We start from the raw sequence: 283,833 nt of genomic DNA on the forward strand, positions 1-283,833 counted from the left end.
ATTTTATGTGAATGGGGATTTTTGTCTGCATGTATGTCAAATGCACCTTGTGCATGCAGCAGAGGAGGCCCCAAGGGAGGCATATCCTCTAGACTGATGTCACAGGTGACTGCATAGCCATGCGGGTGCTGGGAATTGAAGCCAGGCCCCGCCCCCCTCTTTTTTTTTTACCAGGCTAGCCTTGAACTCACAGAGATCTGCCTGCCTTTACCTCTCGAGTGCTGGCATTAAAGGCCTGTGCCGCCACTCCCGGCTCCTCCAGGTCTTCGTGCTCCTTACTCTTGGCTCTTTCCTTCTCGCTACGTAGCCCCCACTCACACCCAGCTCCGGCTGTGAAGCCTTTCCTGTCTTGGCCACTTCCTCTCAGGACAAGCTGCAGCGAGTGCCTCATCTCACACCACTTTTCATTTCATCATGTTTCCTACCAACAGGCCGAGAAACAAACGGGGACAAGGCTCTCCTACCTGTGCCGCAATCACACACGCCTGACATGTCAGCCACAGGTTGTAACAGCAGCTGGCTGTAAGTGAGGTAGATAGGACAAGAAGACTTAACAGGATGACTTGTAGCCAGACGTGGTGGCACATTCCTGTAACCCTAACACTTGAAGGGCAGAAGCAGGAGCATGAGGAGTTCAAGGACAGCCTGGGCTACATAAAACCCTACCTCAAACCAAAACCAAAACCACAACAACAACAACAGCTGGGCAGTGGTGGCTCACAGCTTTAACTCCAGTACCGAGGAGGCAGAAAGCAGATCTCTGTGAGTTCGAGGCCAGCCTCGACTTAGTTCCAGGACAGCCAGGGCTACAAACAGAGAAACTCTGTTTTGAAAAGCCAAAACAAAAACAACCAAACACCAACAACAGAGAACAACATAGTGTTTCAGGTTACATAATCCACTTCCTAAGGGGGCTAGGGGATCCACAGAGCCATGTGCACAGCCCTGAGACTCAAGAGCTCTAGAACAGCACCAGACACGTGCCAGGAACATGTCCCTTTCCATCACTCAACAGTGTAGTATATAAGAAATTAATGTAAATCCATGAAAGCAACCCTGCTTATTATAGGATATGAACAAGCAAATAATTTGATTCTTTTGGGCCCCGGTACGTCTTCCACAGTGCAGTGGATGCTCACATTCAGGAGTAGGTGGTCAACACAGGCTGGGCTCTATGGATGTTTTAAATGGGGATACAGAGTTGGTGGTCCCCACAATGTTCCCTCCTTGGTGTCCCTGAGACAACTCCCTGCGATCACATACCTCATACTCAATGGCAAGGTCTGTGTGGTCGTCAATGTCCACTTTGGCCATCACCACCTTCCCATGCTGTTTGGCCACCATCTTCTCTAACCGCGAACCTAGGATCTTGCAGGGGCCACACCACCTCGGAAGGTGAGAAGGGACACAGTCAATCCTGAGGCTGCTTGCTCTTCCATCTGTCTCCCCAGAGCCTCCCTGGACCCCACACGGACTCTGAAGGTTGAAGTAAAGGGAGGGAAACCCAGGAACACCTGCAAAGGCCAATCTTTGTGCTGGAACCTTCCTAGAGTCTGGCAGACCTTTCAGAGAAGGCATCCCCTAAAGGAACCAAGGCCCGCGGAGTTCTTGCAGATGACAGGATGGTAAGGTACACAGGCTGGCAATGTGGTATGGAATTCCTGAGCTTGGGAGAGGGGTCTCTGGGCATGGCCGTGGGGGATTATTTTGATGAGCTACGATTCTGAATTGGATGAAAAGGAGAAAGTGAGTATGGAAGGCAAGGCAGCTCGCTGCTGGACCTGACAACCCAGTTTGTCCTGGGATCTTCCTCCATGGTAGGAAAGAATCTGGTCCAGAAGGCTGACCTCTGAGCAAGCATGTATGCCATGGTACGAGCAAGCATGTATGCATACACATAATAAATAAATGTTAAAAGAAAAAAAGAGTTGGGAGTTGAGCTCAAATAGTCACCCCTCTTTGCTCCTTCATTATGGATACCATGTGACCAGCTGCCCCATGCCCCGCCACCATGACTTCCCTACAATGATGGAGTGCGCCTGGGACTGTGAGAAGTGACTGTGACAGGAGGGAAAAGGAATGGGAATTTGAGCCGAGCCTGAGCCTGGTCTTGATAGAACAAGCAGAGCCAGGATCCCCTCAAGGTTGCTAAAAGCATCTTTCTTTCTTTCCTTTTCTGGCGGGAGGGGTAGTGGTGGTCATTTGAGACAGGGACTCACTATGTAACCCTTGCTGGATTGGAGCCTCAAAATCAGAGATCCATTTGTCTCTGCCTCTGAGTGCTGGGATTAAAGGTGTGTGCCACTACTATCCCTGTAAACAAAGGTAAACTTTTTGTTTGTTTAATTTTATTTCATGTGCATTGGTGTGAGGGTCAGATTGTCTGGAATCGGAATTCCAGACAGTTGTGAGCTGCCATATGGGTGCTGGGAGTTAAACCCAGGTCCTCTGGAAAAGCAACTAGTGCTCTTAACCGCTGAGCCGTCTCTCCAGCCACTGGGATTTTGTTTTGTTTTGCTCTGCTTTTTTTCCAGATAGGATTTCTCTGTGTAGCCTTGGCTGTCCTGGACTCTCTTTGTAGCCCAGGCTGGCCTCAAATTCACAGAGATCTGCCTTCCTCTGCCTCGCGGAGTGTTGGAATTACAGCTGTGCACCTTCACAGCTTGGGATTGGGACTTTTTTTTTTTTTTAAAAAAATATTTATTTATTATTATATATACAGTGCTCTGTCTGCAAATACGCCTGAAGTCCAGAAGATGGTTGTGAGCCACCATATGGTTGCTGGGAATTGAATTCAGGACCTTTGGAAGAGCAGACAGTGTACGTTTAACTGCTGAGCCATCTCTCCAGCCTGCGATTGACTTTTTTTAGACAAAGTTTCTCTGTGTGACCCTTTTGCTCCAGGACCGTATGGTTTCCTTCTTTCTTTCTTTTCTTTTTTTTAAAAAAAGATTTATTTATTTATTAATTATTATGTATACAGTGCTCTGTCTGCATATACCCCTGCAGGCCAGAAGAGGGTGTCAGGACACATTATAGATGGTTGTGAGCCACCATGTGGTTGCTGGGAATTGAACTCAGGACCTCTGGAAGAGCAGTCAGTGTTCTTAACCGCTGAGCCATCTCTCCAGCCCCTGTATGATTTCTCATTCTGTGTCAACTGCTGAGGATCACATTGCATCGGACAGGAGTGATTCCTCCTTGGCTGGGGAGAGGGGCCTCTCCTAGGGCGGATATTGTGCTACCATCTCTGTATACGGTACCACAGATGTGCCTGGCACCAAATGAGTAAACCTGAACCATTCAATCAACTAACCAACTTGCAGGGGGAAAAAACAGGATGAACTCAGTGACCATCCCTTTCAGAAGTCTTCCACCATGCCAGGAATGCAGAGCAATTGCCTCCCACAGAGCCCCGGCCAGTGCCTCCTGTTCCATCCTCTTCTATGAGCTGGCACATGCCAGAAGCCTCTTCTCTCCAGGAGGTGGAGGCAGGAGAAGGCAAGCACAAGTCTGACCGAGACTCCACAGTGAGACCTCATCTCAATCCCTCACCCCCAGCCCCAAAACCTTCATTCGGGAATTCTGATCAATGAATAATCCTACAAACCTAAAATGCCAGCGTGCTAGGCCTTATCTCGGGTGACAAGGCCACACACTGGCCTGTTCAAGGCAAGTCGGTGAGTCAGAGAAAGGACCAAGAAGAAAAACAAACAAACAAAACCCCTATGAGTCTTGTCTACAAAAATCTTCTACGGTTAGAGAGGCTCTTGGCTTTTTGGCTGAATCAGAAGTAAAGGTCTGGAAATGAAGGCTAGATTAAAACACAGGCGTTTCTCTACCTTTAAAACACACTACTCTGGGCTGGAGAGATGGCTCAGAGGTTAAGAGCACTGACTGTTCTGCTGTTCTTCCAAAGGTCCTGAGTTCAGTTCCCAGCAACCACATGGTGGCTCACAACCATCTATAATGTGATCTAATGTCCTCTTCTGGCCTGCAGGCATGCAGGCAGAGCACTGTATACACAATAAATAAATAAATAAAATCTTTTTAAACAAACAAACAAAAAACCACACCACTCCTACAGTACTGAGAGAACGCGCCTCCCACCCGCCCCATAAACACTGGGTACTCTGATGGGCACTGATAATGCTTCGCCAGCCCTCCCCACAGTCAGTGGGTGAGATGTTAAAATAAAGTGATTGTTACTCTACACTGGAGAAGGCTGGGCTTCTCAGACAGTGAGATATAGGACACAGGCACGATGCGGCACTCACCCTGGCCTGCCGTGAAGACCTTTGCCAGCCATGCTTCTCAGGGGCAGCTTACTGGGTCTCAAAAGTCTTCGCAATGAGTTTATGTATGAGAAGCACCGACCACGGTTGTGAGCCATGGTGGGCATCCGATAAATGCTTATTCAAGTAAGACACGCCCCCCCCCCCAGCACTCACTGCGCATGGAAGTCCACAACAACTGGCGTCTCACTGTTGACAACTCTGTCTTGAAAGTCAGGTCCATCCTGGACGTTAAAGGTTGTTGAACAGACTCTGGTGGTGTGTACCGCCCGGGCTGGGCTGGGCGTTCCTGTCAGACCACCGGCACTATACTGAGGGGTCTGCAGAGTCCTAGAGGCGAGGGAAGCCCACCCTCCCTGAGGGGGCTTCCTGGAGATGACTGAGGTCAGGAACCTCCTCAGGAGAAGGCGCTGAGCCATCTGTGAGAGAAAGAGGCAGGAAGAGCTGGGGCACACTACAGGAAGTCAACACACTAGGAAAACAAAGTATTTTGGAATACTGAGGTGTTGGGAACACGCAGAGCTGGAAGCAAAAATGCATGGAAATGCTGTCATGTATGATTTTTGAGGGCCCGGTGTGGTGGAGGGCACTTGTCACTCCTTCACTTGGGAGGCTGAGGCAGGTGGATATAAGTCAAAGTCAGTCTGGGCTGTACAAAACCCTGGCTCTAAAACCTCCACACAACAAAAAAGATTATCTAGAGTGAGAAATGAGAATCACAGAAAAGATGTAAGTTAGAAGGACAGAAAAACTGGGTTGACAACCAAAACAAAATCAAGACTTAGGTGGAATTACGTAAGGTTGATGGAAGGAAGTTCAACGCTCAAGTGAATTACACCATTGGTTCTCCCTGATCAACTACGGAGAAACTGTTATACTACCGTGTACATCAGGGCCAACAGGTCGCTTAAGTGACATGTCCAATGTAACCCAGTTTTTAAAGGACAGTTAATTGGAACCCAAGGCCTTCTGTAAAAATCTTTACTCTTATCAATCGCTTTTAAAAAGTGTTTTTAGCCAGGCGTGGTGGTGCACGCCTTTAATCCCAGCACTTGGTCGGCAGAGACAGGCGGATCACCGTGAGTTCGGGGCCAGCCTGGTCTGCAAAGCGAGTTCAGGACAACCAAGGATACACAGAGAAACCCTGTCTCGAAAAACAAAACAAAACAAAACAAAAGTGTTTATGGGAAATGAAGGAGGGAAAGGGGAGTAATCTGGTACCCTCTTCTGCAAAATAAATACTTTTTTTAAAAGTATGAGCAAAAAATACTCCCTACTACGGTAGGAGGAACTAAAAGGCATAGGAACCAGATATGGGGTACTAAAGAGAAGCGGAGGCATGTGTATGAAGGGAAGCCCAAAAGTAGGACACGTGGGGGCGGGGAGGACCCGGAGCACAGGGCGTGAGGCTCCGAGGCCAGGTCTCCCCTCTCGCGGCATCCGCCTGCTGGTGGCCAGCCTGCACAGGAGCCGCTGTCACTGCGGCTTGTCCCACCCTGCGGGGTTCCTACCTCCCGGCAGCACAAGTGGAGGGGTGCAGAACCCAGCCGGCCTGCCCGTCAAGGGCACTCCTGTTGTCACTTCCTCAGTAGCGGGTCTAGCGTCATTTCCGGGAAAGACTACTTGGACTGCGTTTCTCCGCAATTTAGGGGTAGTGGGGGGTGGAAACCTTCGGTATATTCCACCAATGAGGATTACAGAAAAAGGTATGGCCGTGGGGGAGGGGGAGGAGCGACCGGAAAGGATGAGATTCTGGAGGAGGGACCGGAAGAGGCGTGGGACCAGTGAAAGAGGGCACTTTGAGGGAGGAGGGCGTAGAGGGAGGAGTGGCTTTAGAACTAACTGCTTTGTTGCGCTTGGCAGGTCTCACCCTCGCATCTGGGCTCAGAAAGAGCTGGAGGGCTGTGCTCACCTTAACACCGAGGAAGCTCTGTTCCACAGAAGCTTAGTGCTTAAAGGAAAAGATTCCTGGGCTGGGGTTAATAGAGTGCTTGCTAGCACACACGAACCTGGTTCTCAGTACCAGGCAAATCCAGTGTGATGGCATACACGTAATCCCAGAACCCTAGAAGCAGAGGCTGAGGGCGCAGAGTTCAACATCATCCTTGACCACATAGGGAATACTTGTCAGGGAGATTAAGGGGTAATTTTGTTGTACTTGGCTCTTGTCTGCCCAACCTAACCTAACTTCTTATGGTTGCAAAAGTCGCTGTCCCTAAGGGCTAGTGGTACTTCTAAGCCCTTCAACCTTTTCTTTCTTTCTTTTTTTTTAAACAATTTGTTTATTTATTATATATACAATGCACATCAGATCACATGATAGATGGTTTTGAGCCACCATGTGCTTGCAGGGAATTGAACTCAGGACCTCTGGAAGAGCAGTCGGTACTCTTAACCGCTGAGCCACCTCTCCAGCCCCTCTTCAAGCTTTTCTTATTGAAATTGTTTGGCAAGCAGGTCTTAGGGCAACATGTCATCTGTGAAGTGTGGGCCTGGGGCTTTCCCGCCATTCCCGCTGGCACCAGTAGCCGAGGTGTAAGTACTTTATTTATGCACATTGTAACTTGTATCCCAGCCCCTTGCAGCCTGGGAACACCTTGCTTGCCCACTTTTCCTTCCACACCTTAGCTTACTTTGACCTTTGTTTCTCAGTAGGTAGAACACCCGCCCATCTTATGTTCTCTGAATAGTATTGCTTCCTTCTCACTGGTGCTTGCTTTGTAACCCTTTGTTACAGAGTCTCTTCCACCAGGACTGTGCTTTTTGGGTGTAGGGACATGTTGTCACTCATCTGCATGTGCTCAGGACCAACCTGGGCCAGCGCCCTGCCTGGAGAGACGCTTACTAAATTGAGGGTCTTGGCACATCTCAGCAAGTGGTTTCTGTCAGAGGGGTTATGTGATGTGTCCAAGCAGAAGCAGGCAAATTGGCAGGCCTCCACCTGCCACCCTGTTTCAATCCACTGTCCTAATAGTTAGTGGTCTGCTGAGTGTCTTTGTGTTCTGCATCTGCACTTGTTGCCGGGAGGCTTTCCCAGAACTCATTTGACAAAACCACTATCAGGGACATGATGCTGCATTGTCTCTGGACCCCTTTTCTGTCTCCTCCAGTGGAGGGAGGTCCTCCTCTTCACAACTGTCAGTCACCATTCTCCACGCTTTGTTTTGTTGTCTGTTCCTTTCCTTTCCCTTTTTTCTCCCCCTCTCTCTCCCTCCTCTGTCTTCTTACCCCCTTCTTCCTCCCTCTCTTTTGACCTCTATTCTCTCTTCATCTCCCCTTCCTCTTCCCTCTTTTTTTTTTTTTTCTTTGTTAGGTAGAGTCTCCTTTATCCCAGACTAGGTTTTATATGCTGCTGGGATCGAACTGAGCAAGCACTTTGCCAATTGAGCTATATCCTTAGCCCTAATGTCTCTTTATTGCTCACTCTATCATGAGCCCTGCAGTGGGGGGTGGGGGGGAAGGAAAGGGTTGTCTCTGCAAACACCACACGGGCTAGAACAGTGATGATTCGTGATCTGCTCGAGGCAAGAAGGCAGCGCAGTTCAACATGGCTCAGTAGTTGGTGTTGGTTCAAACTTTGAGAGTCTGACACTGGTTAGTTTATTTTAGGCATATTTAAGCACAAAACAATTTGGAAAAAGGTTCCTGGTGATAAATTGTGCACTCACTCCCATGTGCACAATAAAGCTTAAGACATGACTGTGTCATTCTGGAGAGATAGCTCAGTGGTTAAGACCACTGGCTGCTGTTCTAGAGGTCCTGAGTTCAAGTCCCAGCAACCACATGGTGGCTCAGAACCATCTGTAATGTGATCTGATGCCCTCTTCTGCCTGCAGATGTACACATAGGCAGAACACTGTATACATAATAAATAAATAAATCTTTTTTTTTAAAAGGTGGGGGCGCTGAAAAGATGGCTCACAGGTTAAGAGCACTGTCTGTTCTTCCAAAGGTCCTGAGTTCAATTCCCAGCAACCACTTGGTGGCTCACAACCATCTATAATATGATCTGGGCCCTCTTCTGGTATGTGGCCAGAGTATTGTATAAATAATAAATCTTTAAAAAAAGAGACATGACTATGTCGAAATTCTTTGTAAAATACATGCCATATCTCCCATTAAGATGACTTCTATAGAGCTGTGCATGGTGGTGCATGCCTTTAATCCCAACACTCAGGAGGCAGAGGCAGGTGCATCTCTGTGAGTTCGAGGCCAGTCTGGTCTACAAAGAGAGTCCAGGACAGCCAGGACTACAAGAGAAACCCTGTCTCAAAAAAACAAAACAAAACAAAACAAGATGGATTCTATAGATTGGCTACATATGATGTCTTAAGGGTGTGGGGGGGGCATCTGGTGTAGTCTCAGTCATAACAGACAGCACAGAGGTCACCAGGCTATTAGCCACCTTCACTCCCAACCACCTCCACTCCCAGCCTTCTAGGTGGAAAACAGGTTCTACATATGTCCCCTTGAAGAGACAACCCTGCATGTTTAACATTCCCAGGTTCCCTTAGTGTTTCTCAGTGAGTGCAAGATCCCTGTGGCTCCCACCCTGCAGGTGTGTTTCTGTTACTTGCCCCAGGACCTGACATGACAGGGGGTGCCCAGGACCTGACATGACAGGGGGTGCCCAGGACCTGACATGACAGGGGGTGCCCAGGACCTGACATGACAGGGGGTGCCCAGGACCTGACGTGACAGGGGGTGCCCAGGACCTGACATGACAGGGGGTGCCCAGGACCTGATATAACAGGGGGTGCCCAGGACCTGACATGACAGGGGGTGCCCAGGACCTGACATGACAGGGGGTGCCCAGGACCTGACATGACAGGGGGTGCCCAGGGACTGGGAGGTGCAGCAATGGCCCGAATTGAGTTCTAACTTCAAATCCATTCTCCTCACCACATTCCGTGGCCCTGTTGTACCCTTCCAAAACCACTGTCATGCTCTCATCTGGGTCATCTCAGCCACATCCTGTTCCTTTTTGTCCTCTGTCCAATTGGCAGGCCCCAGTGCTGCGCAGGGCTTTTCCTCTAGGGCAGAGTGAGGGAAAAAAATGTACTTGCCCTAGCCAGCCGCTGCCATGTCAGCCTTCCACTTAGTAAAGTCTCTTGTCCACTGAAGGCAGATCAGGTCAGATCTGGGCAGAGTGGCCTCTCTACCTTGGCTGACCTCTTGTCTTAGCCCCTGCCCTTATCCAGGATGACAACCCACAGTGAGATACCCAGATCCCTGGGCTCCTGAGGTCAGCCTGCCTTGCTGCAGCTGTTGCTGATAATGCCAGGCACCATCTGTCGGGGATGCTCTTGCCCCACCTACTTCCATATCTGCTTTTCTCTGTCTCCAGCACTTTCTCTTCCCCAGCCCCCTACCCATCCTAGTCAGCATTTTCAGAGCCGTTTCATTTCCTCGCTTGATCTGCGTTCTGAATTCTATAGCAGGACCAGTTCTGTTTATGTCTGTTCTATAGTCATCCCACCTATGCTGGTCCAGGCCTCTCATCTGAGAAACAGGAACAATGTGATTTCCACAAAGAGAGGCTGTGAGCTGGCAGGACAGTGAATGCCTTTAATCCCAGCACTCAGGAGGCAGAGGCAGGTGGATCTCTGAGTTCGAGGCCAGCCTGGTCTACAGAGTCAGTTCCAGGACAGCCAGGGCAACACAGAGAAACCTGTCATAAATCTGCCTCCTCCCTCCTGAGTGACAGGATTAAAGCCACTCTATGAAACAGGAACAGTTGAAGCCACAGCCTTTATCTCAGAGGAAGACACTGAGGCACGTGGGAGTCAAGAAGCTTGTTGGAGAACAGGAGGTGGCATCTTAATGGGGCTGTATCGCCCCCAGAAGAATCTGCCTAGGCTCTAGTGTGCTGCCTCCTCTCCCAGGCCCCAGAGTCCTGCCAGCCAGCACAGGCCATCTGAGGCCAAGCCAGGGAGGGTGCTGTTGCTTAGCCTGATGCACAGTGCTCTTGGCAGCATGCCCTGAGCAAGCCTTCCACACGATGGCGCTGTGGTACTCACAGTTTCCTCTTGGAGAAGCCAGCAGTGCAGGGCACAGGCTCCCAAAACCCTGCAGGGCTGGACTGCGGAGAACAGGGTTGCAGTACAGTTGCAGTTTAGCAACTGGGACACTGGAGGATATTGCCGTATGAAGGAAGCACCTTGAGAAAGAAAAACAAGCAAACAAAACTGTAGGGTGGCCAGACACATCTACAGGGGTGCCCTCCTAGAAGACATTTGGTTTTTTTTTTTTGTGTTTGTTGTTGTTGTTTGTTTGTTTGCTTTTTGTTTTTGTTTTTCAAGACAGGGTTTCTCTGTGTAGACTTGGCTATCCTGGACTGACTTTGTTTTTTGAGACAGGGGTCTCACTATGTAATTTTTGCTGGCCTGGAACTCTCTATGTAGACAAGGCTGACCTTGAACTCACAGAGACACATTTGCCTCTGCCTGAGTGAAGGAATCAAAGTGCCTCTCCTGGCTTAGTTCCCGGCTTGATGGGATCTCTGATATTTCTAGCTCTATTGCAGAACAATCTAAGTCAGTTCCATGCCAGTTGTGACTCACTTACTGTCTGTCCTGTTTCCAGCTATTGCACAATGTCCCATTCTAGTGCCATGTGTGATGGAGGTGGCCTGGACACCAGGCTCCATCTGGGTCCAGGCTGCTTGTGTGTAACTGCAGGTCAGGGCTGGTGACTGGGAGTCTGCAGAGCAAGGCGAACCTGCAGCTGTGAGGAGAGGAGGGGCAGGCTTCTTCCTCTTTGCCAGATCTTGCCTAGCATGGTCCTCCTTAACTGGTCCTTCAGCAGGAGGTGGCTGTAGGCAGAGAAGGGCTATCCTGGAGAGTGGGAGCCGCTTCCAGCCAGCCAGGGTTCATCTCAGCATGCTTCGTGACACCGGCCCTTCTCTGTAGCAGTGCTGCTGTTCTATATTACAGAAGGGCCAGGTCTTCAGAGCGAAGTACAGTGAGCAGCAGCCTGTGGTCCTCACCCCAGGCTTCCTGTCCAGGCACATTACCTAATTTAAATTTTTTTTTCTCAAGACGGGGGGGGGGGGGGGCAGGGGGGGGGTTGCTTTATTGTCCTGGCTGACCTTGAACCTCCAGTAATCCTTCTGCCTCTCTCTCCCAAGTATTGAGATTACAGATTGTGAACCATACTGTTATGAGTCAAAATGTACATGTTTTTGGAGCTGGAGGCTTGCCAAAGGGGGCCAACCCATAGGGTGAGAACCGCAAGCACTTGGGAGAGTCAAGTGAGCCAGGAGCCTGTTTCCAGTGTAGCTCATTTATAGGGCTTCTGTGGAGCTGACTGGCAGCTCAGCAGATGCATCACTCTTGTTCCTGTGGGCCTCTCTCTCCATGAAGCTTCCTCACAGGGTGCCACTGGGTGCCTAGGCAGCAGGAGCTGCCAACCTCCAAAAGCTGTGCCAGGTAACTGAGGCATCAGTGTTCCTACCTCTCTCTTTTGGTCTACCACGATACAGTGAGAGGTTGTTGACACATCCCCAGGTTGGCTAGATTTTGGACCATCTTTAATCTGCTGTGGTGCCTTAGACCAAGGGCTTCTGGGTACTTCTTCCAGGACGCTTGTTTAGAACTTAGCGCAGCTGGTGGTAACAGGTCATAGCATGTATTTTGGTTGTTGCTTTGTTTCAGAACTGCAAGGCCAGATGGTAATACTGCACACCGGATGCTCTGGCATATTCACCATCATCTTTTCCGGAGGTTTTTTTTTTTTTTTTCTTTTTCATTCAGTTATTTCCTGTTGATTTGAACTGATTCGATAGACTAGGTTATCAATGATAGCATCTTAGAGAGAAACGAAGAAGCAGGTGACAGACTTTTGGAAGATTTTTCAATGAGATCAAGTTGGGCTTCTGCAGAAGAGCCAACAAACAGCCTTATTTATGCAGCCCAGAGGAAGGAGCGAGACAGTCGCCTGTTGTTCCTTTCTTCCTCGCTGAAGTACATCTGTTGCATGCGATTTTTTTATTTCGGGTTGATGGATTGGCGAAGCATCACTTGCGCTGCAGCATTGCCTACTTGCCCATCAGCTTCGCTCTGTAGCAGATTTACATTCCGTCTGGGATGCCAGATTGAAGCAAGTGCTTTTTTAAAGCCTGCAGTCTGACAGAGATCTTTATCCAGTCAGCATTTCCCCCATATTTTAAAAATAAGCATCTGCAATGCAAAGATGTGGTCGATGGCTTATTTGTGAGAGAAGAGTCCAGTTTGGCTTGGTGGCTGATGTTCTAATTGGCTGCAGAGCTGTGGGCGCTGAGACAGAAGCCTGCCAAGGGCGGATGTCCCAGTCCAGGGGGCTCCCTTTCCCGTTCAGATTCACCTATCATGCCTTTGTGGATGAGGGGTTCATTTGGCACCTACTGTGTAATCAGTAGCACTCAACTGTCCCTTCAACTCCCACCTCCTTGGGAACCTTATGTCTTCTTGAAATTGAGATTTTGTTTTGTTTTGTTTTGTTTTTTTGTTTTTGTTTTTTGAGACAGAGTTTCTCTGTGTAGCCTTGCCTGTCCTGGACTCACTTTGTAGACCAGGCTGGCCTTGAACTCACAGTGATCCTCCTGCCTCTGCCTCCCGAGTGCTGGGATTAGAGGCATGTGCCACCATGCCCGGCCGAGATTGAGAATTCTTGAGCTGGCAAGATGCGTCTGTGGATAAGCTGCTAAGTCTGATGATCTGAGTTCAGTATCTGGGGCTCAGCTGGTAGGAAAGGAGAACTGACTCCCTCAGGTTGTCCTGATCTCCATGCATCCACTGTGGTATGTGTGCACATCACACAAAATAGATAGATACAATGTAAACAATCAAACAAACAAATAACTCCATGGAAGTTGGTGAGAAAAAGAATGAAATTAAATAAAAGAAAACAGACAAGCATAAAAACACAGCACCACAACAAAAGAAAAAAGAATTGTCACCCAGTGTTCGCTTTAAAGAAGCCAGGTGGAGGACAGCAATGAGCAGGCAACCATGAGAGCGAAGCATCACTGTCAGTGTAATTGCATTTAGACTCGTCATTGAAACATACCTGTTGATGAAGGAGTTTCCAGAAAGGAAGAGGGGAAACCTGCCCAGAATGTGGGTGGCAGCATCCATGGCTGGGTTCCCAAAAGGAATAAAAATGTAGAAAGTGAGCTGAGACCCAACATTTAGTTCTCTCTGATTCCTAACTGGGGGTGCAGTGTGACCAGCAGCCTCACTCTTGGAGCCATGCCTCCACATCTCCACCTTGACGGACTGAACCCTCAAACTGTGAGCTTTCTAGCCCTTTACAGCTAGAAAGATGGCAGTTAACAGCACTGGCTGCTCTTCCAGAGGGCTCAAGTTTAAGTCTCAGCACTCAGGTGGCAGCTTATATGTCTGCTCTAGCTGCAGCAGATGTGATGGCCTCTTCTGGCTGTTACAGCACCGGGCGCAGCAGTGGTGTACAGACACATGCAGGCAAAGCATCCCCACTCCTCAAACCAAACCGAACCAACACAAACAAAACCAAGTTTCCTCTTACATTGCTTTTGTCACAGGCACATGCAGAGTAACTGACATAGCTGCCGTTCTTGAGTGGATTGCCATTGTCTAGAGGTTATCGTCTGTGGGGTGCATTTCCCCAGGGCCCCACCATTGTCCTCCTGTGTGGCTGTACTCAGCCTCGGACCCTCTCTGTAGAGTGAGGACAGTTGTCTCTACTGCATGCTGTCGTGGTGAGAATGGAATCTGTATGGAGCGTGAATTAGTCATCAGATGCTGTGTAACAGCTTGCCACCTGTTCCAGCCTGTATGTGAGCAGGAATCTGTGGTGGCTTAGCTGGGTGGTTTTAGCTCAGGCCTCTCATCAGGCTGTGTTGGGGTGGAGCAGTGGGTGTGGCAATGATTTATGCTAAATGCCTCCTAATGGTCTAAGGGACTGGAACGTCACTCTCACCTTGAGGTCACTTGGGGTTGAGGAGTGCAGTCCCACTACATTCTCAGCCCATTTGTTTAACCTGTTTTTATAAGAACAATGTAATAACATAACTTGCCTTGGGTTTCCCATGTAATCAATCTTTACAACCTAACCTAATGCACAGCAGTAACCTAAAGTACTCTTCCATGCCCCTGATCCAGCAAATATAGGGAGAAAGCAGTCTTCTATAAATACTCTGCAGGACGTGGTCCTACACGCCTGTAATCCCAGCACTCTAGGAGGTAGAGGCAGGTGGATTTCTGTGAGTTGGAGGCCAGCCTGGTCTACAGAGTTGAGTTCCAGGACATCCAAGGCTACACAGAGAAACCCTGTTTCAAAAAACCCAAAAACAAAACAAACAAAAAGTTTTCTGTAAAGTGTCCCCTTCCTTCCCCATTGAAAAGCTTTCATTGGTGTTCAATAAGAGAGCATAAAGCCCTTCCTTAAAGACATACTCAGGGCTGGAGAGATGGCTCAGAGGTTAAGAGCACTGGCTGCTCTTCTGAAGGTCCTGAGTTCAGTTCCCGGCAACCACGGGGTAGCTCACAACCATCTATAATGACATCTGGTGCCCTCTTCTGGCATGCAGGCAGAATAAAAAAAAAATCCTTAAAAAAACAAAAACAAACAAAAAACCCACAGACACTTAGATACACTTGGAGACAGAGACAGACACAGGGCCAGATTCACATGACAGCCTTCAGACAGGCACAGACTCAGACTCCTACGGCAGACAGGACGGAAGACACAGGGAACATGGAGCAGAGAAGTTCAAATTGATCTCATTCTTGAGTAAATGACACTGAAGGGTGTCTTTTCAAGACAGGGTCTCTCTGTGTAGCCTTGGCTGCCCTGGGCTCACTCTGTAGACCAGGCTGGCCTCCAACGCACAGAGATCTGCCTGCCTCTGCCTCCTGAGTGCTGGGATTACAGGCGTGCGCCCCCACTGCCGAGGGATTTCCTTTCTTAATGTGACATCAGTGCATTTTTGGTGACTTAAGTTAATTACTGATGCAGGTGTTACAGTTACCCGGTTTGCCTAGGGTAGGATCCATGTTTAAGGTCACCTGTGGTTCCAGGAAGGTCTCAGGTCTGTGCCACACAGTTTCTTGTGTCTGTAGTTTTGCTCTGGAGTATTCACCAGAGAAGACTGCTCAGACATGGGTTTAAGCATTAGAAAGTCTATAAGCTGGCCACTGACTACACTGGGTGTTCAAGATCTCAGTGTACCCTGGCGAGCCTTTCTCAAGGTGAGCTTTTAAGCACAGAAACCATGTTCTGGGTTGACACACTTGAGTTAACAAGAACAGTTAGTCAGAGGTGGAACTACAGAAGCTAAGAAGCAAGGTTAGTATATTTTGAGACTTTCCCCGAACTACGGACTTTGAAGGATTAGGCCTTTGTTTTCATTTTGGCCAATGGTACTTACTGTCTACAGGCTGAGTTTTACAGGCTAAATGGTACTTCCATCATAGAGTTAGTTGTGCTAAGGCCTGGGGCCCTGTTAAAAGTCTGAGGTAGGTCCAGTGTTGTTCAGGATGGCCTCAAACTCACAAGTAACTGAGGTTGGCCTTGAACTGCTGACCTTCCTGTCAACTCCAAAGTGCTGGGATCATAGGACTGTGACACTATACCTGATTTATGTGGGCTTTTCCTTCCTTCCTTCTTTCTTTCTTTCTTTTTTTTAATCATCTAATGTGTTCTGAGTTGGCTTCAAGCTTGCTATATGGCTTGCCTTTCTGATCTTCCCGCTTCTGCCTCCCGAGAGTGCTGTGATTGTAGGTGGTAATTGCAGGATTCTCACGAACCCAGGCCTTTGTGCGTTTTAGGCAAGCATCCTATTAATTGATCCACAGCTCCAGGCCACAATTTCACTTTTTGGCCAGCTGGTTTCTAGGTAGACTAAAGGGTCACCCTCACTTTTATCAGACAGAAGGAATTTGGTGCTGTCCAAGGCATTGGAGAGCAGCTGGGGATGTGTGTGACTCTCCCACATTAGGAGTTTTATCTTCCACCAAATGGCCATGTTGTGCTGTCTCAGTCAGTTTAGAGACTCCACGTGAGGAGCACATTAACCACTCACTTCCTTGAGCCGGGGCATCTGTGTTTGTTTTGTTTTGAGACAGTATCTCACTATGTAGCCTGTTGGTCTGGACCTCCTTTTATAGACCCACCTGCTTCTCCTTGTACCTCCCAAGGGCTGAGATTGAAGATGTGTTTTGTAAGCCTGTAATGCCAGCACTTGGGAAGCAGAGGCAGGTGGATGTCTGTCAGTTCAAAGCCAGCCTCGTTTACAAAGCGAGTCCAGGACAACCAAGATAACACATAAAGAAACCCTGTCTCGAAAAACTAAAAAAAGAAAGAAAAAAAAAGATGTCTTTTGTAGGGGATGGAGAATGGCTCAATGGTTAAGGCACTCAGGGTTCTTCTGAAAGTCCCAAGTTCAGTTCCTACATTCAGACAAAGAAGTCATATACATAAAATACATAAATAAATAAGTTAAAAAAAAAAGATATTCTGGCCAGGTGTGGTGGCGCATGACTTTAATCCCAGAACTTGGGAGGCAGAGGCAGGCAGATGTCTGTGAGTTCACGGCCAGCCTGGTCTACAAAGTGAGACTAGGACAGCCAAGGCTACACAGAGAAATCCTGTCTCAAAAGACCAAAAAAAAAAAAAAAAAAAAAAAAAAAAAAAAAAAAAAAAAGATTCTGGGGCTGGAGAGATGAATCAGTGGTTAAGAGCACTGGCTGCTCATCCAAAGGTCCTGAGTTCAATTCCCAGCAACCATATGGTGGTGTACAACCATCTGTAATAGGATCTGATAACTTCCAAAGTACTCTAATACATAAGTAAATCTTAAAAAAAAAAAAAAAAAAAGATAGTCTTTGTATCCCAGGGTGACCCTGAACTTCTGATTCTCCTGCCTCTACCTCCCACTTCCCAGGTGCTAGGGTTACAGGTGGGCGTACTGTACTCAGCCTGATGCACTGTGCTCCTTTCCTCGTGATTCCTTCTAGGGCACCCAACTCTGGCCACCACGGCCAGTACAGCAGAGCATGGCCTCTTGCCAGCATCCCCATGTCCACTCTTTGCCAGCAACTCCAAGGTTCAAGAGCAGAGATTGTTTAAAAATAAATGTATTTTAATTTCAGTAGCATATAATCAATCACGTTTGAAAAATAAACACAAATTTGATTAGAAGAGGGAAGAAGAACCTTGTCCCACTGCCCTAGCCAAGCCACGGTGGCTTCTTGTCTTCAAGCTATAAGCAGCTTTAGCCGCTGCCCCAGCTCACCTGGCGCCATGCCACATGCAGGGTCACGTGTGTGGGTCATTTGTAGGTACACTCATCAGCCCTTCCCTACACCACTGAAGAGATGATCATGAGAAGTTACTTAACTCGTCTTCATGTTTCTCACTTTTTCAGTAAGTTCCTTTACCGTAATTATTTTTGCCTATTTAATTATTTGATGGTCTTATTATATAGTTTTTTGTTTGTTTGTTTTTCAAGACAGGGTTTCTTTGTGTAGCCTTGGCTGTCCTGGATTTGCTTTGTAGACCAGGCTGGGCCTTGAACTTGCCCGTCTCTACCTCCCAAGCGCTGGGATTATAGGAGTGTGCCATCGAGCCCGTTTATTATGTAGTTCTAGCTGGCTTGGAACTTGCTGTGTCAGCCAGGCTGGCCTTGATCTCACAAGAGGTTCTCCAGCTTACTTTTTGGGAGTGTATGATTAAGATTAAAGGCATGTACCACCATGCCCAGCCTATTTTTGCCTTTGAAAAATTATTTATTTATCATTATGTATACAGTGTTCTGCCTGCATGGATGCCTACATGCCAGAAGAGGACACCAGATTTCAGTATAGATAGTCATGAGCCACCATGTGGTGCTGGGAATTGAACTCAGGACCTTTAGGAGAGCAGCCTGTGCTCTTAACTTCTAAGCCATCTCTCCAGGCCCTATTTTTAAATGTTCTTTTTTGAGATAGGATCTTGTTAAGTTGCCTATACTGTCCGGGAGCTCTCCATGTAGCCCAGGCTGGCCTGGAACCTCGATTCTCCTGTTTTGGCCACCCTAATGCTGGGATATTGCTATGTACCACATCCAGCGTGTCTAATTTTTAATCTTTTCTTTAAAATGGCTATGGGGTAGGGGTCTTGGAGCAATTGGCTCAGCACTGACTGCTGAGTCCACTTACTTCCAGTGGACTTGAGCTCAGTTCCCAGCCCCCACATGTGGTGGCTCACAACCTCCTGGAACTCCAGCTTTCAGGGGCTCTTGACACGCTTTTCTCTTCTCTGGGCTCTTGTGCTCTTGTGCACATACCCATATGTAGACACATACAAGTACACATAATTAAAAATTAACCTTAAAAAAGGTTATGTGGCTCAAGCTTGTAATCCCAATACTTGGGAGGCAGAGGCAGGAGAATCACCGTGAGTCCAAGTGCAGCCAGGCTATGTAGTAAGTACCAGGCCAGGCCGGAGCGAAACCCTAGCGGGGGGGGGGGGGGGGGCGAAAAGTAGACGGCTTTTCTAACTCTCTAGCCAGCTGAGCAAGAGCAGAATCCTCTGTATTAAAAACAAGTGAGTCTGCCTCATATTTTGAGAATCAACGATCTGGCAGCAGATGACGGGAAGCAGCAGATGTCCTACACAAGGGTGTCAGCCAGCTAATTGCTAAGGCACCAAACAAGTGGCTCAGCCAGCCTCGATGACTGGAGGGTGAGATGGAAGGAACAGGATGCGATTTCATAGTGCTAAAGCAAAGACTCATTTGAAAATGCTTTGGAAGAGAGGGTGGGGTGGCAGAGTTCCAGTTTGGCTTCCCAATCACCCTGTGTGAAATATGGTCACAGTGACATCCTGGGTTAGAAGGTCTGGCCCTGTGCCAACTGCCCCAAGTAGGTACAGGGGCCCACGGTTCCTCCTGGTGACGTGACGTTGTTGAATTGCCCTGTTGGAACTTGGTGAGGAAGGTGGCTGCAGCAGGTCAGGTGGCTAAGAGGGCCTGGACTGAACCAAGACTCTTCGGTGTGGAAGAGGAAGCTCCCCGGAAGGGCCTTTGGGTTGCTGTGTCCCTGCATGCCTGAGTGGTCTCCATGAAGAATGAAAGCGGGCTGGTGAGGAACAGTACCTGCACTCTGGGATTGTGGGAAATCACGTGATAACCATGCTGCCCTTGTGGGCCGTGCTTTCCTCATGGCTTGGTCACCAGGGAGACGTGAGGAAAGGCAATGGAGAGGAGCATCAAGGCAGCCAGGAGCAGGGCAAGCACCAACAGTTCCACGCTCAAGGCAGCAGGCACAACACCACCTTACACCTGCCCAGGCAGGTCTCAAGGAAGACATGGCTCAGGATGCCTGACAGCAAGGCGGGAGAGGGACACAGAGACTGCCAATCCTTGGGACTGTGATCTTGGGGATAGGGCAGTGCTGAGGTGTCCTGCTTCTGAGAAGCCAGATGGATGACCTTGCAGGAGGTTCCTGTGTCTGTCCTATACCAGCCCTCTGGACCTGGGATGCCCAGCCTGAAGCTCTTTCTGTTGAGAGCTGAGAGCCAGTCCTAGGGAGGGCACGGTGGTGGGGAAAAGAAAGGGCGGCATAGGGCAGGCCCTCCTAGATGAGGACCCTAATATACGTTTGATGCTTCCGAGTCGGGGGCCATAGCTGTGCTGGGGAGCAGAGATCCCAACTGTCTCCCCCATTGCTGAAGAGCTCAAACTTTCACTCTAACAGGCCCACTATGGAAACGAGGGGCTTTCAAGCTGCATGCTTTTTCCCAGGTTGGATCCAAACCCATCTGCAGAGTGAACCAGAAGGAAAAGGAGACTGGTCAATTCTAGAAACAGACACACCAGAGCAGCATGGTCTGTGATAGCCCAAGTGGGCCAGCCGGCTATGGAAGGCACCTCACACCTGACAGAAGGTACCCTCCTCTTGACCTTACATCTAGCACCCAGGGGCCAGCACAGGAAGGGACACCACTGTGTGACCTTGTCCTAGCCTTCTGCACTCTACAGGCTGTCCTGTTGTTTGCTCTATCTGTGACGGTCCTAAGCAGCCTGGGAAAAGGTCTCCTGGAGAGGTGCCAGCCACTGCAGCCTGGGATGCTCAGAGCTCCTCCTTGTTGCTGTCAAGGGACTGAGTCAGAAACCCTGGAGCTGAGGGGTGGTCACCAAGCCACCTGCTGCTGTCCTCCATGGTTGTGTAGTCCTGCAGGAGCTTGCTTTCCACGCCATGTTGCCGAAGGCTCTTGGTGCTTGAAAGCCCCTGCATCCTTAGGTATCCTTGCTGGCAAAAGGGGGGCAGCCTCTGGCGTGTGAGGGTGAACAGGAAACAGGACTCTATACAAAGGCAAAAGGAGGCGTTAGATCCGGGCGTGGTGGCGCACGCCTATAATCCCAGCACTCGGGAGGCAGAGGCAGGTGGATCGCTGTGAGTTCGAGGCCAGCCTGGTCTACAAAGCGGGTCCAGGACAGCCAAGGCTATACAGAGAAGCCCTGTCTCGAAAAACAAAAACAAAAACAAAAACGAACAAACAAAAAAAGGAGGCACTGGGTCAGGTGGGTGCAAGAGGCCTACAGAGCAGTGGGTAATGCCAGGGACCTGAGGGAGTGCTCATGGGGGGCCCTGTGCAGACCTTTCCAGCCTTCAACCTAAGCTGCCTTTCCTGATGTCTCACATATGACTTGAAAAGGTCATGGGTCAGGATACCAAAACGAAGCAAACCACAGACATGACAGGTCCTAAAGCTCAGCATGGAACAAGATGGCAGAAGCCGTCTGTCTCTCGTGAGCTGGCCCTCAGCTGTTCTTCTCGAAGCTGGCCTTTGTGTGCAGGGAACTCAGGGGTTGAGTGCAGCACTGCCTGTACCAATAGCTGAGCTGCATATATGATATACAAAGTTCTTCTCAGGGCTCAGTGCATAAAGGTGTTTGCTGCCAAGTCAGACAACCTGAGTTTAAACACTGGAACCCACGTGATAGAAGGAGAGAATCAACACACACACACACACACACACACACACACACACTAATAAGGTTCCCCAACTATGGGAAGAAAAACAGAAAAAAACAGGTGAATCCTTATCTGGAGCACAGCAGAAAACTGATGCACATGTTAAATTTGATCAGTGACAAAATATTTATGGATGTGGATTATTTTTGGAATCTGAGGAAACAACGAAAAGAATCCGCGAGCAAGTGAAGGCACCAGGAAGAATCACCGTAGAAGCTAGCGGCCATTCTTATTGGGAATGAGCCAGGAGCGGGAGGAAAGCCCTCAGCCAACGGCCGGTGGTCAGGCCTTGCAGTTTCCTCCCCCCATAGTCTTAGTCATTTGCTGCAGGCAACCCTCTAACAACACTGAACGAAATTTGAGAAATAAGCCAGGGTGTGGTGGGATGGGGTAAAGGGGTGGGGTATGAGGGGCGGCAGTGGCACATGCCTTTAATCCCAGCACTCAGGAAGCAGAGGCAGGCAGATCTCTGTGAGTTTGAGGCCAGCCTGGTCTGCAGAGTGAGTCCGGGACAGCCAAGGCTACATCGAGAAACCCTGTATTGAAAAACAAAAACCAAAGCCCAAACCAAAACAAACAAACAAACAAAAAATGAAATTTGAGAAATAAACTATTCATGTCTTTTGTTTGTTTTGTTTTGTTTTTTCGAGACAAGGTTTCTCTGTGTATCCTTGGCTGTCCTGGACTCACTTTGTAGACCAGGCTGGCCTAACTCATGGTGATCCGCCTGCCTTTGCCTCCTGAGTGCTGGGATTAAAGGCATGCACCACCACCGCCTGGCTAAATAGTTATGTCTTATACTGTGTGTCAAGTATTGTTTTTTGTTTGTTTTTGTTTTTTTCCAGACAGGGTTTCTCTGTGTAGCCTTGGTTTTCCTGGACTCACTTTGTAGACCAGGCTGGCCTCGAACTCACAGCGATCCGCCTGCCTCTGCCTCCCGAGTGCTGGGATTAAAGGCGTGTGTCAAGTATTGTGATGAAATATAGAACCTTTCTGCTCCAGCCCACCCAGGATGGACTATACATACTAGCCACCCATAGTTACTTAGTAACCAGTTTGATTTATAAGATGGGAATAATTTCTTCATCCAAGTGGCCACATCCTATACACTACACAGCCATGAGTTACTTAGTAGCTATCTGGTTAACAGGGATGGGAGTCACCCCAGCATCCGCGCACACCACGCTGTATATACTTTTCACCTACTGGTTACTTAGTAGCCACCCTGGTTATATATGCTGCTATATACCACCCACACTTAGTAGCCATCGCCATAACAGGACCATCGCAGTGTCATAATGTACCTGAGTCAGGTAACCCTTATGGCCACTTCGGTTGTTTTTGTCAGGTTGACACAGGGTAGGGTCATCTGGGAAGAGGGAAAACCCTTTTTTCCTTTTTTTTTTTTTAAAAGACAGGGTCTCCTACATAGCTCTGGCTATCCTGAAACTCACAATATAGACCAGGCTGGCCTCAAACTCAAGATCTGCCTGCCTCTGCCTCCTTAGTGCTGAGATTAATGGCATGTTGAAGAGGGAATCTTAACTGAAGGGTGGCCTCCAGTAGGCAAGTCTCTGGGGCCGTTGTCTTGGAAAGCAAACTAGGATATCTTATTTTGCCTTGTTTAATAATGGCTTCAAAACATAAGAACAGAGATGATGTAATTTGGCAGTTTATGTGAAAAGATGATAGTTCTATTTAGAATAAGGGGAAAAAAGCCTTGTGTGCAGGTGCTAGATGCTATGGTAAAACGCATCTTCCATCTGGGAACTCATGAAAGGGGAAAAAGAGTCCACGTGGCAATGATAAATATGTAAAATAATCAGGCATTAGGTTTGTGGAGGAAAAACAAAACACACACACACACACACACACACACACACACACACACACACATACACACACACACTGACATCAAAGTGTTGGGCCAGCAATCACCGAGTCTATATTGAGGTCTCATTATGAGATCCCCCAAAGTGAGTACCTCAAGCCACTGGCTATAAGTATGAGATTTGGTTCTATCCATTCAGGCATTCACCGAGGGTCTTGGACCATACTCTCCATGGTGTGGAGGGAAAACACAGCAACACTTGCATGGCTTTGATTGAAAAACAAGTGAAGAAACAGATACCGGCTCAGTCATATAAGGAGTTAGAGGCAGGTGGGAAGGCAGAGTGCCGTCTTTGGGGGAAGACTTCACTTCCCCCTTCTCTTTAACTTTTGTAACAAGGGGGAAATATACAAAGAACCATGCTTCCAGGGCCACATGCTGAGTGGGTTAAGAAGGGCTCCGCAATGTCCTTTCTTGCTTCACCTCTGACCCCAGCGCAGAGGTCTTGGCAGGGAAGAGAACAGATGCAGGGGCAGCAACAAGGCCATTTCGTCAGCATGACCTTCTGATGCCATTACCCCTTTGCAGCATCCAAGGTTACCGACTCTCGGCAGAGGCTGAGGCCGAGGCCAGAGCCAGCAGCTGTGCAATGGTTAAGTGGTGGCCGGCCTTCTGCTGTAAGGATTTCCCCCATTTCAGGGCAGTAACAAAGGCTGGGAGGGTATACCGTCGGGACCTATGACTTGGGGTGTGAATATGCCACTGTACTTTTGTGGAGCCTGAGGCCCTGGGCAGGCAGTTTGGAGCCGAGGGCTCTCTTTTCTAGGCACTTTCAGGGGTCAGTGTATGCTTAAGACTGGCTGCTCATAGGCTGCTAGAACTGCAAAGGTGCTTAGCTCTGGCTCTGGCTTAACCAAGCTAGGAAGATACTTAGATGACCAGGGTTGGGATATCACTCAGTAGCAAGTCAGCTCCCAAACCATCCTTTCAAAGCAGACTCAGAATAAAGCAGGATGCTCGCTCTTTGACCAGGCTAGAGTCAGTCTCTAACTTGACTTGGTATGAACAGCGTCAGACATTTGACAGGTGTCTGACATGTTCTCTCAACAGTAGAAAAAGCACTGGATCCAAAACATCCAGGGGTTTGTTGTTATTTGTTTTGTTTTTCGAGACAGCGTTTCTCTGTGTAGCCTTGGCTGTCCTAGACTCACTTTGTAGACCAGGCTGGCCTCAAATTCACAGCGATCCACCTGCCTCTGCCTCCTGAGTGCTGGGATTAAAGGCGTGCACCACCACCGCCGGCCCATCCAGAGGTTTGTAAGGACAAAAATATTGTCTTGTTTCTGTTACTTTCTCATATAGATCATTTGAGTTATTGCCCTAGGCTCCTCTTTGCATTTAGCTGCCAGACCTTCCAATTCACCACTTCCCTTTTCACCTCTGTCTAATGCATTACCAACGCCTTATACTGGAGCTTCTCATCTCATGCACCTTTTCCAAAATTGTGCAATCGACTTTGGTAGTCTCCAGCTCATCATCATGTTTCCTCTGGCCATTTCCCCCCTTCCTTTTCCTGTGCTACACTTCAAACCCATCCATGCTAGTACTCGAACACCCTCCTTGGGAACTTGGGTACCTGCATAGAAGCTTCGCAGATCTGTGTCCAGACAGTTTTCCAGGAAGCGCCTCAGTGGGAGGATGTGCCCCACTGGGGCTGTCCAGTCAGTCAGGAAGTCCTCCACGATGTGGTGGATGGCAGTGGGCCGAGGCAGGGGCCATTGTGCAGGCCGGAACCGCATATCTTGCTCTGTGGGAGGAGGGAGGCGTCAGCAGCAGGCCCTTCATCCTGGCACATCCCTCTTCTCTCATGATGGCCTTCCTGGGGTGCTTCTTCCAGGATGTGGTCAGCCTGGCTACCAGCCGCCTTCATGTAGCTGGAGGAAGAGGAACCAGACCTGCTGCCTGTGGTTTCTGAGTGCAGCATAGGAGGCAGTGACTCCATGGGGCTCAAGTAGACTCACTTCCCACAGGCCGCTGGACCAACATCTGACTATCCCTGGAAACCAGACTCTAGGAAGTACCCAATCCTCATTGGCCAGTGTTCGGGCTGCAGACTATAGATCTGCAACACTCCTGCCATCAACCTCCCCCGCCCCCCTTTCTGCCTGCTGAAGCTGTCTCTGCCACTGAAACAATCCCCAGATAGGCCACCTCTTTCTTTTTTTGAGACAGGGTCTCAAATAGCCCAGGCTGACCTCCTGCCTGTTTCCCGAATGCTGCAACTGCAGAGGGGATGTCTTGTCATGCTCAGTTCTGAGACAGGAGTTTATTATACCATCTAGGCTGGCCTGGAGCTTGTGAAAAGCTTGTCCCAGCCTCTGTGCTGAGGTGACAGGCACCTATCAGGGGGGTGCTCCTTCAACCTAAGGCCTTTCAAGCACTGAACTGAAAGGCATGGTACCCAGGCTGTGCCCTTGCACTGCTGGCATCCGCTGGCATTTTGTATATATCCTTCTGCAACCCTGTATGAAATGACTGTCATCATCCTATTTTGTATACCAGGAAGCAAGGTGCAGAGAGGTTAGGTAAAATAGATCATACCACTGTGAGCACAGAACTGGGACTTTGGCCTGGCATTTTTGTACTGTGTTGGCCTGCTTAGTTCTTGTCTGGTTTATTACTGTTGTTTGTGGGCACACATGCCAGAGCCTGTGTGGAGGTCAGGGGACAATTCGGTGCGGTTGGTTCTCTTCTTCTACTGTTATGTGGGTACCAGGGATTTAACTCAGGCCTCCAGATTTCCATAGTAACTGCCTCTACCCACCCAGTCATCTTACCCGCCCGCCTCCACTCTTCTTTGTCCATCCGTTCTTCTCAATACGCATCTGCGGCACCTCCCCCCACTCTGAGACACCACAACATGATGGTAGTGCCCAGAGATCATGTGTGGCTTAGGCAGGTCCCCTGGGTGCCTTCTGTCAGCTGCAGAAGTTCTGAATGGCCTTGTGGCGACTACCTTAGAGACAGAGGTGGTTTAAGAAGAGCCCTCTGGAGAGGCTGAGCCCAGGGAGGGTGGAGGCCAGCTCACCAGTGGGGAGGTTTCTGTAGTAATAGATGACAGGGTGAAGGAAGTTAGACATCCAGGCGTCTTCTGTGTGTGCCACAGACCGGTCGTAATAGAAGACGTCCTTCTCAGGCCCAGAGAAGTTTTTGCCATATTCCATGTTGATGACAAAGAGCCCGTGGCGCGCTGCCCTCCCTGTGAGCGTCTCCAGCTGGGCCAGCATCTGCATGGGGAACTCCTCCAGGTACTCAAAGGCTGTAGCATTCCTGTGGGTGGGAGCCAGGGAGGACTCAGGGCCAGGGATGGGTGCAGGCTCACCACAGGTGCAGTGGTGAAGACTGATCAGGAATCTCCCACTCTATAATACCACTGTGGCAGGTGTGCCATCTGGAATACCCGGGGGGCAGGTTCCAGGATGAGGGAAAGTGGGGAGCAGAGGCAAGAGTAATGGGGTCAGGGAGGTCATAGGGCTTGCATAAAGGAGTTGGGGGGGGGCGGTGAATGTGCGCTTAAGTGGATGGAGTAGAGGAGCTGTTGGTCCCTGGGGAGCAGGGGGCAGGGCAGGAACAGTATGACTCTCCTTTTAAAAAGATGGCTGGTGGTTACACTGAGGGCAGAGTGACATGCTGGGAGGCTACTGGGCCAGGTTGGGTGAAGGGACTGGGATGCTAACTGAGCCCTGGGTCCTGGCAAGAGCACCCTGATCTAGACATTGCTGGCACTCATGGAAGGGGCACTGAGCTCCTGGATTCCCTGTGTCCCTGAACTTGGTGTTGAGTGGCCAGGGCTTTGGATCAAGGACTGTCCTCTGACCTGTCTGTTGTAAGCCCTCCCTTTTCTCTCTCCTGACACGTCCTGCACTGTGTCCTCAGGCTCTACGTGTCCCGTGATTTGCTAGCAATCACTTGATCTAAAAGGGCCAACCTGCTCCTTGCCTGAGGGGACTCTTATCTTCACCCTTCAATGCTGCAATGGAATCAGGCTCCTCTCGCAGAGAGGCAAGGAAGTGCAGAGCTTAAATAGCTTCCCCAAAGCATCCTGTGAGAAGTCCATAATCCCTGTTTACACGTGGGCTGCCTCACAGGCTTTGTGGTGTTTACCTCTCTGACTTCCCTGCCAGGATAGATTAGCCTCTGTAGGCCTCCTTCACACAAGAAACAACTTGGCCACTAAGCACAAAGAACTGCAGCAGAAGCAAGGGTATATGGGTAAAGTGGGGTGGGGGAAGATGGGTGGGAAGGGCTACTCACTCCTTCAACAGGATGACATCAGCCAGCACACTGAACATCTGGTACAGCCCAGAAGCCTCATTCACACGCCGAATGATGGAGCTGGTCAGCTGTGTGATGGGGTGCTCCGTGGACGGCCAGGTGATGCCATGATGCCGATGCTCCAGCAGCCGGTGGACAGCACGTACTGAAATGGCCAGAGGGAGGAAGGGCCAAGATTTTATCTCGGCTCACTGGAGAGAGGCCCAGGCCTGGGGAACAGTGGCAGTGAGAGCTGTGTGTAAAAGGCCAGGTGGTACATAGTCTCTCTTCATAGTCACATACAGTCAGGGACCCAGCTCTATTCTGCCTTTTGGATTTCAGGCAAAGTATGGGTGGGGGTGGATTTGGATATGAGTAGTCCCTCCTTGCTTGAGGCAATCTGTCCATGCAAGTTTCCCTGACAACTGTCATCTTTTAACACTGCACGAATCCAACCTAGATACAGAGCTTTCCATCCCCCTCAGATGCCATTTCTATCTAAGGCCCACGGACACTCTGGCTGCTTCTCTCTTTTTCAGCCCAAATTTATCTGTCCCCGTCTTGTTCTGACATCTTTTGTAGAAAGCAACTGTTGCCCAAGCCAGCTGAAAGGTGTGGTTTTGTTTTTGTTTTTTTGTTTTTTTTTTGTACCTGGAGCTTTCTACCCTATGGTGGCATGGCCCAACACAGCTGCCTGATTTTCCAAAGTTAATAAAACACCCCAGCACAATGAGTTTGGCCACAAACCAAGTGTTCATAAGAAAGGAGCCCGTGGCCAAGCTGAGTTGCAAGGTGGGAGCAAGAGAAGCCTAGGAGGTGCCTGGGATGGAGACTGAGCCTGGCACCTCGAGGTGACAGCATGCTGAGGCATGGGACGCTCCAGGGGGTGAAGAGAAATCACACAGCAATGAGTCTCAGAGAATGGTGAGATTTCCCCATTGTTTTTGGTCATGTGGAAGGAACCTGCAACCTTGTACACATTAGACAAATGCTCGGCCACAAAGCTACTTTGAGATGGGGTCTAAGTTGCCCAGGCCGGCCTTGGACTCACTATGCCAGCTGGAGAGGGTAATGAAGTGTAAAACCTAGGCCTGAGGTGACACAAGCCATCAAACTAAATGGGAACAGGAGGCTGTGGACTCAGGGCCCTTAGGGTCTGGATGAAACAGGGCCAGGCGATATGACACCCACTCCACGAACTAAGAGGCTACTCTAGGTTGTTGTGGTTAAAATACCAGTATTGCCTAAAAATGTTTATTATTAGGCCTGTAATTATTATTACAGAAGTATTTCCTAACCTACTAGCAAGCAATCAAGACACAGAGACCTGTTATATTTTAAAATAGCCCTGGGGCAGGGCAAATAGTAATCTCCTAAACTACTTCCCATATGGGGCAGGTATGCCATACCTGGCCCATTCCCATGCCGTCTGCTTCTAATAACTTCTATCAAGCTACCTCCCATCCATAATCCCATATACTTGCTAATGTTCTTCATCTGGGCCAAATTTCCATCCATGCTGGCCATGTGCTTCTCCTCCACCTAACCCGTGATGGCGCAACCTTCTCCTTCTCCCTTCTCCTCCTGTCTCCCTTCTTCCCAAGATTCTCTCATCTCTCCAAGCCTGGGAACCTTAGCCACGCCCATCCCACTTGCCCTGCCCGGGTGTGATGGCCTTTTATTGGTCAAATAGGTTAGGCTCTAGGTAAGGTACAGATGGGTCACAGAGACAGCAAGCAGTAATTAGCATCAAAATACATCAGACCAACTTCCAACACTAGGTGCCACCACCTGAGAAGATGTGAGACTGGTAGGATCGCCCAGCAACACCTCACTGCTTCCAAAGAGGCAGGCGAGGGGCCTGACAGCTGGTCAGGATGCTCAAGTGAGCTTAAGTGTTTACCACTGCTACTAGGAGAGGCAGGCATTCTCCAGCAGCAGCAGTGGAGCCACTGGGTCATCCCCACAGTGCCCACTGTGACCTGGAGGAGAGTCACTGGGTCATCAACCCCCACAGTGCCCACTGTGACCTGGAGGCAGAGTCACTGGGTCATCAACCCCCACAGTGCCCACTGTGACCTGGAGGAGAGTCACTGAATCATCATCCCCACAGTGCCCACTGTGACCTGGAGGAGAGTCATTGGGTCATCAACCCCACAGTGCCCACTGTGACCTGGAGGAGAGTCACTGGGTCATTATCCCTACAGTGCCCACTGTGACCTGGAGGAGAGTCATTGGGTCATCAACCCCACAGTGCCCACTGTGACCTGGAGGAGAGTCACTGGGTCATCAACCCCCACAGTGCCCACTGTGACCTGGAGGAGAGTCACTGAATCATCATCCCCACAGTGCCCACTGTGACCTGGAGGCAGAGTCACTGGGTCATCAACCCCCACAGTGCCCACTGTGACCTGGAGGAGAGTCACTGGGTCATTATCCCTACAGTGCCCACTGTGACCTGGAGGAGAGTCATTGGGTCATCAACCCCACAGTGCCCACTGTGACCTGGAGGAGAGTCACTGGGTCATCAACCCCACAGTGCCCACTGTGACCTGGAGGAGAGTCACTGAATCATCATCGCAGAGTCTGACCTGGAGGCAGAGTCACTGGGTCATCAACCCCCACAGTGCCCACTGTGACCTGGAGGCTGCAACCTGAATCTCTGCACACACAATGGTTCCTCCTCTGACCTCCACATCATTTGCCTTATTGTCTTCACAAAGAAAACAAAAGCACAAACCAGGTGTGGCAGTGTACATCTTTAATCTCAGAACCAGGGAGGCTGAGGCAGGAGGATTGGGAGTTTGAGGCTAGGCTACTCTGTGCTACCTACCACACTCTGGTCCTAATACAAATGTTTTTCCTCCTCCTCCTCCTCCTCCTCTTCTTCCTCCTCCTCTGGTTTTTCAAGACAGGGTTTCTCTGTGTAGCCTTGGATGTCCTGGATTCGCTTTGTAGACCAGGCTGGCGTCGAACTCACAGAGATCCACCTGCCTCTGCCTCCCAAGTGCTGGGATTAAAGGCGTGCGCCACCACGCCCAGCTCCTACTGTTACTTCTTATAGGTCACCTTCTCTCCCTGGTCTCAGCACTGTTGCACCCTGGACTGGGGATGAGGATACACAGACCAGCAACATTCAGGCCCCTGAGTGAAAGCTTCTGATGGATTCCTGATAATAGGGTTTAAGATGTGCTCTTCCACCCACTGAATGCAAAGTAAGCACTGCAAGCAAGATGCCAAGCTGATGGCATCTGACCCCAAAAAACATGTGGGAAACAGCTGAACAGCCCACTCAGCCGCTTCTGTCCACTGCTTCCTAAAAACCAGAAACCAAATCAAGCACAAAGAGATCTCTCTGGCCCTCAGCTGTTTCCTCAGAAAAAGTGAAGGCTGTGCTGGCCAGCTGGCTCAGTGGGTCAAAGTGAAGAACTCCATTCAAGCCCCAGGACCCATGGTGGAAGGAGAAATCCAACTCCTGCAAGCTGTCTTCTGTCCTCTGCATACATCCCGTGATACATACTCGGCACATGTTTGAGTGTGCGCGTGCACTCGTGCACACAATAAATATTGTAAGTAAAAAAAAAAAAAAGAAAAAAAAAAAAAAAAAAAAAAAAAAGAAGGAAAGAAAAGCAAAGGCTTTCTAGTCCCCACGCAGGATGCTGGTGGTACTACAGGGACGTGGGTGCTCAGCCTCTAGAATATATTCAGCATGAGGTGATTCATTCCTCTCCTTCGCTTTTCATTTCTGTTTATCCTTAATGTTACAAAGTATCAGTTCTGGTTGTCGATTATTCTCAAGCAATAAATCAAATCATCATCATCATCATCATTGTTGCTGTCATATTGAGACTTGAACCCAGAGTTTTAGGCACACTCTTAAATGAGGACTCTGCCACTGAGCTATGTCCTCAGCCCTCAAATTACTTTAAAAAAATAATATATATATATATATATATATGTGTGTGTGTGTGTGTGTGTATTTCTATTTTGCAGGCAAACATTATCAAGATGGCAGAAGAGTGACTTTTTCATATTGAAAGTTTCGCAAAAAGAATTGACATAATTGGGGGCTGGAAAGATGGCTCAGTGGTTAAGAGCACTGTCTGCTCTTCCAGAGGTCCTGAGTTCAATTCCCAGCAACCACATGGTGGCTCACAACCATCTATACTGTAATCTAATGCCCTCTTCTGGCTTGCAGGAGTACATGCAGGCAGAACACTGTATATATAATAAATAAATCTTTAAAAAAAAAAAAAAAGAATTTGAAAGAATCGACATAATCAATTGGAACTTTCACTGGGTTCCTGAGCTGCTTCCTGGGTACACACGTGAAGGGGACTACCTTACTGAGCCCTGTGAGACTGGCACAGCTGAGACTACCCATGCCCATGGACACACTTCAATTCAAACTGCATGGGACCGAGCAAGTCACAGCCACCCATATAGGGATCTACTGTTAGGCTTTTTCTAGGCAGATCCTGACCATGAAAACATCCTTTTTGATGCTTTTGGATGTCAGGAACCCTGGGACAGTGGTCCTTCAGCCAGGCTTACCTGTGTATCGGAATCCATGGATGAAGCCGCCAGCAGATTTCCGGTAGTCCACTGAGTGGCTGGCGGTCCCTAGGATAAAGAGACCCCGGGTTCCTTTGGATTCATAGCTGGCTCTGATCAGTGGGTACTTCTTGCTGAACTCAGTCCCTGAGGAGAGTCTGAGGGACCTGTCAGTGAAGAGGGTTGTTAGGAACAAGATCTGCTGGGGACAAGGCCCTTTGGCATCCTCCTCCATTCCTGCAGTGCTCTCCCAAAGCCTACTGCATCCCCAGGGAGATGCTGGTGAGGAGTCCCCACATCTGCCCGACTTGGACTCACTGGTTGAAAACGGAGAAGTCAAACTTCCAGCCCAGACAACGGATGACACGGTCATAGGCCACCCGCATGGCAAAGTTGTCGCTGTCATCCTGGGGGAGGGGAATGGAGCCGGCACTCTGGTCGTCATCGTCATCGCTCTCCTCCAGCAAGAACTTTAGGGTGATGTGGAGCTTGCCCTCGCTGTCCTTCACGAGGGCCAGATACTCCAGGTCCGACTCCAGGAGTCCGTCTAGTGATTTCAGCTGGTAGGTGTCCAGCAGGCCATTGTTGACAGCTCTAGGGCCCACAAACAGGCAAGAGAAGACGGGGCACTCAGGAGGGCTGGTTCGTGCGGCTGAGGATGCTCCCACGGTTGAGGGTTCTAACCCAGGGGAAGCTTAGTCCCCATTCAGATAACCCTGGGAGATGGTGAACTTTTTTCTTTTTGGTCAAGATGAGGTCCTATGTAGCCCAAGCTGGCCCCAAATACACTAATTAGCTAAGGATGACCTTGGATGCTGATCCTCCAGCATCCACCTCCTTGCTATATAGAAGGGAGCCCAACCTCTCCCTTGTTCTGGCTTCTCACCTTGCTATGAACCCTTACTCTCTTGCATACGTGCCTGCTGCTGTGATACCATCTGCTATGAGGTGCTGGTCAGCCCTTGCTAGAGAGAGCAACATACTGCTGGACTTCGCCTCTGAAATCATGAACTTAGCCTCAGGCATTTTCAAGAAGCAGTATCAAGTATCAAGTATCAAGAAGCAGATTAGCACGGGGATTTATAGTACAGACCGTTCAAGCAGGGATGTAGCATACCTCACGTCTCCAACATAGTGGGTAGCCCAGGAGAGCCGAACCCGGGAACGGCTCAGCATGTGGACAAAGTTTGTGACACCCAGGATGTTTTCTGCTGTCTCAAAGGCTGAGTTCCCACGGCCCAGGATCAACACATTCTGACCCACAAAGTCTTCAGGGTTCACGGACACGGACTCGTAACCCTCCACATGTTCGGAGCCAGGGAAGTCAACTAATACAGGGACCGACAGTCCAGTAGCTACAAGCAGGATACTGCAGGTGGGGACAAAGAAAGACGACTCAGTTCCTCAGCTGTCCAGACACTCAGTGTGTATCTCCTTGCCTCGTCCCGATTCCAGGCTCCTCAAAGACATGTCCACTCATATGCTTACCCATTTCCGCCCTCTTCTGTGTACTGACCAATGCCACTGTGTCTCTCTCCAAGCTAGCCACAGTCCTTCATGCTTTATTGGCAGGACACCATAGCTGGGGTTACGTTGGCTCATTGAATTTATAATAAACCAAAAACATTTCCCCTGAGCAGTGATGAGGTTAGTTTCCCCCCAGGGGATGCATTCGAGCCTGGCATCAGGTTCCTCTCCTGACTTGCAGGCCAGGCACACACACATCTCCTACCCACAGTGTGCCAGCGTGTTTATCTATCATCTTACCGACTCCTCGATCTCTTCCACTCCTCAGCTGCTGTCCCCTGGCCTGTTTTACACGTGAGGAGACATGGAGCCCTGTGGGTCAGGGCATCAGACCTCTTCAAAGCAGGAGAGCCACGATCTGAGTACAGAAGGGCCCAATTCTAAAGTCCTGTTGAGATGTGGGCTTGATACATAGCCCGGGCTAGCTGTGGATCTGGCCATCCTCTTGTCTCAGTCTCCACAGTGGTGGGTTACAGGCATGTGTACCACCGTGCCCAGCTCTGTTCTTTATGTTGGTGGGGATTACCATGGGGGTAGTGGCAGCTGGGTACCTGGTAATAAGTTTGATCACAAGGTAGTATTCATGGAGAAAACTACCATCTTTTGAAGGGATACACAGAACAAACAGGCCCTTGTTTTCTGGCCTTTGCCATTTCTGTATCTCACTCCCTTTTACTCCAGCAAAGCTCACTAAAATCCAAGCGTCCCAGTCAGGACAGCCCCCGTTATCCAGGTTGCAGGAAACAGATGAACAATAGTTATACACTGGTCTGGAGCCAGGAGTGAAGCTGACCGCCAGGAAGGGAGCCTGGGGCAGCAGAAAGAACACAGGCTTAGGTGTCAGCAAAACGCTAGCCCAAATGTAGCCCCATTACGTTAGTGGTGCGGGATCAGGGTCTTCAAAGCAGAGCCTCACTTCTGTGATGGCCAGATGAGTGCTAGGGACCATCTTCTCTAAGTTTCTTGTGAGGATTGAACAAGTTTGAAATGCCCATGGAATGTCTCCCAAGCCAATACAAGGTAACATCGGTGTTTGAAGCCATGCTTGGGCCTTTCTGCTCTGATTCTGTTCTGAAATCCTACTGGTTAATGCTGCCTGGACACTTCACCCTGCTCTTCTCAGCATGGCTTTTGTGGGGACTCTTATTTTAGGAAACTATTAGATGTATCCATGCCCACATGGGGGTCCACGATAGCTACGACTGTGGCCCAACACAGCTCACAAATTTCCTTAAAACCTGAGAAGTGTGGATGTGAGTGTTTTGTAACGTGACTGCATGGCTTTACAGCTTGGATACTGTAGGTGACAACGTACTTAGTGTAGCAGTGTCAAAAGGCTGGACCTGCCTGCAAGGGCAGCGAGGGTATCCAACACCAGAGCATCATAGTGAAGGCAACAGAACCTGGCAGATCCCAGAGGATAAATTACTAGAATTTTCTAAACATATTCAGCCACAGCTTTGTAAGGACACACTATAAAAAGTGCTGGCTGTTCCAAACTTTCGGCCCTGAGCCCCAGTGGGAGTAGCCGCTTTCTCCCAATCTTCCTGATCTGGAGGCCAATCCAGCGGGTGTCCTGATTCCGGGTGAGGCTCCTTACCTGCACTGGTAAGTCTGACCCTTCTGGTCGGTCAGAAGGAAGTAATGGCCATTCCAGGCTTGTGGATTCTTATCCAGAGTCACGCGGGTGATGTTTGTGTTGTACAGCACGCGGAGCCCCAAGCGCTGCGCGAAGTCACCCAGGTAGCGCACCATGTCGCTGGCATCGGGGAAGTAAGCCTGCGAATAGTGTCTGAAGAGCAGCTGTGGGTCGTCGCTGAGCAGAGAGTTCCAGTCGTGGCGGAGGTTGAACTCGGCGTTGGCCTTGCCGGTGTACCGCTTGTTGATGCTGATGAGCTTGCGGTGGCGCGGGTAGCGAGTGAAGAAACTGCCGGGCGCGGACTCGCGTTCGAACACCTCGTAGTCCCTGCCGGCACGCTGAAGGAAGGCGGCCATCTGCAGGCCCGCGGGACCGGCGCCCAGCACGCAGTAGTCCCGGTGCGGACGGGAGCACACTGCCAGATGCAGGGATAGGGCCAGCAGCAGCTCCGAGGGACCCATCCTGCAGCACAGGAGAGGAGAGGCCTCGCACCTCGCGGCTGGCAGCAGGTGACAGTTGGCTTTCCTGAGGAACAGGAACCTGGCGTTTGAGCCTCCCAGGGATCTGGGGCAGGACCAGGACTGAGCCCCGGGACCCAGGGGCTCATCTATCCCGCTTCCATCCCCTCCAGGTAGGATCAAGGGCCCACAGGAATTCTAAACCCCAACAGCTCATCTCCTCAGTCATCTTTCCCAGGGCGCTAGACTCCCATGTTATCACGGTAACTTCCACCTCAAGGGAGAAGGCAGTTTCCCCAATTTTTCCTCACTCTGGATGTGCCTTTCATTTTGGAAGGAGGTGGTCTCCGGAGGTGACTCTTCAGAGGCACTTGTCTGTCTACCCATCCTCCGACCTCAAGGGGAGGGGGGGACCTGAAGGAGGTGTGGCCTCTAAGGCCCCGCCCCAGCCCCCTGGATCACGCGAGGATGCCCCTGCACACCTGCCGCAGCCTCTGCTACCCCACACTGCTTCGGGCGCGTGCGCGGTGCCCAGGCTGCGCTTCCGATCTGCACGCCGCCGCTGGTGGCCCAACGATGCTCCCACCGCTGGCTGCAGTGGAGGGAAGCTCCGGCGCCACGGCGGCCACGCCCCTCCCCTCTCCCGGCCAATGGGAGGGGGCGGGGTCACGTGCGCCACGCTTGGCACGCCGGGACTGGCGGGGTGGCCCGGGCGGGAGTGGCATGCACGTGTTGTGAGCGCTGCTTCTGAGGGTAGAGGGGGTCCGGGAAACAGCAAGGTCTGTGATGTGATGGACCGCTTTTGATCTGTACTAATGCACGTGTCAGAGATGAGATATTTTTTTTTTTTTGGAGAAAAATCTTGCCGTTTATATCCCTTTATTACTGTAGCAGAAGATTAAAACTAATTGGCCATTCAGCTTTGTGAGACTGATGACGAGAGTGCTGAGGCCAAGACAGATGAGCCAGTTATTTGCCAATAGAGACTTGATCCTCGTGTTGTCCGAGGGGTGGGCAAGTGCAGCGATTCCTTGCACCATGTTACTGACTTGTCAATAAAAAGTGACAAAATTTGCATGAGACAACTGCTAAGTGGCTTTTGAGACCGCATGGTGGCCTCCCTCCTTTTTTTTTTTTTTTCCGTGTGATTGACTCACTTTGTAGACCTCGCGGGCCTCTAACTCACAGCTGTCTTTGCCTCCCAAGTGCTGGGATTACAGGCGTGCACCACCATTCCCAGTGGTGGCTCACACTTAAAAACTCACCAATCCTAAACCTGAGGCAGGAGGACTGCGGGAGTGTGAGATCCCGTTTCAAATTACCCAAACCAAAGCCTCTCATAGAAACCCTAAGGCGGCCAGGAAGAAGAAAGGAGGATGATTTGCATATTCAGGCTGGCCTCCCTTGGGGCAAGTTACTCACCTGGTTAGAATACTGTGTTTCCTGTATGAGGGAAGGACAGCAACAATCTCAGGGCGATACAGACTCTAGTGACTAGAAGCCGAGGGTTCTTAGGGAAAACAGCCGGGAAGGACTTTTCTGCTTTCCAGCTTTGCGCGGCTACATCTGCTTCCCGTAAAATGGGAGTGGTACTTCTTGAGGCCTTCTCTGGAACCCATCCCACTTGCCCTTAGAAATCTACAGTTTTATGATTGTCCCGGTGAAAGCACACCCAGGAATGCTGCTGTTTTCCTTAGAGCCTTCACCAAAGCAAGAAAAGACCCTTGGGGGCAGACACTTTCTTTTGTGGTCACTGTGGAGACCTCAGCCCGCAGGTGGTTTATTCTGGAGCTCTCCTGGATAGGCAAGGTACCTCACCAAAAATATGGCAGAGCATCTGGTAGGTGCTGTGGAGGGGTGGGTGGGCGCGGGAGGGAACTAGAACCTGAAAGTTGGTCTGGCTTGGTGATGGAAATGGAGTGCTGATCAGGACCCCCACCCCAGCCTGGCTGAGGTGCTGCAGAGAGCTAGGCATGGGGTTCTACCACCCACAGGGGACCCTTGCTGGTGGATTAGGCCAAGGGTGTTGCAACAGATCTGGATGCTGGTCTATTCCTGAAAGCCTCTAAGACACTTGTCTCACCGCTTTGTGGCCTTTGCACCCTACGTTAAAAATCACACACGCCTGTAACCTGAGCACTCAGGGAGGCGGAGGCAGGCAGGTCTGTGAGTTAGAGGTCAGCCTGGTCTACAAATTGAGTCCAGGCTACACAGAGAAACCCTGTCTTGAAAAGCAAAAAACTCAAGAGCCAGAGCTGCTGTAACTTTGAGACTTTCAGGAACTCTCGAGTTTTCTGCTCAGCTTCCCAACACCCCTGAGAATAAAGCCCAACATCCTTTGCTGGCTTCTTTAAGTTCAGTTATGTTGCTGAAACCTGCATTGTTAGGAAGGCAATCCCAACCCTGAGCCTGCTCTATCTACACAGCTGATTCTACCCATATTCTAGTTCTTAGGCGGCAGGTGAAGCACTTACGGAAAGCTTGGGGCACTTACCCAGGTGGGACAATTAAGTATTCAGAAAAGCACACAGACAAGTCTACACCATTTTTAGATATGCAGTTCTTATGTGACACATTGCTTTGTGCAGACCAGCGTGAGATTCTCTGGCCCAAGCCAGACACAGATGCTTCTCAAGATAGCTTCCTGAAGGGCCACCTCCCCACCACACCCTGCTCTTGCAGACAGTAAGTTTTGAAGGCACCAGATGGGTCATGCTAGGATAAGCCAGTGGCTCTCAACCTTCCTAACACTACAACCCTTCAATACAGTTCCTTATGTTGTGATATCCTCCAACCATGAAATTATTTACCGATACTTTGTAACTGTAATTTTGCTGTTGTGAAGTGTAATGTAAACGTGTTTTCTGATGCTCTCAGGGCTCTCCTTCCATAAGGCACATCAAACTGTATGAAAGAGGCATGTAGTGGGGTTCTTAAACAACACCCAAGGCCTTCACCCTCCACAGGGCAGCTTTCACAGTGCTTCAGCAGTGACGGGACCACTGAATAGCAGACGAAGCCTCCAGAAACTGCTGGCTCTGGTCTCCCTCTCCCAGGGGCTGCAGATCACAACAGGAGCACAGGGCAAAGGAAGAAACCAAAAGACTTAAACTTTATTCCATCTGCCATAGACACACGCTGCCCAAGCATAGCTGGGTGGAACACATGTGGACACCAGGCCAACTCATTCAAGTTTCTTCCTCTGAAAGAAAACAATGAAGAGAAATGAGCCTCACTTGATCTGATGTGCCCTTTCCCTCTGGACTTGGAAGAAATCTAAGTGCTGAAGGCCTCCTCTTTGCTGAGCCCCACAGGGCTGAGCAGCTTTCTGTAGCCAGCAGAGAGGCTTGCACGTGCTGTAACTGACCCGCGTGGCCTTGCTTCCTCTCAGCAGCTGCCCAGGCCCTTTCTCAGTGTTCTCTCTAGCCCCCTTGGGTGATGTGGAGTGCCACCCTACATGAAGTGCCAGGAGCCCTCAATGTGCTGCCAAGGTGACCACAGCACTAGCCTGTCTCCCTTACCAGCCCTCAGACCACCCCAGGCTTCAGAGGCCGGCTCTGCCCACCTTCTTCCTCCTCTTCTTCCTCCTCCTCATCCTCTTCGTCTTCCTCAGAGCTGAAGGTGCCATCAGGCAAGCTGTAGACTCGGATGACCTGCTTGTTGGGGTCCTTGAGGATGAGGTACTTGCCCTCCTCCAGCTTCATGCAGATGTCAATGACACAGCGCAGGATGCCCCAGGCGTTCTCCACGCTCAGGTTGATCTGGCTGGCAAACTCATTGGGCTTAAACTGCTGGGTGCCCAGGATGACATGGCGTGAGGAGTCCTTTACGTGGTACCGAGACACATACCTATTGGGGAGGAGGTGGGTGGTCATACTGTGCCATAGAGAGATGGCAATACCTGGGGTCGGTCCATGTCAGTCCTGTTGGTAATGCCTGGTCTGGTGCTTTTCTCAAAGTAAAGAGGGGTGAGCAGCCTTTGGCCCAGGCCTGCCCTAACACCTGTGCCGGAGTCTCACCCGAGTTTCAGGTACTCTGATCCAGCCAGCAAAGCACAGCAGGTCCACCGCGCCAACTTGTAGCTGTTGTTCTTCAGCTCAGTGGCGATGACAGCCCCGCGCTGGGAGTCCAGTTTCTGACGCCAGTCAACGCCATTACAATGCTGCAGAAGAAAGCTGGTTACTGGGTGAAGATGACGTCGCCCACTCAAGGTCCCAGGGCTTCCTCTGGAAGACAGCGAGCCACTAGAAGTGGAGAGGATGCCTGAGTCAGAGCTAGACGGATGATTCTCCGAGAGACAGAGACACCGCCATCGTTGTACAGCAGCCCCTCAGCCAGGCGGTGACGCCCGGCATGGTGGGACTCAGTGGCAAGGGCACTGTGCAGTGAAAAGCGGCTTCACACTGCGCCACAGTGAACGTACAGAGAAGGGGGGCCAGGTTCTGAGAGGCAGTAGCCTAGCACCTGATGCTTCCCAGGACACAGACTTCAAGATGTCTCGAGTGGGGCAGTCCAAGGTCATAGGGCAGGGAGGTCCCCACCACTGCACGAATAGTATCTGATAGATTCTGTTTTCCTGAAAACTTGAAAATGAGCTGCCGCTCCTGAAGAGTGCTGTGATGCCGACACCATCCTGGGGACAGTCACAGGCGGAGACAAACTGAACAGAGTAGACAAGAGGTCAGGCAAAAGAGATGCCAAATGACAAGGACGAGCAGGAGAGTCCCTCAGCAGACGCTCACATGGAGCAAGATAACAAGAAGCTCCAGAGTGGGATGGGAGCTGCCTGGGTCCCTGGGCTGCAGTGAGCAGACTTGGAAAGCAACAGCGGAGACAGGGGTGTCTGAAAGCCGGCAAGGATCAGGACTGCAGCTGTACCACTGCAAGACCTGACCTCTGCAACACCCAGAAGGAGCTTCCAGCAGACGGTCTTCTGGGACAGTTCTAGGGATGTGGTCATTGCCACCCATGATACCCCAACATGCTGGGTGTCTGCCTGCCAAGCCCCAGTTGCAGGTGCTGTTTTAAGCCAATAAGTTCCTTTTCATGTGTTTGTGAGGTAAGGGAACACTGCAATGTAAGCATCCTAGGACATGAGCTACATGGGGGATTTATGCTATGGCTCCACCAGGGTCAACCCCACGCGTGAGTGGGGCAGGGATCTGTGAGTTCAGAACAGCACAAACAGAAGGAAAGACAGATGCTACAGAAGTCCAAAAGGCCACTGGCCCCAGCAGACAATGGCTCTCTAAGCCACGTCTTGATGGCAAGCCAATTATCCCAGGCTAACTGGGCCCCAGAGCTGTCCTTCCCAGGGTTCTTTATCCTGTACAGAGGCACCATCCCTGCCCTGCCCTTCAAGAGTGCCGCACATAAAACCAAGGACAAAGAATGGCCACTTACCTACCTGCCCTGGAGCCCCAGTGGACCATGGAAAGACTATTGCACACATGCATATATGTGTGTACATGCTTTGTCCAGATCTCACTCTTATATGAGGTCAGCAGTGACAGCGCTGGACAAGGGGATCATGAGGTGGCAGTGAGGCTGAGTACGGAAAGAGGTCAAGAGAGGGTGACTGGGCTTCCGAAGAGAAGGTGAGGTCAAGAGCAGCTATGTAGAAAGCAGGATGAGTAGACTAAATACTGGAAGACAGACGGTGCCCATAGTAGAAACCTTCTAGCTTAGGCCGTTCTTCTGTCAGCAGGACATAGTGGATACAGAAATGGAAGCTGTCCCTGCCCACCAGGGCTCTGTGAGCACTCAGAAGGAGCAGCCAGCTTGCTCCAGCCAACCCCGCTACACGGCATGTGAAATGCGATGGTGCCTCACCCTCGAGTCCCACTCATTGAGCGTCTTGATGTTGATGAAGGACACTTCCCCGCTGGCTCCAGTCATGACACCATCATGTTCACAGCGGACAATAAGGTCAATGTCATCTCCAAGCTTCCACCTTCGGTAACTATAAGGACAGCAAGACTCGCTCACTACATGATCCAATGGCCTGGATGGAGCATCCCAGACAGCACAGGACAGGTCCCACCCTACCACAGCTGACATACCGGTAAGCAACAGAGGCAATCTCATTCTTGTCCATGTCATCCTCCACAAATGGGTTTGGGTTGGGGAAATTGTATCTTTCTCTCCCCTGCAGAAGGGACAAGTGCTCAGGAGATGGGTCTGAGTTCGCGTCAGCAGACCTAGCACTGCTTTTGCCAGCCCTGACTAGGTCCCTATGTCCTTAAGGGTCTGCGCTCACTGTACATTAAGGACTACTGCCAACACATCCCACAGAGTAACAGCCACCATGCCACTCCCTGCTTCCTTCTTCACCACAGGCAGAGTGCTAACCTCACAGGACAGAATCCCCCTTCATACTTCCTCCTCCATCACAGTTAAAGGGAGACAATTTGTTCAATGTCATATTCTCAAGGCATTTCCACACAGCACGCCCATGTGAGACAAGTACTATTAATGTTGTTAATTTACAGGGAGGAAATGTGGGAAGCAGAGGCTCGGCAGCAGTGACCTAGCCTGCAAGCTGTGCCGTCTGCTGCCGTGTGCTCACCATTCTTAGGCACTGCTGGGAGAAGTTGTGGTTGATGTAGGTGGCCTCCATGGCCAGGTTGCGGGGTGAGTTGAAGGAATTGCCTTCATCCTGAGGAGGCTCATTGGCTGTCTCACTCACAGTCAGGAGGTCTGGAAAAGCCCAAGCATGGATGGTCACATGCTCATACAGGCAAGTGCTACTGGCAGCCTGCCCAGCAGCACAGGGAAAGGCAGAGACCTAGACCATGGGGCCCATCTTCAAAGAATTGCCTTCTGCTGACAGATCTCTCCCCAGGGGGGCAGCAAACACAAGGACCCAACACCAGCCACACAGGAAGAAAGCTGTTCCTCATTCTTTCTGGATTCCTCAAGAGAAAGTGCCCGTATTGGCATTTCAACAAATGAGGCTTGAGACTCACACATAATCAGACTGCTTTGTCTTCCTGCTGTCGTTTTGTGAGTGATTCACTGATGGTGTGTACAGACATGTGTGTGTCACAAAATACATGCATATGCTTTTTCCTTTATGGTATATAAACGAGAAGGGAAAAAAAAAAAAAAAAAAAAAGCCAGGAAAGCTCTCTTCAAGTACCAACACACAGCCACAGTGGTGGAGTGAGGACAAAGCTGAAGCCCACAGAAGCCCTGAAGAGGTCTCTTCCCTTGGACTCCAGGACAGAGAGGACCGACACTCCTCACTCTCAGGACTAACACCACCCAAGCCTGAGCTGCTCCAGGCAGGCTGCTTACCAAAGTCAGAGTTGTCCCTCTTGTCAAAGAAGAGTTTAGACCCCACTCTCTGGACCACAATGTCCCAGGAGTACACAGAGCGGGTGCAGCTCATCAGTGTGGCCAGGATGGCATCAGTGGCAAACACATTGCCCTGTGTTTTAGCCAGCTGCAAGGAGGGAGAGATAGAGAGTAAACTGAGGGCGCAGAGGCCACCTGCGAAGAAAAGACCCCCTTAGTCACCGACAGAAAGTCGGCCGTCAAGGCTGCTCGGCCACTGCGGCAGGCTGTGGCAGAAGCATGGGCCGTGTTCCTCTCACTAGTTTCCAGGCAAGCTGTCCCTCTCCCTTTGTAGGAGAGAAAGCTAAGGGCCCAGTGCAGCAAAGTCAGTCAGCCTGGCAGGGCCAGGATCTGGGCTCGCCTCTGCTCAACACATTTAAGTGCACCCAGCAACAAGCCTTCTCTTCAAGTTTAGTCTGACCCAGAAAAAACATTATCCAAGGGCTGGGCACATAGCTATTTCTGGGGATCCTCATCAGTCAACCTACCAAATGTTCAGGGGGAAAAGTGTGCCCAACCAACACATCACCTGCTCTTTGTCAGGTTTCCCAAACAGCAGTGCAACCCTGCTTATGTAGCAGTGTCCGGTGTCTTGGTGCTGCTCGAAGCACAGAAGGGGCTGAAACTTGGGAGGATGCCAGGGCCGACAGCTAAGTCACACCACGGTACTGGAGCAGCCTGGTTTGGGTATCCATGGGGTAGTCCCAAATCGCCCGTGGACACCGAGGGACACCTGCACATCTCATACCCTGTTCTTTCTGGAGCCTCAGGAACATTCCTGAAAGCGAGCAAAGGGCACATACCTTTCGGATGACCGGGTCATCTGTGGTGGTGACAGTGTGGAAGATGCGCTTGATGCTCCGCAGAGGCTTCTCACTCCTCGTGGTGATGCGGTCGAAGGCTTTGTCATAGTACTCCAGTGCGCCACAGCACTCACTGAGGGAAGAGGGAAGTCAGAGAGATCCTCCCCACTTCTCTCATGCCTTGGGATCAGAAGTCTTATCTACTGTAATCCCAACATTAGGGAGGCAGAGGCAGGGGGATAGCAAGTTTAAGTCTCAGTTACACAGGAGGGACCTGTCTCTAAAAGAAACTTCACCCAGTAGGCCAGTATACATCAAAGAGATGGAACTAGGCTCCCTGAAAAGCAGACAGCTCTGCAATGCAGCTCAGCCTCCTGTCTTCGCAGCTCCCAGTGTCCCTCTGCAGAGCACAGGGAAGCACACCTTATCCAGCTAACGTCCCCTGGGAAACAGCCCACTACAGACTCTCAGGTGGCGGGCCCCGGGGCCGAAGCTCTGGCTTCCCACTGACTTAGCTCCATGTCCTTGTCCTCTGATGTACAAGGCTGCACAAAATGGAATCTCTTGAACATCTGTCATGGGTCTTCTGCCTAGAGAGCTTAATGACTGACCTACTGTGCCTCTGCGCAGATACCCAGAGTGGGAAGGAAGAGTTGCTAGGACTTATGGAGACATGGACCCCTGGCTGGTGCGCATGTGTGAGCGTGTGGGCAGCACTGAAGAAGCTACTCACATATCTTGAGGCTCTGACACTTCCAAGTAGCGCATCTTCATCAGCTGAGGGAAGTCCATCTCCTCCTTCACTTCCCAGTCACTGCGAACCTCAACCGAAGAGTCTCGGGGTTTCTGCAGAGGAAACACAGGAAGAGGGTAACACACGAAGGGCTTTTATCCCATCATCACAGTCCTGGCTGTTTTTTAAGACAGTGTCTGTGACTCGTGGAAGCTCAGAACAGGGCTCAGGGACTCCGCATGGGACCTCTCAGGGTACCAAGTACATACTTCTGACACAGCAAGCACCAGACTCACCAAAGTGTAATTCCAGAATTTAAACATCACCCCGGCCCAGCAGCACTGGGGTTAGAACCCACACTTCTGTGCATGCAAGGCAGCCACATACTCCTGGCTCAAACTCTTGCTTTTGCTCATGTCTGCTATTTGCTGTTCTCATAGCTCCCACAAAGATGGCAGTACTCTTCTTCTTCTTCTTTTTTTTTGGTTTTTCGAGACAGAGTTTCTCTGTGTAGCCTTGGCTGTCCTGGACTCGGTTTATAGACCAGGCTGGCCTTGAACTCTCAATGATCCACTTGCCTCTGCCTCTCGAGTGCTGGGATTAAGGGCGTGCGCCACCATACCCGGCAGCAGCATTATATTCCTTACAATGCAAGAGTAGGAAGGTGAAGGGCTGAAGAAAATGTGGTAATCCATACAAAGAAGTACTACTTAGCAAAAAGGAGTAAGTACAGTCAGATCTCCATAGCTGCGGGATTTTTTTTTTAACCGGTGGGTTTGGCATCCAGTCATGTGTGAACTGAAAATGTTCTGTGTGCTCAGCGCACTGAACACCCTAATGACCGTATGATTGATGGAGGAGGATCACTTGAGATTAAAAACAATACTTTCGGCCTACATACATAATCCAGAAGTGAGTTAAAGTCCATGAGAGGACATACTGCACATCAAGACACATGCAAATGCTCCACCACTTTATGCAAGAGAAAGTCAGCATGCACAAATCTTAGTCTCTTTGAGGGTGCCTGGAACCAATCCTTAACTGATATAAAGGAAAAATAAAATACTGTACTAATACAGTCTGTGATAGACAGACCTTAAAAATAGCATGCTAAAGGGCGCAAATTGTGAGTCCATTTTACATGAAATGCTCGCATCAGGGGAATCCAGAATGAGCAGAGAGCAGTGCAGCTAGGACTGGGAGTGCAGGACATGCTTACGGGGATGAGTTTTCTTTATATGAGTGATGCAAGTGGTCTACAGCTGCCTATAGCAACTCAGACCACACAACTGCACAGCATGACTCCTATCTAAGGGTAAAAAAACCAAGCCCACCCAATTCCCAACAGAATCCTGGTATGGACACTACCTGTGACTTCTGGTCCCATTTTTGCCTCACTCCAAATTGCTTCTGGAATTTTTTCTGCAGGCGAATTCGTTCTCTGAAAAGACAGACAGAATGCTGCACTTTCAGTAGTGGCTTCTAGCTGAACTGCAGTGTCCTTCCTGGCTGCTATCAGGACAGAAAACGGGGGCTTAGATGAAGAGACCATATAGATGCACACTGGGGCACACCTCTCCCAGTCAGGCAGGGGTGCATTCAGCCCGCAGTTAACGTCATGGCAGCTGTGACCAGCATGTGGTGGCTGCTGTGCTCTGCTCCAAAGGGCCCAAGGGATAGATACAGTGTAAATGGTGCTGCCTGGAACCAGTCATCCAGCGTCTACAGAGGCCACAGAACCACTTCAATTGTACCTACAGCTTTACAGCACACATGTCTAACTCAGTCACACCCTGGACCCACGCCTGCTATGACCCAGTCTTGGACAGAAACAGGTTGGAGGTTTTGGTGTCTTGTACATATGTCCCTGCTCTGGCCCGGTGACTTCTGAATGCAGCCCATCTGGGAACACAGTGCTGATCCTGCAGGAAGGCTGCTCACCTCTCCTTCTGCTTGGCACTCTTGGGCAGTGTCTGTAGGTTGAACTGCACCATGTTCCGTCGATCTTTGTCTCTTCGGAGGTTCCGCTGGGAAGCAGGAAGAGACTCATGTTAACCCCTTGAGACATGACTTTATGGTATCTTGAAAGCAAGTTTAGGGTGTGAAGGCCCAAGATTCTTGTCTCTGTATTTTTACTCTATAGCATCTATAGTATTTGGGTTAAGGGGAGAAGCACTTGTGTTAGCTTGGACTCTCATTCCCACTAATGTGTTTTACTGGAGTTGCTAAATTTGCATCTTTATGTAGCAGGAGGCACCCAAGCAAACCATCTAATTAACAAAGGCTGCAAGTGGCAATTAAGCAAGGCAGTGGGTTCCCAGCACAGCTGTGTGACATCTGAACTACTGTGAGCAGATACATCTAAGCTTCTTCATCGCATCCCTGGACCCACTAAAAGTTATTCTGATACAACTGGTCCTTGAACTGCCACTTGGGATTGGCCAAAAGGCCTGTAAGCCTTTCCCATCTCATCAGTATTCCCAAGATGGTTGCAGAGCTCCAAGGCGCCGAGGCTGCCAGCCCACGGCTCACCTGTGCGAATCTCATCCGGTTCCGCTGGTAGGCAGTCTTCTGTGTACGTGCTGTGTCCACCAGCTGGAAGCTCGTCTCATCCTCCTCGTGGAAATATGCATACTGACTTCCCCCACCGAACTGAGAGGAGTACTTGTCTGCAGGCAAAGGTGACAGTGTGTGCTAAGTGCTGCCTGCACACTGCTCACGGTGCACAACAGGCTTGAGCCTTGCTCTCTACGGTGTTTCTGGGACTTGTAGCGCTGGCCAGGAGCTTGTGAGATGTGCAGACTCACCGCCCCTGCCCAGACCTGACAGATGGGAACCTGTATTTAAACACAATCCCAGGTGATTCAGACGCATGTTTAAGGTTTAAGAGCTTGGGTGTAACAAACTTACCCAGAGTCCAGGAATCTCAGGCAAACTTACTTCCCCTCTGCCTGGTCATGTAAGACTCTGTGCTGTCCCACCATTCCCACCACCTGGAGCCATGGACATGGCCCCTGACCACATCCACCTTAACTTACTGCTCCAGGCAGCCACTTCCAACCATCTAACTGACACCAAGAAAAGTGTTTCCCCTTACCAGAACTTTAACCAGGACCCCAAACCTAGAGTCCATTGATTGATGGCTTCAGGAAGTCCCAAGCAGTAGAATCAATGGCAGCACACTCAACATATGTTTAGAACTAGTCTCTGGCTGTCAGTCCCACAATATTTAACAAGTGAACTTCTGGGGACATGTCCAAAACCATGGACAGCACGCACACACTGCAGAATACACTCCCAATATCTATCACTGCCACCAGCACCTCTTCCTCTCTAAGAAGCTTCCCAAGGGCTAGAGTGGGCAGCCCACGCGGGACACTTACTTGTGTACCTCTTGTCCTGGTACGTGGCCCCTGTCCAGTCTGCAACCTGTTAGGCACAAAGACGACAAGGAAGAGAACAGGTCAGGGAACAGGCGTTGACTGACCCAGAAGCCCAGGCAGAGAGGGGGACTGGGCATTGCTTCTGATGTTTTCTCAGTATGTGGCTCTTCCACCTGACTTGCTCTGGAGGGCAGGCCTTCCACAGCTGGTTAGCCCCACAGGAAGCACAGCCAATGAAGAGCCAAGAGGAAACGGGGAGCAGGAGTACCTTCCCCAGCCGGTCTCCTTTGCTGAACGGCTGGTAGGGCATATCCCGAAACTGCTCAGGAACGGCACAGGGACCCCAGCCCGAGGGGTTGTCCTGGATCACAGGTGTCATGAACTTCGCCATCTTCTAAAACCTTAAAAAACAAGCAGTGTGAGCAGCCAAGGAAGGCCGCTAAGTCCCAAACACTGGAGCCACATTACAGAGGCTTGCAACACTGTGGAGAGGGGTTTCTTGTAAACTGCTCTAAGAACACTTAAAGCCTAGAGCATTGCCGAACCCATGACATTTTCCTATGCCTCATTAAGTCTAGAACATGTTCCTTTTTGATAAATATTTTTGGAATGAGGCCGTGCCTTACCTGATGGGGTGTCTGTCACATCTTTTCTTTCTCAGTATAACATAATAGTGTCTCCGATTTATGAAAAGACAGGAAAAGTGTGATGAGTTCCCTCAAACACCTTCACCAATGAACTCAACACCAGATTTCTTCTCTAAGCCCTAGTCTCTAAAATAAAGGTCAGGTTGTATCATATGGCCATTGTCAAAGCCTTGTTAGTTACCTACCATCCACACAATTACTACTCAGATACACAAAAAGACACCAGCATGGAGTGCTTTAAAGAGCTCTGGGCTGGTGAGATGGTGCAGCAGGTAAAGGTAGAACCTAAGTGGAAGGAGAGAACGGACTCCCAAAGATGCTCCTCTGACTTCCAGTTGAATGCCATGGTATGCACAAGCTGGCATTCACATCTCTCTCTCTCTCTCTCTCTCACACTCACACACCAACATAAAGGACTAAAATCACCCTCCCCTCCCTCCTTAGGTAGATCCTGGAATTTGACTTTCCCTTCTGTTTCTTCCAATTTTCCATCAGAATAAATCCTGTCTGATGCATGTGGCCAGGCAAAAACACCACTGGGGACCAAGGTCACCACAGGCTTCAGCAGAAGTGGCAGGATGGCTCAGTGGGTAAAGGCTGCAAAGGGGGCCAAGTGACAGATTTCATACACAGGAGTACCAGGACACTGTTCTCACTGATTACAGCACAGGAACTCATCAAACCCTTCTAGCAATCCTATGGGCCAGAGGCTAGTTATGTCCCCACTTTCCGGGTAAAAATACAAAGCTCCAAGTGAGATACAAGTTGCAATGCTGGATGACTACAAATTTGCACACAGGCCAGGTGGCTTTGGAATCAGAGTCTGCGTAACACCACAGTTCATTTTAGAACAGTAAAAACTAATAGCTCTATAGTTCAGGGGGTTGCTGGACACTTCCTGTCAAAACACAAAACAGCCACGCACGGACCACCCACAAGAAACCCTCTGACAACGCCCAGAGTTAAAGCAATCACACTAGTCCTTGGAGGCTGGAGAAGCAACTGCAGAACCCCGGTAGAGAGCTCAGCTACCCCGCCTTCCAGCTCTGCCACAGGGAGGCCGAAGGTGACAGTGACAGGGATAAACCTGGGAGCTTCATCCCCTAAATGTGAACTTCAGCTAAGCTGTAGGAAGAATGTGAGGAGGCTGGTGGGCTTCAGACAATTCACACAAAGTATGAGTGCCCAGCATGTGTGAGTACTGTGCCCAGCCAGTTTAACACCAAATGCTCCCTCGTACCTCATCTTTGAGATACAAACTTAGCTCTGAGCTGGGGGGTGGTTGTGCACGCCTTTGATCCCATACTTGGGAGGCAGAGGCAAGTGGATCGCTGTGAGTTCAAGGCCAGCCTGGTCTACAAAGCAAGTCCAGGACAGCCAAGACTACACAGAGAAACCCTGTCTCGAAAGACCAAAAACAATCAAGCAAACAAACAAACAAAAAAACCAAACAAAAAACAAAGACAGCTCTGCTAGCTTGAGCAGTCCACGCGCCCATCGCTTCAAAACAGTTTCTAAGGTTGTCTACTTAAGCCTGGATTTCTCTAGTTAGGTGGCAGCCGGACGACCTGGGGCTTTAAGCCATACCCAACCAGTTGCCTCAAAAGCTACTGTAAATTTGAGTTGTCAAGTGTTCAAGAACGGTGGTTCATGGCTTGACATCGCCATCTCCCTGGACAGGCAGGGTTTGGTCCTCGAGTTTCTGCCCACGTTAACTAGAAAGGAACTGGTAGGGGGGAAACGGAAACGGTGCAACAGCTGCAATGGCCACCAACACACTGTGGACACTACAGGTGGAGAGCCACGTACCCCTGGGCTCCGCATCAGACCAGAGGTGGACCGACCCTACTCCTCTCAGCCGCCCATTTCGGAGCGGATAAGGGATCCGTTCAAACCCCCAGAGGAGGAGAAGTCGCCCCCGACGGTGATGCGCGAAGCCTCGGGAGAGGGTCCACACTCCATGTCCGGTGCCCTGCACTCGGTGTCGACCCTTGGGACCACTGAAGCAGATTGCCGCCCCGCCCAGCGGAGGGGACAGCGACGGCAGGAGAAGGAAGGCTCTTCCGGGAGCGCCCGCCCCCCCCATGCCAAGCCTAGCTCGGGCTGGCTCGCGAGGTCCGTGGGGCCCTAGGAAACAAGCCACTCACCTGCGACAGCCTCCACGGGCCCGGATGGCGAGAGATGGCCCGAGGAAGAGAGAACGGTAGCCTCGATACCCGGAGGAACCGAGGCAGGAGGGAAGATGCGCGCGCAGGGGCCGGCGCCGTAAGCCGCGACCAGCGCTGTCGTAAAAACGATCCTACCACGTCCTTCTTAGTCAGCGGAAAAAACGTCGAGCCGTAAAGTGAAGACGCAGCCGGAAGTTTGTCACGGCTCTTGGCTAAATATCCTTGTTAGCTTCTGAGGTGCCAGACAAGAGTCGGGGTGATTACGTCAGCGGCATCTGGGGACGCCCAGAGCGGTTCAAAACTGGAACGTGGCCGCCTTCTGTGCAAGAGACTCCGGGGCGAGAGCAGGAGCCGGCGTCGCCGGCGTCCCTCAATGCTTCGCGGCCTCTGCCTCCCACAATGCCCCGCGGCTCTCGCTTGTCCAAGCCTTGGTGGTTGTCGGGTTGAACCTCACGTGGAGGGCGTCCCAGCGCCTTACCTGTGCTGGTTACCTGTGGCACCAATGCCGGGTGAGGAGTGGCAAGTGACCTGCGAGGTCCGGCCTGCTAGAGCTTCGAGGTGGCTGACAGAACTCAAACCTCTGTTCCACAGCGTCATTATTCAACAGAAATTTCTGGTTGCTAATTAAAAAAAAAAAAAAAAAAAACAGATTTAGAATGTCTCATTTACGTGGATTGATATTCAAGTCTGGACTACCCAAGCTGGAGTCCAGGAGTCTGCGTTTTAATTGGCAGTCACGATGCAGAGGGTGCGATTAAGTGTAACCTCTTGGCTTCTTCTGCCCTGTGTGGCAGAAAGGCAATTATGAAACTTGGAAAGAGAAACTCTCATGCCCAGATTTTGAGAGACTTCCCCCTACAGACCACCCAAGAGCCAGTCTAAATGCGATTGCAAGGAAGTCTTTATTGCAGATTCGAACCTGGGACACACCTCCAAAGCACTGACACAACAGATGCAAGGAAGTGGCCTCAAGTCTCATTTGGGAGGTTTTTTTTTTTTTTTTTAATTAGTTTTAGACAAAGAAATGAGTTTACAGTATGTGATTGGATGTCATTTGGGCAGAAAGGCTGCAAGCAGGGAGTTACAAGCCTTGGCATTTCGTGGTTGGGTAATAGGTGTAGGGTCAAGTTGGCCTATAGAAAATACTGGTTGAAGCTGTCATGGGGTGTTAGGAACTTTGGCCTGGCTTCTTCTAATTGTTTGTTGCTATGTGCCAGACCACCTGCTGGTTAGCTTGACCAGCAGAGAGATATATTTGGACTTTCCCAAGGTGAGCTGATTGTGTTGCTAGGGAATGTTTTTTTTTTTTTTTTTTTTTTTTCTGTTTAGAGTAGTTTGTGGTTTTTCTGCAATTTGTGTTCAGTCCTTGGCTAGGTTTAACACCAAATGGGGTTTCTTTTTCAAAATGGAGTTTGTCTGGTTCTTACAACTCCAGATGGACTTTTGTTTAAACCAGGTCCTTTCTGCCTGGTTGCCTAGGTTTCCTTTCTAGTTTCCCAGCAGATCTCCTTTGTTAGAAAATAAATCTGTTCTTGGATACATGTGTCCAGGTTCAGCCATGTCTAGCTCTATGGCTTTCATATTACTGGTCCAGTTTTGTTGTTGTTGTTTGTTTTTTGGTGTGTTCTGCCTTTTTTGCTTTGTTTTTAAATGTAAGCTGGAAGTGGTAGATTTTAAGAAGTAGGAGAAATAGTTGTCAATGTGCAAAACACCTATGCACGTTAAAAAAAAAAAATTAAAAGCCTGACATTTTACCAAGAGCTGAAAACAGTCAAGCAAGGCAGTTGCCTTCTCTTGATACTGTTGTCTCCACATGCCTCATCTTTCTGACATTACCTGAGTACTTATTTGATTCACATGTTTCTGGCAGCCCATGGGGCCTTAGGCATAGAATGTGTGCATACTGCAAAGGAATGAAAGGACTTGAGTCAGCAGGCAAGGAGGTATTCTCCCCGAATTGCTAAGAGCTCCTCCCTGTCAACAGGATCGTTTGTGTTCAATGATGAACAGAGCTGATTGTTGTTTCAGGGAACTCTCGTGTAGATGGAAGTGACCATAAGAGCCTGCCAGGCCCTCCTATGGATCCCCGCAAGCCACATCTGGAAGCAAGAGGCCCCATTCTGTACTATACTGTTCTGCTCTGATAAAGCATCTGTCCAGATAAGAGAGCTGCATGAGCCGGGTGTGGTGGCGCACGCCTGTGATCTCAGCACTCGGGAGGCAGAGGCAGGCAGATTGCTGTGAGTTCCAGGCCAGCCTGGTCTACAAGTGAGTCTAGGACAGCCAGGGATACACAGAGAAATCCTGTCTTGAAAAACCAGGGTGGTGGGGGGTGGGGGGTAGCGGGGGGGGGTAGCGGGGGGTGGGGAGCTGCTTCATGTTCTAGTGGAACCTACAGTACCTTAGGGAGAGATGTAACATGTACTGAGTGCTGACTGTATGCCAGTCATAGTGCTAGGTGCTTTCCATGCCTGTTTTTAATGACAGTTTTCTGAGATGGGCAAGTTTCCTATTAATGCTAGGGGGAAGGAGGGTCTGGGCGGTTCGGTAGACAGCTAGCTCCCAGAGCAGGCAGCAGAGGGAGGCACTTTTATGGACTCCCAGGTGGTTTGGTGGAGGAGGCCTTCCCTGAGTGGCATCTCTCTCTCTCTCTCTCTCTCTCTCTCTCTCTCTCTCTCTCTCTCTCTCTCCATCTCCCTCCCTCCCTCCCATCTTCCCTCCCTCCTTCTCATACACAGACTTTACTCTGTCAGCAGCAATTCCACTGTTTTCCTATGGGCTGGCCTCAGGGACTGCAATTCAATGGGAAGGGGACTCTGGGTTCTTGAGGGAGCATCCTACTGGGGTCACACATGTGTGGTGAGTGGAAGAAGACATTCTGGACACTTTTAGGGGCTGAGCCAAGTCCTGTAGTCCAGGCTGGCCCTGAATTGGTAATCTCCTTGCCTCAGACTCCAGAGTGCTGAAATGAGCGGTGTGAGCTATCATGCCCAGCTCTTTCTTTGAAACCTTTATTTAAAATTGTAATTAGTGGCCAGGTGTGGTGGTGCACGTCTTTAATCCCAGCACCTGGGAGGCAGAGGCAGGAGGATCTCTGTGAGTTCAAGGCCAGCCTGGTCTACAAAGTGAGTCTAGGACAGCCAAGGCTACACAGAGAAACCCTGTCTCGAAAAAAAAAAAAAAAAAAAAAAAAAAATTGTAATTAGTATATGTTACCTGTCTAACTGTGGTTTCTATTACGACAGTTCCACACAGACAATAGTGTGCATTAATCATATTCATTCCCAATGCCCTTTATCACCACCCTCCTCCCTTTTCCTCTCTCTCCCTCCTCCCCCCCACCTCACCTACAGAATTCAAGAAGTCAGAGCTCAGTTGTGGAACAGAAGCATGCTGGCAGACTTCCGAGGCCACATGGGGGTGAGTGGGTGATGCATTTTCCAGCTCTGAGGTTGCCAGGAGCTAAAGGAGTGATTTAACCATTCAAAGGCACTGGGTTGTGAGGAACCCCAGGCTCTCCATGGAACTCACCACATAGGCAGACCTTGGAGCATCAATATCTTTTTTCTTTTTGATTTTTTTTTTTTTTAAGACAGGATCTCTCTGTGTAACCTTGCCTGTCCTGGACTTGCCTTGTAGCCCAGGCTGGCCTCGAACTCACAGAAATCTGCCTGCCTCTGCTTCCCGGAGTGCTGGGATTACAAGCGTACACCACTGTGCCTGGTTGAGCATTGGTTTCTTGAACTCTCTGTGTTCAAGATATGTCATGGATTCTGTCATTCTGGGCTGTGAGGGGAATGGCCTGGCCTAATGAAAGGTGACCTTATAATTTGCCACCCAAATTCGAACATCTTAAGGAGAGAAAAAAGTCACTATGAATAACTGCATTAAAAAAAAAAAGATGTCAATGGTGGGGTGTGGTGTCGTAGAGTGCTGTTTGCTGAGCATCAGAGCAGCTGTGGCTACTTGTAAGAGACCCCGATATCCAGCCTGTTAACTGTGGAGGAGGAGATGGGGAGGGTCACCTTCACCCGAGCTTCTAGCTGCTTTCTCCTATACCTGGATAGACGGTGGGTGGATCTGCCCCTAAGTGCATGTGGCCTCATGGACTCAGGTGGTCCTAGATTATATAGACTGTGGAAGGTTGATAGACGGAGCCGGGGTGGGCTCCATCTATGCAGCTCTATGGAAGCTTTCATGTGTCTTGGACCATCTCAGTCAGGTATAGGTCCTTGGGAACGGGAGTTCATGAAGTGTCGGTGGGCAAAGATCGGTGAAGTGACAAACAGACAAACTCAGAGGTAGTTTGATTTGAGTGTATTTTGTAGGCAAGTAAGTTAGGTTTTTATACTCATTTTTTTGAAATGGTAGGTGTTTTTGTGGTTACATACATTTAAAAAAATATAATTTAAAATACAAGATATAAAATAATAATGCTGTCATCAATCTTGAATCATCATTCTTTAAAAAAAAAATTTTTTTTTTCCAAGACAGGGTTTCTCAGTGTAGCCTTGGCTGTCTTGGACTCACTTTGTAGACCAGGCTGGCCTCATATTCACAGTGATCCACTTGCCTCTGCCTCCCGAGTGCTGGGATTAAAGGCGTGCACCACCACCGCCCAGCTGAATCATCATTCCTAAGTCATTAGATTGTTATCAATACACATGTGTCCTCTTTATCACAAAGGTCAATGTTCTCTCATTACATCAAACATCTGTAAATCAAGACAGGTTTTTCTTAATTTTTTCGTCACTATCTAGAACTTTCTTAAACACTTTATTTGTAAGTCATAATATAAACTATTAACTGATAATTAATTTTGAGCCATATTTTTATTAACAAATAAAACAAAACTTGATGATAAAATCGTCTAAATAACCCTTAACTGTAGTCCCAAATTAAGACATCTCCTAATAATAACACAATTACATTTAAAAAGTTCTAATAAAAAAGTAAAAACAAAAACAAAATATTCTAAAAACAAAACAAAACTATAATCAATTCCTCCTAACAAAAGCATCAAACCCATTCCAAGAGGCTCTCCCTAGAAGGGGATCATCACCTTGGGTTATGTAACATCTTTTGTCACACAGGCTCCAGTAAAGGGGTCATGACATTCATCCATGTTGGGGTGAGACCCATGCTTTTGTAAGTAAGGCCCAATAAACTCAATGGCTCCTTAAGGTGGACGGTGGTGGAATTGTACGTTGCTTGTTATTGAGGCCTTATAAGGAGGGCGTAGATATTCATTTATGTCTCCCCATGGAAGGAATTCTCACAACATGTAGTCTGCTGTCCTTACTGTGTGAGCATGTCAACCTGACCATAGGCCTATGTCTTGGAGCTTGTCTTCCATCTGGTGGCACTATTTTGGGAGGCTGTGGGACCTTTAGGAGGTGGCATCTGATGAGGGTGGGATGGGATGTTGGTCATGGAGGGTGGACCTTTGAAGATTGTATCTTCCCCTATCTCTGGCTGGCTTGGTCTGCCTCCTGGTCTGCCATCACGGGAATAGTCCCTGGCCCACACTCCAGCCTCCACAGGTGGGGCTGGTTGTTCTGCCATACCTCCTGTGACAGACTCAAATCCTCCGGAACCGTGACCCCCAAATCCTCCTTTTCTGTTGGGATTTTGCTAACAGTATGGAGAAATGTACACTGTGCAACAACAGACCATTCCAAAATCTAGCCACTCAGGCAGCGGCGAGCTCATCCTGGTCTTGCAGCTTCTGTGGCTTGGGGCCTGGGGAAGGCTGGTTGGCAGGCTCTGACCTGGGGGCTCTGGTGCTGCTGGGTTAGATGTGGTGGAGTTGGAGTAGCTGGGAGATAATGGATGGTTCTCTCTCTCCATTTAGTCTCAAGTCTGCCTGTATTTTGAGTCCATGTGGGTTTGGGTTTCCTCAACACAGCATCCTGTGGTGGTTAGGCCGCTATGTGGGTGACTTCGAAGCCAGAAGCTGCATCACCCACTCTCCGTCATGTAACCTCTGCAGTTTCTCAGTTTCTCGAGGTCACAAGTGAATCAACAGCTTTTCTGGAGTCAGAGGAACGGAAGGAAGGCCGGTGCTGTAAAGGTCAGTGTTGACTGTCAACAGAGTCTAGCCACCTGGGAGATGGGCTTCTGACATGCCTGTGGCGGATTGTAATAATAGCTGTGGAAAGGCCCATCTTAATTGTGAGTGGGGCCGTCCCCAGGGCTGAGCATCTCAGACTGTATAAAATGGAGAAAGAGCACTGGATATTATTAACATGGGCATGCTCACTGGTCTTGTCTGACTGTAGGTATGCTGTGCCCACTTGTTTCCAGCTCCTGAGGCCTTGACTTCCCTGTTGGGATGCATTGTAACCTGAGACTGTGAGCTAAAGTAAGCCCTTTCTCCCTGAAGTCACTTTTGCCAGAGTATTTTATCACAGGAAAAGAGACTAAGGTGTCTTGCTGGGTAAGGTACAAGCCTCTGGAGGGTAGAGTGGGGGGTGGGGGTGAGGAGTGGGGGTGGGCTGTTGCTTAGGGCTTTCCTTAGGAATCACCAGTTTGGTTGCTTGCAAATGTGTGGCTGTGGGGATTGGGACAGCAAATACCAGGAGTTCCTCCCGGAGGGAAGCCTGGACTGGGGCCAGGGCTCATCTGGGAGCCCTGGCCACTTACATTCATACGTAGCTTGTATCCTCTTTAGAGACAGCATGGATCGTGGTTAATACTGACTGTCAGCCTGACATGATCTAAGCTTTCAGGGTGCTCTGGGCGTGTGTGTTCAGCAGTTATTGGGGTAACTGAGACAGAAAGAGGCTCTCTAAAGGTGCATGGCACTCCTCTTAGGTTGTAGGCCTGGTGTCAGTGAAAAGGAGAAAGGAGGCTGAATATCACCACCTCTCTGTCTGTCTGTCTGTCTGTCTGTCTGTCTGTCTGTCTGCTTTCTGGTTGTTAATGCAATGTGAAAACTGCCTCAGACTCCTGCCGCGATCGATGCCTCTCCTACCCGGTGGACCCTACCCAGCAACTGTGAACCTCCTTTGAGTTTCTCTTGTCAGGTGTTTTTATTGCAGCAACTGGAAGAGTAACACAACATGAATGGAGGTGTGTGTGTGTGTGTGTGTGTGTGTGTGTGTGTCCCCTTGTGTCAGAAATATAGGAGAGGACAGTCCTGGAGCCAGCTGCCATTGCCCAGGATGTGGGCTTCAGTGGCTCCCGCACCACTGGTTCCTGGGGAGGGCTGTGCCTCTGCAGGGGATGGAGGCGCATGCTGCTCTGTGGAGAAACACTGCCTAGGCTAAAGCTCATCTTTAATTTGATCTCTCCTCCCAATCAGCCCTGTGAGTCTGAGGAACCTCCTAGTACTTTATGTGCTGTGGTTCTTAAAACTAGTCAGGGTGACAAAGCATCTCAGCCGGGCCGTGGCTAGATTTCTTCTTCATTACTGACGGATCTCCTGTTTGTGTACAGCCTTATATGCTTGAGTGAAAGGCTCAGCCTCATATGCAGACAGACCCTGGGTTCTGCAGTGGACTCACCGACGTGTCCTGGGATTGACGATGTGGGCAACCCCACTTCCAGCAAGCCAACCTGCATCTCCTCTGCCCTTCTTAAAAACACGGGATCGTTTTTTAATGAGAAAACCGAGGCTCCAAGAGGATGCCTGTGCTCAAGGGCAGCTAGTCAAGGAACAGTAGAAACAGACTCCAGGCCGGCAGGACGGGAGTTGTTACTTATTTGTAGCATCAAAGTTCCCAGATTCTGAAGCGAGGAGGTTTCCACAAAGCTGGGAGAGCATTTGATCAAGGCCTTGAGGTGAAGTGGATGGTGGTTAGAGTCTGTGTCAAATCCCACATAGTGTGGACGCTTATATATTTTGCTGAAGAAGAGACCCGGCAAGGTTTATGGAGTTTTGTATGGGGCTTACTGAGCATTTACCTGCGGTGTGGTCAGCCCGCTGGAAAATGTTTTGCCATCCAAAGAACAGAGAACTCTAGGGCTGGTTATATGGCTCCGTAGGTTAAGGTGCTTGCTGCCAAGTCTGATGACCTGAGTTCAATTCCCAGCAACCACATGGTGGCTTGTAACCATCTACAATGAGATACGGTGTCCTCTTCTGGCCTGCAGGTGTTACGTGCAGGCAGAACACTGTGTACTAAATAAATACATCTAAAACAAACAAACAAACAGACAGACAAAACAAGTGTCCGTTAATGTATACTGTGGTGTGTGTAAGCACACCCACACACCCACACACCCACACCCATACCCACACACACCCTTAAAAATGAATATAAATCTTTAAAGCAAATTGGGCCACAAGGACTTCACTTGAGACACTCTGTCTCTCCCTCTCTGCCAGCACACCTTTTCTGTCCCTTTCAGGCACAGGTCAGAACTGTCCTACTCCATCCATCCTTACAGAAGAGTCAGGGTTGAGGACACAGTGCCTAGGCAGACACCCAGAAGACAGAAGACGACAGCATTTAGTCTTTCTGTGGGAGGCTGTTAGTTCACCCACTTATCTCAGCCTCGGGACTGGGGTGGGGGTGGGGTGGGGATGACTGACCCAGCAAAACTGTCAAAGTTACTAACCCAAAAGGACACAAGCCTTGGGACGCACTCCTTGTCCTCAGAAGAAAGGGAAACTGTCGCCCGGCCGTTCATACTGGTGCCGGCTATTGAGAGTTATTTTTTATTTCAGCTGGATGTACACTCACCCATCACAGGACCATGCTCAGAATAGAGAGGCCACCTGTTGAGGCATCCTCCCCACTTCCTGCCTTTTGGGCATCTCTCCAAGTGCTGAGCCATCCACTTCTCCGCTATGCCCAAGATATATCAGGATTCGCAGCCCTGACGACAGGGGACAAAATAGATCCCCATTTCCTTAGGAACCGTTTAGCCAGCTTACAGAGTCTGACCATTTCAGTGGAATGAGCAGCAACCAGGCCTCCCAGAGGCTCCTTCCTCCGCTTTACAGTTTTCTCTATTGGAATCAGGGTTTGGGGTCCTGAGGCCAGAGGCAAACTGTTGGTGGCTTTATCTGGCTGTGCTGTGTTGAGTTAGGAGGGGCCCCTCTCCGGGCCACAGTCCTGCTTCGAGCAGCACAGTGCTGGTCTCACCTCTGTTGTGACGTGTATCCTGGTCCTCAGTGTCCTGACAGGTGTGTGCACAGCTTCGTCGTGGAGGCCAAGTGATGACAAGGCCCAACTTAGGGGTATTCTCAGGCAATGCAGGTAGATGTGGGGTGGGGGGAGTCAGACTGACTGTGGACCCAGGTTTCCAGTAGCCACGTGACCTTGAGGATGGCGGTTGCGCTTAAGATGGTACCTGGCAAGCAAACTGTGAATCCAGGTCAAAGGGGTTGACCAGAGCGTGGGCAGAGCTTTGCCCGGGGGCATAATCTCAGCACATCCTAAAAGTGATCACTGGTCATCTGTAGCTGGTGGCTTAGTTCAAGCCCCGGAGCAGCCCAGAGCCTACAGAGGAGATGTAGCTCATGCTGGGTCTGTGATACTTAAGATGTGAGGCATGAAATATATTTTATAACTTTTTTGTTTATTTATTTTGTAGTCCAGGGGTTCGAACCCAGGCCCTAGTGCATTAGAAGCAAATGCTTTACTGCTGAGTCATGTTCCTAGCTATGAAATATACTTTGAATTCACATTTAAAATTCTGTATTTCACATGTAAATCCAGATTTAGGGATATTCTCTCTCTCTCTCTCTCTCTCTCTCTCTCTCTCTCTCTGTCTCTGTCTCTCTCTCTCTCCTTCTACCCACCCCCCCCCCCCCCTTTTTTTTTGTTTTGGAGATAGGGTTTTCCCACATTCCTGGAACTCACTCTGTAGACCAGGTTGGCCTGGTCTCATAGAGATCTGCCTACCTCTGTCTTCTGAGAGCTGGGACTAAAGGTGTGTGACACCAGCACCTGGTAGGGATTCCCTTAACATCTGGCCAGACTGTTCTTCCCTTCCTGACAGCTAAAGAGGACCTGTCCCCTCAGCCTAGGCCTTATAAATTTGCTGCAGTCCCTACCACCCCTATCACTCCATGCCCAGCCTTCCTCCTATTCTTGCAGGCTCTCTCCGGGGGCCCTCTGGGGGGTTAGCAGATAAGTTGCAGTGCTATGCTGTGGGTGCTGCGAGAGGGACAGTAACTCAGCCAGGGCAGCCAAGGAAAGCCCCTCAAGGGATAAAAGCCACAGCTGCTCCTCCCACGGAACCTGGAGAGCTGGCTGAAAAGCTACTTCTTTATGGCTCAAGGAGAGGGACCAAAGACACAAAGTCAGAGATGTCAAGGATGTCTGTGATGAGACTTGAGGCCGATGCTGGCTTGTGGTCGCACAGCCTTCCGAGCACCTCCCCTGGCTCTGGGTTCCTTAGAGACTAGAAGGTCTGGGAGCCTGGACTTGAGGCTTGTGCCTGCTGTTCTCTTGCAGTGTGACCTCCAGCTTTCAATTTCCTCTCCACGAACCGGTGTCTTCCTGTGCCAATAGGATTTGGGATTCTGATGGTCTGATAGGACAAGGGCCAAATACTGAAAAAGTGGCCTGTGGACACTAGGCATTTGAGGGTCACTATGACAGCCAGAAAAGAGCTGCCTTCCCCAGCAGAGTTGGTGCCATCTGTTTAACAGAGGCCTTGAAAGGGCTCTGTCTCCACATCTGCCTGACTGGTCCCTCAAAGGGTACACATGGCCTTTAAAAAAAAATTTTTTTTAAAGGCTTGGACCTTGGAAAGCACGTTTGATGCTCCGAGCTTGGCTGTGAGAAGGGTACAGAGGCCAAGGGATCCCTTTTCTAGGAGGTGCCAAGGTCAAAGGCTGTGCTGGGGGACAGGAAGAAGGAAGGTGTTACGCACAGGGGGAGCGAAGCCACGCTACACTCTCTGGCCTGTGTATTTAGAGAGGAGCTCACTGTGTAGCCCACACTAGCTCTGAACTTGTACCGAGCCTCTTGCCTCAGCTTCCTTGGTGTCAGGATGACAGGCACGATCCATTTCTGTGTGTTGGACTTCCATCACGGCCCTCTTCCGTGGACCTTTATGTGAGAGCTGGAAGCTGGGCAAGATGATGCCTGGTTGTAGTTCCAGCACTAGGTGTGTGTGTGTGTGTGTGTGTGTGTGTGTGTGTGTGTAGGCAGGAGGATCAGAAGCTCATGATAGTCACAGACTGAGTTAAAGACTAGCCTGGGCTATACAAGAGACCCTGTCTCAAAAACAAAACAAAACAGCGAAAACCAAGGGCTAAGTGTCAAGTGTCGTGGCACTCTAGGTCACACAGTGTGTAGTGTTAGAGGAAGTTCAAGTCCTCTTAGGTGGAGAATGAACAGCGCTTTCTGCAGATTCTGGCTAGACCCTACCTAGAGTGTGGTTGGGTTGCCCTTTGGGTGCTGTTTTGCCTCTGAACTAGGTAGAGAAATGTTCTCAATATTGCTTCAAACTCCTATGACATGTGCTTATATCTTGACAAAAACTACCTGCAGGGGGAAGAGATCTCTCCTCATTCTGTGGTGTCAGAATGACTTTTCTTTGTTATTTGTTAAGGGAACCTCAGCCTCCTCTCCGCTGGGTACCTCAGCGCTGCCCATCAGAAGGTCTTGTATTCTGCATTGTGGCCACAGGATGGCGCTGCTGCTCAATTCAGGAAAACAGCCAGTTCCGGGACTGCAGTTCAGTGCATCAGATACCCTTTAAAAGTGAGTCACTGGCTGTTTATGACTGCTGTGTTAACACATATAAATAACCTTAATATGAGCAACAGCATTAGCATTGGTACAGGGCTTCCTGCTTTATCAGCTCGCCTGCTCAGCTCCTTCCATCTGCCGTGCAGTCCAAGTCTGATCAGACGAGGCTCTTTTCAGTGACTGCTCTTTGAGGAGGAAACTGAGGCCTAGAGAGGTGACAGCTTAGCTCAGTGTGGAGGGCACACAGTGCTTAGCCGATGAAATAGGCTGCCAGAGTGCTTCAGGACGCAAGGACATGGACTGTCCCCACCCCTAGCCCAGTTCATGGTCAAAGGCTGTGGGGGACCTCTGTGGCAGGGGTGGGAAGATATGGGCTCCTTGCTGGGTGCTCAGCGTCCCTGAGCTGCAGTGTGGCATCTCAGTGCAGCCTCTGCCAGCCTGGAAGGCTCTTTGGGTGTGCTGGCTGGGACAAGCGGCCTCTGCGCTGCAGCTGGTGGCAAAGAGGAGGTCATTCTGTTCCCCACGTGGCATTTACAGGGCATTGGTGACTCACCAGAATATGGGCCCTGAAGGCTGCCAATGGTGGAGTGGCAATGAATGAAAGAGCAAGGGAGTGAATGAACCAGCATCCTCTCAGGGCCTGCGCCATGGGAGCAGTAGGGATAGAGTGGCCTAAAACCAGCCCAGTGCATTGTGGCTTCCTGGATGAAGGGCGAGTTAGCTGGCAGCACAATTTGGGACAAACTGTCTACAAGCTCTTTTAAGTGTCCTCCTCCCTCATACCAGGACCCTGTCGTGAGCTTTCCTCTAGCAGTTTTATTGGGAGAACAGCAGGAAGGTAGCAGGAGACCAGTGAGTGATGACTCCTGGGAGAGGCCTCGGGAAAGAGCCTGGAGGGCTTCCATCTTGGCTTTTTTTGGCGTGGTGTTTTTTTCTTTTAATTCAAAATTCTGGTTGGAGCAGATGGGGCTTAGGGGTGATGTGGGGTGGAGGGCAGGGGTGGGGACTGGAGGTTTGGGGATTCATATGCATGTATTTTGATAGTAGGTGGCTGCTAGGGTAGAGATGAGGAAGTGGGGACTGGTACGGCCTGGAGACACTGACTGCGGATGAGACAGAGACGAGGCTTCTATGGCATTCCCAGGACAGCTGAGTGTGCTGTGGGTCTCACATGGACACTTGGAGCAGTTCTAGCCCATTGGGCTACAACCTGGAGCTCTGTACTTAGGAGCCAGAGAGCTGCCCCAGAGCATGATGGGAAGTCTGAGCAGATCATTTCTTTCCCCAGGCTTCTGTGTAGGTCAGGGCCATGTAGGAGCCTATGGCCCTCTCCTGTACCATGCAGGGGTGGGGGTGTTGGGGAGGGGCATTGGGGGATGGGAAGAGGGGGCAGGACAGGGGAACTTGGGAGATAGAATTATGAGCTGAAAGGGGCTGCAGTCAGGGATTGCTTCTCACAGGCTTCCAGGGCTGCCCAGGCAGGATGGCTTACGTGTGCATGTGTGCGCGCGCGTGCGCGCGCACACACACACACACACACAAAACACCACATGTTATATATGGTGCCAGAAACACAGGGTAGCAGATGCGTTATTTCATTCGATTCTCACCTCTCCGTTTTGATTAAAAAAAAAAAAAAAGCTTTTTCTATGTCCTCCTATTTTTCCTGACATGCAGGAGGTGTGGCCCTGGCCCGGCTCAGTAGTTCTTCAGTTTCCAGTCAGTCCTGGGTTTTATCCATGGCACTCACCTGGTGACAGAGGAAGAGGATACCAGCTGCAGAGGAAGAGCCCTGATCAACGAGCCTCCTGAACTCCAGTGGCCTTGAGCCAGCCCTTTGCTTCCCTTGGGCCATAGAAGACCTGTTAAGTCCTTTCTGGAAATATCTGAGGCTTAGAAGTTGGTCTGGGAAGTCTGGGGCTGGGGCCCAGCTGCTAGTGCACTTGTCTAGTGTGGAAAAAGCCATCCCCAGCAACACAGAAAACCCAGTGTGAGGGCACACTCCTGGAATCCCAGGACTCAGGGGTGGGGGAGGTGAGGGGCGGTGCTGGAGGCAGAAGCACCATTGGCTTCATGCCACCTCTGACACTGGGTGACTCTGAGCATATTAGTCAACCGCTCTGAGCCCTAGGTGTTCCTGGGCATATAGCAGACACCAGCTCTGAGGGGGCGGCTTCCCTTTTTCAGTTCAGTTATCTGCCTCATGATGAAGAAGTGAGGCCTGGGCTACTGGCTGGTTGGGAGCAGAGGACCATGAGGAGATTGGGAAACAGAAGGCCAAGGACAAACCAAAGAGATGAAATTATGTCAAAATGCTGGTGTGTGTGTGTGTGTGTGTGTGTGTGTGTGTGTGTGTACAAGTTTCTCCTAGGGCTGGAGAGATGTGGACCTGAGGCCAAGGAGGCAGGTGCCATGTAGACAGCCTTGTGAGGTTTCCGCATTGACTGGGAGTTTGGCTTCTTTTTCCAGCAAAGTTTCAGAGAAGAAATCCTTGCTGGACCCTGTGATGGCACCACAATGCAAATGGGACAGCAGCTCTGGTCCGAAGGAACACCAGTTCCAGGCAGTGAGTTGGTCCCCAGGTCCCTCCCTTCTGTGGCCACTGGCTCCTGCTATTGATCCACTGGGGTTGGAGCTGGCGGGAGTGGCGGGAGTGGCGGGAGGAGGCTGCCGCAGTGCTATTAGAAAGAAGACACACTGTAATCTGTCAGTGTCTCCCTGAGCACAGCTGGCTGGGGAGCCATCCTGCTGTTAACTCCTCTCCTCCCTCAGCTTCCCACTTCCTACATAACTTGGATACAGCCTCCGGGCCTTTCTCCAGAGGGAATTTGAGTAGTCGCTCCTGCTTCTCCCAGCAATGCCTCAGCCAGCCTTGTCTCTGTACCCGCAGTCACCAGATTCTGTCCCAGGTATGGCCACCAAATCTGTTCCCGGACATCTGTGGACCATCCTCTGCTCTGACCATCCATCGTGCTCTCTCTCTCCACCCGTTCCTGAGTCCATCCATCCGTCAAGCCTGCAATTCAACACTGTTTGATTAGACCCAGCGCAGTACAGCTCGACTAATTCATTTTGTTTTTATTGAATTCCTAAGACTAGTGCCTTCGCCATATGCCGAGCAGGGGCCAGTGGGCAGAGACCCCACCATCGTTCACATCCATCTTTGACTGTCACTCCCACTAATGCACTTGCTCCAGGCAGGGAAGGGCTGAAAGCTGAGGTCAAGCAGAGATGAGTGGCCACGGCTTGAGAGATGGAGGCAAGCAAACAGCCAATGAGACCACGGCTGGAGACGTGTGTGGTCGCCTGTGGCCCTTGGAGCCTGGTGTCCTGCAAAGATGTAAGCTCCAGAGGCGTTGGCCGGCCTGGCTCATTATTACAGGGCCACCACTTTCTTTTTTGTGTGACCTGGACATACAGCCTAACCGCTCTGAACCCCATTTTAAAAAACGGGGCAATATTGAGAGCTGTTGTTGTAGAACATTGCTATTAGGGCAAACACTTAAAGTGCTTAACTCTGTACCTGTGCTGTAAGTATCCTCCCTCCTCTCCCTCCCTCCTTCCTTCCTCCCCCCCTGCCCCCCCCCCCCCCCCCGTCTCTTTCTTTCATAGGGTCTCATATAGCTCAGGCTGGCCTCCACCCTCTATATATCTGAAGATAAAGGTGAACTTCTGGGTGTGGGTATCGCAGACATGGACCACCATGTTCAGTTCACGTAGTGTTGGAGATCAAGGCCAGGAGGTCCCTATGCATTGACTGAGCCATGGGCCCAGTGCCAAGCACCTGACTGGGAACTTTCCTTCACTTTTTTTTTTTTTTTTTTTTTTTGCTTGCTCATCTTCACAAAGCATTCCGGCTTCTCATGCTATATGAGGATTGTTGAACCATAGGAAAGCAAGGCTCAGAAAGTCTCTGCTGTGCTGATACCACACAGTGCTCTCTCTTTCTCTCTCTCTCTCTCTCTCTCTCTGTCTCTCTCAACCTCTCTCTCTCTCTCTCTCTTTCCCTCCTGCCTCCCTGTCTGTCTGTCTGTCTGTTTCCCTTCCTCTCTCTGTCTCTGTCTCTCTCAACCTCTCTGTCTGTCTCTCTTTCTCCGTGTTGCATCCTAGACAGGCATTTCTTCTCCACTTCCCACTCTTTCCTGCAGTTTCAAAAGCCAAGAAATTGCTGCTTCTCAAGGCCTGGGTTCCCTGCGATGCAAGGACTCTGAGGCATCCATCCAGGTGCCTATCTGGGGTCCTCTTTGGGCTTTGTTACTGTAAATAGTTTCTTGATCACAAGTTAAACTTTTAAATAAATGGTTTGGTGTAAAAAAAAAAAAAAAAAAAAAAAAAAGATTATTTTCCGTGTTTCTGTCTTTCCCAGAAAACTCAACCAAATCTCAGAAATGCGACTTTGACAGTGAACTTGACATAAGCTGGGATGCTTCCCCTCATGCCTTGTTTGCTAGTAAGCGTGTGCCCTTTGTCGCGCTGCCTCTCCTTCTGGATGGTGTGTGTTTTCTGCCTTAAGATGTACGTGGCTTTCCCTGTGAGCTGTTCTAGTCACAGAGCAGTGGAGGAAGCAGAGGCTGAAATGAAGGTGGAGCATTACAGAGCACAAGGGGACACTTTAAAAGAAAACACGAGCTGCAGGGACAGGATGTGAGTGTGTCGTCTGCCCCTGTGCAGTCTGGCTCTGTCTCTGGCTTGGTGACGTTGCATGGAAGCTCCATGGTGGCTTTCTCTGTTGTGTTGTGGACAATGGCTCTATCAGATTTAATTATATTATTTACTTCCTGGGAATGAATATGTGTGTGGTGTGTGTGCGGGTAAGTGTGTGTGTGTGTGTGCGCGCGTGCGTGCGCGTGCATGTACGCATCCTCATGTGCACACACGGAGGCCAGAGGAGGGCTTTGGGTGTCCTGCTATATTGCTCTCTGTCTTAATTCCCCCGAGACAGGGTCTCTCACGAAGCCTGGAGCTGGGCTGGCAGCCTGCAAGCCTCAGTGATCCTCTTGTCTCAACACTTCTAGTGATAGGGTTTATAGGTGCATGTGAGGTGCTCAGCACATGTAGCTATTTAACATTTTATTTTAACTGTATGTATGTATGTATGTGTGTATGTATGTATGTATACATGTATGTTTATGTGTCTTTGGGTTTGTCCATGTGAGTGTGTTGCTTGCAGAGGTCAGAAAAGTGCCTGATGCCCTGGAGCTGGAGTTACAGGTGCTTGTGAGCTGCCTGGTGGATGCTCTGGGGATGGAACGCTGGTCCTCTGTAAGAGCAGTGCTCTTGACGGGTGAGCCATTCTTCCTGCCCCTACTCCCAGCCTTTTATGTGGGTGATGAGTGAGGATTCAAACTCATGTCCTAATGCTTGCACAGCCATCACTCTTACTGCCTTCCGCCTCCGTGCCACTCATACCCTACTTGGGCCTGGATTTCCTTCCTCAGCCTTCAACTCTAAGCAGATGGCCAACAGTTCAGAGCACTGTACAGGGCTCCTAGCCCTGCTGACCGGCTCTGCCTGCGGAGCTGTGGGGACGACCCTTCGAAGCCACCACTCGTTCTTTCTGCTGACCACATGGACCACATGAAAGCCTCCACTCCCATTCAAAGAGGACTTTTTTTTTTCCTTCTCATTTCCGTGGAACCAGGCCAGGCAGTGTCAAACTCTTGATCCTCTTGTGTCGGCTTCCTGAGTGCTGAAATTGCAGATGCATGTGCCACCGTGCTTGGATATGGAGCAGTTTGGTCTGAACTTTGACAAAGGGCTCCATCCTGTCCCTTGACCTCTTTTAGCCTCCGTTTCATCTCTGCAAAGGGGATATTAGTGCCTGCTTCCCAGAACTGTGACAATAGACAATTTGACAATGCCTGGCATGTGGTAGCTTCCGGATAAACCCTGATTTACTGTGACAAAATAGGTAACAGGGCTGGGCATGAGATCATACAACTGCAATCTCAACATGTGGGAGACCAAAGCAGGTTCAAGGCCTGCCCGAGCTACCTAGGAAGATTCTGTTGTTAAAAGCAAAACAGAACAAACCGAATGTGGGCTGGGGCGGGAGCCCTCGTCTAGCATGCATAAGGCCCTGGCTTTCATCTGCAATACCACCAACATAAAAACAGGAACCAAGTGGTGGAGCAACCAGGGAAGCTGTGAAGGCTGTGCTGCGAGGGCACTGGGGAGCCACTGAGGGCTTTTGAGTGAGACAGGAGCCATGGTTTAGTTCAAGTCCTACCCTGTTCACTCCCTCCTGATCACTGCCATCTGCCTGCTACTCTGGTCTGACCCTCACACCCTGTGTTTCCACTCTGGGTGCTATTCTGGAGAGCCTGATACGGGTGGAGGCAATGGCTGGGCCTGGAATCAACCAAGAGGTCTGTGAGGGGTTTTCTCCAAGAGGTTATCTGCAGTAGGGAGACCCACCCTAAGTACGGCTGCCCGGGTACAGGAGGGAAACAGCTTCAGTTTTTTGTCTCCTCGCCTTTGCATTTTGCTGTGAGTTTTGTGTTTCTCCTCTGTGTTGCGGCTGCCTCCACCCACTGCTCTATTCAAGGAGATCTGACCCAGCTTCTTCACCCATATGATGGGGGCTGGATGAGAGGTGGGTTTTCTTTTGTTTTCAGGCAGAGACTTACTGTATAGCTCATGCTGGACCGTAACTCTCTATGTAGACCTGGCTGGTCCTGAACCCACAGAGATCTACCTGCCTCTGTCTCTCAGATTAAAGGCGTGTGTCATAACAACCAGCCCAGTGTAGACTGAAGACCAGGAATCCTGCAAACCTTCATCACCAAGCTTGGGACTACTGAGGTTTATGAACTGGGCTTTTATTGGCTTCTCAGCCTCTCCAGTGTGAAGACAGTCTCCCCTCCCGCCCCCTCGTTTCTTGGAGACAGGGGTTCTGCATGTCACCTTGGCTTTCCTGTAGACCAGGCTGGCCTCGAACTCAGAGATCTGCCTGCCTCTGCCTCTCAAGTGCTGGGATTAAAGGTGTGCGCCACCACTGCCAGGCCGAAGACAGCCGTTGATGTAGTACTCATACTGTGCTAGGTAAGACACACTAGGAAATCCTCTTCCAATCCATGTTATCCTATCTGTTCTGTCCCTCTGGCTAATGCAGGAGGGGGAGGTTAAAAAAGAGGAGTCACGCACGCACGCACGCGCGCATGCGCGCACGCGCGCACGCACGCACACAGGCAGAGAGAACTAATGAACAGAACTGGCTTCCTGGGCTGGGCTGTATACTAGAAACAGGTTCCAGCCATCTGCCCTCACGCTGTGCATCTCTGTCCTGATGGATTCTAGGTGCGCATTGCATAGCCACATATCCATGATGCATGGTGCATGTGTCCTGTGATCCTGGACTCTGTGACATAGTGAAGTCTCTGTGTCTGCCCCCACACATCGGTGCATAGGTGACCTGGGCCACAGAGGTGAGGAATGCAGGGAATCATGAGCGGGGGGGTGGGTGGGGGGGGGGGGGTGGAGGGGGCAGGTAGGCACGCCTTCTGTCCCATGCCAGTCTTCCATCTTTTCCTTGCCACAGCAGGTCTCTGCTCTTATAGGAGCAAGATCAAGTCTTGCAGACCGAACAAACATGCTTCTCTGTGTGTATTAAATTCCAGAGTGTATGCATGCATGTGTGTGTATGTGTGTGTGTGTTGTACGTGCACAATTGTTTGCATGGATGCACCCATAATGCGCACGTGCTTCGAGTTGTGTGCTAAGGTACGCACAACCGAGCCCGTATGCACACATGTCCCTTATGGACTTGGGCAGTGATATTCATATAAATGTTTAACAACCGGTTCTTCATTAAAAAAAAAATCCCTACACTGTAGCCTTTGTTGGTGGTGTGAACGTTTCCATGGGGGCCCACATTAAGCTGCCAACGGGGTGTAGCACCTTCTAAGCCGAGAGGTGGGAAGAGATGCACATGGTTGGACTGCAGGAGCTGTGGAAGTCTGCTGGGTGTCTGGGAATTGGATTTGCATCTGTGCCTGCCAGTAGTAGTAGGCAGGGCCAAGCCCTGCCTGTGGCTGCCAGAGAGGATGCAGAACCTCTGGGCTGGTGGGGCAGGAGAGAGGTGGCTGGACACTAGCCAGCATTTTATGTGTCACTTGGAAGCTGGTCCAAACTGATGCTCCTTGTTAAGCTGGCCTTGACAACTCTTTGAGACAGCACAGTCTGCCTTACTGTGTGGCTGTTCTAAGAGATGGTAGCCGGAAGGATGCAGAAAAGGAAGCAGTGAGGTGTGGGTACGGAGGAGGAGGGAGGTGCACCTGAGGCCTCTGACCCATGGGATGGTGGGAAGGGTTGAGGAGACAAGAAGCTGGGGCCCTTGGCTGCTTAAAGCCATTTTGCTGGGCATGTGACTTTTTCTCTCTGGCCTCCATCTGGGGCCTCTTCAGCAAGGGACAGGACTTCCCGGAAATCTCTATAGCCCTTGACTGGACTCTCTGGAAGCAGAATCCTGACGTTGAGTTTGCAGTGTTGGGGTTTCCATTCAAAAACCATAGGGGTGCTAGGGCTATAGTTTGCATCAGTGGAGCTCCTGCCTGGCACGCATGAAGCCTCTGTTTCAGCCCTCCAACCATGTGAACACAGTGGTGGTACACTTGGGAGGAAGGCAGGAAGGTCAAATGTTCAAGGTCAGCCTGGGCTACAGGAACACCGGTTTTATAAGCAAGCAAACAAACAAATACATAGTGAGGCTTAGCTGCCACTACGTAGTCAGAAGCCCTGCTGAGGCCTTGCCTGGCTCTTAGGGACCCTGATCCTGCCCTGTCCGGAGCAGGAGAGGATAGATTTCTGGCCAAGGAGATGCGCTTGCCTGAGTCCCAGGCCTGTTCTGGGCTCCTGGCACTCTAGATTTCGGCCTGGAGAGTCCTGCAGAACTGACTTCTACCTCTGTTTCCAAAGTGAGTTGTTCTCTGTTCTCAGAAGTGGCTGTTCTGAGGAACCTGAGAGTGTGTCCCTTGGAGGAAGGTACCATGCTCCTGTTGAGTGGAGATGGGGACTGGGAGGGAGGGGCAGCCTGGGGGGTGGGGAAGCGGGGCTCAGGACTACCCCACCTGTTACTCCAAATGAACCTTGAGTTTCCCTCACATTGAAGATGTGTGGTTAGGACAGGAGAGAACACATTACTAGGGTCTCAGTTTGATTCCTAGCTGTTGGCATTTGGTTTATAATCCCCGAATCTCCTTTGGCGAGCTTGCCTTGGGCCCCATGCTCATTCAGGGTGAACCCTAAAGAGCCTGGGATTTGTCAAAGACCTTGACAATGTACTGCCTGGGAGCTGAATTGAGCCTGTCATTCTGAATGGTGGGCCTTCCTATAGACCTTTCTGGGTCTTACTCCTCTTGGGTTGGTGTGGCTCTTGTTTCATCCTCTTCCTCCCCAGTCCTGAGAGCTAGATACTGGGTTAGCCCCCCTTCCTCCCCCCTGCTTTAACATTAGACTGCTGCTTGCCTCACAAAGACCTCCTGGCAGTCCCCAGGCACAGTTAGCCACCCCTAATCATGTGACCATTGGGACCATGGCATCTGAAACCCTATAGTCCTCAGAGTTGGCTGATGGGCTGTGGCTGGTCTACAGAACCTTCTATCCCTTTCTCCTGGCCTGGCCTCGTCTTCTTAAATGATGGCATTAAAATAAGCAGCTAGGGCGTGAGAGATGCCCCCACGGGGGCAACACTAGCTGTAGAAGTACAAGGACCTGAGTTTGAACCCCCCAGATCCAAGCTGGGCTTATGGTGTGCGTGCCCCCTTCCAGTAACACTAATAAAACAGGTGGATGCCACCCATCTTAACAAGGGAACTCGTGTGTCAGGGGTGAGGGTGGCTGTCACTGTAGTAGCTGGAGCTCCGGCTGGCAGGCTGATGGCTCCACTATAAATCAACTTGGCCCTGTTTTCCTTCTCATAGCTGCATCCACAGTACATCCACCTGACCTCTATCTAGGTCGAGGGCAACAGACTCAGAGGTGACAGGCAGGTGGGTCAAACTGGTTATCAGGTTGGGAGATGGTTTAGTTGGTAGAGTCCTGGGTCTGGTCCCCAGCGCTGGGTAAAGGGGTATTGTCGAAGAACACCACCCTCTGCCCCACTCCAATATTATACTAGATGAGTGTTGTGTGGTTTACTTTTCCCCTCAAGATAAAGTTTCTCTGTGTAGCCTTGATTGTCCTGGAACTCACTCTTGTAGACCATGCTGGCCTCGAACTCAGAGATCTGCCTGCCTCTGCCTCCCAGTGCTGGGATTAAAGGTATACGCAAGTACTGCCTGGCTTTGTTTATACTTTCTAAGTCTAGGTTTGATATGAAACCGCTGCTTTCTTCGAATCCTGTTTGGCATCAGAGATTTTCAAATTACAAGTGAACCAAATTAAACAGACTCAGTTCATGTTTAGAGATGTTTAAAGACGCTCCTTCCACGTGCTAACCAGCCAATGTTGGGTGCTGGTTTTATACATCTCCAGCCATCAGACAGGGCCTTTCTCCAAGGTCAAGACCAACCCCGCCTGGGTAGTGTTCCCTCTTGTTTTTTCCACTTTGTCAAGTTGAGGGGTTCCTACATTTGTGCCAGCCCCTGGCTCTCTCTGTAAAAAGCCTTTAGAACATACCCCAGCACCATGCCCATCCCAGGCTACACACACGAAGTGGGGTGGGATGTGACTTGGGGCTGGCTTGCTGAAAGGGGAGAGCTCAAGGGTAGTGTAAGCTCTGCTTCCTTCCTTCCTTTGTACCCTCAGCTGTCCTGTACTGGCTTTGTAGATTAGGCTGGCCTCGAACTCACAGCGATTCACCTGCCTCTGCCTCCTGAGTGCTGGGACTAAAGGCGTGCACTACCATGCTCAGCTCCCTCCTTCTTTTTAAAAGATTATGTGTGTGTGTGTGTGTGTGTGTGTGTGTGTGTGTGTGTATACACACACACACATATATATATGCTCTGTTTTCATCATGCACACCAGAAGAGGGAATCAGACTCCATTGTAGATGGCTCTGAGCTACCATGTGGTTGCTGGGAACTGAACTCAGGACCTCTGGAAGAGCAGTCAATGCTCTTAACCACTGAGCCATCTCTCCAGCCTGTAAGCTCTGCTTTCAAATATGGGGGTGGGGCAGTCATGTTGGAAAGGACCAGTGTTGCTGGAGTGTGAAGGGACTGGATGGACAGTGACAGCAGAGACATGTTAGAAAGCTTCTTGGCACCAGCCTCTGCCACTTTTTGAGGAGGTGAGCCCCTTGTCATTAGAGGAATGCAGTTGTCACTAAGGAATGCCGAGGAGAGTGGATTCACGACTTTGGAAGTTGGGGTGCCTTACTGCACGTTGTCTATGTCTGCCATCCCTCAACTCAGAGAGTTCACAGTGACCCTGAGAACTGCCCAGGAGTTGAGACAAGCAATTAAAGGAATTCATGGAAGCGAGAGCCAAGCTCTATATATATATATAAAAAAAATCTTTATTTCATGTACCAGGATTTTGTTTTGTCGTTGTTTTGTTTTTAGGTTTTCTTCTTTTTAAAATTTTTTTTTTTCTGTTAACAGTCTGGAAAAAAAAAAAAGGACCCACCAAGAAAATAAAATGGAAATTGTTTTTTTTTTTTTTTTTTTTTTGAATTGATCAGAGCTGGGTATGAGCTGTCAGACACCACAGAAAGCATTGCTCCTTCCCCCCCAGGCCGCCTAACCCTTTCTTGGCCAGCCACGCTGATGTTATCTCTCACCCACAAGTCTTCTTTGAGTGGCCTGACCCCAGGTCTCACTGCCTGGAAAGAAGTCCAATTGCTGCTCAAATACCTGGCCAGAGCTCAGGGAGCTTGGGCCCTGGTTCCTCCACAGAGAGGCGATTGCTCAGACAACCCTTTCCTCTGTCTCTAGGCCTTCATCTGGTATGGTTTGGGATCTGCTAGGGCTTGGGCAGGGCTGAGTGGGGAGGGACAAGATGCTGTTTTTTTTTTTTTTTCCCTCAGTTTGGAAGGTGCTCTGCTCCCCCCTCCCCCCCTGCTTGTTAACTGGCCCACAGATCTGAGCCATGGGGTCCGAGGCCTCCCCTGAACTTCTGTGCTGGCCCAGCAGGTGGTCTGCCTTGTAGCTGACATGGGAGGACAGTGTTCTTCTTCCAGACACAAGACAGGAAGTAATGGGAGCCTTCCTTAGCATGCCTTCAGGTTCCCAGAGAGTTCCACCAGAAAACCCTCAAAGCAGGCGGGTGTCAGCATAGCAAAGACAGGCAGGAGGCTGGTTGATGCAGGGTGCTCACTTGGGGTTGGGGAGGCTGTTGAGGCTTCTAGGAAATTGTTAGCCTGGTTCTCATTGTCTGATCTGGCCCTTGCCACTTTAGGGGAAGGAAAAGGGTAAACCTGAGCGCTCCCTCAATTCACTCTGGGATGCAGGCCTAACGGGATTGATGCTTGCCCAGGAGAGCATTCTGCAGAGATTCTTTCCATATAGGGAGATCTTTTGCCCCAGAAGACATGCTTTTTCACTGACCTCAAAGACAGCAGGAGGCCTGTCTCTCAAAGGAGCCTCCCCACTCACTATGACTGGGGCTATAACATTCAAAAAGGGAAGGCAGGTGAGGAGTTTTGGGAACAGTGCATCTCCCTCTGTCTGCATGGCTGGACAGGTTGCTGCTTATATATGTGAAATTTTGCTTTGACACTGGATGTGGGGGTTGGGGGCTGGGGGCTGGGAAACACAGTGAGGAGGCACACGGTGTGTGTGTGTGTGTGTGTGTGTGTGTGAGAGAGAGAGAGAAAGAGAGAGAGAGAGAGAGAGGGAGGGAGAGGGAGAGGGAGGAGAGAGAGAGAGAGAGAGAGAGAGAGAGAGAGAGAGAGAGAGAGGGAGGGAGGGAGAGAGATTGCTCCTGACCATTTTCCACTGGGCTGGGCTGGTGGCAGATCTTAAAATTCACAGACACGAAAGACAACAATGGGCCTTGGGAGCTCAGTCTGTCCACAAGCTGACACGGTGGGAAGCCATGGTCCCGGGAGGCCACACGGCATGGACAAGTGGACCACAGGAGCCCTTCCGTGTACAAGAATGTGGTGTGTCCACATGTAGGCAAGGTAGGGTGGGGGCACACAGGAACACAAAGGTCAATGATGGAGTTGTTGGGCTGGTTTCTATGGCTTTGGAGGGCACAGGCCAGCTGCCTCTGAGCCACACTCCTGGCTGTGCATTGGGTGGGAAGGGTTTTCACTGAGTGTGAACATGAGCAGTTCCTGTGGCACAGAGCCTGGGGACAGTGGTTGTGGCTGTGATTATGACTGGAAAGGGGGGGGAGGGGCTCCACTTTCCATCAGCAGCATCTCCCTGCAGGGCAAGGAGATACCTCGTCTGCAGTCCCCAGGAAGATGGCAGGCCCTTTCTCCTTTCCCTCTAGCTCTGTTACCTAGCTCACATCTCTCCCAATGGGTTTGCTTGTTTGTTTGTCTTAATGGATTTCTATATTTGATTTTTGTTTTGTCTTTACAAGTTCCCTGCTAAATTTTAAATCCCCCACCCCACCCCAATTTTTGTTTTCACAGTTTAAAGCTGGAAAAGAATTAAAAGAAAAAAATACTACTTGATTTTCTTGCAAGTAAATTCACTTATTATATATTTACATTTATTTATAGTCTGTGGTTTTTTTATTAAAAAAAATCACCACTTGTTTTTCCTTTTTCTTTTGTAAAAAGAAACCTTTTTGCAATGTCATTGTTGGACTCACTGGGCCCCCAGAGGGGCATCAGCGAGTCCATGGACCCCCAAAGGGTCAAAGAGCCCCCTTCCCGGGGGCTGGGGGCCTGTGAGTGTGGGGGTCCACCATCGCCCCAGGGTCATCGAGTGACCCCGAGGTGAGGGGTGAGGAGGGACGGCTGCTCTCTATCCTCTGGGGGTGGGTATCTCCTGCCTCCAAGGACAGGAGCTTGGGGTTACTGGCCCCCGAAAGGCTCCCCCTGAGGAGGCCAGGGATGTGCCTTCTGCGTGAGCCACCAGCAGTCATCCCTTCTCTTTCCCTTTTCTCAAGGCCTAGGAAGTCATCACAGTGGGTTAAGGACCATTAAGGACTGGGAGCCTGGGGCTGGGTGGCTCCAAGTGCACCACCTCCAGGCACCTAACGGACAGGGGCGGACCAAGGGCTTGGGTCACCTGGAGGCCTGCAACTGCCCCATATGGTGCTGGGTAGAGTTGGCTGCAGAGCCATTGAACTCCCCCCCAGCATCCCAGGGCCCAGCCAGGGAGCCAGGGGCTTGGCAGTGACCATTGCTCCCCTGGCCCTGGGGGCCCTGAGACTCTACCCCTTACTCTCCCCGGGAGGCAGGGCCCACTGGGGTTAAAGGGAAAAGAATGCGTTTTTATTTTTAAACTCTCCCTGCAGTTAAAACAGAAAAACAAAAACAAAAACAAAGGTAACATAAAACCCTAATAAATACTCTCTTGCTTTCCTCATTTTTTTTTTTTTTTGTGGTTTTTTTTTTTAATGTTTTTTGTTTTTTTTTTTTTGTTTTTTGCTTTACGTTATCTTGGTTCCCTTTTATTTTTCATTTAAATTGGTTTTTATTAAATGTTAAAATAATGGTACATGGGAAATCATGCAATTTCTTTTAGATTTATTTTCTATTTTAATTTTATCCCTCTTGCTTTGTTTAAAGTTTGTCTTCCCTCGGTTATATTTTTCCCCGCATAACCTGTGATTTTGATTTTGTTCCTCTTGTATTTTGTTCTTTTTTTTTTTTTATTTGCTTGCTATATATTTTTCTCTTTTTTTTTTTGTTTTTTGTTTTTGTTTTGTTTGTTTGTTTGCTTGCTTGTTTTTTGCGTGTAGAAGGTCTCCCCGTGGCTGCTGCGGTCCCTCCCCCGCCCGCGGACCAAGCCTCCCGGTCCCCCCGTCCCACGGTCTTCATACGGGCGTGGTCCGGCGGTTGGCTGTGTTGGCGTGGAGAGAGTCCTTGCTGTCTTTCTGGATACAGTTGTGGACCTGGAGAAAGCTGTTATCCCTGTCCGAGTTGTAGGTGGCGGTGGGCGTGGTGGCAGCCTTCAGGGGGTCCCTACTGAGGGTGTACATGGAGATCTCCGTGGACGGCAGGGTGTTGAAGCCTTTCACGCCCACGGGCGAGGCGTCCCTGGAGTGAGAGGGCTCAGTAGAGCGCGAGCTGGAGCGGCTGCGGCGCTGGTAGCGGTAGCGGTAGCTGGGGATGCGAGTGATGGCGGAGGCCTGGAGGTAGTCGGTGGCGCGGGCCGTGGCCCGCAGCTGTTTGTGGCGGTCGATAAACATGTGAACGGCCAGCACCCCGACCATCTCGGCGATGATGAAGGACAGGGCCCCGAAGTAGAATGACCAGCCGTAGGAATAGCTGTTCTTTTTGGAGTCACTCTTGGAGGGGTCTCCAGCATTGGCTGATATATACACAATGATCCCAATGATGTTACTCAGACCTGGAACGGAAAAGAGGGTGGGTCAGACAGAAGAGCTTGAGATGCCTTGTAGGGGGAGGAGAGGCGAGGGTCCCAGTGAGGCATGGCCAGAGGGTACTTCTGGGAGTTGGTTCTCTCAAGAGTGTGGGCCCCAGGGATGAAACTCAGGTCATTAGATTTGGTGGAAAGCTCCCTTATCCACAGAGCCACCTTGCCGGCCCTGCCTTAGTATCTTATACTGGCCACGAGGGGAGGAGGGGCCTGTGGTGACAAACATGGGCAGATAGATGGTAGCGATAGCAATAGTTACAGCTAAGTGAGGGCTCACTAACTGCCTTCCCTATCCTGTCCTCCACAACAGGCCGCAGATGGGGAAATGAAACACAGAGGGCTGGAGCTCCTTGCTCAGTCCCGCAGCTGGAATGGCAAAGGGGACCCAACCCTCCGGCCACAGTGGCCATAGTCTGAGTTTTCCAACCAGCAAACTGGGGCTAAGGCAAGGCCCCAGAGAAGACTCGACGAGGGAACACAGATGAATGTTCTTGAAAGAGAATGGCGCCTAGGGCGTGGTCGGTGCCCTTAGGTGGTAGCCAGGCTTATTAAATGGCTTATGATACAGTTGCTGTTACTCCCTGGGCATCTGCAGCCCTTGTGACAGGGCGTGTAACAGCGTAGCTATCTGACTGTGGTGCCTGGCTGCTCTACTGGCTTGGGGGGTAGGGTGGGCGAGGGGAGCAGTCTTCCTTGGCTTCTAGGGTGCAGCTGGGTATCATGTGGGACAGACTGTGGAAGAGTGGGTTCCTTGGTGCCTCTCTCTGCCTCTTCCTCAGTTTGCTTGTTCTGGGAGGGCAAAGGGCAAGTGGGGTGGGCCTGGTGCCCTGTAAATTACCAGAGTATTCAGCCCTTTCCTCAGAGGTAGGAGGAAGATGGGACACTGGGTATAGGACAGGGGTATATGCACTGGAGCTCCAGCCTCACCTTCCCCTGAGGGCACAGAACAGGCCCTCCCCATCTTCTCTTGGCACAACCCTGCCTTACCTGCAGACACGAAGAAGATGCCGGCGCTCAGGATGATGTTGTGGCGTGTCTTGTAAAACTCGCTTGCCGCGATGCAGAGGCCACCCATGAAGAGCAGGATCACACTCAGGATGGGGAAGATACTCGAGGCCCTCACAGCCCCTGTGGAACACAGACACAGATGCCCAGTGAGGGTCACGAGGACGCCGGACAGAGGGCCAGGGCTTCACAAAGACAACCCTGGTGTCCAAGTGGCTTAGCAGTGTAAAGATGCGGAGGAAGACCTTTAGGACCAGACTGCAGCACCCTGTCAGATACATATGGCCTTCACTCTCTCCGGTCTTCTCTTGCCTTTTGGTCTCCATGTTTTCTTGCCGTGGCACAGCAGCCTCCTAGGATGTATCATTTCAAGCTGTTGACTTTTTGCCATACTTAGCTTTCTTACTGGGATGCCTTTCTTGCTCTCTTTACTTCCACAAACTCCTACTCATCTGTCAAAACCCGGCTCAAAGTCCCTTCCTCTGTGACATCTTCCCTGATTTGTTCATATAAATTCTATTAGCTCCCTCCTTGGTGCTTGAGTACGCTTGAGCATATTAGGAGGTTGGTGGAGTCACTGGGCTTGGGCTGGAGTCTGGCTGTAGCATTTATTAGCTATTTAAAATTGGCAATGTCATCTTGTGTGTCTATGCCTTAATAAGACAGGGATGGTCTGTCTCCAGGGAGTGAGGTTTCAATGAGTTAATGGATATAAAATACATTCATGGGCAGTAAGCAACAGTTGTCATATTTGGTCCTTGTTTATATGTATATTTCATTGTAAGCCCAAAGCACTATGTCTTCTTTTTTTAAAGCTTCCTTTTTATTCACTCTTCTTTTCAAAGATGTAGGAGACTCCCCCTGCCCCAGCCCCCCTCCCCCATGCGTACTCTTGGAGTGAATAAAATGGCCCATAAAGGGCAGCAGATAGGCTCACTGCAAAGAGAAAGTGAAAGGAGACACTCAGGGCCTCATCCATGGGATGAGGGAGCAAGGAAGGCCTGCTTGGCTAGAGGCACAGGAAGAGCAGCTTAAGGGAAAGAGAGTAGGAAGGGTGGCAGCTGTACAGCATGAGGGTGTGGATACAGTAGGGGAGTGTGGTTGGGTTTGTCTGTCTGTGGGAACCGGCGTCTAATGAATGCCAGTCTACAGAGGCTCCGAGGGTCCCTGCAAAGTCATATGCCTTTCTCTTTCCAAAGTTAACTACATAGTGAGTGACATCATGACCCAGCTGAGTCCAGTTGTGGAGCTGTGGCCAGGCAGGGGCGGGGCTGAAGGCCAGCGGGAGGATGCCCCCTTAGATGCTGTGGTTGCCTCCTCCATGACTGTCTTTCCTCCCTCAGTGCTGTAGCTTGAACCAAGGCCCCCACATCCTAAGGAAGTACCCTACTACCAATCTACACCCTCAGCTCTCTCTGGATTGCCTGTATTGTCCTTGGATTCACTCTGTAGCTCACTGAAGTTATGATCTGTCTGCCTCAGCTTTCTGAGTGCTGGGATGAGAGGCCTGTGCTGCCAGGCCTGGGCCTCCTTCAACAGCTTCTAAGAAAGTAGGGGCCTGTAGACCACAGGGCCTTTGAACCAAGCCCAGTGATTGGTTATGGTATAGTTTGGGGGTGAAGATATTAGGTATGTCCCTGACCTTGTCCCTTTGGGTGGTCAAAGGCTAAGGATCTGTGAAAGAAAAGCTCCTTCCCCTGTTTTTTCTAGACAAGTTCTCACTATGTAGCCCAGACTGGCCTTGAACCAGGTTTCCTTTCACCTCAGTGTCTCAAGTGCAGGGATTATAGGCATGAATTGCCACGCTAGCTAGGGCACAGCTCCTCTCTCCCCTTCTCTTTCTTCTTTCTTTCTTTCTTCTTTCTTTTTCTTGGAGACAAAGTCTTTCTATGTATCCCAGGCTATCTTGGAAATCAGTATGTAGCCCAGTCTGCCCTCAGATTCACAGGCCCTCTGATGATACTAAAGGTATGTGCCATCACACTGGCTTGGGGACAGACGTGGGCTTTCAAGCAGAAGGTTAGGGAGTTCCCTGTAACCACACCCCTCACCTACAGTGGAGTCTGGCTGCTCCCTTTGCTGAGTCTACTTTGGTGAGGAGACAGTTTTATGGTGGGGTAGGCGACCTGAAGTCACGTAGAGTTCTGCATCCAGGCAGGCCGCTGACGAAAGTCGGGGCAGAGGCTTTCTCTGAAGTCTCAGCACCCTGAGGACAGAGCTGTTTCCCTCCCCAGGCCTGAGGGAGATGTACTCTCTCTATGCTATTTCTTAGAAAATGCACTTTGTCCCTAATTGGGCCCCAACCCAAACACACACACACACACACACACACACACACACACACACACACACACACACGTACACACGAATGGTGACCCAGGCCCAGACCCAGACCTGGGTACAGACACAGTTCACAGCTTTCTTAATCCCCCCATGAGTGTAGGCACATGGGGATGATGAATGCTTACGGATGGCCTGGGACCGAGTATACATTACCCCTTTGCTGTGATTCAGAGAGAAAGCTGAGTTCAGAGAGGCAGGGCAGCCAGATGGCGAGTGGGCTTTCTAATCGAGAACAGCACCAGGGCTCTCCCAAGGAGCTTAGGAAGGTGTTGGAAGGTGGAATGGTTTTCACATGCTAAACTCTGGTTTCATTGGCACTGTGGACTGCTTCATAGATGACTCTGCCCTTTTCACATGGATATGGAGGAGGGCTGTGTCCCCCTTCTCCAAGGCTCCTCCTGCCTGTAGCATGCCTATATTGGTCAGAGGAGACTGCCTTGATGCAAAGGACCTCAAGACAGCCTGGGCTAGATAGTCAGCTCTGCTGTTGCTGCTGCTGCTGCTGCAGTGAGAATTTTGTGCCTTTCAGGGGCAGTCCCTGGAAGCCAAGGCCTTGGTGGATGCATTCTGCCTGCTGGCTGGAGCTGGGCCCTTCTGGTCCACAGTACAGATTGCACTGAGGCAGGGATGGTTGTCTGAGACAGAGGGGTCTTTGATCTTGCCTGGTGGGAATGCCCTGGCCCATGGCCAGTTCCAGTCTTCGTGAAAACAAGCTTAGCGCCATTTTTACAGATCTGTGTCCTGGTGAGAAATCAAATAGTAAGAGAGCCAGGATAAAGTATTCCAACAGGAAGGTACCCATGGGGCACAGCGGGGTGTGTGTGTGTGTGTGTGTGTGTGTGTGTGTGTGTGTAGACACAGCTGTAGGCTCTCACTGCCTCCTCAGCCTATGAAGAACACATTATTCCTATTATATTGAGGCCTAGAGAAGTTTCTGTCTGTCCAAGTGCTGTGATCTCAGGCGCATTCATCTAACCAAAGCATGTCCCCGCCTAAGCTATGAGCATTCTCGGCGTTGGATCAAGGTGGGCTGCCCTGAGAGAGTGATGTGGCGTGGAGCCTGGGAAGGGAAGGAGCAGAAATTCTCAAGCAGCATGGGGCAGCTGCAGGGAGTGTTGTGGGACAGAAGTAGCACCAAGTGGCTTGTTCAGTGCCGGACAGACAGGGCCAGGCTCACAGGCACTCAAGGAGGGACTTGAAGACCCATGAGAGAGGAAGCTGGGAAGGACAAAGCCAGGGGCAGAACCAGGTGGAGCCTACAGGGTCACTAGGGGTCTTGTGGGTCAAGGTGAAGGGTAGTCTGAGTCTTCAGAGCTAGGGGACTATTGGGCCCTTGGGACAGGGAGGGCTCTAGAGGGTCCTGATTTGCATCACCATAAGCAAAGAGTGACTGCGGGCGGGGTCGGGGTGGGGGTGGCCTAGAGGAAGGCTGCTGATCATAACAGTGGCCTTGCTCCCATGTGGGCACACTCCAGCATATGGGCAGAGTAGGTTGGTCCGAGAGATCTTGGGAGGTGACCAAAGGTGGCTAAGTGGGAAAGAGAAGGAAACTTTCTTTCTAAGGTTTCAGGCTTGCAGGCTGGATAGAAAATGTGTGTTTGAAGACAAGGAGGAAACAAACTTTGGAGGGCCAGGCCAGGCCTGAAGTGTGAGGAGAGGAGGAGGAGAAGAGGAGGGAATGGAGGGGAGGGGAGGATGGAGGGAGAGGGGAGGATGGAGGGGGAGGGGAGGATGGAGGAGGAGGAGGAAGGATGGGGGAGGGGAGGATGGAGGAGTGGAACGGACTCTGGTTCCATTAGCACTGTGGACTTGCTGTGTGAACTGTTTCATAGGGGATTCTGCTTTTTCCATGTAGGATATGGAGGGAGGGCTCTGTCCCTCTTCTCCAAGTGGTAGGGGAGGGGAAAGAGAAGGGTAGGGGAGGAGGAGGGGAGGAGGAGAGGGAGAAGAAACTCCAGATTTAGACATCCCCAGATTGAGGTCTTCCATGAGGCTATAACCATGTGTGGAGTCTGCCCCTGGGGCTTGGAGGAGCCATGTGTGCTGGCCTGTTTATGTGGGCCCCACAGACACAGATGAGGGCTTCCTGTCCTTAGCCCGGATGCCTGAGGCTCGGGATCCCCAGTGTGTGTCCAGAGAAGATAAAAATCCTAACGGCTTTCCTCACAAGCTGCAGTGATCAGAAGAAATGAAAAGAAGGGGATTTTGTGAGCGAAAGTGTTTGTGTATTCGGACACTTTATTGCTTTTTCTTGCCTCTCCTTTGCCCCTTTTGACAGAGTCTTTATAGCTCAGCCTGGTTAGAACTAGTTATGTAGCCTGGACGGGCCTCAAACTCTCTGATCCACCTGCCTCAGCCTCCTAAGTGCTGGGATCACAGGTGTGCACCGCCACAATCAAGTTCAATCTACATTTTCTGTGTTGGTGGCAGAAGTGACAAATGTCTGAGCACTGGGAAGGACTGTGCTTAGGAACTGGCCTCTTGTCTCTGCCAGGGTGGGAGGAGGGCAGAGCTGGGGTGGGTGGGTGAGGATAGGAAAACTGAGCCAACATTCTCTCTTTGGCGCAAACATTCTCTTTGTCAGGTTCCCTTGGCAAATCCTGTTTGTGATCTTGGGCCGCAGGGAACCAACTCCTATGGTCATCATACTGTGAAATTGCTCTTGGGGGTGGGCACAGCTGATGGACAGCAACACTCAGAGGCCATGTTGTTTTTCTCTCCATCTGGCAGAGTGGGTGGGTGGCACTCAGTGAATGAAGGTATAGGAGATTTGGCTTGCTGCTGGCTCTTCTGTTTGTCTTTCTCTTCTCTGGCCTCAGGTCTACACTCTGTTGGTGCTGCACTAGGGAATGCTCGAGGTCCCCACTGCTGTGACCGTCCTGCATCCTTGGAACCCTTCCTCTAGGTCAGATTGTCATCTTAACTATTCCCTTGGCTTGCACACCAATAGTTACAATGGCTAGCACACAGAGGGAAACCCCCCAACCCCCAGTTCCAGCAGTGTTGAAACCTTATGAATGTTAGCCCATTGGGACATGATCCATTGTAATGGGATTATGTAGAGGTATGCTGGGTTGGGAAGAACTTTCTAGGTTCTTATCCTGCCTGTACCCCATTCTTGTTCCAATTGCCTGGTGTGGCCAATGACTATGAAAGTGGATAGCTGGGTAATAGAAGGTGGTGTGTGTATGTGTGTGTGTGTGTCTTGGAAAGAGAAAGGGAAAGAGGTGCAGAGAGGCTGACAGGGAGAGAGGGAGGGAGTGAAGAAGTCAGGAGAGAGAGAGCAAGGGAAAGCATGAGAGAGCACAGGTGTAGACACAGGCTGCCTCACTGTCTGTGTGGTCTGCGCCTGGCTTTACCCAACTGTATGACTGGGTACCAGCCATAGCCACTTCAGGGTGGCTGTGAAGATAACTCAGGCTGCTGTCAGTTTGGAGACATAGTCAAGTGCTCAGCACCCATTTGCTCTCTGTAATGCCTCATGGAAGATGCACTGGGGACACAGGGTGCTCCTTGGGGAGCACTGGATGTGTTCGCACTGGGCCAGGCACTCCTCCATGTTCTGCTGTGTGTGGAGCCTGTGACCATTGCTCAGGTTCAGGGGACAACTGTCTGAGCATCTCTGCTCACCATGCTGCCTGGCCCCCTGCCTCAGTTTCCCCAGCTCTATGTGTAGAGATCAGGAAGGAGTACAACTAGCTTCTCAACTGTTCTGGGGAGGAGCCTGTGCAACAAGTGCAAGATGTGTTTCCCAAGGGGTCAGGAGATGCTGTGGGGAGGAGCCTGTGCAACAAATGTAGGCCATGTCCCCACGGGGCCAGGAGATGCTACTGGCATGACACCAGAGCAGATGTGGCTGTTGTTTTTCACCTATCTATCTATCTATCTATCATCTACCTATTTGTTTATGGTGTGTGTGTTGGCAGTGGGGGATGGGGAGCCCCTGTGTGTGCTGCTGTGATTTATGAGTGGAGGTCCAAGACCAGCTTATGGGAGTCTTCTTCCACTATGTGGCTCCCAGGCATCGAACTAAGGCTGTCACATTTGTTGGCCACAGGCAGGCTGAGCCATGCTGCTGGCCCTCTCTCTGGGGTCCTGAGGTTGGTGTTTGTTAGGTGTAGGCTGCGATTCATCAGCCACAAAAACCAAGGAGCACTGAGATAAGAGTGAGGGGTGAGTGAAACCTGCCTGAGCAGCACAGGAAGGGTGGCGCTGCCCTGCTCCACACTGGCTGGCTACTAGCCTCGGCCTGCAGACACTTCTTTGTTGTGAGATGTGACAAGTAGACTCCCTAACTGCTGTGGCTTCTGGAGGAAGGCCCTTGTCTCTTAGACTCTGCTGAAGCATTGGGCAAGAGATGTGTGGCCAGAGAACCAACCTGGAACCTGTTCCCAGGAAGTGTCCCAAACAGGACAAGGCATTTCCTTTTCTGGATCTCAGTTTCTCTCTAATCTGTGAAATGGAGGCACAGGACAGGCTACCCCCCGCCCTCCCCCCATGTCTCCAAGGCCTACATTAAACAGTTTTGATGATGTTCTTTTTACTCCCAAAATTGTAGGGGGTGATCCTCGCCTCGGGGACTTCCGTCATGTTGTTCCCCTTGGTGGCTTGGGAGAGCTAACATTGGAGGCTCAGAGAGATCAGGTGACTGGCCCAAGGCCACAGAGCACAGCCCATCAGGAATTTAGGCCCTTTTGTTCCAACTTAGACCTTGGTACCTCACTTCCTGTATATCCCAAGCTCAGCACCTTCAGAGCCTCTTGAGCAAATGATGGAATAAGTGGTTGGGATAAGTAGGAGCAGAACAGCCGGGCGTGGTGGCGCACACCTTTAATCCCAGCACTTGAGAGGGAGAGGCAGGCAGATCGCTGTGAGTTCGAGGCCAGCCTGGTCTACAAAGTGAGTCCAGGACAGCCAAGGCTACACAGAGAAACCCTGTCTCAAAAAAAAAAAAAAAAAAAAAAAAAAAAAAAAAAAAAAAAAGTGGGAACAGAATGAAAAGTAGAGAGGGGATGTTCTTCAAGGTGAGAGGGTGGCCTTGTGTTGGCTGCAAACCTAGCTCCATCTCTGTCCTCATTTCAGGAAGAAGCACTAAATCTGCAGGGCAGACTTAGAGAACAGGGCATCTTACACATTTGGCAAACAGTCCCTGAGCTGGACAGGGAACAGAGAGACAGTATGTGCAGCCCCCTGTCTTGGGGTCCTCAAGCTCCTCTTGTTCCAGGGTGAAAATTTAAAAAAAAATTTTTTTTTTTTTTTTTGAGACAAGGTTTCTCTGTGTGTTCCTGGCTGTCCTGGACTTCTGAGTTCACAGAGATCTGCCTGCATCTGCCTCCCAAGTGCTGGGGTTAAAGGTGTGTGACACCACTGCCCCACAAGGAGAAGAGTCTTAACAGAAACCAAGACCAGGACTAAGCCTGTAGCTCAGAGGTAGAGGGCTTGCCTAGCACACACAAGGCCCTGGCTTTGATTCCCAGCACGACAGAACAAAACAGACAAAGAAACAGACTAAACAGAAAAGTAGCCTGCCCTGGTCTTAGAGAAGGGCGGTGTTATTTGTCTCTCATCCCAGTTGAGACTTCACAGCCCTTTCTATCCACCAGGCTGTTGATAAGAGCACGCCCCCTTGCTCTGGCCCTTCGCTTCCACTACTGCTGCACATCCTGGATCCCATAACCTGTTGCCTCCCAGCTGACCTCTCCTCTTCTGGTTGAGCCCACTGAGGAGCCAGGCTTTGAGTCTGAGCATCTGACTATGTTCTCTGTTCAGAACCCTCACACACAGGGTGATAGTGTCCCATCTCAGGGCAAAGCTGATGTCTCAGCCTGCCAGTGGCAGAGATGCTGTGGCCACTCTTGGGCCTGAGGTACACACACACACACACACACACACACACACACACACACACACACACACACACACACACACACACCTCCTGGAGCAGGTGGAGAGGTATCTACAATGGATGCAGCTCCCTTTCCTCCTGGTCTCTGGTCAGAGGCTACTTTTGGCTTGAGGAACCAACTGGAAAGGGAAGCTCTCTCATCAGCTCCGTTCCCATCCCAGCCTTCTCCTCTTTGTTCTTTGCATCACTGTAGTCACCACTCACACTGCCACACTAAGCAAGCACAATGGCTAATGCCTTCTGAGTGCCTTCTGTGCTCGCGGCTGCTCAGAAGTGATGTCTTAAGCCAGCTCATTTCACCCTCATCACAACCTCAGGAGATATAGCATCAAAAACGAGGCTTGGGAGGCAACAAGCAACAGGCGGCTGGTGTTGGAATCTCTGCAGTTAGGCCTACATGGCTCTTCTGTTCTCCTGCCTCTTGGTAGCCTATTTCAGTGCCTTCATCTCTGGGTAACCCCTCATGGCCATCTGCTGGTTACTTTTTCCTCCCTGTAAGGTGTCCTTCCTACCTGGTTGTATGATTTTTTTTTTTTTTTTTTGATGGTGAAGTGGAAGTTTTGATTTCTTTAACAACTCTGTCATGCCATGTAAATACTATATATTTTCTGGCATATAAGACGACTCCCCACCCCCAAATCCTTGCCAAAATCAGGGATCATCTTATATGCTGGGTAGTTATCTGCAGCTTGCTTCCCCTTGCTTCATGTGTCTGAAGAATATAGTGTGTGTATGGGGGCGTGCCACGGCTGGTACCCCAATACCCCATTCTGTGTGGGGGAGTGTGAAACAGGGTGGAACAAGCTGCACACATCTTCCTGTACCTCGAGGAGGAAACCGTGAGTGTGGATTGGCTCTCCACTGGAACCCGCTCATCTGACTCCAGGTTGAGTGTGGAGCGCACCTTAAAGGGGCAATGTAGGCGGGGACTGGCTGTCTTCTGGCATTTAATAAAATGTCTGGCTGTCTGTGTGCTGCTTGCAAATAGACATATACCCAAGTCTGCTGCATAGGGTGTGTGTTGGAAGAGGGGTAGTACGGTCAGTGTATCCCAAACTATATTTTAACTGGAAAAGTTAGGGGCCATTTTATACACCCAATTGTCTTATGGGTTTTGTGTGTGTGTGTGTGTGTTTGTTTTGTTTTGTTTTTTTGTTTTAATCCCAAGTGTGGGATATGGGACTGCCTTAGTTCATCCACAGCTGATAATTGCCTTGTGTGGCTCAAAGAGGGGTGTGGTTTTTTGTTAGCTGGAGATTAATTCTGAGGACTCGGAGAGTACAAGAGCCCAGAGAGGGCTGGAGAGATGGCTCAGAGGTTAGGAGCACTGACTACTCTTCCAAAGGTCCTGAGTTCAATTTCCAGCGACCACATGGTGGCTCACAACCATCTATAGTGAGATCTGGTGCCTTCTTCTGGCGTGCAGGTGTACATGCAGGCACAACATTGTATAAATAATAAATAAATAAATCTCAAAAAAAAAAAAAAAAAAAAAAAAAAAGAACCCAGAGAGAGGAAGTACCAGGGCTTCAAGGAGGAAGAAGGCTGCTGATTCCTCCCGCTTCTACATTTGCTGCTGCTGGACTGCTAGATATCCTGACAACTAAGATCGGTATTTTCCCAAAGAGCCTGATGACCTTAACCAGCCAGAACTAAGTCTAAAGTGTCTCAAGTCCCCTGTCCTTTATTACCTTCCTTCTCTCCTACCTAGGATGGGGGGGGGGGAGTTGTGGAGTTGTTGGAAGGGATGTAGAGGCTTAAGGAACCCCAAATAAAATGGTGTTAAAAACTAGTGCCCACAGGAGGACCTGTTGCTTTAGATGTGCTCTCAGGCTGAGTCTTTGGTGAGGGGCCCTCTCACTCAGGTGTGACGCTGTGTGTTGAGGGAAGGTGATAAAAAGCTGTGTCTGAAGTCCTCAGCTCCTTTTCTGACAGTCCCTTTCTGTGGCCATGTGTGTAATGGGCCTGTCAAACCTGGCACCCAGCTCTGCTGTGTGTGTGAGGTGTGTGTGAGTGTGTGATCTATAGTATTAGCCCTGGCTCCTCCCTCCAAGTTCTAACTCCAGGCTCAAAATGTTGGTGGCCTGATCCCATCCTTTAGTCTTGAGCTATGAAAGTCTATAATATTGTAGGTTTGGGTGTCTGGCATACAGTAGGTGCTTACTATGTGATTATGGAAAGGAACCAATTTCCCCGATTCTCTTTCCCTCACTCCAAGCCACATGGTGAAATCTAAGAAACATAAATCTCCATCTAATGGACACAGCAGGGACACCTCTAGCACACAGAGATCTGCCTCTGACACAGAAAGGGAAATGTGCAGATACGTATATACATACGTACGTACATACATACGTACATAATACAACACTTAGATGCACAGGCGCCCAGGTAACAGACATAGAGCACAGCACAGATGCAGGCCCTAGCAGAGACATATGTTGGCATTCACAGGGGGGGATGGTGGCCACTAGTCAGCCCCTCCTTTTTCTTGCTCAGACTGAGGAAGAGGCAGAGCGGACCATGACAGGAACATCCTATGGCCCACAATGCTCAGTGGGACAAACAGTGTGGCCACCATTCATCCCTAGTGGTGGCAGTGTTAGGTGAGGTGAGGCCTACAGCAACACACCTAGTAAAGGTGACAGGAACCAGGAGGGAGGTGAGGGGACCCAAGGTTATTCTCACATTGCTGGAGGCCAATCCATCCATCCATCCATCCATCCATCCATCCATCCATCCATCCATCCCTTCCTTCCCTCAGGAAGACCCTCCTTTTATCAGGCCCCCAGGAAGGCTGGAGAGTGGCTTGTGAGCAGGCGTACCCTGTTTCTTCCACTGATTGGGAAGCTGAGCTCCTGTCTAGTCACACTCTCCTAGTCCTAAGTCACCCTTGGCGAACAAGGAGGGCTGAGGTGGCACACTGGCTCCTTTTGCTTCCTAGGGAGTGCTGTCAGCCCCACCCTGACGCTGGCAGTAGCCCCGCCCCTTTCCTGCTTGTCTTTCTCTGTATCTGCACAGCATCGTCTAACAGGCTTTATGACGAACTCGCTAATTTTGTTGATTGCAAATCTCAAGTGCCTGAGGCCAGCTCTCTCTCTACTGCTGTCAGCTTCCCCGTCCTCAGCACCTGGAGGAGGGCCTTGCACACAGGAAGGAGGCTGCTGTGGGAGCAAGACTGCGAGTGTGAGTTGCCCACACTTGAAATAGAAGGAGGGAGATACACTTGTCTCTAGGGTGTCAGCTTCCTGGAAGCTTCAGGCCCCCCAGGAAGAAGGAGGCGCAGGCTTGGCAGGGCTCAGCTCCCCCTCTAGCTGCTCTGGCTCTGTGTGGCTCACTTTGGGCTTGGGAAGAGCCTAAAGCCAGCGGACAAAAGGGACAGGCATAGCCATACCCTGCCCCCACCCCTGCTCACATCTCTGCTTTCCCTGAAGGGAGTTCGGAACATGGCAAAAGGACTGCATCCCACAGTAGTTCCCTCTGTGCGTTGGGCGGAGTTGCTGCAGTGGGGGCAGGGGGGAAGGCACCTGCTTTGCTGTCCCTTTTCTGGCACCTCTATTGCTTTAGAGAAAGCAAAACAGACTGGGCTTGGAACTTGACATCTGTTGGAGGCAAAGGGCCCCACACCACTCCTAATACTGGCTTCTTCCCTGGTCACACTGTATAAAAACAGCCATCAACCCCATCCTCTGGCTCTTGCTCCATGGTGCTGTAGTCCTTACACACCAAAGGGGCTTTATACTTTCTTATCTGCTCAGGGTCTCCTTTCATCAGACCAGGGTTTGCTCTACAGCATTCCCTCCTGTATCCCGACACTTAGCACATGTGCTGGGGACACAGTGAGGCTCTGTGAAGGCCTGTGACTGAACACTGGGTAGAATGAGATCTAGTTCTTTTGAAGGAGAGGGTGGAGCCAGAGCCAGGGTAGCCTTGAACTTCTAGTTCCCCTCCCTTCACCCCCTGAGGGCTGGACTCACAGGCTTGTACCACCACTCCTGGCTCTTTCTAGAATTTTTAGAAAAATAGGTGTAACCTGTATTCAAATAGTATTTCAAAGCCTGAAGTCAGAAATAAGGTGAGAAAGTCTGGGGTAGGGACAGAGGAATGAGTGTTAGCTGTAGCCCCTGATTTTCATGATGATGCCATTTGGGAGGAGGTGTCCTAATTTTTATGGCCACGTGACCTTGGTCAGAGAAGTAGATAGCAGGTTGGTCAGGACCAAGCTAGCTTGAACTTAGGTGTGTTGGGTGCTAGACAGGGCACGGGCAGCTTAGCCCTGGCCTCTCCTGAGCACTAGCAAGCTCTCAGTCCCACAGAGCCCATGTAAGCACGTTTGCTGGCCTTGCGGGAGACAGGGCTTGTCTGGTTAGGCCCAAGCTCTACTTAGCTCACACTTGTATATCTTCAGAGCTTGGTTCATTCCAGAAGACTGCTAGCCTAAGTCAACCCTGGCCTGGGTGGGTGTGGGGAGCTGAGGTTGCCTGTCACAGGTCTGTCTGTTCCTGCTCTGAAGTGGAGCAGGATCAGGTGGTGCCATGAGTACTGTAAATTGTCAACTTGATGGAGATAAGCCTTTGGATATGCCTGTCGGGGCCATCTTGATGTTACTGAGGTGTGAAGACCTGCCCACCGTGGGCGGCGCCGTTCCCTGGCTGGAATCCTAGAGAAAAAGGCAGTGTGTGTCCTTCCCTCTCCCTCTCCGCTTCCTGGCTATGGCTGTGATGGGAGCAGCTGCTTCAGATTTCCTCTGCCTTGTTTCTCCTGCCACGATGGGCAGGTGCCCGAGGTGCTCTTGTTAGGGTGTTTTTATCGTAAACAAGAAAACTAAGACAGGCAGTCTGTTTGTGACCTTGTAACCACTGGGCCATTCACTGTCTTCCTGGACCCCACTCTACATGGCCGCTGTCCTCTCAAGTCCAGAGGTCAACGGCAGAGCTGCCTGACGGGCCAGGCTCTGGTGTCTCCATTGGTTGAGCTTCTCTATGTAGGACTCAACGCTGAGCCTTCTACCACTTGCCTGGCCTTCAGCCCACCCCAGTCTCTGGTTTCCGCCCCCGCCCCCCGACTCTGTAGGCTTCACCTTGTTTTACTGGTCTATGCCATGTCTGCCCCTCAAAGCCTGAACTGTCCTCCACGCCCCCATTACTCACTTCAGTCCCCCACCCCTGATGGCCAGATGTCATTTCCAGGCCAGGTGCCATCTCATTCAGAAGGACACCTGTCTCTGTTCCCCAGACCCACCAGGCGGGGGCCCCTTCTTGTGTCTCTCCTCTCTTAGGCTGCAGGCTGGACTCCAGCCAGGCTGGCCTTGCTTGTGTTGCCTGACGACGGGGTACTATTCTTGCTTCAAAGCCTTTGCTTGGTGCTTCCCTCTCCCTGTCTCCTCTTTGCTGACTTGGTCCCGTATCCTCTGCCTTTCCCCATCACAATCTGCTCTCTGAGGCCATCTCAGGCAGGGATGCAGGCTCTTTCCCATAGCTTCTTGTCTCCACTAGGACACAGCTCTCCCAAAGGCCCCTGCTGTCTCCTTGGTTCACCCTGAGATCCTGAGTACTGACAATAGCACCTAGTGCGGCCTGGCACACAGTGAGTGCTTAGAAAGCATGTCTGTCACGGTGAGTGAATGAATGCTCCTTTTAGACCCAAAGTTTCCACTCCGGTGACATCTCCAGGAAACACTTCTGTGAATGTCCCTGTGGGGAGTATGACAGGGGAGCAGGCGCCCCCAGCACCCCAGGCTGCCTTCTACTTCCACAGCAGTATAAGCCTTAGGTCGTTAGTCTTTCCCCCAAGATAGTTAGCCTTCAGGGTTAGTCTCCCAAGCCTCTCAAGTGCCAGGTGAGTTAAAGTGATGGGTTTGACTGACCTAGTCCTGCTGGCCCCTTAGCAACTCTTCTGGAAGACCCTGCTTGCTTGCTTTGTGACTGGTGATATTTCACCGTGACTTATTTCATACCCATTTACCTATCCAGTCACTTCCTTGGTCTAGTCTGTCAGTGAAGCACATTATCCGACCCTGTCTCCCCACCAGGCTCTGTGCTGGATGCTGGGGTGAAGAAACAGGTGGGGGCAGAGGCTAAGAAACTTATGTCGTGCCAGGATGCTGGGTGGGAACCAGAAAAATTGCAGTGTAGGGTGTAAGACGTGAGATGGAGAGACAGGCGGGGCACAGGGCGGCCCTAAGAGGGGCTTTTGAACCGGAAAGGATGTAGGAAGGCAGGGACTGATCTAGAGAAATCACCTCTGGCCCCCACCTCCTCTGGCTGCACAGAATGACCGGTGCAGCGGCTCTGACCTTTCCAGAGCCATATTGTCCAGCTCAGACTACCATGTTCTATGGCACAGGGCCAGCAATACCCACAGCATTCTAGGCTGCTGCGTGCCCTTGTGAATGGACTTTCATGAGAAGTACCACTGAGAACCCTCTGTCTATTTTTCCTTAACAAGTGACATCTAATAAAAAACCAGGCAGAGTGGCTCATGCCTGTAATCCCAGCACTGGGGAGGTGGAAAAAAAAAGGGAATTGGACGTTTAAGGTCATTTTTGAGTCTATGGTAAGTTTAAGGGCAGCCTGGGCTAACTGAGGAAAGAAAAGAGGCGTTTTTATTCAGTGGCCTCCACTGTCTGTGGATACAATGGCGCCACTGTGGTTTCAGCTGCTGAAATCATTTCTTGTCTCATTCTTTGCAAAAAAAAAAAAAGTCTCCTCATTTGTTTTACATGCTTTGAGAATACCTGCATTTGCTCAACGAACTCAAGTCACATCTTGGGACCCATGTTGCTGGCATAGAATCCCAGCCTCAGTGCAGGGACAAGATGACCCCAGACACTTCTCTCTTTTACCCTAAGGAAACGGGGAGACACAGCACAGCAGACTGTGCCCCGGAAGAATCCTGTACATCACAAGAGGCGTTTATTGAGCAGCTACTGTCTTCTGGGTCTTGTACTCAATGAGACAAACTGCCTTAAGAGGCTTCTTGTCTGTCTGATGAAGCCTTATGCCCTCACCGGGCTTGGCCAGGTAAGGCCCAGGGGCCCAGGTGTGCGCCTCCTCCTCCTCCTCGTGTGGGGCTCAGCTTTGCCCTCCCACTCTTGTATCCAGGTCTTGTTTTTAATCACACTCTATCCTGACCAGTTGTGTCTGAGGGCCCTTTCCCTCATGCCTGCCCAGATGGCACTAGGGACTGTCTCACTTGTCCATCCCGGCCTCCCTTCATCTTAGTACATGCTGTCGCATACAGCAAGCACACAATTCATGTTTACTGTATTGGCTGAATGCAGATACAGTAACAGGTGATGACAACCAAGACAGCACCGTGGGGATTCTACTAAAGAGCAAGATCTTGAGGGGAAATCAGAAAAGGAAATGATGACACTTTTATGGTATTTGTCTCCTCTCCCCATCCTCCGGAAAAAATTCCTCAACTACCCAGGTACTTCTTTAATCCCAGCACTTAGGAAACGGGCAGGAAGATCTCTGACTTCAATGCCAGTCTTGTCTATAGAGGGAGTCTTGTTTCAGGACAGCCAGGGTGACACATAGAAACCCTGCCTTAAAAAAAAAAAAACACCCCAACAAATAACCCAACATGGTGGCGCATGCCTTTAATCCTAGCACTTGGGAGGCAGAGGCAGGTAGATCTCTGTGAGTTCGAGGCCAGCCTGGTCTACAGAGGGAGTTCCAGGACAGCCAAGGCTGCACAGAGAAACCCTGTCATGAAAAACAAAGAAACAAAACAAAACAAAACAAAACAAAACAAAAACCAAACCCAAGCAAATAAGAAAGTAAATAAACAAATAATCTGGAAACACGCCATGCTCTCTTTCTGGCTTTTTGCCAGAGCTACTTTCCACAGGTTTTCAGGGACCCATCAGGGTGATGCTAGCTGGGGTGCTGCTGGAGAGGGGAAGAGGAAAGGCTCCTGGGGGCGGCAGAGGCAGGGACAGCAGCTTCTGGGACTCTGTGAGCAAACCCCTCCATTGAGCCTAGCCGCCTAAGAGCCTTTAGCATGGCCTCCCAGGCCTCAAGGACCCTCAGCTCCTCTCTGGGAAATCCCTTTTGATAACTAACAAGGTCTGTGTTGGTTTCCGGGGATGCTTGAAAAATTGCCTTAGGGCTTCAAAAATGCTCTCTCTTGATAATATGTCTTGGGGGACTTAAGATCACAGCGGTTATACCAGGATTTAGCTTTGATTTGACTTGTGGGGAAAGGAAAAATTTCTCTCTCTCTCTCTCTCTCTCTCTCTCTTTCACACACACACACACACACACACACACACACACACACACACTGCCTGCTGGCTTCGTCATTATTTGAACAATATTTCCTGAGTCCTTATTCTGTGCCATGCCTTGTGTTGGAAGAGACTGTCCCTTCTCCGCAGAACTGGGGCATTTTACTGGGAAGACAAAGACACCCCCACCCCACCCCCAGCCCCTCATCATGATAAAGAGCTGTGCCTGGGAACCCAGGAGAAAGTGAGTGGCTTCCTGGAGGAGGTGCAGTTTCAGGAGAGACCTGGGGGAATAAGTACTAGTTGGCCAATCAAGAGGGAGCAGCGGTCCTCCCCCCCCCCCCCCCGCCTCGTTCTGAATAGGCTTGGCCTTTGATTCCCAGAAGGAGCACATTGAGGGGCCCTTCAGCTGAAGAAGGGAGATTAAAACACCGTGTGACTCACGGAGGAAATACTCTGCAGTGTCAGCTTCGTAGTCCGCGTCTTCCGGAAAGTGGTCAATTTGCTTGCACAGACCTTTGAAGTTCCCTGCAAGACAATGCAGAAGGAGCGAGGAGTGAGTGCATGGTTTTGCATGGCTCGGGGACCCACCTTGCCCTTTCTGGACACCATGGTCTTCCCATGATGTTCTGAGGGTCACTTCCTGGCACATTTTTCCTGGTAGATCAAAGCACACCCTGTAGTCCTGAGCACGGAGCGGAGGCTCAGAGTCAAACCCCACCTTCCATCCCCACCTCTAGCCACACATCTTCTCACCAGTGTCTGAGGAGCCCAGAGGGGTTGAGAAGTGCGCTAAGAGGGGTAGGAGATGAGCTCATCAGCCCAGCAGGGTGGAGGGGGTGGGGCAGCTCGGCAGAGAGTCACCCAGTTCTCTGCAAGCTTCAGATTCTTTCCCAAGAAGGCAGCTAACCATCTGCACTTCCCAGACCCACCACCCCAGCAGTTCTGAGCTGGGGGCTGGCCCTCTACCACGCACCAGGTTGGACTCAAGGCTCCCCTGTAGAGCCTCGCCTGGCTTCACATTCATCATGGTACTCCTGTCTTGGCCTTCCAAGTGCTGGGTCTCAAGCTGAACTACCCTGCTAGTTTTTAAGCTTGTGAACTACAGCTCACTGTAGTGACTGTGTGCCCATTTGAGAGGTGTCATCAGCCCATCTCGCAGATGAAGAGGATGAATCTCCAGCACCTCAGTACCAGGGACAGATTAGCAGGCTGGAAACGGAGCGCAGCAAGGACTCAGGAGTGGGCCTAGACTCTAGACTTTTGCTTGGTGAGAACTGGTCCTGGGCAGGTGCCAGCGCAGGGCCCCTGTAGATTGTCAGCAGTGTTCACAGAGAGTGAAGGAGTTATGAGAGAAAGGGACCCACAGGCAAACTGACAGACAGGATTCAGTTTGCCATCACCAGAGTGTTAGCTTCGGCTCTGGTCTGCTCTGTGCATACCCAACACCTTGTCTCCAGCAGCAGCAGAGGTAAGGCTGGTACCCGTCCCTGCAGGGAGGACTGCCCAGCCTGCCTGGTCCAGGTCAGCTTTCTTCACTTGACTCAGTTTCTCTTCTGGAGCGCGCATGCGCGCGCGCGCGCACAGACACACACACACACACACACACACACGTGCTCTGAACAGCTGATGGAGTATTTAGTTTGGTGAGTGATGGAGGACCAATGAACTGATAAAGCTACCCTGCTTTTCCGTGACAGTGCTAGAATCACCTAATAAGTACAGTCTCTAGTAACTCAGCAATTAAACATTTTACATTTATTTTCTATGTTTTATTTATTTACTTTTAAGACAAGGCCTCACTCTGTGTAGTCCAGGCTAGTTTGGAAATCACTGTTTAGTCCAGGCTGGCTTTTAACTCATGATAATCCTTTTGCCTCTGTCTCTCTAATGCTGAGATAACAGGTATGAGTCACCATGCCCAACTTAGCAAATTGTTTGCTTGTAGAGTCTGAAGATCACACACATATATGTACATACACAGATGCACACACACATGTACACACATGCACACGAGCACACACATACACACATAGACATGCTTATATGCACATACACAGACATGTGTACATGTATGGCGCACACGTGCACACACATACATGTGTACACGCATGTAGAGCACACTGGGTCTTCCGGCTATTTAACCTGGCCTTGTTTTTTTTCTCGAGACAGGGTTACTCTGTGTAGCCCTGGCTGTGCTGGATTCGTTTTGTAGACCAGGCTAGCCTTGGACTCACAGAGATCTGCCTGCTTCTGCCTCCTGAGTACTGGGATTAAAGAACTGTGCCATCATGCCCGGCTTTGACCTAGCTTTGTAGGGACAAAATAGATCCATGGTCTCTAATAACGAGTTATAGAAATGATCTCTGAAAGCGTAGTCTTTGGATCCATAATTTCTCTAAAGATTTTGGTCTATCTTCATCCTTGGCCAGTTCCTCATCTCCACCCTCCTGTATTTGAGGTGCTAACAAGAAGCCTGTGCCACCCTGATACCTTATTCCCCATATCCAGGCTCGTGTCTTCTCTCCCTGCTCCACCAGGAAGGCCCTTGTGGCAGCAGCGGCTTAACTTCCCCCTCCTGTTCACTTACAAACCCCAGCCCTTCTGCAGCGCTTTTCAAAGCACTTGCGTTTTCTTTCCATTTGATCCGACAACTATTTCCTCAGCTCAGCTCTGTGACAGGGGCGACTGTAAGAGGGACATGCGCAGGAGGCTCAGTGAGCCCCTGAGACAAAGGTCCTGACAGCATGGGCATGGAGTTGAACCTGGAGCCTAGGGCTGAGGGTGGAGCCTCCTGCTGTCCTGTTCAAGGGCCCAGCATTTCATCCTGAACCTCATCCACACCTATTTCCTGCCGGCTGCTCCCTCCTGTGCCTCATCCCTGACTTGACCTGGTGGCTTCTAGCGTAGGCCAGGCATGGAAGAAAGGTCCAGTGGATGAGAGCAGAGGCTGTGAGGTGTGAACAGCTGGCCCTCTCCTTCAAGGCCCATGTCTGGTGGCTGTTACAGAAAGCTGTAAGTTCACACTCACACTCACACTATCCTTCCAGCCTGGACCTCTGGAAGCAGCAGCGAGAGCATTGAGAGCCTCTCCATGGTTCCCTTTTTTCCTAGGAAGCAGGGTCATCAGCTTGGCCTGTCCTCACTCCCCATGTTGAAGCCTCAGTGCCTTTCACGCCACTTCTATAAACTTATATATAAGACAAGCCTGTGTATGACGCCATAGTCACCCACTTCTACATTTTGTGTCTTTCCCTTTCCAAGCTTTGAAAATAGTAATGGCATCATGCCTAGCTGAGTGTCGTCACTCCTCCTGCTCCCCACCATGTATGTGTGTGTGTGTGTGTGTGTGTGTGTGTGTGTATGTATGTATTTAAGTATGTATGTAAGTATATATATGTGGAGGTATGTATCCATGCATGCATGCATGTATGTATGTTAAGGCTTGCATGGGGCACCTGGGAATGCTTCAGAAGTTAGAGAAGTTAGGGACGAGATGAGGGAGAACTGGAATAGGGCAAGGTCCTGGACACAAAGGTAAGGTGTGTGTGTGTGTGTGTTTCCAGGTGATGATACACTGGGATGGAGTACAGCACTGAAGGTGCCTGGGATACTCCTATTTTGGTTTGTTCTAATTTCCCGATGCAGTGGAAGGCAGCACCCACTGGAGCAGAGGAGGAGAAGGCTTGGAGATTTGGGGAAGGACTCTTTTCCCTAGGAGCTGAGAGAGGGATGGACCAGGCTGCTGTGTCTGTGTGTGACCTGGCCTATGAGCACTGGCTTGAAGATTGATCTTGAGGTTCTTTGATCTTCTCTGGCACCATCCAGGGTACAGGTGGGATACAGCTGGGGAGCTGCTTTGATCAGGAGTGGAGTGTGTGTGTGTGTGTGTGTCTGTGTGTGTGTCTGTGTGTGTGTGTGTGTGTGTGTGTAGATGGAGCTGAGGTTCTGAAGGTACTGAGCAGCCTAGGGACAAGCAAGGTGCTCAAAACCTCACTCCATGCATGTGTGTGCATGCCTCTGTGTGTGTGTGTGTGTGTCTCAGCATGTGTGCCTGTGTATGTGATTTCATCAGAAGCTGGGAAGCTGTGCGTAGATGGGGGTTGGGTAAAGTACTTGTTGGCCCCAGGAGAATGAGTTAGAAGGCGAGACATGGTAGTCAGAGAGAGAGAGAGGGATGCACCAGGCAGAGGGTGGAGGACTAGTCACACCAAGGTCAAGGTATCTCAGGGGAAGGCAGGGGTGCCACTGCAAGTACGAGGTAATAGGAAAGATTGTATGAATGAATGCCCGAGACAAGACGAATGCATCCTTTTTAGTTTCCCCACATGCCAAGGGTGTGTTAGGAAACTGCCTACCCAGTGAAAAGTTGATGCGCAGACGATACATCAAATTATGCTAATGGGCCCCAAATCATCGGTTGGTTTTTAGAAATTATTGGTGTGATCTTCGGCTGATGAGGCTGCTGCGGACTAAATGATGGGCCTGTCTGGCCATGCTTTGACACAGGGAGCCTCCGCAGATGCTCCCCGGCTTCCTGCTTGGAAGAATCATGCTTGGTCACAGTTAGAGCGGTTTCCCTCCTTAGCTATGGTTCTGTGAAATCGGCCCCAGGAGCCACAGACCCCAAAGGTCTGGCTTTAGACAGGATGATTGACACCTGAGGCATGGGGAGGGGTGGGGTGGGGCAGGTGTGTGTGTAGGAGGGCTGTTTAGAAGAAACATCCTCATCAGTGGTAGGGAGTATGGTCAGGGGCTGCTTGCCATGTACCCCTTAGGGCCACAAAGGGACTGGAGGGGCTTCAGAGCCTGCAGAACTGAGGGCTTGTGAACAGAGTACAGCTCTTGGCCTGTCTTTGGGATGAAGGGAGGGATGGTGGTGTCACCCAACCCTCCCTTCCTCTCTGCCTGTCCTATCTACCAGCCCTCCTTTCTTTAGTTATTGGGGGTGATTAGTTCAGAATCACAGCAGGATTTCAGTATCAAATCACTGGGAAAGCAAGCATGCTTACAGACTGGGTTCAGGTTCTTGGAAGTGAGGTGGTCAATTTTAAGATGCCCCAGGAATAGGAGGAAGTAGGCTAGAGCTGCATTCTTTGGCGGGTGAGAGAGTAAAGGGAGCTAGAAAGAGATGGGGAGCTGGGTGAGCGAATCTCAGAGGCTGGGGAATTAGAGAGGAGGCTGGGGGCATAGTATGCAGATAGTGAGCACCAGCGAGGGGCAGGGAAGGGGTAGCTTTAGGGACACAAAGAGCACAAGGACGAGTGGCTGGGGAGTTTGGTCTACATTGGGACACACATTCTAGAGGGCACCAGGGCAAGGAGCCCTGGGGCTGGGTCAGCTTTAGGGAACAAAAACACACAAGAGATGAGATGAGTGAGGAGACAGAAGGCCACGGAGGCATAGACTGTGGAGAGCAGATGAAGAGGCCGTGGAAGTCGAGGAACAGAGCCTGTCCCCAGTGCTGGGGCAGAGGCTCACTAGGGGTGGGTCCCAGCAACACTCCATCTACACCGACTTCACACATGATGGACACACATCATGATAGGTAGTAGGGAGTGGTGTGACCAGGTTTTCCAAGGCTGGCCTCTGGTCCACTGCATCTCCTCCTGTTTGGTGGTCATCAAGCTCACGGGTGGAATGGCCCCAGATGGACCAGGTGCTGCCCAAAGAACCCGTTGCCTTGCCCTGCCAGTGACTTCCTCTAAGTTGGCTTCATCCTGGCGCAGCCATAGTGGAAACTTAGGGCTGGCCTACTGCTTGGTGCTGGCATGGCTGGGGTAGACTTCACCTGATCCCTGTGGACTCCCAGTGCAGGGGACAAGGCAGAAAACACAGAGTGCATAGAAAGTAGAGTCTCATTGTACCATGTTAGAGAGGCATGCAAGGCCTGATGGGAGCAGGGTCCTTCAGCTAACATTTATGTAACAGCAATAGTATTTACTTTGTAACTTGCTGAGGATTCAGGGCCCGGGGAAATGTAGTTTTGTTCTCTGGGACTTGAAGTCTGTGGTTTGAGGCAGAATGTTTTCCTGGAAGAGCAGCGGGTGCTGGGATGTCGTGGAGGGAGAGGCAGGAGGACTGGAGAAGAGCCACTTGTCCAGGCTCAAGGGTGCATTTGGTAGTTGCTATCTCGCCTTAACTCTCAGGAGTTTAATGTCCACCCTGATGGATGAGTTTACATTAAGAATCTCAGAGTACTACGGTCTTGTTCCCCCTCCCAGCTATCCCTACCCCAGAACCTGCAGTTAAGCCTTTTGCAAACATAGGACAAATGGGGGGGGGGGGGAGTAAAAAGCTGTAAAGAGGACTAGCAGAGTGCAATGAGGCCAGGAGGTGGCTGGACAAGGGACAGAGGCCAGTTCCCACCCAGACCAGTCTGACCCAGGAAAGAGACAGCTCACCTCCTGCCTCCCCCTCTCCTCCATAGCTTTGCACTTGGGGGGAAGGTGTTGGGAGGGACTCATCAGCCAAGGGGTTCAGAAAGCCAGGAATCTCCATAGAGGTAATCTCCCCACTCCTAAAGCATCATGGTTTCATGCCAAGTGGAGGAGGTAGAGCCCCTGGGCTGGAGCCCAGGAACTTCCCGGGCACCCTGGAATTCAGGCTTACAGGTATTAAGTGGTTTAAATGGCAGTTTCAGCAGCTTCATAAAAACACCTTCCTCTGCCTTGTTTCTGGAGGTACAATGAGCTCCTGGTAAACCCGGTCATTAAGGGAGGCTGCTGCTGGTTTATTTTCACATATGCAGAGCAGCCTTAAAAAGCAGAGCAGGGAGGGGCAGGGGAGCGCAGGAGGGGTGGGGAGGGGGTAGGCTGTCCAAGTAATTTTTTAAGTGAAGTAAATGAAGGGTTTGGTGGAAGCTGCTTGCTCGCTTCTTTCAGTCTGTTCTGCTCCTGGCTTTTTGTTGTTGTTGTTTTCTGGCAGGGCTCTCCCTGGAAGTGAGATTTTGGGAGATCTCAGGAGATGGTGTGGCCTTGCATGATTGGTGCTTATTCAGTTCTCAGTGTAGTCTGGGTACCAGCTGGTAGTTTTTTTTTTTTTTTTTTTTTTTTTTTCTTATGTGGTAGTGGGTGAGTTTGCTCATATGGTTGTTCATTGGTTCATTCGTCCATCTGTCCCTCCCTCCCTTCATCCATCCATCCATTCATTCAGGGGTGGTTCTGAATGCTGTCTGCAGCCAGGTGCTGGGCAGTTTCTGGGTAGGGTCACCGTGGTCTTCTGTGCCTTCCTGTTTTCCTTGTGTTTACTCTTTCTGTATGCTCTGCATGCCCCACTGTCTGCAGCTCGGGGGACTTTGGCTCACACACTGTCCTGCTGCATCGGGTCCTGTTTTTTTTTTTTTTTTTTAATCTTCTATAAAGAACTGCTTTAGTTCTTTCCATGGGATGTGTGTGAGAAGTTGGAATGCTGGTCTTAGATGATCTGGCTTCTAAGCATGGCTCTGTCAGCGATCAGCTGTGTGAATCTAAACAGGTTGTGTGACCACTCTCTGCCTCAGTTTCCTTTGTGTAAGGAAGGGGAATTAATTCTTGTGTAGGGGTTGGGGTCATCTTTTAGGACTTGATGAGAAAACAGAAGTGAGGGCACCTAGTAGTTCCTATGCACCCAATAAATGCTGCAGCTGGTTCTCCTCTTCCTCCTTTGCATCTTTTTCTTCCTTTTCCTTAGCTTCTTTCTCTCTCCTCCTCCTCCTCTTCCTCTTCATTCTTTTCTTCTTATTTTTCTTGCAACACAATCGATATGTAGCCCACGCTATCCTTGAACTCAAGAAACTTCTTCCTCAGCCTTCTGAGTACGACATTATAGACACGTCTCTCCATGTCTGGATCTACATCTTCTTCGAACGACACTCTTTTTATTGTCCTCAGCTGAAAAGGCCATTTTCTTCTCTGTGCTCCTGTGCAATGCTCAGACTCTAGTGGGTTTAGAACTTCTCCAGTCATCTAAGATGGACAGGGAGGGGCCAGAGCACTGTGTTTATCATAAGTCCCCAGGTGATGCCCACACTGCAAGGACCCCAGTGAACAGACTTTGGCCTGGGAGATGAGGGACATTCTGCACATGTTTTGATCTTGTTTTCTGTCTTGTTGTGATTTGAGAACAGTGTCAAATCTGTACTCTCCAGGGCAGACTGTCTTCTTCGGAGACATTTTCCTTGACTCTGAGATGCTCACATGTACATTTCGCTACTGTTGCAACATGTGGCTTTTCTACTGAAAAAAAAAAATTCTATCTCTGGGGCCAGAGGGATGGCTCAGTGTTAAAGAGCACTGGTTGCTCTTGTAGAGGACTTGGATTTAGTTCCAAGCACCCACTTGGGGGCTCACAACCATGTATAATTCCAGTCCCAGGGGATCTGATACTCCCTTCTGACTTCTGAGGGCAACAGGCATCCACAGGGGGGCACATCCATCCATCCATCCATCCATCCATCCATCCATCCAATCATCCAACCATCCATCCATTCATCCATCCAAAACATTTATACACACAAAACAAAAATAAATACATCTAAACAATTGTTTTCTCCTGGGAAAAGTTTACCACACACATGAAGAAATCCATGAATATGTAAGTGTGCATACACATGTAAGAGGAAAGACGGCACAGGACATTTCCCTTCCTCTAAACAAATGAGCATTGTGTTAAACACTAGATCTCGGGGCTGGAGGGATGGCTCAGGTGAAAGAGCACCACCTGCTTTCCCAAAGGTCCTGAGTTCAATTCCCAGCAGCCACATGGTGGCTTACAACCATCTATAGTGAGATTTGGTGCCCTCTTCTGGCATGCAGGCATACACGCAGGCAAAAACATTGTATACATTAAAAACAAAACAAACAAACAAACAAACAAAAAACAACCAAAACACACACACACACACACACACACACACACACACACACACACACGATCCCTGCAGTGTGAGGCAATCCTGTACTTCTCTTATTAAAAATTTACTTGACAGAATTGAGATGTGTGTGCAGACCACACTCAGCCATTCCTTCAGAAGCGAGGCCCGGGGAAACCGCTGTGTGACAGTGCAGGAAGACCCAAGTAGAGTGTCTCTAACAGCACTGAGTGTCCCTGAAGCAAACCAGGGATTGGTCACATTTCCTATCGCCTCATAGTTCAGGAACAGGATACTGGGCAGCAATGAAAGCGAATGAGTTCCAGATGACATACATGTGAGAGCAGAAGAGTCCCGCAGACAGCAGACTGACGGTGACACACCAGGCTGCGTGCACAGCCCACACTTCTGTGTCTGTAGCTGCACCATCCGCAGTAACCACCAAGCTGCGGGTTCAGCCGAGACCCGCCCGCCAGCGGACGACAGAGAGGTGTGGTATGAAATATAAAATGTGGTGCACATGCGTGATGGAGTTTTATTTGGGCATAAAAGAGAATGAAACGGTGTGGTTTTCAGGAAGACAGATGTCCCCAGAGACTATCAGGTTGACTGAAATAAACCAGATGCAGAGTGACTGACATCACGTATTTTATTTCATAGGTGGAATCTAACTTAGAATAAAAAAAAAAAAAAAAAAAAAAAGGCATGAAAGAGATGGGACCTAGATGGGAAAGAGAGGGGACTAGTGGGAAGGCAGGAAGGAGACAAAAGAAGGTAATGGAGGATAACAGCACGCTCCATGGTGTGTGTGAAAACACCCCCCAATGAAACACATTTTTTTGTACCATTGGTACATACTACTAGCAAACAAAGAAACACTAAAACTAAAGAATCAGGGCCTCAGTTGGTAGAGTTCCTGTTGTGCAAGCATGAGTTTAGATCCACAGGGCTCATACAAAACCCAGGCGCAGAAGACAGACACAGGCACTTCCCAGAGTTTACTAGCTGCTACCTGAGCCAACTGATGACCTCTGAGCTCAGTGAGAGGACCATCTCAAAAACTAAGGTGGGGGAATCGGGTGTGGTGGCGCACACCTTTAAGCCCAGCGTCGGGAGGCAGAGGCAGGTGGATCTCTGTGAGTTGGTGGCCAGCCTGGTCTATATACTGAGTTCTAGGGCAACCAGATAAACAAAACAAAAGTAAGGGTGGGGGGAGAGTCAAAAAAGACACCCAACACTGATCTCTGACTTTCACACGCATGTGCACATATGGGCACATGCATAGCAGTACACGTACAGACTACTACTACTACTCACACACACACACACACACACACACACAAATAATTTAAAAATTTTAAATGGAACTTATAAAAATCAAACTGCAGAAAAATTTACAATGGTTGTATTTTCTCAGAGATAAAAATATATATATATGACTAATTTATAGTGTCTAGAAATACAGGTTGCCCCTTGATTTCCACAGGAGACCGGTTCCTGGACCTCCCATGAGTAACAACTCTGAGGATGCTTAGGTCCCTTCTACCTTTCTGTGGTAAAACTGGAAAGCGAGGCAGGTGATGGTAGGCATCGAACTCAAAAAGTGCTTGCCTGAGGTGGAGGAGGGTTCTCGGCTGCTTCAGGGCATCAGGGATGCCCCATCTTTTGACTTGTGATCAGCATGTCAGTCTCACTGCCTCAGTCCTCATCCTTTGCTGTGGTAGACGTGGCTGGCTCTTTGCCAACACCCTGTTTCTCCATCTTTCCAAGTCTTGCCTGGACGCAAGGCTTCCTAGACTTTTGGTCCCAGCTTTCTTGCAGTTTAGGGGTGGCTGTGTGACTTGATTCTGTCTAATGAGATCTATGGGGATAACTTCAGGAAATGTCCTTCAGGGTAGGGATGGGCACTTCTCAGCTTTCTTCTCTGGGTCAGTGAACAGTAGAGCCCTGGCTGCCATCTTGGACTCTCAGGCAATCTTGAGAATGAGTTGTGGTGTCACGGTAGGATGAGGTAGTGGGTGTAGGCCTCACTATCATGAGGAGTCCACCTTGCTCTGGAAAGCTTGCCTTCAGAATAGTTCAGTGGGAGAGAAACACGTTTTTTTAAAACTAGAAGAGAACTTATTTCTCCCCCATTGACCGTATAGAACTAGCACATATGATGTAGTCTCTTTTATATTTGATTAGTGTGTGTGAGTGTGTGTGTCTGTGTGTGTCTGTGTGTGTGTGTATGTGTGTGTCTGTGTGTGTGTGAGTGTGTGTGTATGTGTGTGTGTATGTGTGTGTGTGTGTGTGTGTGTGTGTGTGTGTGTGTGTCTGTGTGTGTCTGTGTGTGTGTGTATGTGTGTGTCTGTGTGTGTCTGTGTGTGTGTGTCTGTGTGTAGGGCCGAGGTTAGCATTGGACATTGGGTGTCTTCCTCGAATGCTTTAGATTTCATGTTTTTGAGACAGCATCTCTCACCGAACCTGGAGCTCACTGACTGGCTGGACTGGCTAGCCAGCAAGCCGCCCTCTGCCCCTCCAGCTCTGGGGTAACAGGCACGCACCACGGCCCCTGGCTTTTCCTGGGTCCTGGGTCTCTTATCATGGAGCAGAGGTTAGACTACGACACATCATGAGTTACTGTGGCTCTCAAGGATCACCATCTTATTACCTGGTTCCATGTGGCCAACCTTGTTATTATCTGTTGTTTATAGTTTAATTTGTAAGGGTTTTAAACATAAGCGAGATCTCGTAATAATTTTCCCTTTGTGATTGGCTTATTTTACTTAGCGTGATGTCCTCTAGTCTCTTCTGGATTGTGGCAGATGGCAGAGTCTAAAAGGATGAAAACACTGTGTACAATCTCACAGTTTCCCTCCCTTATCTTCCCTAACTCTTCTTTTGAGATAGCTATCATCTCAGTTAGCCAAGGTTGGCCTTCACCTCCTGGGCTTCCTGCTCCTACCTCCAGAGTAGATTATCGGTTTCACAATCTCTCTCTTTCTCTTCCCCTCCTTCTCACCCTCTCCCTTTCTCTCATCCTCCCTCTCTCCTTCTTGCTCTCTTGTCTTCCTGCCCCCCTCCCTTCCTTTCCTTTTTTTCTTTTTGAGGCAAAGTCTGACTGGCCTCATGCTCATAGAGACCCACCTGCCTCTGCCTCTCAAGTGTAGGGATAAAAGGCGTGGGTTGCCATATCTGCCTGCTTCCGTGGTCTCTTTAGGCAGCTGTCCATTGACGGATACCTCATGGCATTCCATGCCATGGCAACTGAGGATGCTGCTGCATTGAGGAGCAGTGGGTACAGACATCTTTTTTTTTTTTTTAAAGATTTATTTATTTATTACATATATAGTGTTCTGCCTGCATATGTGCCTGTAGGCCAGAAGAGGACATTAGATCTCATTATAGATGGTTGTGAGCCACCATGTGGTTGCTGGGAATTGAACTCAGGACCTCTGGAAGATCAGCCAGTGCTCTTAACCTCTGAGCCATCTCTCCAGCCCGGGTGCAGACATTTTGACCAGGCGGTTGTTTCATCCCTGGAGTACATTCCTAGAAGGGGTTGCTGGCCCGTGTACTTTCTTTAGGAGCTTCCATACCATCTTCCATGATGGGCATCCCTCTTTACCTCTTCCACTCTCCTCACCCCCACCAGCACCTGTTCCATTTGCTCCCCACCAACACCTGTTAATCTGGTCCTTATGGTAGTAACTGTCTTCACAAGCACGATGTGGGACCTTCTGGTGCTTTCTCTTTGCATTTCTTTGGTAGTTAGTGAAATTGAACACCTTGTCATGGACCTACTGGCCACCTGTATATTCTCTTTCCAGAAATGTCTACTGAAGCCCACTGATCACTTCAAAGCTAGGTGACATTTTTTAAAAAATATTTTATTTAATTTTAATTTATGTGCATTGGTGTGAGGGTGTCAGATCTTGGAGTTACAGACAGTTGTGAGCTGCCATGTGGATGCTGGGAATTGAACCCGGGTCCTTTGGAAGAGCAGGCAGTGCTCTTAACCACTAAGCCATCTCTCCAGCCCTGACATTTTCTTGTTACTGAATTACATCTGAATTCTTTTTAACTTTCAGATATTAACCCCTGATCTGACAGATACTTTGCAAATATTTATTCCCAGTTCCCAGGCTGCCTTTTCATTTTGTTACTGGTTAAATTAGTCTTTTGTGAATATTTAATACTAAACACACTAAAATACATTTTACAGAAGGAAAATCAGTTGGATTCTCAGTGCTTGGTATGCAGTAGGTGCTTACTAAATACTTACAGAGCAACTGACTGTTGAGTGAAACAAGGTCTCAGTGTCCTTGTAAACTTCTCTTTTGAATTGATTTTTACTATTATCCAGTGCTTGCTGCTGTTATGAATGCCACAAAGAGGTAAGAGGGATGGCTGGGAACGGACCCAGTAAGTCTTGGACAAAGGAAGCTAGCAGGGGGCACAAAGATGGCTCTCTGAGCTCTGACAAGGGAAGGAAGACCCCAGGAAGGAGGCATGAACCAGGACCTGCTTAAAGATTGTACAAGAGACTCCTAGAGATGGTACTCAGATAAAATACTGGGAGGTGGGCAGGGCTGGGGCTTGTGTACATAAGGAGAGGCTAGCCTGTAGCTTCACTCTCCACGATGTGTGGGCTGATAGGAGCCTGATCTCAGTGAGACTGAGAACTTGGAGGGTTCCAGAATCTGACCTTTGAGCTATCTAATCACATCTTCCTCCACTGGTGGTGTAGACTGGTCCCCAAGAGACGGGCATGTATCCATATCATGGGCAGCCGAATCCCAGATTACCTCAGACTCCATTCCTGGGGAGGTGAAGGGGATTCACACAGGGTAGGAGACAGATGAAAACACACCCATGAGGCCACTCTGTAAAGTCTGGCGCTGTCACAGGCATGAAGGGACCGCACCTGCCACTGGAGGGCAGTGATCACGGATCACGGGGAGCTTAGTCTTCCACCTGCTGCCTCAGTCTGAGCTCTAGCTATAATCTAGCGCCTACCTGACGGGACTGTGAGAACTGCAGGGAACCTTACATTGCAAGGGCTCAACACAGAGTCTGCAACCTAGCAGACACTTCACAGTGGCAGGATGGACGCATGGAGTCCTTCTCAACAAGCTCATGGTGGCCAGGGGGAGGCTAGTGATCACACTGTGAGGTGCCTAGAGAGTTCCAGGCAGCCACAGGACCTGTGAACGCTGGCATCCCAAGGACAGGCCTGTTCCGATAATTCTGTAAGTTCCAGAGTCACAGAGAAATGCTGTTATGTGTCCTCAGCCTGAGACCCATTGTGGGCAGCTGTGGCCTTGCAAGAGAGCTAAAGTCTAAGTCACCCTCTTGTTCATCCTCTTTGGTTTTTTTTTTTCTTCCATTTTAACAATCTCTTCCCTTTTAAGCAGGAAGCCGTATCTCAGAACACTTCAGTGACAAGTGATTTGGTCTATTAAGGAATCCAACCTGACAGCTAAGCATTTCAGACCGCAGAGTTAACAATAGCACATCATGTCATACGACAAATGTTCTACCAACGTGTTGAAACACCCCCTGTCCTTTCAGAACTAAAATGACTCTTGGACAGGCCACCCATCTTTCAATTCAATATTTCAGCTAGTGCTCAAAGAGATTTTTTTTGGAGACAGAGTATCACTATATAGCTCAGGCTAGCCTTAAACGCACCAGTCACCTGCCTCAGGCTCATGAGGGCTGGGATTCCAGGACCTAGTATGCCTGGGTGAGTCCATGCCCCCTCTCTTTCCTTCCCTTTCTTCCCTTCCTCCCTCCCTCCCCCCTCCTTCCTCATATCCCCCCCAGCCTCTCTGTGTATACTAACTGGGAGCAAACAGCAGAGATTGGGTTATTTAGGATCTAATGAGTTATTAAGTATGAATTTTTGGCCTAATGGGAGAATTGCTGAGTTAACATGACTTAAGTTGTGACTCAGGACAGTACCCAGGTGCTTGAATGGGGGAACTATCTTGAGAATTCTGGAATTTTGGTTTCTTTAAATATTATGAGTATGTTTTCATTTTCATCCCCGATGTAGGGCTGTGGGGCTGCTTCAGACTGTCTGCAGCAGCAGCTGGCTATGATTTGCCTCATGTTCCAGCAGAGGTGTGGTTTTTGCCAGCTGCAGATAATTTCTGTGATTGTGACATTAGAATTCCGTGAACTTTTAGGAGGTTACATAAATGCTAGGCCCCCGAGAGGCAGGATCGGTAGTTGTGGTTTGTTGGTAGCTGTGGCTAAGGAAGAAACAGAAGGGATTTTCCTATTTCCTCTCTCCCCTCTATCCTTGTTTCTTTCTGATCTACAGTTAGGGTATGAAATGGGGGTGGGGAGGGGGACAAAAGGTGGGAAAATGAAGACCCCTCAAAGTGGGAAATACCAGCTACAGGGAATGGGACTTGAAACCACGACCCTAGATTTCTCCATGGATAGAAGAGGTGTTAGAGGTCTCTCCTACGTAATCCACCCCAAGCTTCAGACCACGCTCTCTTCAGTTCATTTCCATTGCTCTGAATGTTCTCAGAGAGCTAGGGCATGGCCAGACACCACCCACACCACTGGTCTTTATAGGGGGAAACATCTCATACAGCAAGGGCCCAAAGCCTGGGATGCCCATCTGACCATACTCTGGTCTCTAGAAGCTTCCTCAGAGACGGAACATTCCATCCCAGAAAGACACTTACTAAGAAATAGGCTGTTCAAAAGGGAGGCAGACCACTCCATCTTACAGGAAGCTTCTTAAATTCAGTTAGTAAACAACTTGAAAGCTTCAGGAAGTCCCTGAAAATGACCAGATTAATTAGACAGCCTTCCCCCAGCACATATAAACAGTAAGGACTGCTGAGAGACACTCTCAGACAAGCTGAGCTGACTGGAAGTCTCAGAGACCACCAGTCCAGCTGCCTAAAAAGGCTCAGACACTGTCCAACCTGGTGGCTGCCTTCAGGCTGTTCAGTGTGCCCTAGTTTCCAGTTTTCGTGAGCACTCATGGTGGGGTGGGTTTTAGTGATGCAGATGCCTTTGAGTCGTTTCTGCTCCTATAAGCAACCCCTTACCCATATTCTGGCAACCACGATGAAATTCGTTGGGTGGAATGCAGACTTCAGTCATTTGCCAGTATCTTATTTGGGGGAAGTACACATCTGTTCTTTCCAGGAATAGTGTCACACAACACTCCCAAGCCAAGGACACCCACCTGCTCACAAGCCTCTAGGGTTTGTGGCCTCCTACACAGGGCTACATACAGACAGGCCCAGGGATTCCACCTCTCATCCCCCGCCCCCTCCCATCTCTTGTTGCTTTCTTTCCCAGATGAGAGAAGCTCTTGCCTCTTCTCTATCTAAAACATTTGTTCCTCCCAGAGGGCAGAGCTGAGAGCCACAGGTGGCATGCACAGGCAAGGCTGGGACTAGGAGGTGCCTAGGGTGTAGACTTTAAGAAGTTAAGTGAACCCCTCCTGTTTTGCCCTTTGTCAGTTCTCTTAGCTGGCCTGTGTGGCAAGGAGATGTCAGGTTAGCAAGTGAGCATGTGGATTAAGTATTAGGGTTTCTGGAGCACCTCACCTCCAGGTACCAGCTAGCCATCACTAGAGGGTAGCAGAAGGTGGCTGGCTGGGAATCTGTATGTCATTTCCTCCCCATCCCCCCCCCCCCCCCCCGCCTGGCCCTTGCCTTATCCGAGAGCCTGGTTCTGAGAAGCCCTCCCTGATGCTCATAGCCTGGAGCTGCATCTCCCTCCTTTCATCTCTGCATTTACCTTCAAGATTACTGATCTAGGGATTAATTCTAGGCAGCCTCGGGACGGCTTTTGGATTGCTGTCTCGTCTTGTTATTTCAAAGTTCACGTGTCATTTCCCTAATACAACTGCATCAAGGACGGGGATTGGACTCCACACTCTGTTCCTTCTCAGTGGGGCTTGGGGGGATTCTTTAATGCTTAAAACCCCCTCTGGGCCAATACTTTATATAGAACCAGATTTCACGGTCACATGGACTCCTCAGATTATGAATGAGTCCACTCTCCAGGTGAGGAATGGTGGGCCTGTAGAGGCTAGCAAATGTTAGCTACTGTCTTTAATAGGCCCAGGACCCATGCTATGGGAAACGCCAGGGCATGGAGCCACAGCAAGCACTTCTTTAACCCCTTAGCGGTTTTGCTTCCTTACTGCAAATGGGATGTGAGGGCCAAAGAAGGGAGTATCCAGGCAAGGGGTGCAGGAGCATACCTAAATCTTACTTTCTCTGGCAATGAAGGGCCTTGCTGAATCTAGAAAGAAATGACAGAAGTGCAGGGCACATGGTTTCCAGGTGATGAATAATCCCGGTACGCCTTTAATCCTGGCCCTCGGCAGGCAGAGGCATGCTGATCTCTGTGAGTTCGAGGCCAGCCTGCTCTACAAATTGAGTTCCAGGACAGCCAAGGCTACATGGGTGGGGGTGGGGGGCGGAATCCTGTCTCGGGGAAAAAAAGTCAGATTGACCATCTTGGTAGAAGAAAGACTGACTTCTCCCTCAGAGCTCTTGGTGTCTTTAGGATTATGTTCCCTCTTTGCTCCCAGCCATTTAAACCATAAAAGTGGGTCTTTTTTTTGTGAGTATCATTGGTAGGAACCAGTCCCCCAGGATCTCATCATCCTTGGGGCAAGTGCAAGAGACTAGAAGCAGAAGATGAGGCTTGCTCTTTTATTATCTACAATGAATTGGTTAAGTGCACATTGGCCACCCTCTCCAAACCAAGCTCCAGGCTAGGGAAGGAACTAAGACAAACAAACAAACAAACAAACAAATAAATAAATGGAGAGAGAGAGAGAGAGAGAGAGAGACAGAGACAGAGACAGAGACAGAGAGACAGAGAGATGCTTTGCTCTGTAGGCTTCACAGTCAGGGATGAGGAGAAAAAGGACTCAGAGAACTTTGGTCCTGGAACCAGCCCTATACAGGCAGGAGTAGGACAGATCCCCATAGAAGAAAGGGGTTCCCAAGGCACAAGATATACTGCTGAGGAAGTATGCTGCTGATTCAGAGAGCTCAGGAAGGTTGAGCTGGGCTCACGTGTGTGAGAAAGATGGGGGCAGGTTCTCAGGGCATCACTACCCGGGCCTCCAGTACCTTTGCTGAGAAAGCGTGGCCTCTGGGAAGGGGTGCTCTGCCATTGCCTCTGGCCTGCACTTGGCTGGTGGTAAAGGCTGTTTACATTTCTGTCACTTAAAACAATGTGGTGTTGTGACACTCTGGAATCTGAAGATAAACGTTTAATAAAAGGATTTAATTTGATACGATGTTGGAACTTAATTAGATCCACAATGCACAGAGGGCTTGGAAAGCCCTTCAATTAGGAGCAACTTAAGGGTCTTGTGTGTGGAGATGTGCAATGCTGACAGGGGCTGTGGAGGCTGGGATTGTACCTCTCAGCTGGAGGTCTGCCCTCTGCCGATTCTAGATCAAGGGCACTGATTTTTGGCCATCCTGTGCATAGGGAGGGAGGGTCCTGGCACCAGCCTGTGCTTGGAAATCTGCAGCCCTAGCTTTGGGCTGCAGCATGTGACCTCAGAACAGTGCACACGCACTTGACCTACTTGAGACTCAAGACGGTGACCCTAGGTGAGGTGAGGACTCCTCAGAGGCCAACTCTGAACAGAAGAACTGTCTTTAAGTCCACTTGGCCCTGAGTCCAGGGACACTGAAGGTCAAAGCTGCTGGAAACAGGTACACAAATACATTTGTGACTCTGGCTAGCACTGACATTCTGCAGACATATGTACGGATATTCCACAGGCTGACAGATATGGCTCGACAAAAGGCAGGATGTGTATAGATACCCCCAAAATTCCCTTCTTCCCTCTGCGCCAGCCAAGTTTGCACCTCTTCAGGGGTCTTTTTGACTGAAAGATGTGGACTGGGTTTTCAGCACCATGGCCAGCAACCCCCTCCCCCCATATGCATGATGTGCATGGCACATGCTTGCCCAGGACGTGACCACTGTGAAAATATGTCAGCTTCCACACCAATGTCAGTTGACACCAGCCCACCTAACAAGAAAATACACATCTGGGAGAAAGAATGAACTTGGGGGTGAGAACCTTTGGATCCACGCGTCTCAAAGAAGCTCCCTGAAAGCTGTGTTGGTGATCCACACCTATGTCAAAATTCTGTAAAATCTAAAGTGCATATATCAGACTCCAGAGTGGCACCAGTGGCCCAGACTGAAGCATTCCAAGTTCAAGCACTGGTAGGATGCTTCAAATGGTCAAAGAACGCAACATTTAAAACAGTAATAGCTAGGGGAACCAGACTGTCTGGGGCCAGAACTGAACCCTGCCATTAGCTAGCTATGCCCTTGTGCAGGAAATGTCATCTTTCAGCGCCTTACTTTTATTACCTTGGGGATGAAGATGTTTGGCCTAGGAAGACAGGCTCTTAATCTGCCTCACCCTGCCTCCCGAATTTAGGGTTTGCAGCCACACAGCATCATACCTAGTATGTGGTTTGGGTCTTAAATATGACTCAAACACCATCTGCTGGAGGCTTGGTCATAGCCTAAAGTGATGGAACTTTAGGGGGTGGGGTACAGTAGAAGTAAGTGAGGTCACTGGGGTTGGCACTTAAAGGAGCCGTTGAGGTAAAAGCCAGTCTTCAATCTGTACCCCTGCCAAGGAGGCATTTATGCCATAAGTCTTCCTTTCTCCCACTTTGCTTCCTGGTCACCATGAAGTGAACAACTTCTACCCCATGCGTCACATAATGATACAAATGATGTTCTGTCTCACCACAGACGAGAAATAATGTACCCAAGCAACCACGGACTGAATGCTTTAAAACAATGAGAAAGTCCTTCTTTTTGAACAGCTTTTAAAAATTTGGTCACAGCTGTGGAAATCAGACTAACCCAAATATATCCTGGGCTGTGGAAAGGCTACATGAGTTAGTACTTTGCAAGTATGAGTGTCTTGTGTGTAGTAGGAGCTCATGTTAGTGATTACTATACTGCTGCTATATAAAGGGCCTGGCACATAGTAGGTGCTTAATAAATGGTTGCAACTATAACCACATTGAAATGGGCTTCCACGGCTTGCAGGAAGAACGCTCACTCTCATGGGTCCCTTACTAGGGTTCTTGGCTTTTATCACCTGATATGTCACATATTGCCAAGACTCCCGTGAGTCTCACAACTCTTTGGAGAGGAGAGGGGAAAGGGCTGACTCATAGTGAGCTCCATTTTACTCATCCCTCCCAAGAAGCCAGCACCTGGCTGATGACTAGAGTAGCTAGCTGTATTTGCTATCACAAGAATACACACATGCTAAGAATGTCTTCCTGGTCTTTCTCAACCCTTGTTTCCCAAACAAGTCACGTTTGCCACCTGCCTGGCAGTGCTACCACACAGTAGGTATCTCATAGAGTTTAAATCAGTGGACCAACAAGGAAACACAGACCAAAGTCGTTTCTTTGTCTCAAGGCTGCCTTTCCCCTGCGGCTTGCCAGTTGAGGCATCTCACCAGTTAGATGCACCCCCTTTCTCCCAACACTGAGGTTTTCAAAGAGCACTTTGCTGATGTCAGCCTTGGAAATGCCAGTAAGAGACATGAAGGGATCCCATATTCAGGGGAGGGTGAGGTTAAACATGCGTCCTTACCTAGGCTTTTCTGGGACCTTTACTTACTAGCTGTAAAGTCAAATGGGAACACGGGAATGCAGAGGGCAGGGTCTGCAAAGTCTCATTCCGTTTTAGACATTGTGTATGTACGTGTGCATGCACGGATGGATGTAGGTGTGTGTATGAGTGTGGACAGAGTGTATGCTTATGTGTGGGTATGTATGTGTGGGTTCCATCTTGCGAGGCTCCATTCTTTGGATTACTCATTGATAAACATTGCATTAAGTGACTCTTGAGTTTTACACCTGTACCTTCGCCCAGAGCAGAGGGTATGAAAATGAAGGGTTCAAAGGTTGCAAATGAAGGTTTGCAACATCTGTATTTTTCCTTAGGTGTCAGCACTGGGGGCATTTCTACATGTGTCCCTACCTTCAGCCTCTGCCTGGTTTTTTGCCATCAAATGGCTCATTTGACCAACTGGCATTTTTTCTTGCCCTTTCCGCTGGGTGCTGGTTTCTTTCTGCTCATTCTTCCTGTGCATGCTCCTCACCCTCTGATACCTGTGGCCTTCCCTTTCACTCACCATGTGCTCCCTAGAGAAGGCCTCTCTAGGCTCTAATTCTCATCTGTGTACGGAGGACCCTGCTACCAGTATGTCCAACATTGACGAGTCTTCCCCCTGATTTCATGGTGCTCTGTCTGTCTGTTTCCTGTAGCACCCAACAGATGCATTCGTCTCCTCTGTGGATCTGCTTCCTAATGGCTCTCTGAACACAAACTCTGCCTCTGTCTGGCCTGTTTCTCAGTCTTCAGACCTGGGAGTTGCCCTTGGTTTCCACCTCGTTGGTCCTTCTCCCTCTGTTCCCCTGGTCTTCAGCTCATCTTGCATTTATCACACTGTGGTCCAGAGCACGATTAAGTTTATCTGCATTGCTGGAGCATCCTCCTGACCCCTGGCCAACTTCCCTCTTGCCCACAGCAGTCATGAATTATAAAAGGGGACCTTTTGAGCTAGATGCCACCCCGGTTCCTCCAGGACAGTTTGGTAAACCCCTCAGCATCCATCACAATATGCACACCGCTTTGTTTTCCAGAGTTAGAGTGCTAACCATTATACTACGGGCTTCTGTTTTGTTCTTCAGAAGCCACAAGCTTCCCTGAGCCCCAGAGTCCAGTCCTTTCTCTCCTGTCTCTGGCATTTCCCTTGTGCTTCTCACATGCCTGTCCTCCCCCTGCTTTCTGCTCACTCTCTAGATGTCTCTACTGGTATCTTCATCTGAAACATGCTTTTCTTCAGGGAGGCTTCCTTAAAGAGCGTACTTCCATCATCCCAAAGACTGGTTAGCCCCATTGACTCCCACAGCTACTCACTAATTAAAACTGCTTCCAGTGCACTGCAGTGTCCTGTCACCCTGTTGCCTTGTCTAGTCCCTCCCCTGGAGCTCAAGCCCCCAGAGAGCTGCTGTCAGTTATTAGGCAGTACCAAATAGGCTTTAACTATAGGGTGTCGGTACTGGGTGTCCCCCCCCCCCCGCCCCAGCTGTCCCCATCTCCTCATTCAGATCTCTGGTCAAACATCATCTGTTTGGGATGGTGAGATGGTTCAGCAGGCAAAGTTACCTGCTGCAAATCTTGATGATCTATGTTTGATCCCCAGAGGCCCATGTTGGAAGGAGAGAGAACAGGTTCCTCCCAACTTTATCTGCTGTAGGTGGAACCTCCACACTCGTTCTTTCAGGCTCAGGACTTGGACAAACAAAAGACCTACAAATTTGGTTCTCCTGGAGTGACGACATCCCTGAGTGAGGTAACCTTTTGTTTTTGTTGCTTGTTTGTTTATTTTTGAGACAGGGTTTCTCTGTGTAGCTTTGGCTGTCCTGGACTTGCTTTGTAGACTAGGCTGGCCTCTAACTCATATTGATCCACCTGCCTCTGCCTCTCGAGTGCTGGGATTAAAGGCGTGTGGCACCATGCCTGGCCGATGTAAGCTTTTGTTATTTGATTTTATCAGCAAGAATACGGGGGGAGGAAAAGGAGTCTTCCTCATGCGTTGGAGTGAGGGTCAGGGAGGGGATCAGCAGACACACTTAAAGAGGGCCTGGCTCCTGGGAGAGCTGTACCCATGCTGGCTGCTCTTGGGGCTGGTCACTATAGAGTTTCGGTGGAAATCTTCCTCCCTGAGGACTCTACCCTTGCATTCCAGATGCCTCTCCCAGGCAGCTGGGTTTCAGATAAGACAGTGTCAAATGTCTACATTTCTCAGTTGAGATTATCCCAGGAAGGTCACAGCACATGCTCCGGGGCTGGCGAGTTCCTGGATTCTCTCATCTCCACTTAATTTTCGTGACTGTATCTCCTTGTGGGGGTGCAAGACTCAGGGACCAGGAGAGTCTTGGGGTCCGGACAAAATTTTCTTTTGTGTGTGATTTGTCCTTTGTTGTTTGTATCTGTGATTTATCCAGACTGACTTTTCTGTACAGCGTGAGGCAAGGATTGCAATACACTCTGTTTCCCATGTAGATACCCAGCTGCCCCAGCACCATCTTGCTCTGCTGTTTGCCTCATACGCTTCTTCTGGCCCGTTACTTCTCATCAACTCACCAATGTCCTATGCTCTTCCAGCCTCCCCCACTCCCACCACCAAATTCACAATCATTTCTTCTTCTACATTCACTTTCTATAATGTGCCAAGTAATGTGCTAAGCACTGAGTGTGTCAGGGGCTGAGGAGAGAGCAGGGAGGGAGTCAGAACCCACTCCTGTCCTTGACAAGGGGAAGCCACAGTCATGGAGAAGAAACTGGAGCCTCTTAGTGATGTGTAACTAGGCTGTAACTAACTCTGGTTGTTAACAGAGTCCTTCCTGAAGAATCCATGTTGCACCGGGAACCTCAGAGGTACCTAGAGGCTTGACAAACAGAAGCTGCGGGGCCAGGAAGCTTGTCATTTCCCCATCTCCCCCCACCTTGTATATTTGGTACACTTTTTTCATGCTTTATAGTACTATGTCCCTAGGTGGTTGGGCCTTCCTTGGGGACTAGGACAGAGCTAGTTTTCAAAACTCCATTTCAGAGACAAGCATAGGGTTGGAAGTTTGGTAGGTGCGCCATGACTGCCAGTTAACGATGGGTGGAATGGTGGTGACAATCCCTTTTCTAGTCACTTCAGAAATGTTAGAACCTGGTTGGTCATTTGCTCAGGGGAAGAGCCTCAGGGAGAGAATGCACCCAGCTCTGGAAGCACACAGACTTGGTATGACCTCCGGCTTTGTCCCGTGACAGCTAGCGCATACTGAGCCTGTATCCAAAGTTTATTGAGCCCCGGCTTCCTTGTCTGAAAAAGTTGAACCCTCTACCTACTTCATGGGTTTGCTTAGAAGATAAAAGGAAGAAAGCACAGAAAATCCCAGTTTCCTGCAACCACTAAGACCTCGCTTGGTTTCCTTTGGCCATCGGGACTCTGAAAGGCAGCTTGATCAAATACCTAGCCATGGGGGAACATAACAGAGGGACACTGTCACCTCTATGCTTTTGAGTCTCTGAGTCTGTGTGCTTGTCTGCAGAATGGGGTAATTGCTCCTGCTTTTGAGGAATCCGAGAAAGATTCGGTGAGATCACTTACGTTGAGCTCCTGCCACATCCTGGGAGCTGGTAATGGCTGCTGTCAATCTCACCCTGAAAAGCTGTTTGCTGAGTATGAACTATGGTTGGGCAAGGTCTGCCTGGCCATAGTAGCTGATCGATAAACAGGTGGCGAGTGACTATCTGGTTCTGTGTCCCACGTGTCATCTGAGGTGGAGGTGGAGGATAAGGCAGGGAGAGACAGCAAGTCGATTGTGAGTGGTGTGCTGGTGACATCGGTGGCTCTTGGGTAGGTTCCAGGACTCTGGGTCCCAGACGCTGCCAGCCTCTCCCCTGTAACTTTGGCCCCCTCAGTCATGAAGGGGCTGACCTCCCCTTTCTTCCCAACAAGGAGCATTTGCCATATGGCCATGTCTTCAGCTGGACCGGAACTGGGTGAAGCCCAGAGGCAGGAGGCCAAGTGTGCCTGTGGGGGCCCTCAGAGACAGCTGCTCCTGTGTCACAGCCTGGCTGCAGTGGCTGGCCCAACCTGCTGCCAGGACATCCTGCTGTCTTCTTACCAAAGACTGGCTCCTCCCTTCCCAGAGACAGGTGGCTGCTGAAGGTACCAAGGGCCCCTCCCCAACTCTCCCTTCTCTGCTGGCCACACACAGGCTTGTCCAGCCCCAGTCCCAACAGACCAGAGGGGGGAAAAAAACCAGACTCAGGGAGGAGTTCTTGTGCCCTGCCGTTGAGAGGAAGGAAAGACCACAGGGGCACGCAGTAGCATAACATTAGAGAAAGAAACAGGAGAGGACACGCAGTGATTCCTGGCTCCTTCATGTCCCTTTCTAGAAAAAAACCTTTTTTTTTTTTTTCCGAGATAGCATTTCTCTGTAGCCTTGGCTGTCCTTGAACTCACAGAGATCCACTTGCCTCTGCCTTCTAAGTGCTATGGTTAAAAGCGTGTGCCACCACTGCCCAGTGAAAAATACTTTCTTAAAAATTTTACTTGTTTTTCTTGTATGTGTATGAGTGTTTTGTCTGTGTGTACATCTGTCCACTCTGTGCTTGCAGTGCCTGTGGGGGCTGTAAAAGGGGACAGATTCCTTGGAACTGGAGTCACAGACGCTTGTGAGCCACAATGTGGGTGCTGGGAATCTAACTTGAGTCTTAACCACAGAGTCCTTTCTCCGCTCCTTAAAAGACCTTCTAAAGTGCACACAGTGAATGTGTGAGTCCAGGTTGTCTCCCCTATCCACACAGAGAAGTGATGGGCTGAGATCACAAAGTACGTAGGTGGCAGAGGTGGAGCATACACTCCACTGTGCCGGGGTCCCAATTTCATACTCCATCCTCTGCATTAGATTCTCAGTCTGGAGCCATGGCAGTGTGTGTGTGTGTGTGTGTGTGTGTGTGTGTGTGTGTGTGTGTGTGAGAGAGAGAGAGAGAGAGAGAGAGAGAGAGAGAGAGAGAGAGAGAGAGAGACAGACTGAGAGACAGACAGAGAGAGACAGAGAGAGAGACAGAGAGACAGAGACAGAGAGAGATAGACAGATGGGGGAAGGGGAGGGGAGACTACAAATTCTTATGGCCCTGAAGGCTGACAGATTTTAAATATTTCTGATGCTTAAAATGTACAACCAAGGCTAGACGCAAATTTCTCATGCTTATGCGTCCAGCTCTTCTATAATTGTAACATATATAAATATAAACAAAAGCCCATGGAAAGTCAGGGTCACAACCCTACCAGAATTTAAATGTGAGGCACTCATGGAACTCAGTGGAGGATGCTGCTGGCTTGGAGTGGCCTTGGAGTCTGCTGTTTCTCGGCCGATGCGGACTTACTGCTGGTGCTGTTTCTGGACCTGTGTTTTCATTTAAGACCCTCCCTATGGAAGTCACCACAAAGTCATGTGCCCTTCATGGATGGTGGCCCATAAGGTCCTTAATTAGGCTCGTTAGCTTGTAAAAAGCAGGGAGGTACACTTCTCACCTCATGCCATTTCTTTTGTGATCACAAATAAAAGGCCCAGTTTATGAGATGAGAGAACGAGTTCTAATTTGAGGTTGACTTTTCTTTAAGAAGATAATTTTAAAAAATTATATGTAAGTTTACATGTGTGTGTCTGTCTGTGGGCATGTGCATGTGAGTGCAGTGCTGATGGAAACCAGAAGAGGTGATCCCCTGGACATGGTGTCATAGGTGACTGTGCACCACCAAGGTGGGTGCTGGGAACCACACTAGGGACTTCTGCAAGAACAGTACACGCTGTAAACCCACTGAGCCATCTCCCCAGCCCTCTGACTTTTCATTGACAGAGACTGCAAGAGAGAAGTTCGCTCCTTCTCTTTCTTGCTCTCTCTCTAAGTGTACATGTGATTGTGCAGGTAAGGGTGTGGGTGCGCATATGTGTACCGATGTGTGGAAGCCAGAGACAAACAGCAGGCGCAGTTTCTCAGGTACACCCTCAACTTCATTTTTTGAGGCCAAGATCTCTCCGTGTCTGGAGCTCATCAAGTAGGCTAAACTGGCTGTCAAGTACGCCCCAGGGACCTGTCTGTCTCTGCCCCTTACCCCAGCATATTCACCATGATGCCCCAGTTTTTACATGGGTTCTGGGGACTGAGCTCTGATCCCTGCTTGGGCTGCAGGCACATTACCAACAGCTGCCTCTCTGCCTCTATCTTCAGTTTTCCCTAGAAGATTTCAATCTGAGTGTGGACTGTTCACCTCAAAGTGAAGTATACCTGCCACTTGCATGGCAGCCAGACACACTTATCAGTTAAATGCTGTCACCTGGGGTCAATGGTGTGCGTGAACACAAGGACACACCCTAGCACAGAAGTGGAGCATTTATGTAGGATTGGATTGCCCTTTGCGGTTTTTGCCTATGTGGGCTTTTGAAAGATTATCTTCAAGTAGAAACACCAGGGTATGCTCAGCCACAGCACCCAGACTGCAGGGTCAGAGGACAACTAATAGACTGCCCCTGTCTTTGTGGGATTTAGGCTGAGCCGGGCCAGCAGAGCCTGTAATTGCAAGCTCAACACCGAAGCATTCCTTGACTGCCATGGGGGCCCTAGGACAGCTTGTCCTCCAGGATGCTGCTGAGTGACTCTCAGATAAGTGAGTGACAGCAAAGCCGCGGATCTTGCAGTGGGGACGGGATCTCTTTACCCAATGCATTTGTGAGGAAAAAGGGGATTCTATGGCTTCTTTCTTTTTCCTTTAAATAACGTTGCCATGTAGGGAGCCACTTCTGCTGCTGTGTGTCAGGTCGTTTGATCTATAGTATAGTGAGGTGTCTGGGAGCACAGATGTAGGATTAAGACTCCGCAGACTGTAATTCTAGCAATAACGCTTATTGGCTGTGTGGCCCTGGGGGAATTACTTAACCTCTCTGCACCTCCTTTAATTTTTAAAAACTACTAACGTATTTTCAACATACACAATAATGGGTTTCATCATGACATCTTCACACGGGTACATAATGTATCTTGATCAACCCTGTTACCCCCTCTTGTTTCTCTCTGAGTCATGCCCATGTTCCCAACTAGACCCATTCTGTTTTCATACCTTTTCTCTTCCGCCTTCCACCCTAACTCTTCCATCAACCATTAATTACATATGTAACCTCAGGAAGGGGAGGGACCCATTTCCTGGGAGTACAACAGAGTGTTGAGGGATCCAGTCTTGCACAGCTCCTTTGCTCACCTGTGAGGTGCCCTGGTGGGAACCTGTGTCCACACAGGAGAAAGGTATTGAACACACGCACATCAGCAGGTCTGTGTTGTGTCTGCGTGGCCCAAGCTTCTCCATTCTGTGGCCTGAGACCATCAGGCTCTGGGAGGACAGCAGACTCACATTTACAGCCCTTTCCTGCATCTAGATAGCTGGCCTCGTTGTGACCTTCATCTAGGCAGCCTTTTCCCAGCTGTTGGCTTGGCCATCTACCCACACTTCTCTACTTTTGTCTGCATTTTGTGTTTAGGAACCTTGTGCCTTACGTGATGGGAAGCAAGCTGAGGTCAGAGATGACCAGTTTGGAATTTGGTTTGCGGTTCCTGTGAATAACTGATGCTTATCTTTAATTGTTGATTGAAACACATCAAAAAGTCAAGAGAACAGAGTAACTTGATACTCAAACATCCATTTGTGTTTCATAATAGATCTCCAAATTAAATTGTGTGTGTGCATGTGTGTGGGCACAGACAGATACACACACACACACACACACACACATACACACACGCGCGCGCGCGCATGTGCACACACTACATGGGCAAGTGTCCTCAGAGTAGCACCTTCCCGTGTGGCACACAAAGGTTGTGGGACACAGGTCTTCCTCAGCCTTTGCCCCTACAAGTCGCCTGCATGTGTCTCCCAGGAGAGCATTTGATTCATCTGGGTGTCACAGAACCAAACAGTGCTGGCCAACAGTAGACGCTTAGGAACAATTCCTTGACTGGAGCTGAATTAAAAAGACACCTGGAGCTTCAGCCATGTCAGACACTGTTTAAGGATGACTCACCTGTAAGTCATGTCAAGCACACATGGTGGCTTGTGTATTTGCCAGCCACAACAACAATTAGACAGCAGGTGACATTTACTGAGTGCTCGCTGTCTGGCACTCACTCTGTTCAACACTGTAGGCCTGCGTTCTGGTTTTGCCCTCCAAGCACAACTGCAAAGCCCACAGGGTTCCTGCTTCCCTTGGCAGAGGACAAATCTGAAGCACAGAGACGCTTAAGTTCAAGTGCCCTGCCCCAGCTCAGCTAATCCATGGCAGAACAGGATTCAGAAGCAGTTAGTTTGTTCAGCCAACATTTTCTGTGTTGTGGTCTGCACTGGGCATGTGCTAGGTGTGGCGCGACCCATGGAACGGGCACTTCTCAGTGTGGGCTTGCAGAGGGCTTGAGAAGGAAGGCTGCTGGGCCCATCTTGGAGTTTCTGGCACAGTAGGTAAGGGCTGATGGCCTTGGAAAGCTAGTGAGTTAGTGGATCTAAGAGGATAGTTCAGCCATGTTTGTGAACACACAACATTTACAGGTGAGCATTGGAGAAAAAAAAAAAAAGCATCCAGTTACAGGGCTGATTTGACTCTGGAACTTAGTGGTGGGGAAAGAGTGAACATTTTTAGATCTATTTTGCCAGATGCGGAACCTAAAGGCATCTACCTTGCCCAGTCTGGGAAGCCCTCTGGTTGAAATAGCATTGGAGACGGTTCTGATGGGAGGGAGCCAGCTATTGATGGTTCTGTAAAGTCGCAGCTGCCATCTGATCCTTCTACAGAAACGCTAGTGGGTCAGTCACTGTGCAAAGCGTTCCATCAAACATCTCAAGGATCCTCTCACTAGCCCCGTTAGAGTTCTCTGTCAAGTGAGGAGACCAAGGCTCTGCCTGGTGATGCCCAGGAAATCCCTAGGACCTGGGCAATCTGCTTGACCTCCATGGGCCTCCAATGTGGGGTTGGTCTCAATGTTCTCTGAGGGTCTTCCTGTTCATAGAATTGTTTTTTTTTTTTAATGAGACTTGGTGACCCCAGCATAGGAGCTTCTCAGCCTTTAGCTTTAGGGGGTCAAGGGTCAGCACTGAAAACCCACTGGGCTAATGAATCTTAGAACCAGAAAAGTTCAGCTGTGTGTGAGAGAATGCTATTTACAGGTGGTCATGGAAGCTAGGACATATCCAGTGATGGTGTGCAACCAGAACACAGCTAGAACTTGATATTGCAGACAAATCAGCAGTCATCTCGAATGGTTTAGCAACTGGGGATGTAGTGGGTTTGTGTGAAAGGTGAAGCCAAGAGAGGCATACTGAGGGTTATGCACCTTTCTAAACGTCAAGATCTCCCACTGTGACACCTGAGGGTGTGTGACGGTGTATGTTTCAGGCGCCACTCACTCATCCCTGCATCTTCCAGGCCCCATAGCAAACCCAGGGGAGGGATGAGCAAGCATCCCTTCTACAGGTAAGGCTAGCTTCTGGCCCTCAGCCCCACAGCTAGAGGCTGAGAGAAAGGCCTGCAGGGAATGCCACTAGGACTGCCTCCTCTCTACTTTGGGTTCTCAGCCATCTCTTCATCATGCCAGTCCTGCTCTAAACCTACTGCCACGGCTTTGGAAACAGTTTGCCAGTCACCTTCAAGCTGGCTGAGAAGCCATTCAGAGCCCTGGCCCCATAGGCCATGGGACTAAGGAGGCAGGCAGCATTGGATTGGCTGGCCCATGGGTCCCCAAGGTATCACTAAGCTTGACACCTTGCCAGGAATTGGTCAATGGTGGGTTTCAAAATTCAAGCTCATGCCTATTATTGTGTATACATGTGTGTGTGCATTTGTGTGTGCGGGTCAGAGGACAACTATGTGCACCATTCCTCAGGCACTATCGCCATCTTTCTTTGAGACAGGGTCTCTCACTGGCCTGGAACTAGGCTGGCCAGCCTGAAAGCCTCATCTCCTAAGTGCTAAACCATCTTCACAGACCCTCAAGAGTCCATTCTTTTTTTTTTTTTTTTTTTTTTTTGGTTTTTCGAGACAGGGTTTCTCTGTGTAGCCTTGGCTGTCCTGGACTCACTTTGTAGACCAGGCTGGCCTCAAACTCACAGCGATCCACCTGCCTCTGCCTCCCAAGTTCTGGAATTAGAGGTGTGTGCCACCATGCCTGACAAGAGTCCATTCTTGATACAGAGCAAAGATCAGTGGCGGTGGCATCTAAGAGGTCCTTTTGGCTCTCCTATTCACTGGCTGTGTGGCACTGAGGAAGCTCCACACCCTGATTCTGGACCACAACTTGAATGAGGACCAGAGGGTACACCCTTTGTGGGCTCCATTAACTGCAGCTCCTGTTCTGCTCTGAGGTTGCTCTTGTTCCTGATCCTCTACCTGCTGAGGGTCAGGGTGCTTTTGTGTGTGTGTGTGTGTGTGTGTGACTGACTCTTGTCTCCCGCCAGTGTCTAGGGTCTAGACAGACTTTACACACTGGTGCTGAGAAAGCACTGTCCCACTGAATGAATGAGCTTCTGGCAGTGCCGTGGGTGGCTGAGCCCTGCACAGGGTAACGCATCACACCCGGTGGCAGACACTCATTTGGATCTTAAAAAAGGAATGGTGTTAGGTTCTGTCTGATATGATGGGAGCGCTCAGATTAAACCTTGTTTATCTTTAACAGCAGCTTTACTTTTTTTTCTAGTAAAACCTTTCAACAGTAATTTGACTATCTGGGTTTTCTATCCCTTGGGAAAAAGAAAGAGAGAAAGAAAGAAAGGAAGAACAAGTGTTTCCAGCAGCAGGGGATGCTGCTGCTTGGGAATTTAAAGGTGCAGGCACAGGAACAGCAGCACAGCTGGCTACCTTTAGCTGGCTAGAGCAGTGCACAGCTGCAGGCTAACAAGGCATCCCAACCTCCAGCCCTGTTGCTGATGCTGGTCTGCGGCAGCCTCAAAAGAGACGCTTCTGCTGAACTCAGGCTCCGCAGCTCTGGCCAAACAGGACACCAGTGACCTAATTCACTGCTGACTAACTCACTCTCCCTCCCTCCCTCCTTCCTTCCTCCCTTCCTTCCTTCCTTCTTTTCTTCCTCCCCTCCTCCAGCCAACCTCTTCCTTTCCTTCTTTCTTTCATCTTCCCTTTTCCCTCTTTCCTCTCTCCCTCCCTTTCTCTTCTCCTCCCTTCTTCCTTCCCTACTCCTTCCCTTTCCCTTCATCTCTCCATTTCTTCCTCTCTCTTCCCTTCCTTCCTTCCCTCCCCCACCCCCCAGACTCCTATGCACTTGTGTCCTCTTTCTCTCCTCTCCCCACCCTCCTTAGGTTTTTACTGCCTAAAATGTGGGTTCAGGATGGAACTGTTGGGTTTCATTGGTGCTTTTCACTCTGTCTCAGTGAAGACACTATTTATGGAAGGTCTTTGTGCTTTGCAGAGGCAAGCCAAACCTCAGACGAGCAGGGGAGCGCATTCACAGGAGCTGAGTCATGTTTGGTTCTTGTCTATTCAATGGTTTGCTTTCGAAATCTGGTTTACCAGCCCTTTCCAGCAAAGACTCTGACTCTGGCATTAAAAGACATCACTTTATCCAAGCAATAAGATTACCTGATGAAGCCTCTGTAGCTACAGCTAAGGAGGACTTGGCCTTGGTCTTGGTCAGAGGAAGAGGGTTAATGAACTCATGGCGATCGATTGACATCATTGACCCGGTGTCACCCCACACGCAGGCCACCCTCATCCTCATTCTACAGACAAGGAAACTGAGGTTCAGAGAGCTGGCAAAACGTGGCCAGAACCACACAGAGCAGAAGTGACACAGGTGATGTCACACCTCAGTGTGCTTCCACCTAAGATTATGTCTATTCTGCTGAGCAATGCGGCCCGCAGGCATCGGGCTTGAGACCAATGGAACTAGAGCTAGATAGGAGGGCTCAGAGGTCAAAAGAGAGTGCCCCCACTTGCCCCTGATGGTGTGCCTGGGCGTGGGAAATCGCTTGCTTGGGGACTTGTCTATAAGGAGAGCACCAATGTAATATATAGTTAGAGCTTATTTCAGATTTTAAGAGCAAGGCATGCTCACGGCAATGCACAATGGCACAGAAAAGAGCGACAAAGGAAGGGACCTTCTCCGATTCCACGCTCCGTGGGCTGGAGACCCAGCTGGGCTGGAAGTTCCCCTCCTGGGATCACCTGCTCTTGCCTATTGCCAAGTTGTCATGGAGACAACCAGAAGGAAGTGCATGGGAGCTGCCTGTTGACAACTCTGGGTGCTTGGGGTAGCTGGGCCATTGGCGTCAGGTAAATTATTGACTCTTGCTTCTAAGCTGGATTTTAAAAGATACCAAAATAAGACTAAGTCTTTGGGCCATCGTTTTCCAGATTAAGGGTTTATAAAAAGTTTGACATGGTACTGAGAAGAAAGAAAACATAAAACTATGTGTTCAACATGATCTGAGTGTTAAAATGTGAGCCTGCATCTACCAAAAAAAAAAAAAAAAAAAAAATCAGAGAAGCTTCCATCCTCTTCCTGCTTTCACTGTATTTCTTCTAGGTGAGAATGTTGGAAGTCACTTTAACCATTTTCTTGGTGCTTTTCTGTATTTACTATAGTTTAAAATTTTTTTTTTAGTGCCATGGCATGTTTTGCTTACATGGAGATTAAGGCATGCTATTTATAAAGGTGAACAGATATTTGAGGACAAGATGTTTTTGAATGGAGCATACTGACTGGTGTGCTCAGAGACAAAATAAAGTAGCAATTTCCTGTTGACCTCAGTCAACACTCTACTCCTAGTGGATGCTGAGGGGGTGGGGAACCAAGGAATGGTTTTCTGTGTTTTTGGAGTCTTTCCTAAAGATGTTTCAGCTGAGTACCAACCTTTCTGATGGAACACTAGCTGTTCAAAAGGCAGTTCTACTTAGGAACCCCTGAAGTTGCTTTGTGTGTGTGTGTGTGTGTGTGTGTGTGTGTGTGTGTGTGTGTGTGCAATGGTGTATGTAGATGCACATGCTTGTGTATTTATGTGAGGGCCAGAGGAGAAGCTTTACCGTTGCTATTTGGGTGACATCTACCTTTCTCTCAAGACAGAGTTTCTCACTGGCTAAGATAGGCTGGTTAGCCAGGGAGTCCCAGGGATCACTCTGCCTCTGTCTTTCCAGCCCTGGTCCACAAGTGTGTACCACAACACTAGAAGTTTTAAAAAGCATAGGTTGTGGGGCTCAGGTTTTATTGAGTGAGCAACCTCTCAAGTCCCCCACCCAAAAGTGTTTTCTTATTTCTATTTTTCTTTCTTAGTGAAAGTTTCGGATTTTTGCCGATGGGCATCTCCCAGAAATCAAACAGAAGAGGCAGGTAGGGGGAATGACCTGCAGTTTCAGCTGTATGGGGGGTGCAACAGAGTAAATGTCCTCAGCTTGGGATGAATGTCACGGATGAAACTCCCAAGTGTGTCATTGACAGCTGCCGTGGACTGGGTGGGATGGCAACAGAGTGTGGGTCTTGGGATCCTCTGGAGCCAGTGCTTCTCAACCCGTGGGTCAAAACACTTTTGGGGGTTGATTGACCTTTCCTAGGGGTTGCCTAAGACCATTGGAAAACACAGATATTTACAATATGATTCATGACAGTAGCAAAATTACAGTTATGAAGTAGCAATGAAAATAATTTTATGGGTGGGAGGGTCACCACAACATGAGGAATCCTTTAAAGGGTTGAACCACTGTCCTGAGTGGAGCTCTGAGACCTCCAGATCCTCACTGAAAGGAGAGGTAAAGACAGCAACAAAAAGCCAAAATCCTTCAATTTCAGTGGAGCACAATAAGGAGGTAAAGGCAGACTTGCTTTATGATGTACCTTTAATAAAAAAGATTTACAGGTAAGTCATTCTTCTACCTAGGCTTGAAAGTGAGAGAACCCAATAAACAAGACCCCAGAGAAACTTGGAATAAATAAAAAAAAATCTGACAACTATCAAAACAAACAGCAATGGATAAGAAACACAGTATGGAGGAAGGCTTTGGTGCCACAGTTTGGAGCTCTGCTAGCCCTTCACCCTAAGAGTCATGCATGCAGAGACATAGACAGGAGCTAGCATGTCTTCTCCTTGTCCAATTCTCAGATGTGGGATTGACTGAGAGAACAGAGTAACCCAGGTCTAATTTTAACATCTTTGCTTTGGGTTTCAGCAAAGAATGTATTAATCCACCCACCTGTCTATCCATCTACCTATTATCTTCCCATCCATCCATTTATCCATCTGTCATTGGTCCATCCTTCTTTGAATACATTTGTCCATCTATCCTTATGTCTGCCTATTTACTCAGCCATCTATCATTGGTCCATCCATCTCTTCATCTTCATCCATCATCCATCCATCCATCCATCCATCCATCCGCTCATCCATCCATCCACCCATGTATCTATCCATAAATACAGCAGCTGCCCAATGCTGTTGCTAGCTATAGATAGTTGCTTAGACCATGGAGGAAGGACACTTTAACATAGACTGTTACATCAGTGATATAAGTAAGTGCAAGGCATCAATGTGGGAGGTAGAGGGGCAAGTACTTGTTCCTTGTACATGGATGTGTGTGTGTGTGTGTGTGTGTGTGTGTGTGTATGTATGTATGTATGTATATGTATACTGATGACTGGTAGAACTGAGGACATGGAGAAGTTAGGTAAGTAAAGGGGAGGCAGGCCACATGGAACACATAAGCCAGATGGGTATCCTTCATCTAGTATCACACTCACTAAGTTCCTATAGCTTCCAGCACCCAAGTCCAAGGTTTTCCTTGACTAAGTGAGCATGGTGGAGAAGGGCTCTGGATCAGCAGATGGCTACTAAAGCATATGTTTCACTGAGACTGCAAGAGAATATCATGTGAATGGAGACCCTTTGGACATGGAGAGGACTTGGGAGCCAACTCAGAGGACTGATGCTCTCTGAATCAGTGAAATCTTGGAAAGAACACCCCAGAGGAGATCAGCAAAAGCAAGCATTTTTAGGTAGGAGAAAAGATTGTTAACTATGAAGGACAGTAAGTGTTGGGACAGAGGATAAGGTTTGACAGGATGAGATAGACAAGCTGAAGACAGATCATGTGTGTCTGCTGGCCCCAGCAAAATAGTAAGAATTGTCTGGAAGAGGGCCAAAGTGGGAGGTAGACCAGTTGGCCGGATATCTACAGCTCAGTGAGAAGGTAGGAAGGGCTGGATTATGGTGGGAGCTGGGAACCTGGTTGGAATTGTGTTCTGAAGGCAGCACTAACATTGCCTGTGGAATGATTGGATGTGGTGAGAGAAATGAAGGAAGGAAGCAGAGAAAATGCCTTGAAACTTCTGCACACACAGCAGGAAGATGGTGGCCATTCACAGATGGGAAAGAATTTTGTTTGCAGTGGGAAACAATCCAATAGGTGGTTTATCAGGGCATCATTTGGGTGTAGGAAATGATGGGTAGGGCAGGCCAAGGTCAGGATGGTTCTTCTGACTGGCCTGTAAGAGGGCTGGACATAAACTTAAAGCCACAGGAGCTCTAGGTGGCTTTTCAGAATCAGAGTGAGGCTGTCAGGGTCTATCTTTCGAGACATGAGCCCTCACTGTGGGCATTTGTACAGGGGTGGCAGGAAGAAGAGTGATGGCTAAAGCGTGGCGTGGTGGGGAGAATCTCAGGAAGGTGGGTGTAGGGGTGGGCAGGCGCCTGAACTGTTTTCTGGCTGGGAGGTGCAGAATGCTGCTTTGGCAGGCAAGAGTTGGCATGGTTCTGCTTGCTCCTGGGTGGGGTTTGCACTTCCTGTAGAGCAATGTGGGGCAGGGCAGAGCATGGCAGAGCCCAGTCCACAGTGTCTGTGTCAGAACGCTAGATAGGATGTATTAGGGTAGCCCTATCCCTCACGGGGAAGCTGTCCCACCTGGGTTCCACACACTCTTCCTGACAAGCCAGACAGCCGAACCTTTGCCAATAATTAGTAGAAATGGTCTTGTGATCAAAATGTCTGGAAAAGGAGCCTCATTGCTAGAGGCTAGAATGGCTCTATTTGGTCACATGTGTATTGCCTTTGTGAATGTGCAGCCCCCAACGCAGCCCCAAACACTGTACCCGTCCCTCTATCAGCCTTGAGAACAATGAGAAAAACAGACCAACAGGCTACAGCTGGCCTGTTCTGTGAGTGACCCACTTCTTTATAGGGAACCCAGCTGGTGGAGTGTTTCTCTACTTCTAGCTCCATGCATTTTAGGAGAGACAAGGAACAGTGGGAACTTCACTGTGGACATGATAGCAGCTACGGCAACTTCTGTCCAGAGTCTGAGAAGGAAAAGAGCCATGGCTCAGATGCTCTCTGGAGTTGGTTTCAATTTGATTCATTTCCCATAAGTCTTTTTTTTTTCTTTTAATGAGGAAGCAGAGTAGCGGAAGGCAGCTCTCCCTTGCAGAGCACGCTGCACTGTGTAGTCGTGTGCAGAGGTGGGCTACGGAGCTTCTGCAATTAGAAACCCACGGGAGAGACACTCGTTGCTAGAATGATTCAGACACTGTTCCGACAGAAGCGGAGTGACCTATTTTCTGAGATTCTTTTAAAAGTGGAAATTCATTTTTTTTTGTCAATTGCCCTAGGTGACCTCTAAGAGACACAGAATAACCCTGAGGTGACAAGTGGGAGGTTTTTTTTGGAGGGGTGGGGATTGGCATCTACCGTGAAATTCAGTTTCCATGTCTCTACTGGATGGGGTCACCAGGACTCATCTGTGCAAGGCCCGAGGATGAGGCAGGCAGGCCACTCTCTCCTCCCATCCTTGACTTGTATCTCCCAAGCTTTCTTTCCTTAGTCTTTCATCTCTAAATTCATGGCTCATGTTGCAAATACTAGAGACGTCTGCTTGCTACCTCTAATGACCAGTTCCCTGTCCTTATCTGAGTAACTGGTGACATCACATGGGCTGCTGACTCGCTCTTTGGCTTCCTGCTTCACCTGCCCTCATCTCCCTTCCCCTTGGCATTCTTCCCACCTCACTGGCTCAACTTCCTCAGCTCCCTTGTACCTTTCCTCACATCCCCCACATCTACAGGGACCAACTGACATTCTGTCTTACCAAGCTATGCTCACCCCTCAAGTCTTCTGATAGGAGCCAGCATCTTTACCATGGGCTTGGAGGCCCTAATCCAGTCAGTTCCCAGGGCCAGCCTATTCTTTCCCTCACTCCTTTAGTCTTAGTTGCTGTTCTGGAAAGTGCCAAACACATTCTCAGCTAAAATCCCTCCTGGAAGACTTCCCTCTACCTACAGTCCATTTGCTCTACCATGCAGTTTTTGCTCATCATTGCAGTGGCTATCCCTGGCATCTAGTGACCCAGCATCTCTCTGCCTCACCTCTCTCCATCATCAAACTTCGCTTTTCTGTCTTCAGAGCCCACGTCACTGGATACATTATATGTCTATTTGTATCTTTGTTCTGTGTCCCATTGGAATACCTGCTTTGTGAGGTTGGGGAACTTGTATTGTGTATCTGGACCATCAGCTTCCATCCAGGGTGGATGCCACCATGGTTACCAAAGTCATTATTCTCCCCTAATGTAAGATCTTAGGGTTGAAGTAGGTTGAAGAGATGGTTCAGCCGATAAAATGCCTGCTGCCAAGACTGAGGACCTAAGTTTAATTCCTAGGACCCACATGGTGGAAAGAGAACTGACTGCTGCAAGTTATACTCTGGCCTCCACACTGCCACCTACCTCAAATTGTGTAGAAAATAAATAAAATGTAATATTTCCCTCTTCCAACCCAGGGCCAGTGCTCACAAAGCAATAGGAAGTGACAACAACTTCCCAAGATGCCTTTGGAATTTTCAGGTACTTGACTTGTAGCACAGGGAAGGGTTGTCAAAAGTTTATAAGAGAATAGATCTGAACCAGAATGAGTGATGTTGACAGGCCTCAGATCAGTACACATCCCAAACTTCCTGAAACGCCATTCTGAGCGATACGGGCAGACAGCCGTTTAGACACATCTGTTTCAGAGGCAGTTTGACCTATGGTGAGAATGTCAAATGAATTGAAAACATTCTGACATTTTAAGAGCTTTAATTTACTCCAGATAGATGCCATAGCTTCAGAATATGTCAAGTTCATAAGGCACTAGTTTTAGAACACGTGCCTACGTGGTGCAAGGGCATGTCGGTGAGCCCATTGACTCATCGAAGGAGAGCACCCCAGACATGGAGGACACATTCTGCAAACCACAGCTGAGGCTCAGAGTGAGGAACATCTGACTTGTCCACTGCAGTCTGAAGATGGGTTAAACATGGAATTAAACAACAGCCAAGGCGATTTAGATCAGGAAAGGGTTGATGATAGTCCCCAGTGGTGTGTACACAGTAGACGGAACATCGACTTTGGCTTAGATGAACTTGGGGGCTGAGTCCCAGCTCTGCACCACACAGACTAAACACCATCAGGCTACTCACATTTTTAGCTTCTGCCTTTGAGAAGGAGAGGGAGACTGAATCACTCAAACCTAGTTACCTTACCATAGGTCACTCAAACTTGCTTCCTTTCTAGCTTAGTGCTCAGACCAACCATTTCCCACATTCCCTTACAGTGACACATGCAGAACTGAATCCTGGCTTGTGGGGATTGGAAATTGTAAGCCACCCCCAGGTCTGACCCCTAAAAATCATGCTGGCATTACCAGTTATCTCTTTCCCCTCTGGCTTGAGGGAGAGGGTCATGACAACTTCTAAAGCTGTGTGCTGAAGACAGTGGAACCCCAAGACCCAAAGACATGGGTCTCTGGATGGATGTTGCATAGTTCCATGCTTGGACTTATAGTGGGTAAGAGTTAAATGTGTCTGTACTGAACACCGTGGTCTAGAAACTTGCTTGTTAGAAAAAATGTCCTCACCCTGATACCTATGAATGACAAGGCATGAAACCCTTTGTGTTCGAAGTTCCCAGGAAGACCTAGGTTTGTAGCAGGGGTCTCAGAATACCAGTGCCTCCAAGCCTCTTGCTTAACTCCTCAACACAGTCAGAAACTTAAGCCTTATGTGGTGTTTTGTTACTCTCTGAAGGGGATTTCAGAAACATGAGGGGGGTGGGCGGGGCAGGCCAGGAAGATGACTTAGTTGGCAAAATGCTTGTCTTGCATGTACAAGGGTCTGAGTTAAGTGCCCAGGAGCCATGTTAAAGATCAGGGTGCTGGAGAGAAGGGTCAGTCATGAAAAGTGCTGGGTGCTCTTCCAAAGGACCCAGATTCAATTCCCCGCACCCACATGGTGGCTCACACCTGTCTGACTTCACTTCAGGGGGATCTGATACCTTCTTCCAGCCTCCGTGAGCACCAGGCAAACATAAAAGAGACCCACACACATAAAATATGCCAGCTGGTAGGCTGGGAAGATGGCATAGTAGTTAAAACGTCTGCCTCTCAAGTATCAAATCAGCTAGAAGGCAGAGGAACTGGGTTCAGATGCCCAGAGCTCATGTAAAATGCTCGTAGGTGTGGCAGCCTACCTGCAGCTCTGGCCTTGAAAGATGGAAGCGACAATCCGGCTATTAGAAATAGCCATATTTGTAAGCTCTGTGTTTGACTGAGACACTTTGCCTCAGTGAATAAAGTGAAAGAGCAATTGAAGATGATTGTGACACCAGCTTTGGGCCTTTACATGCACCCAAACACATGTGTGTCCACACATATGCAAAACATGTGTACTTACTTGTACAACACACACACACACACACAAAACCAAAGTTGGGCATTTGGCACATGCTTGTATCCCAGGATTAGGGAGACAGAAACAAACAAATCCTTGAACTTGTTGGCCAGCTAGCCTAGCCTGTATGATTATTTCAGGCCATGAAGAGACCCTGTGTTAAAAGCAAGAGGGCCATTGCTTGAGAAATGACTGTTCTCTAACTTCCACATCCATGCACACGCACACACACACACGCATGCGCGCGAACACACACACACACACACACACACACACACACACACACACACACACACACACACACACACATACACACCATAAAATACAAAGCAGGTCCTCGGTGGTTCCCAGTTCCATGTCCTTTTCATGGGAAGGCAACTGTTGTTCATGGTGTGTGTGTGTGTGTGTGTGTGTGTGTGTGTGTGTGTGTGTGTATCCTAAGACATCAGGCTTCTGCAGGACAAGGTCAGAATGAGTGTCTCCAGCAATAACCATTAGAATTCAGAGGAAGGTTTCTGTGGCCAGTTAGGAAAGACTTCATAAATCAGCCAGACAGCAGAAGACAGCAGCTACATGGGCCACCATGGATAATGGGCAATCTAGAAAGAGCTCCTATTACATTTTCAGAAGGATGAGCATGGTGCATTCATCGTCCTAGCAGATATTCATTGCTAACCATGTTAGTGATGTAGGCTCCTTAGAAAATTAACCTAGAATACGGAAAAACCTATAAACAGGACAAGGATGCTCATTGTTGAGCTATTTTATAATGTCAAATGACAGAAGCAACTCAGACAGCCAATGGGGAGAGGGTACATAAGTGGATTGTGGTCTGTCCTTTTGATGTTCTATGTTCCTAACAAACCTCACTGAGCAGAAGCAGTTCCCAAGATTAGTTATCATGACCACACCAATGACTGACTCTTACATCATAGCCACCGGCTCTGGCTTCTCCAGCTCCACTCCATTGTCCTTTAGAGTGTCTACCTGTATGTCGCAGAGGCCTTTCAATCATCCTAAATGTGGTCTGGTATCTATATTGCTTGGCCATGTTCTCTTCTGTATTCACTTTCTTTTTTATTTTTATTTTTTTCTTTTTGAGATAGGGTCTCGCTGTGTAGCCCTAGCTATCTTGAAACTTGCTATGTAGACCAAACTGGTCTCCAACTCACTGAGACTCACCTGCCTCCGCCTCCTGAGTGCTATTAAAGAAGTGCACCTGCTTGTGTCAATTACTGTTAATGTACTCTGACCAAAGCAGCTTAGGGAAGGAGGAGTTTATTTTGGCTCATAGTCTGAGAGAGCACAGTCCGTAATGGTGTGGAAGCTGGTCATGTCCCATGTGCAGTCAGGAAGCAGAGTAATGCCTGTGGATGTTCAGCTTTCTCTTTTTCATTCAGTCCAACTCATGGAAGGACACGCCCACAGTTAAGGTGGGACTTCCTGCTCTGGTTAACTTAATCTAGTTATCCCCTCACAGGCATGCCCAGAAGTTTGTCTCCTAGGTGATTCTGGATCTGGACGGGCTGACAACATTAGCTGTCTTACTCTTCTCTCATCCCACAAAGTCCTTTCTTGGTATCTCCTGCCACTGCATTCCAGTGTAGGTCAGAACTGTAGGAATAATCCTTGATGCTCTCTTTTCTCCCTTCCCATGTCCAGCCCATCAGATCCTGCACATCTTGTTTCCTGTTGCTACCTTCTCACACTGCCTAAATTGCTAGACTTCCCAGCTGGGATCCTCCTGTTCCCCTCCCAGGATCCTGTCTAGGATGGTCAAGATCAAATCTGATCCCTTCATTCCCAGTACTTCTCACCTCTCAATCTCCCAATGGCTTTTCATGACTTTTAGACAAAAAACAAAACAAAACAAAACTAAATTTACAAGCCTGAGCACCCCACCTGAGCCTTGAACTACTGTCAACCCATTCTATTCCTCAACACTCCTGCCTCACATCCCACACGATGGTGCACTTCAGCCCCTCCATTGCCCTCCCTGAGTCCTTTTCTCCATAGGCGCCTCTGCCAGGTTCACACCTCCATACTCTCCACTTCCCTAGCAACTCAGCCACCCTGGAAGCCTCTCCACCATCTGCTCGCCAGCCAGGCTCCTCGGGGATCAGCTTTCCCCGGTCTACACAGGGAGGGGAGGTACCTTGAGGTGTTTGGTACAGGGAGGAAGGAACCAGGCATGAGCAAACCTCTGTCCCCTAAAGTGCAGACTGGGCATCCAACCTTTAGAGGCGAGGTGTTGGGGTGCAGATCACAGCTGTGGTACTGAATTTGAACGGAGACTAGTCATTTGTGGCTGTGCTGTCTCTCAGACTCTTTCTGAGCTTAGCTCTTACTTAACGAGCTCCCAAGCTCCAAGTACATTTGTATTCAATTGGCTCCTGCTGATGTGTTTTAGTTCCTTGAGTAAGACATTTCATTTTCTAGGTCTCAGTTTGTAACAGCAAGCCTTAGTGACACGGATAGGCATTCCCAGTGCCGAAAGACTGGGAAATCTCAGGTCTTGAACCTGTAGTTGGGCCTGGAATTCAAGACCCTTCCTCAACCCCTCCAGAGGACCTTGTCATTAGCAGCAGAGACACAGCCAGTCCCTGCTGGCTGGCAAGGATCCAGAGATTAACGTCCAGGGTGTTAATGCCCTGATCTGGCCACAGCTGCAGGTGACAACATCTGCTGTGTGAGGCTCCGGTGCCAGAGCTCATGTGGCACCTCCTGGCTGTTGGAGCATCTGTCTTGGGAGGCAGCTTGGGTGGCCTTAAGGCTGAGCTCAGCACATGCTCAGTGGCTGCTGTCAGGCGATAAAAAGCTCTTATTAGGGCCAAGTAATTGACTTGTGCCTTCAGTGTCTCAAGAAAACAACAGGGACCCACCTGACTTGGCTCTGTGCCCAAACGTGCCCAGGGACTGGCAATTGAGTTACTGCTAAAGTGACTAGAAGCTGTGGTCAGTGGTACAAGATATTCATGGCAGAAGACTGGCAGGTAGTGTGGGCCGTGTGCCCTTTTCCCTTGGCACGCAGGATGTGGGAGGAGTTTATTTTGGGTGTGCATATGCGCATGTGTTTGTATGCGTGTGTGGCATGCACATGTGTGTACAAGTACGAATGGATAGGTGTACACATGCATGTACCGGAAAAAGGTCAATGTTGGATGTCTTTTCTATTGTTCTCCACCTTATTATTTATTTATTTATTTATTTATTTATTTATTTATTATTTATTTATTTATTTTTGAGGCAGGGTCTCCTATTGGCCTATAGTTGCTGATTCAACTTGACTGGCCGTACAGCAAGCTCTAGGTATCTTCCTGTCTAAACCTCCCCAGCAATGTGCCATTGTGTGTGTGAGTGTGTGTGTTGAGTGTGTGTGTGTTGAGTGTGTATGTATGTGTGTTGAGTGTGTGTGTGTTGAGTGTGTATGTGTATGTGTGTTGAGTGTGTGTGTTGAGTGTGTGTGTATGTGTGTTTGATGCTGGGGTTAGAACTCAGAATCTTGTGCTTGTGTGGCAAAAGCTTTACCAAATGAGTCATTGTGGGAAAGAATAAGCCTTGTTACAGGTGGGAGCAGTCTTGGCGGGCTTTACCCTTGGGGCACCCCATGAATACCTTGTGACAGACTGAGTGGAGCCATCTTGGGTCTGGAATTCAGGAAGCAGACCTGGGAACCCCACCTGGACTATTGTCTTTCTAATGGACCCTCACCGGGAGAAGGAGCCGGTCCTTCCCACGTGACTCAGGGAGTTGGGGGAGAGAGAACAACAAAGTCAGCTGGGCGAGAGAGCGTGGAGAGAGTGTGTAGAGCAGCGGACCAGCACGTGGGCCAGAGAGACACCTAAGGACCCGTCCCGTGGACCGGAAGGTTCACTCTTTTGTCCCTTTAACCTTTTTCCTTCTTGTATAAGCTAGTTGGGTTGTATAATAAAGTTTAATTGTTAAGAAACAAAGTCAACAAGTCATTGCCACAGCCACGTTCGTTTCCTTTAAAGTGTTCCCTGATACAATAGAGGCCAGAAGTCTGGAGGCAGAGGGAGGCCAGAGAGCCTGCATCTGGTGGTGACTGACAGAGAGTGGCTTGCGTGGGAGCATCTCAATAAGCCAGCAGCTTGGCCTGTTTGATAACCACTTCTCTGGGAGAACAACTCCTGTATGATGAGGGTGGATGACCTGCCCTAAGTCACATCGCCAATAAAGGTGGGTGGGGGGAACGAGATCACACCCAACTGGCATGCCCACATGGCGTTTCCTCCCTGGAAGAATGATGCCACCAACATCTCTGTGTTTGATAGCCTGCTTGTAAGCAGAGATCTCTCAGATCTGCCTGTTTCTCATCACTGTTTGAGTTGCATCTGGGAGACCATGAGAAAGCCGTAAGCAGGAAGAAGGAGGCTGAGCCGTGGGTGAGGTGGAGGGGAAGCACATGGCCGGCATGGATGGAGACTTGGCCCAGATGATGATAATTAGCAAGTATTTGGGATTATGGATGGGAGGTAGCTTGATAGAAGTTATTAGAAGCAGATGGCATTGGGCAATAGGCCCCAACATGGGAAATTGTTTAGGGGGTTAATATCTGCCCTGCCCCAGGTTAACGAAGGCTATTTTAAAAATATAACAGGCGTCTGTGTATTGATTGATTATTAGTGGGTTAGAAAATACTGCTGTAATTATAATTATAGGCATGACAATGAACATTATTAGGCCATACCGATAAATTAAGCACAGTGTATTCCTGCTTCTGCCGTGTTTTCTCATTGACAACAGAAGAGATCACGTGGCTCACCTCCTATTTTTGAAGGCTTTCCACTGAGTTAGCCTAGAAACCCAAAGCTTACAGAGGCCCCAGATGCTTTGCATTGTTGGGCCCTGTCTCCTCCTTTCCTTCTCCCCATCTCATCGCCCTCGCTCTGACCACATTGTTTTTCTGGTAGCTGTTTGAAAGTGCTAAAGCTTTGGGGTTTTGTTTGTGTTTGTTTTCTTTTTTGTTTTTGTTTTCCCTGAAGACCTCAACATATGACATTCTTATTGTCCTAAATTCTTTCCTCTAATTCTTGCCGTGGTGACTGCTACTCAACCTAAGACATATTTTTACTTGAGGAATGTCTCCAAGGACCAGTGAGATGGCACACACACACACGCACGCACGCACGCACACACATGCACGCACGCACGCAGGTCCCTGGACCTCACTGTTCAATCACATGCTTTCCCTCAAAGCCTTCATCTCCTCCTGTCCCTTTTCCTCTCACATATTTCCCCCTCCTTCCCCTCCCTCCCTGCTGCTCCTTCTCTTCCTCCTGCTCTCTTCTTCCTCTTTTCCTCTTTTCTATTATCTCCTTTTCCTCTGGTGCCAGGAGTGGACTCCAGAGCCTCTGGGCTCTGCCCTCAGCTCCTGTAACTTTTTGATGATTTTCTGCTGTCTTGTTCTTTGCAGCCTCAGTGCTGTTTGCTTTTGGTCTTCTCTAGAGCCCCTCCACATTATGGGTCAGCATGGCTCTGCTCACCATGGCACCTCCAGCTCCCCACCTCCTGCCCGCCACATGGCCGACTCTGAATAGTCATTTTAAAAGTTTGTTGAATGAATGCTTGGTTCCTCAAGATTGTCAGCATCAGCCCTGGCAATGTGGTGCCCCACAAGGGTATTTATAGAACCCACTTCCTCCTAATGCAGTTTTTCATTTATTCACCCCTGAGTCATTCCCATCAATATTTACTAAGCACCAACTGGGTGTTGAAGATGTAAAAAGTGGCTGAGAGAAACGTGCCAGCCCACCAGCAGCTCAGTGTGGATAGAGCAGACAGGGAGACACCTGAGGTCAAGAGCCCGAGTTTCTGTTCCCCAGTCATGTTTTCCAAGTTTGACCCATGAGCCTTGTTGTTATAGAGCTCATCCAAATCACCTCAATATCCATCTTGAATGGACAACCTGTTGTTAACCGGAGGAAGCATCTAAGGGCAGGGTGCACCACAGAGAAGAGGTTGCGGTGTTACTGTAGACGGCCATTGCGCAGGTGGGACACGGAGTGAAGCAGGGCAGGCCTACTGAGGCGGGGAGGGTCACCAGCCCCTGCAACTGAGTAGGTGCTACTGAGGCAGGTGGACTAGGTGGATCAAAGGAAGAACAAAGTGACCCCGAGCCTACAGTATCGGTTTGTAGCCTTCTGATCCTCCTCTTCCTTGAGGGACACATGACACCCTTTTTTCTTCTATTCCTGTCTGGGTGACCAAGTCCTCCTCTGTCTGCTCTTCTTTCCTACTCTCCATCCCTGATTCCATCCTTGCTGTTTCTCAATAAGTTTCTAGGGGTCTGCCTTCCCTCAGTCTGGGAGTAATGAAGCTTGGGAGCATCTCTCACCTATCATGTGGGAGAGGAGCTGGTGGGGGTTATTTAACCATTGCTTGCTCAACCTCTCTCCACTCTCAACACAGATGGACAAAGCTGAGGTCCACAGTGGAGGTTGGCTAGCTCCCTAAGGCCACATCATCTGCCTTCCACCTTGACTAGGGAGCCCCTTGCTGCACTCTTGAGAGAGGCGCAGTCCCTGCATGGACCCTCTGCAGTGTCCCCAGCTATGGCCATAGGCAGTTTGAATAGGCACCAAGCATGTGGGCTTCAGTCTCCTGGGCCCAGTTCCAGACCCTCAGTCTTTCAGGTAAACAGATGGAGCAAGCCTTAGTGGAAGGAGGAACTCTAGGAACTCAAATGACGCGGGGCCTTAACCCAGGCCTACCACACCACAACCTGACTACACAGCTGCAACCTGCTCTCAAGTGTCGGCCAGGACGTCAGCAGCAGCTTCCTCACCAGCTGCTCTGAGAACAGGCACAGGCTTGTGTGGGAGAAGAGAGAACGCCACAGCACCCATGGAAGAACTACTCACGGCTGGCTATTCTTATTCTTTCTTGGAACACTCCCAGCGGAAGGCCTGAGAGATGCCCCCACCTCCAAATACCCTCTCTCCGGCTAGTCCCTTGATGAAGAGCAGGGCCTTTCACCGTGTGGAGACACTCAAGCTTGTGACAGCTAAGAGAGCCAGTAGTGCTCTGTGGCAGGCAGCCTGTGGGGCTCAATTGCCCTTGGCCTGTGCCTCAGTTTCCCTATCTTCAAAACCACATCCCACAGGATGACACCGAGCACCAGCGTTTAAGTGTCTGAATGCCAAATAGAGAAGCTGTTTCTCGCCGGCCTGTTTGCTCAGCGCTCCTATTGCTCTTCAGATGTTTTAGCGTTATTTCCAGACTCTCCGCTCAGCCCACAAATCTCACCTCGTCTGCCTTCCCCTCATCTCCATTTCTCTCCCACATCTTTCTACCCCCCTCCCACCCCCAGTCACCTCAAAACACACCAAGTGTTCCCAGGACTCTTGTGTTTGCTGCTCTTCGGCTACCCTGGGATGTCTTCCTCACAGCTACTTCCCAAAGCTTATTTACTCATTTCCAAGTGCAGGGATTACAGGTGTGCACCCCAATAGTGGGAAACAAATGCTTCTTGTATGAATGAATAATTGTTCTACATGCATTTTTGACTGACTGTATTTGTGAAGAGGTGCCTGGTTTCACGGTAGGTGCTTGATACATGTGAGTTTTTCCTTCCTTCAAAAAAAAAATTATGTGTGTGTATGACTATTCGTGTGGACATATGTACATGTGTGTGCATGCACATGAGAGCAGAGGCCAGGAGTCAATCTTGGGTTTTGTTCCTCAGGAATGTTGTCCACCTATTTGTGATTGTTCAAGTCTCGTACTGGCCTTGAACCTGCTAAGTAAGCTAACCTGGCTGAGCAGAGAACCCAGGGTATCTATCCAGCCTCCTGTCTCTGCCTCCCTAGCCCTGCCATCACAAACACACACCATCATGCTCAAAATCTCAATGTGGATCCTAGGGATCAAGCTCAGATCCTCATGCTGTGTGGAAAAGCCTATTGATGGTGCGTCTTACCAGCTCTACCTGTGAGTTTTTTATCCCTTCAATATCAAACTCAAGAGCATGTTTAAAAAGCACATTCCCTCGGGAAGTGTAACATTCTGATTTAAATCTGTACCAGAGGCTGAAGAAATGGCTCAGGGTGATTAAGACTCCCTACAGCTTTTGTGGAGGACCCAAGTTCAATCCCCAGCATCCATATTGGGTGGTTCACGACAACCGCCTATGACTCTGATTTTAAGGTATTTGATGCCTCTGGCCTCCAAGGGCACCGGCACTCACATGCACACAGTAATGTGCAGACACAAACACAAACAGATACACATAATTAAAAAAAAAGTTAGCTTCACACCAGATTCCTGGAAAAAAGAGACCTAGTTGGGAGGCTGAATGAAGTGAGCCAGGGACCCCGTAGGCCGACTTCACTTGCTAAGCAATTTTGCCTCTGGCCAGCTCTGTTTATGTCTCTGTGTGTACTGATTCTCCAGGCAATTGAATTACATTACCCTTTTCATTCTTATAATACGAACAGAATTCAGATGCGGTATTTGATGATGTCTTGTCTATCGCCCAGCTTTGGGACTGCCTGGCTCACTGCGGCAAATTACTGTCAACCAGAGGGCCGCTGCGCCTCTGCCACAGTGCCAGCATTTCCACGGAAAACCCTGGCCATTTAGTTTATGTCTCAGAAATGAATTTTTATTTCATTGGCTTAATCTTTAGAGGCATTCAGAAAATGCCTGCTTATTCCCACGGAGGCTTCTGAGGCAAGATTCTTATAACAAGACCCAAGCTGGAAAAGCTCCTGAAGAGGGAGAAATACAAGTGCTCCCTGCCTGGCTACAATTGCTGTTTGTACCACACCTGCTGAGACAAAGAAGAGCCCAGACTGGATTCCCTCCAGAAACCGGAAGGGTAGCTCAGTCCAAGTTGGGAGGGTGTTAAAATCTTGAGTTCAAGGCTGACAGACCCGGGGAAACAGGGGAGATGAGAGAGAGAGAGCGTCTTCTCCTAAAATCAGAAGCCTGGGAATTGGAGGCTTGAAATGCGTAATGGACTCAGTTAGTGAGGTTTGGAGGTTTGCTGCTATGCCAGGGATGGGGATTCGAACCTGTCTCCTCCTTCCCCACCTAGCACATTCATATTGCCTTAATAACTTGGCACAATTGACTAACAGGGCTGGAGCCTTTGTGGTGGCCCAGGGAAGATACAGTCTTCCCAAGGACACTTTCCATCAGATTGAGGCACAGCTCTGTTTGCAGGCTTGGTCCCAGAGCTAGAAGGGCGTGCCTTGTAGGGACCAATTTTATTGCTATTGTTTCCACTGCACTCGTAAAGGCTGGCTTGCTCTTTAGGGCCATGACCTAAGGTGGTCATCTTAATAATGAAGAATGGTCCTAGCCAGCCTCCTACCCGACTCCATCTCCTATACTCAGACAGAAGGGGAAAGGCAGCCCACACTCTGAGGAGGATGGTCCCCAAGATTTCTTCAGCCTGGCTGTCTGGCAAGGGCTCCTGTGATCCTGGGTGATTGGCAGTGTGGTGGCAGCCATAACTGTGTTGCCAGAGTGAAGTCGCAGGGTAAGTGAGTGCAGTCCACTCAACACAGGGCCCCTCTGAGTATCAGTGAGGGACAGACATGACAAGTGAGAACAGATACCTATGGAGGTCTGCAAAGCCACCTGGGAGAGAAGAGTTGACTAGAGATGACTTTCTCCTCCCCCTTTTCCTCCCTCCCTTCTTTCCTTACTGGAGCCCTTCATACTTTCTTCTTTCTTCATCCTTTACTCACCCATCCTTCCTTTCTTCTTCTTCCCCTCCTTCCTTGATCTTCCTTTCCTATTTTCCACTCTTCCTTCATCCCCTTCTTTCCTCCATTCCCACCCTTTCTTCCTCTGTCATCTGTTTATCATCTATCCATCCTTTATCTCTCTATCATCTATCAACCAGCTGTCTGTCTGCCTACCAATCTTATTACAATAACTGGCTCATGTTCCCTGAGCTCACACTTTATGCTGCCTACTCTTTCAGGGCCACAGCAACAAACAAAATAGACAAAGCTTGCTCAGCTCGGCTTCTTAGACTCTGATGATCTGTATCTCTCCATCCATCTCACACAGTGACATAGAAAATAAAAGTCACTGGGAGTCAGGATCGAAGAATGTCAATCAGAAGGGAAGGTCAGGACCAGAGGAGAAGCAAAAGCCAGCAGGAGGCCAGTGGTCTGTACAGTTACTAGTGTTGTGTGTGAACTGGGTGGGAAGCAGCCAAGGCAGCAAGTGTGTGTGTGTGTGTGTGTGTGTGTGTGTGTGTGTGTGTGCCAGGAATGGAGTATTACTATTCATAAGGGACAGCTCTGCGTCCTATTTTCCCCTTTAATAAAACATGCTCTCTAATCACATGGCCTTATTTAAGCCTCAGGATAATCTCACCATTCAGTTACCGTCACTAGCTCCATTGCACAGATTAAAAAACTGGGTGTTAAAAAACTTAAGAATCTTGCCCAAGATCAAACCTTGAGAGAAATCCTGGGGTGGCCCAGACTCAGAGCCCAGCTCTTCCCCAGCCTACACACTACCTTTCTTGCAGGACGATCAGAAAAGGTAATTAGTGGCCCCTGTGGCAAAGGCCTGATTGTTGTGGGAGAGAGTCTTGGGGGGGGGGGGTGGGAAGTGATCGTAAGAAAATATCATGCCCACATGCAATGGAGAAACTGAAGACAACTTTGAAATCCAGTAGCCTTGAGACATCTGAAATGCCCGCGAAAGGGAAAAGCAGAACTGAGCTGGATCTGACCTGTTCCCTTGCCCTGAAAGCAGTACAGAGAGTTCTTGCTCACAAAAGCTCAATCCTAGGAAGGGAAGAAGAAGCCCCACCCTGGCCCCACCCCCACATCTGCTCCAAGCCTCCTATAAAAGCCCCCCCCCCCCCCCCCCCCGCCCAAGTGGAGGTTCCACTCTCCAAGGTGCTGAAGCAGGCAATTTTCCCCAGGTGCAAAGCTCCTGGGAAACTTTCTTAGCCAGCCTGGAAATCTTCAAATTCACTGGCATGTAATGTCAACCCTGAGAAGTGACTGAGTGACTTTGGGCCCACTTTCTCTCTCTCTCTCTGTCTCTCTCTCTCTGTCTCTTTCTCTCTCTGTCTCTGTTTCTCTCTGTTTCTCTCTGTCTCTCTCTGTCTGTCTGTCTGTCTGTCTGTCTCTCTTTCTGCAGGATCTCACTATGCAGCCTTAACTGACCAGGAACTCACTATGTAGACCAGGCTGGCCTTGAACTCATAGGCGTTCACCGCCTTCTGCCTCCTGAGTGCTGGGCTTAAAGGACTGTGGCACCATGCCTGCCCTAGACTCATTTCTTAAACCTTTTATACCTCCTACTTCTCACCTCCATCTCTTACCTGTAAAATGATTATGAATGATGATGGTGGTGGTGGTGAATAAATTACAGTAATAGTACATGTCCCCCAAAGAGTTGCTGCAAAGATAAACTGAATTGCTACCTCCCTTGAACTTAGCAGTACCTGGAAAGTCTCTCTGTGTCTCTGTCTGTTTGTTTCTGTTTTTCTCTCCCTGTCCCTGCCTCCCTGCCTCTGTCTCAGTCTCTCTCTCTCCTGTGTGTGTGTGTGTGTGCGCGCGCGCGTGTAACTTGGCAACATTCCTTAAGGCAAAGTTGCTTGGTAATGGGGTCATCTCTAAGAGGATAAGCCTGGCAGAACTATGCCATGGATAGACTGAACCCTGGGGGAGCAGCGATGACTGATGACATAAGAAACAATCTTAATCTCCTCCCTTCTGATCACATCCACATGTCAAGACAGAAGCCTGACCCACATCCAGTTTTCTGTTGCATCTTAGAATCCTAAGTGATTTCTTCTAAGGTCTAAGGTCCCAGGTTCTGTGTGCTTTTTGGTTTTTAAACAGCTGTGCAGGGACCCAGAAGTGAGCATGAACCCCAAATCTCCTGGCCCCCTTTGGGGATGTTAGCAATCTAATTAACCACTGTTTACAAAGTGTCTGAGAATCTTCTAGTGAAAGTCGCTGTGGAGATGTAAGCTGTGTACCATTGTTACATGTGCTTATATTTGTTTTCAAAGTTTATGTATTGGCAAGGAGTGGAGGGGGACTCTATTTTCTCCCTTGTTGGGGTGACGCTTTGATGTGAGAATGGGCATTTGTGAGTGTTAAGGCACTCTGTGGAACATGAAGCTCATGATAAAAGATATGTACAGGGGTTCCTTGCTCACGTTTTTTTCTGAGTCTGTAGAAGTCCCACTTTCTCAGACAAATGTAAAAAAAAAAGCATAAGAGCAACCCCCACGCCCAGATTAAAAAGCCAGACATGGTGGCGCACACCTTTAATCCTAGCACTTGGGAGACAGAGACAGGTGGATCCATGTGAGTTTGAGGCCAGCCTGGTCTACAAATTGAATCCAGGACAGCCAAGGCTGCACCGAGAAATCCTGTCCACCCCCCAAAGAAGCAAACAAACCCCAAAACAAGAAGTATAAGGGCAACACTGTGTCCCCACTTAAAAACGCCCAATGTACATTTCAATATGGAACATCCTGCATAGAGCCAGGTCTTTTGGATATAACTCTTCTTACAATGTTTGCTAAAAATCAAGGTTGGAGACAGAAATGAAGAAAGAAGGGTGTCTTGGTTTTTTTCTTTTCTTTTCTTTTCTTTTTTTCTGCTGCGATAAAACACCATGCCCGAAGGAACTTGGGAAGAAAAAGGTTAATGTGGCTTATGGTTCCATATCACTGTTCATTATCAAAGGAAGTCAGGACAGGAACTCAAAGTGGAAAGGAACATGGAGTCAGGAACTAATGCAGAGGCTGTGGAGGGGTGCTGCTTACTGGCTTGCTCATTATGGCTTACCCAGCCTGCTTTCTTATAGAACCCAGGACCACCAGCACAGACACAGCACCACCCCAATGGGCTGGGTCCTGCCTTATCAATTAAGAAAATACCCTACAGGCCTGCCTATAGCCCAGTCTTACGGGGTCATTTCCTCAGTTGAGGCTCCTTCCTCTCCAGTGACTCTAGCTTGTGTCAAGTTGACATAAAACTAGCTGGCACAGCGGGGACGATGTTAACTCCAGGAGTTAACGTTATATTTTGGGCTGATAACACCCACAACGCAGCTCCTGCAACTAAGAGATCACTGTAGGAGAGGGTGTGGAAAGGCTGCAAGAGCCGGAAGAGCAGGGAGTTGGCTGTGAGACTGTGTCTTCTGGTAAGGCGATGTCCGTGAAGTCTCACCAATGTGAGCTGAACAAGGATGACAGCAGGAGAAATGTATGGGACAGAGCTCATGAACCCCCAACCTTAGACAAAGGACTACAAGCCACTAAGGGGTGCAGAGAGTGGGAGAAACAGTCTTCTGATAACAAACTGACAGCCCTGAAAACACACACGACCCAGTAACATTATACAGACTGAGAAGAGTGTGTTTATGTGTGTGTATAAACAACCGAAGAAAAAGGGGCCATGGATTTGAAAGAGAACAAGAGGTGGAGTTACACGGGAGGCTTTGGCAGGAGAAGAGAGACGGGGAAGGATATAATCCTAGCATCATCTCAAAAGATGAATTATTTTAAAGTTACATGGTGGGCATCTTAACAACAACAACAACAACAACAACAACAAAAACAACAAGCTACCCCAAACTGAGCATAGAGAGCTGCTTGTGACTCAGGCCTCCAGGGGGCAGAGGGGCAGAGGGGCAGGAGGACAATGCACTTGAAGGCAACCTAGGCTCCGTAGCGAAACTGTTTCAACAAGAACATTTTAGCTTGCTTGGTTTTGCATGGGTTTTGCCGTGGTCATATAGTCACTTTCTTCTTTGGTGTCTCCATCGGTATGTGTCTGATTATGGCGTTTAGGTGTGTGCGTGCAGATGAGTGAGTGAGTGTGTGTGTGTGTGTTTGTGTGTGTGTGTGTGTAATCTAGAGGTCAGCATCAGCCATCTCCTTTCATTACTCTCTATTTCACTGTTTTCTGAGACAGACATCACTGTACCGGGATCTCTCTAATTCTGCTAGCCTGTCTCCACAGCTCCAATGCTGAGGCCACAGGCACAAATGCCCAGTTAGAGATACAAACCCAGGGCCTCATGCCTACACAACAGGCACTTTACCCGCTGAGCTATCTTGCCCTGGCCCCAGCTTTTCCCATTTTCTTTTTTAAAATAGAGAATCTCCATTTAACAGATATGTTTGACTGAAGCTAGTGAAAAGGACTTTTTCTTGCAACTCAAATCTGAAATAAGGCCGTCAACCCACAGCACACTGAAACAAAGTGCATTGGAATTAAATTTTCCCGCCACACAGAGGAAGATGTCAGGCCCTTGAGCAGGCTCTTTGACTAAGTTGAGTCTGAATCAGGTGAGAACACGATCCTCTGCTATCAGCAGCGCTGCGGCCACGTTTTAGCGATCACCTACACACAAGTGGATTGGCAATCAGGCACATATGGTCTCATTAAATGAAAGAAGCCTATTACAGTCTGGAAAGTTGGGTAGATGTTTGCTTGTTTTCTGTGAAAGCCTGGAACGTAGCCATTTTCTTATCTCCAACAGATGCTTGGAGGCTCACTCACTCCATACAGCCCGACTATTCAGTGTGGGGTTCCCAGCTCACCCTGCCACCTTCGCCCTCCCCACTACTTCCAGCCGCACCCCCCCCCCGGGTGTCCTGGCATGTCTGGCACACTGAGCTCCCTCATGTGATAGTGAACAAAGGAGGATACTCGTAAGTATGCCTGAGTCTCGCTTTCTGAGGGAGGGGCTTTAGCTTTCTCTCACGTACTTGCTGCACCGGTCTGATGCCAGGGGCAGGCAGCGGTTCTCTCATGGCTGGCTCTGAGTTGCTGTGGAGGGCCTCTGTTTCCTAGTGGATGAACCGCGTTGCCAGGGATGAGTCAGCGCACTGACTCTGGTATGTCTTGATGTTCAGTTTGTTCTCTGGGTCTCACACTTTGTTGGCTGTGCTCAGGAGTATTGATTCAGCATTCAAAGCCTTCTGCTCTGCTCCTTCTGTAGTCACCGTCCTAGCCTAAGCCATCTTTACCTCTCATCTGGATGGCGGCCGTGACTTCCTCAAAGGCCCACTTTAATCTTGCTTCTTTCCCTCTCCTTATTGGCACTAGAGCCAAAAGGAGCACACACATTCAGGTTCATTTCCAGTCACTTTGCCTTCCTGCTCGGTCCTTAATGATCTCTATTTGCTTTCCTGCCTCAGGACCTTTGCACATATCGTTACCTCAATCTGGACCACTCTTTCCTTGCTCATCTGTGGCTTAGTTACCAGCCCTCTTCTTTTGGGACTTGCTAAACCATCAGCTGCACATCCTCCCAACTCTCTCTGTGCTTCACTCACATTGGTCAGCTCATGATATAGTTGTGTGTGTGTGTGTGTGTGTGTGTGTGTGTGTGTGTGTACGCACATGTGTGTGTGTGTACATGTGTGTACATATATGCACTAAACACAGTAACTGGACCCACTGTGGCCTCCCACGCTGTCCCCAGAACTGAAGCATGCTAGTCACACAGTGGAGATTTAAGAACTATTGCCAAGCGAGTGTATGACTCTGAGGTAAAAGTAAGGTCTTTGTTGGACAAGGCAAGCTCTGGAAGAGCAATCCTTGCCCCTCGCACCCCTCTCATGGAAGGCATGCGCTAGCTGCAGAACATGACAGCTTCATCCAGCCCTGCCACCAGTGCACGCCTAGTCTCGGCCTGAGAAATTATGCAAAGCTCTTCCCCCACCCCCCCCACCCCCGGCAGAAGCCCAGGCCTTTATAAAACACTCCCATCTACTTGTGGCAAGTGTCCAGCGAGCCTAACACACAATGAAAACAACATTTAAAAGTCCAATTTCCAAGTCAAGCAACGGAAAAAGTCAGGCTCTCTGCTGGTCACCTTTGATGGTAAAAACGGTCACCCAAGTTGGGTGGCATGGCTGGCCTCAGGTACCCTGCTGCTCTCAGACCATGATATGAATAGGCTCCCTTTACTGTGTTCCCACTGGTGAAGTTGGCTTGTCCTGAGACCTACCAGTACGATCTCACCTCTCTATTTAGGCACCTGACACACATGCGCTGAGGATCCGTGCTTCTCTCTGCCTTGAGCCACATGCTGCCTCCCACTTCCCTCTTCACCCCTGCTTTCCAGAGCCCCTGGTGCACACTCCTCCTCCTGCTACTGCTGGACCTAAAAGCATGCCTTTTTCTTTTGACTCATCAGTGGTCACCGTTGCTGATGCCCCAGTTCCTCAGGATAGAAATTGGGGAGCCAGGCTTCCTTTACCTCTCTTTGGTACCTATCTCATCTCACCTGTCAAGTTTTGTCCCAAAGCCCCTTTCTCCAACACCCCCATGCTAATCTTTTTTTTTTTTTTTTTTTTTCGAGACAGGGTTTCTCTGTGTAGCCTTGGCCATCATGGACTCGCTTTGTAGACCAGGCTGGCCTCGAACTCACAGTGATCTGCCTGCCTCTGCCTCCCGAGTGCTGGGATTAAAGGCGTGCGCCACCACGCCCGGCTTCCCCATGCTAATCTTAATACTATTTTTCCTGTAGCATCCCTACCATGCTCTTGTCTGTCCTCGGGGTCCATGCAACTGGAAGGTGCCTGTTATTTCTCCTATCGCTAAGAAAGACAATTCGACTGAGAGATGGCTCAGAGGTTAAGAGCACTGTCTGTTCTTCCAAATGTCCTGAGTTCAATTCCTACCAATAACAGGGTGGCTCACAACCATGTATAATTAGATCTGGTGCCTTCTTCTGGTGTGCAGGCACACATTTGAGCAGAATACTGTATAAGTAATAAATAAATCTTTAAAAAAAGAAAAACAATTCAAGGGGCCACAGAGATGGCTTAATGGGTGAAGGTGTGTATCACTAGGCCTGAGGACCTGAGTTTGATCCCTGGGACCCACATGATGGATGGAAAGAACCAACTTCTACACATGTGTCACAGATTCTCTCTCTCTCTCTCTCTCTCTCTCTCTCTCTCTCTCTCTCTCTCTCTCTCTCTCTCTCACACACACACACACACACAGACATGCACACACACACAGACATGCACACACACACAGACATGCACACAGACATGCACACACACACAGACATGCACACACACACAAACATACACACACACAAGGTAATAAAAATGTAATTAAAAAATTAAAATGAAAGGAAAAGCCACTCAAAATTCCTTCCAGTCCCACAGGGCCCCCAGAGTCTTGGATAAGATGTCTCACACCAGTGATGCTGTGGGGACCTCCCTGCTCCCAACCTGATATCTCTCTTAGGGCATCACAGGTGGCCATCCTATCCCTACCCTCTGCTTCCTGGAAAACCCCCATCTCCGTTTCTTCCTGCTGATCAGGTTAAAAGACTTGGATCCCTTTTTCCCTTCCTGTTTCACACTTAGCTTCCCAGCTGTCAGAACGACCAGACAGCCAGGCACCTGACCCTCCAGAAAGTGCCCCCAGCCAGCAGTACTATGATGGCTGCCTACCCAGTCCTGTCTGGATGGTGGCAGTGGCCCGACTTGTTGCTCTTTCTGACTGTATCCTCTTCCCACTGTCTCTCCTCCCCTACACACCTTCTTCATTCAGTTCTTAATCCAACATGCAGAAGACCAATGCTAAAACATGGGCCAGGCTGGGCCACCTTTCTGCAAGTCCCTGGAACAGGGCTGTCCAGCATTTTGACATTGTGACACAACATTGTCAGCTACAAAGTTCAGGCTTAAGAGTGGTGCAACTGAGCTGCAGAAAGAAAACATCCCATAATGTTTTGAGTAAGTTCACAGTTCCATGTTGAGTGGCTTTCATAGCTATCCTTAGCAGCATTGGGCCTGCAAGAGGGTAGGATGGACACACCTGCCAGGGGGCCAAAGCTAACATCCTTCTCACATGACTGGGTTTTTGTTTTTGATACTGCTACCACTGTTGTCTCATCCCTGCATTGCTGGCATCTCTCTAGACATAGTGGCCTCCCCATGCTGGTCTAAAATACTACCCCAGGTCCTTTGTGCCTTCCCAGGCATCTCTCCTTACTATTTATCATTGATTTGTGATTTCCAATATGTTATTCATTCTTTCAGATGTATTTATTCAGTGTTTTACTAAGATCTTCCCTGTTTACCCTGTATTGCTATCTCCCTTTGCCTGGAAAGGAAAGCCTGTTTTTAAAAAAGGTCTTGCTATTTTTAAGTGTGTGTGTGTGTGTGTGTGTGTGTGTGTGTGTGTAGGTGAACACATTTGCCCTCACATGCCTGCAGAGGCCAGAGGAGGGCATCGGATCCTGGAGCAGGACTTACAGGCAGCTGTGAGTCTCCCGATGTGGGTGCTGGGAAGTGGACTCAGGTCCTCTGGAAGACAGTAAGCATTCTTGACTGTTGAGTCATCTCTCTAGCCCCAGAAAGCCCACGTTTTTCACTTATTTTCCTCCTGTGCATTTGTCTCTATGTGGCTTGCAAGGCTGGCTTCAAGAAGCGTTTGAGTTGGGCTGCTGCATGGGCCTTGTGCCTAGAACCCTGTGCTTGGATTGTTTCTGTCTTGGAACTCTTTATGTGTGTATAGACACACCTGCAATATGTATTGAATAATGCACCCACAACTTCACTGAAAGGAGCCCCATACACTGTGGTCCTGACTCCTAGCTACAAGCTCTTATTTTATTCCTTTGGTGCACCCCATTCCCCCAGAATGTGAATAAGCTCCTCCCACCTAAAGCACAGGGTAGCTGCCCAGGTCAGGCTCAACAAAGGAATGGGTCTCCCCGTACAGCTGGCAGGAAGCAGGGAGTCACAAATAAAGCAAGAAGGGCTTTCACCAAGGCTGGACATGGGCCTCGAGAATGACAGCCAAGTCTCCCCTCCTGTGCTCTCACTTTTTGAAGTTTTCAAACCTGGACTGTGGGAACTCTACAATGGCACCCTCCTTCTGTGACGTGCCCTGGCGGGGGTATGGTTCTAGGTGAAAGACTTTGAGGAATCAGAAGTCAAAAGTCAGCTGGAACATTCCAGGATGAAACACTGTCAGAACCTCAGGCTGGGTACAAGCATTCCACTCAGGGCAGCTCTACAATGACACTGGTGATCTTTATTGATAAGAAGCCCTCAGAATCAGTGAGGCTGCCAGCATATTGATTTCTTCTGGGCAATTTCCTTACAGGGGAGGAAGGGGACTTGGGACCTGTGGCAGGACCAAGCTGGCTGCACTCTGTCCTGGCTGAGTTCTTGTCACACGGGTGTCTGAGTCTTAGTTGTATGGATTCAAGAATGGCATTGAAGGGAACAGCAAGGCTGAATGGAAAGAGAAACTCAGGTCTGCATGGCTGTGATGAGGGGCCCCGGGGCCGATTGTTGGCAAGGCTGGGCAATGGATGCTTTTGGTGGAGGAGACTCTGGAAGTGTGAATAGTGTTTTAGGAATAATTTTTAAAATGAGAGTTTGCTTTCCAATTACTCTTTGATTGGTTCTCTCTACCTCTCTGAGTTTTGTCTTATGGAGCCCAGACTGACGTTGAGCTCACTGTGTAGCTGATAATACCCTTGAACTCCGGATACTTTTCTTTCTACCTCCTGAGTGCTAGGACTATAGGTGAGCATCAGCCTACCGTTCAGACAGGCTTCTGCAACGTGGCTCTTTGCAGAGCTGAGTTACTCAGGGGCCCGCAATGCATCTGAACCACACACGCGCAGCTTACTGGGTTTGTGATACCAGCATCTCAGGTTCTGGAGCCACCAAATCCTCCTGCAGAAGTCTTGGTGGATTAAAGGAAGCCTGGACCAAAAGTCACCTCTCCACTGAAGCCTCCCTAGACTCCTGAAGCAATGAGCCAGCTAGAGGGTTCTCACACTTGTGCTTATGCCCTGTGGAAGCTAGTCACATAGCAGGGTTTATCTCTATAGATTCAGCCCAGAGCTAAGCCCACAGTGCTCAGCAAATGCAAGCCCTCTGGGTGAGTTGTTGAGTGAGGTTAACTGTGGCTGCATTTTACTCAAGACTCAAATATTTTAATCTGGGAACTTAAGGCAATTGTGGAAGACAAGGCCTTGGCCAAGTTTGCAGGTCCCCAAACTTAAACTCACCTTGACTTCCCTAGTGACCATAACCAGGACCCCATTGTCTTAATTTTCAACACACATCCTGAATCCTTCCACATCTGTTTCAAGCTCCTAATCTATAAGCCAGCTCCTCTTGCTCCTGGGATGCTGTGATGGCCCCTGACTGAGTTTCCTGTTTCCACCTTTGGTCCCACAACCTGCTCTCTACCTCCCAGCCAGTCATGAACACTTTGTCCATGACATTACCCCAATGGTTTCCCATTATGTCCAGAAACAAAGCCAAGGTCTTCCCAGCCTGTCCCCAACCTGCCCCCTCCCCTGTGCACCCCGTCTCTGGGGACACTGATGTCCTTGCCCTTCCTCTAGCAAAGCCACAACCATTTCCATGTTTCATTCTCTAGTCACGGGAGGGGGGGGGGATCTTTCCCTCTCTTCTTTTGGGGTTTTCCTCAATAAAGCTCCTGGGGCCTCTCCTGTTAGCATGCCCCAACCCCATCTGGTGTAATTGTCCCTAGTGCTTATCTCCCAGGGCCCTCTACTCTGCTCTGTGGGTTGGTTTCCTCTCCTATTCCCTCTTCTCATGAGAATGAGAACTGCCATGAGAACATGGGATTTTGTTTGCTCTGTTTACTCCTGTATGCTGATGTGGGGAGCACAGATGGGCCTCAGGAGACCGGAAGAGTCAGTATCAGAATTTTACCAGTGTTGAGTGTAGTCCTTCCTGGGCCAGATGTCTTGGTTTGTGTTGTATGTTGTGCGGGATTTGTGCAAAATTCTCCTTGGCTTCCTGGCTGGGAACTAATGCTGACTTCTTGCTGGTTTTTTCTTTTCTCTTTTTGTCTTTTTTAGGGGGAGGTCAACAGGCATGGAAGATCAATGGGACAAAATAGAGAGGGGCCTGGTTTTGGTCAACAGTAGAAAGCAAGTGTAGGGCCCTCAAAAGAAAAGAAAAGAGCCACTAGCAAGGAAGGCACATGCCGCCCATAGATTCGGAAGGGAGGAACAGGATGCCATCTCTGCAAGGCTCTGCCTGGGAGAAGGGCTGCGGGGGCTTGTGCCAGAAGCTAGGTGGGTGGCTGTCAGGTCTGGACTTGCTTCTATCTGAATGTGTCTTGTGGCTCCAGAGTTATCCCAGGATTTTGTTTTAGGAGTCATACCCTGTGATTGTAATATTTTAACTTAAAATAGAATTTTTATTTTTATTTAAAAAAATGGACAACAGTAGGTTTGACTGGTGAATGGTGGACAGTAGAGTGAGGAGCAGGGATGTCCTGAGGTTTGTGTTTCCTCCACCATGGCCAGCAGATGGACACGGCTGGTTCTGGAATAGCAAGTGGGTTCCTAGAACTCTGGGCTCCTGCGAAGCCAGCAATGTGGTAAAACTGGAACTTTGGGTTCTCTGCCCCACCCCCGCCCCCCTAGTCCAAGTGATTGGTGATCTGAGAGGACCACGAAACATAGAATACATAAGGACTTTGAGTCTGTCAGGGACAGACCTAGAGACTCGTCACACGCCAGCATGTGCCTGTGAACTGCTACATCAAGGTGTCACAGGGAGCATAGCATGGCTCAGGCCCAGCTCTGTGGACTCATCAGGGGCAGAGCTCCTTCCTGGCTGCCCTTCCCTTTGTGTGGGAAGCCCCTGAGCAGGCCATGTCTGCACCCGGCGCAAGGTCTCCCACCAGTGCTGTGGAGGGTTTGTGAGAATCTATAGGACACTACTCTGAAAACAGATATATGTACAGGACCTCAGAAAGCCACAGGGGTGAACAAAAAAATAAAATGGCTGGTGAACTTGAGTATGAGGTGGAAAGGTAGCACTTTATGTGAAGAAGGAAGATGGAAGCAGGAATCCAAGGTCAGAGCAGGTTGTACCTCAGTGTCAACTGGGAGTGATCCCTTGACAGAATGGCCAGGGAGTGCCATGCACAGCTGGGTGGGCTTGGAGGTGACTATGGGGTCTCAGAGATGGAGGCCATAGAGGGGCACCAGTAGGATTCCTACCAGGGTCTTGAAATAACCATTAAGTGGCTGCTGTTGCTCCCAATTTCCAGGAGAGAGAGAGAGAAAAAAATCATTGTCAGGAGTTGGACAGTGTGCAGACCAGCTCCTGGCACCTGGACTTAGGGCTGGGACTTCGAGAGAGAGAAAAATTTCTCTCTGCCTTCCTTGCTTATTTCCTTCGTTTGTTTGTTCATTTGTCCCCCACTTCCTCCTTCCCTCCCTCCTTCCCTCCTTACTTCCCTCCCTCTCTTTTTTCCTTCCTTCCTTTTCTTCCTTCCTTCTTTCCTCCCTCCCTCCATCCCTTCCTCCCTTCCCTCCCTCCTTCCTTCCTCCTTCCTTCCTCCTTCCTTCCTTCGCACTTCCTCATGTCTCTCACTAGATCCTACTCAAGCACCAGGTGCCCACAGTGACCAAAGCAGGACCAGTTTTGCCTGCTTGAATTTTGCAGTGTGGGGCGTATATAAAGAGTGAACCAGAGCGTGGTCCCAGACCAAGATTGCCCTTCTGGGTGTAGTTAACTGGAGATGTTGGAACGCCATGGAGGGAAGATCTGGGAGCAGTAGGGATAGGAGGGAAGGGCTCCACAGGATGATGGGAGCAACCTGAGTCCCAGCTTGGTGGAGAGAAGTGAGGACCGGTGGGTCTGACAGCTTCCCTCTCACTCAAGCATATGCCTGCCTCCCCGACGGGTGATCAACTGACAGAAAGGGTAAGCACTCCACTCTGCACAGTGGCATGAAGCTCCGGGCCTTGGGAGTCTAAAGTATGGTCTGGGCATACTATTGTGTCCCAGTGAGCACAGGTGTGGGCCTGTCCACGGACCTCCAAGGCAACATTAAGGCCACCAGGCAGGAGCTCTCTGCCGCTGAGGTTTCAATAAAGCACCCTGGGTGGACTAGGTAGGCGTGGTCCCCAAGCCACCCTGCTGTCATTTCTCCTGGAGGAGCTGGTGTGCTGAGAAGGGCTTTACTCTGGGTATATGAAAGAGCCGGACTCAAATGCCAACTGATACCAACTGCCAGGGCTCAGGAACAGATGGGATACACTGTCTGCCCAAGGACCTCCCCAGCTGTCCCCCAGAGGAGGCCCCCAGCTTGGCTCCTCTTGCCACAAACTGCCTGAGTAAGCAGCCCCCAGAAAGAGCCTGACTCATTCACCTTGGCTCTCTGCCAGTGGGACTGCAGAGAGGACAGTGGCCCAGTGGCCTGGTACCTCCCAGTTTGGTCTGACTGCCCAACCTCCTCTGGGAACAGGCAGGGACATTCCCATCATGCCTCTGCTCCCTAGTCCCCCTGCCCCCGCCCCGCACAAGCTCTAGCCTCCCAGGTTACCCTCTCTTCCCTCAGCCCAGCTAGCTTTCTTGCATGGAGTTACATGTTTGTGTGTCATTGGCCCTCAGTAGGCTGTGAACCCCTGCAGGGCAGGGAGTGCCTGAGTCATCTATTCCCAGTGCTCGTGGTAAGAACTGGCACAGTGCAGGGGCTACTTGGCAAATATTTGGTGAGGTCCTTTCCAGATCCGACAGGAAGTCCCTGCACCTTTGCCTGGGGACCATATCTCTGCTGACGCCCCAATGACCAGGCTTCTATGGGTAGCATGTCTCTCAGATGTGTGGCACGCAGCGGCATCTGTCACATTTCCTTGCCGTGCTTTCTGTGGCTGGTTTGATTCCAGCCCGTTCTCACTTTCTGTCTTGGAAAATCACAAGGAAACTCCATGCTGCTCCCGGAACTCTTGCCAACATGATTCAAGCGGAATTGAGCACATGGAGCCGCGTCCCCACACAAGCAAAGATGTTGCTACTTTCAGCTCAGTGGCCTCCTTTCTCTGCCAGCCTGGGTCCCTCCTTGCCTAGGTGAGAGAGGATAAGTGTGTGTGTGTGTGTGTGTGTGTGTGTGTGTGTGCATGCAGGTGGCTGTGGAGTCCAAAAGAGAATGCTGGACCATCTGGAGGTGGAGATACAGGTGGTTCTGAACCACTCAGTGTGGGTGCTGGGACTTGAACTTGTGTCCTCTGAAGGAACAGTACATTCATACACACATTGAACTATCGCTTTAGCCTAGTCCTTTTTATTAGGAACTTGGGTTCCTAATAAAGTGGGTCCAGACGCACTTTCTCTGGCCTCAGTTTCCCCATCTGGGAAACAAAAGTGATATGTACACAGGGCCATCGGGGGATTGGATGGGATGGATTCTAGGTGTCTGGCACAGAGCCTTTGATGATCAAAATGTCTGGTGGCTGCTGCCTTGGATGCTTGAGAAGAAGATGTGTGTTTGCGCTTGGATGTGTGCTCCAGGCCTTCACTGGGCTATACATTGCTATACCACTCTCCTTGGAGTTGTGAGGTCAGCTCCCTGGAGCCTGAAAGGAGGTGGCAATCATGTCTTCTATGTGCCTGCACTATAGCCAGGAAATTGCATGGGCCCACAGCGACAGACGGAGGCTTTGCCGACCCCAGTGTAGCTCTTCTATCCCTTCTGCAGGCTAACGCTGGGTCCTTGAGTGTGTCTTTGAGATGGAGGCCTACTTCCTACTCTGTCAGCAAAGAGGGGGAGGGGTGGGTCTGGATGCCCAGGTCTGCCACATCTGTGCTGACTGCTGTGGAACACATCAGTCATCGCGGGGCTGTTGTCCCGCCTGTGAATGGGACGGATCACCGAGCCTTCTTCAAAGGTCTCAGGAGGAGGTGGTGTGGGCTTCCAGGAGCTGTAGTGTACAATTCCATCCCTATGAACAAATGCTGTGGAGGGCATCCCTGCTCAACTCTCGTGTCTTATCATAAGCATGCTTTGGCGTGGACCTTGGCATCCCAGGCAGAAGGCAGAGATTTTTAGTTGGCTCTACTGCCTGCCAGCACATGGGAGAGACACCTGAGGCTAACAGTCCCATGGCTATGAGGGGACCTGGTCCATGTCCTGTCACATGACAAAAACCCTGAGGCTGAAGGTCAGGTAGCCTGATGGGCACACATTTAATGGATTCAAGCCTTGTTTCCACCCTGATGCTTTGGGATCTTGGCTGATTTTTTCCCTTTCTTCTCTGGGATGACTTCCCTTTCTGGGTACTAGAAGTGGGAAGCCTCTGGCCTGGCACCCCAGTTCCTGACATTTACTCTAGTCAGTAGCATGTAGAAAGTGACTGCATGTCCATGTCCTGGCACTGGCCTGAGTCCTTTGCAGACAATTCCCATGTTTAGAGAGCTTCAATTCAAGCCCAGATAAGTCCCAAGATTTCTACTCTCCCTTGGGCATCAGCTATGCATTTCTGTTTTACTGGACCTTGATGTACTTAGCTCTGTGTCCCCAGGGCCCTACACCATCTAGGGAAGTGGACTAGAGTGGCTGAGCAGAGCCTGAGCACTCGTAATGCATTGCTAGAACAATTACAGTTGAAAGGGTGGAAAAGAAAAAGAAAAAGAAAAGCCAGGACACACAAGGATCCCAGATTTCTATCTCTAGGACTTAGTACCCACCCTCTGACCCATTTCACTAGAATCAAAAGCCCTGTGAGAAGGGAGTCCTACCCATCATGCCTATGCCCGTCCAGCACCTGCCACGGACAGCACGCTCAGTGGACACAGTGAGCACAGGCAGGTGCCGTTCCCCAACCGACTTGACAATTAGACCATACTGCTCTGTGAACAAAGGCGACTCCAAGTCTCCGAAGCTCAGTGGCCTTTGGTATATGGCAAGGAGTACTTAGAGGAATATAAAACCGCACCCCTGCCACCCAGACCCTGGGACAGTGCATTTCTGGTGACTGCTGTGTGAGAGCTGATAAGACGACACTGAAGTGACAGCGCTCCAAACGCTGTCTTCTCCAGGCTGTTCCTTTCTAGAGCAAACTCCGTAATATTAATACAAGGCAGAGAGAAGGATAGAAAAGCGACTCTCTCCCTTTGACATGGCGAAGATCACAGGGACAAGAGAGACCTTTAATCTTTATTAATGTGACTCGAGGGGGCCTCTCCTGCAAGCTGTGGAAAGCAGACTTCCAAAGAGCTCTCATGGCTCCCGGTCCTCAGCGTCCCTGGGCGCCTCAGATGACTGCCTGGTCCTGTTTAGAGTCGAGCAGGGCCGTGTCATGGGGACCTGCTTTGTCCTGGGCAAGAACAAGGCAGTCCTAAGCAGGCTTCCATCTGTAGGGGGCTGGAAGACAGGGAATTCAGGACACAGGCCTCAGTCACATGGCCCGGCTTTTAACCAAGGGCACCAATGCCCTGAAGAGGTTTAGAAGGAACCAGGCTGTTAGTGGCAGGGACAAGCACACGGTCTGCCTATAGGGCCACACCTGAGCCCTCTTTTGTTCCCAGGTGTCTCAGCTCTCTTCTGCCCCACCTGGCCAAAAAGCTTCTTAAACCTGCCCATTCTAGGACTGAGCATTGCTTCAGGGTGGCTGGAAAACCTGGAACTTGATGTTATTCAGGCTTCATTCCAATGGCCTCATGCACCATAGGTGGCAGGCTGAGCTGGGAAGAATAAGGAAGGGGTGGGGGTGGGGCAAGAAGAGTCAGGGTCACACACACACACACACACACACACACACACACACACACACACACACACGTAAGAAACCAAGAAATAGAGAGCTGTGCCCGCCCATCCATCCATCCATCCATCCATCCATCCATCCATCCATCCAAGCATTCATTCATTCATTCATTCATCTAAGCATTCATTCATTCATCTAAGCATTCATTCATTGAAAAGTGTTTATTGATCCCCTACTTGGTGTTTCTCTGCATGCTGGACCCTGGAAAGGGTTAATGTGACCAAAGCCATGGTCAGAATGCAAAGTAAGTTCTGGTATTGTGGATGTCCCATGGCCTCTTTCTGGGTGGGGCGGAGGGGAAGCACACAGATTGGACAGCTTCAGAGAGGTCAGCCCATCCAGGTCTCCCACTGGGTTGTGGACTGACCCAGGATTTAAGCTCTGTGCTAGGTCGGTTTTCTGACTCTCTATGAAGCCTCCTAACAGACCTGAGCCGGGAGGGCTGGCAGAGGAGGGAGGAAGAGGCAGCTGGAGTGTGCTCACCAAAGGCCTCGCCTAATTCGATTATGTTTGCTAGACTGGAGTAGAATAAAGGGGGCCGTCTCTTATCAGCACCCGCTCCTAATGTTTACAGAGCAAGAGAGGAAAATGTCAAGGCAGGAATTTCAGTGTGTGGGGGGCACATGTTTTAAAACTGAAGTGTAGAGAGAATAGGCCTGGGAACAGAGTTTCTGATGGACACTTAGCTCTGAAGAGAGAGGCAGGAGGCTTGGGAGTCAGGACCTTCAGAAGGTCAGGCGGGACACAGAGAGGCTCATGGGAAAAGCCTGTTAAAGGAAGGACCATGTGGATGGCAGGTGGCAGGGGCTTGTAGACATTCACTTGGTCACCTGTATGTCCTCACTCCGTTCTCTGCTTCTCGCCCAATATCTACCTTCCATGCAGCTAAAAGGAATTTGCTAGCATAGCAGAGCCGCATGCCTAGGTTTGAAGTGTACTCAGCCCTCTGCCGTGCTGTGTGTCCCGGGTAGGTTGCTTAACTGTACAGATGTCCATGTCCTCATCTCTGAGTGAGGAATGATGCCACACCAGACACATCAGGTTATGACTGATGAGACAGTGCCCACAGAGCTCGCTTAGTGGCTGGAATGTTTAGCCGAGAGCTGCTGTCTTTATTGTACTCAGTGTAGTTTATGCTGCTGAGGACCAAACCCAGGTCCTTGAGCCTGTTAGGCAAACCCTGCCTCGCTTTCACACACTGGCTTGTCATCACTGTAGCTTTTCTCATTCTACTTCCTTTTAAAATTCCATGAGTAAGCATACGCATGTGCCCACAACACATGCACATGCACATATACATGAGCACAGCAATGCACACAACACATGCACATACATACACATATACCTGCACCCACCCCCACACACATCTACACACATGCACACACATTCATGGTCACATATGCACATACATGTGCATGAATGCACGATACACTTGCACTTATACACACACATGCACACACGTGTACATGCATATACAATATCTGCAGTGCACACATATGCCCCCACACTTACATGCACATGTGTACATACATATGCACACACACATAGTCATACATGTACATACAAGCACACACATTTACACACACACACACACACACACACACACACACCACATTCCTCAATTCAGAAATGAGCAAAAGACTAAAATTGACATCTCCTCAGGAGAAATGGCCCCACATAGAAAGAGAGATGCTCAGTGCTCTTACCCAAAGGTTGCAAGTCTAACTCACAGTGAGAAGACTGTGAGATCACCCACTAGTGTGGCTGCTTCTAAGAGACCTGAGAAAGGGGTGTTGGTGACAGGTGGAGGACCGGAACCCTGTACACTGTGGATAAGATATCAAATGGTGCAGCGAATGTGGGACTCACATGGGTGTCCCTCTAAAAGTTAAGAAAAGAATGACCACGCAACTCAGCAGCTGCACTTCTGGGGATAGTTGAGAAAACTGAAGAGCCAGAACCCTCTGGACATCTTTGCTTGTAGCTAAAGCACCAAAGCAGCCTCCCCCTTGGTGGCTGTATGTAGTGTGTCCACCCCTTCTTGGCTGTATGTAGTGTACCCACCCTTTGGTGGCTGTATGCAGCGTACCCACTCCTTGCTAGCTATATATACTGTACCCACCCCTTGGTTACTGTACCCACCCCTTGGTACTATACCCACCCTTTGGTGGCTGTATGTACTGTATCCATCCCATGGAATATTGTTTATCCTGAAAACAGAGGAAATCCCTTCACAGGTACCACCATGAGGTAATGAAATGACACCAGGGTTTGTGATCCGCTGCACAGATTAGAATTAAAAAAGATAAACACTGTGTGGTTCTACTTCTACAGGATCCCTAGAAAAGTCCAAATGCAGAGGCAGAAAGCAGAGTGGGTGGCCAAGGGCCGCAGGAGGGGAGAATGTGTCACTAGTGTTTAATGGGCACAGCATTTCAGTTTTACAAGATGGTGAGCATTCCAGAGGCGGATGGTAGCCATGGCTGCCCATAACCGTCTCTGATAGCATTGATCGCGTTTAACACCACGGACCCCATCTCACACCGCTGACCGTATCTAACACCATTGAATGAATCTCAAAACACTGGCCATTTCCAAAACTCAAAAAAAAAAATGTGGTTGAGGTGGTAACTTGTATGTCGTATGCATTTTATCACAATAAGAAATTGTGTGTGGGTGGAGGTTCTTCCTTGCCCTCAGAGGTGACCATACTGTAACCTTGCTCGCAAGGCCATTGTTGGTCCTCTTCCCCTTACGTTTCCTGGCTCCCTCCCATCACTGTCTGAGCTCCCAATGGACTCGGAGTCCATGGCTCTTGCCCCCCTGGACACTGCTGGACTTCTTCCTCTGAAGCCACCCTGCCATCCCAGGCCCAGATCCAACATGGAGTCATACTCAAGACTCACGCTCATCTTAGAGAGACTCTTCTAAGCCTTTGTAGGCTTAGATGACTCATCCCCAGCCTTTGTAACCACCTCCCCAGGCCAACTTGGTGATTAGCATGACCCAATGGGTTTGGCTTCAGAAAAGGAGAGCATTTGCTGGGTATGGTGGACAGACATACTAACTGCCTCAGCTCCTTGGGAGACTGAGGTAGGAATATGCTGAGTCTGGGAGATTGAAGCAAGTCTGGACAGTCTAGAAATATACTGTTTCTTAAATAAAAACAAAATTAAGTGAGAACACACAGGCCTAAGGGGCTCTCATGTCTCCTAGGTTGTAATAAAGCGTATCCCAGTTCAACCCTGGGGGCTGTTTTCCTCCTGGGCAGAGGCCTTTAGACAGATAGCCAAGGGAGGGCCACTCTGGTCTGCCTTCTCCTTGCTCTAGAGCAGGAGTTTGTGTTTCTCCTTTGAGAAATCAGGTCACTGGGTGTCGCTGAGTGTGCCTCACAGAGCTATGCTAATCAGTTCTCTTCTGGCCTAAATATCTGGTAATTATCTTGGTTTTTTTGCTCTGCTAGACTTGGCTTCCTGAAACAGTTCATCCACACTGTTACTTCTCAGCTCGAGTTCCTTCAGGATATTAACCACCACCAAGCAGCACGCTTGCCTTGTCCTTGCCCCCTGCACCTGCTGCCCTGAGCTTTTAACCTATGATCTCCCCACAGCTTCTGCTGAGTGGGTCACACTAGCGCCCTAGCTCGGAGAGGAGGGCACCAGGCCCACTGCCTTTGTAGCTTTAGGCCGCTCTCCCTGTTCCCAGCCTGGTCCCTTACCTTCTGCTTGCTTCCTAGTCTTGGGCATGCACAGTGGGTAGGTTCCCAGGACTTCCTCAAGCTCCTAGGTGGTACAAGGATCCTGTCTCTTTTTTGTACACTTGCTCAGTTGTATTAAGGCTTTTCAGAGAACCAGAGCTGACGGGATGGAGAGAGGGCAAGGCAAGGAAGGGTGGGAGGAAAGAGAAAGGGATGGAGGAAAGGGCGGGGGGCAGATAGGGAAAGGGAGGGATGGAGAGAGGGAGGAGGGGGAGAAAGAGTGGGGCAGGGGAGGGAGAGAGAGGGCAAATGGAAGGAAGGAGGAAGGAAGAGAGGGAGAGGAGAGGAATTGAGTAGGTTGAAAACAAATCTTCATCTATCCGTTTGCATGGGCACAGTTGGCATGGCAGAACCAGAAATGTCAGGGGTACAGCTGGATCTGAGCTTAAAGGAGAGCTAGTGGCATAAGCTTTGTTCTGAGTCCAAAGAGCCAAGTACCAGCAGGTCCTACTGTCCAAAGAGGAGAAGATGAACACCCTGGTTAGCGTTAACTGTCGATTTAAGACAGCTGAGTCATCTCAGAGAGCCTCAGTAGATGAATTGCCTAGGTCAGACTGGCGGGTGAGTATGTCTGTGGGGGGAGCGTCTTCATTGTTAATTGGTGTAGGAGTGTCCAGCTCATGGTGGGATGCAGCATCCTGGGCAGGTGATTCTGGCATGTTGAAGAAAGATAACTAAGGGCAGGGGAGATGGCTCAGTTGTTTTTGCTGGGGGTCCAGGTTCAGTTTCCAGCATCCACTGGAGGCTGACTACCATGTGTAACTTCAGTTCCAGAGGACCTGATGCCTTCTCTGGCTTCTGTGGGTGCCAGCACACATGTAGTGCACAGATACATACAGAAAACCACCTAAACACATAAAATATAAATTGTAGAAGTGGAGGAAAGCTAGCAAAGCATGAGCCAGCAAGCAACATTGCTCCACTGTGCCTTGTTCCCTCATAGACGGTGGCCTGGGAGTACACACCAAATAAAGCCTCCCTACACTTTAGTTGGTCAAGGTCTCTGTTCCAGCAACACAGTGAAACCAGAACAGTGGCTGGGCCCACTATACCCAGGAGGGCGAGGGAACAGGCCCCTTCCACATCCTTTTTTTCCTGATTGGTCCATTGTGGGTTGGTGGGTGGTGCCCAACCACCGCTTATAAACCTGAGTCCAATCCCTCAAATGCCACTCTCTTCTAGGAACACACAAACATGTGCGCACGCACACACACATACACGCACACACACATGCACACAAACACGCGCGCCCACACACGCGCGCGCACACACACACACACACGCACACACACACGCACACACTCACGCACGTACAGCTGTATCAGTGATGTGGGTATCCCTTTGCTCAGTTAAGTTATTACATAAAATTAGACACCATCCTCCCTTCTCTCCCCGAGGTGGCCTCAGGCCTATCCCTTGAAGATGTGGCAGAGGTCTAGACTATGCCAGAACATTCTCTTTGAATTTACACTCAATGGCCCTAAAAAATGTTTGGCTGCCCAATGGTTGTGTGCTCAGGAGAGTGTGTGTGTGTGTGTGTGTGTGTGTGTGTGTGTGTGATGTGTGTGTATGTGAGATGTGTGATGTGTGAGGTGTGTGCTCGCTGAGATTGCTTTCTTCCTACATTTAGACTATGGTTTGGAGTAGGGATCACGTCTCCCTTCTCTCTCCCTGACTGGGATGCTACAGGACGTTCGTCTAGCTGTAAGCACCTCTTTACAGCCTTCACTCACCCAAACCACCCACAGCAAAATTTATTAACCATCCATCATGCACTGGGTCCTAGGGCCAGCCCTGGATTTGTGCTAGGCAGCAGCTATGGAACGACATTAAGGAACAGACAGGTACGGATACCCACTTCACTGATCCAAACTCGTGTGTGTGTGTGTGTGTGTGTGTGTGTGTGTGTGTGTGTGTGTGTGTGTGTGTGTGTACCAGGGACAGTCTGTCTTTTATACTTGAGGCCATTATAGGGATAACAGCCAGGGCCTTGTTGCTTAGTGCCCTACTACTACATTATATTGCTAGCCCAGTCCATTTTTTTGGGAGGACTATGGGAACATGGCTGGGATTAAACCCAGGGCTGCACATGTGCTGGGCACTCTGCCACTGAGCCTCGTGTGTGTGCATGTGTGTGCACATGTGTGTGTGTTGCAGATGTGCACACATGTGTGGAGGTCAGATGAACATGTCGGGCATCTTCCTCTATTCTTCTTTGCCTTGTTCCCCTGAGACAGGGTCTCCCACTGAACCTAGAGCTCACCAATTCTCCACTAGGCTGGTGGCCACTGAGCTCCATCAGCCTTCTCATCTCAACCCCACAATGCTGGGGTTACTGGTACATGTGGCCAGCTGTACCTGGCTCTTTACCCAGGCTCCGGTGATGTGAACTGAGGTCCTCAGGCTTGTGCCCAAAGCATTCATACTTACTATGCCATCTCCACAGCCACACATCCATTTTGTGCCTTAAAAAAAAAAAAACACCAACCCAACCCAACCCCCCTTTTTATTTCGAGGCAGGGTCTCACTAAGCTGCCCAGGCAGGCCTTGAATTCATGATATTTCTGCTTCAACCAACTGAGTAGCTGGGATTACAGGCCTGTACCACCATGGCTAGCCTGATCCATCTTTCAAAACCCAGGGCTTGACAGTCTGACTTCTGACTAAACAAATGACAGCGTCAGCTACTAGCATGACAGAATGTAAGTACTGACATCACTGTTAGCATCCTCTGCCGAGCTGGCTAGTTTGGGGGAGATTCTTAAAAGCTATTATCGTTATAGAATGGCAGCCTCCCAGGCCTGTTAGGAAAATGACGATTTCCAAACTGGGATTGGTGGTACAAGCCTGGAATCCCAGCACTCAGAGGCAGGAGGATTACTTCAAGTTTGAGGCCACCTTTGGGTACATAGTAAGTTTCAAGCTATATAGTGAGACTTTGAAGATAGAGATAGACAGGAAAGGAAAGGAAAGGGAAATGAGAGGAAAGAAGGGATGGAGGGAGAGGGAGAGGCAGGACAGTGAGGCTTTCTTTGGTCCTAGGCTCTGCCTGTGCTCTGCTGCATCAGTATCCACTCAGAGCTGCTCCCCGTGCCTGCTGCTCCAAAGGGAGTCCCGATAAACTCTTAACTCTGGCGCTTAAGCTGTCTGCCCGTAGGGCAGGCAGGGCAGCCAGAATTACAGGCCTGGCCTGCATCTCTGCTCTTTACTCAACTAGTTTCTATCCCTCTATTTCTGAAGTTCTAAAATTATATATGGAGAGAAGTGTTTTGACCTTGTGGTAATACGTTTTCTGTAAGGTCAGAAATAAATAAGTAAAAATTAATCTGACAATCTCCGAGAAGGCTGGAAAAATGCTGCTCTGCCTTCCCCTTGGATTTGACCCCAGAACAGTTCCACTCATTGACAGCTGATTGGTTTAAATAATTCATAGCCTTTTGCCAGGCCTATGGCTTCCAAGTGGCACCTGCTTGATGAAGGCTGTGACTGACGGGTGATTACGGGCTTAAGCGTTCACTGTGTACCACCAGAGTGAGCTCAAACCCATCTCCCCAGGGCCTTCAGGCAAGTCTGTGCGCTCTCTCTCTCTCTCTCTCTGTGTGTGTGTGTGTGTGTGTGTGTGTGCGTGTGTGCGCGCGCGTGTGGACTTTCAGGAGTCTGTGTTCACCTTCAGTCACGTGACTAATGGAAATCAAATTCCGGCTTGGTTGTAAGTCTTTACCCCCTGAGCCATCTCACTGGCCCTTCTATTTTTTGAAACAGGGCCTCTCACTAAATCTGGAGCTAGCCATTTCTGCTAGACTAGCTGGCCAGCAAGTCCTTAAGATCTGTCTGTCTCTGCCTGTGCCACCTGGACATGGCAGAACTGGGGCTACAGGAACGTTCCTCTGTGCTTGGCTTTTACACTGGCTGCGGAGTGAAAAGTCTTCATGCTTGCACAGGCAGCACTTGACCCGCAGAGCTGCCCCCCCCCCCCCCAGTTTGAGTGTGGTCTTTTCCAGAGCACAGACTCACCAACAGTCAGCTTGAGGGGTGTTCAAACTTTCCTGTTGTCCAAAGGCCAGGGCTGGCTGTGTTCTCTAGGACACACGGAGGTACCTGAGTACTAAGTTGCATGCCTCACCCTAGTATCTGCAGGGAACCCGGCTTCCTCTGTCTCTAAGGTGGGGGGGGTCCATCAAGGATCCGGATCGGCTGCTATCAAAGGGGGACCCCAGTTTCTTCCAGGACTTCTGATACAGGACAAAGTGACCTGGTCTTTTGAAGAGAGGAGAGAAACAGAGCACCCCTGAGACTAAGAGGTTAGAGATGCCACTGACGGTAGACAGGGACATGCCAGTGACAACTTCAATAAAAGGCATCAAAGAGGGGGTAATGAAAGTCAGTCACAAGTGACAAGTGACATAAATGTGGCACATTCTTAGACAGGGTGTGGCATTTCCTCAGACCCAGGCCATGAAAGAGCAGGTGAGCACAAGTTTGTGGTACCTGGGTTGCCATGGTGAAGCAGGTCAGTGAGGTAGGTTACTTTTTGAATGGGGTGGAAAGAAGGTAGAGAGCCATAGATGGAGAAGCTGCAGGTAACAGTGTTTCCTTCTCCTCAGGGGTTCTGGGGGGCTTTTCAGGGAGCTTAGATCCAGCTCCTGCTAGGTGGGGTGAAGCCTGAGGGCGAGGACTTTCTTCTTGTTCCCCACGGTGATGCCTTACCCACACTTGCTAAGCCCCAGGCTTCCACCAGACCCTGGCTGATGTGTGTATATTGGGGATTAGGAAGCTCATCCAGGGGCTGGAAGGTTCACTTCACAGGCTCAGGATGATGCCTAGTGTTTGGTTTTAGTTTCTAGGCTCAGGGCTTCTCCTGTGGTGGGATATTAAAAATGTGTATAGGGTAAACCGTGGACTCTCCCAGACAACAGAGACAACTGAGCGTGTGGTGTGTGTGTGTGTATGTGTGTGTGTGTGTGTGTGTGTGTGTGTGTGTGTAGGGGACCGACACAAGGTATGGAGGTGATTGATTTATTTGAGTAGGTAGCAAGGATTAGGAGAAGATGGAAAAGACTGGAAATTGAACCCTCTGAACTTCAATAATGTCAGAACTGTCCTTAAAACCTTTACATGCCTGCCTACAAAGAGAACATCACAAAACATATGTGCTGATCTTGGGTGTGTCCAATGAGGGACCGTTCTGGTGGAAGGGTAGATGGGAGGTAGACAGAGAGAAGCCAAGGGTAAGGCCATTTGCATCATGGGAGGTTGGCCCCAAGAGCAAAGAAGAGTCGCCACTCTCCTGCTGCAGCTGTCACTGCTGCAGAAGGCAGAGGAAAGTGATCACAGGGCGGGGGTCTCACCTAATTCCTCTAGAGGCTCTAGCCTCCATCCTAATTCATCTTCTGAGGAGAACACTCTACAGTTTGCAGACCACACCAGGCCTGTTGGAGAACTGACATCAGGGACTAGGAAAGCATCCTTGAGTGAGGAAGGACAGGGCCATTCGGTCACCTGGTCCTTGTGCATCTCACTGTTGCATGTGTTTATGGGTGGGCACAGAATAGCTGTCCATTCTCTGACCCAGGAACAACCATGTTTGGCCCTAGAGCCCTGTACTGCAGCTTCCCCCTGCAGGATGACTTTGGTCCTGGCTGATGGTACCACGTGGTGACCTCAGATCCAGGCTGGCTTCTGAGCAGGGGGAGTGATGACCATCTGGGAAAAGTGATGATGGGAAAATGACTGTACCTCTCCCAGCTCCCACTTTATAGCACAGACTGTGGCTAAACTCCTTTAGTCCTAAAACCATGCTCACTATGAGGATGGCTTTAAAGTCCCATTTTTTTTTTCAGATGGGGAAACTGAGACCTAATGCAGTTCACCACAAGATCTGGGTTGGGCACAGGCGGTATGTTTCCTGAGACAGAGTTCCTGGCTTCTGTGCTATGCTGCAGGGAGGAGGGAAACGGGCCAGAGTGAGTGATGAACTACACCCCGGCTCCTGCTCTCTGATTCTTGCCTGTGTGGCCTTGACCAAATGAACTGATCTCTCCGAGCCTTGGTTTCTTTACTATAAAATCAATTTTGATCACAGTACCTGCTTCCCAGGGCTGCTTTGAGGGTCAAAGTGTGTGACCTCTAAGTACAATGCGGGGCTCTTTATTCTCAGTGTTGGATAGTGGATGGTCAGGTGCCTCATGAGGTGGTCAATCCATCAAAAGATAGCAATCTCCATCCTTATCTTTCACAAAACAGGGGCTATGACCGGCCTTTAGGGCCAAGGGTTGGGGTGAATTCCATCTTATGAGTCACATGGCACTCTCATGTTAAGCGAAGTTAGCTCTTCCAGGACAGTGCATCTTACTGTATGGAGAATGGACCCAGGAGTTACAGCTCATCAGACACCATGAAGCCTGCTGGGATGCACTGAATTTCAATGCTGCCTGCCAGTTAAAGGCCTGGCCTGCCTGATCCCAGCTCTCAGCTCTCCCACAGTGACTCACTCCTGCCTTTAGCCAGTTCCCTTGTTTTGGGGGCTCCATCCTCCTGACTCTGATTGTTTCCACAGACAGATATTCAGATATTTAAGAACGAGAAGGAGGGAGAAAAGAATGGCTGTGCTGACTATTTTCCCTACCCCTTACAGCAGGCCTGGTGTAATTCCTGTTCTTCCAAGGGGCTGCAAGAACTTCATATGTGCACCCACTGGTCCTCACTCCGAGCCAACGAGGGTGGGATGGCCCTGCCACTCACTGTAGGAGGGATGGACTTGGTGGTCTCCTGGATTGGGAGACACCAGAGGCCATGGTGGAGTCTCATCTCAACCTTCAAAGAGCAGGCGCCTATATTCTCTGGAAGAAGAAAAAGGAGGAGAAGGAAGAGGAGGAGAATGAGGATGAGGAGGAAGAGAAAGGGGAGAAGAGGAAGGAGAAGAAGAGGAGGAGGAAGAGGAAGAAGAGGAAAGAGAAGAGGAGGAGGAGGAAGAGGAAAAGTAAGAAAAGGAATGAGGAGGAAGAGGAGGAGGAGAAAGAAGGGGAAGAAGAGGAGGAGGAGGAAGAGGAAGAAGAGGAATGAGGAGAAGAGGAGGAGAAGAAGAGGAAGAAGAAGAGGAGGAAGAAGAGGAGGAGGAAGAAGGAGGAGAAGAAGACTGTGCATGGGCTATGTGTTGTCCTGATGTGAGGTTTATGTGTGTGTCTTCTGTGTACACATATGTGTGTGGAGGCCAAAGGATAATTTTGGGTGTTATTCCCCAGGCACCCTGCTTTTTTTTTTTTTTTTTTACATTTTGAGACAGGTTCTCTCACTAGCCTAGAACTTTCCATGTATGCCAGACTGGCTGGCTAGTGAGTCTCAGAGATGAGCCTCTTTCTGCCTCCCCAGTGCTGGCATCCCAAGTGTAGGCCACCATGCTTGCTTCCACGGTCCTGGACACCAAGCTCAGGTCCTCATGCTTGCAAGGCAAACACCTCACCGACAGCTCTCCCTAGTCCTTGATGTGAGTTTTCATGGACATGAGGTCCTGCCATTCTTAAAACTATGACCACACACTTTTACCCTTCGTGGTTACTGTCTGGCATCAACCTGGACTTAGTGGTGGCAGAAGAGATTGCTTTTGTTGGGACTAAGGACCTCTCTTTAGGAGAGTAGTGTCTGCCACCTGTTACATGTAAACTGGTACTAAGCGGTTTGGCCTCAGCAGATATTGCCACTGGAGCTCTCATTAAAAAGGCAATGTCATTCATTTTGCAAATGAGTGACATTAGGCCATGAGAGCTAAGTCACTCTCCTAAGGTCTGAGCAGATTCCTAATCTAGGCCTGCATTGTTAGGACCACCCAGGAAGCACAAGCCTCAGGGTCTTTCATTCACGTTGGGTGCCTTCCTCGTGGGACTGCGAGGGGGCGTGGCCTGCTGTGGCTGGCTACGGAGGCAGGCATTAGCTACCTCTTCTCTCTTACAGAAGAGGAAACAGAGGCTGACAGGATAAGAGGGCCAAGGTCACAATGCTCAGAAGTGGAAGATGCAGAGAGCTTTGAGCCCTGATGCTTTGCTTTCATACCCAGTACTATTTCCTGTACCTTACTCACTGCCTGGGAACATCTGCTGGACAAATTTTAGCGAATGCCCTTGGAAAAAATGACAGGAACCTCATTTCCCTGTGTGGCTCGATGGAGCTGTCCGTGCTGCTGCTAATATGGGGAGAAAGAGAGAGAGAGGGAGAGAGAGAGAGAGAGAGAGAGAGAGAGAGAGAGAGAGAGAGAGAGAGAGAGAGAGAGGGGAGAATGTGTGTGTGTGTGTGTGTGTGTGTGTGTGTAAATCACAGAGAGAGACTTCAGTGTTGTCCCTTTCTCTCCCTTTGTTGCTAATGTCTCACCATATCAAACAGACTCTGCTTTAGAGGAAAAACCATAATGAATGACTCAAAATAACTCCGCTGAAGAAAGCTCAGGTTTCATTTGAATCACAGAGGAAACCATTCCTTTTCAGTGGGGGTGGGGGGGGGGAGGCACTCTCTGTATTTCCTGGAGGAGGCTTGCAGAATCTGCAAGATCCTCCTAAGTCAAGAACAGTTAGGGCTAAATGATTGGTTTGAAAATCCACTTAACTAGCACCCACCCCTGTGATCCCAGAGCACCACCGAACACCACTTAAAGGAGAGAAGGCACCATGTTTCTGACATCCTGTTCTCCAAGACCCACAGGAAAAGGGATGGATGGTTTTCCCATCCTTGGCCTGTCTTGGTGAGCTTCTTGCTAGGGGCTGGGTCAAGGTGGTCCACATAACCATGCAAGCCTATTACAAGTTGATCTCGTTCATCACCATGGTGCGCGTCAATCAAGACAGTTCTTAGAAGCCAAGATGCAGATTTAATCAATGTGCCTTGATCCGATTAGATTCAGTTGGATCCCCAAGGAAACCTGCAGAAACTTAGCTTGACCCACATGTGCTACAAGCGAAGCTGAAATCGCCAGAAAAACATACACAGGCACAGGCCTCCCCACGCTGCTGCTGTTCACTTGTAATGCAGGTCTGTGTGCTTGACAATGCCTCTGTGACAATGCCTCTGCGGAGTGTCACAGCCAAGTTGTGAATTACATGTTCTCTTTTTGCCTGGAGAATAGTTCTATTCACCCAGGCAGCCAATAGGAGTCGAGCTGATTAATAAAAGCCCGTTTCTTTTAAGCGTCATTTTTAAGTATTGCAGTCTGACTGCTCTGTGACGACGTGGTTTTGAACAAAGCCAGTTTGGAAGCTGCTAAAATGAATGTATTACTCAGCTTTATCGACACAATATGTTCTGAGGCTGCAAGTCAGGTAACAATGCCAACCATTGGAGGGAGGAGGGCGGGTCGCGGATGTGGTGATATGCTGGGGTTAAGGGTAAAGTGATTGTACCCAGGCTTGATATCCCAGGTGAAATAAGGCCACAGAAAGTTCTGGAATTCTTACTTCCCAAAACCCAAACATGGCCTGAAGACTGAGCAGCACTCTGCCGTGGCTTTCACTTATGTGACTTTGGGTGAGAGTAAGCAAGGCTACTTTAAGTTTCACGGTCCATGAGGGGAGTCGGCACATGAATGAAGCCAGGAGGAAGTGGCCCGACTCTCATGGCTTCATTCTTCATCCAGGCTGCAGATCCAAGCTACTGTCTCATTTGCAGTCTTTTCGGAGGGAACCAGCACACTTTCAATACCACCTTCTCCTACCCTCTTTTCCATGCACGTTCACATTTGACCCACTTCCCCCTTCTATCCAAAGACTCGGCCCAATTCTCAAGCCTTCTCCCCCACAGTTCTGACCCAATTCTCTCACCATTTCCACAAAGACGTGACCCAATTTGCCTCCATCCTTCCCCATGCACATGCCATCACCCCCCCCCCCCAACCCTCAGCTCTCACGCTCCAGCCCCAACCTCACTTCCACCCCCAGGCTCCTCATCACACCTGTTCCTCCCTGTTTCCCCACACGGGCTGGAGCTGGACCAGCATTCTTCTCCCTGAGGCCACACCACCCCCTTCTCCAGCACAGGGAAGGCCCAGCTTCACTTGGGCATAGCCTCCTCTCTCCCAGGTGTGTTCCCAGGGATCTGACCCACTTCCCTCACTTCTCAAACCCTGCTCCCCACCATGAACCTCACCACACAGCCTCTTCCCAAGGACATGCCTGGCAGGTCAGTGCTGAAATGTCAAGGCCACTCTCAATGCCAGCGTTCCCAATTACAGTTTGCAGCCCAGCCCTGCGCAGGCAATTACTGCCGCACCTGCTATGGCCAGAGGAAACCGTGCAGCTGCCTATGCCTTCAACTGCGATTTTGTTATTAGGTTATTTTTAAAGAAATCATTTTGTTGGCTGCCTATCTGTCAGCACTTGCATTTCTTTTCTTAAGTAAAAATGATCTGTGAGTAGTTATGGTGAAGTGTGACAGGTCAGGTGGCTCAGGGTCTTTGTATGAACTCATGGAAAGAATCAATATCCCACCCAGGGCACCTTCTCCTGGTGTCCTCACAAAGTCAGCAGGACTCTTTAAGGGGTGAGTGGAGATGGCTCTCCATGGCGCATTCATTAAGTAAATATGTGCCAATCGCCCCAAACAGTTTTAATCTATTCACAGAAAAAGCTACCAAATGGCTTGTTAAGCACTGTCACTGACTTATGCAAATATGCACGGAGTGGTGGAATGTGGTGGATGGAAGACCAAATGGGCTTTGTGGTACCCCTTCATCTTGCTTACTGTCTATGTAGGTGATGGAGACAGAGGCTGTGGATTGCCTTCTCACCTGAGTCCAGGTGACACCCAGGGTGGGATGACGATTAGGAATAGCTGCTGTTTGGGAGAGCCCTGAGTTTTTCCTCCTAAGAGGAAATGATTGCAGAAGAAAGGTTTCGAGTATGGCCAAGATTTAGTCTCAATGTTCATTATAATGATGACAGCTATTCCAGTTGTTGAAGAAGCCATCACCACATTCTCTCGCCTTGGCCCCCATCCCAGTCATCATTATCATCGTTATCAACATCACACTCAGGTACCATGTCATTCACCATTGTCATACTCAGAGGTGCCACATCCACCACAACTACCGCATCCGAACCGCTCTCAGCTTCACCTCGCCGGGTCATCTACACCGCCTCCTTTATTTATGAATGAAGTCTTTGGAAAGAGTAAGGATGAAAAATAGAAAATGTCATCCCCTATTTATTTCATTTTGTTTTTGAGACAAAGCACCATGTATCCCGGGCTGGACTCAACTATAACACCTAGTTGAGGATGTCCTTGAACTTCTGGTCCTCCTGCCTCCGCTGCTGAAGTGCTGGGATTACAGCTCTGTGTGCCCAGTTTCTAGGTGACCCTGGGAATTGAACTCAGGGCTTTGTGCTTGTGGGGCAAAGCACTCTACCAAGTGAGCCACATCTCAGCTCTCCTGTTTTTACGTCTGTAAGTATTCATCTGCTTCCTGTATAAATACGTTAGCTGTTTGAACTTTAGCAACTCTCCTCCCTTTCGTTTTTCCTTGTCCTCCAGCTCTTCCCTTGCTTCTTCTTATCCTCCCACCACCCTTGAGGCTATCTTACTTAACCCTATGGCCCCCAAGGACATGCAGCACCCTTCCAAAGGCCCCACAAGTCATGCAGTCCCTGCTTGCTAGAAATGACACAGAGGGTGGCAGCTGAAGGAGGGAGCAGTTCTCTGTACTCACAGCCAAATGTTTCCATCCAAGCTGACAGTCAATCTGAACCAATGGCCGGCCTTTCACAGACGTGGCTGTACAGTGCCTACCCCTTTGGCACTCACTATGTTAATATTGGCCCTCAGCTTTTAGGCAGCAAAGGAACCAAGTCCACAGACTCTGGGCCTTCCCTTCAGGACACATCCCTGGCTTTACCCACTACTTCTGTTTGTTTGTTTGTTTTTATCAAACTCTGACACTGATGGACTTTTGTTCTGGGGATCCATCTGTGGACCAGAGTTTAATACCCAGCCCCTCCGATGACTCATCATCAGATGAACAAATCTGTGCTAACGTCACCCAACTTCTTTGGGTCTTGCTGCTCTCATCCAAGCAGTGGGAATTCCACCATATAATGTGGGTGAGAATCTAATGGAATATGGTCTTTGCATTAGTTCCTGGGAGTCCAGCCTGTGGTGGGTGCATGCTCACCAGGGGCTTGCTTCCCTCAGCATTGTCATCCCAACTAGGCACCTCGAGCCAGGGAGCTGCGAGAACTTGGATCCAGCTTCCTGGAAGATCAGGTATTCTTGGGAGGTGCCCCACACCTCCTTGTTGGCCACTCACTGCTACGCAGACAAGTGACTCTGATCTATTCTCAGGGTCCACATTAAGCATTCTTGGGGTGAAGTTCAACACCCTAAGTTCCAGTGCTTCCTTTATGAATGGATGGAGGAGGGGCTTCCCACAAATCTAAGTGATTCAATCAGAGTGAAGTATAGGAAGCAGATGTAGGAAATGGTGTGCCTCTCCAACTCTCCTGCGTTATCGGGTATCCAATCTTTAAGCGTGTGGACAACGTTATTTTGTGACCATCCCCCCTTCTCCCTATGGGTTACATCTCTGGTTCGGTGGAATGCTACCACAGCTCCCTGCTCCTGGGGCTCACCTCCCCCTCTTCTCTGCTCATCTTTACCACGCTCAGCCATCGAGGGCGGTTGATAATTGCATTCGGGAACTGTGACACGGGCATCGAAGGAGGAAGCATTCCCATGCGATTGGATGTCCTTTTAAAAACTTCAAGAATGCCCTGAGACAATTCACTTGTCCCTCACGGATGGAGGCCATTCCTACAGTTTGGTTCATGCCTGGGGAAGAGGCAGAGTCTGTGCTGGAGCCAGGGAAGAGGACAGAGGCTATTCCAAACCCAGTCTCACCTCCGCTTGTGAGCTTCACAAGGGGACTACCCAGTCTCTTTTCTACTCAGTTTCCCCATCTGCAAAATGAAGTTTTAAAGCTAGGTATCCACGTGGTTGTGGTGAGGATAAAATAAGATAAAATTTAAAACATTGGTTTTTCCCCCCTCTGCTGTCCTTTTCCTTTCTTTGTATTTTCCCCTTCTCTCCAGGTTTCTTGATCTAGATTTCTAGAAATGCTGGCAGCTCAGAGGTGGGATACTGGATCCTGGTGACCTTGGGAAGATGGGCAGGGAAGAACCCTACGTAAATTGAATTGCATACACAAGGACAGCGACGTAATTGTGTGGGATCATTATTACATAGGAAAACAAAGTGATTCCAAAATAACAGCAATAGTATGGGAAGCCAGCCGGCATTTCTAACCTCTGACTTGTTTGTGACTACTGCCCTAGTTATAATTGATGCTAAATCATGCAGTTATTAAAAAAAAAAAGAAGACATCCAACTTGACAATACTGATAACAGTGATGCCTCTTCCCAGCATGGGAGGCTCTCACTTTGCTTTAATTGAAGGAAAGCTATGCAAGTGTTTTCTCCCTTTCACCCCCAATTCTTCCTTTCTCCCCCTCCCTCCCTGACTCAGGCCATCTGTCCAGCTATTAAAATCTCATCAGCTTCATTGTGAGAGTACTGACTTCCCTCAGACAGCCATCCCAAAGGGGGCGCCTGAATCCAGGCGCTCTGGTCCCTTTGAAGGGCAGGCATTTACTCTGAGCTCTTGTTGGGAAGTATCCCATCTTCCCTTCCTGGCTTCTCAATGCTAAATCGACAAGGGACTCTGAGATTTATTTCCCAGGCCCACATTAATGCCCAGTAATTAGTTTATAGCCTTCCTAATGTGTGGACACGTTCTGCGGTGGAAGAAATCATGGTGGCTCTTGTCAGCGGGTTAGGGTCTAACAAGACAGTGTTTGATCTATGGAAGAAGAGCGCTTGGGGTGAAGTTCAACTCTCTAAGTTCAGCATGTTCTTTATGGATGATGCAGGAGGGGATGCTCATGAATCCAAGTGGTCCAGCCAGAATGAATCACAGGAAGGGGACCAAGCCAATGGCCTGTGTTCTGCATCACTACTGTGCCAGAAATGTCAATGTGAGCATCTAGAGTTGCCTGGAAGATGGGGCTCTGGGAACTTGGAGGTTCTCCTGTGTCATTTGATGTGGGAAGACCGTCTTAATTGTGGGCCAGGCCATCCTCTGGACTGTATAAAATAAAGAAGGCAGGCAGAACCCCATCACGTACCCATTTATTCCTCTCCATTTCTTTCTTTCTTTCTTTCTTTTTTTTTTGAGACAAGGTTTCTATGTGTAGCCTTGACTATCTTGGAATCACTTTGTAGACTAGGCTGGCCTTGAACTCACAGCGATCCGCCTGCCTCTGCCTCCCAAGGGCTGGGATTAAAGGCCTGAGCCACCACCGCCCGGTTCCTCTCTATTTCTTGACTGTGGATGTGATGTGACCAGCTGCTTCAAGCCCCTGCCTTGACTTTCTTGTCATGATAGGCCGTACCTTGAGCTGTGAGCCAGGACAAACCCTTTGTCCTTCAAGTTGCTTTTGTTGGGGTACTTTTTTTTAAAAAATCACAGCAGCAAGGAAAGAAAACAAGATGTCATCTTTAGGCCCACGTGGCGTGTTATAGGCCAGTGTGTGGCATATCATTCTAAACCCTGTTTTCCCAGAATCCTCTGTCACTATGTGTTAACTGAAGCTGTCACCTCTGTGACACAGCTGCCCCTCTTCCCATCTCCCACTAGGAGCTGTCACTCCTGTGATGCCTAGACTCTTCCAGAAGCAAGGGCGGTCAGTCGCCTGGCTTTGCGGATTGTACACCAACAGATTCAACTAACCACAGATCAAATGTGGTGTAAAACCTGCCCCTACAGTGCACCCATTCAGATAGCTCTCTTGTTCTTACTTCCCAGATGACATCCTGGGATGGCTTTTTGCACAGCATTGAGTTGTGCTTGGTGACAGGCACATTATAATAATGATATGCTGGTCCTCTGGGATCTCACCCCTCCCCCAACACCTGCCACCACACCCTGTCATGTGGTGTTCCTGCCTCCTCCCCACCAGCCTGGGTCTCATTCCTGGTTCCTGTTCTCAGGTGGGAGACATGGGGCAAGTGGTGACACTTGAGTCATCTAGAGATGGTTTAAGCACACTAGGAAATATGTGTTGGTTACTTGTCAATAATGTGCCATTTCTCCTACCTCTTCCTGTGCACCTGTGGTGTCATTATCAGGCACTATTCACCTTTCATTTGGAAACAGGGTCTGTCATTGGCCGAGAGCTTTCCAGGTAGGCTAAGACGTCTGGTCTGTGAGACCCAAGGATTCTCCCATCTCTGCCTTCCCAACACTGGAATTACAAGCACCGTGATGCCCGGAGTTTTACATCAGTTCTGGGGCTCAGACTGAGGTCTTCATGCAAGCCCTCTACTCACCCATGGAGCTATCTCTCTAGCCCTAAGCTGGATATTTTAAACAGTTGTTAAAATTATAATGAGAGCCTTAAATCTGTGTGTCTGTAGAAATTGCTCAGGGTGAAGCTCTCGCGTGAGCGTCACTTAAAGGTGAGTGTCTGCGTAATAGCAGCATGGTCGGCGTCTGGGTAACGCACATGATCTGTAAATGATGGATGGCTGCAAGCAGCACCCGCCAGCTCTGGAGCCTCTGCGTGTGTGAGCCTTGAACTTCTGAGTGAGAGCCTTCTAGCTTGCTGCTGGTTGGGTGTCATCTCTGTTCTTGCTGGCAGATGAAAGGGTGGGTCAGAGAGGCTAGCCCTCGGCCTTAGAGCCAGTCAGGATCTACAGCCAGGTTCACCTAATGCCCAGAACCCTTTCTTCCCGGGGATGGAGCTACTGGATTGTCAGTGTGTGGAAAAATCTAGGGCAGGAAGCCCTCAGGGCCAGGGGTGGGGGATGGGGGAGGGGCGGAATCTACAGGATGCTGTGGTGTGTGGCCTTGTTGTTCAAGGCTCCAGGTGCCACTTCAGCTGGGGCTCTAGGGCTACAGACGTTGTGGATCTTTCATATTATTCCACTAACAGGGTTTTTTTCAGAGAGCTGTCCAAGAACAGACTGTCCGCAGGAGCAGATGTCCCTCCCTGCCTCGGGGAGAGGCAGACCCTTTCTGGAATCATGTTTTCCCTTCTTCTGGCCCCAACTGCCATGGAATCCATTTCCCCACCTATTCCTGGGCGGGGGGGTGGTGGGGGGGGATGCCCCTATGCCTAGGAGGGCCTATGCTGGTCCTCTGGGCTCTCACCCCTCCCCAACACCTGCCATCACACCCTGTCATGTGGTGTTCTGCCTCTTCCCACCAGCCTGGGTCTCATTCCTGGTTCCTGTTCTCAGGTGGGAGACGTGGGGCAAGGCTCAGCCTCTGTGGCACTGCTCTGTGCCACACATTGGTCATCTCACCTGCTCTGCCTCTGCCTGGGAGGCCGGTGCCAGAGCACAGTGTTCCTGAGCTGGAGAGAAGCCCTTTGAAGCAGGTAGCATTCTCTGAAGCAGGCCCGGGGGCGGAGGACTTTGCCATTCCAGGGCCCGGGATGCAGGGCATCTGCCTACTTTCAGCTTGTGTTGCTTCACTGGGAAGCCAGACTTTAGTCATTTTGTTCCTCCCTATTTCCTCCTTGCCCAGATCCCCTTTCTTACATTATGATTTTCTTTTGGGGGAGACTGGTGTGCATCAGGCACTGTCTCTTTTATTTCACCGTACCCGTTAGTCTTCCCCTCACTCACTGTCCAGGCAGAGGCAAAACCAATATGGCATTGCCCCTTAGCTTTCCCTCCTGGTTGAAATGGGGACTACTTAAAGACTAGAAGCACAAGAAAGTATGTGAATATTTGCATGTGCCTGAACTGGTGGGCAATGAACACCCAAGGATGCCCCTCAGCTGGTGCTGCCTACTTCTGCCTCCCCTCAGGTCCATCCACCATCTGCATTACCATGGATGCTGCAGAACACCCAGACAATGGGAGCCTTCTCCTGCCACAAAGCCCATCTCCAAAGAGAGGCACTGTGAATGTGCAAACCAGGAAGGAGGAAGGCCTGCATTGCCGTGGATGTGTGTGGTCCCTCTCTGGCTAACCTCAACATGCCACTCTCCTGTGGGCAGACACACCTTTGGAAGCAATGGCTTTGTGGATCACCTAATGAGCCTGGAGTTCACCAGGGGGAACAAGAGAGATACAAGACCAGGTGGTAGCCAAGGGATGCAGAAGAGAAAGTGGCTGAGCCTCCTGAAGCTGGGATCCAGCAGAGTATGTGGACCAGAGAGAGGAGCAGCTGGGCCGTGAAGGAACACCCATCCCCCTTCTATCTCACAGGTACCCTTAGCTGCTACTCTGAGCTGCATACCTACAGCAGCCACTACTTGTCACTGACTCTGTAGGCCTGCACAGTCCCTTCCTGCCCTTGGCCTCATGGCCCTCTAGGAGAAGGGAACACATAGGGTACTCTGGAGGCACTGCTAGCTCCCTTGGTCTTCTTGACTAGGAGCCATAGAACTTCTAGTGTCTTACTGGTTACATGGCAGCCTGGAATAGAGAATGAGCCATAAGATATTCCTTGTACTTAATGTTTGGACATGGAAAAGAGCCTCAGGGCCTTTGAGACTAAAGCGAAACTGTGACAGTGTCTAGGAAACAGTCCGAGGAGCCCTTTGCCCCCTGTCCTTTTGTACCATCTGCCACCTTACTGTGTGAAAGGTGAAGGTACTTGCTGGGGCTCTGGCACCCATGCTGGACCATTGAGACTAAAAGTCACAGTTATGGTGGTGGAGTGGGGATCCAGGGACAGTCTGTATTGCCAACCAGTGTGTGCAGCCTCCAGACAGGTGCTGAACATCATGCCTGCAGATCCACGTGTTCGGTCAAGAAGAAACCCTTTCACCGTATTTGATGCCTTGTTAATTTTGTTTTTCTGGTACTTGCAATCCAATGTAATCCTTTGGTTAAAAACTCTAAGATTCCTTCCTGAAAACTGGTCTGGGGCATTGACACTAGGTTTTTATTTCTGTTTGTTTGTTTGTTTTTGAGACAGTGTTTCCCTGTGTAATCCTGGCTGTCCTTGAACCCACTCTGTTGATCAAAGATCCACCTGCCTCAGACTCCCAAATCCTGGGAATAAAGGCATGTGTGACTGTTGCCCTGGCTGACTTTAGGAATCTTTAAGTTGTCGCGGACCGTCTTAGTCGGGTATGGGTTTTTGGGGTCAGAAGTTCATTAAGTATTCACTCCCCACAAGGCAAAGTGACCACATTCCCAAAATGACCACACCCCTGTTCTGCAACCTGCACCTCTGTTTGCATTGTCTCAGTGCAGTTGGATGGGGCTGCCATGGAATTAAGGGCTCTAGTCATCTGGCCTCCAGCTGAAGGATGTTTCTGGGCTGTCTGAGTCTCTAAGAACAGAAGAGAAAGTCTGTCCCAGTTCTGGCTCTGAGGATGAAGAAAGCACAGGGAAAGGATTATGGGTGCTTCTAGAAACAGCAGACACCAAGGGCCTCAAAAGGAACCCAGTTCTGCTGGGAACTTGGCCTTAGCCTGGGAAACAACTTCAGACTTGCAGCCTGTGGAACCGTAAGGGAATGAACGCGGGTTGTTTGAAGGCCCTGTGGGTGCAGACCATTTGTTACAGCTGCAGCAGGCACCAAGTACGCAGCCTGCTTCCTGAGGGGCCACCTAGGTCACAGAGTCCTGGGCTGCTCACGTAGGGTGACCTGTGTGGTCCTCAGGACAGGGTTTGGCACCCAATCACCAGCCAGTTCCCAGGGAAAGTCCCCCCTTTCACAGAGCCTTAATTTCAAGTTGTGGTCCCATAGACAAGCAGCACCTGCAGGCTGCAAACACAGCATGTCAGCAGCCACCTGGAGCCGGGGTCAGCGTCAGCATTGCAGCAGGATCCCTGGGGATTGTGGGAATATTGGCATAAGGCAGGTGCTCTTTTAGACCTCACTCTGATCTCTCCTTGGCCTCACCCTTCTGAAACCAGCCATGGGTGTCTTTCTCTGCTTTGAGCCCTTTCCCTATTTGACTCAGCAAGCTCCTCTTCATCCTGCAGAACCCAATATAGAGATTACTTCCTAGATGTTTCCCTACCCGAGCCCCTTATATAGAACAACTTTCTTCTCTGGCCCTTGTGTGTGTTGGGCTCATGGTAATGACCTTGGTGCCTTCCCATGCCTTTTTCAGAGATGAGACGTGTCTGCTATGACAGACATTTTCCAAACTCCTAGAACATACTGCCTAAAAACCGCATGGCAGTGTCCTTTTGTCTCAGGGTGATGGCACTGAGTAACAGAAAAGGACCATGGCTAGGACAGGAGCAATGTGTGCTGATTAAATACGTGCAAAAGACACTAGAAAACAACATAAAACATAAAGCAGGCTAAGAGCAGGGAACAGGAGGCAGCCCACTCCCTACCCCAGGCTTTGGCTGGACTCAGGAGAGCCAGTGACACAACACAGAGTGAGGGGATATTAAAGACAACTCAACTGGGGTCAAATCAGGCTATTCTCCCAGATCAAACTACACATCTTTAAGAATCTTTTTTGGTTTATTTTTGGTTGGCTGATCTTATGCACATGTGACGTGTGTGTATATAACGTGGCGCGTGCGCGTGCATTTGCGTGTGTTCACTTGCAATTGTGCACATGCAGGCCAGATGCCCACATCATGTGTCACTCTTCTAACTCTTTGTTTTTTTTCTTTTCTTTTGTTTTGTTTTTTTCACACAGAGCTCTCACTGAAGCTGTCTGGACTCACTACTTCAGGTGGACTGACTGGCCAGCAAGCCCCCCAGGATCTGCCTGTTACCACTCTCCCTCAACCCAAGTGCCAGGGTTAGACACAGGCACTGCCACACCGGGCTTTCACGTGGGAACTGGGGATCTGGACTGAGGTCCTATGAGTACAGCAAGCACTTGATCTACTGAGCCATCTTGCCAGTCCCCAAACTCCCAGCAACACTCTTTTCTGGGTGACTGCTCATTGATTCTTTTTCCTATGTAGAGGGCTCTTAAAAGTTTCCTCTAGTCCAGGAGGTCTTGATAGATACAAATTGGAAATGGGGTACCCTTTGACCCACCAGAAATCCACCCCGTACCCCTGCCTCCATGCACAGGCAACACACAACACCTGTCTTCCTGGAAACTAGTATTTAGTTATGGGTGAAGCTCAGCAAGGAAGCACTTCCAGACCTGGGACCAAGGGTGGGGAGTATTGCTCTTTGAAAATGCAACCATGGAGGTGTGGCATGGGCACACAGTTCTCCTTGGAACTGCCAGCTTGAAGGGGACACCTGGGAAGTGGGTGGCAGAATCAGCTCTCGGAAGCTTAATTGAGAGCTAACATCTGGAAAACATCAGCAACAGCTCTGAGTAGAACAGAGGCACTCAAGGAATGTTAATGGTTGGGGGCCGGGAGAAGGTTCCAGTTGTGCACTCACCAGGACCCAAGTTTGATTTTTCACAACCCACACGAAAGGCTTCGCTGTGTGTGGCCCCCACCCCCGAGTTTGATTCCCAGAACCCCCATTGAAGGCCCTGACTGTGCGCTGTGCGTTTTTGTTAATCTCTGGGAAGTGCTGGTAAGAGAAGATACCCTCGGCCTCTCTGGCCAGGTAGCCCAGCCTAATTCACAAGCTTCAGGCCACTGAGAGACAGTTACCAAAAAAGGAGACTGGCACCCCCACGCAAGCACTACTATTGTGTAATAGTGGCAGCAGTATGCGCAAGCACATGCATGCACACACAATGGCTATTTTTTCTGTTCTTTTTTTGAGACAGGGTTTCTCTGTGTAGCCTTGGCTGTCCTAGACTCACTTTGTAGACCAGGCTGGCCTCGAACTCACAGAGATCCACCTGCTGAGTGCTGGGATTAAAGGCGTGCACCACCACGCCCGGCACAATGGCTATCATCATCATCATCATCATCATCATCATCATCATCACCACCACCACTGTGCTTGATATTACTGGGATGTGGCAGAGGATAAGGTTTGTCCTTTATCTGAGATAAAGATGGGACCAAACTGAGGAAGGGAAGCCACAGTAAGTGATCAGGCGAAGAAAATGAATGAGGTGCATGGTGGAGCAGAACTGGGCTAGAGAAACTCTTAGGTGGCCACAGCCTCCCCAACACCCAAGAGAGCTTTGCTGTGTAGGGGCAAGGCCAGGGAGATGCTGGCACTGGGTACTAAAGGTGTAGGGGAGCATCAACTGAAGGGCTGGCTCTCAAAGGAATGCGGCCACAGCAACCTGCTTCTGGGAACTTGTTCTGAAGCCTAAGCATCTTGTCAGCAGCTGGAGGCCTACCCAAGGGTGTGGAGGCGCAGAGAGGACAAGCAGAATGGGAACGGGGGAAGGGGCGGAGGCTCCTTGGAGGTGGCTGCAGGATGTGAAACCAACACCTCTGCTAGGCAGTAACCACCCTGCATTTTCACCCCAAGCCAAGTCGTCCAGCACCCCAGGGCTGTGACTTACCACCTTCGCTGAGCTATCCAGCAAAGTGGTAGTAGCTAGAAGGGCCTCCAACATGAGGGTACAAGGGAAACACTGCTCCCGCCCATGTGCTCTTGGAGAATGTGTGTTTCTGAAGCCTTAAAGGAAAGGTGGGCTGAAAGGTTGGTTTGATACCCTAGAAGGGAAGGAGGGCAGTCCACACATCATCCCTGTGCTCCTAGAATTCCACGTGCTTATGTATTCCTTGGTGTGTTATCAACATTGGTCCCTGGTGGGTCTCCTCTTTTAGGCTCAACTCCTTGAGGGAGCAGATGAGCCTTTTATGCCCTAAGGGTGTGCTCTCGGCTAGGCAATGGGCCACGCTCTGGGGGAGAGGCAGCCCTGTCTATGTTTACCATCCATGATGGTTTGTGAAATGTCACCCAGGCTTATGTATTTGAATACTTGGTCCTCAGTTGGTGTTGCTGTTTGTGGTGGTTTCGATATCCTTTGGAGATGGAGCATTGCTGGAGGAAGTACGTCCCTGGAGGTCAGCCTTGAGTGTTTATAGCCTCGCCTTACTTCCTGCTCACTCTCTCTGCTTCCTGTGTGTGGATACAATGTGACCAGCCAGCATCCTGTCACTATCCTCCTGGAACCCAAAACAACCTCTTTTCTTCCTTAAGTTGCTTTTGGCCATGGTGTTTCACTACAGCAACGGAAAAGGAACAGAATCGATCTCATGTGCTATGCTTCATCTCGGTTACTGTGACTACCTTCGTGCCAGCCACACAGTTATTGCAGCTGCCCCCTCTTCAGGCCTTGTGCCTCCCAGTAAACTCCGAAGTGGCATTGACCCCTCACACCACCCATTAGACCCTCAAGATTCAAGGACCAGAGAGAGTGGGACCCTCCTGGATCACACTCTAGCCTAACAAGAACTGCTCTGTGAGCTGCTTCTGTCTGCCTGGACTCCCATCTACATGCCTCCCAGCTTTGTCTCTCCCTGCCTTCCAGTCACAAGAGATTATCAGCATTTCCTCTTGGGGATCTGTATTTCTGTGTATACCATCCCTCTTATCAGACTACACCCCCTTCTCTCTAGCTGCTCACTCAATTTTCAAAATTCAGTTTCCCCCAGGACCCCCCCTTCCTTTCTCCATCTCCATGCTCCCAGAATCCCCCAGTGGCATTGACTCCTCACACCACCCATTAGACCCTCAAGATTCACAGCAGCAGCAGCAGCAGCAGCAGCAACATCTGTTCACTGAGAACACTCCACTCTCTCTTTCTTGCCAGGACCACATTCGTTGGCCTTACGTTGCTTTGGGTCAGGGTCCGGACACTAGCTAATGGCTGTGGAGACCCCCTTGGGGTTATAGCACACCGCCTGTCTTTCTCTTGACCAGCAAGGTGGCTCTCTTCCTCTGATCCCGAGGCACGCATTTTAAGTGTCAATGTTACAGAAATAAGAGTGGCTCTGTCTTTCCCTCTCTCTGTATATTTTTATGTATGGGTGTGTTCATGTATGCACACATGTAGGTAGACATCAGGGGGTCAAGTTTGGGTGGTGTTCTTCAGGTGCCATCCAACTAAGTTTTTGAGGCAAGTCTCTCATTGGCCTGGAGCTAATGAAGTGGTGAAACTGGCTGGCCAGTGATCTCCCAGAATACATCCATTTCTACGCCACTTGTATTGGGATTTCAAGCACTCACCACCGTCCCTGACACTCTCTCTCTCTCTCTCTCTCTCTCTCTCTCTCTCTCTCTCTCTCTCTCTCTCTCTCTCTCTGTGTGTGTGTGTGTGTGTGTCTGTGTGTCTATCTGTCTGTCTATATATGTGTGCACATGAATGTGACTGTGGTATAGGCATGCCATGGTAAAGGTTTGGGAGTCAGAGGACATCCTTAGAGTCAGTCTTTGCCTTCCACCTTGTTTGAGGCAGGATCTCTCACTGTTCAGCACAGCCTAGCTGGCCTGGGAGCTTCTGAGGATCCTCTTGTCTCTACCTGAGACATCACTGTAAAATCCTTGGGATTATAGACATATGCTACTGCACCCAGCTTTGCATGGGCTCTGGGGATTTGAACTCAGGTCTTCATGCTTGTAAGGCAAAAACTTTACCAAATGAGCCATCTCCCCAGCCCACAGCCTGTTTTTAAAATGTGGTACCAGAGGCTTCTTTCATGGCAAGCAATTTACTGAGCCATGTTTCTGGCTCCCAGAGTCTATTTTAGAAACACCATGGATCTTACCAATCATACAGAGTTCCAAGTCTCCTAAACTCAGCCCTGTGTGCCACCTCTTAATGGTACTAATCCATGCTTAACCTGCCCCCCCCCCATAGGCCAGAATTGTTAAATTAGTCTGTAAGGACCCCATGTCAGTGATCTTGAGTCAGGGAGACCTTCCTATGAGGTCTTGAGATCCCTGGATATGCACTTGGGACTTTTCTAGAGGTTCATCAAAGGCTGAACCAGGGCAGAGATTGCTTCATATGTGCCTCTGGGGAAATAGCCTAGACATTTAAAGTGCGGACTTCATTTTAGTATGGGGTTTGGCCAAAAGAATTATTTTAAGATTAAAAAGAGCCATTGATGATTTAAATTTATAAAACATTATTATTATTATTATTATTATTATTATTATTATTATTATTATTATTATTATTTAGAAACAGGGTCTCACACTGTGGTTAAGGCCATCCTGGAACTCGCTATGCAGCCCAGGTTTTCCTCAAACTTGTGACAATCCTCCTGCCTCAGCCTCCTGAGTTCTGAGCTCATTGGTGTCAACCACCACAGCATGTCCTGGTATTCTGATAGAACTGAAAATACCTTAGAAGCCTGAGTAGACATTTTACCCTTCTCCCTGACACTGAAGCTCTCTCTGAAATGCTTCAAGATAGCCTCTGTAGATGATGGAGAAGGGAAAGTTGGGGCTAATGTAAAGGGTCCCCACAATCAGCTTTCCCAGGTCCCACTTCTATTACTGCTCTTTGTCACTCTCCCTTTCCTGGCAGCCCCCTGTCTCCCTTTCTCCTCCTTCATCCACTCCCCTGTCTTAGGTTCATTACTTATTTTGGAGCGTCAAAAGGATGTTTTGTTTTTACTGCTCACCCAGAGGCCCACTCCTGAGCGATATAAGGGGGCTGCTAAGGCTGAGCTACCCTCCTTTTGTAGCTGGTGATGGTTATTCATTCGCCAACACAGGTTGACATTCTGCACTGTCACTATCAACTGTGGGTACAGCGGAAAGCAGGAGAGAGATAAGATTGCAGAACAAAACTTCAACACCATGATCTGGACAGCAGTAAGTACTTTGTAAAAGCAAACAAACCAATAAAATGACTACAGGATGGGATTTAGGTGGGAATAGGGATTGGATGAGGACAAGGAGAACAGCTGTCATCACAGATGGAGTGTTCTTCCTTTCCTTACCCTACGGAGTCATTTAAGCTCTAACCCCCAACCACCCTTGCAATGGGGTTATGACACTTCCTGCTCTTATAAGAAAGGAAGCTGAGGCCTAGAAGGGCTCTTGATGGCCCCAAATGCCACAGCTCATTAGGTTGAAGAGAACCCAGTCCCATAGGGTTAGAAACATTTCCCTTTCCAACATCAAGCTTCCTCTGAAAACTCCCATGATGCACAGGGGAGGTAGAGTTGGGGTATTTTCTTAAACTTGTCATAAATCTATGGAATGGTCACACCAAGGACGCCTCCAAAGGGAAAGATCCCAAAGAAAAAAGCGCCCAGTGGGTCAGGGCTATAGTTCTCTGCTGGGAATTGGCCATTACAGTTCTTCAGCCTCAGTTTAGCCAAGAAAGAGGGCGTGGGGGCGTGAACTACAGTCAGGTCCTCTTGAAAGGGGCAGGGTGGCACAGTGGCAGTCAAGTGGCCAAGAGCTCAGCCCTCCTGGCTACGCATGCTGGCTCAATGGAGGCTCTATCTGATGGAGACAAAATAGGACCTGTTATAGGCAGTGACCATGAACAGTAGCCAAGGTCCCATGTCCGGAGTGTTCCATGGCCCTCCAGAGTATATGGAGCATAGAAGAGAAGGGAGCTCCAGGTGTGACAGGGGGGTGAGTACAAGTTCTGGCTCAGCCACTTTCTGCCGTATGACCCTGGTATACGGTTCCCTCCTCCCACTCACCTTAGAAGCAGAGGCAAGGCAGAGAGTGTTTAGAGGGGGGCAGCTGTGTAGTGCAATGGGCAGAGTCAGACTTGGCTATGCTAAAACACTGGGCCTGCTCTCTGTCAAGCTACTGGGCCCTGGGTGGTGGGGGTAGGGCAGGACGTTTGGATGAGTTGGACGGCAGTTTTCCTAAAGAACAGAAGGTTCTATAGGTGCTGACCAGGGTTGGTAGAGTATGATTCCCAGAGGTCCCTGCTCTGGACATGGCTAAGTGACACTTGAATTGTGATAACAGAAAATGAAGAAAACCTGCTGCCCCCTTTCCCTTAGAGATTGTGTGGATTCTCTTCTCCCTCCCTTGAATAATTTGCCCTCACTTTGGCCACTTAGGAACTGCACAGCTCAGAGATGGAGCCCTTTGGCTTCTTCTATTTTATAATAAACTCATGACTCATTATTATTTTTTTAAAAAAGAATTCCAGGAAGAAAAAAAAAAGAAAAAAAGAAAAAAAAAAACCCCAAATCATTCTGATTCTCTCTCTCTCTCTCTCTCTCTCTCTCTCTCTCTCTCTCTCTCTCTCTCTCTTCATTCTAATGTCTGCATTCATTTCAATCATATTAAAAATATCTGAATCTAGATGTTGACAAATATTTCTTGTGCATCTACTGTGGGCCGAGTTCCTAGACTCTAGGCCCTAGAGAAAGCCAGGTGATCTTAGAAATAGTGTTTTATTATTACAATATTAGGGACCAGTGTGCACACGCTGAGAAGGCTCAGTTGAAGGCAAGCGTATTCAGACAGGCAGGTAGCCTCTGTTGGACCAAAATCTCTATTCTTTCCTTCTGTAGAAACAAGAGTGCATGCTGAGAGGCCTTGAACATTCTAACACCTTGAAGGCCGGACGAGGACCATGCAGTTCCGAACTTAGAAAAGAGCTAGGGACGGGGGAGGTGTTCATTATTCAAAGAGAGTGAAGATGTGAGTAACGTGTCAGAGGTACCACACACAGGCACATGTGAGGCATCACTGATACTGCAGGGCTGGAAGGTCCAGCAAGGGGGAAGGCACCAATCTGGAAAGATAGCAGTAATCTTGCTGTTACTTAAGGTGTGGTAAGGAGTACAAAAGGAGGGAGAGGGGCTCCTCCTCGGCAGGGCTGTAAGTCCTCTGGGGTAAAGTGGAGTGGGGACAAAAGGGAGGCAGTATCTGGAGAGTACCAACACCATGAGTCTCTTGTCCCTGGAAATGCTTCCTCTGAGGTTACAGCAGAGGCCAATTCTCAAAGTGGCAAGCCACGGTGCTGCACACATGTTGTATTTGCAGGAAGCCATTCCTGCGCCCTTCTGGAAATTAGACTAAGTTGTTTGTTTTTTGTTTTTTCCTGAAAGAGCCAGGTCAGCTTCCCACTCCGGGACTCCTAAGGCAGCTTTCTGAACAATTTCAAGGCTTCCACCAAGCACTCTGTACATGCCAGCGTCACATATAGCTTGCCCCCTCTACTGCCACAGGCTTGAAGCTCAGTAAGGACACCCACCTACCAGACAGTTCATGTTCACACAGAAAGAGTTTTCAGTTATCCACAGAGGGGAATATTTCCTTGATTTCTCTCTTTCTCCAGAGTGTGGCCCTAACAGGTGGCCATCCCTCTGCAGACTCATTATTTTCAAAAGCAGCCACAGAGGCCAGGAACTATTTCCCAACTCTTCTTTTCACGGCAAGGTAAAAAGAAAATAACCACCTCAGGAGACTACGCACAGAAATCCTAATGAAAAGTAGAGAGTAAAAGACATGAGAGGAGGCAAGGCCTGGTTTTCAGCTGCAGTTACCAGCAGCCTTTCAGGGAGAAAATTGGAAACCTGTTCACAGGGTCTCCAGCGTGGGCACAGAGCACAATTAAAGATGGGGTGAGGGGATCTTTCTGGGAAGTCTACTTTCTCACCCTAGGCCCCGACTTGAAGAAGAAGTGCCGATGACCTAGCCCTCTTTGAAGCTGACTGTGTTCTGAGCCCTCAGAGACTCAAACTTGTCAATGACACCATCAGGGCTGTGCATGCCAATTCCCCCTGGCTTGCGGAAGTGCATGCAGTTTGAAAAGCAGCATCTTAAAATCCTCCAGCCTCTTCCTGAGTGGCCTAGGTGAGGGGGCCCCAGGCCCTCAAAGCTCCAAGACAGAAAGAAGCTCGAGACATGGAAAGTCAGGTCAGACAGGGCCCTGCAACTCACCAGCTCTTGCAGGCTGGGGCCTCAGCTCCACGTGGAAAAGGGACTATTAACCCAGTCCTCCCCTCACTGCCTGGAGGCAAGTGCTGGGTTGGGCACCTGGGGAGGCTGCTGGGGACAGTGCCAAACCCACAGTTCCTGCGTACATCACACAACTCTATCCCCTTATAGTCGATCGAAGAGGAAGAGAGTGAGCTTGGAGAGAAAGTTAGAGGGGGTGGGTGGCTGCAGACTCCTGAACAGATGGGCTTCTAATGAAAACACTTAAGCCTTTTGATGCACAAGTGACCCACAGCCATCGCAAGTCTGCCTGTCTATTGCGAATTATAAGATGTTTAAAAGATCACAGAATTAAGAATCCGTTGATAAACCCCTGACTTAAACAGTATATTTACACAAAGTCACCAATATCTGATTACATTTGCCCCAAAATAAAGACGGATTTTTTTTTCTTTCTCAAAATTTTCTTGGCTGCAAATCTCTTTATCCCTCTAACCAAAATCCAAGGAACGCAAATAGCTGCCAGGATCATGTCCCCAAAGCAACCCTCATTCACTTCGCTTTCTTTCTCTTTCAGCATCAAAGCTTGCCATAAATGTTTAATTACATGGAAGCCGTCTTTCCACTGCAAATGACTGGCGCTATGAAAGGCTTTTCATTTTTTAAGAGAGGCGGAATGCGTGTGTGTAAAACGGTCCCTATTAATTTCCTGATATTGACTCTCTGGCTGGGGACGAGCACGGAGTGTTCAGCAGAGAGCACCTCTGCAGAATGTTAAAGGCAGCGCTTGGACTGAGAAAGGGTACCAAATGCAGTATGCGTCAAACAGACCATCGCTCAATGAAGTCACTTAGCTATTCAAAACATGTTCAGCCATCACTCAACCGTTTGCACCAAGAACACCGGGAGGGGGCATGCGATGTGAGCTCTTTCCCAGACTAGTGTTTGGCTCAATATGGGTTAGACACCCAAGACCGCATCAGTTTTACCCTCTCCCCCCATCTGCTGGCCCCAACTCCCTGCAGCACAACCCCACGTTGAGCTTAACAAACGGTTCTGCAGTGCTCACTTCCCGATGCTGCCTCAAAGGGCCTCTAGGGTTGGCTCATATCAGTGGAACACACACAAGCCTCTTTCCACACAGGGGCATATGTGTCTCTCTGCCTGTCTTCCTATAGGTGGCTTGTGCACACAGACCGATATAGCTATGCAAATTCACTCCTTCCTATTAAAGTCTGTGGCTAAATGCAGCTTGTATGACCTGCAGAGTTTTCCCCCTTGCTCTTGTGTTATTAACGTGTCCCAGAAGCACATGCCTTCCTCATGTCCTAGTCTACCAGCCTTTACACCGTGGGAGCCCCTTGGCCCATGGCACATGCAGCACACATGCCCCAATGACTCTGCAAGATCAAGGCCAACAGCTGACACCCCCCACCCCATGCTTTCCCATTCCCCCTCAACCTCCCCATGCCCTCGACTCCTGCCTGCACAGTGCTGACTCAACTTGCTTCTGGATGTCAGACATGTCACTCTGCGTGGAAGCAAATCAGCGCTCAGCCTAACCTGCAAGTGACCGACGTTTATTAGAACTTGGGCTTTTTTTTCCAGTGAGAGACACATGCATTTTTAGACTTTGTAAATGTTAAAACACACATATACACATAATCAGCCACCTCAAATGCTATGTGGGGCTCGCAGACATTACAAAATGCTCTTGAACGCAGCTGGGGCTCCTGCAATAATTAGAATCTACCATATAAGGATTCTTAGAAACAACAGATTTTTTTTTAAAAAAGAGGAGATTTGCAGATGGTGCTGGGCCTGTAACTTTTGAGGAGTGAGGGGAAGAGAAAGAAGCTTTTCTGAATCCTTCATTGCAAAAAGCTGAGCAGCACGCAGGAAAGCAATTTATTATTCCTCCTCATAGGTGGCAAAGCTGGACCCAAAGGCAAACCCTAAGGACCCCCAAAACATCCAGAGCACATCTGACTCTACAGACAATTTCTTGTTTTCACCGTATCATAGACCATTCCAATGAGGAGATTTGGGAGGACAGGGTGGAGGCCAAAGAGTAGAGAGTGTGGGTTTTGCTTATTGATTTTTCTTTCCTCTGAAACTAACCCAGCCAACCTTGATCTGCAGCAGCAGCGGAGGGAGTGAAGTGGGAAAATGGTGGAATGTAAAGGGGACTTATTTGGAGGCGGGTGGGGAGGGGGAGTGTGTGGAGGGGAGGGGCGGCGTGGGAAGGGGGAGGAGGTAGGCAATCAAATACCTTCGAGGCAGCAGGTTCTCCATAATCCGGAATGGGTCATAACTTCCTCGTTCTTTTTGCTGGTTTCATTCTCACTGACACTTTTGGTCTTGCAAACCCCTCTGGAGTACAGCCAGTAGTCGGTTCCCACAGCGATGGTCATCAAGCTGAAGGCAGCGAAAGCACCAACGGTGGTTAAAAGCATTTGAACACCTCGATCAAACAGCCCCATAATTCTTCATTATATAAACACCCAACCGACTTCTGGTTCTCAGGAGCGTGTGTGTGAGGGTGCGAATGGTAATTCCACTACTAATATAATGGATATATGTGTGAATAGAGAATATGGAGAGATATAAAAAAAGGGAGATAAGAAAGCTCACGGAAAAGTGTGTAAATTATAAAGATCACACGGGAAGAGAGGCTTGCCTTTTGAGATCAAAAAACTGTTCCAGTTGCAGCGATTTTTTTTAAAAAAGGGAAAAATAAATAAAAAGACACCCCCCACCCCCCCAAGTGAGATGCCTTAATCTCTTTTCCTAAAATTCTGGTCTCCAGTTTCCATATGTGATCACTAATTTGGAGATGGCTTCCACAGCGCGCCAGGAAACAGCCGAATTCTCAACACCATCTCTCATGGTCCGGACCTAGACAGTTAGAGACTGGGAGAGCCAGGAAGCAACCTTCGGTCTTCGTTCGCGGCTCTGCGGCCTGCGCCATGAAAATCCGTGGCTTCGCCAGTTCTCTTCCTTGGGGAGGGAGGGGGTCCTCGGGGCGCCTCCGTTTCAGAGGAGACTGCCCAGTCTTCTGCAAGCCCTCGAGCTCAGCTGCACCGGTGCGGGGGTCTCGCCTCCCATGGTTGTGCCCCGGCGGCGGCGGCAGCGGCAGCGGCGGCGGCGACGGCGGCAGCAGGGCTGGCGGGCGCGGCGGCGGCAGGACGAGCAGCCGCGGTTATTGTTGTTGGCGGCGGGGGTAGTGTCGGAGAAGTGGGGGAGGGAGGGGGTTTCTCCCGGAGAATCGAGGCGGGGTTCCCTCCCCCGATCCGCAAAGCTTCTTGGAAGCCAGCGAGCGAGCGAGCGATGGGGCGCGCGAGCCGGCGTCTTGCAGCAGGCAGGCCCGCCCGCCTCCCCCGCTCGCGGCCGCGCAGCCCCGGGCCAGGCGCTCTTAGCTACAGCATCGCCGTGGTGCTGAAACGGACAGCTCTCCCTGGCCGGGCGCTTCCACCTACTGCATAGCCGTGGTGCTGGACTGGACAGCTCCCCGCGACCGGGCGCTCTCACCTACAGCATCGGCGCGGTGTTGGACTGGACAGCTCTCGGAGCAGGAGCGCCCACCTACTGCGTCGCCGTGGTGCTGAACTGGACAGCTCCCCACTCTACGCGCTCCCTGCGCTCCGTAGTCTGCCAGGAGTGGGGCCCGGGGCCACGGGGCCTCAGTCCTCCGGGACGGGCCAGGCCAGGGCCGAGCGCAGGGCTGCCTGGCCTTCCCGACTCCTGTTCCACAGTTCCGGAATGAGCGCTGGCCGGGGCCTCCTGGAGCTGAGAGGAAGGCGTAGCTGGCGATCTCTCTCTCTCTCTCTCTCTCTCTCTCTCTCTCTCTCTCTCTCTCTCTCTCTCTCTCTTTCTCTCTCCTCTTCCCTCCCTCCCCCTCGGTGTTTCTTCCAGATCAGCCTCCTTCTCATTCCATCGCTACGTGCCCAGAGCTCCAAATACAGCCCTCCCATCACAGTCAGGCTACCACAAAACTTCAATCAGCTGCATCTCCGCCTGCAAGAGAACCTGGATGGGTAATTACAAACATAGTCTCTATGTGCTTTTGCCCTTGTAATCATGGGTTCCACGCTTTTTGGGGAGGGGAGGTTGTTTTTATTTTATTGGCTAGATAGATGCCTCTCAACTTCCTCGTTCCTCTCTCGATGATCTCTTTTTTTGCCTAACAGGGGTGTGCAATAGCTTTATCTGAGACTCCCTGTAGTTTTCCGTGAAATTCTATGTCTTCGTTGCCACAAGTAGACATTTTGAAAAGATTATTAGTGAGAAATGAGGAGAAAAGGGTGGCTGGTAACTGGGGCTCGAGCCGTGATACTCATCTCAAGGATAAAAAATGTTTTCAGGAGAGGTGAGTGTGGATCTTTTCAAGTTTCGCTCATCAATGAGGTTGGAGAGATTGTTTTTCAAGCCTCTCTGCTGTGAACAGGAAAGGCAGGAGCCCTTTCTTGCTCAGGTTGATTCCTGTGCCACCTCTCCAGTCTGTGTGTGCAGCTTTTCCTTAAAATGTGACCTCAGAAACGGGAGCACAAAGACGGTGTTCAGTGCTGTGGATGACATGTCTTCTCCAGTCAGCTTTGTGACTAGGTAAAAAGGAGAACAAATAGGCTCTAGGGTATGTCTTCCCTTTGGAGGAGGGGCCAGAGACAGCCATGAGTCCAGTAGATCGGTTGAAGGGTGTAGAGATATTTTTTTTTTTATTTCACAATTTAGTAGTTCCACCCCCTCATTTTTCTCTTGAGGTGATCTGCTTGGTAACCTCTCTGTGATCCAGAGATTAGAAGTGCACACAGAAGATGGCTGCAGTAGAAGTAGTTCCTTGAGTGTAGCTCCTTGTGCCTAAGTTCTTCCTCTCATCTTCCCAGTCACAGGTAGAAACTACCTGTTTCTCTGCCCTGCATAAATCTTCGGTTTTCCCAATCTCTGCTCCATCCTCAGACCAGAAAGACCATTCTGAGGACTGACAGCCGTCGTGCTGGCTCAGGGATAGGGTACTGGCATCTGGAGGAGGTGACCCGGGGTTCTGCAACTTGTGCCAAGGGATTTTACTGGTGGCTGGAGCTAGCTTACACTGGAAGGGTTCTCAGGCCTTCTTGGATTTTGGGAGGAAAGTGGTAGTGGGAAAGAGGGAGGGGTTGGTTTGCTCATCCCAAGGGCAATTTGGTAGTGGTTTGGGGTGGGTGTTTTTCTTGGGCTGCTATCCTTAAGGAAGATATGAGGGGCAGGTATCAAGACTTCTGAGATCACCTAGGTCTTTTGAGCCGGGCAGTTGGGGAGAGACTCTTGGGCGTCCTTAACTGTGTCTGAGAGGTTTCCCTTCACTGATGCCTGTCACCTTGGCTGCCTTTGACCTGCCTGTGCACAGTGGGAGCAACGCACTTCTCATCTTCTTTCCACTTATATCAACCCGCGAGCCTTCTGCTCAAAAGGCACTCGTAGCACAGTCTCAGAAGCCTCCATCCACGGACTTTGCTAACCTCGGAACTGCTGACAGCAGCTGTAGCACTCGCTCAGCGTTTGATTCATCTTCTGGCCAGATTGTCACCAGGAAAACAACACGGGCAGAGGGTGGGGTTGTGGAGGAGGAGGAGGAGGAGGGGGAGGGGGAAGGGGAAGGGGAGGAGACGCGGTCTTCACAGCCAGCAAGGAGACAACATAAGAGACTGCTGCAGAGAGACTAGGCCTGAGGACACAGCTTCCCCTGGGGAACGGGGAAATGCCACACTCTGTCTGAGCTGGCCTCCTGAAGACTCAGTTTCAGTATCTGGAAAATGGGTCTGTAAGTGTCTATGAACTCCGTTCAGAGCTTCTCAGCTACCCGCCGATTTTCACTGCTTGCCACACTGATCACACCTAATTGTGCTGTGACCTCCTTCATTGCCTAAAACCCTTTGAGGTCAATAGCTGTATCATACTCACTGTTATGACTTTGGGACCCAAGGGAAGTTCTAGATCCATGGTGGACTCTTGGTAAACAATGCGCATGCAGCTACGTGTGGACTTCATACGGCAGAAGAAAAGCAAAGAGCCTGACATGTAGCAAGGGGGGAGGATGCCTCTCATTTCTTAACCCCATTTTATACCCAGAATGCTCTCTGTCTTCATCTTCTGCATACTTCTTGTCTCACCTTTCCCCCACTTCCAAATGAGTTATATATCATAGGGCCCTTCTCCAGGCCAGGGAAGGCCTCCTGGGAGAGCTGGCCCTGCTCAGGCCCTATTTGCTGCATGGGCCACACCAGGCACCTGTGCTTAGTAGCTGCTGAATGGACATCTAGGGAGCGGCTTTGTGTAACTGCAGCGTGTTACTTGGGAAGGGCTTAGAGGAAATTAGCCGAAATGCCACAGGCCTATTTTGAGCTGCCTCTTTGATGGAGTGGAAATAACATGGGATTTGGGCACAGCAGACCTGGCCTTGAAGTACAAGGCTGCCATTTTCTTGTTGTTTGACCTTGGGCAGTTACTTAGCCTCTCTAGAAACTCATCTTTTCATTCATCAAGAACTGGGGACCCGAGCCTCATGTTGTGGTCATCCATGTTGTGTGCTATGGCACTGGCTGAAATTTATTGGGAGCTGAATCCCACCCTCCTATGAAGGAGCGTCATCCCACTCCCATTTATAGGTGATGGAAACAGAGCCACCTAAAGATGCAAGTATCTGGCATCATTTTTCACACTGAGGGAGTACAGACTCTGGAGTCTAATCCATCATCTGGGCTGAACCCAACCTCTGACCACTCTGAGAAAGGGCCTTGTATCAAGACTATCAGCTTCTCAAACACAGTTTATGGAGAAGCTTCTGGGTGCCCACTGATGTCACACTCAGGCCAAGCAATCCTCAATTCTGTGCTGAGAACTTTTCCTTTAGGTGAGCAAAAGCCCAGAGAGGTCACAAGCCAGGGTCATAGGCTATAGGTCATAGGTCAAGTACATGGATTCTGCAGAGATTTGAACACTTTGAGGTGATTCAACCACTATTTACAAGTCTCAAGTTCATTTTTTGAAAAAAAAAATTCAAACTCAAGCATCTACTGCATGTCAGGTACTGTGCTAACTCCTGGTAGGAGGGACAGTCTCTGCAAAAGTGAAGGGAATGAATCAGGCATGGCAAGCACACCTGCACTCCCAGGACTCAGGAGACAGAGGACTCAGGAGGATCACTGTGAACTTGAAACCAGTTAGATAGTGAACACACACACACACACACACACACACACACACACACACACACACACATACACACACGGGGGCATTTCCTGTGGAATCACAGAGCGGAAAGCAGAAGTAGTTAGGCCAAGATGAGGTGGGTTGGGAAATGACCTGTGAACGGTTCAGATGCGTGAGAAGAGATGACTAAACAGTTACAAGGAAACAGAACAACAAAGTGTGGCAGATGCTGCTAACGCAATGGTGGGAATTGCCCAGCAGTGTTGGAGAAGACACTGGTGCAGAATAAACATCCTGAAGCGAAGGTGTCAACTGAGCCTGGAGCAAGAGACAGCCAACTGCTCCCCAAGCAAGTGATGAGGTAGCTTGGGTCAGCATCGGGGAACTCAGGATGGAAAGCATAGTGGCCAGGACCACCTGTGGGTGGGCCAGGTAAGCACAGGTACCCAGACTGAGGTGGCTGGTGTGACAAAGGAGCAGGTATGCATGCTGATATGGGGAGTGGGAAGCTGAGACCTCTCCACTCCACGATTTTTTTCTCTATCTTCTCTGAATGCTAATTAATTAATTAGGGACGCAAATCATTCATTTGATTCCATTCTATTCCCAGAAGAATGCGAATCTCATGAAGGCAGAGATGTTTGTTATCCACTGTGTTCAGGCTGTATTTCCAACCAACCCATAGAACATAGTCAAGTACATAGTAGGTACACACTAGAAAGGAATTCCTTTACTGATGTAAAAATCCAAATGTGTGCTGTCTCTGGCCCACACAATATGCTGAGGGGTAGGGATGCTGCTGAGGTTAAAATACTTAAATCAAAGAGTTTGACAAGTGTCCGGGTAATCCGAGACAGCATGGTCCATCTGGAGGAGCCATGGGTGTCCGACATTGCGCCGTGTGTTTTCCTACTTAGTGCATATTCATGTGGTACTTCATTTTGTATTTGTTATTTCAGACTGATGTCCAAAGTTGCCTGGCACATACTAGGTCTCCAATATGGGCTTGACGAGTGAACAAACAAAAGACATGCAAGCCCATGGCAGTGAGCATGTAGTCCCATCCTAGAGGGGCTCAGAAGGTGTTTGGTAACCAGAAGATTCACCATAGGCCAGAGGAAAAAGTCACAAGCAGTCAAGAGAGGGAGAGAGTTCCAAGCAAGGCGACGTGACCAGCTGATGTAGAGGACAAACTCGTAGGAAAGTGTGGTGCCCTGGGCTACAGGTACTACCCATTGGCTTTGTTGTTCTTGTCTGGGAGGACGCTGGAAGGCGGGGCAGAAGAAGTTACGCTGCCAACTGCATCTGGCCTGGAATCCAGTTCTGTGTGGTCCCATGCAGGGATTTGACCTCTCTGAGCTCAACCTCATCTGTAAGTATGGGAATGGTGCCTGTTCTGATCTCCTGTGTTTGCCATTTCCTTCCAAGTGTTTGGTTCAAGCCTTGGCATTGCTTTCTCTCACCTTCAGGAAGGTGTAGTCATGCACTTATATAAGTGGTCACAGATACGGAGGCCTGTGTTGTCTCTACGATGGTGAGTTTTGCAGCCCTTCATGCTCTCCCTAATGATCCTCCACCTGCCTTTCTTCTCTGGACGTCCAATCCTGTCTCTAGTCCCTTGTGGAAGCCCCAGCACCTAGAAGCTGCCAGAGAGTAGAGTTGCTGTATGACCACTTTCGGGATGCCTGAAATGCATTGTGGTCACTGGGACTGAGCAGGGGGTAGGAGGCATTCAGAAGTCAAGAGACTCAGAGCCTGTGTGATGGCGGCACCAGGGAAAGATGCTATTCATGGGGATTCTGAGACTGGAAGGACCAAGCAAGGCAGTTACCCCAGGGCTGGGAGAAGAAGATGCTTGGACACAGGAAGATCTCCCTAGCAAGCCTCGGGGGCCAGGGCACTGGGCCACCCAGCTTATACACTGGGAGGATATGATTTGTTCTGAGCCCAAGGACAGCAGAAAGCCAAGCTCTGTCATGGAGGTGTCCATGACAAGAATCTCTGCAGGGAACTTGCTTCTATCCTGGGGACCGCCACCCCCAGCCAGAGTCATGAATCACAGTCTGAGGGCGGGTGTGGGATTCCCCCGGAGCTGAGCCATCCATGAGTATCCCGAAAGAAAATTAATAGCATAGTTACAGAGGAGACAATTTCAAATCAAAAGGGCACATGATGGAGCAGGAGATGGCAAGGAGAGCAAAGGGCAGCCAGAGTGGGAGCATGAGGGAGGAGGGGGATGCCACCATGAGTAGAGAAGACAAGACACAGTAGTGACAGTCCAGTGAAGAAAGGTGGCACCTGCCACACCTTATCGCCTGGGTTTGACCCCCAACTGGCTCCCACAGGTGAAGTATCTGGGTGAGCAGATTCAGGGAGGACAGGAATGGTCCTGAGTGGTCTACTGATCAGCCACCCCCCTCCACCTCACAGGTCCTCTTTTTCTTCTGTCCTTCCTTTTGGATGTTTCTAGGTCACAATGGCTCCATGCTGACCCCAGGGCCTTTAGGTCAGCATCACCTGCCAGGGAGCTTCATCTAGAAACTAGCTAGCTCACTGGTTCCTACAGGTCTCTGTTCAGAAAACAACCACACAGCAAGGGCGACCCACCCTGGCTCATGCCCAGTCTACTTCAGTGCTTCACAGCTCCTTGCTTCCCATAAGTGTTAATTTCCTTAGTTAGGGTGTTGGGGCCAGGGCTATGCGACTGTTATGATCTCTGTCTCATGGAGAGTGTCTGGCACAGAGTAGGTGCTCAATAAACATACATGGGCCTAATAGTAATGCCCTGGGTCTGTAAGGAGGGAAGTGGAGGCTTGAGCATCATGGGAGAAGGAAATGATGATGGCTGGTTGTTATAGCAACCAGGACAGGGGCAGGGCTGGAAGGTCTACCTGAAGAAGATGTCTTACAGAGGACCAGGAAGGTTTGAGGGGTCCCAGGGCAGTGTGAGGCTTTATCTAGTGGCAAAGAAGAAAGACCAGAGGTGACCTTGCCAATGAACCTAAGATCATGAAGATGGTGACTGCTGGGGTGGCAGAGGATGGATGCCACATTATGCGCTAGGTGGTGGTTCCTGAGGCTCAGAGCTCAGTCTTGATGCCTCCTAGCAGTGAGAGCCCAAGAAGATGACAACTTCCCACCCTGTCTGAAAAGTGGGGCAGCGTCGCCTGCCTCGAGGTACTTGTTCTGATAATTAAATAAAATGACGCGAAAATGCACTTGCAGTCCTCCCATGGTAAGCCCTGAATAAATATTAGCTGCATGATAAACTCCCATCGGTAGCATGCGCTTTGAATAAAATGCAAAAGTGGGCAGGATGTGGTCCCCCGCTCAGGACTCACAGAGTTGAGTAGCACTCAGCATAACGTGGGAGACAGGGTGTGGGCAAGGGAAAGAGGAGGAAGGCTTGGCCCTGCGTCCCTTCCGAGAGTGAGAGACTCCACTCAGGGCATCAGAAAGGGGCTTAGGGGAACTGGTACCCGCAAGCCAGATGATGGCGTAGGAAACCAAAGGGGTCCCTGGAAAGGGTTTTTAGGCAGAGGGCCTTGAGGTGAAGTGATAGGGAACAGAACAGCAAAGTCGGCGGAGCCCATCAGTACATGAGGCAGTGGGTGTCTGCCTCCTGGACAGACCTTCCCAGAGGCGGATGCTAAGCAATCGACCACACAACCGGCAGCTGCGATTGTGGAGAGTGGGTGGAAGCTACAGATCATTCCCCAGTGTGCCAGGAGGGACCGGGGCTAGGGGGGAGGGGACAATAGGCAAGAGAGGCCATGGATGCAGCCTGGTGTCTGCTGTGTGTCAAGCTCAAGGAGGCCCACAGAGGAGCAAGACTAAGTGTTGAGGTCCATGGCCTGGGAGGAGGGTGACAGGGAACAGCAGGGAGGACTTCCTGGAGAAGGCATCCTTTACCCTACTTCCAACTGAATGGAAAATGCACAAGCTGGTCCTGTCTCTTCGTAGGCAGCTTTCCCCATTTGCAGGCTTAGAGGGTGTAGATCACAGGTGGACGGATGGGCCCTAGGGGGTTCTGAATCAGACAGAGCTCGACCTCTGGGCCATGGGCACAGGGAATGGGGTACGGATGTGTTGAGCTGTAGACCCACTGCAGTATGTTGCTCTTCTATCCAGATGTCCCTAGGGCTGAGGGATTGAGAAATCCTGGCTTCCTTCTTGATCCTCAGCCATAGGAGGCTGGGATGGGGTCGCTGTGACAGTCTGTCTTCACTGTCAGAGAGATGGAGGCACACCTGTGAGCTTGTCTGTGAACGTCTTCCCAAAGAGGACCAACTGAACGGTGCAGAGGGCCCAGGCAGAATAAGAGGGAAGCTGAGAAAGGCCAGTGGAGCAAGGGGTCCTTCTTTCCCTATTTCCTGGTCTATGTCATGTGAACAAGCAGACGGATAAAACGACGGCGAGGTCTTGCTGTCATGCCTTCCCTCCTCGATACACTGAAACTGTGAGCAAACAAACCTTTCTCCCCTTCAGCTGTTTCCACAAGCTAATTTGGACACCGTGATGAGAGAACAACGAATGCGGACTTTGTAGAGGAAACATTCTCGGCCTGTCCCTGCAGTGTACTGGCTCGTTCTGAGGGAGCTAATCGCACGCATGCATTGACCCAGCGTGTGACCGAGATCACTGAGGGGTTTGGAGTACCTATGAGTCACTGCCAAGCGCTGTCCCTGGTATCCTACTGAGTCCAAGAAGAAGTAAATTGAGGTGGGTGGGCAGGGCATCAGATTGAAGCACACATGTGACCCCTGTCTGTGAAGGTCTTCCCAAAGAGGACCAACTGAGAGAAGGAGGGACCCGCCATGAATGCTTTCCCCAAACGGCCCCCTCTGCTGTGACCTCAAGCCTCAGATGAGGGGAGGCTTGCTCTAACTCAGTGTAGGTGGCCCAGTCCAGGCTCCTAGATGCTGAGTCCTTGTTTCTGGCACCATAATATGCCCTTCACATTAAAACAAAACAAAACAAAACCAGGATCTCATGTAGCCTAGGCTGGCCTCAAAGTTGCTATGTAGCCATGAATAACCTTGATGCTCTCTCTCTCTCTCTCTCTCTCTCTCTCTCTCTCTCCCTCTCCCTCTCCTCTCCTTCCCACCCTCCTTCCCTCTTTTGCTCCCTCTCAGACTTACTTTTACTTTGTGTGTGTCAGTGCTTTGCCTGCATGTATGTCTGTACACCACATGTGTGTAAAGTCCAGAGGAGGACTTGAATCTCTTGGAACTGGAGTTACAGACAGTTGGGAGCTGCCACATGGGTGCTGGGATTCAAAACCATAAATTAGGAGCAGCTAGGGCTCTTAACTGCTAGGTTGTCTTCTCCAGCCTCTCAACCTTGAATTTTTGCTTCTCCTGCCTTCATCTCCCTAGATGCTGGGATTACAGGCACGTGCCACCACACCCAGTTTTGGGAGGTGCTGGGGCATCAAACACAGAGCTCCTTGCACACCAGGCAAGCATTCTGCCTGAGATACAGCCTCATCCCTGGCCTTTGCATCTTTCTGGATTTGAACGGTGCAAACCTCCATAGATACAGCATTGATTTGGGAAGGGTGGGGCAGGAAGAGGAGGAGGGACAGAAAGGGGGGGCCATAGCAGCTTAGCAGCACACCTGCTGAGCTTCTCTTGGACTTCGTATTTGGGGATCATATATCGTGTCCTGGATATGTTCTCACGTCCTATAAACACCTTGGTGACAACCAAGGCTTAGGGGAGGTAACCATGCCAAGCCAAATAGCCATCAAATGTCATAGCTGTGGTGTGCACACTGGTCTCTGTGTTGGCCTCTGCACAGTCAGAGTTCCAGAGTGTGGAGAGGCTGTGCTAGCCACCTGCCCTTCCTCTTCTGGCTATGCATGCAGAGCACAAGTGATGAGAAGTGTGAACAGAGCCTGTGCCTTCCTTTCTGGGCTGGGCTCTGGTGCTTAGCCAAGACTTGCTCTGCACTAAGGAGATTTTATAAACCTTTTGATGCCATGATGAAGGAGGTGGTGAACAGAACATGGGATCTGAGCCCCAGAGGCTTGTGGGAAGGTGCTTTTCATTCCCAGAGCCCCACTTTCTTCCTTGGGGCAACTGTTTGGCTCAGTAAGGGTTAATTATAGCAAGCCCCAGAACTGTGGGACTGAGAGGGTGCTCCAAGGAGGATGGAGACACACAGCGCTTGGGATATAGCCGTGAATTCTGATCCCATGCTATCACCCCCGCAGCTTACTCTTCTTAGCAGCCAGCCTTCAACAGAGGTCAGGCGCATCCCCCTTCCTCTCTGACAGGCTTGATGGATTTCTGCACCTTCCACAGCCCGCCCCCCCCCCCCAGCCCTTATGTGTGACGCACAGGCAGACAACTGGTGAATAGCCACCAATTGCCTGCCCGCATGTCCCTTTCCAGCCTGTGCTGCTCTCTCTTCTGCTTGTCACCTCCTCTCTGCAGATGTCTCACGTCTTTTTTGTGTCCTTGTTGACAGCTCTGTGTTTCTACATGTGCGCATTCACAAGACACGAAAGAGCCATAGCCATGGAGCCGACCTCACAGACCCACGCATATCTGCAGGGACCGCAAGGGCCACTGGGACTCCGTCTCTCATTCCCTATTCAAACAGCCACACTAGTGGGACTTTCTCTGGGGCTGTACCACAGTCAGGCCCAGTCTCTCCCACCCCCACTCCGCTTCCTTGGTTTTTAAAGACAGGGCTTCTCTGTGTAGCCTTGGCTGGCCTGGAACTCACTCTGTAGACCAGGCTGGCCTACAGAACTCATAGAGATCCACCTGCCTCTGCCTCCAGAGTGCTGGGATTAAAGGCGTGCCGGCTCAAGGCCAGTCTTAAGATGGCAGTACCTTGTTTTTCACAGGGATGAGTGCTCTGATTTTTCCATCGCATCTTTTCTAGCTAACTGGCATTCACTTTATTTCCCGCTTTTATCCCCTGCTTTTAACATTGCTACAGTAAACATTCTTGTACATGCAATCTCCAACCAGAGCATTTTATCCCCACCAAATACATCTTCCATTGTGGGATCACTCTAGGAAAGGGCATGTATATTTTTTATGTTAGACATGGTTGCCAGATTGCTCGCCAGAAAACTCTGTAACACTTCACACTGTCTCCAGCAACTCAAGAGCCATCTCTTCCCCTTCAGCAACTCCAGAAGTAGGTGTTAGATAGCATCATTTGGGATTTTTCCCTGGGCGATGGAGGCAACAGGAAATCTCACAGTCCCTATAATTTCAATTTCTGGTAAAAGTTGTTCATCTTTAATCTATGAGTTGACCATTTAGCTGTGTGCCGTATCCTGCCTGGACATTTCTTTGCCCAACTCTAACCCTCCTTGTCCATTATAAGTTTGTAGCTACTCTTTATACATATGGGCATTAACTTTTTTTTTTTTTTTTTCGTGACAACTAGGTTGCAAATAGTTTTATACTCAAATTGCTAGTTTTTTGTATTGACCTTATAAATGATACTCTGTTGTCATAAAAGTAATATTTGGGTCATGAAATGTCTTTTTAAATTTTATTTCTGAGTAATCGATTGTGGGGTGGTGGGGGTGGTGATGGGGGTGGTATATGCATGTGTATCTGTGGGGGCCAGAGGAGGGCGTAGGGAGGCCTGCTTCATCAACTCCCTTCTTAATGGCTCGAGACAGGGTTTCCTTTGAGCCATAGCTGGACCTTTTGGTAAGTTTGCTGGCCATCCAGCTCTAGGGACCCTCCTGTCTCTGCACCCCTGGGATTAGGAACAAGAGTGACCACACCTTCCCTTTACATAGGTGCTTGGACTTCAGCCCAGGTCCTCATGCCTGCACAATAAGCATCCTTACTCCAACCTCTGTGTCTTTCTTTTAAAACATTACTTTTGATACCCGATGCTATCTTTTGCCATCTCCTACATTTTCTTTCAAGATATCTATTGCTTTAAAAAATGTTTTTGGCTGTTAGCTCTCCAGTCCTCCTGGGGTTTATGCGTATAATGTAACATGAGGTTTTAACTTGCTTCCAAAAGATAGCGGCTTGCACAGGCATCATTAATAAACAATGCTGCCTTTTCCCACTGGATTGAAACACCAGCTCTGGTGTGTGTGTGAGGCTCCTGAAGGCTTGGCTCTAGTTCTGTGCTGTCTTTGTCCTGCTCTGTAGGCCACTTCCTCGTCAACACCCCTTAGGCCTTAGGCCGTATTTTTATTTTCCATGTGGTCTAGCTGTCCCTGATTTTCCCTTCTCTAACATGAACCTAGACTGACCATATATATTGAGTTCTCATGGAATCCTGGTGTCCAAGATGGATCGAGCTTCTGTCAGGGAGCAAATGTGCCTGGATGTTCTTGCTGCTCTTTCCTCTCCTCAGGACCACTCATCCTCCACCTTCAGAGCTGTAGCTGTTAAACCAGTGCTGTCCTCCATCCCAATGTACTGTCACCATGCCACCCCACCTTACCTTAGTGTCCTGAGCCTGCCCCATTCCAGTCCTCCCTCATCTCCTGGAACATTCCCAGGTGCCCCATACAAGCCTTCACACACACACACACACACACACACACACACACACACACACACACACACACACACACACACCCCACAGTCAAGGTTACACAGAGAAACCCTGTCTTGAAAAACTAAAAACCAAAAACCAAAACCAAAACAAAACAGAAACAAAAACAAAAACAAAATCTTTAGGAACCAGGTGGCGCACACCTTTAATCCCAGTGCATGGGAGGCAGAGGCAGGTGGATCTCTGTGAGTTTGAGGCCAGCCTGGTCTACAGAGCGAGTGCCAGGATAGCCAAGGCCACACAGAGAAACTCTGTCTTGAAAAATCAAAACAAAATGAAACAAAACAAAATAAAAAGGCTTTGAGGCTGGGAATGTAGCTCAGTTGACAGAATACTTGCCTACTATGACCAGAGTATGAGGTTCAAGCCCTAGCTTTGTGTAAACCAAGTGTGGTAGCACACACCTGCAATCTTTGCTCCTGGGAGGTGGAGGTAGAGGGATCAGGATGTTCAAGGTCATCCTTGGTTGCATGGGGAGTTTGAGACCAGCTTGGGCTGCATGAGGCCCTGTCTCAAAAAATAAACAAAAAAGTTTTAAATATGCACACAGAGGTCAGTGAGATGGCTCAGCAGGTCTAAACACGCCCGATGCTAAACCTGTTGACCCCGAGTTCAATCCCTGGAGCCCACATAATGGAAGGAAAGAGTTGACTTTTTGCAACCTGTCTTCTGACCTTTAGAAATAGGCTGTGGCCCATGCATACGTGCACATGTACACACACACACACACACACACACACACACACACACACACACACACACACATACACCATACACACAGAACTGCTCTATTCTAGGCTTTGTTAGACCTGCCTTAATTCCAGTCATTTATCAGATGCTCACAACGGGCCCCTGAGGGAGGCAATTTCACAGCTGAGAAGAGCTAGGCCCATGGGGTCTGGTTCCTGCTCCAGGCCATGGTGAATGAGTGCCTCAGCACTGTGGCTCTCCAGCCCTCGGACATCAGCACTCACTGTCATCCCACTCCCAAGCCTGTAACCACATCACTGCCTCTAGCGGGTTGTTTCTGATGGTAGCATGTGGTCAAGGCTGGGAGCAGGATGTGACCAGCCTGGGTGTGAACAGGCTCCCAGAAGTCCGTGCACTGGAAACAATGTCTATCATGGGGCCCAGGGCAAGGTTCTGGAAGGCGTGGGGGTGAAAGTTTTTCTCACAGGAGTGGGAAAGTTCTCCTGTGGGTTTGACCTTTGTTTCCTCTGCCACTCTTGCACTGACTTGCCTTTCTGATTCCTGCCATGGGGGACATTAGACTTCCTAGCTACCAAAACCTAAACGAAAGCTCTTTTCTTGCAAATGATCTCCTCTCTAGTTTTCTGTCACAGCAACAGACAAGTGGACTGAGTCATGTGAAGAAAGAAGGAGATGGAAGGAGAAGGTGGTCAGAGGAAGTCCCCTCTGAGCTGAGAGCAAAGGGAAGATGAGGAGGCTGTGAGGGGCGCTGGGGACGATGCTCAGGGGTGTGTGTGTGTGAAGCCCAGGTGCAGACTTAGAAACAGGAAACAGTTGGTGGTCAGAGCCTGGGCTGAGTGTTGAGGAGAGATGCACACAGCCTCAGCCACACTGAGAACCGTGGGAAGATGTAACAGGTTAAAACTGTGAACTCACGGATTTATTGGGTTTATAAACTCATGATTGTTTAAATACATTCCTCCCCATTTTCTACACTAAATTCATCTACCACAGAGGAGTAATTTAATTCTGACGCTAAATAAACTGCTCTTTGCCTCTTTGCAAGGCCACATGCTTTTGGTTTTTCTTCCCCTGGTTTTTTTTGTTTTTTTTTTTTTTACTTTTTATTTTTTTACATAACTTAATTCAATTTTTCGGCTCTTGCCACATTTTATTCAGCTCCTACGCACTTTTGAGGGCGGTTATAGCGTTATTATCTTATTATTAGTCACTAACTGGGGATAATCCACTTTTCCAATTGATCTATGCTGCTTTAAAATGCCCACCCCAACAGACAGTGGAGGCAGGGAGGGTTTGCAAGTATTGAGAGCTAGAGGAGACATAACTCTATGTGAGCAGAGATGCCAACTTCCGGGCTGCAATGACCTGTGGGCAGGCTTCAAAAGACCATTATGAGGCAGAGTGTCAAGGTCACTGACAGGGTCAACTGTTTGCATCCAACTCATGTTGTGTGTGCTTAGCAGGTGACACAGTCCCTGCTATGCCTAAGTTTGTTTTGGCCAGTGTCAAGTTCAATGGCTGTACAGACGGACCCACACTGCATACAATCTATGGATGGGTTCTCTCTCCATAAAATCTACAGGTGTGTCTTGGAGGAAGGTGCCTAGAGCCACCACAAATCTGGGAATGTGGCAATACACATAGACTGGTGCCTGGAGTGTTCACTGTGGGTTAGCGAGGTTTAGGGTTTAAACAACTGTTGAGTCCACATAAGGAAGAATTTGGCCCTGAATCTGCATGCTGGAACAGAGAGGGATGAGGTCAGAACGTTCAGTGGACTCAAAGGAGAACCAATGAGATAAAGTGTGTTCCAGCAACCTCCCAGGAAGGACAGGCTGTGTGTGGACCATCCTCTCTGGCCTCTCTCTTTCCCACTGTCAGCTGGCTGCTTTCTTCTTCATGCTTGTCATCAAAGTTGGGCAAGCTTTGGGAATACAGATCACGATGAGTGGCTGGAGAAGGAAATGAACAAGAGGCCCTGCTCAGGGCTCAGGAAGATTCTTGGGGTGTTGGGGTGAAATTCTGAGGGTGATGTGGGTGACGGAGGGACAGAAAGGTGACTTAAATAAAGCATGGGTGCAGATAGCATGTGTCTGTGGTGTCTGGGGAGTATGACTATGGGGCCTGAGTTGTTTGGGGGCCATAGGTTGCTAGATTGTGCATCTTGAGCAACCTCCCCTCTCTTTGGCCTGGTGCTTTCCAGATTCCCGGGGGACAAAGGAGCTGGAGGCTGGGCATACTGCTTGGATAAGCTGGTAGACTGGCTAAAGGCTTATTAAAAAGTCAATAATTTTGATGTAAGAATTTGCCTCTGGGGTTCTGGCAACGCAGCTCACTTGATGGAGTTCTCACCTAGCATGCACTGAGCTCTGACTTCAACCCCCAATACTGCATAAATCCAGCATCGTGGCACCCACCTGTAATCCTAGCATGCAGGAGATTGAGGCAGGACAGCAGGAAGTTCAAGACCATCCTTGGCTACAGAGGGAGTTAGGAGCTAGCCTGAGCTACATGCAATGATGTCTTCAAGGAGAAAAGAAAACACAGGGTTTTAGAGTCTTAGGTAAAAAGTCAGTGCTGATCAAAGAAAATACAGGGTTTTAGAGTCTTAGATAAAAAGTCAGTGCTGATCAGTATTAGAGCCATTCGGCCTGGCTCCCTGGCCAATCCCACCTTCCTTCATCAGAGGCATTAGGTCTCAGCTGGATGCCAGTCCTCTGAAGGTGACCTGTCTACTCTTCAGGGTCATTTTGAGCTATGCATTAGAAAGTAGCAGACAACAGAAGACAGGGCATTGGGGGCAGTGGTGGCTCTTTCTGTGAGGGACAACAGAAACTTGAAACTATCAACAATCTAGAACCCTAAGGCTGTGGTTTTCTTCCATACACAGACCTATAAGAAAGCTCAGTTATGAGCTGGTCACACAAGAGATTAGCAACGAATAAAAAAAAGAGACATTGGAGTGTAATAAAAGTTATGGGAACACGCCTATTCTCTCTCTCTCCCAAAATGCCTTATTGTACCACACTGATGAAGTTGGCATGAGCAATAACAGGGCGCTGAACAAGGAGAGGTCTTCGTGGGAGAGTGACCTGCTGGCCTTTGTCATCTGGCTTGGCCAGAGATTTCCTCGTTGCTCAGAACTTGAGCCCTGGGACCTACAGACCATTCTTGCTCCCTTGTCTGAGTGTCTCCCAATATCCCTTAGCAATGCTTGTTCAGGACACCGGGAAGCTTAGAGTTCTCTTTTCGTTTCGTAGTTTTCCTGCTAGGAAGCCATTCACTCCAAAGCCACCTCCCTGGACTTGAAGTGACTCAGAAAATCGCTCAGTTATTTTATGTGGAGAAGCGGTGTCCCTATTACCTGGTAACTATTTGCTCAGCAGGGACAATCAAGGGAGATGTTCAAGGTCACAGAGCTTCTATTTCCTGGGGCAGCTGGGTCTGTATGGCAGGCTTTTATAGGAAGGCAGAACGGAAGCTCCTTACTAGCTAAGTCAGGGCAATAGGGCACAGGGGGGGCACAGTGAGTGAGGAAAGGGGGCTGGACCTTTGTTGAAATGTCTTCACTGTCCTAGAGAGTTGTGAAGGAAAAATGATTTAATGACTTCAAAGGGCTCATAATGGTGATAACTTAACCCAGTAATAATATTAATGTGGGCATTTTATTAACATGTGCATAACCCAGATGTTCTTATCAAAATATACATCCATACCCCAGTGTAAATGTCTGATGAAATACCATAACACAGACCTCAAATATTGAACAACAGATGGTTAAACTAAAGAGGATGGAGTTTTGAGAATCAGTAAAATGGAATGACTAAGAAACAGGATTCTGGAGTTAGTTAAATTTGAGTCAAAAATTCCATCTCTGCACTTCTTCATGGAGTGTGTGACAGTGGGCCAGATTCTTGCCCTGTCATGCCTCATAGCACCTTTAAGTGTGTCTTTAAGAAGCAAATGAAGGGGGAAAGTGCTTGGCACATAGTAGGGCTGATAGACACCTCCAGTGAGCAAGATCTGGAGGGAGATAGGCTGGAAGGCCCTCTTGGAGTTCTGAACCTCCCCTGCAGTCATTCTGGCTTCACCTCTGTTCATCCTGTAAAACCACTGAGTACAATCTACTTTGTGCCGGTACAGACAAGGCCACACCCTCACTCCACTCAGCGAGGTGACTCTATAGTTTCTCTTCCTCATGGTGAGCACCCCGGCTGTTAGGTGGGTCATGAACACAAAATTGAAGAAGATCCCACTCTACTCAATACTCATAAGTTCATTGGTTGGGAGATCTTCAGCCTTATAAGATTCGAAGCCACCAAGAGAGGCATGCAAAGGGCAGGATTCCAGATTCAGTGACCACAGTACACCCAAGGGTGAATGTGGCTGGGGTTTGGAAATAGCACTGTGATTCACCTGTCCCCAGCAGCTTTGTGCTGCACGCACTGCCTCCTGCCTTGTTAGCCTCACAGCACCTTCCTAGGAGTAGAGAGAGCACCCCAAACTTGTGTCCCTCAATTGATTCACAGTCTGTCCCCCACAGCATATAGAGTGGCTTGACATCCTCCTCCTCTTTCTGTCTCTGCTCCTTCAGGCAGGCTCCTCACACCCTGTACTGGGATTGGGACCTCTCCTGGGCACTCATTGCTTTTAGCATGTCTTCATCTTGTACTTAACTGCTTCCTGTTACTTGTGAGCTTCCTTGCCCCCATACAGTGGGAACTTCTGCAGTGGGCAGGTGGACCACGGTCAACACTACTGTCATGTTTACACACTTTATAGTCAGACCACTGGCTTTCTATGATGAGCGTGTCTTTGTCCTCCTATGACGTGTGAATAACAGCAGTGGCCCTCATGGTACCACTGTGAGGAGGAAGCAGCTTTTGCTTCTCTCTCTCTGCAACTTACGGGGGAGGAGGCAGGGCTAGGGGATGGCTCAGCTCAGATGAGGGAGATGGGAGATGGGGTCATTGCTTAAGGCTCAGCTTCCTGCTCTGCAAGATGGGATAAGATGCGTCTCCACTGGAGGCTTGGGTTCCCCTCATTAGGTAGCTCACAGGAAGTAGGCAAGTGAGCATTGCACTCAATTCATAGCCCTGGGCCTGGGACTCACTGTGGTGCCCTCAGTCCAGAGTGGCAGACACCTGGAGGCATAAATGAGTCTTCTAAATGAGTACAGTGCAGTGGGTCCCAGAGAAGGCCGGGGATCACCCAAGAGTTCACAGTTAGGAAGGCCTGGTGCCTATTAGGTGAGGTTCCATATTTTCTGATTTTCCATGTGGGAGTTTGCAGCTGAGTCTTGGACATCTTGGTCAGCTCAGAAGCCTGAGGGGTCTGTCAAAGTCTACACATAGATATCAAGTCTGGATGACCACTGTGTATGATGGCATTAGCAGGCTCTGCTTCTCAATGGCCAAATAATTCATTGTCAGTAAACCATCAGGTGAACATTTTAATTGGAAAGAAAAGGGGCCAGCGAGATGGCTCTGTGGGTAAAGGAGCTTGCTGCCAAGTCTAATGACCTGCGTTTGATCCCAGGAGCTCATATAGTAAGAGGGTAAATTCAGACGACCCCCTGGAAGGCACTGCTGCAGGCATTTTCTTGATTCGTGAAGGGGTCTTAATTTTTAATGGTCAAGTAATTATTTCTATTGTAACACACCAGGTGTCTTGACACCATATTTTGCCTGTGGTTGAAGGTGTGAAAGACATTGGTCTCTAGCTGCAGGTGTCAGTGCTGCTCAACCTGGCTGACTCTAGAGCAGAAACGTGTTGGATCCCCGAGCCTGCTCCATGTGGCTCGGTGTAATGTGAGGGAGAAAGAAGAGAAGCTGAGCTCTCGGGGCCTCTGCGGCTGCACCCTGTGGGTCAGCTAGAGCTTTGAGGGATCCCTCAGAGAATGGGGGTGCCATGAATATACCCCTTATCTGTGTGGCCTTGGGAGAGTCACTTTGCTCCCTGGGCCTCTGGTCTCCATCTGTCCTAGTAGAGGAGACAATGGCTTTTACACTGGAGAGCTTCGTCAGGCATGAAATAAGTTCATACTTAAAGAGTCACTTACAAGAGCAACTGAGACCGTGATCACCTCTATTATCATTATCCCATTTAATGGCAGCCCCTAAAACGAAAGTTTCAACAGGACCCACATTCACCCCTTAATGCCTTTGACTACCAAAGGAGGATGGTCGCACTACTCTTCTCTCAGCTGGGGCCCAGTGGCTCGGTTCTACTTGTGAACCTTCTCTTGGTACCAAGAGAGGTGATTTAGGTTTGTTGGTCTTTACAGAAGGGTTCTTGCTGCTGGCGTATCAGCTTACAGTACTCTCATTGCACCCATGCCGTCCGACCCTCTTATGCTGCACTTGTGTCCTAGGCTTCCTGACACATCCCTGCTGTGGTTTAGGAACATAAACCCATGGCTTAGAGAGGTTGCACTGGGGTTGAGGGACCCTGCTAGGCCCAAGACCCTTCCTGAGGGTGGCCATGAGGAAGATGCTAGCCTGAAGCCATTCAGGTCTCTTGGCCCCACCCCCACCTCCTTGCCATCCCTCATGTCCTGCAGAAGATGGAGATTCCTGAATGAGGTTGGGAATGTCGCCACCGTTCAATGAGCTAACAGTGAAATTGGAGACTCATGGGCAGGAGGCTCGGTGAATGGTGAATACAGAAAAAGCTGAGAGGTGAGTCTTGGATATGAGCCCAACCTTCCTGTAAGGGCAAGATGAAAGAGGAGAGCTCAGCCTGCCCCGTGGCATCTGGAAGTGAGGGTATTCCTGCCTCAGGACACACCTAGGCTCAGATCCCAGCTCCTTGTTTATCCATATTGGTGAAGAACTGTTTATCTGAGGCTCCCTGGAGCAAAGTTGGCAGGGGCTGGGCATGAGGTAGATGCTCAGAAAATACCTGGTGCTTCCTCCAAGGGGCAGAGTGAACCCTTTTCTGTCTCTCAGGGAGGGACCTCAACCCTGCAGCTGTCTGCATTGTCCAAAGAGGACGAAGGGTTCCAGCTGGTGGCAGGGGCTCTACAATAGGGAAGTCATGGGACTCCTGACAGTGTTCGCAAGGATGACAGCTCACCTGCCCAGGGCCATGCACAGAATATTTCCTTTTAGGTCCTTTGCTGTCCTCACATAAAGGCAGGGTTGTTCACATATACACAAAACCTGTTTGCTTTGGTTTTGTGGTGATGGGTATGGAATCCAGGGCCTGGACTGTGCTACTTAAGTGCTCTGCCACTGAGTCACACTGCCACATCTATTCTCCTCACTCATGTGAAACTGTCTCCTCCTCTTTGGGTGCAGTCTCCGAGGCACTGTCATTTGAAGGGCCAGGCCTTCTCCGAGGCACCTGACCTGAACCCAACTTACAAGACACTCTGTCTTGGACCTTGTCTGGAGCAGAAAGAGAATGAATTTGCTCCCTAAAAAGAGGGAAAAGAAACAGGAGTGTCACCCAGCTCTGATAAGGTGGCTGGCATCTCTGCCCTATGCCACACCCTAGACTCTCATCTTGCGCCATCATTGGCATCTTTCTTGATGGCTCCTGCCATGGCCTGTGGACTTTCCTTGTTTTTGGTTCAGTGCTGTGCCTGGAGATTCGTTCTCTGCAGTGGGAGCTACTGTTTTTAAATTTATCTGTATTGCCAGACCTACAGATCAATTAAGACACAGACATTTGTTAAATTTTAAAATAGCCTTAGTTAACCTGGGGCAGGGCAGATATCAGTCCTCTAAACTACCTCCCATAGTGGGGCAGGCATGGGATCCCTGCCTCAGTGCCATGCCATCTGCTTCTAATAACTTCTATCAAGTTACCTCCCATCCATAATCCCAAATACTTGCTAATGTTCTTCATCTGGGCTGGATTCTCCATCCATGCCAGCCATGTGCTTCTCCTCCATCTAACCTATGACGGCCTTCCTTTCTTCCCTATGGGTCTTTCTTCTTTCTCCTTCTGGCAGTCCTCTCTTCCTCCTAGAATTCCTTTCTCTCCTAGCCCCACCTATCTCCTGCCCTGCCCAGGTGGGATGGCTTTTTATTAAGGAAAAGGTTGGTCACACAGACAGCAAGCAGTAATTAGCATAAAAATACATCAGACCATCCCCCAACAGGGAACTCTGTTCCCTGCATGTGTAAGGTGTGCTATGACAGATACTCAGAACGGGTCTCATGCAGAAGGTAGTCTCCAATGCCTATCCTCTAGGGGACAGTACTGCGGCATCCAGGAAGGATGGCCTTAGGTTGGGAGCCCCACACTGTCCGCAGGCTCTTGTTCTTACCCGACAGATACTTATGTTCAGGCAGAGCATGCTCCACAGGTGGCACAAACCAGCAGGCTGGGCTGGTGGGTGGCCCATGAGAGCAGGAAGTGTGACCTTCTCACTCCTGGGCCATGTTTCTTGTCCTGTAGTTCTGCGTGTGGGTCTTAGCTGGGGATTGCTGGACTCCCTGTTCCTCCAGCAACAGCATCCACAGAAACATTGTTGGGAGAGACAGTTGTGAGGGCTCTGAGAAACTGCTGTGCACCTGGCTCTTAAATGGAAGTCACAGGGCACCTGCTGTCACAGCCCGTTGGTCTCAGTACTCTGAGAAGAGACATGTGCTCGTTTTTTTGGACTAGTAAGTTGAAGCAGAGGAATATTGCTAGAAAATACAAAAGGGGTTTGGCCCCTGCTTGCTACCTTTCATTCAAGGACAGCCCAGGCATTTCTCCTGGTTTATTGCAGGGAAACACAGAAAGACCGGATTACTTCAGAGCCAGCCCCATGTGATCTACATGAGGATTTCACCTGCATGTTGACATGGCTTCAGCTGTTTACACTTGTGAGGACTTCATCCTTTTTCTAAGTCATGCCAGGACCCTTGAGGACAATTGGGGTAGCTCACGAGTGCCAAAAACACATTAACAGCTCCCAAATTCCTAGCTCTAGACTTCCCTGCCCATGTCACATAGATTGGCACCGCCAGCATCCTCTCTATGATCCAGCGGCTGGAAGACCCCCTCCACTCTATTACATGATCCCTCACTCTTGGGCTAACACAGAGCCTGTAAGATCTGAGTGGGCCGAGACTGCGTGTTTACTACTTGTATCCACCATCTCAGTCCATGACTTCCATGTCATCCAGGGTGAGAGTCCCAGACTCACAGTGGTCCCCTGTGGCCTTCAGGCTTGCACGCTGGGGCTCTGCTTGGTGCCCACTGCACCATCGGACTGTGAAGGTGCTCGAGGGTGGAGCCAGGGCTCCTGTCTGTGTGTTGAGCTGGCCCAGACAGTGTTGTTGAGTGGAACAAGTTACGGCCAGAGCCAGAAAAGAACAAAGGCATACTCAGGACCCTTTCAAGGTCACCAGCTGGCAGGGAATGAGATCTGTCATATTGTTTGATCATTTATTTATACTCTATTTTCAAGCAGGACTTGAGGCACCCGAGATGAAAGGCAGAGCAACAGCAGAAACAAAAGCTCATGTCTCAAGCTCTGCTTCTCCCCACTCCCTCCCCCCGCACTTCCTCGAGTCCTGAACGCCTGCTCAGGTCTGTTTTCTGAGTTAAAGTGCTGGTATCTTTCTGTTGTTCCATACTCCATGCAGCGGTGTCTCCCAGCCAGGTCTCCATGGCCAGAACACAACACCAAGTCTAGTCTTCTGAATGATGCCTCTCTTCACAACAGTACCCAGGGTCCCGGCTATGCTTGGATCATAAGGTATGATGTGACTCTCAGGCCTAGGTCACCTGTGCTTAGGGAATCAGAACTAGACCACTCAGTGGCTCTGAGTCCTCTCCCCAACCCACCAGGGCACACCACCCTGCATCTCAGAGCAGCTTTCTTATCTGATCCCAGGGGACAACACTACACTCTGAGCTGTGTCGCTGTGTTGAGAATTGTACAGCCTGAATACCCATGGCACAGGTGGGTGGGTATAGAGTCTATCTCCTGCCATATTTTTTGGGGGTCAGGAAAAGTCTGCTAGTTGTATAAAGCAGGAGGTGAGGTAAGACTGGAAGGAGACAACCAGGTCCCATCACTAGCTGTGTTCCTGAGAGTCTTGCTGCTGGACACTGAGACAATAGCCGTACCAGGGCTGCATCCTCCTCATCCTGAGAGCTGCTCACTTTCTGTCTGCTCTGGGAGACCGAGCCAGAGTGCAGCATGCAGTCAAACCTGCCGCCTTTGCCAACTGTGAGACAGTGGGCATGGTTGCCAGCATGGGAAGCCCTCTTTGATTTTGTTTGTGTAAGTACTGTGTGCTAACCAATTGCTCCCTTGGAGCTCCATTTCTTTTTTCCTTTTTCTTTTTAAAAATGATCTCATTCATTCATTCATTCATTCACTCATTCATTCACTCATTTTACATCCAGGTTGTAGCCTAATCCCTTCTCACTTCCCAGTCCCACCCTCCATCCCTCCTTCCTTCTCTCCCCTTCCCCTCCCCTTCCCCTCAGAAAAGAGGAGCACCCCTTCTCATCCACCCCAGCTCATCCAGTCACATCAAGACCGAGTGTGCCCTCTTCCCTTGTGGCCTGGCAAGGCAGCTCCACCAGGGGGAAGTGATAAAAAAAAAAAAAAAAAGCTGGCAACAGAGTCCATGTTAGAGACAGCCCTTGCTCTCCTTACTAGAGGATCCACACGAATCCTGAGCTGTCCATCAGCTACATCTTTGTAGGGGACCTAGGTCTAATTCATGCATGACCCATGTTTGGTGCTTCAGTCTCCACAAGCCTCTCTGGGCCCCAGTTATTTCACACTGTTGGTCTTCTTGTGGGGCTCCTGTCACCTCTATGTTCTTTTCTCCTTTCCCCCACTTTTCCACAAGACTCCCTACGCTTTACCCAATTTTTTGGCTGTGAGTGTCAGCATCTGTTTCAAAGCACTGCTGAGTGAAGCCTCTCAGAGGACAACTCTGCTAGGCACCTGCCTGCAAGCATAGCAGAGTATTGTTAATAGTGTCAGGGGTTGGCTCTCTCCCATAGGGTGGGTCTCCGGTTGGACCAGACCTGAGTGAAAGACACACACAGTATGTACTCACTTATAAGTGGACATTAGCCATATAGCACAGGATAAACATACGGCAATGCACAGACCCAAAGAAGAAAAGTAACAAGGAAGATCCAAGGGAGGATGCTTAAATCTCACTCAGAAGGGGAAATAGAATAGACAGAGGTAATGGTTGAAGAGAGGGAACAAGGTAGTAGAGGGAGCACAGAGAGCTATGAGGGTGGAAATCAGACCTGGGGAGAGCTGGGTTGGGGGAAAGGGAGAACAGAAGGCCAGCAAAGAGAAAAGACACTGTGGGTGGGGGCTGTGACAAGCTAGAGACCCAAGTCAGTGTAGGCTCCTGGGAGGATATGATGGGGACTCTAGCAGAAACTCCTGGTCACAGAGGTCATGGAGACTGAAGAAGACACCCTCTCACTAGACAAGTCTAGTAAAGGGAGGGGAACACCAACCCACCTACGAAAACTTCGACCCAAAATTTACCCTGCTGACAAGATGTGCAGGGATAAAGGCAGAACAGATAGAGCAGAGATTGAGAGAATGTCCAACCAATGCCTGGCCCAACTGGAGCTCCCTTTCTTAAAGACAAGACATTGAAGTCACCAAGTGCCTTGTGATGGTTAACTTTTTTGTCAACTTAACATAACCCAGAATCACCTGGAATCAATGAGGGATTGTCTATATTGGCTTGGCCTGTGGACAGGTCTGTGAAAGATTGTCTCTAATTGGTATGGGGAGACCCAGTCAACTGTGGGTAGCACCATTCCCTAGGCTTGGATCCTGGACTGTTTAAGAGTAGAGAACATCAATCTGAGCACAAGCAAGGTGAGCCTGCATCCACTTCTCTCTGTTCTTGACTGCAGATGTTGACATGACTAAAGCCAATGCTTTGATTTCTTGTTATGGTTGACTGAAACCTGGAATTGAGAGCTAAAGCAAATCCTTTGCCTTCTCAGTTTCTTTTTATCAGGGTATTTTACAGCAGCAACAGGAGTTAGAACTAGAACATGCCCGCTATGTGCCAGAGAGTCCCCTTCCTGCTTTGCAATCACAAGTCTCTAATTCTTTTCATGTTTCTTAGAGGGTGACTGGTGCCATTTTCACCACATTGATTAAGAGGCTAGGATACAGGTTTGGGGGAATGGCTCAGGGCTTTGCTTTGCAAACATGAGGACTTTAGTTCAGTCCCTAGAACCCAAGCTTAAAAACTGGGCACTAGATCTGAGGATGGTTCAGTCTGAAAAGGGCTTGCCATGTAAGCGTGGAAAGCAGAGTTTGGATCTCCAGCACCCACGCAAAGAGCTGAATGTGGCGACACGCACCTGTAAGCCCAGCTCTGTGAGAGTGGAGACAGATGGGTCTGCAGAGCTCACTGGCCAGTTTATCTGACAAATCAGTCAGCCTTGGGCTCAGTGAGAGATGTTGTCTCAAAAAATAAGGTGGAGAGTGATTGAGGAAGATACCATACATCAATCCCTGGCTTCTACACCCACACATGTCTACATGAACACAAACCCAGGCAAGGTGCATGCATGTGCTTGTAATCCCAGCACTCCAAGGCTGGAAGCAGGTGGAGCTGGGCTCTCTGCCCAGCCACCTTTGATTTACCAGTGATATCCAGGTCCCAATAAGAGACCATGTCTCACGGGTGTGTGTGTGGGGGGGGGGGGAGTGCATGGCTCCTGAGGAAGGACACATGAGGTTGACTTTGCCTCCCACATGTACATGTGCATACCTGCACAAACACCTTCACCTACACACACACACACACACACACACACACACACACACACACACACACACACACACACATCTGAGCAATCACTTGACCCATGTCCTTACCTCTCCTAAGGGGCACATGAAGGGCATAAGTGAGACAGGGACTTCTAACAGGGACCAACCCTCACTGTTGGGTCTTGCTTAATGCTCTTCTGTCTCCGGAGGGCACCCTTCATTCTAGTCAATTAAATGGGTGAGGTCTCTCAGGACTAGACAACTTAGAGGGCTGTGCAAATAGAAGCCAGTGTTGTCTGCATTTTGGTTGCTCTCGTCCCTGGCAGCAACCAGGGGCTCCTTCTGGGGGGTCCTCTCCTGTTCACATCTGTTCTTCTGCCTCTTGACAGTGGTTAGAGAGGTGGTAGAACACAAAAATCACACCACACCACTTTCCTTCTCAAAATCCTTTACAGTTCACATGGTCAGTACCCTGGATGGCCTGGATGTGACCATTTGTAGCCTCTGGCCTGTAGCACTGTCTTTCCAGCTCTCTGAATCTAACACCATGGTTTTTTTTCCTGCCCCAGGGCCTTTGCATGAGATTTGTCTTCCACATGAAGTCAGAACTCACTCTCCCCATGCCTTTTCTGCCTGGCATATGTTTCTTCCTCCATAAACACCACAGAAGTATGATCCTTTCAGAGATGCATCTTCCTGCTTTGTGGACCTTCTGGATTTAAAGAAGGTTCCCTGGTCTTATTCTCCCTGGCAAGCCTGTTTCCCTCATCCTCTTCATGTTGTCATTATCTTTTTATCTGCTTTGTTTCACTGGGTCCCATGTTCTGCAGACACAGGTACCATGTCTGCTCTGCTCCATCCTGCTCTGATCCTGGCATGAGGGTTGTTGTCAGCACTTTCAGTTGGATGAACATAGTGTTGGCAGCTCTTTGCTCAGTGTTGTGTGCACCTCCTGTCCTGAGCTAGAAGGGCACCTGAAGTCTCCCCCTCCATCACACACAGTGCTGGGCCACAGTGGTAGTGTTCTGTTCACACCCCTGGTCTCGTTTAACCTTAATGGCACTGAAGCCTTCATTTCCTCTGTTGTGAGATGGGAATTCCTAGGACTGGGAAATTGGAAGAGCTAAGTGTGGCCATTCCTTTCTTCCTTACAAATCTTTTGGCTCTTCTCTGGGAAAAGTTCTCCTGTTTTTCAAGCAAGGACCCGAGGACCAGAAAATCACTTTCTCTGGGAACACAGAGAAGGTTTGTGTGCAAGATGAAAGCCTTGCACTTTATAGGGAATGAGATTGTCTCTCCCACCTGCCAGCCATTGAACAGGATCAAAACCCTTAGACCTAGGGGCTCCGGAGAAGGAAGCCCCCCACTTCTGACACCAGAATAGCAGCTCCCCATTTCTTGTGCCCAGTGCTTCCTCCTTGTCTTCTGAAAGCATCTTCCCCAAGGGCAACAGCAGCTGCCTCTATAGAGCAGACGACAGGCTTTCCCACACCAAGACCCTTGGGGGACACTACACAGAAACTGACCTATATTAATTTCAAGTGCTATTTGTAGTCTCGGTCCCTTCCCCAGCACATAACCCCGCCCTGCACAAATTCACAAACACGTTGATCAGCCCAAGGACATTATAAAAATAAAATGATCTAAACCCGACCTTGTGAGAGCCTCCGCCCTCCTGTGCCCCTGCTCTGAAGCAAGGGGACAGTGCTCACAGCCCAGTTTGAGGAAGGGATGGCATCCTCCAAGGAGAGTAATGAGAAGGAGGCAGCAGCTAAAACAGGTGCAGGGAGCTGATGGATATGATAAGCTAGGGGCCGAGAAGAGGGCAGCAGAGGGAGGAGAGAAATTAATAAAGTCTCCCTGGGGGCAGGTCACACCATGGAGTGAAGGAAAGTGCTAAAAAGAATAGTTGGAGCTTCACAGAGAATGAAAATGAAGAAGGGAAAATCCCAGAAAGAATACGCTGGAAAGGGGGAGGGCAGTGACATGAGAGGACACAGCCCACAAGAGCCGATGGAAGGCCCACAGATAATATAAGTAGGTGTGTGTGTGTGTGTGTGTGTGTGTGTGTGTGTGTGTGTGTCCTAGAGAAGATAGGTAGGAGGTACAGCTGACAGGACAGAAAATAGAGACATGGCTTTAATGTGGCTTTCAAATCAAGTGGAAGCCAAGAGATGACACTCAAGGCTGTCCTCTGACCTTCACATGAGAGCTCCTGCAGGTACGTACACACACACACACACACACACACACACCAAAGAGATTAGGAGGAAGGTTGTGTGGAGATACAGGAAGAGGGTTCCATGACCCTGGCTTCACATTTATGTTAGGAATGCAGAGGAAGGAACCCTTGTTCTGAAGTCTCCAGGCCGTGGAGTCTCTCATGCCTGCCGTCACACACTACCTCCAGTCTCTTGTATGAAATGGGCTCATCTCTGTGCCCAGGCCTGTCTTTATCTTGTTCTCTAAGTAAGGCGTAGGTATGGTCACACCACTTGGGAGGAGTAGACAGAAGACAGCTCTATTGTGTAACAGAAAGGGGGTTCAGTATATGCTCAGAAGTTCCCTGTCTCTCTGGAAGGGTCTAGAAGCCTTGAGCCTTGATGAGAAAAAAATGTTTCACAGTGACACCCTTGGGTGGTAGCGATCCTGTGCCCACAAGTCACTTCTCATTTTGAGAACTGTTGTCAAATGGAGATTGGGAATGAGAGACATCCAAACCTAATTCATGAGCTTTATTTGTAGCCACTAGTTTGTTCCTTGGCTTTTCTTGTTGACAGAGCCAGGATTTGAACTCAGGACCATTTATCTCAACGCTTGTGCTCTGGCTGAGAGTCCCCATTGCCCCTGCATCGTGGAGCAAATAGCAGTTTTGTACAGTTCTGAGAGAAGAGTGAGATTTAGGCAGGAGAAACAGTGGGGAGCATGCTAGGCATGGGGTTGACACTTGGCTAGAGGTACAGAGATGGAAGGGAGGGTACCAGCCAGATGTGTGTTCCCATCCTCTCACCTTGCTCTGTTACTCAACATTTAGTTCCATATCTTCCATTTCCTGGTGATCACTTTTTATGTCCCCTATGCAGCGTAAACACAATACCCCACTGCCCTGCCATCTGGAGCACACGGTTCTATCTTCCCTCAGGGTGCCCTTCTTCATCCTGCCCACCAGCACAGGGATGCTTTTGTTGAGGTCCCATGTGAATGACACCTCCTCTATGAAGCCTTCCTTATTAGCTACAAAGCATGCTGTTGTAACTGGATTTTCTCACTCAGGATTTTTCTTTCTCAGGGCACAGCGGATGAGAAGCTGGCTATGGTGAAGCTGTGGAGTATCACTTAAAGAAGCTGTGTGATCCCCAGGTTCCTCCCACTCAAGGGTCTGCCAGTTTCTAAGTTTCTAAGAGGGAGGTTTGCAACCCGTGAGGTTTTGGTTTTGCTTTTGTTTTGGTTTTTGGTTTTTCTGTAAATAACATTTTAATGAGACACAGTCATGACACTCAGTTACATTTTGTTGAAGACTGCTTTAGCACAGCACAGCCACGTTGACTAGCTGTAACAGAGATTGCATGCTTCACATAGGTTAACAAAAACATTTGCTGATACTTGCTCTGGGGCTCTGCAGGCCAGGGAAGAGAAAGTGTGGAAGACTGTGGGGGAGGAGCCTATGGGTTGGGCAGGATGTGAGGCTCCTCACTTCCTCTCATAGCCCACTGGCCATAGCTGATCACATGACCCTAACAAATCACAATGATGTTGGGAAATGTAGTCTTTCCTGAAGGAGAACTAAACCTGTTTTTGTTATGATTCTAAGTTTGGGATGGGGACCTGTCTTGTGAGAGAACAGCTGATGTTAATCCACTAGAAGGCAAACCACCTCATGCGAGAGCTTGATTGTTGCCAGCTGAAAAGATCCATGAACAGACTCTGGGAGGAGATATATAAGTGAGTCAAAAACAAGAGGAGGGGCCTTTGGAGAGTTGGGATAGTTTTGGCTGTTCATCACTCCACTTTGAGACTCTCCTCAAGAGAACCACTAGAGGGAAGGCTTCGGGGCTGTGGGCTCCTGCTGAGGTTCCAGGTTCTGGTTACTCCAGGTTCTAGCAGGAGAAATCCTGCTGATTACGCCAGGAGAATCGTTCCTCAGAACTGATATCTTTACGGTTTTGTTATTGTATTCTTTAATCCTCTTTTCCTATTGTTTCAGTTAGTCGGGTTATAAGTGACCTACACTAGGTTAATCAGTTCGTAATAAAATATATTTGTTAAAAATTGACACTACACTTTCCAGGGAGGATGAGGGAGTAGGACAGCCTGATGCACAGCATAGTGTCTCTAAACAGCTTTTCCTGGACTTTCCTTTTCTGCTCTGTGCAAGAGGAGATGTAAATGATTCTATTCTGTCCACCTGCAAAATCCAGGCTGGAGCGCTGGGGTGTGGGTAGGAGGTTTATGCTGCCCCAGTCCTCTTACCGCAGGCTTTCAGATCTGGGTGACAAATTGTACAGATCCCTTGACCCTTGGCACCCCATTCTGGGTGTTCCCCTACTGATGAAGGCCCTATTGCCTGCAATGGTAGCTTGGCCTCGCTAGTTACATTCTCCATTTCACATCTCCACACAGCTTTTGAGATCACCTCCCAGAACAAATACTGCCCCTGAGCTTCTACTGGGGGGGTGGGGCGCTCTCTAGAAGAAGCCAAAATAAGACACTGCTGACTGTATATTAACTAGGTGGGGAAACTGTGGCATGAAGAAACTCACACAGGATATTGAAGAAAATGGTAGCAAAAAAACCTTTGAAATTAAAATATTATTATGTATGTGTGCAGGTGCGCGTGCAGGTAGACAAGACAGAATAAGACCATGGTTGGGGCACCAAGCCAGGCACACAGGAGGCTTTGAAAGATTTTAAGTAGATCAGCTGACCTCTGAAATTTAGGGACAGGGTCACTATGACCAGTTAAGAAGACTTTGGTGGTCATTTAAGGAGTCATCAGGGCAGGGGCCACTTAGTTCATGCTGGGAACACAGTCTGGCATCAAAATCTCTGTTCCCCTGAACCCCACTCATAAATACTTTTAAGGGGGGGACACACACTTGAATCTCTTAGCATCCATTTCACATCCTGTTCCCACTAAGGCCCCCACCACTCTGCTGCAGCCTCTGCTGGAGAGGGTCTCTGCCAGAAGCTGGCATCCCTGCAGCCTGGCCAGGGTCAGCAGCTTCAGCGGGCAGTTAGCTGGGCCTCTGACTGCCCTGCAGGCTCGAGAGGCAGCACGTGGCTGGCCGGGTGCTGCTGTTTCTGCCCCAGTGCCCTGTGCTGCCCGTTCTGCCTGAGCAGATGGTCTTGTAAGTGAGCGCCATGTGAACGAGGTCAGGAGGCTCGGCCGGCTCCACCTTCCTCCCCTCTGCCTCCACTGGGCTCCACTGTCCTTGTCTGCTGTCCTGGATGAGTTCAGCTGGCTGGGCTGCATGGTGTGGCACAGTCCTGGAGCCCAGAGTGGGGGATGTCAATTCTAGAGCTCTGCACAGCAGCAGCTGACTGCAGGCTGGGAGGATGGTCAAGTGGCTGGCTACTCTGTAGATGGAGTGGCTGCTGGTCTTAAAGAGGCAAGTCCCACTGGATGTCTAGGAGATTGGTGGGAAGCCCTCCATCCCAAAATATGAAGGTATCTGATACAAGATATGGGCAGGGCTACAAAGCACCAACCTCCTTTCCCCCAAGTTGCAGCAGAGCACCCTGACTCTGTGCTCCAACCACAGCCTCTCAGTGGCTCCCACTAAACTTTTGTCAAAGCCCACACTGGGTCTGGGCCTTCTCCAGGCTCTTCTACTTCTACCCTACCAGGGACACTGGCTTTTCCTAAGGCCAATCTCTTCTCTACCTCAGGACCTTTGAAAGCATTATTCCCTTTGTCTGACTCCAACAAAGCCTTCTCCTGTACCTTTCCATGGAAAGACCCTAACAGGGATGTCTCTAGAAGAACAAACAAGAGATCTGGAGTCTCTAAAGATCTGGCATTTTCTTTCTAGGAGTTTCTACCACTTGGATATATATATATATATATATATATATATATATATATATATATATATATATATATATATATATATATATATATGTTAACTGTTTATTGTCTCTCTGTCATGCCAGAATGTATGTGCCACAGAGAAAGACAAAGGACCATGCCTGTCCTGTGTGCCTGGAAGCCCACATAGAGAGACTCCCAGTGTTGGATCCTTTACAGGCTGTTTATAGGACTCTTCTAGCCTGCCCACATGCATAAAGAATAATCAAAGGCCTTTGAATTCTAAGGACTCTGAGGAAGTTTGGTCAAATTTGTCAACACTGGCAGGGGCTTACTGAACTCAAGGCTCTAAGCCCAGCCTAGTGACTCTAGTCTTGGGGAACTGTAGGGCTACCCTTCCCCTTAGACCACTTGCAGCCACCCCCACCCCAGGCCTTCTTGAACTGAGAAAAGGGTGGGGCCATCAAAATCTATCGCCTTGTGCTATCCAGGAAGAGAATAAGAGAGACCACATTAATTGCTGGCAGTGCTACCGGGGCTGGACATTCTGTAGGGACCACTGCATTGTGAAGCAGGTGATCTTGGGGTCTTGGGGCAGGATGTAACTCCAGGTTCCTTTGTTGGGGTATCTGAGCAGAAACTAGGAGCAGACAAGAGCAGACAGCAGGATCTGAGCATGCTCCAGGACTCTGTATACCTTTGGGAACTGGCCATCCCTCCTTATTAGAGCAGAAACACTGTCACAAACATTAGGAAGGACCCAGCCTCTTCTGAGGAGAGGGGGGGAGGTGATCTCCTGATATTTAGAGATACCTGGCAGTGCTGTGGGCCTCAGCTGTAACCGAGAGGGTCTTTTCAGCCTCCTAGGGGGAGGTAAAGTCTGGGCAAGACACATTCAGGGAAGGCTAGGGAGATGCTCTGGCCCAGTGCTACCTCCTCCCCAACCCCAGCTACTGAGCCAAGCAAGTCTTTGGAGTTGTCAGGAAAAGACTAAGGGAAAATGGCTTGAGTCAGAGGGAACCCAGGGGAAATCCTGTTACCTGCCAGGCACGTGTTTCTATCCTGGGAAGCTGGGTGCAAAGAGACAGGCAGATGTCCCTCTTGTTTGTCAGCCCTGGTGCTATCTCTTTCTCTGACTTCTAAAGGCTGCTGTTTAAAATTGAGATCTGCGCGTGTGGATTCCCAGTCTGATTTTGTATAGCTGGATCCTTGTTCATGAAACTTGGCCTCTGCTTAACAACCCACCCCACCCCACCTCCTGCCTTTTTTTTTTTTTTTTTTTTTTTTTTTTTTTTTTTTTTTGACACAGGGTCTCACTATGTATCCCAGGCTAGCCTGGAACCTATAATCAATCTCCTAGGTACTGGGATTATAGGCATGAGTCACCACACTAGGCTTGGACTCTTCCTTTTGTACCAGCAAGAAGCTCCCAAGACCAGGACTCCACTGCTTTTTACTCATGTTTCTTAGTGCACACTGCAGCACCAGGGGTGGAGCCACTGGTCCCACACACTCTACCCTTGCCCTGCAGCGCCAGGCTTGCTGGTGGTATGCTGGTGTGTGCAGGCTAGAGGTCATCTCGGCTGTGCTTCCTGAGGATGGTGTTGTATTGGGATAGTGCCTCGCTGACCTGGAACTCACTGTCTTGGGTAAGCTGACTGGTCAGCAAGCCCCAGGGATCTGTCTGTCTCAGCCTCTCAGGTGCTAGGTCATGCCACCATGCCTCCTGGCTTTTCTTTTCTTTTTTCTTCTGTTCTCTAATTCTGGAGATTGAACTCGGGTCCTTATGTTTTCATGGCAAGTACTTCGCCAGCTGACCCCATCCCTGCTCTTAAACACTGAACAAATGGTATGACACCCAGATGCTCTGGACTTAGTGCCACTCGCTCAGGGGATGCCACTGTGGGCATGGCTCTGTCTACTGCAGCAGTGCTTGGCTTTAACTTTACACAGGTTTTGTCTGGGTGTTCACGCTCAACACATAAATATGCCTACACTAACTGGAAGGACGTGACCGAGGCCAGCAGAGTATCTTGGCACATATTCCTCACCCACAGAAGACAGCCAGCCTAACCCAGTCTGCAGCACCAGAGGCAACCTGCTCTCCATTTTCTGTGGGCAGAGCCAGGCCTCAAACATAGGATCCCTCACACTCAAAATAGAGATTAGTTTTTAAAGCTATGGAAAGGAGGAAGAGGAAGAGGAAAGAGGAGGACAGGAAGGAGAAAGGGGGAAGACCAGGAGGAGGAGAAAGAGGAAGATGGGAAGGAGAGCGGGGAAGACTAGGAGAAGGAGGTGGTGGCACCGACGACAGGCAGGCAGGAAGAGAGGCTTCAAGGAGAAAAGCAGTATATCTCTAGTGGGCACCCATCTTCTAACTGGGTCTCAGACTAGAGTGCGCTAGCCTAGGCTTTGGTCTGTGGTCAGCTCCCACAGCTCTCAGATCCATCTTCTAGACGGTGGGGCAGTGCAAGGGAACTGGGTAGCAAGCCTGTGGCAGTTCGGGTTTCTGCCATGGCAGCTGTGGTGGGCTGCTCTTGCTACTTCTGGAGAAGCAAGCTGTTTAGAATGGATCGGGAGTCTCCACTCAGGCTTTGTTCTCAGTCCCCACTGAATCTTCACTTTAGGATTTAACGTGCCATAGTTGCCAGTGGGCTATGCCCAGGGCCTCTCTCGGCATCTTTAGAGTGGTTGGCTTGTATCTGGGGACTCCCCTGGGCCACTGAGCCCAGGCCCCTCCTTCCTTCTCCCTCTTTCTCTGCACATTCCTTCCTTCACTTCAATTTCCAGTCATTAACAAGTGCAAGCTGTCTAGGGTGCCGCTCTCTGCTGCTGGGAGTATGAATCAGTGCAGTCCCCTGGAGGACAACTTGTCACGTGCTATTAAAGGCCTAAAAAGTAGGCAGGCTTTGACCTGGAAAGTCCCCTTCTAGGAATCAGTCCTGTAGACATCACCAGACAAGGGTCTGCTGATATGTGCAGAGGGACATGGCCTGGGTGCTTTCTAAAAGTGTAGTGGCATCGCAATCTAGTGACATCAGGGAGGATTACTGGAAGATGTCACATAAAGGGAAGCGGAAGGGAACCTTGAGGGTCAGAGGGAATGCGGACTTTGGACAGATGCACTCAGGGAAACAAGGCTGACTTCGTTAGCGATGCTAATGCCCACAGAGCCGAGGGTCAGTCGTTACGTCAGACCCGGTACTCTGCTGAAGCCTTAGAACAATAACCCAAGAGGAGCAAGGTAGACCAGCTCAGCTGTGGGACACGAATGGACTCCGTGGCCTCTTGCTGTGCAGGTAAACACTGTGTGTGTGTGTGTGTGTGTGTGTGTGTGTGTGTGTGTGTGTGTGTTATTGTAAAAAGACAAAAGCTAGGGGTATAAGTCATTAGTAGAGAGCCTTCTGGCATGCACTAGGCCCTGGGTTCAAACCTAAATACTGGAGAGAGAAGTCAATCAATCAATCAATCAATCAACCAAGTGAAGAGATCTCCCTCCCTCCCTCCCTCCCCCCTCTCTGTCTCTCTGTCTCTCTCTCTCTGTATACGTGTTAGGGTTTGAATAGTTCCCCTCCCCCGCCTTTTTTTTTCATCTGCACCTTCAGTGGCTCTAACAGGGTCTTGCTATGTCCTGGTATTCACTATGTAGCTCAGGTTGACTTCAGATTTACAGCAATCCTCCTGTCTCAGCTGCCCGAATGCTGGGATTACAGGTGTACACCATCAAGCTGGCTTCTTTCCTTCTTTTTGTAGTCACATGTACATACGTGTTTCTAAACAAGCAATGTTATCATTGAAAATTTGAGCACTCCCTATAAGAGCGCACCTTCTACGTGGAGGCTGTATATGTCTGGATCCACTCACCAACACTGGTGACGCTGGTGATACCCTGATCCGATGGACGGGGAAGCTAATGATCAGAGAGGGCAAGCGCCTTGTCTAAGAACACACAGACACAACCCTAATCCCTTTGGAGGAGAAATAAATGCTTTTTCATCAATCCCCAGCGGCTTTTACAAGAAGCCCCTGCACAGCAGACCTCCACAGGCCATGATCTCCTGGTCCCTTGCCCCAAGGTCCACTCCAAATTCTCCCACCCCTCCACCCACAGCTGCTTAAGTAATGTCTTTGCTGAGAACTGGCTGGGCCCTCCAATAACAGGCGAGAGGCGAAAACTGCTCGTTCAATATTTCCTCCTAATGAGCCTCCGCACTCCTGTTGCCTTTTAGGATGGAAGCAAGCTCTCTGCCACCGTCACCTTCATATTTATCAGCTCTGTTTACCTGCAGGGTGGCAGAGGGAAGGAACAGCGTTATACATAAATATCATGAAATCCACCGAGGGCGGCAGGCAGCACGCTTAATCCCACCTCCGTCACTAATGACTTACAATCTGAAGAAGTCACTCTCCCTCTGTCTTCTCTGTCTCTAAGGTAAATAGAAGGTAACATGTTTTTTAAAAAAATCAATTGATGTTCCAAAGAAAAAGAATGAGTGCAGGTGGGGGTAGCATCTCCGTGTTGGACTAACGTGCACTCCCTCTGTTCTGGAAATGCTGGAGGCAGGTAGCCTAGTCCCACCTCACCTGTCAGCTCTCTTCCTGGGCCTAAGTGCACTGACACCTCCCACCTTGCCTCTGAGCACTTCTGGCTGCTCTCCTGCTCTCCCAGGCTGGGTGGTCTGAGGCATGTCCAAGTGAGTTATTTCTGTTGAAACCGCCTTCTGGAATAATACAACTTTTATGTTTTGTATTAAAAAGAACTCTGAGGGCATGCCCATTCCAGGGACAGTTGGACCTGTGTGGATGCCCACAGTGGGGCCAGGAAGTACTCACCTCTTTGCAGAAGACCATGTAACCCAGGAACCTCATCCAAAGCACAGAACCCTCCAGCTGCTTCCCCAGTGTGAAACAGGGTCATACTGAGAGCAGGATGGCTGTGTGTGTTGGGGTGGGGTGGGGGTGGGGTGAATCAAATGTTTTTATACTGAGAAATGTTTTATTCTTTTGAACACTAGACCCAGGGCATGACTCCACTTATGTGGCCTCCCCAGCTCTCTCTCTGTGAGAAGAAAGGAAGTAGCCAAAGGCTTGGAATTTAGCACAGCTAGTTGAGTGCTTGCTTAGCACATATACAGCCTTGGGCTTGAGCTCTAGTACCTAATACATTGGATATGTTAGCATACACTTGCAATCCTAGCATCCTGGAGGTCAAGGCAGGAGGATCAGGCATACAGAGTCATCCTGGGCTACATAATCAGTTTGAAGGCCAGCTTGAGCTACAGGAGACCTTGTCTCAACAATAATAGAAGGGGTAGCCAAGGGCAGTTTTGCCCTGGTCAGCTTCATGGAGCCTCAGACCACGTGCCCAAAACAGGATCATGGACAGAGCCCTCTCCAGTCCCTAGGCCTTGTGTTCCTGGGGCCCTGTGGAGACTGGCTGGGTATTTCCTGTGGAGACTCTGGGTATCTGCCTCTCTCATGAGTGCCAGTGGCTCTGTCCAATTTCAAATCCAGCTTCCATGTCACCATCACGGCGAGGTCTTCTCTGACCTCCCCACTTCATATTACATCCCTCATGCTTGCTCTTCATGGCCTCTGTCCTCCTTTGTTCTCTTAGCCCCTGATAACAGATGCTGTTTACCTGCTTCATCCAACCCCTCTCCCACTCCACTGGAACACAAGCCCCAAGCATAGGCATCATCCACTGGAGTGGGTTGGTACACATTAGGTGCTCACACATTCAGGACAAAATACGTACTGTACAGTATGAGGACCTGAGTTCATATTCACAAACCCATGTGAAGACCAGGAACAGATGATCACATCTGTAGCCATTGTACTTCTGGGGTGGGGGTAGGGGAGAGACAAGTGAGACAAACAGATACCCACAGCTTGCTGGCCAGGCAGTCTGGCTTAATCTACGAGCAAGCTCCAGGTTCAGTACAGACCCCTCCCCATCCCTCCACCCCCCACCCCCCACCCCTGTCTCAAAGTAAGGTGGAAAGGGACAGAGAAAAGGACTTTACGTTGGCCTCTGCCCCACCACCCCATACACCCTACATCCACAGTTACACCATGAATGTCTGCTCACAGATGGCATATCTTCAGAGGGGATAAACCACTTGCCAGGCTCCCACCATGGTGACTGGTGCCAGGAGGATAGAAGGGCCACAGTTTCTTCTCACTGGCTCCTGTTGCTTTGGAATCAGACCCACATTCCTCTCACCCAGGTCCCTGATGACCTCTGCTTTTTTTTCCCCCTCAGTGCACCCTAGACTAGTCTTCACTGGCCTGGGGTTCTCCAGAGCCTTTGCACCTTCCGTCCTTGCTGCCCATGACTGCACCCCAGGATAGCCACATGAAGACAGATCTCAGTTCCAATATTCCTTCCAACCCAGCCCCACTGCCCCAGCTCCATTTTTTATCATTCTTATTGTCTGAAAGGATCTTATTTACCAGTAGAACCGGTTTGCCAGGAAATCTAGCCCCATGGGCTCAATACCCAAGCCCCGTGCCTTCTCTATCTTTCCATAACTCTCCATTCCTGCTGAGCTTGCCAAGGCTCCTCAGCGTGGTCAGGCACGCTCACTCATTATGCCTTAGACCAGCCAATTTGAAGGCTGTGAGTCTGTTCAAATCTCTCCCCAGGAAGTGGAGGGAAACATGCACACTCTCTTTCTCTCTCTGGGGTGCCATGGAAGGAGTGTCAGACTCCCCAAGGTCCACTCTCGGAATTGTTTTGTCTGCTGTAGTCTCTGTGGATTTGGCACATCTGGGCCCCTTGATGGCAGGAGGCAGCTGTGACCCTTTCAGCTGTCAGCTGAACAGTCCCCCTGACCCTTTCCAGGTAGGAAGCAGTTTTTGCCCCATGCCACATGGCTTGAACATGGCTCCTTTCCACATGTCCTCATCAGAGCTCTCTGCAAGGTCTCTGGTGTTCTGGGAAGCAGGCACCTCCCCATGAGTCTCCAGAGATGCAAACCAATTGCAGGGACACTTCCTGTGCTCCTCCTACAAGGGCATCTGCACCCAGCTTGCAGTTGGCACCAGCTCTGCAGCCTCCCTGGCCTCCAGCTGAGGAGCCTAGTGCCAGTACCTCTTCCTAGCGGTGCCCTTAGCTGCAGGACTCTCCGAGGACTTCCTTCACTAGGTTTTGAGGGTGACAAGAGGTAGCACCATTTATACCACTTCGGGCACCTTGATCTTACAGAAGGGCAGAGCCGGGGAGCAGAGGTGGCCAAGGGCAACCACGGAGGGAACTGACCTTTGCAACATGGTTTCTGTAGCACAGGTTCTCTAGCTAGATTCAGGGGTCCCAGGAACCAGTTTTAGGGTGAGGGGAAATGCTTCCTGTTCCTTGGTTGTACATTGAGGACGTTTTGTGGCCTGGCATTGTCAGTGTCTAGGCACGTGCCTGGCCTGCAGTCGACCCTGAGCTGTGGCTTTCTAAAGTAGCCAGCCCACAGTGGGGATAGTCAGGGCATGCTAAGGAGTCATGGCATGCAGAAGGGAGATGTGGGGCTGGGGGCTGGCTGCTGCTCTGTGCCTGGATGGCCTGGACACAGTTGTCTGTCCTTCCTGTGACCTTGGCAATCAGCCTGACCTTCACCCTCTGCAGGCAGCATGGCCTCCACAGCTTCTGCCAAGCTCAAGGGGAGGAAGGAGGGGAACTGGGAGCTGCTGGCTCTGCTGCTGAGAGTTCTGGCTCTGCTGCCCCTTGGCTGAGCTTAATTTTCTCCTTCCAGCTTGTCATTTGTAAAAGTGGGATATTAACAGATTCCATGCTGTAAGGACAGAATCGGTGGATGCATGTAATGCGCTTAGCTCATGTAGAGACATGATGGGTCACCAGCAGCAACCAGAGCCGTTCCGCCATGGCCACTATCACAGGGACATACCAGGGGCTGTGTGTCCCTAGCTAGTGATGTGGGCATGGCACTCTCTCCCATTGGAGGTGACAAAACCATGTGGGCCAGAGAGTCATGGAGAAGGTAAGGGTCCCCAGGGAAGACTGACAATCCCAGAAGGCCTCAGGTGACTGTAGCCATAGCGCTGGTGTGGAAAGGCCTTCATTAGGAAGGAACAGGGTGAAGTGGTATTCCAACTCGATGCACAGGGAGACACAGCTGGCCATTACAGGAAGAGGCCAGATCTTGGCTGTCTGTGCACTTAGGGCTCCCAGCACTGGAGCTGGGACAGGCTGTCTGAACCCTATGCTGAGCAGCAGGCATCCAGGGAAGCGGGCAGGGGTCACTTGTTTTCCCAGAGGCAGTAGCCCCCTCAAGGAAGCAAGGTCCCTGGAAACCTTCCAGACAGGGATGATCCGTGAACCCGTGGCTGTAACCAGCCCTGGGCTTGTCTTTTCTACAGAAGGCCTGCAGAGCAGTCAGGCCCTATACATGAAGGGCAGAAACAGGTCCAGGTACACTCTGTGATTGTCCAGGAAGGCACAGCCCCAACTAAGAGCAGAAGCAGGGAGGGGGAAAAAACAACAACAACAACAACAATCGGAAGCAGTCACTGCCATTCTTTCTCCTTGGTTTATTAAAAGCTACGGTGATGTTGAGAAGTTCCAGGCTATTCCATCTTCTGTCTCCTATGAAGATGAATGTCCGCTAGGCTCGCAGCAGCTGAGCCCAGCCCAGCCCGGCCAGCCCCATGGGGCAGTCTACGTTACCCTCACACCAGGGTATGGAACATGTCCACCTTCTCCCGGTACAGCTGGTGGAAGAGCTTGGCCAGACAGTGGAACGGGGCCTCGTAGTTGTCCATCTCCTTCTGTAGGAAGTGAAAGGGGCGTGAGGTTGGCAGTCTGGGGAAGCTGGCCCCTACTAGAGGCGCCCTCCCTTCGGGCTCCTGGTACTTGGTGTTGGAACAGCTTCATGCTGTTTGGGCAGCTGCTGTCACAATGCAGATTTTATAGGGAAAACAGAGAGACAGAAGGGACACATGGACAGCTACATGGCGTGTGAGTGGCAGAGGCAGGGTCTGGAACGAGGTCTATCTGTGGAGCCATCCTTGTGGCCACTAGGGTTCTGTGTAGAGGGCATGAAGATGAATCCCCGTCCTTGGCTTTGACAGAGGTCCAAAGGCCAGAGCAAAACAGCAGACAGATGTGTTATAAGAGAGTCTGGTCACAGCCTGCCTCCAGAAGGAGCGGGATGGGAGTGGGGGTGGGGGTGTTGGGGGGGATGGGGGGAGGAAGAAGAGGAAGAGGGCTACAAAGGCAACCCAGCCCAGCTAGGAGAGGCAGAACACACACAACCCCCTACCTGAGAGATGCTAGGTTGCAGCAGGGAGCTTCTACTCCAGGACCAGTAGGGCCAGTAGGGGGAGGAGCAAGGCCAAGGGGGACTAGGCTTACTTTAAAGAAATATGCTGAGGCTTCTGGGATGGTGCCAGGTCCCAACAGGAATGCATGGCTCCTGCCATGGGGGCTGGGGAGGGCACCTGACACCACAGAAGGTGCAAAGCTGGCTCTCTGCTGGAGTTTTAACAGGCGGTTTCCTTCTCCCGCTGACGCTGGGGGTAGCACAGACTGAGCTGGAGCGAATGTTTGCTTTTCATGACTAAAGGTGCCGGAAGACATTCCTAATTTCCAGAGGGGTCGGGAAAATTGAAGAGCCTGCCTTAATTTGCACCTAAGAATAGCCAATGGCGGGCCCTCCAAGGTGAGGTCAGAGGGGCTGTCAGGAGGAAGGGCGCACATGGTACCTTTCTGACACTGTGGCCACTGCCAGCACTCACCTGCAATGTGAGTGTCTGTTTTTTTTTTCTGTCTGTGCTCCTGTCCCCCAAGTTTTTTTGGGGGGCTAATGTTGCAACACCAGGGGACCCAACTCAGGAGCCTGTCTCTCAGACAGCTGTTTGTTTGCTTTGTCAGGTAAGGTCTCACGTAGCTTAGGCTGGCCTGAAACTCACTATAGGCAAGGCTAACTTTGGATTTCTGATCCCCTTGCCTCTACCTTTGGAGTTCTGGGATTACAGGTATGTACCGTGGTGCTGGCGGTTGAACTCAAAGTGCCCTGAATGCTAGACAAGCACTTTCCCACCTGAGTTACCCTCCTAGCCACCATCATCACCATCAGTCATGATCATTTAAAGATGGGGTCTTGCTATGTAGTCCAGGTTGGCCTTTAGTTTTTTGTTTTGTTTTTTTGACAGGGTTTTTCTTGGCTGTCCCGGACTCACTTTGTAGAACAGGTTGGAACTCACAGCAATCTGCCTGCCTCTGCCTCCCTGAGTGCTGGGATTTAAAGGTGTGTGCCATCACGCCTGGTTCGGCCTTCAATTCTTAATCTTTCTACCTCAGAGCCCCACGTGGTAGGATTACAGGCACACACCACCATACCGTCTGGGCATTTTTCAAAAACCAAATGACAGAGAGAAACTACCACACTGCAGACAGGAGCTAAGAGGGTACAAGGGCCTGTCTGAAAGCTTTTCAGTGGCTGGCAAAGGCGCAGCCTCCATAAGAGGCACTGAAGTGTCTCTGATGAAATGGGAGGAATAGCACACAAGGCAGTGTGGCTGCACTTTACAGAGGAGTGGATGAAGCCGCGAGGGTGGACTGGCCCAGCTGGCCAGTGTATCCTGATCCCAGGCAGGCAGCCTTTTCATGGTACGGTCATAAAAAGGACAGGTATGCACCAGGCCTGGGGAGAAAGCTGCCTTGACAATATAACAAGGGAGAAACAGGAGCAATCAGGGGAGCCGTTGGCCAAGGGGAAGAAACAACAACAACAACAACAACAAAAACAAACAAACAAACAAACAAGGCCCAATGCCAAGAGTGTGCTGGGCAAGGTGGACAGTTAGCAGGCCAGGGAGCACCTGTGCTGGCTCCACACAGGCCTCATCAGGTTCGCCTCTGCTTGTGTGGCTGTCATGTCCCAGACAGTCAATGTCACTGAATAACAACCCCCACCCCCTGATTCAAAGTGTCCTTAGAGTGGAGGAAAGAGGCCTGTGAGGCCCTATGGGAGGGTTTTTAGACCAAGTCAAAAGCTCTCCAAAGCACTAGCTGGGAGAACCCATCATAAAATGCAAGGAATTCAATGCCCAGGAGCCTCGGCAGACACCATGGAGTGCTTGGAAATAGATGGAAATTGAACCATTTTCCAAACGCATTAAGGGGGCCGCCAGCGACAGAGCCCTTTTATCCGATGACTAATTATCATCTTGCGTGCAGTTTGGACACTGACAGAGCAGGCTGGTACAGGGAGGCGACTTTGGAGTAGGCTCAGACAAGCCCTTGGTTAGGCTTAGAATTCTGTCGCCAAGAGCCCCCAAGCAGGCCTGGTGAGGGGCCACGGGTGCCTCAGGGGTGGAAGGTCAAGCTGCCTTCTGGTTGGTTCTCTTCCTCCTTAGCTGTACACTGAGGTGGGGGTGGAAGGGGGGGGATACACAACCCCTCTGAGTCTGCTAACTAAATAACGGAGACAGAACAGCTGCCCTGTCAGGTTGCTACGAAGCTGAAAAGGTAATTTGAGCCACCCCGATCAGGTAGTAAGGCCCTCAGCTGCCTGGTGGACTTGGTTTTGCTCTGGCACTCTATGTCATCCCACCGTAATGATAAGGGGCGAGCTATGAAAATTCTCTAAACTTTGTTCAAAGAAATCCTTTTTGACTTTTTTTTGGGGGGGGGCTGGAAATATCAGACACGGAGGGGTGTTTAAGAAGCCAAGAAACTATGGAGGTCTCTCCCTGAGGCTGCTGCACTGCGCTTTGGAAGGAGGAGGAGGAGGGCATGGGTCTTGGCAGCATCTCAAACCACGTTGGGTTATGTTCCCTTTTTAATTACAGCTTTCTTAACCGAGCCGCCAGTGGTGCTCCTGTTAGCAGCAACTCAGGGGGGACTAGTTAACTTGCACAGTTAATACCAAGCGCTCAACCGAAGCCTCTTCAAGCAGAATTTATGCACACCCTTCCTGACACCAGAGTGAGCTGACCAGTTGCCTGGGGCGAGTGACTGATGTGTTGGGGCAGGTTTTAATTTGGAGGAAATGGGGGTGCTGGGGGAGGGGATGGAGATGAAGGTGGAGGAGGAGGGAATGGGGAGCTAGTGCGAGCTGTGGGTATACAGCTCACTGCTTGCTCAAAGGTGTGCGGCATGGCACAGCCTGGGAGCCCTGAGTAGTGCCAGCTCTCATTTGAACTTCATTAATCCAACATTGTGATAATTGGACTCAAGGCATCCGTCTCTGTACCAGCCACTTGTGCTGGGATTTAGCAAGGAGTAACAGTAAAAGCACTCTATCAGTGGGTCGTTTCCGTTTTAAAATGCTAGTGTGTAGAGTGTTTACAGGGCACTAGGCGTTGTGCTAGGTGCTTTACATTCCTGTGTGTGATGATCAGCAAAGGGAAACGTCCTGCCCTTGTACTTACAGGTGAAAAGCCTGAGGCCACACGGTGTGCATCCCACGCCCAGGGTTCCAGAGCCAGCTCAGCTCCTTGCCACTGGAAGGCGGGACCCTCGCTCTGAAGGCTATGCCTTGTTTGGGGGAAGTGTGCCAATGGGGGACACTAGAAATGCCTACATCCATACAACAGAGTGCTGGCTCGGGCTGTTCTGTAGGTGTCACAGAGCCTGCAGCTGGACTAACAGGATTCCTGGCAATGCCTCTGACAGGGCCCTGACTACCTATGAGACAGTGGTGTCTGGCCCATCCCATGCCTGTGGGGGAAGACACAGACGGGGTTTCTGACGGGTATGGACAGAATCACATGCTTGAAGCACAGTTTTCAAAGTTCCAAATGTAAGGAGCTGTTTGTTTCACTGTGCTGGACAGCCCTGATGGTGCCTGTGACCCATCACTCCATGTCTCCCCCTGCAGAGGGCTCTCACAGCAAAGATGACACGGCATGTGCCTATGGGTACAAGGAGCTGGGGGTCCTGGGGCTAGATGCATGCCGGTCATGTGGGCTAGTCTTTTCTTCCCCCCTACTTCCATGCTTAATTGGGAACTGGGGGTCAATTCCTGTCTCATAGAACTATCCAGTAGGCTCCACTGAAACCAAGAGCCAAGGGGAGTGTGACCTCCAGCAGCTCTCAGGGCCCCAGGGTTAGGAAAATGGAACATCTCAACTTCAACGTCTTCTCAAGAGAGTTGCACACAGCCCTGCTTCATGATGCCACACAGAGGACTTTGACAACACACACTGAGCAGAGATCCTGGGGAGAATGGGAGCGTGGCTTCTAACTTAAGAGTTTGTATCTGGTGGCAGGACCACTTGGTGCATCTGAGGTCATGAACACAGAGCTCCAGCACAGAGCTCCCCCAGCACAGTGGCTCAGGGGAGGTGAGGGTACTCACCACAGATGTTTCAAAGAATTCCAGGCCTTGGCCCAGCGCCCATGCCTGGGCCTGTGCAGAATCCACTGTTCGTCGGCCAGCCAGGTCGGTCTTAGTTCCCACTAAAACGCCTACTCAAAAGAAATAACCACAAAATTGTGTTTTGAGGTGGCAGGATGGGAGGTCGGCTACAGAGAGAGGGGGTGTGGCTCATCAGGTGACCGAAGCTGCCCACTTGAGGTGGTATGTGGCAGCAGGGAAGGTCCCCAGGGGCCACAGAGGACAGACTGGCTTTGGTGTGCACAGGCAGCTCAGCTCAAAGTTTTCTCAGGGCTTCAAATATATCTACGTTCCTCATCTCCTTAGGGCTGTAAGCACCAAGCAGGCCTGGGTGAGTCTTAGAAGAGCATTTGTGTTAATTCCCGGCACATGGAGCCAACATCGGACATGGTCATTAATGCTAATCTCGGGCCCGGGCTCAGAGTCAGGGACTCAGGTAATTGAGCTTGGTTCCCAGCTGCCTCAGCTGTGCTAATTTCTCAGCTCGTCTCTAGAGGCTGCTTTCCCTGGCCTCTAATGAGGAGAATTTGTTGATCTCACACAGGGATGAGAAAGAAACTGATTTAAAGCGTGCAGGAGTGGCAATGGGGCTGGAATGCAGCTTGTGTCTGAGTACTGGGGGGAAATGAGGGATTCTTCCCTGCAGTTAGCTTTCTGGAAACATTGGGTTCAGAATACAGCACCTTCCTTCTTATTGTTGTAACTCTGCCTGGTGGGTGGCACTGACCATCTCCCCACCCCCAGGCTTGGGGGAGGCTTTCAAGGCCTTTAAGAGGCAGTGCAAGGGCACAGTAAAGGACACCGAAGTCAAAGAGTGAGGGATTCAGGCCCCTGTCCTAGTTCCACAGTGGCTTGTGTAGTAACCCGAGGCCTTTGAGTTGAAGGACAGAGGTGGTGACCCTAGAAAAAGAACTACCCATAGTTCCTACCTGGGAGGGTGGTACCTGGAGCCTGGGCCCGGATCTTCTCCAGCCACTTGGTGCAGCTGATGAAGGACTGCTCGTTGGTCACATCATAGACGAGACACAAGATGTTGGGGCTCTCCCACTAAGCAAGAGACAGGAGAAGCACATTTCAGGGATGGTGACAGGGACTCTTGGGATGGGGAGAAACGGGAGGCAGGTGAGGGAGAGGTGGGAGGTGGGAAACTGTCAGGCTCACAGATGGCCACAGTTCACCACATAATGGATGGAGGCCAGGCGCAGTGGGGCTCATTCCCCCTCGGGAAAGGGAACTGTGAGCCTGGGTGAGAGGGGATTCCTACCCAGAAGAGGGCAGTGGCTACCAGGTACCTCTCTTCGGGGCTAACCCTTGCATGACTGAGACACCCGAATCAGTAAAATGATCTGGGCGACTCCCTTTTACAGTTGAAGTAAAAAGCTCAGAAAGTATGCTAACTGGCTCCATCTGACAGACTCCAGAGGCAGCCAGGCTGGTGAGACGGGGCTGTTTACCACCCAGAAGCCCTTTCTTGTCTTTCATGGTTCCACGAACTCATGCACCACAGTTCTTTGGGGAGCCCGGCACCACAAGGCTATGATGTTCTCCCAAACTGCAGTCTCCAAAGGGTACACCTTCCTTCATTGCCTAGTCCTTGGATGTGTCTGTCTGCATCTCCTTCAAGACTTGGGAACACTTTTGATTTCTTCATGGTGTTGCCATCAGCCTAATGCACACTACACTAACACCTGGGGCTCGTCACCCAGTGAAGAGCCAGGGTTCCAGGCTGAGGGCTGTTGGCCTTGGAGGTGGCTCAGAGTCCCTAAAGATCCTGCCACCTGCCCATGATGAGGTGACAGGATGCCTCTGCCTGGGCTGTGAATGTTCCCTCCGGTGCATGGGATCTGGGTACTAGGACCCTGTACAATTAGGCGCTGTTTTGTTTGGGGTATCAGAGACTTTGTAGAGCCTATAGAGTCCTAAGTTCTAGTCTCCTTGGAAGGCCTGACCAGGATGGGCTCTGGAGAGCTTGGCAAAACAAGACCAATGCAATGACCCTTCCTGGTGGGGGGAAGGGCAGGGCCTCCTGTCTAGCTTTAGGCCTCCCTAGAGGGGAAGGGATCAGTGGTCCTGTCCTGGCAGGTTGGGGAAAACCCTCAGATGAGGATGGTCAAAAACAGCAGGGTTGGGGTTTGTGTGTGTGTGTGTGTGTGTGTGTGTGTGTGTGTGTGTGTGTGTGTGTGTGTGTGTGTGTGTGTGTGTGTGTTGTAGCTTCAAGGACTGGCCAGCTTCATGGCTTCTGGCACATTCCAGAGCTAGGATGACCCATGATGGGCAAGCAGGAACATCTACTTACCAAGTGGCTCAGAGCCCCAGCCAGGAGGGATGCCCCTTAAAGGATCCTGCCTGGCCACTTCTGATGGTCCCAGTGAGGCACCGTGGGGAGTACCACGGGGACAAGGGTTGGGCAAAACGTAGTGGAAAAGGTAGAAGGTAGGAAAAAAATGACACGCTACTCACCAATTTATCCAGCATTTCAGAGAACAACTCCTTGCCGGCTGAGTCAAAAATGAAGAGTTCCTGGAACCACAGAAGGGCGTGTCAGAAGAGACCACGGGAAGAGTCAAGCCAAGGTTTCCCGCTCAGCTCTCTGTGAATGAGGCTTGCGGGTGGAGAGGGAGCACACACCCACGCACATGGGTGCTTTCACACATGCTCTATCCTTTCTGAAGCCCAGAGAGATGGTGACAACAGTCCAGAGTGCCCGAGAGGCAGAGGTAATAGCTTCTTCCATCCACCTGGTGTGACCTGGGTGGCAGGTGGCTCACCTTTCCCAACCTCAAAGCACAAAAATGGTGGGAGCAGGCTGATTGCCCACCTGGCGGGACAGACCGCTAAGCAGGCTGACAAGTGTTCTGGTGTCCAAGAGGCCGCTCTGTGCTTTGTTAACCAAATGGACTCTCAGATCCTATAACAACTCTTGGTAAAGGAGGTCACTGAGGAGGCCTGAGGAAGCTACTTAAAGTAGGACAGCCTGTCACTGCTCTGAGACTGGGAACATGTGCTCCAGACACAAGGCACCCAGCCCTCCCAGCCCAGATGGAGACCCCACCCAATGCTGTGCTTGCTTGGAACCCCCTCAGAGATCCCCAATCCCCCTCCTGGTTTAGCACCTCCTGAACCCTGATAGGCAGCAGCCCTGAACAGTGGGTCCTGTCTCAGCCTTTCCTGTGGCATCAGGGGACTTCTGTGTCTTTCTTTTTGCTCAGGGGTCTCCTTAGGAACCCGATAAATGCTACCTTCTGAATGAGATACGACATAAACAAATGAACATGGCATGGTGTTGTGCCACTCTTCCTCGAGAGTTGTGGGAGTCTATGGAGGGATCCAGTTAAGAACTCAGATAATTAAATTCCAGCACTTGGGAGGCAGAGGCAGGTGGATTTCTGAGTTCGAGGCCAGCCTGGTCTACAAAGTGAGTCCAGGATAGTCAAGGCTACACAGAGAAACCCTGTCTCAAAAACCCAAAAAAAAAAAAAAAAAAAAAAAAAAAAAAAAAAAGAAAAGAACTCAGATAAGAGATAACAGGTTCTTTTTGGTAAGGCCTGCATCCCAGTCCCTGCCCACCTCCCCACGGAGGGTGGGGGAACTCCCTCAATGATTCCCTGTGTCCTCGCTCTATGTCCCTCGCAGGGAGGGAACCCCAGCCCATGGGAGTAGCCCCACACGTGCCCTGGCTTCAGAGTGCCACTCACCACACTGTCAGTTGTGTCAAGAACTGGCACCGTCTTCACCACCAAGTCCACGCCTGTTGTCTGCAGGAGACACCAAGATCACAGGCATTAGAGGAGCCTGCAGTGGGGCAATCCAGAGTGAGGCCAGACCCCACCTTCCTGCAGAGGTATTCCCAGCTAAGCAGAGCTCAGAGGCCCTGAGAACTCCCAACTCCTTTCCCTCCACTGTTCCTGGCAACTATGTGGTTTCCAGGTCCGTCTGGTCCCCGCAGCAGACAGTCCCTTCCTGGTGGCCAGTGGAACCTGGATCTCCACGTGACCATTTCCTCATCTAGTCTCAGGCCTCTTAGGGCATCATCTAGGGACCTTGCCAAGTCACCCCTAGTGGGTAAGGGCCACAGTTCTGTACACAGTGGCCATGCGGGGACTCTTTAATCTCAGCTCACCAGAGTGTAGTTCTTCTGGAAATGGGTCCCATCACTGCGGAACATCTGCACCAGGGCTGTCTTGCCTACAGCTGGGTCTCCTGAGGCCAGAGCAGAGGAAAAGTCATCACTTGGGTGCCATCAGGCACAAGAAACCTCCTCCTATTCTAGAGTGCTTGCCTCGAAGCCAGAAACTTTGCTGAGTTTTCAGAGCAAATGTCTGCAGCTCTCGTGGGAAGCGGGGGGGGGGGGGGGGGGTGTTTGTCAGCAGAGCAGCCTGTCTGGGAGATCCTTAAAGCTTACACAGGCCACACTTTATTTCTATACACCTCAGAGCCCTGTCAGCCCAAAGAATGACCTAGAAGGTAACAGGGGTTAAGGAGGGCTCTGGAACCCTGGCAATAGAAGTGACACTCTTCCACCAAAGCACACCCTATGGGAAAACCTGTCACATTCAAACTCCAATTTACTTGAGAGTCTGGCCTGCAAAAAGGAGTGAACAGTGACTTGTGACCCCAACTGGCTGAGCCATTGCCGGCACCCTCATCTGCACCGACAGTGAAGAAGTCAGGAAGCTGCACCCACTGTGCGAAAACTCATTTTCAGGTGAGGCATTCCATCTCGATGTGCCAGGTGAATGCTGAGCTGCTGGACTTAGGGGCACACATACGCGCTTGCACGCACACAGCGCATTTTGCCCAACTGAGCTGAGCCTTCCTCTCTGTTCAATAAAAAGCCCCAGGAACCTGCACATCGGCAAGAAAGATTCCTGGAGATTTTCAGGCCCAAGACAGGAGGGAGCAGTTTCATATGGACCTCTTCCGGGGTTATCATAGGGGCAGCTCAGGATGCCTTGCACTTTGCACTGTCCCTGCAGCCTTCACCTCTGCTGACTATGTAAACATTCAAGAATTTTTCCCCGCCTTGAGCGCAGAACACTGAGTCTCACTCTGTTGCCCAGGTGTTACAGGACACCTGCTTTCTGCTTTCTCCTGGCCCTGACCCTCAGGGTCCTGACCACCACCACCACCACCACCCATGCCAGTTTCTTGACACCCAGCATTTGGGACAATCTCCCTCAATATCGTTTCAAAGCGGCTCGCTTTGCCTGACTCCTCCAGCCTGCCTCTCTGGACACTGCCGCTCTTGACTTTTTCCACCTGTCATTTTTCTCTTGTGAGGCAATTACACGGCTATATGTGAGACCTCGGCGAGGGCCAAGTGAGTCGTTCCTCAAGACCTGATTTCCTGCCTGGGCTTCCCTTCTCTCTCATTCCTTCCCTCCCAGGCTGTGTCCTCACTGAAGTCACAGGCGAAGTGCCAGGCTAAGTAACTGTCTGGGATTTTAATATTGCCTGGCCTTAACCAGGCTGATCTGGATGACAATCCCAAATGCCACCATGAAGCTCTTTTCACTATGGCCTCTCAGAGACTATGGGTCCCACCTACTCCAGGGCACACAGGCCAGCATTTCCTTCTCCATGCCTGCCTTGATGACCCCCTGACTCCAGAACAGGAGTCAGTCACCGTCCTGGCTCCCATCCTGCTCCTAACTCTGGGAGGAAATTGGCTCTTTCTCCCTGGGAAATTCCCCACAGATTGGTTTTGGTTCATTTCGTGAATCTTTCCGCTGACTGCCAGTCACCAAGGCTGGCAGCAAAGCTCCTGTGTGTGGGCTACGGGGAGGGATCCGAGGACGGAGAGGAGGGGGAACTGGTAAACACACTCTGCGCGCAACAGGATGACAAGTGAAAAGCCAAACAGCACAGCTGAGGAGCAGAGCATCCGAGGGAACATGCGAAACCTCGAGAGTCTGTGAGCCCATGTGGTTGCTGGGTGCAGGGTTTCCTGGGGCCATGGGGAGGGCTGGAAGCCCAGACTGCCTTGGGAAGGCACCATGAGGCGTTACTCGTGACCTCACAACTAACTGCGAAGTCTGGTGGCCACTAATGAACTCTCTAGATGGGGTGGTAGCCTGAAACAGTCCCCTATTGGCCCACCCTGATCATGTGGTTGGGGCGACCCTGTACAGGCTCCATTTTGTGGCCATAGCTTGCTCCTCTGCCTCTCTACATGGGTTCATCCTCTTCAGTTTTCCAAGGGTAGGCACTGCTGGGATCTGTCCTCTGTGCTCTGATTCTGCCTCTTCTGCCTCACCTTTGAGATTAAGCCTAGGGCCTCAAGCCTGTGAGGCAAAGGCCCTACCACCAGGCCACAGCCACAAGCCCGGCTTCTCTCGTTCCCTGACCCTTGCTGCCCTAGGCCAGCTCTTTCCTACATTAGCTGTGTTTCTAGCCACTGTAGGAGCACTTTGCTTGTCCACAGCCAAGGCCATGTCACACCACAGACCTACGTGGCTTCTCCATCTATCTCACTCTTTCTGCTCATCACGCTACCATGTATCAGCATCCTCGCTGTCCAAAGATGTGGCCCCCATCTCCCACGTCCTGCTGTCTTCTTTCCATCTTTCTGTTCTGAGCTGTCCCTCAAACCTATACCTTGAGCATTTCTCCCACCACCCACAGCTGCCCGAGGAGCTCACACATCGTCTTCAGGCCTGGGAAACCCCTCTTTGGGTTTCTCTGTACCCAGCCCTGGAGGCAGTGATCCTCCTGACTACCCCAGTGTCCCTGCCTGTGAGATGTTGACTTGGCACCTACATGACAGTCACTGATGTAAAGTGTAGTTGTCACCAGGACACATCTGGCTCTGAAGCTGAGCTCAGTCCTCTGCCAGGGAAAACAGGTCCTGGTGGCAATGTGGCACGTGGTGACATTGCCCTAGGGTGACTGAATGGAATGCTGTATCAGCCAGGCACTGCTCCTCCCCAGAGGCCTGCACCTAGCTCTGTGGGGTCCTTCCGGCTCTGTACCACTGCTATGTGTCTCTGCTTCTGCTGGCTGGCCTCTCCCATGTCAGGAACTGATTCTTTTATTAGCTTTCCCTGACTCCCCATGACACCATCAGAGAGACAGTCACAGAGCAGCACAGCCACTGAGTCCTCTCATTTGTCCACAGCATGAATGCACAGCTCTCTGCAGTCAACTTCTAGCCGACCACTAACCGTCTCCAACTGTCCCTCATGGAAAACCTGGATGCACACGCTTGTTTTCTTGCTCCTTGGACACGCCCCCCTCCCCAACCCAAGTCCGAATCCTGTCCTTTCTCTCTGGGTGAAGCTTAGTTGGCTTCTTGTGTGGCCTCCGAGATCATCTGTCCTTCTGTTGTCTTTACCAGGGTGGCTATCATATCAAGTTCATATAACCAGAAAGGGTGCCAGGGCTACACTCCAGGGAAGCGTGACTATTGTCCCCACATCCCTAGACAGATGGTTCATCACCAAAAGGGCAAAGGCTTGGGGCCAGACTCCAGCACCACACTAGCTGTGTGTTAAGTAACTGTGTTAGTTACTTAATCCTTCTGTACCCCCTTTGCTATATCTGTAAAATAGAGGCCAATAACAGTACTACCGTATTTGACAGAATTGCCAGAGAGTTGAGTCAGGATGTCCCGTGTCTGGTACAGTGTTGTTTGCTAAATAGATGAAACACAGCTGTGTGTCAACTGTTCTCTCTCTCTCTCTCTCTCTCTCTCTCTCTCTCTCTCTCTCTGCAAAGAAGTGGCAACTGTGTCTGGGGCACCCCTCAGATCCCACACACAAAGGGCCCACAGTTCCCACTTGCACATCTGGCTCCTTCCTGGTGAGGGCATTGGGCTGACTGCAGCTTGCACAGCAACTCAGTGTAGCAGATGCTCAGTAAACATCTATGGCAGGACTATACACGTGGACTGGTGATTATGTGAGAGAACACGTGGGCCTACGAGGGGTGAGAAGAAAAGAGCTAGGGAGGGGCCGAGTGTTTAGCAAGGGAGGAGTGGAGATTGAGAACTGAATGAGGCTCCACTGGGGTCCGTTGGTCCCTGGAGGCTCCCAAGGGGATACTCCCTAGAGGCCTTAGCTAGAAGCTGGAGACTGGGGACCAGGCTGGAGTAGAGGGAGGCCTGGAGCCACTGATGACTCTGGCTGGGGCTAGAATCATGTGACAGGCACAGTGCCAGAAGGACTAAGTGCCAAGCAGATCACCCAGGTCTGGACCCAGGGTCCGGATTACACAGCTCTGTTGCATGGCCAAGACTAAGTGTCTTCATTGCTCTTGGGCCTTGCTCGCCTCGCCTTAGAAGAGGATGCTGGAGGCCTGGCTAGTGTGGCTGCGAGGATTTGTTGAGGAACCCTGCACTGAGGGTATGAGGTGAGACCAGCACAGGACAAGTCTCAGGAGAGTGGCTCGTGACAGGAGCTCCTTGAGAGCTAGCTAGCTAAAGAGGAAGTAGCAAAGAACAGCAGGCAGAGCCACCCACTTAAAAAGAAACTTGAGTTAAAAAAAAAAATGAAGATGTCCCCAACTTACCCACGCAGAAGCTCAACACTATCCAAGGCAACAGAGCCTTGAGGGGACCGGCCACATCCTTTTGTTACACAATACTGCCTCCCCTGGCGCCCTGAGAGCTACAGACTCTGGAGAGCCAGGGTTCCTCCGTGTGTGTGTGTGTGTGTGTGTGTGTGTGTGTGTGTGTGTGTGTGTGTGTGTGTCAAGGCTGTCGCTCATCTTTCTGCATGGGCCTTTCGGTTTCAGATTAGAAAAGTCACTAAGGGCACTATATCCCCCCTTCTCAGTCTGTAGGCTGAAGATGGAAAGATGCCCCTATATTGTTGCTGATCTCTCCATCACAGAGAAGAATCACTGAGGAGACAGGCCTCTAGGCATACCTGTGAGACATGACCTAGATCGGGGTAAGGAGGGAAGGCCCACCTGCAAAGGTGAGTGGCACCACTCCATAGGCTGGAGCCCCTGACTGAACAAAAAAAAAAAAAAAAAAAAAAAAAAAAAAAGGAAGTGAGCTGGGCACCAGTGCCCATAGCTCCAGTTCCTGACCATTGCGGCAGTGTGGCCAGCCAGCCTGCCTTTGGATCTTGCCACCATGCCTTCCCGGACACGATGGCCGGTCCTCTGGAACCGTGGACCCCTAAGTTGCTTCCTGTTAAGTATGTTGTCACAACACCAAGAAAAGTAGCCAACACGTTTTACCCACGGGCAGAGCTCGGGAATCAAGCGGATCTGGGAACGTTGGGAACTACCTTCAACTGGGGGTTCGCACTAGCTAACCCCACAGAGAACCTACTCTAGTGTGCTGTGGCAAGGGGTTCAATGAAACACAGGTGCTCGGCACGCACGCAGCGCTGACGCAGTGGGCACGCAGTCTACAAGCTAAGCGAATTGTCTTTTAAATGTTCAGACTGGCTCAAGGCAAGCCCGCAGGTGTGAGCGCCACAAACTCACTCTGCACGCTTCTACTTAAAAATACTCACACACAACCCCCCCCCCCCCGCCGCTTTAGGCACTTTGCAGGCTATATTCACGTCAGTCAACAATAACACGATTCTTACTTCTGGGGAAACTCCAAGTTCCCTCTCAGCGGAGCAACAGAGTAATCCACCCCACCTCACCTTCCAGATATCACAGGGAGTGGGGCCAGCGTCACCGACGCCTAACTTTTGGGGGGTAACTTTGGGGGTGCTTGTACTGAAGCATTTGCTCAAGTTTGTAAGTCTACCTGGTGAAGGTGGTCTCAAAATATGGGGTGGGGGGCGGAGATCGGGGGTACAGCTGAAGCTACAAATGTGCGCTAAGGGAGGAGGAGGAGTGTCGTGTCGTGACCCCACCCACTTCCACCTCGACCCCGCCTTCTGGAAACGGCTGTGAGTCACTGCAGCCATTCCTATGGGAGACAGTGGGACCAATCGTGAACCCAAGCTGATTGTTAGGTCGGCTCGGGCTCCGGGGACCACGCGTTTAAGCGCATTTATCACTCACCTGCTAGGATGCATTTGGCTGCTAGCTTCACCATGGTAACCAGGTACTAGTAGGGGTGCGGGGGTTGAAAGAGGGTTAGGATTCGGAGACCGCTGACCCCAGAGCCTGAGGCCGTGTTGGAGGCCCGGGCGCTAGGGTTGGTTGGACAAGGGGCCCCAGGCCCCAGGCAGCCTACAAGGGTGCTGGTGGGGCGGAGCGGAACCCGCTCCCAGCCCAGCTTTCCTGTCCACTAGTCTCTCTGGTCCCAAGTGTCGCGCCAAACGGGCTCCTGGCAACCATCGTTAACCCGCCTCCTCCCTCCATATTGTTCTCCTATTGGCTGCTACCAAACGGTCAGTCCAAAGAGCCAATAGAAGAAAGAGGCGGGGAAAACCGTCTATTTCGCGGGAAGACGCGGAAAGGTTTCTGCTTTTTTACTGCTCTCAGCTTAGCCAATGGCTTCAGATGACGTCAATCACCGCAGGGCGCCTCCCAGCGTTTTTTGGAGAAGCAGCCTAACCGGGATGCAGCGGGAGGCGGGAATTAACGGGGTTTTCTGATTGGTCATTGCGTGGCTTGAACCGTCGCAAAGTGCTCGGGATTAGCCGCGCCCCCTTCCTGGGAGTGGACTCGCCCACGTGGGGCGGGGCGACGCCGCGGCGTCCGCGCAGTGGAGGAAGCCGCAGTCTCCGGATCCCGACTCCGGTCTTTCCCAGGCCCCAGGTTCAACGGAGCTACCACACATCTAATCCTTGCCTCATGTCCAGAACAAAAAAAATGCCATCCTTAAAGCCCAAGCATGTTATGCGCCTTTAAACCTTGATACACTTGGGAGGAAAGGATGCGGAACGTTGAGCAGTGGGGAAGAAGTTACAGGCTTAGGATGCTTTGCAAGGTGGGCTTCTGTGGACAGCACCCTTTCGGTGCACCTCCCAGAAGCGGGAAGGAATGTTCACGAACAAATAATAAATATTTGGGTAGAAGATCTTTTCCTGATGGAAATTCATACAGTGTATACATATGTAAATAGATACAAACTTATGTTACTATGTATCAGTTAAACTAAACTAAAATACAAAAATCTAAAATAGGCGCAATTTGAAGCGATAACCTGAGAGAAGGGGTGCGGGGTACACACCAACTTTGCTGAGCGGATTTGCGCTTCTCAGTCCGCTTCCTCTGCTGTGGTTGAAAAGGTGCCATCCTGAGTTTGCCCCTCCTGAGGGAAGGGTGGGTAAATGCCATCTGACTTTCCCGGGAGTCCCTCTTTCTTTGTCTCCAAGTGGCAAGATATGACTGGGCAAGTCACCTACCCTCTAGACCCCTGAAATAGAAACCATCTCATGGGAAAAAGAAAGTGGGCAAGTGTCCGTGCCTTGGGGTTTTGTTGCTGTGACAAAACACCCGAGAGAAACCGTTTAAAAGAGGAAAGGTTTAGTCTGGCCATTGATTGAACATCATAACAATGGCAGCGTATAAGCATATAGCCCGTGTTGGGAGAGCGAGGAAGGGCTCCAAGGATATGCCCCATAGATGCACTTGCTTTCAAGTAGGCTCCGTTTCTCCGGACCCAGTCACTTTGCGGTAGCCCATCACATTCGGTACCCAACAATGGATAAGTTGACTGATGAAATCAGAGCTCCGGTGAGCTCTCATTTCCTTAAAAGCCTCAGTTCTGGTCACCTCTGCTCTGGGAGCCAGGCTGTCAACACACGAGTCTTGGGGGGTAGGGGTGGGGTATATCTGCCATCCTGTTGGCCATGTGGAGTTCTCCACCCTGATGCTTACTCACTTTCATTGGGCCCCAGGATTCTGATAGCTAAGACTTAGAAAGGATGATCTGTGTCCCCAGAGGGTACCTATGTCAGGAGGAACTGGAGGGACTATTCCTGCCTGAGACTTACCCAGACTTCCCTAGGAACCCTTGTTGCTGCACCGGACGTGGCCAGCGTTTCTCTGCTCTGTCCTGCCTGGGTGAAGAGGCATTTCTCCTGGAAAAGTAATGCTGCGCCTTGGAGGAATTCATCCTGTAGATATTTAGAGAATACTAAGCAGAGAGTGGAGAGTGGGGCTGAGCCAACAAGCCCAGCTGGGAGGCAGGTGACCGAGAAGACTACCCATAGATACTTGGAGTCAGTGTTGGGTAAGGGAAGGTTTGGGGCAAGACCACAGTTGCCCCCATGTTGCGACCCATGAGCCCCCTGGGCGATTTCAATGTCCACTTCTGTGTGAGTACCACCTCTTAGGCACTCCCAGGGTTGCTTTATTTTTGCCTGGGCATTGCATTGTTCCTCCAACTCCTCGAGAGCATTCCTACCCCAGGGCCTTTGCATTAAATGTTCCTAGCATGGCTGCAGGACTCTGTCCCTCATGACCTTCAGATCGCCATCCCAGTGGCATGTCCCTAGCGGTCCATCCCTAGGCATTCAGTTGAGAGACTCTCCCTCCATTGGGCAGCCTGTCACCTTGCCTTAATGTACTGTCTTCCTGGCACCAGCCACCAGTGGAAAGGAAGTGCCATGGTGCTTTGTAGAATTCTTCACTTGAACATCAGTGTCAGGAGAAGAGACACAGCATCTTTAAGTCATTGGCCTCTAGCACAGTCCCCAGCATGGTGAGACACTCGGTGGGTGTTTTTTGAAGGGACAGATCTCATAGGGTTTCCCCTTCTGGTAATACAAAAAGCACTGACTGTTTATTTTATTTATTCTTTATTGTCTGTGGTACTGGGACTTGTACTCGGAGCTTCGTGCCCATGAGGCAAGGGCTCCACTTCTGAGCCACATCCCCAGCCAACAGACACCCATTCTTGAGCACCGGTTCTCACATAGGAGAGATCACCTCTGGGAGGGGTGCAGCAGACATTTAGAAGTGGGGCGCTTGGTCCTGGCTCCTCACTTTCCCCTGACTGTACCCGATGCTAGGGCTGAATTCTCTACTGAAGAGGAAGGGTTAACAGTGCTGCTGTGTGGCTGTGGGGTTTTGCATGGAGGGCTTTGCTTGAAAGCAGGTCATAGAGGCAGCTGTTGACAGACACATTGTTCCCAGGGACCTTTGGATCTTTCCTGACAGCGTGGACAGCAGAGTGCATGAGCTGCAGTACAGAGCCAGTCAGTGACAGCTGCCACACTCTGGACAAGAGGTACGGGCTGGTCGGGTCCCTTGTACAGCCTAGGTTCCTCTGCTATCACACTGAGAGCAGTCCAGGGTCCTCCCTCTGTCTGCATGATGTTGGAGCCCCTTCACCTACATAGTGTAGTAGCAAAGTTGTTGGGTACAGAACAGACCTTTGGGTGGAGGGGATGAGTCGGGAGCTGGTCCTTGTGTAGTTAACACTGAGCCTCGAGAACACTGATGCATGCAGGTCCACGGCAGTGCTGAGCAGAGAAGGTCTTTCTTGTGGGTGTAGATGAGGCCTTCTCCTAGGCACAGCTGATATCTTAATATAAGGGAGCTTTTCATTTGACGTTGCCAAATGTCCCCTTAGGGTCAAACTCTTCCATGGACTGCTGACATTGAAAAGGCTCCTGACTTAAAATGGAAATTCTAAGGTCTTTGGACCACGCGCCCCAGGTTTGAATCTCTCTCTGCTTGTCCCCTGAGTCCCAGCAGCTCAGTTGTTCTCCTACCTGTTCCCGTGACAGTACATGGATGTGCAGCAGGGAAACTCATTAACACCAGCTCTGATGCACAGCCTGGGGCGTGGTGGGTCTCCTGGGGCACCGCACGAGGCTATGGCTGTGTTGGGGTCTACAGTTGGCTGCAAAGCAGGGCAGCACGTCTAGTATGAAGCGTCCTGTAGCAATGACCTTTAAGGTTTGTGTGCCTGCCACTCGTGTGCCTGGGTCTACTTGTTTGTGTCTCGGCTGGTGCAATGGTTGGCAGTGGACATCTCAATAAAGGGCAGAGGCTGCGGGACTGACTCATTTCCCCTGTGTTCTGAATGCAAAGTGGAAGAGCCCGGAGCTTTGTGTGGTGCCCGCAGGGAAGGCTGCCATGTGCTGATTTGGTCAGCAGGGGGCAGCAGTCGCTGGGGAAAAATGCCAGCCACAGGCAGGGACCAAGGACTCTAGGCTTTTCATGGTCTTCAGGGCTTCTTTTATTTAACATTGAGCAAATTACTTCTCCAGAGTCACTCGAGGTTTCCTTTAACAACCCTTTGCCAGCTTCTCTGAGAAAGACAAGAGCTTCTCTTCCAGAACATTCTACGTTCACTGTGTCGTGTCCTTTCCTGGGTGGATGATGGACCTGGAAGCTGGTGGTGGGTGGATAACTCAACTGGCTCTCCCTGGAGGCTCATGGCTTGGACGCACGCCCCAAATCCTAGTCCCTTTTTGAGATCGGTGCATAAAACTTGTGTTGCTATGTTCAGAAGGCTCAAATAAGAATAGATGGTTTAGTATGACAGATGCCAAACTCCTCTACAATGAGGTAATCTACCTTTAGTGCTTTTCCCTTCTTCCTCCTTCTGTGATATCCTCACACCCCATAATACCCTGAGGCTGAGGGACACACCATCTTGTTGAGACTGGCTATTGCTCATTTGTCTACAACTACTTGGACCCCGTCTTAGCTTGTCCCTCGATTCCTTAAAAACAGCACAAGCCCCGTTTTCTCATTTTCTTAAACTCCACTGCTGTTGATGTCCTCTGTTCTGTTCCTCTAGGGCTCTGACCATGCCCTTTTTCCCTAAGAGCCTCCTTGCTGAGCACAGCCTTTCTGTGATCGTCACACCAGAGGCTGCTTCCATGGCTGGACAGGGAAGCACACACACACAAGTTCTTTGCTACTTTGAAGGTACAGCCTGAAAGTTCCCAGTGCTCAAGATATGCATTGTGAACTATACTGTGCCAGGAAAACCCTAGAGATCCCTCTGCCATCAGGATGGACTCCACGCAGAGGTCAATTCCCTGGCACCTTCTCCAGGTAGCTTTGGAATGTGTCACCAACACCCAAAGGAGCCTTTGTGGCTGGCACACAGCAGCCTTACAAAAGCACCTGCTGGTAGCCCACAGGACAGAGCTGAGGGTTCTTCCCGGATGGGACTGGCCAAACACATTAACTGGGGCTGGGTGAGGTGGGGATGACTGGAGCTGCCAGAACATTCCAGAGCCCTTGCAGCTGTGAGCTCCCCTTCTGTGAGATGTTACAGTAGCATCTGTCATGTCCTGTAAAGGGAGCTGGCGAGGCAGACGGTCCTTCAAACCTCCCCACTGACACCTTCAGAGGCCAAGCGTTCCAAAGCGACATCCCTGGCTCTCTCAGGGAGCAGAGGGACAGGCAGGTGGCCCTTTAAGTTAGAAGATTCCATTTGGAGTCTGACTGTAAACAAATTGCACATCAGGAAACCAGGAGCCAGAGCCTGCCTCAGAAGGGCTGGGGGATAGCCCTGTTGGTAAAATACAACCATGAGGACCTGAGTTTTATCCTCAGAGCCTACATAAAGAAGCTGGGTGGCTTGCAATCCCGGTGCTGGGGATGGGGAGGCAGGAATATTCTTGGTGCTCAATGCTCAGCCAGCCAGCTTGTCTGGCAAGCTCCAGGCTCGGGAAAGACCTTGTCTCATAAAACAAGGTGGAAGGTGCCTGAGGAACGACACCACAGGTGACCTCTGTTTTCCACATGCAGTTACATACGTCTATGTCTCTAAACACACACACACACACACACACACACACACACACACACACACGCATGTGCACACACACATATACACATACACCCATACATACGCACAAGCATTATGGAGTCAGGTGCAGTGTACTGTGTACCTGGGGTCACAGCTACTCAGAGGGCAAATATTTGCAAGAGGATGGCTCAAATTAAGAGTGTAAATCTATCCTGAGTACCATAGATGCAGGCTCAAAAAACCAAGTAAAAAACAACAGAAGTTTATGTGTTGGGCTCCTACCTGCCTCCTTAGGAAAATTTTAAAACTTCGCATATCTGATCTGGTGGAAAGAAACACTTAAAACATTTAGGGTCTTGCAAGACTAAAGCACAGATGCTAAATTGTGTGACAAGCTTCTGCTATAGGTGCAGCCATTTTCCAGAGGAGGACACGGAGGTTCTGAGCTGCTCACCAATTGACACACAACGTGTAAGATTGAGGCTACTGTTCCTTTGTGCCCCAGCCTGACTCTCCAAGCTGCAGGCTGAGCAGCCCTGGGAGAACTCACAAACCCAGCTGAGCCTCTGTCTCCTTCTACGTTAAGATGGCACTGATCACAGGACCCACCCTGAGACCATGCAGGGTCTAAATGTGCACAGAGAGCACTTGCCGTGGTGACACAGTAAACTCTAGACAGGCACCACCTGCATCTAGGACTTTAGAGCACCCAGCTTTAAAACTAATGAATAAGCGAACAGGTGCATTAATGATCTGAACGCTCTCTCCTCTGCAAAGACGGGAAACTTCCTTTGCAAGGAATGTGCAACCCAGAGGCAAGGAAGGGCCTTTGAGGCAGAAATAAAATGGCAGAGGAAGTCATTTAGCAGAACCGGGTGTCTCTGTAACATCTATATTCTGAAAGGACCTTTCTAAGGCTGGCCCCACACCGTCGCGATGATCCCTCTAGCCTTGATGACAAGGTGGAGGCTTGTGATGACTGGACAGCAGTCCTTCTGCATCTAACCCCTGCTCCAGCCTGGGAAGTTTTTTTTTTTGTTTGTTTTGTTTTGTTTTGTTTTTTGCAAAGCTGTTGGGGCAAAGTCATTTCTCACCCGACAGCGGTTTGCCAGGCAACTTTTTCTCCAGAGCAATTTGCCGAACTGATCGGCCCCTGCTCGTTCCTTGAGAGTTCACAGATGTGAGCCTTAGCAGAAAGAGTGACAAGTGGCTTGAGACCCGGAGAAGCCAGAGCAATAAGAAGAGGGAGCTGGCTTCTGGCTGGAGAGCAGCCAAGTCAGCACCGCGGGTGCTGCACTGAATACAGAATGCGATAGAATGTTCTGTTTGCCAGCATGACTGTCAAGAGCCTGCAAAATCAGAACTGCTGCCATGCTGGTCTGTCAGCTGATGAGTCCCTCCAGTCTTGTCACAGCTGCAGAGGGCTAGTTGCTTTCCTGTGAGGGTCCTGAGTGCACATCTGGGCTGAGACGCACCCAGCTTCATGGGCCAGACCCTTTTTTAGCTTGGACTCTGGGGTAAGGTCAATATCGTCTTAATCTGGGGTCTCCCCAAGTTTACCCTCAGCAAGGACTTGAACAGAAGTGGCTCCTTGTAAGTGGTCCCCATAACACCCCTAGGAAGTGGGTCAGTAAGCTGAGGAGAGGAAGGAGACAGTGGGGGGGGGGGCTCCAGTGCCACCCCCCATGCTCAGCAGGAGCATTTGCTCAGGAGAGGAACTGGGGACTGGAGAGAGCTGGGAAGTGGCTTGGGGATGCTGCAGGAAGCAATCTGCTGCCTTCAGAGCCAGCTCCTTATCCAGTATTCGCTGCCTGCGGGTTTCCCTCTAGGTCACCCCCTGGCTCCCCATTGGCCTGAGAGGGCTTCCCAGCTAGAGATCAAGAGCCTTCTTCAGACAGCAGGCTTGGGCCTTCAAGATGGGAAGTGAGGACCGCCACACCACTGCATCTGCTGTGTCACCTCTCTACCTCCCTCTAGGATTGTGGCAGTAGGGACAGAAAGTCCTCCATTAAGGAGCATTGGAAATGTGGCTGTCACTGCCACCTGTCTGTTTGGAAGGCTCTTCTTTGTGGCCAAAGCACTCTTTTCATCCTTCAGCATCCAGTGAAGATGCTGCAGCTTGCCAGGTGCCTTCCTCATCATCTGTCGGTTTCTCAGGTCTTCTCTGAAAAATGGCCACAAGCGTGGTCCCTTTTAAATAACAGAAATCGAGTCCCTAGGTTCTGGAATTCAGATGTCTGAGACCAACATCTTGGGGCCACAGGCCCTTAGAAAGCTCCCAGGGAACACCCTCTTGCCTCTGCCAGCTTCTGGTGACTCCTGGCCACCCTCAACTTGCAGCTGTGTCCCTTTTACTCTCTGACTCCGTATCCACCCAGCTCTCCCATATGGCTTTCATATTTACTCTTTGTAAAGTTATTAGGTGTAGGGCCAGCTCTGATCCGGATGCCCTCACAAAGCAAGCTCTTACTGGAATGCCACCTTCAGTTTACCTAGCCTTATTCCTGTTATGGTCACAGCCTGAGGTTCTGAGGTAATGCTTTCTTTAGGGAGCTGTGTGTGTGTGTGTGTGTGTGTGTGTGTGTGTAGGCATACACCCATGGAGGCCATAGGCTGACATCATATGTCTTCCTCAATCATTACCCATCTTAGTAAAGATTTCTAATTTTTATTGTATGTGCATGGATTTTTTTTTTTTCCTGAATGTACATAAATGTACCATGTGCTGGCAGTGCCCATGAAGGTCCAAAGAGCACATTGGATCCTCTGAGACTGGAGTTTCAGATGCTTGTGAGCCACCATGTGGGTGCTGGGACTGAACCCAGTGTTCTGCAAGAGCAGCCAGGGCTTTCTGCCCCCGCACCGTCTCTCCACCCACTTTGTCTTAGTCAGGGTTTCTGGTTGCTGTCACAAATACCATGACCGAAAGCAACTCGGGGACAAAAGGGTTCATTTCGCCTTACAGCTTCTAGTCTAACATGCAGGGAAATCAAGGCAGGAGCTCAGGCAGGAGGCATGGAGGAATGCTGCTTACCGAGCTCGCTCAGCCTGCGTCTTGTATATACTCCAGGACTGTGTTCCCTGGGGATGACGCCGCCCACAATGGGCGGAGCACTCCTACGTCAATCACTAGTTAAGAAAGTGCCCACAGGCTTGCCTACAAATCAGTCTAGTCTTATGAAGGCGGTTCCTTAATTGCACTTTCCTCTTCTCCGGTAACTAGCTTGTGTCAAGTTGACACAAAACCATCCAGCACAACCTTCTGCTTGACTTTTGGAATCAGAGTGTCTCACTGAAGCTAGGTTGGCTACCAGCTTAGCCGCCTCTGCCTTGCCCAGCATTAGGATTGCAGGCATAAGACACCGCGCCTGGTACTCGAACTCAGAGCACCATGCATCTTACCAACAGGCATCTCCCCAGGCCTTGTGGGTGCTCTTTGATTGTTGTGGTATTGGCAAGGCTTAGGTCCGCCTCTCCTGTTAACCACAGCCACTTAACTAAACCAGAGCCTGTTTCCCTGTCAGCAGCTTCCAGAAGGCACCAGCAACCTAGAAGCTTTCTAACATAACTGTGGTGGCTGTGCCTTTAGTCGCTCACAGTGGGAGGGCCAGCTTCACCTCTTGGTCTTGAAACTGCTTCCTAGAATGGTGGGACAGGAAGAAGGCCCTTCCTGCTACCCAGGGACTTTTCTATGGATCAAACTGTTGTCTTCTCAGGGGTATAGTTCCCCCTGCAGGGCCTTCATGGGTACTGTAAGCACATGGTACACTTAAATACATTCAGGCCAAAATAAATAAATAAATAAATCCATACACATGCAACAAAAATATAGTACATTACTGCCCCATATCCAAGCAGTGTTCTTATAGAAAAACAGGATGGGAGCAGGGTTGGGGGGCCTGGGTGTGGAGCACATGGCCACTGTCCAGCAGTTGGGACCAGAGGTAGGAGACTCTCAAGTTCCATCTAAGCCTGTACTATGTAGCTAGACTTTGTCCCAGATAAAACAAAAATAAATATTAAAAAATTTAGAACTTATAAATGAACTGGCAGCTGCAATAAACAGTAGGCAATAATATAACATTGCCGCCTATAAAAATGTCTTTGATTCTCATAACCCTCTGGGGAGAAAAGATTAAAATCACCGGTTAATGCACCCATGACCTTCTGAAGGTCACCCTATGCACATATCCTATTTCTTTCCTTAACCTCCTCCCTTCCCAGGTTGTAACAGTCTCCTTTCATCCACTGGAGCCTGGCCCCATGGGGTCCCCTCAGCTGGGAAGCTTATCAGAAGCACTGGCTAGCAGTGAGGCCACCACAGGGGTCAGAGAGAGAGGACAAGCACACATGGAACCAGCTTCCCAGACAGAGAAACCCTGGAAACAGCAACACACACACACACACACACACACACACACACACACACACACTGTCCTCTTGTCAGACCAGAAAGGAGGAGAAAATCCAAAGGGCCTGGGCACTGTCTCCTCGACATGGGCTGTCCTCTTCGGGTCCCTCCGTGTGGTGCTTGTGCTGTGTGACGGATGCATTGAGCAGGCAGTTGGCAAGAAGGGAACTGCTGAACTAGATTACTAGGGTCTCTAAGCTGGTTCAGAGACAGTGCCTCTTAACCGCTCATCTGATGCTAAATCCCTTCAAGGAGTTCCCTCATCACCACCTGCACACCTCTCCTGACAGGCCGCTCATTACCTTGAAGGCCGGCCGGCCTATCTTCCAGATCAGCAGCCCCAGGGTGGACAGGGCTTCTTAATTGTGATCAAGAGCAAGCTTGCAGACCACACCCCTGCCTAAGAAAGGCTTAACAGACCGTCCTTGTTGGTCTGTGAGTGATATCTTTGTTTTAAGAGTTGCTTTGTGGGCTGGAGAGATGGCTCAGAGGTTAAGAGCACTGGCTGTTCTTCCTAAAGGTCCTGAGTTCAATTCCCAGCAACCACATGGTGGCTCACAACCATCCATAATGAGATCTGGTGCCCACTTCTGGCATTCAGGCACACATGTGGGCAAAATACTGTATTAATAATGATAACAAAAAAACAACAACAACAACAACAATAAACAGTTGCTTTGCTCAAAGAAAGACCAACTAAGTACTTCCTTGTCACTGGTAACTGTGGTGTTTGGTGCATGGTACCTAATAGCCAAATATGGAAGGTAGGTGCTCCTGGCTGAGGTGAAAGTCATGGGATAATTGGCTAATTGTTCAGAAGTGGCATCTAGGGTGTCACATTGGCTCAAGCTTTTCTCTAGTGTCAAAATGTTTTGTGCCCCCAGAACACTGCACCCACCAAGTACCCACTGTCCCCCTTTCCCCTTGTTGATCTACACTCTGGCAGTAGTAGCTAACATTACCTAGAAAAGGAATTGTGCTGTGTAATTGTTTGAATATAAAAGACCTTCAAGGCTCCCAAGTCAAGGGCTTAGTCTTTCCAGGTGGTGGCGCTATTGAGACATGAGTGCATCGTGAGGGCCTGCGAAGTGCGCTGCTGGCGCTGTACCCTTGAAGGGACTATACCTCATTTCCAGCGCCCAACGCCTTCCTGGGTAAGCAGCCTCCTCATGGTCACCTCCCCTGCCAAGACATTACATTCTACCTCACTTCGGGCCCAAGGCAATGAAGCCAAGCAAACACCACCAAATCCTCTAAAATCATGAGACAAAAGAAGCCTTGTTTATATAGGTGCCAGGAGTCAAATGTAGGTGTCCATGCTTGCACATTAAGTGTCTTATCAGCAACTATCTCCCCAACCTCTGTCCTTCCAGCTTGCTTATAAGGCAGGGTTCCCAGGGCCCCATCTCTTAACCTACTGGAACTCTGGAGGGGTGGGGCATTCAGCTGCTTTCTCTAGTGTAGTCTGTTAAGCCATGTAAACCAAAAAACAGTGTACATACACACATTATATATTTATATATTGCAGTTTATGATAGTTTGGGGTCCAGTTAGCTCCCAGGGTGCCCTGTGCTGGGCAGTGCATAAGCATGCAACTGGGCAGAGCACCAGGCTTCCCTCTAAAAGAGCCGCCAAGCCACATCCCTGCCTAGAGGCCAGCACAGCCCTTCACAAGAAACATGTCTACTGGCTAATGAGATGGCTCAGCGGATTCAGGCACTGGCTGCTCCAGTCTGATGACCTGAGTTCAGTTCCCAGAAACCACATGGTGGAGAGAACTGATGGCATGAAGTTGACCTCTGACCTTCGATAGGACATCTGCCTACAGGTTGTCTTCACCCTCAGCCTGATATTACCCCTGTTTGCAATCACAGTGGCAGATGGTTACCACTTTAGAAGGTTTTGTGTGGCCCATCTCACCTTTGTCTTTCCAAGTGTCTCCTTGCCTTGTGTGAAGGAACCAAACCGAAGCCATACTTAATAAAGCCTCCATTTTGAATAGGGAGTCAAATAAAGTTTACGTTCCCAAGACCTTCCTGGGTAACTGACATCCTGGTTAGCAAGTTGAGACATGAATGCATGGCAAGTGTTCCTGGCACAATTGAACAAACCAATGAGAACGGAATAAATATACCACAAAGACATGTTCCTAGGAGAGTGCCCTGTCCCTGAATCCTGATTGGTGGAAAAATGTAACTGTAACTTGGCACAGATGTTTGTGTTTTTCAGACTTGAAAGCTTTGTAACATTCTGGCTTGGTGCGCTCTCTCTCTCTCTCTCTCTCTCTCTCTCTCTCTCTCTCTCTCTCTCTCTCTCTGTCTCTCTCTGTGTCTGTGTGTGTGTGTGTGTGTGTGTGTGTGTGTGTGGTGTGTGTATGTAAAGCTTTGTAACATTCTGGCTTGGGGTGGGGCATGGAGGTTGTGTTCCGCTGTGTCCCTGATCGATCAGGTGACTTGATTACTGGTGTTTGAGTTGTGCTGGGTCTCAGCAGCCCCTGGAACAGCCTCGCCCTGTGAGTCCACACTCCCTCACTGTGTGCTCCCAGGACAGCGCTGCCCTCAAGCAGTCTCATCTCCGTTCAGGTTCTTCTTTGCTGTGTTTTTCTGTTCAGTGGTTGAATGAGCTAAAAAAGCCTTGCTATTTTCAGTTGTATTCGCTGTGTGGTTTGGGGGAAGTTACCCAACTTCCCAGAACCTTCCTTTTCTCATGTAAAAAATAGACTTGTCCTTGGGCACCCATGGTATAGGTTAAGAGGCAATGTCTTGGTCCATCCCAGCTACTTTAGCAAACACTTTACACTTGGCAGCTGGTGTATGGCAAAGATGTATGCTCACTGCTCTGAAGGCTGGAAATCCAAGGGCAGGATTCTGGCAGAGTGGGAATCAGTTGAGGTCTCTGCTTCATGCATGAGGCATCTTCCACGTGGAGAAGTGCCAGAGTCCAGCTCCGGATGAGGGTCAGGCCCCAAAGAAGGGTGTATCTAAGAGGGATGAGGGAAGAAAGAATCAGACGTGGGACACCATTCAGTTCTTTTGATGAGAGAGAGAAAGCCTTAGTGGCTTTACCTACTTTGACAACTTGTGTCTCTTGTAAGCTTTATTTATAGACAAAATAATTTACTTCCTTAAAAACTTTTATCATTGATTACACAGCTTGAAATCTTTTTGGTTCCATAAGTGTATAGGAACAAGGGAACAAAGCAAGCAAACAGCAGATTTCCTGAGAACTAAAAATTTACTTTAGGATAAAATCAGCTTTCTTTTAACTTAAAACTTTCTTCCTAATGATTGGTATCTTAAAGCCTTGTGGTTACAAAAGGTATTAAACAAAGCGATTCTATTTGATTTTGCTTTAAGTTGGCAAATAGTTAATAGATCAAAGATCAATGCCTCCACCTGGTACCCTAAACTTGTCCTCCTGACCCTTAATTAATCCTTTCTTTTCCTATTTTATAGTTAAAACAAAGCTATCATTTAAAAATATTATGTAGCCTTTTTACTTGGAAGCAGCTTGTCCTTTTGTCTTTCCAGAACACCAGGAAAGTCCTGGCCTGTCACGTTTACTCAGAAGGGCAGACAGTTAACTGAGACAACATGCCTGTCTCTGCGACTTTGTCCTGAACGTCTGCATCAATACAATTTCTATCTTTACTATAGTTTTGTAAAGAACAGAAGACTATTAGGACTTGAGGACCGTCTCCAATGTCTTCCTTTCACCTCATCATGAACTGTTACTTTAATGCAATTTCTATCTTTATTATAATCTGTGAAGGAACATTAGAATTTTAAAACTGTTTTCTTTTGCTTCTAGGTAGGCAGCAAGGTCTGTTGATAATGATATGGTCAGAATCTCTTTCCTTTCTAAACTAGTTCCTTGTTTCCGAAGCTGAACATAAAGACCTAGTGATTTTAATTATAATTTGTCAGTTTTTAAAGTTTCCCTAAAATTATCTTCTTTATTAATTCTTTTAAAGTCCACTAAATCATTTACCAAACTCAGTTATTAATAATCTAACAATGAATCTGAACAAGTTTTATAAAAGACTCAATTTTCTGCATAGCTGTATTTTCCCAGAGAATCACCAATGACTTTGTTAGTTTTTATTAGTATCAGCTTTTACTAATTTTCAATTCTAGCCTTTGGAGAGAAGCCTCTAACATGAATTTCTGCAGTAAAGAATCTATCAAGGGCATCCAGGCAGGCCTTAAGGACACCTGGTTGTTGGGGCACTGGAACTTTGTCAAGCAGTGCCCCCAGAATTCTTGGCCTCACCAGAGAAGGGACAAACAGGCTGTTGGATATCTTTTAAGTTAGCTGTACATTTATTCACTTATTGTATGTGCGAGTGTACTCACACATGCCATGGTGTATGTATGGAGGTCAGAGGACAAGTTTTGGGAGTCAGTATTTTCCTTTCACCAGCTGGGTTCTGAGGATCAAACTCAGGTTGTCAGTCCTGGAAGCAAGCGCCTTGACTCACTGATCCGTATTGTCAACTCTGAGTTGCTTTGCTTTGCTTTGTGTCTCTGTGCTCCTGTGTGCATGTTAGTGTGTAGGTACATGCATATGTGTGTGCATGTGTGAGTGGGGAGGTCAGAAGTCTACTCTGTGTGTCTTCTTATTGATTTCTACCTCTTGAAAAATTTTTATGAGTATGGATGTTTTGCCTGCATGTATATCTGTGCACCATGCACATGCCTGGTGCCCACCATGGTCAGAAGAGGGCATCAGATCCACTGGGACTGGAATTACAGGTGATTATGAGCCACTATGTGTGTGCTGGGTATCCAACCCAGGTCTTCTGGAAGAGCATCCGGTGCTCTTAATCATTGAACCATCTCTCCGGCCCTTCTCCTTTTCCTTTTCCATCTCCTCCTCCTCCTCCTCCTCCTCCTTCTTTTGAGATAGGATCCCTCACTGATATTGGAGCTCATTTAGCTTCTGGATAACTAGTGAGCCAGCCCCAGAGACCCTCCTGTGTCAGCCTCTCCAGGGCTGGGATTACAGGTGTATGGCACCATATCAGACTTTTTTTTTTAAGTAGGTGCTAGGGCTCAACACAGGTCTCCATGCTTGCATATTGTTTTATCAGCAACTACCTCCCCAGCCTCTTGTCCTTTAATCCTATTTATAAGGCATGGCTTCCAAGACTAATGGCCCCATCTCTTAATCTACTGAACTGCTGATTAGATTTCAACAGGAACTCTGGAGGGATGGAGGATTCGGATCATGATGGATGGCAGCGCAAAGCCTCTCCAGACAAGGTAGGTGTGCAGAGGAGGAGGCAGGTCTGGAAATCAGCCTGCCCATCCCCCAGCAGTGCAGCCACAATCAGATCTTCAGGCCCATGAGACTGGGGAGCCCCAGCCAGCTCTGCCAGCTGTCCTTGTCTACCTCCGCTCTTCTCTCTGACCACCCTCCATCCTTTGTTCCCACTAACTACCTCCTGTCCTGGTGTGTGCCTAGGTGCTTGTGCCACTCCTTACTGTCCATGTGTGCGAAAGCCACCTGGCTTGGCAGCGTCTCCCAGTTAAGTACCCTCCTTCTGACCCCTAACTCAGTGTTGATGGAAGTGGGTAGTGGGGACTCGGAGGTCCCTGTAAGCTTAGGAAGAGAAACTAGGTCCTGTTCATTTGGGGGGAAATATAGAGAGGGTTCAGGGGTGATGGGTGATGGTAGAGGCATGCTAGCTGGGTCACTGGGTCACCTCAGGGCCTAGTGACAGGGTCTCCTAAGGAGAGTGCTAAGTGGGGAGGGTCCGTCTCCAGTCCCCCTTCCTTCCGGAGTTAGTAGGTCTCTGTAGATGAGGCCCCACAGGAAGGAGAGACAGCAAGAGGCTTGAGGCCAGCACCTGGGCCTTCTCTGGCCTTCTGCTTTTACCATTAAAACACGTGAATATGTGGTGCCGGATGTGCATGCCAGGCAAGCCTGCAGCCTCTTCTGTGTTGACTGAGTCACAGAGCTCAGTGAGCCCTTCTGGCACCCCTGCATCCTAATGAAGGGCTCTCAGCACCTTTGTAGGGTTAGTCCTGGCCTCTAGTGGGGAACCCTCTGGCACTCCCTGCCTGCGAGGATCATGTGGCCTTTGAGAGAAAGGGATGGGAGTCACTTCTCTTGCAGAAGAAGGTCTGGGTTCTGATTCTGGCTGGAGCAAGAGTCAGGTGGTTGTTGTTTGTTGTTGTTGTTGTTTTGTTGTTGAGCCAGGAGAGGTGGTTGGGGAGGGTCCAACTAGGGTGGTACCTAGACTACCTGAAGAGCCAGGGGGAGGCCCTGCTGAGGGAGGCAGGTACAAGGAAGGCTGGGCAACCCTGAGGCCAGAAGTTGTGCCCAGAGCTGCAGTTTCTTCAGCAGACTGAACAATCTCTTAATTCCTATCTGAACACTGTAACCTGACTTGCATCGTGGAAAACACCCTCTAGTCCAAGTGTGCAGCTGTCGGAGAGGGACGAGAAAAGGCAGGGGACAAGCTAGGCCACTCCAGTGGTGCAGGGACTACCGCCAGAGTCCCACCAAGGTCTCTCAGAACCTGGGAGGAGCCAGCCCGCTTCCACATGGCGAAGGTGCCAGCGTATAAAAATGTCAGCCCAAAGTTACTGCAGTGACCCAAGGCCCAGCTCCGGGGAGACAAAGTCCCCGTTGGAGGCTCCCTGCATCCCTGTGGCTCAGCACAGGGTAGCCCCTCATCATCCTTCTGTCTCGGGGTCCAAGGTGAAGAACTCCGAGGACCTCATGGAAACTTGGGTCAGCCCCTGGCCCTGGCCACTGTCCCCGCTGTGCTCACATGCGTTTGCGTGAATTCTGCTGCACTTCTGTGACATTGCCTCTGGTTCACTTGCTGGCCATTGAGGCAGGCCCGAGCCCGGGGAACATCTGCGCAGGGTGGCTTTGGGGCTCCTCCAATCCCTTGTTCTGTCTGGGTGCCACTCTGAATTTTGCTCATCCCCCATCCTACAGGGCATAGAGGAGGAAGCTCCAGTCCCTCCTCCCACACGGGACACTAAAGCAAACCTCTCTCACGGCCACCTGCTGTGCTGTGCTGGGCTGCCCACTCAGTGGCTACTCTGGTTTCAGATTTCCAAAGAGGTTCTTTCCTCTGCCACAGGGATGAGCTGAGTGGCTGGCCCTCTCACTTCTGAGAATGCGCTTGACCCCAAGTGGCCTGCCTGCTCGGGGTGGGGTGGGGGGGTGGTATCTTGTGACCATCGGGGCATATTTGTCGTGGGATGCAGGAATCTGGGAGTGATTTGGGGCTTGGGGTCCTGGTTCTATTGCTTATGTGCTGTGTGACCTCAGAGAAATGTTTAACTTCCCCAAGTCTTATGGGTGTTGTGACAATGCGTGCCTTGCTGGGCTGCTACAAATGGCATCTCTGCAAACACATGTTCCTGAAACTTCAGCAAGGCTAATTGTGCAGCTGAGTTTGGGCCCTTGAGGTGGGGGCTGGAGAAGGAGGAGCCCATTTCTGCTGGTCTTGCTGCATCCTCGCTTTCAGCTGCCGGGGAGTCCTGCAAGCACAGGGAGGAGGGCTTGGCCCGGGCACTATTTTAGCAGGAAGGGAGGCGGTGCTCAGAGACAAGCAGCAAAGGGCTCACTTTGTGAGTTCTTAGGATGAGTCGAGTTCTTCTCGACTCGACGGCACCTAGAACCATCCAGGAAATTAACCTATGGGCATGCCCGTGGAGGGAGTTTGTAGATTAGCCTGAGGCAGGACAACCCACTTTAAATGTGGACAACATCACCCAATGGGCTGGAGTCCCAGGCTGAAGAAAATGGAGAAAGCCAGCTGAGTACTGGCATTCGTCTCTTTTCACTTCCTGACTTGGGGATATAACGGGATTCAGTGTAGGCTGCCCCTGCGTACTCCTGCCTCCTCGGCTTCTGTAGGTCGACGGGCTGCACCCTTGGCGTGAGCCACAGTACACTGCTCCTTCCTAAAGTTGCTCATATCAGGCATCTCATCACAGTGAAGCCAAAAGCAATTAACTGAGGGTCATTTGGGCCCCTTGAACTAGCTATTCCTGAAGGTGGCTATTCGAGTACAGGAAGTAATTGTGTATGGGCTCAAACACTTCACTTCCCCTCTTTAAAATGCAGTTTCTATATCTTTAGGGTGGACGTTCCATCACGTCCCATGTGGGCTAGGTGCACAGATTGAACGATGACATGTCCCATGTGAACACTCAGTATCAAGCAGGGAGGATATCAGGGCCTTGCTCTTTCATCTATCACACCTTTCCTACCACACCTCCATCGCCCTTAAAAAATAAAAAAAATAAAATAAAATAAAAGAACTTGCCAAACCAACACCCTACCAGGCCTGGGTCCTCCCTGCAGGTGGTGTCCAATTGGTACAGCCTTTATTGTTTCTCCGGCATTTCCCAGAAGAATGGTGTCATTCAAGGGCCATAGAGGATGGGGGAGTAAAAAATAACATAAACAAACTGAACAGAAACTCAGGAGGGCCACAAGAAGGGCTGAGATGGGGCGTTGGGGGTGGCGGAGAGGTGGGAGGAGACCCAGGCAGTCAGCGCCACTTAGCTTTCAGCCACCAGAGAGGAGAATTCTGCAAAAGAAAAGCGACAGTGTTGTCACCTGTGCTCGTCCACGTGTCTACTCTGCACCGGCTATCTTAACATACCGTGTGCAACATCTTCGTTGTCTCTAGCTGCAGATGTGGAAACGGAGGCTCTGAGCCTGGACATTTCCTTGACCATCTCTGCTGTTTGACCCAAGAGGTCAGAGCAGACATGGATTTTGCCATTTGCTGCCTCTGAGTACCCTCCCCCCCCCCCCCCCCCCCCCCCCCCCCACCGCCAAGATTCTGGCTTGCCAAAATGCACCGTTGTGACATAAGAGCAATGTGAGAGGTTTAGGCCCTTCTTGGAAGAGTTCCTAGTATATTTCCATTACTTCTGCATCCATGGAGGGTGGCAGGGACAATTTCCTGGGTAGAATGAGCGATGGGTGAAAACCGTCATGAAACAGCTTTAAAAGACCGCCAAAGGATCCTGGGAGCCCCCTGAATTCATTCAGCTGTCTGCCTAGGCTGCGTACATTACATCTGTGTATGTCACTCCTCACTTGTCACCCCTGTACCGAGGTTACATAAATGTTAACCCCAGGAAGGCTGGGGAGAAAGGCAAAAGGGACTCTCCCTGCTACTGTCACATTCTGCAAATATTAAAAAGCACTTTAAAAATTCAAATTGACCAGAGCAATATTGACATAACTTGCAGCTGACCTGGTCCCAGCTCCATAAGGGGATGAAGCCTAGGCTTCTCACCTTTCTGAGATTTGGCCTGGGAAATAGATATCACACTCTCCCATCTTTAAGACAATGTCCCTGGATGTGGTAGTCTGCTCTGGGACTCAAGGTGGGGACATTGAGTCCCACTCGAAACCTCCAAAGGCTCTTGGACTGAGTAGGGAGAAGCATTGATGAGAACTCAAATGAATAAACATCAAATGCTCAGAAGAATTTCCCCCAGATGTCAGTTGTCAGTGTGCCTGTCTTCTCAGCCAAGAGCCCACAGAGCTTACAGGAAGAGGGGAGGGGGGAGTGTTCTTGCACTCCGTCTTTATCCTATTGTTAGAACTCTCATTAACACTGTCTGTGTTGTCCACGTTGAGAATCAGTGAATCATTAATCAAATGTCTACTTAGGAAGAATCTAGGGACTATCACCTCATGGAATTCTTAGAACCACCAAGGACAGAGCCATTCTGGCCTGCACTTTACTGATGGGGAAATTGAGGACCTAGAGTTTAGCTCTGAGGTGGTCACAGCAGCAGATGGGATTCTGGCCACAGTCACTCTCAGATCCCTACTTTACTGGGGAGATTTGTGACTTCTCTTAACCTAGGTATAGAGTGACACATGTCTCGGCTCAGATATCACCACCGCTGGCTCCATCAACATTAGCTCATTTTTATTGACTTCATGGCCTTAGCACACTATGAAATGAACTTATTTATCTTGTTGCGTATTTTTGTTGGTCTTCCCCAGTGTCTCTCCAGTTCGTCCCTTTCCCAGTGGCCTAACACCCTTCAGGTGAGAATACTTGGATGCTGAATGAATGGATGGGTTTGGAGTGGTGGTGAAGGGTGTTATTACTCATGAGACCCCTTTAAGATTTAGCAAGCCCTGGGAGGTACACGGGTGATTCCCATTTTACAGATGGAAAAGTAGGAGCTGAAGCAGCCAGGATCAGATAGAAAGTAAGCAATGGGGGGTATAATTCGTCCTCTGGCCTCATAAAGTTACTGTGTGAGCACTACCCACCAGGCCAGTGGCCCAGATCCTGTGAGGAAACAAAATTTCCCAGAGGGAGCAGGCCTGTACAGTCAGCCACACTAAGGATTCTGTACTCCTGACTGCTCCCCAGCAAGACTCCTCTTACCTCCTGGCCACGAGCTAGGGCGGGGTGAAGTCTAGACAGGATGGGGTACGGCCTGTGTCAGAAGACCAGGGGTATTGATGAAGGCTCACTAGAGTGAGGAGTCAGGCTTTTGGGAGCCTGATAGCATGTTTTGGACCTGTGAGGTTTCCAAAAGCCCAGTACATCAAACCCCGGGGTCTTCTGTGAATCAGCGAGGGCATCCTCAAGGCCACTGAGCCTGGCATTTCCAGGGAACACAGGATTCTAATTTTATCCCTCCTAGAACCCTGACCAGGGCACTATAGACAAACTAAAAGCAAGGCCACTGTTACCTACTTAGAACTCTCGAGTTGGCCTCTAGGCAGTATTCTTAGGAACTGCCAATTAACTAACAGCTTTCCTGGCAAAGGTCTCCTCTAAAACACACCCTCTCACCCCAAAGAAAAGCAAATGACAAACACACAGAGGTTAAACCGTCTAGGTCAACAGATTTGTCAGTCGAGTCTGATGACAACTGGGTGTTGGCGAGTGGGGCTGGAATCTGTGCTCCTGCGGTTGTCTTTGGTTCCCTGGACCAGATGTCCTACCTTTCCTATCCCAGCTGGAAAATGCCCTTCATATTCTAACTTTGCATTTGGGGCAAGCAGAAGGAGGGGCACCAGCAGCTCCTTTCCTTGTGAGTTTGGCTACATGCTCCTGCCTCAGTTTCCTCGTCTTCAAAGTGGAGCCCATGAGACAAGCTGCTTCAGGAGGCTGGTCGGCACTTCTGCTCTCCCTCACAGGCCTGGTGCAGAGAAAACTCTCAGCTCCCGGAAGCTGCGGTTATCAAGCCACTGTCTGTCATCTTCATCTGTCAGTGTCACTTCCATTGCTAGGGTAGGTCATTATCAGTCTCTACTGAGGCATCTGCCCATGCCTGTGTAGGCACCCTGGCCTGTGTCTTGGGTCATTATTACTGGCTAGGCAGCCATGGGCCACCATGGCTTTGAGAAGTGGCAATAATGCCAGCTCACAAAGCTTTCCTAAAGAGCAACAGAGAGAGTCCATGAAGATGCTTGGCGCATAGGAGGCGGTGGCTTACAAATGGTGGCACCACCTCCCTTGGGTCTCCGTAGCACAGCTGGCAGGGGAGCTGAGCAGTAACAACCTTCTATAGCAATCTCCCAAATCAAGGTCAAGCACAACGAAAGCAGAGCACCAGGAAACCTAAACAGCCATCAGCCGACCCGGTGCAAGCTCCAGACACAATCCAAGTTAGCATCCCGCCTTAATCTCCTCTTCTGTGAAATGGGGATACCCCTAAGGTCATGAGTGAAATGGGGACACCCCTAAGGTCATGAGAAAGACTGTAAAAGATGCAGATGAAAGGCACTTGGCACACAGAATTGAGTATAACTAAATCAGTGACTAACAAGGTTGCGTTCCTTTAGAAAAATCTGGAACGTTCTTTCTCTCACAAGACATACTCGAATAGCACTACTCTGTGGTTGGAAGGCCACCCCCAGCTCCTCTGATGTCTTCCTTGTCCAATCAGAAAGAGAGGGAGATGCAAGGGAACCTGTCAGGAGGGAGGCAGCAGGCAGAGGACCAGCCATTCTGTTCTTTCCTTCAGGAAACTGAAATTAGCCTAATTAGGGCTGCCCCCCATCCTGGGTGCTGTGAGGATCGGACAAATTTAGAAGCTCTTGACAGGCGAGCCTTGGGAAGGCTGATAGCCCCAAGTGAAACTGAGAGTCACGGAGTCAGCGTCTGGAAGGCTTGCCTTGCCTCCGTTCTGATGACCATAGCAAGAGCTGGCTCCTGGTTTATCACCTCACCTCGCCTCGAAATAGCTCCAGGGCTCGGTTTCTTATAGATGGGTGCCGCAAACAGGATCACTTTCTCTCGGGTGCAGGACGAGGAGGCAGGGTCACTCAGGGTCAAGCCAGGCAGCCACAAGGAGGTGGCATCAACAATCCTGGGGACTTGCCCTTTGCTAGGCACCACCAGCTATCCTATTTCATCCTCACTGGCTCTGAACCTCGTGTTATTTACGGGGAAACTGAGGCTGGGTCTCAGCTGTGAGGATGCTAACTGAGACCTGGCTGGGGCCTGACTGTGTGTCTGCTCAGAGACTGATTGGAACAGCCTTGCCGTCTGACTCCAGTTGCAGCCTCAGCAGTGGAAGGGGAGGGATGAGCGGAAAGAGGACGTCTTGTTCCGCTCTGACCGCTGCTCCATTTTTTTTTTTAAGAGGCCGGTTACATAAGTAGTGCTGTGTCCTCTCCCTGCTCTATCTTATCTAGCGCAGCATAAGGCCGGAGCTAGCGGAACTCCACCCGGGAATAGAGGAGCAGATTGCTAAGCATGGAAACATTTATAACTCCAAAAAAGCTCAGCCTGACTTCGGGGAGGAAGCATGTGGAAAAGAAGCCAGGCTGCACCTCTCCAAGGGCATGCCCTGGCCCTCAGTATTCACTGGGCCTCAGTTTCCACAGCTCTCAGTGAGGACTGTGACCCTTGTCTCCTAGGCGACCAGACACCGTCCACCTAAGGACTGTGGGCTGGCCCTCATGGGCACCCATACCAAATCCCACAGGAGTAGACAGGTGGGAATCACAGCGAGGCAGGGGTCTCCTGTCCTGGCTGCCCCCTCTTCCTCTATCTCGCACTCAGTTTCATTTCTCTGTGGATTAGGACTTGATTCCCTTTAAAGGGAAAAGCGAGGTAGCTTAGGAAGCCAAAGCAAGAAGGTGGAGATGTGCACATTTTACATGAACTTCACGGATGAGGGAACGGATGCTCAGAAGGTGGGAGAACCAGGCTGTTCCAGTGTGGTGTCTAGCCACAGGAAGGTTCTGGTTCTTGCCACCCATGACACCTGACCATCACTCCCCCTCCCCCGCTCCCCGCCCTCCCATTCGCCAGTAGACTCCTAAGGATTTTGCCAGAAGGAAGCAGAAAGGCTTGGCTCCTACGATGATTACAGCTATGTTTTCAACCAAAGGATGAAAACACAGATCAGAGGTGCTAGAGTTGCAAACGGCACAAAGCACAGTCAAACAGAGTCATTATCGGGGCTGGGTCACAAAGGGGAAGCTCACACACAAACAGGCGTGTGGTGTGCAGCTCAATCTAAGACTCAGTGGGCAAAAGAAGCAAGCCTCTGTGTTTCCTGAGGCCTGGGGTCCTTGTCTGGGCAGAAAACGAAGCTGCAAAGCTTTGCGAGGTCTGTCTGAACTGGATTGGGGAGGCATGCCTTTTGGTACCCTGGCACACGAGAAGAGGGTTGACTGCTGACCTCAGACCCTGTCTGTTGTGTGTCCCTTGTGCATTGAGTGTGGGAAGCCAGGCTGGGAGCACACGCTGTAGCAGGGCAGGTAGCACAGGGTCCTGGCAGAATCTCCAGGCTTAGCCCTCCTGAGAGACCCCTGGTACCACATAACCTCTCATGTTTCAGGGCTTCACTTGTAAAGGGGTAGCATCAGCCCCTGTTTTCTGGAATTACTGAAAAGGCCTAGTTCTGTCGGGTTCCCTGGACCATCAGTGTCACTATGTAACTTGTTAGAATCGCAGGTACTTGGTCCGCACTCATGAAGCACACACTTCTGGTTGCAAGCCAGAGGGACCAGCTCCAGCCTAAGACCCATGGCTGGGAAGTGGAGGAGACCCTGCCGCAGATGTATCTCTGTTTGGCCTTCAGGGCCACTTCTGGGCTGTTGGGCCCTTCCCCATTCTTTGTGGCCTCTCTCTCCTTTTCCACTCCCCCTCCTGCCTGCCAGGTCCCAGCCTTTTAGGGTGGCCGTCTGCAATCGATCACATCTATAAATGTCTTTAAACTTCCTGGAAGTAGCTGCCTCAGATATCAGAGTCTGAAGGAACATTGCTAGAACTGTCTTCCCTCTCCCTCCCTGCAATCAGACATTTAAAGAACCACATAAATATCATTCTCCTCAGGGAGGCAGGCAGAGCCAGGGACAGTGGCCACATCTGCCTTCCCAGAGCACCTATGGCTACAGGCCCCAGCCTGTGTGTATGCAGAGCCCTCGTTACATTCTGGAGTTAGATCTGCTTCTTCCTACAGCCTTACAGAACACATACTCATCTGTTTCCTCATTCCACCGTTGATTGATCGGTTGGCTCATTCATTCATTCACTAGTTTATCCCCTCATTCATTCATTTGTTCCTTTTCTCATTTGTTCGCTAACCAAATCTCTCTTTTCTCTCACTGTGCACTGCGCTGGTGTGAGAACAGAAGAAAGAAAGAAAGAAAGAAAAAAAAAAAAACCTTGCTTTAGGGGCATCCAAGTATGGTGGAGAGAAGCAAGCCGTGAGGTCAGCATCTAAAACCATCAAATGCTAGTTTGTTTGTTTTTTTTTTGTTTGTTTGTTTTGTTTTTTTTAAACTAAACTCCAACTGCATTCAAGGCATGAGGCAAACATCTTAGTGCATTGCTGCAAGCAAACAGACCTCAACACTCATCCTGACCATCTCTCTCTTCCTAGGCACATAAGAGTTAGACAAACCCTTGCCTCTGAGCCTTACTGTCCTTGCCTTTAAAGTGGGAACCCTAATAATATGCACCTCACAGATAGCTAAGAAGATGGCAGAGGACAGTGCTGAGGGCACTGCCTGGCACACAGGAATGGCTACATGAAGTTAAGAGTGACTGTTACCATGGCTCAGGGTCCTAGCTGAGCCTAAGGCCTGATTCATGGTCCTTCAGGGACAGGACGGTGACCTAGCGTTGGTCTTAAAGATCAGACACGGGGGACCATAACTTGCATGGGTCCCACAGAAATTGAGGCAACCTCAGGCTGGAAGATGAGGCCCAAAGTTATCTGGCCACACAACATTCTGGGCCCCATAGAAGCGTTCTACCTCCATGCCACTCTTGTTTAGAATCATCCATTCTTCTCAAGTTGGGCCATAGACATGTTGGGGTACCTGCGTCTTCACTAGGGAAGCACAGGGTAGGGCCCTCGTGCCACAATGTCACCTTAGTCCCATCTTTTGTCCCTACATTCCTGCTCCTCCAGGATCCTGAAGTGCTATGCAAGCTGCACAGCTTGGTCCAGGCCTCCACTGTGCTATCAGATAGAATGGAATTGAAGCCTGGATCTTGAAGAGACTGCGACCTTGGCCTCCCTGAGCTACCTTTTCTGAATGTATGTCCTTTGTCATCCCAGGAGAAAATGAGATAATGGCAGGACCCAGCTTCATCCCGGGACACGCTATCCACCTAGGGAGTAGCTCTTGATCACTCCTGGCAACCTAGTCCCCGGCCTGTTTCTAAACTTCCCCTGACCATTCCTGCCTCAGTGGCCTCACTGATGATAACACCATGCCTGGCCCTGCCCCTGCCTGCTGAGTCCCGACCTGCAGCACTCCAGCCTTTGGCTCTATGTCTCAGCCGCCTGAACCTCCACTCTGTCTGGCACAGATCAATGTCCCTAACCCCGACTCTGGAAATCTGAAACCCTTTTAAGGCCATGACTACGCTATGTGAATACTTCAAAATCCAAACATGTCTGGAAGCTGATAAACCTCTCTGGTCCTGAGCTTTGTGATTAAGCAAACTCAGATCAAATGACTCGGTGTGTGTGTGTGTGTGTGTGTGTGTGTGTGTGTGTGTGTGTGTGCATGTTGCCAACATGAGCAATACATAGTTGCCATTCATTGGGTAACTACTAAGTGTCGGGTGCTGCCTTTAATACTCTCATGTTTTCATGGGTGTTTTATCCGTGAAGCTGCAGCTCCAGATTACAGGATTGCTGCTCAAGGGCTATTCATCAGGATATGATACTATCTATGCCTCTGCCCTAATTATCTTTTTTTTTTTAATTATATGTATGTGTATTTTGCCTGTATGCACGGATATGTGATCGGATGAATGCCTGGGGTGGTGGATCCCCTAGAACTGAAGTTACAGACAGTTCTGAGTTGCTACAGGGTGCTTGGGTCCTCTAGAAGAGCAGCCAGTGCTCTTAGCCACTGAGCTATCTATCCAGCCCCTGCCCATAATTCTTTTTATTTCACCTGATGCTGGGCATTGCATTGCTCCTTGGTAACTGCCTATGGGCCTTTTGAAAGAGTTCAGTTGGCCCTTTAAGACCCAATATGGGAGAGAGTAGGAGCAGGAGAGAACCAGGTCAAGGACTGCCCTTGGTTTTGGGTTTTCTGTTTTTTTCTTTCCCCTCATTAGGGTGGCTGGGAGCAGCCAGCTTGAAGACCCTGCCTCCGGCTCTGAGCTCCATCTGAAAAAATTGGGGGAGGGGCGGCAAGTTGAGCTGTAATGGAAGTCAGGGCTTGGGGTGGAGCTGATGAGAAAGGGGGTGTGAAAGCAGCTGTTGTCGGGTCACCAAGAGCTGTCAATCATCTCTCCTGCACTCTCTGCTCAGGACTCTCAAAAGGCCCCTCCTTCCTGCCACCCAAAAGAAGAACAGCTAGGTATGTATGGCCAGGGCATCCCCTACCCCTGAACTTGGTAGAGATTCTTCATCCTTGCTGCCATTTTAAATCCCTCACTAAGTTCCCATATACTTTCAGAATCTTGTACTTAAAACAATTTGTGTCCATACCACTTATAGGTCCCATGATAAACTTGTACAAGCCATGTGCCAGGCAACAAAACTCAGACAGAGGCAGGGGGCATGCCCAAGGTCACAGATGTGAGGAGCAGAAGGGAGGTGGAGTGTGGGAGACTGGACGTTCCCCTCTGGCAATGGGTGCTTACTAAGTAAGTACTTGCTTCAGTTCTTGAGTAGACACTTGGGGCTTGAAGTGCAAAGGCAACCCACCCCCTTCTCCTTTTCCTTAGTTAGCAGGCACACAGAAGACATGTGCTCCATGCTCTGTGCCCGGTCCTGTCCTAAGCACTTTACATATTAGCATGCTGTATCCTCACGGGTTCCCTATAGAAGAACCATCATTTCTCCAGAGATGAACATGCCAAGGTGATTCCCCTAGAAAGGCTAGAGTCTGAACTCCAGAGGCACCTAAATACAGTTTTCTTTTTATGTCGGCAGAAAGGGCTACCGCACAAGCACGTGGCAGAGCATGCTGCTTAGACATTCAAACTAGATTCGAAAGTCCTGTTCCACCCTATATCGTAGCTCTCCGAACCAGGCTAAGACTATGACCATCCTTGCCATCTGCAAAGTGTCACAGCACTGAGAAAGCTGACAGTTCTGGGATGTGTCCCACAGATGCCAGGCAGGTTGGCCTAATAAGGATGTGGGGTAGTGGGCCAGCAGACCTGTGCTGGGCAAAGCTGCAGAAGCCTTTAGTGCCTGCCGTCCTAACTCCCAGCTGGGTCCTGGTTGGCTGTTCTTTCCTGCCTCTCCTACAACGATGGTGCATTTGAACGAAGCCAAAAGCCTATCTGAGGTTACAGGACACCAGGGTGAGACCCGAGGAAGGCAGGAGATAAGGAATTTCCATCCTTGGAAATCTGATCCTACAAGAGCCTGAGGGTCCTTAGGGACCAGTGGGCCTGTCTCCTCTGGTTACAGACACGAGCCTCAGGTTCAGAGAAGGACAGACACTGCCCAAGGTCACACAGCCAGTGTAGGAGGATCCTGGATCAGAACCTAGGCAACAGGAGCAGGGAAAAACTCCAGTTCTCCTTCCCACATCCTCTTACCCAACAGGAAAGCAAGAAAAAGCCATTCCTCATGGGTTCAAATTTTGGAGAAAAAAAAAAAAAACCATATAGCTGGGCTTTTCTCTGCCTGGCAATGTGGCAGAGCCCTCTGATCTACGGGCTGTCTCTTTCTCTCCTCCCCATCCCTGCTTCCTTTCAACAGACCAAAGCCTTAGCAGCCACACACCCCTGAGTCCCAGTGTTCCCAGAGTCATAGTCACAGCTACCCACCTTCAACCCCAATCTTGCCGTCCCCATCCTTGTCTCCAGCAGCCAGCAGCGTCTTTGTTTCTTTAGCAGACAAGTCTCTGGCATCTGGGGCGAAGCCCTTCAGAATGGACCTGAGGGAGAAAAGGGAGAACGTGGGAGAACTCGGGAGGGAGTCAGGCCAAGGTCACCTGCAGGGCCTCGCTGGACTGTGGGCTGGAGTCCACGCAAGGCAGGGGGAAAGCTGGTACATGTGGTGGACGGTGGTAAACATATGTGTGTGCAGCTGGGTTGGCCAGGTGGCACGGTCTGGCTGTGCCTTGGTGGGTCAGTGTCGGGTGAGTGGCTTCCCTCTTCTGTGCAGGGTTGAGTCCAGTTTAGGGGACACTTGCCTTTGTTTATTTAGTAAATATATAAAAGCTGGGGTCACCAGTGATCATAATAAGCTTTCTGTATACATGAGGAAGAGGGCAACTCCTCACAGACAGACCTCATGTGTAATAGAGTGATGGGTACCCCAATGGAGGAGGCAGAGGAGAGCATATGCCTCTCATCCAGGTGAGGAAGGAATTGGGAGGTTTTCTAGAGTTGGTGCTACCTGAAGGACAGGGAGCACTTAGCACGCACTTGTACATGCATATGCAGGTATTTGTCAGGCATAGATAGGTAGGCGGGAGAAAGGTCTAGAAGAAGGTGCCCTTGGGGTAAAGTCTGGAGAAGACACAGGATAGGTTGAGGAAGTCCCTACTTAAAATGCATCCCCTGAACACCTTCCTCCTCCTTTTCTCAAAAAATTCAAGGCAGTTCTTAGCTGGAAAGTAACAGAAGGCACAGCTGGGTCATCAGAGATGGGCCAGGCAGCTGAGGCGGGCTAGGGCAGAGGGTTCTCTGCCGATGCAGGGATGCAGGGATGCAGGGATGCAGGGATGCAGGGATGCAGGGTTTGCTGTCTCCTCTGTGCATTGCTCCAAGGACCCTGAAGGCCCAGAGCTGGCTCTGCCTTCCTGGCTTGCCCAGAAGTTGCTTAGCTGCAATTCTGGTCCAGAGGCGTGGGGTCTGCAGACCAGACCAGTGAAGGTGCCTTTCAGACACACAGAAATCAATGACACTCTAAGGAGAACGCCTCCTGCCTTGCCTGAGGTGGGAGGCAGCCGGAATAAGTGCCTCTTCATTGGTATTAAATTATTAAGTAACCCCATTCCATTAGCCATATTAAGTGGCTATAATTTAACCTAGTTAGCTGCACTCTATGCTGAGGGTTTGACCCTCCCGGAAGCAGGAAGGCTCATTCCCTGATGCCTGGGACATTGCCCTACAGAGACAAAGCAAAGCCTGCATGCCCTGAGAGTTACAGAGAGAGAGAGAAGGCTGGTGACTTGGGGAGTTAGCACCAGGTTCCCCTCCCCCCGCCAAGACCTCAGTTTACCCCAGCTCATCCTCCTCAATGAAGCCGCTTTTGTCTTTGTCCAGAATTTGGAACACCTTCTTCACATCGTCTGGGCTCTTTTTCTTCAGGCCCACCATCTGAAAGAACTTTTTGTGGTCGAAGGAGTCCACAGCTGTTGGGGGGAGAAAGGGAAGGTTAAAGAAGGATGGGGGAGGGGTACCGGGAAAATCAGGGAAAGGGGTGTTCTAGCATTTGTTAAAGGTCACCTGCATAGCCATGGGGAACAGGAGGGCAGATGGAGCCCAGCTAGGAAAGGATGCTTTGCCCAAGGTCGTACCCTCTTGGTTCCCCCCATGTACGCATGGAGAAGCCACACGGAGACTATTGGCCTCCAGAGAACTGTATTTCTAGGAAGCCTTTTTGGATGGAGGCTGGGTGGGCTGCACCTGGGCATGCAATGGGTGCTAGGATGGACAGAAAATCAGCTTTCTTCCATGGCCACATATTGTTGTCAGAAAGTGAACACTGAGACAACACATTCCTGTCAAGGTCACATCATGGGAGGGGGAAGGGAGGACCCAGAAGTCCTGCACAGACTCCCTCTGAGACCCACCCAGTGGCTGGGGATGGGATGAAGGGCTTCCAAAGACTCAAGTAAGTTTCATCCTCAAGGTGACAAGATGGCTCAAGGCACTGTGAATGGATTATCAGTGCTCCAGGAGTGGAAAGGGGCTTTCTGAAGCTTCTTTCATGTTCCTGGAGAAAAAGGGGCTTTTTAAAAAAGTGGATGGGTGCCCCCCCTCTGTCCAAAGACTCTTAAAGAGTCTTGTGGTCTCCCCAAAGCCCAGAGTTGGAGGGAAGGAAAGTTGTTTTGTCCACCTCTGACACATCAAGGTGGGACACTAATACCTGAAGGCACCCCAGTTCTCATTCTTGTGCTGGACTGGGTGACCTTGTGTATCTTTCATCCTATCCAAGCCTCAGTTTCCCTACCTGGGTGACAGAGAAACAGCATCTAAGCTAGAGTCCCTTCAGGCAGAGGTAAGAGGTCATACAAATGAGTGGGCATCCTTTTCCTAGACTACCTACAGGAACTGGAGGCTGGGGGTACTAACGGAGTGCTGTGTGGGTCTGCACCCGGTTCGACCAGGCTGGGCAGGGCTGGGTGCCTGCTGCAGAAAGGTCACTGTGCCCTCGGGTCTGTCCTGGCAGGGGCTCTCCACCAATGGGCTACCTTCCAGAAAAAGTCTTGTTGGGAATGGGGGCAGAGGAAGGGGTCTCTCTCGAAGACCCTTGCTATCCCTTCTACACTTCGCAGAGAGGCAGTCTGGGTCCTTCCTGCTTCCCACCCTGGTCTTCCTTCTTGGACCCTACCCAGGTGAATCCTCTCAGAAAGAACACCCTTCCGCGCCCTACCCTCAACTTTGTGTGGCTCATGCAGGGAGCAAATTCCGTTCAGGTCTTGGAAGGCAAAGGACCAGGGAACCTACCCCAAGGATGGGGACCAACGCGTGGGCGGGAGAAACTGAGGAGGCTTCACAGCGGGATGCGGGGGTGCCCCAGGTGTGGGAAAAGGGCAAGGGGACAGGGCCAGGCAGGGGAGTGCACTGCTCACCAGCAAAGGCTCCTAACGCCTTCTTGATGTCCTCAGCGCTGAGCAAGTCTGTCATCGACATCCTGCAACTGTTTGAGCGGGCAGAGCAAGTGCGAAAAGATTAAAAAGTGTTCTTCTCATCCTTTCTGCTCATATGACCAGCGCTGCAGTGTCGCGCGCCAGGCGCACGCCCGCCCGGCCTGGCTCCGCGCCAGGGGGCGCCCGGCTACGCGCGCAGCTCAGCAGTTCAGTCCCGCCAAATCGCCAAGCCGAGCGGGTCACAAGCCTAGGGGGTCCTCGGCATGGAGAGGGCGGGGGCTCTACCTGAACCCAGCCGTAAGGGACCATTTCCTGATCTCAGGGGCCACCAGCGGAGAGGGAGGGTTCTCCTGATGTCAAGGGCATACTGGGAGGCTGCGAGGCTTGGATCTGAGCAACTCGGATAATGTCCGAGGAGGAAAAATGACGCTGACCAGCCTCCACCCGAGGGGGGCCCCTTGGCTTTGTACTCATTATCTCTCCACGCCTCCAATAGCCTCCTGCCCACTGTCCTGGATGCAAATTTATGCTGCGAAAAATCTAAA

The 283,833-nt window shown here is 49.9% G+C and overlaps 6 protein-coding genes across 8 annotated transcripts in view; all 6 read right to left on the reverse strand.

Annotated features, from left to right (window-relative positions):
* Txn2 (thioredoxin 2) overlaps positions 1 to 5,974 on the reverse strand; it is a 13,708-nt gene extending 7,734 nt beyond the window's left edge. The window contains exons 1-3 of the mRNA XM_051159902.1: positions 5,807 to 5,974; positions 4,452 to 4,714; positions 1,264 to 1,387 (exon numbers count right to left, since the gene is read on the reverse strand). Of these exons, the coding sequence (XP_051015859.1) occupies positions 1,264 to 1,387; positions 4,452 to 4,714 (387 nt within the window). The 5' untranslated portion in view covers positions 5,807 to 5,974. The remainder of the gene's footprint in view (positions 1 to 1,263; positions 1,388 to 4,451; positions 4,715 to 5,806) is intronic.
* Positions 5,975 to 20,368: 14,394 nt separating this feature from the next.
* Positions 20,369 to 36,207, reverse strand: Foxred2 (FAD dependent oxidoreductase domain containing 2). Of its 3 annotated transcripts, XM_051159905.1 has the most exons (8): positions 35,101 to 35,894; positions 33,091 to 33,342; positions 32,292 to 32,567; positions 31,974 to 32,140; positions 27,420 to 27,585; positions 26,194 to 26,435; positions 24,742 to 24,912; positions 20,369 to 20,601 (listed from the first exon to the last, which is right to left on the reverse strand). In XM_051159905.1, exons 1-8 carry the CDS (start codon positions 35,598 to 35,600, stop codon positions 20,369 to 20,371), a joined length of 2,007 nt encoding a protein of 668 aa, XP_051015862.1. In that variant the 5' UTR covers positions 35,601 to 35,894. The 3 variants fall into 3 exon arrangements, with proteins under 3 accessions (XP_051015862.1, XP_051015861.1, XP_051015860.1); XM_051159904.1 differs by lacking the exons at positions 20,369 to 20,601; positions 24,742 to 24,912 and adding an exon at positions 36,080 to 36,207 and having other exon boundaries at positions 26,002 to 26,435; positions 35,101 to 35,601; XM_051159903.1 differs by lacking the exons at positions 20,369 to 20,601; positions 24,742 to 24,912 and adding an exon at positions 36,080 to 36,197 and having other exon boundaries at positions 26,002 to 26,435; positions 35,101 to 35,664.
* Positions 36,208 to 38,637: 2,430 nt separating this feature from the next.
* On the reverse strand, positions 38,638 to 50,815 carry Eif3d (eukaryotic translation initiation factor 3 subunit D). The gene is made up of 15 exons (XM_051159906.1): positions 50,649 to 50,815; positions 48,123 to 48,255; positions 47,855 to 47,900; positions 47,004 to 47,140; positions 46,413 to 46,498; positions 45,840 to 45,912; positions 44,472 to 44,584; positions 43,739 to 43,871; positions 42,897 to 43,044; positions 42,166 to 42,296; positions 41,660 to 41,745; positions 41,430 to 41,559; positions 39,617 to 39,759; positions 39,163 to 39,446; positions 38,638 to 38,799 (listed from the first exon to the last, which is right to left on the reverse strand). The coding sequence occupies exons 2-15, from the start codon at positions 48,243 to 48,245 to the stop codon at positions 38,786 to 38,788; spliced, it is 1,647 nt and encodes a 548-aa protein (XP_051015863.1). The 5' UTR covers positions 48,246 to 48,255; positions 50,649 to 50,815; the 3' UTR covers positions 38,638 to 38,785.
* Positions 50,816 to 76,802: 25,987 nt separating this feature from the next.
* On the reverse strand, positions 76,803 to 196,619 carry Cacng2 (calcium voltage-gated channel auxiliary subunit gamma 2). The gene is made up of 4 exons (XM_051159907.1): positions 195,777 to 196,619; positions 95,709 to 95,792; positions 78,763 to 78,903; positions 76,803 to 77,745 (listed from the first exon to the last, which is right to left on the reverse strand). The coding sequence occupies exons 1-4, from the start codon at positions 195,985 to 195,987 to the stop codon at positions 77,210 to 77,212; spliced, it is 972 nt and encodes a 323-aa protein (XP_051015864.1). The 5' UTR covers positions 195,988 to 196,619; the 3' UTR covers positions 76,803 to 77,209.
* A 40,614-nt stretch (positions 196,620 to 237,233) lies between these two features.
* Ift27 (intraflagellar transport 27) lies at positions 237,234 to 252,326 on the reverse strand. The gene is made up of 7 exons (XM_051159908.1): positions 252,039 to 252,326; positions 246,187 to 246,266; positions 245,762 to 245,821; positions 244,527 to 244,586; positions 242,996 to 243,113; positions 242,028 to 242,137; positions 237,234 to 237,489 (listed from the first exon to the last, which is right to left on the reverse strand). Exons 1-7 carry the CDS (start codon positions 252,070 to 252,072, stop codon positions 237,391 to 237,393), a joined length of 561 nt encoding a protein of 186 aa, XP_051015865.1. The 5' UTR covers positions 252,073 to 252,326; the 3' UTR covers positions 237,234 to 237,390.
* An 18,066-nt stretch (positions 252,327 to 270,392) lies between these two features.
* Positions 270,393 to 283,833, reverse strand: part of Pvalb (parvalbumin) — a 15,191-nt gene continuing 1,750 nt past the window's right edge. The window contains exons 2-5 of the mRNA XM_051159909.1: positions 283,271 to 283,338; positions 281,695 to 281,827; positions 280,293 to 280,402; positions 270,393 to 270,620 (exon numbers count right to left, since the gene is read on the reverse strand). Coding sequence (XP_051015866.1) covers positions 270,592 to 270,620; positions 280,293 to 280,402; positions 281,695 to 281,827; positions 283,271 to 283,331 — 333 coding nt within the window. The 5' untranslated portion in view covers positions 283,332 to 283,338 and the 3' untranslated portion in view covers positions 270,393 to 270,591. The remainder of the gene's footprint in view (positions 270,621 to 280,292; positions 280,403 to 281,694; positions 281,828 to 283,270; positions 283,339 to 283,833) is intronic.

This window comes from Acomys russatus, chromosome 17 (assembly GCF_903995435.1).
Source record: "Acomys russatus chromosome 17, mAcoRus1.1, whole genome shotgun sequence".
Classification (NCBI taxonomy): domain Eukaryota; kingdom Metazoa; phylum Chordata; class Mammalia; order Rodentia; family Muridae; genus Acomys; species Acomys russatus.

Excerpts from the sequence above, each read along its gene's own strand:
- Foxred2 (XM_051159905.1), bottom strand. The coding sequence starts at position 35,600 with ATGGGTCCCTCGGAGCTGCTGCTGGCCCTATCCCTGCATCTGGCAGTG. Across the intron at positions 32,568-33,090 it reads CACTATGTTGGAGACGTGAG|AGCTGTCAACAATGGCCTGC; the intron begins GTATGCTACATC and ends TGTGGGCCCTAG. Across the intron at positions 20,602-24,741 it reads TCTGCGAAGCTTCTATGCAG|AGTCCTGTTTCCTGTTCACC; the intron begins GTACCCAAGTTC and ends GCCTTTGTATAG.
- Eif3d (XM_051159906.1), bottom strand. The coding sequence starts at position 48,245 with ATGGCGAAGTTCATGACACCTGTGATCCAGGACAACCCCTCGGGCTGG. Across the intron at positions 47,901-48,122 it reads AAGGAGACCGGCTGGGGAAG|GTTGCAGACTGGACAGGGGC; the intron begins GTACTCCTGCTC and ends TGTGCCTAACAG. Across the intron at positions 47,141-47,854 it reads CCAGGACAAGAGGTACACAA|ACAAGTACTCCTCTCAGTTC; the intron begins GTAAGTGTCCCG and ends CTTTGCCTGCAG.
- Cacng2 (XM_051159907.1), bottom strand. The coding sequence starts at position 195,987 with ATGGGGCTGTTTGATCGAGGTGTTCAAATGCTTTTAACCACCGTTGGT. Across the intron at positions 78,904-95,708 it reads CACTGCAGAGTATTTCCTCC|GGGCTGTGAGGGCCTCGAGT; the intron begins GTGAGTCACACG and ends TGTGTTCCACAG. Across the intron at positions 77,746-78,762 it reads CATCTTCTTCGTGTCTGCAG|GTCTGAGTAACATCATTGGG; the intron begins GTAAGGCAGGGT and ends TTTCCGTTCCAG.
- Ift27 (XM_051159908.1), bottom strand. The coding sequence starts at position 252,072 with ATGGTGAAGCTAGCAGCCAAATGCATCCTAGCAG. Across the intron at positions 245,822-246,186 it reads TCCAGAAGAACTACACTCTG|ACAACAGGCGTGGACTTGGT; the intron begins GTGAGCTGAGAT and ends TGTCTCCTGCAG. Across the intron at positions 243,114-244,526 it reads CTGAAATGCTGGATAAATTG|TGGGAGAGCCCCAACATCTT; the intron begins GTGAGTAGCGTG and ends TCTCTTGCTTAG.